Here is a 266,366-nt window from a genome sequence, read left to right on the forward strand (position 1 = left end):
GATCTCCACTGGTGTCAAACACAAGGTGATTGCATGCAGTGCTGATTCTCAGGAGATTATGGTGGTTGGAGGCTGCATATGCCTCAACTCTACAGTGCAAAGCAAGCCATAGCGCTGTGTCCATGTGATCAGCCACCTGTTTTCTTTGTGTCAATGATGACACAGTAATATATCACCTGGACCGATTATGAGACAAAGGGCCCCTGGGCACAGATATGCAAAAGGCCCCACCACTTCTCCTACACAGGAGCAAGAAACACCAACTTTATGGAAGTTTTTCCACTTTTAGTTTTTGTTGTTTTGTGTTTCTTTGTCGTCGTCATGCATTTTGTGTCTTTCTCTGTAGTCATTTTGTGTGTCTGTGAAATTAGTTCAGTTATCAAAACTTTTTCCAGTTCAGACTTTGAGCCAAGGTGAAGGCCGATCTCTCCCCCACACAGATCTGGAGACTTATTAATGCTTTTATCACCTTTTTGGCGAGACTACTGTAATTCTCTGTACGTGGGTGTCGATCAGTCGTCACTTTGTCGTCTGCAGTTCATACAAAATTCACCCATTTGTCTTCTAACTTGAAAAAGAAAGCGATATCATATAACACCAGTTCTGGCCTCCCTCCACTGGCTCTCTGTTCATTTCAGGATTGATTTTAAGATTTTTCCTACTTGTCTTTAAGGTTTTAAAAGGTCCACTTTATCCTGCAGAACTATTGTATCTTCATACTCCTGTTAGTGCTCTGAGGTCGACCAATAACATGCAAATGGAAGTTCTCAGAAGTCAACACAAAAACAGCAGCGACTGAGCCTTTGCAGTGGTTCTCCCTAAACTCTGAACAGCTCACCTATTCAAATAAAAACTGCTCCAGCTACAGAAACCTTAAAATGTCCAGACACACCGAGCCAACGGTTGGTTGTCGGTCAAGGTTGGGCCGTTTGTTAGCATCCCCGTGCGTGGCAGTGCAGTGTGTCTGGCACTGTTGACCCTTGACGGCACTAGTTGGCCGTATTTTGGCCAGTTCAGCAGAGCCTGTCATTGAATGAAATCACTTTGATTGTCAGTTCAGCTCAGTGCACGAGAAGAGAAACGGAAGTGAGGAAAGTAAACAAAATGCTGAAGTCCAGCAGAAACGTTTCCTGATGGTTTGTGTTACTGTTCACTGGCAAACGGTAAATATGTTCTGATTGTGTTGTTCATGTGCTAACTGGCTAACAGATGCTCTTCCTGTTTCCCTTTTTGAATGTCAATTACAGACGACCGCCGTCTGCTGCTGTGGAGTGGTATGTCCTCTCATGCAGGTGCAGAACATACGTACTTTTATTTATGTTTTTATTTTGTATTGTGATTTTAATGCATTTTCTTGTTCTGTAAAGCACTTTGAATTACTTTGTGTACGAATTGTGCTCTACAAATAAACTTGCCTTGCCTTGCCTTGCCTTACTTGTTGCCCGTCAGTTTTGTATGTTCATGTGCAACTTTTTTAGCCAAGACACGGCAACGAGAGGTGACGTAGTAGGGGGCTCTCATTGCTGCTAGTTCTCCAATGTTCTTTTAGTGTGTCTGGGCTTTAAGTCGCTGCTGGTACAACTGATTTGCACCTGATCCTCTGCTACAATTTGCTCTTTGTCTGCTCTACAAATAAACTTTGACTTGACTTTTTTGGTTGTTTTGTGTCTCTTTGCATCTCTTTGTGGTCATTTTGAAACTGGCAGGTGTAGGTCCACGAGGCCCCGGACACTTTGGGCCCCTGAGCCTGTGCCCGGTCAGCCTGTTCAGTAATCCATCCACGACTATGTGAGAGGAAGTTTTGAGTTTCCACTTTAATGCTGGTGTGTGATGCCTCTCCTCTTCCTCTTCCTCCTCTTCCTCCTCACAAACACACACAAACACACACACACACACACACACACACACACACACACACACACACACACACACACACACACAGTTTGTTTAAAGCAGACAAACCTCTAATCATAAGAAAATAACAGGGGTGTCAGGGGATCATAAAACCTTGCATATTTCTCCACTCCTGCTCCATAATGTCACATATTATAGACCAAATGGCATCATGGGAAACACCTGCTTCAGAGCACACAGGTGGTGCGATGAGAGGGGAGGGGGGGGGTCTTTAGGGGATGTGGAGAAGCATGTAATTTGAAGTGTTTTAACGGGACAGGTGAGGAATGTGTTTAAAGGAGTATAATTATTTTTGCTGAAGGAGTTCAGTTTCCAGCAGATCGTCTTGATGGTCAGTTGTCGAGAGACGAGAGCGTATAAAACCTGTTTTTAACATGTTAACGTTTGATGATGGGTCGGATCCTCGCTGCTGTTTCACCATCAGACACTGTGCTGTGATAGTGAGATGAGCTTTTCAACTGTTCTTTGAAAACTCCTTCATGCTGTGCTAACAATGTATCGCAGCACCTACATTCAGCTTTCACAGAAAAATACAAGCATGGTACGTTTTAAAATGACATTTTGCTTTTAAACTAGTCCCCTAGCTCCAACCATGTGAGCGTTTTCTGACCTGTCACTTCTATGTTCAAGGCAACTTTTGGATTTCCAGAATCAGAGTGAAATCATGAGAGTTTTACTCCTGGGATCGTTTGGTGTAAGGTCATCATAAAACTCAGTCCAAGCTGTCTTAAATCAATTTTTCTCTCGTCTCAATGTTCCAGTAAAATCAGATGTTAAGTTTTTACTTGTCTCGTGCAAATTCTGAAGTTCAACAATGTGAACGATAGCTGCGCCCTCCAGCACCAAACAGGAAGCAGTAAACCAGTTAGAGAGTAAACAAGGTCGGTACTCCGGCAGAGGAAGTCTCAGTTCTCTTGGATTTGAGTAGTGACAAGAGTCGTGTGTCACTAGGTAGGAGACGGGATGTGAACATCTGTCAGTCGTTTCAGTCTCGCTCAGTTTGCCAACCATCCACCTCAACGTCTTCCCAAAGACAAGTCCACACAAACATGGGTATTTTGTGTTGCTGAAAACATGGTTTTGCCTGGTACCCCCCAAATGAAAATGCAAAGACACATTTGAAGCACTGTCAAGAGGATGCCAAACCAACAGGCGGGGATAGAGTCATACCTACAGAAGATGTTGGGCAATCAGAAGCCTAAAAAAGTTCTTATCGTAACCTAGAGCAGGTAGCCTGGTACACTGTGACACCTCTGCTCCTCAATATAGTGGGAGAGTAACTGATTATTTATGTGTAAACATGTGCAAAGTCCTGTTAGTGATGTCAGAGCGAGGAGACCCCAGGAAGTGCACAAGACTTTGAAGCCAATTTGACACAGTGGCCAAACAGTGTAACTACAACTTCCAGGTTCATCACATGATGCCAGAAAGATTTTTCCCATATACTTGTGTTGTGAAAGAGACGTCTGTAAATCCGTGGATACCTTTTTTTTTGAGCGTGACAAACCTCCACAAAATGATTGGTTTCAAAATCACGATGTAATCCATTTGGTCTGAACCGAACCAGAACTGAACCAGAACTGAACCAGAACTGCTCAGTGTCAATGAGGCTAAACATTGTGCTTAAACCTGCAGTCAAGTCTATGTGTGTAGCACAGGATCACAGTCAGTGTCTCATTGGGTTAGACTGGTTCACAGCAACAATAACCAACTCAAAGAAGAGACATAACCTCCCAAAAATCTGGCAGACACAGGAAAACCAGGATGAGGCCGTTTGAGTCAAAAAGTTCGCCACAGTCCAACCTTTCTTCAAGATCATTAGTTCCTGAGCTGATTGACTTTTTCACAGCAGAGAGAGACGCAGAGGGGACGGAGCTGTGACTGCACAACTTCAGGCAAAGTCAACAAAGGAAGAAAGAAGGGAGAGAAGGAAAAGAGGAAATAGGTGAAGTCATGTGGGCGAGAGATTAAGGAGTGTCGAGGAGAGAAAGAGAGGACGCACAAAGTGAATGTGCAGACTGCAGTAACAGGAGACAGAAGGAAAAAGGAGCTGGTGCCAGGACAGAACAGTGAAGGAGAGACGGAATGATCAACTGCAGTCACACGTCACAAACTAAACGCACAGGACTTCATCAAACAGTTGAAACAATAAAATGGTGAAAGAGTGTGGAGTTCTGTATGAACCAGTTATCAGACTGCAGTTTGGTTTTTCTTCCACCTCTGATATGAACACACACACACACACACACACACAAAGCGCTGTGGTGAACTGTAACTCATGTTAGGGAGTGGTCAGAGTGTGAGAGAAACCAGAGCAGAGAGGAGTCGTTTACACAGAGAGGTTAACTCTTCATGCTCCATCCACACTGACCACATACAGGGAAATTACAGGGCTGCTGATAAAAATAGTGTGTGTGTGTGTGTGTGTGTGTGTGTGTGTGTGTGTGTGTGTGCGCGCTTCATCTTGGGACCAGTCGCATTTTACTGACTTGGTTACATTAGTTTTTGTAAACGCAAAAAAAGAGGACGTTTTTTTATTTGTGAAAGTTTACGTTCAGACTGCAGACACATTTTAAGAGAACCTGTCCACACTGTCTGCAGGTGTTGATCAGATCAGATTTGTGTGTGCGGACTTCACCATCCTATCTGCAGGGGTTGCTGTGGCAAAAACGTAGGCATCAGTAACTCTGTAGCTACACTGGTGACATGACTTATGAAAGTTGAATCATGAGAAATAAGGGACCACCATTATTCAGACCAACCACAAATTCTGAAGCCCCTTTAGTCTGAAAAATGTCCAACTGGACCAAAGTCTCTTTTCTCCAAGAATACACTCCCTGCAGTTCGACAACACGATCGCCAGAACAAACTGTTTGCATTGCACGTTTCTGTAAACCACATATATGTTACATTTGTTTATGTTTAGGAACAAAAACCACTTGGTTATGGTTTGGATAAGATGTGGTGGTGCTAAAGTTGCTGGAAAGGCAGGGACAGATCGATGTAGGACACTTGAGTTCTGTGGCTCCAGCGCTGATTAGAAATGGTGTAACATTTCTGTAAACACACCCGAGATCGTTGGCTCAAATGCTGCGGGGAAGTGACAAAAAAGGTTTCATTTATTGGGTACTGGGGTTGCGTTTTTTGTTGTTTCATATTCATTTGTGTTTGAGCTGTTTCCTGTTTTATTTCGTAGATCCACTCTTCATGCGGGGTGTTCGAATTTTAGGTCATGAGAACAATGACATGACGAAGAGAAATGAAGGCCGGCCATTTTACCCTTCAAACAGTCATGCTGTCAAGTCGCAGTTTTTTATTTCAGTTTAATCAGTTTAATTTCCCAAAATTTGGCCCAAAATTTGGCACAAACCTCCACTTGGACTGAAGAATAAACTGATTAGATTTTCATGGTCTTGGGTCAAAGGACAGGGTCACTGTGACCTTGCATCCATCTTATTCTCATGAATGCGATATCTCAAGAACATCTTATGGTAATTTCCCAAAATTTGGCACAAACGTCCGCATCTGCTCAAATGTACTATGTGTGTGTGCTCAGGAAGTGTTTTAATCGTAACGTTTTAGTGGAAAGTGCGTGTGCTTGTGAAGTACTGATCATACACCAGGATAAAAGGACTCGGATTAAACCGCACGAGTTGAGTGAGAGTTTGTCAACAGATGTTTCGATGTAGTTTTGCTGTTGTTGATCGTGGACCCCAGTCACTGCAGTTCATCAAGAATTTTCGCCTGTTCCAAGATTCTTTGTTCACCGTAGAGAAATGAGAGAAAAACACAGCATTCTTCAGGAATTCAGTGTAACACAGGCTGAGCGACAAATTCAGTGTTCAGTTCAAGTGTTCCTTTAAATCAACAGTTTCGTTCTCCTTTTCTTTTCTCTTCATGTTGCAGATATGTTGTCCCTGCTGATCAGCTGCACAGAAGAGGTGGCAAGAGGCATAAAGGTGGAGGAGGGACGGAGGGAAAATGGAAAGTTGAGGCAGATATACAGCAGACAGAGGGAGAGCAAGAGATGAAAAAAGGAAACTGGGAAAAGGACAGCGAGGGGCGGAGACAGAGGATGGAAAGACTGATGTTGGAAACAAAAGGAAAGAGGCAAAATGACAAAGATAGAAAGAAGGGAGGAAGGACAGAGAGGCAGTGTGACGTGGGGATAAAGATGAGGGACAAAAAAAATGACACAGTGAGGACTTGGATCAGAGTAAAGTGGGACATTTGAGGAGGAGAGAAGAGGCAGAGTGAGGAGGAGGAGCCCTGAGGGAGGAGGAAGATGGTGAAGGAAGTGCAGGACAATCAGCAAAAAGTAAAACACATCAAACATCTCGATGAAAATAATCAAGGTCCACTTTAAGTTCATTATTAATCATAACTGATATTAAGTGTGAGAAAGTAAAGGTTTGAACAGCTGGGCTGAGATGCACCACAGATCAAACGCTTTCAAACATCTGGCTGTGATGTCATAAACGTGGGACGATGCCGACACGTTGAACAGTAAAGTGAAGGACGCCTCCGTCTTATTATCAATGTAAAGGACTGATGTGTCATGTGTCCACACTGCACACACACACACACACACACACACACAGAGACTCTGCAGGCAGTGGTCAGAGTCTCTGTAAAACATTGACCTCAATGGAAAAGAATGCAAACCCTCTTTCTGTGTGTGTGTGTGTGTGTGTGTGTGTGTGTGTGTCTTTCTCTCTGTCTCCTCCCCTCATGTGTCAGACACACACATATTGGTTAGATTAAACTGCCACGGAGAGAGAGAGAGAGAAATATTCTTTTCTCCACATTTGACCCAGACTCTCTCTGCTCTCCTCTCTCGGCTCAGCAAACTGAATTATCACGTCAACAAAACACATTTTATCTTTACAGCACTTCACTTAAAGCAAATTTCTCCCACACTGTCACAAATCATGCATCTAAAAGACTTCCTGAGTTTAGAACAACTGCTTGGTAGTTTCAAAGTTGCTCCATTTTAACTCAGGGAACGTCTCAGTGAGCACAAAGTTTAACAGTGTGTTAGTGTGTGGATGTTTGTTGCTTGGAAATGTTCTGAGTGCTGTCCAATCAGAAGAAGGGAAGGAATAAAGTAACATAACTAGAGTTAATGGCCCGCGGTTGTGTGACTCCACCCACCAGTCCAGTGTCTGTGACAGTGTCAAGATTAGAGTCACCAATTCAGTATCTGACCAAATGTCTCTCCTTCTGTTCCTGAGATATGACCTTAAAACATGATGATGTCACAGTCAAGCTGACCTTTGACCTTTTGACCTTCATTATTTTATTCTGTTAGACATTTGTGTCAAGTTTGGTCAGAATTAGTGAATGAATTCTTGAGTTATGGCCAAAACTTTAGGTCGCACTGACCGTGACCTTTGACCACCAAATTCTAATCAGTTTATTCTTCAGTCCAAGTGGACGTTTGTGCCAAATTTTGGGAAATTACCATAAGATGTTCTTGAGATATCGCATTCATGAGAATGAGATGGATGCAAGGTCACAGTGACCCTGTCCTTTGACCCAAGACCATGAAAATCTAATCAGTTTATTTTTCAGTCCAAGTGGAGGTTTGTGCCAAATTTTGGGAAATTACCATAAAATGTTCTTGAGATATTGAGAACCCCAAAATCTTATCACTTTACTGTTGAGTCCAATTAAACGTTTGTGCCAAATTTGAAGAAATTCCCTTAAGGTGTTTTTGAGATATCACGTTCATGAGAATGAGATGAATGTAAGATTATGCTGACCTTTGGCCTAAGTCCATGAAAATCCAATCTGTTTATTCTTCAGTTCAAGTGGATGTTTGTGTCAAATTTGAAAAAAAAAATCCATAAGGTGTTTTTGAGGCATCACGTTCACAAGAATGAGACAGAAGTGGTCACAGTGACCTTTGACCACCAAAATCTTATCAGTTTACAGCTGAGTCCAATTAAACGTTTGTGCCAAATTTGAAAAAAGAATATGTATTCTGTTTGCTGTAGAAGGCTAAGGCTTGTGTCTTCAGTGTCATCATGTTGTACTCTCGTAGTGCTGTCATTGCTGTGCACGTGTGGTGCAAAACCATGCAAAAATGCGCAGTGACACCAAAGGAATGAATGCTGCACCTATCACAACACAACACAGTACAAAATTAGACATGTTGTTTTCATTAGATTTTTCAAAATAAAAACATAAAACATTTTGATCCAAAAGATTTTTAAATGTAGAAAAACAGAGAATATTTTTAACACACTTTCTGAGATACGATGCAAACTTAAAGGCTTGGTCTTTGTGACGTGTAAATCTTCACTGACGCACGTGGCAACATTTCACTGTTGAGGGATTTTATTCAAATGATTCACTTTGTGGGATTTTACCTCTCTGCTACATTTCACATGGAAATAACTGAGTGCATCACGTTAATGTGACGACAGCTGTCAGGAGTCGGTTTGCATAGTGAGGTGTGCCAAACATACATTGTGTTGTAAAACTGTTGTTAAACAAAGCTGCAGGCAAATGTCGCCTGTTCTCTCTGACTGAGCCGCAGTTTGCTCCTCTAATGAAGTCTCTGTTTTTATATTTGGGACTTGTGATGTTAATGTCCTGTAATAATTCACTTTCTTTATCCTCGACCTCACGGCTCTCCGCTGTGACACTGTTTGGGGTCACCATCCTGGTCTCCCAGTTTTGTTTTTCGCCAATGAGGACGCCATACTGTGACATACTTCTTCTTCAGGATACATTTGAGCTTAAATGTGAAACAGGTGAACAGTTATGACAAAAACGTTTGCTCACCCTCGGTCTGCCTTGAGTGCAGTTTGGTCGTTCAGAGCAGCCGCCACCATCTTGACTACTGTGCACACATTACGACCAATTGTAGGATTAATTTTGTTGTTACAATCAAATAAGCCAATAGTTGTGTGTAAACTAGGTGCTTTTTTCAAGAATGTCCTTCCTTTGTTTAACCCTTTGAAGCCTGACGTCGTAATATGCCTCCAAAGCCAGCAAAACAATCCAAGCCTGGACCAGCTGACTCACAAAGACAGCAGCGAGCTAACGCTAACCTCAATAGCAAGCCTGCTGGAAGAAAACAGGCTAGCTATCTCTGCCGAATACCTGAGCCGAGACCTGCGCTAGGCTTTGTTAAAAGAGAAAATTAAAAAGCAAAAAGAGTTAGTTGCAAAAAAGAAAGCTAAAGACATGTGAAGAAGGAAATGACTTGGAAAAAGTGCCTAAAAATTATAATTATTCTGTAACATCATTTTTTTTTGCCCGAGCTTTTTTAAATAATAATCTACGAAATCTATTAATTTTTTTGCAAATTGAGAAATATTTCGTCCGAGTGGCTTGTTGCCTTGTTTCCCCATGTTTTTGAAAGAAATCTTACAGATTAGCTCAGAGTTCAAAGGTTTCAATTCTCATGAACAGCATCTGACAGCAGCACAAGGAAAGTGATGTCGCTACAGGTTTTGATGTGTGTTCAATCAAATAAATTAAATTAAATTACAAAATAAACCAAGAATTTAACACCTCGACAGGCTCTACTATCAAAATCTATCATGGACACAATCTCATATTTTGAGCCATTAAACAGATGGACCCAAACACAGAAGGTTGAGACGTTTTTATTTCTCAATATTTCTTATTTTCCGTCCCAGAGTCACTGAACTGCTCCTGTTCAGCTTCAACAAGTCAAAGCTCAGACCGACTTATCTGAGGAAACGACGGAAGGAAGAGGAAATGATAAAACGTGACACTGTTGAACACAGTTGGGTGTTTTTTCAAAAGTGTGGACGTCCCCAGCATCCAGACTGTGACTGTGGTGTTGCTCACAAACTGACCACTAGATTTTACTCCTGCTTTCCGTGAGCTGCACTTGCAGTTGAAGAAACTGGTCAGATAAAGAAACTTAAACGTAGAAACGTTAAATACTACAATACCCATGAGCCTTGGGCACCATTGCTGTGCAGAGGAGGCCTGTAAGAGGCACAAACCTGTTGTAGCAAGAATAAAATCTTTATTGTAGCAGCTGAGAACAGAACATGGATCCAGAGCGGCACACGTAACTTTATTCTGAGCTCATGACTGGATGATTCCTGCTGAAATGCACCCTGGGAGTTGTAGTGAACATTTCATCTGCACAGGTTTGTATCTAACACAGCAGTCACTCTTTTCAGCTGATGATTCAGCAGAGACAGTTTCTGATTCAAGCCGTACAAGTTTTCCCACTGTGAGTCATTAAACATCGTCTATGGGAAAAATCAAACTGGATTTTTACCTCCAGGACCAGATGGTGAACACGGTCAACATTAAACATGATGTCATAGAAATACGTGAAATTACCCTGACCTTTTCACATCACGTTGGTGATGGTGGCACATTATGTGTTAGAAATACGTGCACCACAGAAACAACACCTAAGGACAGTCACTTTAGAAGGTCGCAGTTTTAAACGTGGTTACAATATCAAACAGTCAACATTTGGTTTATCAGAAAAAGAAAAAAATACGGAGCTAGGTTTCAGATAAACATCATGGTTTGGCATTAAATAAGTACTTTTGTCACTGAGGTAATGTGAGGTATGTCTTTGTCTTTGCCATTGCTCTGCTGCAATACGGACGTAGTCACCGTGACGTCACCCATTAGTTGCTGAGGAGCGGGTTTGAAGCTCAAAGTAGGCGGCTCTGGCCGTCGCCATCTTGGCAGTGCCTGACTCCGCCCAACTCCCGGCCAATCAAAAATGGGCAAAGAGGCGGGCCAAATGAAGCCTGGTTGCTTAAACACACCCACCTCGCTCAAAGCTGCTAAGTTAGCTAAGGCTAACAAGCTACGCTACTTTGGCTAGCCCTGTGGTGTTGGCTGCTCCCGCTTGGTGCCAGCTCCCTCACGAAATAAAATATCCAAAAGGCACAAACACGGCTGAGAGGTCAGGTTCAGTGACTTGCCTAGCAGACAGCCAGCGGCTAATTAGCCACCCATGATGGTGCCGCCTGTCACTCAAAGTGACTACACCCTTAATTATGCACAACTTTAAGCCTTAATAAAATTTAAACGGATGAGTTATAAAAAAATTCACCCCCCATACAGTTGTCATGAGAGGGGAAATTAGCTCAAGAGACTAAAACTGTTTTTTGTACCAGGCTGTAAACATGTTTATTTCTGCTGTAAAGTTGAGCATTTTAACATGGAGGTCTATGGGGATTAACTCACTCTTGGAGCCTGCCTCAAGTGGCCATTCAACGAACTGCAGTTTTTGGCACTTCCACATTGGCTTCACTCGTCATCCCCGGAGGTTACTTTGCTTTTACCCCTTTTAAATTTAACTGTCTGTTACTTTCTATCAGGTGACCTTGAGTGGTGCCTTTAAATAAAATGTATTATTATTATTATTATTATTAACAGTCACAAAGGTACACCAGCAGACTGGGCTACATTATGATTAAAAGAAGTCAGTGTTGAGACCAGGACGTGAACACCAGTCTCCTGGGTGAAAGACCTGTGTTTGTTTGACCCAACCTGCAGGAGCGTCTCTGATATTTGCATATCATGCGGACTTTATCCCTTTTCATGCTACGTCATGTTACCTCTTCCTCTGCTCCTGTAATTATTCAGCCCGTTCTCCTTCCAAACTCATGAAAAACTGCTGTTTTGTCAGTGATTTCGGCGCCAGACACCGACACCTAAATCCACCTTTTGCGATGGTATAATACGCTGCTGGGTTGCTTCAGTTTGTAATGTGGCCGGATGGAACTTTTTGCAGTGCCAAAAAGTAGTATGGTAGTATGCGATTTTAGACACACTGATTGTGAACATGTTAGCATGCCACATGTTAGCATTGTGGCATTAGCATTTAGCTCAGTGCTCTGCTGCTGTGCCACAGATCAGCCTCCTGTGTTCATGTGTCTTGGTGGTGACTTGGCGTGTCCCACTGAGTGCACACTAAGGGTTAAAGGAGGATATATTCTGGGGGAGTGTGTCTGCATGACTGACAGCTGTCTCAGCCAATCACAGCCAGTCACAGTGGCTGCTTCTTGCCTAGCGTTCCACAGGCGCCACGCCTTCGCCCAAATTAGGATTTTGTATCTCGACTCATTGCCAAAGAAAACTCCAAAGTGCACAGTGTGTTGTGTCACCCAAAGGTGCCATGAGCATGAGATAAATTAAAGTGTTTCCTTTAAGCTGATGGATATATATCTATGAATATATAAATGCTGAATTCATGACTGATAGGATTAAAATGTTCTGTAGATTTGCTGCTATGTTTAACTTGGTTTCTGATTATTCTGCAGTGTGTCTGCAGTGTTTCTCTGGGCTCCACAAAGCACTTTATTTTTCTATCTTTCTCTCTCTCTGAGTGTTAAATGGCTCCTGTGTCTAAATAAACAGTGAGGAAAATGAAACTGCCTCCTCCTCTGTCTCGCACTCTTTCTCTCAGGGAGCCTGGAGGTTTGAGCTCGGGTTTTGCAACGTCACCCTGCCACGTCGAGGACGGGCAGTCTGCCTCCTTTTCTCTCCCTCCTTCACACACACACACACACACACACACACACATGCACATAGATAGAGGTCAAAGGAGGTAATGAAACAGAAGAGATGAGAATCGTGAGGCTGTGAGTGAAAACTAAACGACTGAAATGAGAACGTATGGAAGAAAAATTCCTTTGCTTTGAGACGCGCAGCAGACATGTCATCATCATAAACATCACAGTAAACCTCAGAGCTTTAATCTGACAGAGACAGACAGGTGGGAGAGGAAAAAGAAAACTTTAACAGACACAAACACAGAGACAAAAGAAAGAAAGAGAGGAGTTTATTCTGAGAGCTGTCAGGGCAGGGTGGCAGCAACGGCTTCCTTTAGCTCCTCATCACCTCACATTAACTCTGGAAGCAGCCTGGAGCCGGGATGGTGCAGCATTCTGGGTAAAAACTACTGGAAAGACGGTCTTTATATTAAACTGTTGTGACTCTGCAGCAGAAAGACACAAATACTTTTGAAATTGCTGCTACGTGACCACAGAGAGCAGAGCGAGAGGACGGTGGCACCCACTTTGCTCAAGAGGTGGAACACCTGCAACTACCAGCATGCACTGCACCGCACCAGACCAATAAACGCTCCAATTTGTTTGTTAGCAGGAAACAGTACAGCAGCCAGCTGGTACCAAACGATCTTGTATTATGGTTAAAAAGTTAAAGTACATGTCTGAAAAAATTTATGTGAGAAATGGACAAAACAGGAACAGAATTGTATCTCGATTTCGATCTGCCTCTACACTTTTTGTGTCCAAGGTGTTGGGCGTAAGAAAATGAGGAAGTACAATCCAACCATGTGTTTGTTGTTGAAGGAAAAAACCTAATTTTGCGTTGTCATACCGACGTAGCACTTTTTTTTCGAAAAGTGTCGGACAACAGCTCAAGTTAAGGGGGTGACAACAACTACCGACTTTCACCTGGGAGACCAGCGTTCACTTCCTGTGAGATTATAAAGCCAAGCCCTGCTCTTCCTTTTCCTAAACCAAACCGCTGGCGGTGTTGTGCCGACATAGTGCTTTTATTTTGAAAGAGACTGTATCAAACTGTACATTTCCTGTGAAAACAGAAGTGTATTTTGAAAACAGACAATGCATGTAACAGGCTGAAGTTGACACGGCGTCCCAGAACGTCAACAACCAACACACCCAGGGTACCTTGGACGTCATATGTGGACGTGGAAAGTCCATGACCAAACGTGGACGTGTGACGAGGTCACAGTGAGGATGAGTTGTTGAAAATTGGCGAAGTATCCCTTTAATAGTCTGATTACAAATCTAATTCGTGGAGTTGGGACAGACCTCAGATCAGCAGGTTCACTCCTACATTGCACTGATGAAGACGAGCGCTCAGCGAGAGATCGACTCTATTCGTAAACGTGTCCAAACTGAGCAGCCATTTTCTACACAGTGCAGAGACGTCAGATTGTTTTGTGTGTTCGTCCTCACTGCAGTCTTGGAGTGGTAGAGGACAATGAAAAAGGATCTCACAGAAGTCCAACCTTCCTGTGACAAAGGACATTAACAGATGGAAAAACAAAGAGGCTGATGTGGCCATGAAAATACAGAGCACATTCCTAACCTGATCACTGCTCAGCACAGACCAGGAAACTGCAGAATCTTTATAAGTTAATTTTAGAAATTTCAGACATAAAAAAAAGATAAAAGTTGTTTTCAGTTTGGGAGGTCATAACTAAGAAACTGGACGGTCACACTTACAGATATCGCACCAGAAAATTACGTTGATAAATTAAAAGTCACCTGTTAAAATATTACTAGAGTAAAAGTCTTAAAGTATCTGACAGCTACTGGACTTAAGTATCAAAAGGAATTCTGTCACTTAAGTATTGACAGTAAAGGTACTGTAATGGGGACGGAAAGGAACATTTCCATTGGTACCGTCTACGACTTTACACAGTGGAGATGGAAAAACCTTAAGGCCCTGACACACCAAGCCGTCGGATGTAGTCCGTGTAGTGTGTTCAAATGCAACTGACACAGGGCGACGTGAGGTGACGTAGACGACGCAACACTTGGCTTTCGTCGCCGCTAGTTCTTTGATGTTGGTTTGGTGTGTCCGCACCTTTACTGAACCGAACCAGTGGAAACGGCGCTATACTTGCTTAAGAAAGGTAATCTGTCATAAAGTCGTTAATGTCATGTACACTACAGTTTTTTCGTTCTTCCTTTTATAATTAGCAGATAAATGTGAAATTTTAATTCCAAAAAACAAACCAAACTATCCTCATGTTACCGTGACCGCTAATAGTTTGGGTTTGCATCACTCATCTTGTGAAACAAACCTGCCCTTTGTTCAACACATGATGAAGAGTTGCATGACTCTTTGACGTTGATTCCAAACACACCTAAAACAAACTATAACTCGCAGCATTCACAGACAAACACTTGTCTTTATCTGGACACATTTTCCCCACAAATACAACATGCTAACGTTATTAGCACAAACCTATGGCATTTTACATTGTATAAATGAGCCTAGCAGCTAGCAGAGATTTCCTCTGCTCATATGAAGCCAGGATAAATCACACACAGTGTGTGGAGGCTTTATTGTCTTCACAATTTATTGTTTCTTACCTGTGAAATTAAAGTAAATCAAAGCTTTGTTTCCACTGAGGGAAATGGTTTCAGCTCACAGAGACAGACAGGAGGTCTGCGTCACTGTGACATGGAGTTACATTTCTGGGGAGGTGCACGTCAGGCTACAGCGTACGACATGGCATCAGTTAAACACAGAGGTATAACTCTGGCATAATAACATAGCAGAGAGAGGACTTCTGGGTATTGTAGTCCTCAGACAGTCACCTTTTTGCTGCCTGTGTGTGAAGGAGGTGTTCAGCAGTACGGTGGACGGGAGGATCCAAACCTTGATCTTCCTCTTTACGGTGTGTTTTCACAGGCTGGTCGGGTCACTGACCTCTCAGCCAACGAGGCGCAGTGATGGAGAAAACACATGTAGGACCAACAGGAGGCAGGATTCACGTTCCACTGCCCTGCATGTACAGACAGAGCGCCAGCTCATATCCACAACCCAAACCATTTATAATATCTTAATACTAAGTCGAAAGAGTGGTCGTGGTGATTTTGAAAGGTTTCAGGTTCAGGTGAGGGTCCAGAGGAGCACACAGACAGACAGACCCCTTATGAAAACTCCTGTGACGGTGAACACAGAGGGTGTTGTGGTTATTTACACGTTTGCAGCAGAGCTCCGCCCATCTGGTACTCCAGGGGCGATAAAAAGAACACCTCAGATTTAATGGCGTCGTCCTGAGCCTGGAGCTGAGGCAGCTGGGAAAGCTTTCACCGTGTCAGATGGAGCAACTGTTCCACCCCCACCAACACTTTACCAGCCCTGACCTTTGACCTCCGACAGGGGATGAGCAGTGATGTCTCTCACAGTGACCTCTGCTCTCATGTGGAAGTTTGTAGACACACACACACACACACACACACACACAACATCTCGTTCCTCTTCTCTAAACAGGACCCTCATCATCATCATCATCCGGGGACAGGAGCAGAGGCGGATTTACACCACCACTTTGTCCATCGCCTGGTTGTAACCATGGCAACGCAGGGCTGAGCGTTTCCAGATGTTCCACAAACAAAATCTTTGAGGAAAAAAGTCAACAAAGCGATGCTGTTGTGTTTCTCTGCAGCGGCTGAAGAGACAGAGAACTAATAAAGGCCAGAATACACTCAGGGAGGAACGAGGAAGTGACCCCAGATTATAACACACTCACACACTGTCAGCAGGCTCCTGTGGATCCTTTAAAAGTCTTCATTAATCCAAACATTTAGACCTTAGCCAGAGTTACAATGTCTTAAATCATCTTTACAAAATGCTCAGACATGTGAAGTAGGATTTTATGAATAGTTTTCTTCTGGTGTTGCGTCGTCAAATTTCAAAAAGAAGTCCTCTCACATGACATCACACAGAGCAGCACAGTGGGACCGAGGAGTGGGCGATACCATGAAATGTGGTTTCAGTTCGACACCAAGTAAAATGTAGCCAGAACCACCGATATCAACACTGAAACTTTTTATTATCAAAAGTAGTTTATGATTTTTAATGTAGGGAAAGCAGTGTGTCGTGATTTATGGGGTGAATAATTGAAATAATTGAAACTGTTAAATTTACCAGTGCTGAAGATCTGATTTGACAAAAATATTAACTTCGGTACCATCCCAGCTGACAGCCAACATCATTACACACTGATATATTGTGACGTCTGGTGACCAAAACTCAATGTCAGGACGTTGAATGCCGCCTTCAATTAGACGTAGAACACTGACGACAGATGATATTTTGTTGGTTGTAAGTTGTCTTGTCAAGCAACCAAAATCCAGCATCTTCCAGGCGTCTCATGCTGACGTCATCTTGACATAGAATAACAACCTTTAGACGTAAGTTATGGAGACAAAACCCAACTTCTGCAAAACATCATAATGTCCACACAACGTAAAATTCTAACGTGTTAGACATTTAAAATATCGTCAATGTGATTTCCATTGTCATATTGACGTCCGGTGCCAGCTGGGATACACCTGGATATTTTGGTTGCCTGAGCCTCTGTGAACAGACTCGTATCAGTGGACTCTGTCTCTGTGTCGGGGGTCTGGATGCTGACGTATTTCCCTCCTTTCTCTGTTGCAGCTCGAAGTTCTCATCCTCATGTTTTGTCACTCCTTCGTTCTGCTATCATTGCATTTATGTGATGCACTACATGTGTTCATGACAGCAGAACACTGCTTAGTTTTACTCTTGAAATGCAAACAGGTAAAACGTAATAGAGAGAAACTGATCACATCTTTAGAATCGATCTTATTGACGCTAGAATTGATCCTTAAAATCAAAACATAGTATCTGGGGTATCGATATTTTGGTATTGATCCGCCCTCCCCTTGTGGAACCAACAACACACATATTTTGTTTCTGGCCGGGATGCTCAGAGCAGACGAGCTGTTGTTGAGACAAGGCCATGCGTGAGGAGGCGTCAACATGACGTCAGAAAGATGTTGGACTCTTACATCAGACAGATGTTAAAGTTTGGTTGGAATTAAAATCGAGTTGAAGATATTTTAAATGTCTAACAGCGTTAGTGTGGACGTTAACATTGTGACATTATGCAGGTGCTGGGTTTTGTTCTTTATAACTGACAACTCTTCTACGACAAGATGACGTTGACATGAGACATTTGGAAGATGTTGGATTTTAGTTGCTTTACAGCCCAACCTAAAACCGGCAAATTATCAGCTTCATCTGTCATTCAAGCTTTGAGGTCTTTCTGGCAGCTGTTGCTGAGCCACCAGCTCATCCTGCAGGACAACACGACACAGCCAGGCTCTGTTGTAAGGGAGCAGGTTGAAGTCTACGGTCCTTTTTAAACAGGAGTTGTGCAAATTTGCAGGAAAGCCCAATCAGTGTTTTTTCAGCATTGGCAGTATAAAAACAAAATCGGGGAGTGCAGCAAAATGCCGCCTACCTACTTTTGTTTATACAGAATGTGCCTTTTTCGGGGCAATGGGGGGCGTGAGCAAGTAACAAAACGTGTAGTTCAGCGTGTGACGTAAACAGTGACGTGGGAGGGAAGCCGCGGCTGGTCAGTCCTTCGGAGATTCTCTCATAAGTCGGCCCGTCCTTCACCGTCCCCGTCATCTGACGGTTAATGGCCTCTTCGTTTGCGAGGACAAGGAGGGCGCGCAATTCCTTGTCTCCCCAGTTGCTCATCTTTACAGTGTCTGTCAGGTTTGTGTTTCCCTCTTGCTACTAGCTGCTCGCTAATTCCTGCTATCAGCTGTTTCCTGTTTATCCACCGCCAGTGGCTCGCACGTGCGGCGTCATCAACAGCTCCTCCCACAAGTCATCAACAGCTCCTCTCGTTGCAGAAGGCCGCCTCGGTCTGTTTAAACTAAAAAGGTTCCACCAATATGTCTACCCTACGAGGTGGAAAATTGGGCACCTCGGATCAACTCGCCAATCCGGCTCTGTGTGTCTAAACGCTCGCAGCTTGCCGGCAAAACGACCCAACATTCAGCGAAAATCTGGCAGTGTAATAGGGGCTAATGTCTGCTAATTGTTGAGTGTGCAGATGGCGTAGTGAGCATTGTCCATAACCACAAACTCTGTGCAATTGTTCAGTTTGTCAGACTCTTGGAGCTGGGGTCAGTTTATCCTCTGGGTTTCGGAGTGCAGGTAGAAAACACTTATCTGTACTGAACAGCTGAACAGAAGCCTAATGTCTACTTCATCTACTTTATCACAGAAACTGTTGAACAAATTAAATTAAAAATATATGTAAATGTTTCTTTGTTTGACCAGTTAAAGAGTTTTATTAAATCCAGCCTGAATCCAGACTTCTGTGATCAGGATCTGATTGTTTGGATCAAAGGTCTGACCAACACATGCTGAGGGTTTGATCCTGGTTTACGTGATCTTATCTGATTTCTGAATCCTTTTGTTCCTTTAACAAACAACCCATTCTTAAGATTTCTTTCTGACCAACTTGGCCCTGGAGAACTACACAGACAGAGAGCAGCAGTATTTTATATCTACAGAATATAATGTTTGATTTGATCCAACACACAGATTCAGGTACCATAAACATTAAAACATGTGCTGACAGACACACTCTCTGTCAGACGACATTAAAATCACTCATCACTTTTTGTTACCTGCTGCTTTGACTGTTATCTGCTGATGATGGGATACGTGTGTGTGTGAGTGAGTCTTATCTGTGTTTGTTTGGGTGCAGTAGGTGTGTAACCACAGAGGTGCTGCAGATAAATGTTGCTGTGTCTCTTCCTCGTCCTGTGCTGTGGGTTTGGCGAGCAGCCAGGGGAACAACATGAGCTAACAGAGCAGCGGGGCGCTGGAGAGCTGCAGCTCTGCAGACCGGCCTCCGACCGTGGAGGAGTTATCTGATCTGAATGTAGGGGACGGTTTAGCTCCGCCCACTCCGGCTCCACTTCGTCCTGCTTCTTCTAAAATGGCCCAGAGAGTGATGATACAACACTCCAACACTCCAGCCTCACATGAAATGACTGAGTTATGTGTCACCTTATTGTGTCTCTCTGCTGGCTGCTGAGTCCTCAAAGCTTTCCTGACATGTTCATCCATTAAATACTACAACAGACTGTAACACACAGAACACACAGGCCTGTCAGAGACATGATGTTGGTGTGGTAAAATAAAAAAAAATAAAATAAAGTCCTAAATCTACGAGAATAAAGTCACAATATTTCAAGAACAACATGGAACAACAAGGCCCAATCCCAATACCCCCCCTTGCCCACTAACCCGTGGTCCTCAAAATGAAGCAACGAGGGGTAGGGGTAGAAATCTTAGGAATTGGGACATCACTCACTACGTCACCACGTCAGTTACGTTCACACATGCGTAACTATTTTAAACAGGAAGCTGCGAGCCATCTACATTTCCAACCGGCATCTACAGTGGAGTCTCCAGTTGAGTTCATCCTACCGATCGCGTTTGCCGCATTCATCATGCTTCGTTTGATGAACGACAGACGATGGGGGTTATGCTAGCTATGCTAGCTGGCGTGTTATCGTAATGTGAAAAGTCCGACAATTTTGCAGAACAGGACAGATGACAGATGCCAGATAGTGTGAGCTAGCTAGCTAGCTAACAAGCAACCTGATGACGGTAACGTTAGCTATGTATGAACTTTTTTCCCCGTCTCTTGCTCGGTGGTAGCCATGATGACGTTTACCCCTCGCTGGCAAGTCAGCATCTGGAATCCCTCGCTCCGAAGGGCTAGTTTCATACCCACTACCCCTCGTTATGCCCCCTACCCCTACACGCAAAAAGGAATTGGGACACCACTACCCCTCGCGGGAACGCACAAATGTAGGGGTAGGGCTAAGGGGGGGTGTTGGGACGGGCCCTAAATCTATAAGAATAAAGATGTAAATCTAAGAGGACATATTTGTAAATCTATGTGAATAACATCATAACATTTTGAGAATAAGATCATAAATCTCCTTGCATTTTTAATAATATTTATATAATAATACTTAAATAATTCTAGTGGATTAAAAAAATAATAATAAAAATGTTTTGAAAAATAAATAAATAAAAATAATTATCAGATGTATGATTTTATCGTCAATTGCACTGCCAATGGGCCAATAGCATTAAATGTGTAAGAGAAGAAGAAGCCGGTAACAACATGGAGAAATCTACATCCAGAGCCGTGACTTTTTGGACGCACCAAATGTACAGAGCTGTAAAGTTGTCCACCATGGTAGCAGTTAGCTGCTAGCTAACCGTAGCTAACTTGTTTGTCCATTGTTTGGTCTGTGACGTAATAGGTCAACAGGAAAAAGGTCCAATACTAACAAGCTGAAAGGGGGCATATCTCCACCTATCGTAGAGGAGTCGCACATACTTGGCTCAATAAATGGATTCCCCTCCCGTGCTTGTATACTGGGACAAGGACAGTTTTCGGCCTCAGAGTTTGCTGCTTGAGAGTGTTTCAACTGTTTGTCACTTCTGCTGAGATTATAAAATGATTGTGGCCGTTTCCAGAGTTGTAAAGTTCTGATTCAGATCATTATAAATCTTTAAACACATGGATCCATCACTCAGATTACTGGATCTTAATCTGATCACTGTTTCCTCCAACAACTCACCTGAAGCCTTGCAGCCTCTGGAGTTTTTAACCACAGTTCTGGTTAACTTAGCCTCATCAGCTAAACCCGAATTTAACATCACCTCTGCAGTCTGCACACAGCGGGACTGCCTTTGTAAACGCATGCAAATGGCGCCTGGACGCACCATGAGGTGAAGACACACGTAAACACACAGACACACACAGGTGTGACGGGAGACTGGAGGCTGTGGATTTACTGCACAGGAAATGAAGGGCGGCAGGAGGTTATGACACGTCATTAACACACACACACACACACACACACACACACACACACACACGTCTAATTTGCTCTTCCTTTCTGTCACACACATTCACAGTGTTAATACAGAGTGATGCAGAGCTACAGATAATAAAATATGATGTAAATAATTTATCGGAGCATGTTACATTAAGCTGCGTCATTAGAGGACAGATGGACTGTTGACCTGTCGATGACGTCCGTATGTGTGTTTGTTTGTTGCATGACGACCGGAGCAGCAGACTCCACTCTCTCTGAATGAAGACACACTGATTGCATGCTTGTATTTCATACCAATTAACATCACCTTATCATTACCATCATTACGCTCTGCCTGGAGGTGTGTCTGTCTGTCCCGGGGGCACGTGCTGTCTGCACACGCAGTCAGATCTGTTAAAGGAATAGTTTGGATTTTTTGAAGTGGGTTGGATGAGGAATTTATCCACAGCCGGTGTGTTACATACAGGAGGGGGTGGTCGGTATGACTCCAGTTTGGAGCAGCAGGAGGCTCAGCGATGTGTTTCAGCTTTACCCCACTGTGCTCTTTCTCCACCTCCAGTTTGTGGAGATGTATCCCTCTTTCTGTCTCAGCCTGTTCAGCCTCTGTCTGCAAAAGTCCTTCTTCTGCTTCATAAAAGTTTCCTCCTGTCTTCACAGTGAGCTGCATTTTGTCTTTGCTGTCATAGTCACTCATTTTTATTTTCTTGGATTCATCTCTTCAGCAAACAGCTCAAACAACTGATCTGCAGCGTAATAAAGTGCACGGCACAGCTGTGCTTATGTGTAAGAATATGGAAGTTCTACAGTTAAGAAAATGTGGTGCCAAAGAACAGGGCTGTCTGATGGCAAAAAAATAGCATCCACCTAAAGTTACATGGACTTTATAATACCCTTTTCCAACCCAAATTAGCGCATGTATTTTTAAACATTTTGAGTTAGCTGCCAACTGCTAACAGCTACTTTTTAAAGCTCCTGCGGTGGCTTGCGCTCATGACACGTAGTCAAAACATCACACCCGAGCCCGTTCTCATTCTGAAGTCATCAAATACCACTGCTTTGTCAGTGATGTCGGTGACAGACGCCGACACCAAAAGCCACCTTTCACGCTGATATGCGCCAGGTGGTGTCATTTTGTAACGCAGCTGGATAGAACCTTTCACTGTGTTGTGAAACGCTACCAACCTGGAAAGTCCTTACAGGGCAGACGGGGTGGTGGATGGCCCCAACAAACCCTGGACCCCATATGACAAACCATGATGTCCTTGTCTTAACCTTAACCAGGTGCTTTTGTTGATGTCCCTGCATTGGTAGCATAAAAGCGAGACAACTCTGTCCCTTCACTCTGCAATAGTACCGTTTATACAGAACAGTGGGGCAACATAACGGCATGAAAGTCTTGCCTTGAAGAGGCGGTGTAAACAGGGGCGTCTGTCTCTTTCAAACTTCGCACAGACTACATTTGAAATGATGTTTGAGCACTGCTTGGATGAAGACGGATTAAATTTGTTGCCGTGCGTCAGTGTATTGAGCCAGAAAAGGGGTGAAAAGTTAAAGTCCATCCAGGTGTTGTCTTTCCTTCACTACCAGTGGGAGATGATCGATGAAGATGAAGTTTTCTGGAGTGAATGCTGATTATAACCTTTACCATTAAACAAAAAGGGCAGATGTTAGCAGGTGTTGGTGGGTTTTTTGTCCATTGTCTTCCGTCCACAGCAGGACATTGCTTAGCTTCCTGTGTGCTTCTCCAACCTGGGGGCGTGCTGACTGACATCTGCTGTAGGTAACACACTGACTGTGGACAAATAACCACAGTCAATACATCTGAACTGCCCCTTCAACATACAGACGGATTCAACTCCAAACAAATCTCATTTTAATGTCACCACAATCTGATCAAACCTCAGCTTACGTTTACTCTGAGTCCACGTCACTCCTTTTCTTGAATCAGAAAAATAGAATAGAATAGAATAGAATAGAATAGAAGAACCTGAGTCAGAGCTTTACTGGATATTTTCCTTCTGTGGATCATTTCTCTCTCTGCTGTCTGGCAGCAGCTCTGTGCTCATAGTTTCCATCCTCAGCCCGTCTGCTCTGAGTGTGTGTGTGTGTGTGTGTGTGTGTGTGTGTCAGGAGTGGGGGATGGGTCTGATATTCTTTGCATGTTGGGAAACAGAGAAAGTTAAGTGCAACAGAGAGACCTAAAGTGTGTTAAACATTCCCCTCTCTCTCTCTGAGTCACTCCTCCGTCTGCTTTTCCATCCATCCGTCCGTTCGCTCTCAGCCGGCCTCCTCTCCTCTTTTTAATCCATCCCATCCTTTACTCAGGACTTTTCCTTCTTCATTCCATTGTCTCTCTTTCACGTTAGATTTTTATCACCGGCCTCTCACTGTACAGGGAAACTGTGATGACTGCGGCGTTACTGTCGGAGCGTCACGCCTCACAGCTGAGCCAACACGTCCTGCCAATGTAAAGCATTCTAAACATTTACTGCGAGCATGTGATTGGCTGCAGATGGGTGATGTCACTCGTGTTGCATTGTGACCAGAGGGTCTCCCCATCCTGATGTAGAGCCTGTGAGGAGTTTACATGTTCTCCCCGTGTCAGCGTAGGTTTCCTCCAGGTGCTCCAGCTTCCTCCCACAGTCCAAAGACATGCAGGTTAACTGGTGACTCTAAATTGTCCGTAGGTGTGAATGTGAGTGTGAATGGTTGTCTGTCTCTACAGCCCTTTTAAGACAGGAGTTGTGCAAATTTGCAGGAAAGCCCAATCAGTCTTTTTTCAGCATTGGCAGTATAAAAACAAAATCGGGGAGTGCAGCAAAATGCCGCCTACCTACTTTTGTTTATACAGAATGTGCCTTTTTCGGGGCAATGGGGGGCGTGAGCAAGTAACAAAACGTGTAGCTCAGCGTGTGACGTAAACAGTGACGTGGGAGGGAAGCCGCGGCTGGTCAGTCCTTCGGTGATTCTCTCGTAAGTCGGCCCGTCCTTCACCGTCCCCGTCATCTGACGGTTAATGGCCTCTTTGTTTGCGAGGACAAGGAGGGCGCGCAATTCCTTGTCTCCCCAGTTGCTCATCTTTACAGTGTCTGTCAGGTTTGTGTTTCCCTCTTGCTACTAGCTGCTCGCTAATTCCTGCTATCAGCTGTTTCCTGTTTATCCACCGTCAGTGGCTCGCACGTGCGGCGTCATCAACAGCCCCTCCCACAAGTCATCAACAGCCCCTCCCACAAGTCATCACCAGCTCCTCTCGTTGCAGAAGGCCGCCTCGGTCTGTTTAAACTAAAAAGGTTCCACCAATATGTCTACCCTACGAGGAGGAAAATTGGGCACCTCGGATCAACTCGCCAATCCAGCTCTGTGTGTCTAAACGCTCACAGCTTGCCGGCAAAACGGCCCAACATTCACCGTGAGGACGACATTCACATTTGGCCCATGGACACACACTTTGAGCATCACTGTTGCACCATGACTTTTCTTGCACACCAAGCTGCCAGGAGTGTTTCTGTCCTCTCCGTATTGTGTTTTCTGGGTAATTCATAATAATCTGCGGAGACAAAAGAGGTCTTTTTTGCTATACGTTATGGTCTTGGTGTAAACTTATCTCCTTCTGAAAGGAAAATTGTTTTGTTACATCATCAAGCTTGGAAATTAATCTCATACCCACTCTGTGTCTCTGTCTGTCTGACAGGTTCGAGAAAGCCAAGAAACACTGAAGATTAATCTCTCAAAGAGAGAGAGAGATTTCCATACAGGAACAATTTGAATACAAGGATTTTTTTTAATCATTTATTGTTTCTTATCTGTGAAATCATAGTAAATCAAAGCTTTGATTTAGCTTGGAGTTGCATTCCTGGGGAGGTGCACGTCAGGCCTAGGGCGTAGGTACGGTGTTAATTTGACGCAGAAGTATCCACCATCTCTCACACCTGCTCTTATGGGACTTCCCAGCTCCTCACATTATGTTGTCACCTGCACCATTTCAAACTGACAATACCTGGTGGCGTGTCACACCAATGCAACAGGTGATGTCCGACCAACTGGTGGCATATCAGAACAGCGCGAATGCTTCCTTCTGGAAAACTGACCATGCCTGGTGGCGTATCACACCAATGCAACAGGTGGCTTTTGGTGGCGGAGTCTGACGCCAAAGTCACCGACAGAGCGGCAGCGTCTGCCGACTTTGGGATGAGAACAGGCTGAAAACTCACCTTGTATTCAACCTGAATGCACTTTTCATGTATTCTCTTAAAGTCAGTCGTGCCCTTTTAATTTAGTTGTTTTATGTCTTGAGTCTGTTTCAGTCATTTCTCAAGGCACATTTGCCACAAACACACACACACACACACACACACACACATATATATTTAGATGCCAGACACCCCCCTCCAGCCTGTCTGGGTTTACCTTGGCAGGAACATCAAAAACACACCGTGGTTAACAGAGAGGGAACCAGCTCCTCTTCAGGGGACACTCACACACTCTTTACTACAGTGATAATTACTGCAGTCATAAGTCATGACACCACATCTATACTGTGTTGCCCCTGATTCAGCGACTACAGCGGGAAGCATTGATACTACTGTGATCAGTAAACAGTATTTTCTGTAAAACTGTTGCAGCTCTGAGTTCAGTTTGACCTCGTTGACAGAGACATCGAGCGGCGGAGCGTCACAGAGTTGTGGAGCAGAGGGAGGGAAGCAGAGTGACTCATACATGTGGACGTGGCTTCCCTCTCTCTCTCTCTCTCTCTCTCTCTCTCTCTCTCCTCTCCTCTCCTCTCGATCGCTGCGTCTTGCTCTGCGTCCGGCCCTCCTCCTGCTTCCCAAACCAGAGCGAGGCCTTCAATTAGCAGTTTTTGGGGCAGAGAGAAGAGGAGGAAGAGGAAGAGTGTGGACTAACAAGCCTTCATCTCAGCACTGCCCCTCTCCCTCTCTCTCTCTCTCTGCGTCTCTCAGCTCAGGAAATTCCTCGATAATGTTCTTTGAGATTAAACTGATTTCCCCTCCCTCTCAGTCAGCTGTAATTCCAGTAGGTGGTTTTAATGACAGGTGGCAGCAGCGTGTCGCCCGTCTGGCCCACAGGCTGCACTCTCACACCCTCTGAATTCACTTAATACATCATTACGGCAATTTGATGTCTTTCTATAGCGTTTTTCATGTCTGTCACTCGTCTGTCTCACGCAGCAGATATGTCTCAGCGTCTATAAATGTAACCCTGAGACATGCGTGTGACACGACACGACTCCCTGCTCTGTCTAGTCTTCCTACTTTCCCCCTCTACCGTGTTTACACGTATACAGACAGTCAGATATATACAGCAGTCAGAGACCACAGCACAGAGGCACCTTTCCCACCAGTATGATACGCATCAGGTGCGACAGGTTTAGAGGCAGCAGGCAACAACCCAAGTCGTTAAATTCTGCTGTTTCGCCAGTGAACGTAGGCAGAGGTTGTTGTTTTGCACGTCACAAGTAAGTCTTAAGTCTCTGCACTCAAGTCCCAAGTCCTAAACTTTGAGTTTCAAGTCCTAAACAAGTCCTCCAGGTGCTCCGACATGTTCTCACATTTAGCATACAGACATAACAGTCGTCTCATCTACCTTTCAATAGACCACTTTAGACCAGAGAGCACGTCTTCGTACTCAGGTCTCCATTTGGAGTTAGAAATGAAAAGAGCTAACAGTCCTTCTCCTGCGGTGATTATGACATCATAACCAACCTGTCATGGTTTATTTTCTTTGAAGAAGCTGAAGAACGTTTACGAAGAGGAACTTATGCACTGGCACCACGCTGGAGGAAACAGCAGACGAAGAACGTCCAGTTAACAGGTGGTCACTTCCTGTCCACCACTCAACACACACACCCAGGTGAAACATGATGATTAGGTGTAAAACTCTGTTTCTACCAAACACACACTGGAAGTAAATGATTATTAGCAGGAGGCACACACACACACACACACACACACACACACACACACACACACACACACACACTGTGTAAAACCCTAAAATCCTCTCCTCCTGTCTTTGCCAGTAGCATAAACTTCAAACAGCCAATAGCTTCCGTTCATAAAGAGCCCGTTACACACACACACACACACACACACACACACCTTCGCAGAGGCTCTGAAAGGCAGTAATGAGAAAGCAGCAGGTAGGCGATCCTTTTCATCCTCTCTCTCTCTCACACACACACACACACACACACACACAGAGGCCGTCTTGCTGTGTGTGATGACAGACAGCTGTGTGTTCAGGTTTTACAACCTGAGAGGAAGTGCAAAGTCGACAACAGAGCGACATCAAAGCAGCTGCTCAGTGTACAGTGAAGTTACAGTTTGATTCTGCACATGTTCAGTTTGGGTCGGCTTCATCTCAAACTGTGAGATTCACCACAAACTAACAAACATTAAAGCATGCAGTGACGACCGATTCAATTCATACTGGGACCTCAGCCCTCTCTCCAGCTGACCTCTGACTAAATTGACCTATGGCTAAGCCACGCCCCCCTCCACTCACTCACCTGGACAAACTATCAGCATTCAGTGCCCGGCGCTATGGCAGGTGTCACAGTACACGGCGTTTCACAGGAGGCAACTGATGATTTTTGGAGACATAACGATCAGATGTCATTGAGAAGTAACCAAAAGGGCCTAAACTACGCATTGGAGGGATATATTCATCATTTTATTGTTGAGAAGGTCGATGAAAAGCTTAAATTACAAGCCAAAATTTACAGGTCACAGTGTACGCTTGTGAACCGCATCTGGTTGCCGTCACCATCAAAGACAACAAGTTAAAGTGCCACTGAAGTTAAGGTTTTTGGCTCAGAATATGAGAAAAGGATAACGGCCTTTTTACCATCTTTACCAAGAGTGTCTCTCCGTTAGTTTGGTGCTACAGTATTTACACTGAATCATTCAGCATAACGTTTGCCAACCTTTGTTATCTCTGCCATTACAGATAAGTTAATGAAGCTAAGCTCCAGAAGTTAACGTTAGCTTAACTAGAGCCCTTTGGACAACAGCTAACAATGATGTACCATCACCAAAGTACAAAACTAGAACAAAATAGGCTAATGAACTCCCAGCAAACAAGGTGACATGATGAACAACGCAGCTAGGAGCTAACGTTAGGCTAACACACAAGGCCAAAATAAAAGTTAGCCTAACATTAGCTAACGTTAGCTAGCTACAATAAGGGCAATATCCACACTTCCCCTAGAAATAGCCACTTGCACTTGGTTGTGTGTGTTCATGTTTAGGCTAGCGGTGTCCCATAACAGAACTGAGGCAGTGGAAGAGGTTTCCAACACTTAAAACCCGCCCTAGATTCCAAGGGAGCCCCGACCCACACAAAGTGGAAGATGAAATTTCCTGAACCCTTTGTGAAGTCAGCAACTTCGGCAAGTTTTGGAAAACAACTTGTTACTGTACGATCGTAATGTAGGCTATACAAACAACAGGTTGAACACAGCGTCAAAATATTTAAACAAATCGACTTACCCGAACAAAATCAATCAGAACTAGAAGACGTCGTAGGCGCCTCCTGTTTTCAGCGTTTTCTTCTCTGTTGATTCATCAGATGAAGAATAAACATAGCACACACCACAACACAAGTGCTGGAGCCGGCATTTCCAAACCTCAATGACTACAGGTATCTTGCGTCACTACTACGTGTGACGTATGCCTGCACGTCGGCCACGCCGATTTGCATGAAGTGGTGTCTTGTTTCTTAGGGAAAGATCTCTACCCTAATATTTCTCACTCCCCTCATCAAGGGTTATCTCGCAAGTGAGGGCACTCAATACCAAGTGGAAGATTTAAGGGGTAGAAATGGGATTGGGCCTAAGTTACAAAAGCAAGGTTTAGAGAGAGGAACATGGTGACACGGTTCCGAGCGCTGGTCTCCTGTGGGAAAGTCCTGTGTTTTGTTACCCATCCAAACGTCTGCCTCTTCACAGTATCGCTTCTGATTTTACTCCCGTCAGCAAATTGGTAACATGATCGCAGCCTTCCCAAGTACGTGGGTGACGCATAAATTACTGCCTCATGATATACAAATATTGGTACATAACTTTTTGTGGGGAAAATGTATGAGCAGTGCACGAGAACAGCCTGGTTGGTGAAATTCTTATGTGAACTGACGTTCGTGCAAACCCATGTAATAATCGTGACAGACCTATGGACACAATAATCTCACCACAAGGTCCACTTAGGAGAAAACTATGGAAAGCACCAGAGCAGCTGTTCAGGGGTCCTGTGCTGAGAATATTTTGATCACCGCTGTTTCCAAGGACCAATCAATTATTTGTCATCCATCAAACAAAACTTTATTTTTTCAGATTGTTAAATGTGAGAATGTGTTGCATCTCTCTTTCTGGATCTCTTTGGGTTTTGGACTCAAACTTTTTGACTCTTTTACCATCAATGAAAATAATCATGAGCTTTGTTTGATTTGTTAGCTGACACCAGAGGCCACCACGTCTCCACCCCTCATGATGTCATGTTGCAGAGCTCCTCCATCACTCAGGTGTGTTTAGGTGTCGATGATCACCATAGTAAAATGTGACGCTGCTCCTCCGGTTTGTGCCTCACCGAAATTCAAGAGTCAGATCTGCTTTGTCTGCTTTTACTTGTTGCAGCATCCTGACTGAACTGAGACTGAAGCTGCCAACTGTGTGTGTGTGTGTGTGTGTGGTTACAGTGAAGGCAGCTCCACCCTGCAGTCTGACTGACCACAGGACATCATGAATACAGCGAGAGGCAGACAGTCAGTGAGAGGGACGGACAGATGGACAGACAGGCAGACAGGCAGGCAGACAGGCAGTAGGTCGGTCAGTTAACAGTCGCAGCACTACAGGAAGTAATGACTGCTTCTATTTCTGCTTCTGTTTGGACAACACACAGCCGAGGACACGCACGCCCTTTTCTTACTTTGAATCTGTCTTTTTGTTGTCCATCTTGATTTATTCTCTTTCGGTCCTTCTTACCTACTTTCCTTCATCTTCCTCTTTCTTCCTCCACCACCTCCTCTCCTCCTCATCGCCATCTCCTGATACACGTCCCTTTTTTACCCTCCTCACAGCACTCCACTTTCTTTTGGCATCATCCTCCTCTTCATCAGTCCTCTCTCCTCCTTCCTCCTCTAATCTCTACTACTCTTCTTCTTTCAGCTGTGGTCTTTTCCATGTCCCTGCCCAACACACACATGATGCAGTATTAAATATGTTGATGTGTCAGTTATTTAAAATGTAGATGAAGGTAAATATGTTTTAAAGAAGTTACAAGAGTGTCAGGGAATGTCACCATCTCATTTTCCAGGCCTGAAAAAGTCACAGTATTCGTAAAAATGATTGAAAGTTTTGGAAGACCATGATGAAGTTAATTGTTACAGTAACCTTCCACGTGATGTAACACACTGAGTGAATTTGTTTTTTGTCAGTTAGCTGTTGACTTAGCGTAGCTCTGATATGCGTCAATGTAGGGCTGCATGATGTTTTAGTTCCAGAACTGACGTTGCGATGTGCAAAAGTCACATCGAAGATCGTGCAATGTCAAGTAAGGCAAATGAACTCGACTTATTTGATGCCTGGTCCAAATGGAAAACCTGCACAGTTCTCATTTTGCAGGACTTATACTGGCCGAGCCCTCTGCTTTTACATGTTACTTGTACATTTGATGTAGTTTTGCGTTTGTTATGGCAGGTGAGACTCTCCTGCGTGTGTGTGTGTGTGTAGAAAAGTACTGTAACCTCACCGCCAAGTGCAGCAGACACAGTGAAGTGCATGCTGTGCTGAAATGAAATTTTTTATCATGGGTCCTTGAAAAGTCACAGAAAAGTATAGAAATTTTGGTGTCTACTTCACATGTTCAGCCTCACCAAGGGAAGCTTTATTCTGGGTGAAGGAATACTCAGAGTTCCCACAGTCAAGGAACAAACATGATCAGTTACTTCAGGTCAGGGGAAAAAATGCACCTAAATATTTATTGTAGCATCAAAAATGAATTCTTTGTTGGGTTGCAGTGACGAGGGTGGAAAGAACTGGAGGATATGTTGCATTTGTGAGTGAGTTTCTGTAGCATTTTGTCTTACTTGATTTTAGTCCTGGCAAGTTCAAAAGATTTTTTTGCATCAGATGCACCAGTCTAGTATGCAATGCCTTGTACTGGTTTCAGCCATGTTGCAACATCTTGGTTAAACAGACAATTTTGCTTGTATTTGCACCTCCCCATGTGGTCTGGGGAGCAGTTGGTAGCTAGCAGACAGTGGATCCTCTACTGTGAGCATCGCGCCCAGAAGGTATGAGTGTTAATTCTGCTGTCCTGATCAGAGTGATGTTAATGTGAGAGACGTTCGGTATGAATGTTATGAATTCTTTAAGCTTTTAAAGGCAAGGTCAGAAAAAAATATTCATAAAATCCTACTTCCCATGTTTTAGCATTTTAAAGACTATTGAAAGATGATTTAAGACATTTAATACCAATTAATTCCTTATTTTCAGATGAATTTAATCAATTCCTTTGAAGACTTTTTAAGGATCTTCGGGTACCTGATAGGAATGACTCTCCATGATGGTCATTAGGACACACTATGTTCCTGCACACTAAAATCCCTCCAAACCCAAACTCAGCTGGCACCAGACATCAAAATGAGATGAAGGACTGACATCGGAGAGACGTTAAAGTTTGGTTGGAATGAAAATAAGGTTGAGGATATTTTAACAAAGATGATCCAGCTGCAGGCTCAGACCAAGAGGGAAATATTTAATTATCACTCCCCAATATTCTCATATAAACAGACCTGCAGAAGTGTTGAGGCCAGAGTCTCGACACCAAACTCTAACTAAGATCTGCTGTTGGAAAAAACATTTAAAACGTCAGTTGTCTGATGCACTGAATGTCAAAATGACTTCAAGATGACGTTGGCATGAAACATTTGTAAGACACTGGATTTTGTTACTTAGGGCCCGTCCCAACACCCCCCCTTAGCCCTACCCCTACATTTGCGCGTTCCCTCGAGGGGTAGTGGTGTCCCAATTCCTTTTTGCGTGTAGGGGTAGTGGGCATGAAACTAGCCCTTCAGAGAGAGGGATTTCAGATGCTGACTTGCCAGCGAGGGGTAGACGTCACCATGGCTACCACCGAGCAAGAGACGGGGAAAAAAGTTCATACATAGCTAACGTTACCGTCGTCAGGTTGCTTGTTAGCTAGCTAGCTAGCTCGCACTATCTGGTGTCTGTCATCTGTCCTGTTCTGCAAAATTGTCGGACTTTTCACATTACGATAACACGCCAGCTAGCATAACTATGCTGCCTCGTAATGTTAGCTGGTTAGCTAGCTAGCTAGCAGAAGTCCCCCGTCGTCTGTCGGCAAACGCGATCGGTAGGATGAACTCAACTGGAGACTCCATTGTAGATGCCGGTTGGAAATGTAGATGGCTCGCAGCTTCCTGTTTAAAATAGTGAGTGGTGTCCCAATTCCTAGGGAGAGATTTCAACCCCTACCTCTCGTTGCTTCATTTTGAGGACCAAGGGTTAGTGGGCAAGGGGGGGTATTGGGATTGGGCCTTACAGAATTTAAAACGTCACCTGTTGTCAGTACTCTACATCAGCTGACGCTAGCATCAGATGTTGTCCTGACATTGACCAACCTAAATTCAACCACATATCACGTCAGACGTCACTGGTGACCAGATAACCCTCCATTATACAACACTACACACACACACACCAGTGTAGCTCTCCGTCTACATTATCCTCAGAGTCTTGGTTCCAAACTAGAGGGATAAAAATACATTTGTGAGGAATTTTAAATGTTAAAATGAGAGACCCGCCGGTACAACTTCCTCTCAGTCCCAGCCAATAAGGACTCAGAGCCAAGTGGGAACTAATCTGAGAGTGTTAACTGTGCTGTTCTGTGGATTTCAGGAATTCTGAGACAGATTTAGTTCTTCAGTCAGATCGCTGCTGGATGTTACAGTAAACTTAATGTTACAGCTCACTCCACCCGTCACCCTGAAAGGTGGAGAGAAAGTGCATGTACTGTACGTCAGGTTACACAACAGGTTGATGGAGGAGGGTCGAGGACACGGAGGTAATGATACTGTTCAAACATCTCCATCTGTAACTGTGATTTATTGGGAACAACTGAATCTTTCCTGCTCTCCGCTCCTCTTCCTCCATCCCTCCTCTCTGCATCCTGCTGTCATCCCTCCATCACTCCTCTCACATTCTTCCTCCCGCCTCCTCGCCTCCGCTCGATCTGGTTTTTAACGACATAGTCGACAACCAATGCCGGGATGAGCCTCGCTCCCAGGGGGGAAACAGCTGGAAGTGACACAAGATGAAGGTTTAGGACCCCGGCCCCTCCTCATGCCTGCTGAAAGAAGAGCAGCAGAAACCAAACAGCGCTCATACCTGGACTGACAGCTGCCCGTCAGTTAAACCTGTGTGTGTATGTTCTGTTTCAATGTGTTAAAGATACAGGTGCACTCGCACTCACAACACAGCTACGGAAACATGAATACATTTCATATTTTAAAATGCAGGTAATCAGGAAAGGAGTAAAGAATCATGATCATGACTTGGCTCTACATTCATACGAAAAGTGAACACCTGGCTCCAGGGTGAAAGTCCAGGGTTTGTTGGACCCATACACTCCCCTCCCCGCCGCCCTGTGGGGACCTTACAGCTCCTTATCTTATTACCAACAGCATTTCAAACTGACACAATCCTGTGGTGAAACAAACTGCTGCAGCAGGGAGCTTTTGGCGTTGGTGTGTGACACCAGATCACTGACAAAGCAGTGGTATTCTACAACTCTGGTCCTTTACATAAACGTCAGTCCAAAGGCTGCAGTAGGCGACTGAGAAAGTCAATGAAGGTCTCAGTTTTTAAGTCACGTCACAATCCATTCACTTGTTGGCAATAAAAAATTATTAAAACATGTAAAAAGTTATAAACAGAAACATTAATTCTATTAAACTTAGTAAATGAATGAGAGGAATCAAATCATGTTTTATGCCTCCGCATCAGTGATAGCCGTGGCTGGAGGCATTATGTTTTTGGGTTTACCGTGGGTCCGTCCCATCCTTGTGAACACGATATCTCGAGAACGCCTCAAGGGAATGCCTTCAACTTTGGCACAAACGTCCACTTGGACTGAAGAATGAACTGAATTTTGTGGTCGTAAGTCAAAATAGTTTTACCATTACTCAAGAATCCATACGCTGATTCTGACCAAACTTGACACAAATGTCTAACAGGATAAAATAATGAAGGTGAAAAGGTCAAAGGTCAGCTTGACTGTGACATCATCATGTTTTAACGTCATATCTCAGGAACAGAAGGGGAGACATTTGGTCAGATACTGAATTGGTGACTGAATTTTAATGTTCATAGGTCTCAAAGGTCACTGTGACCTTGTCTGTCTCATTCATGTGAATGCAATATCTCAAGAGCACTGAGAGAGAATTTCTTTAAATTCGGCACAAACGTCCACTTAGTATCAACAATGAACTGATTCAGTTTTAGTGGTCAAAGGTCAACGTGGCCTCATCTGTCTCACTCTTGTGAACGCCATATTTTAAGAACACATGGAGGGAATTTCTTCAAATTTGGCACAAACGTCCTCTTGGGTTCAACGATGAACTGATTAGATTTAGGTGGTCAAAGGTCAGTGTGACCTCAGAAAACATGTTTTTGTCCATAACTCAGAGTTCGTATGCTAATTATGACAAAACTTGACACAAATAATGAAGGTCAATAGGTCAAAGGTCAGCTTGACTGTGACATCATCATGTTTTAACGTCATATCTCAGGAGCAGAAGGGGAGACATTTGGTCAGATACTGAATTGGTGACTCTAATCTTGAAACTGTGCTGATTGTATAGATCTTCTGTGTGTGAAGCATCCATGTATAACCACAGGGTGGACTGGTGGGCGGAGTCATACACCTATGGTTTATAGTTATAGGTGGTTTACACCTATAATTTAAGTTTTGTTGCGTATTGAAATAACCAAAAATCAAATTCTGGCCTACAGTGTAAATCCTGTCTAATGGACAAACAGAAGCTTCACGTCCTCTCCTCACTGGATATGTGGCACACTGCGTACTGGAGGAGGATTGTGACCTCTTTAACTCGTTAAGTCCTGATCATTATTATTATGACTGGTGGCACTATGACTGTTATTAGTCTCTGCTCTCCAAGAAGAACCCCTCATTTCCCCAAAGCTCAGTGTTTCTGGAATTCTGAAGCAGTTTTACGATGGATGAGTGAGTATTTCTAAAGTTACATAACAATCTTTGGACAAGATTCATGACCATGAAACATACCTGTAAGATTTGTCTCCATGCAGCTCACAGTGTCTCTGCCTACTAAACGTTTGCCTCCAGATGTCTGCAGTAAGCTGTTATCTCTTCAAGGGACAAGCCTGACTTACAGTTGAGCCTCCACACAGAGTCTAGGCTGCTGTGAGCATCTATTCTTTTGTGGTAGTGTGTCTGCGTCGCTCTGCAATTACACCTCCAGGATGCTAGTTGGTGTTTCTATGCCACTGTGTTGAAGTGCGGTAAAGTTTGATTGATCCAACTAACACACCGAAAACACCAATAAAAGGCAACCTTCAACAGAAGTACAAAGTTTGGCTCCATTATAACTCATGAGGTTCACCGACAAAACAATTGTCTCATACTAAACATGTTTTCCCACATAGACAACATGCTAATGTTATTAGCATACGCTAGCTGACTCATCATCATCCTCACTGTGACCTCGTCACATGTCCACGTTTGGTCATGGACTTTCCACGTCTACATATGACGTCCAAGGTACCCTGGGTGTGTTGGTTGTTGACGTTCTGGGACGCCGTGTCAACTTCAGCCTGTTACATGCATTGTCTGTTTTCAAAATACACTTCTGTTTTCACAGGAAATGTACAGTTTGATACAGTCTCTTTCAAAATAAAAGCACTATGTCAGCACAACACCGCCAGCGGTTGAGTTTAGGAGAAAGAAGAACTGGGTTTGGCTTTAGAATCTTACAGGAAGTGAACACCGGCCTCCTGGGTGAAAGTTGGTGGTTGTTGGACCCATCTAACACGCCTCCCACCCACCGTACTTGGACTTTCGCCCCCTTAACTTGCGCTGTTGTCTGGCTGGGTTTATTGAGGTCCCTGGGTGCTGTTGCAGAACTGGTTACATATAATATCGACATGGAAGGACAGCTTTTATTCGTCGGTGTCTGATGCCAGAAGTTACTGACCAAGCGCCAGAATTCGTCGACTTCAGAGTGAGACCAGGTTGCATTTTACCTTCGTTACTACTTTTTGTTTCTTACATGTGAAATTGAAGCAAATGAAGCCTTGGTTTTCACTGAGGAAAATCAACAGAAGGTCGCTATGATATGTAGTTAGGTAAACATCAGGCGACAGTAGGGTACACCTGTACACAGAGCCTTCGTTGTAGGTACGACATTGATTTAACACAGAAGTATAATGTGTTCACACCAAATGCGACTTTTCGCATCTCGTTGCTCGTGTGAGTTTGAACACTAGAATTTTTTGTGCTGACTCACTTCATATGTGTGAATAAGTCACGTCATACATGCGTAAAAACAGCTGAATCAATGACTGAACTTCCGCTGGTACGTCCTCAGCGTCATACATCCCTGGAGGATCTCAATGCTGATTGGCTATCGTGATGCAAATGATGTGCTGAAGTTCAGCTCTTTCAACCCTAGTGAATAAGCTATGGCCTAAATCGCACTACTTCCTTCATTTCACATCATTCACGTTGCGTCCATCGCGCTGCCTGGCGGGACTTTGTGTCTAATGGTGTCTTTACATTGACTTTACATACCTGAGCAAAAATTCATGTAGGAGATACGACTCTGCGTTCTTTCACGCACTGCAACTATTCTTTATTTAACTGATTGCAATTGATGTTTCCCTTACCTTAACCAAATGTTTAAGTAGTTGCTGAAATAAGTTTTCGTGTCTCTAACCTGAAGTGAACCCTTTTCTAACCACTTCATTGAGAGCAGCAGGTGAATCTTGTGAGGAATCAAACAACCGCTCGTCCATCTGTCACCACGACGGTCACATTACTATCAGCTACAGAAGCACCAGTAATGACAGCACAAGTTGCTCAACTAATATGAGGCCTAAAAGAAAAACACTTATAACTTGCAGCTCTTAAGGAAGCAGGAAACATGTCATTTGTCTGTTTGTCGGGAACCGAGGGGACGCTGTGTTAGCATGAGAAAATATTCGAAGCATCCTCGAGTCAATGACTGTAATCTGCACACACTCGTGTTCGCAACAGGTTTGAGACGTTTGACACAGAGAGCTTTAAGTGAGCTGAATTATTCCTGCAGCACAGAAATAGTATGCATACTTTTAATAAGGTTTTTAAAGTTATGACTAAGAGACAAGCTTTATTTTTATTGTGTTAATCACAGCTTTGAATCCAGGTCCAGAGTCATTCTGTGGCCTTTTCATGTTCCAGTGGGAGCCCATGTTGGTCTGTGGCGATGATGTGGCAGTGATGCCATCGCAGCGTTCATGTCATACAGAGGAAAAGACAGATAGGAAATACAGTTGTGTTCAGCTTTCAGAGGGGGAGAGGGTTTCTACATTGGGTTTGTGAAACATCTGAAAGGGACTCTGATTTGCAAAGACTTTAATACTTCACTGATTCATTTGTAATGACTCTCAACTTGTGAATGCATTCTGTAAAGTGTGTATCTGTAAAGATGTTGTATCACTTCTTAGTGTGGAACTCTTGCTGTTATCTAATAGTGGAGGTATCTTATGAACCATCTTTGGGTTCTAACCTCTCCTGAACAATGTCCTTACTTTAGATTTCTTCTACCTTAACAGTTGTAGAACTCCCTTTTGCCTCTCGTCCCTCCATCAGTGGTGACGTGGAGCTGAGCTGATAACACTCAGCAGTCAGATACAGCTGCTCCTCTTTCACCATTTATGGATGAAAGCTTCTCTAACGACACCTGAGCATTTACTGAAGTCATAAGAAAAGTTATGGATGTACAAGTGAGTGGGTTAAAGAGACTGGTTGCCATGGACACAGACACACAGACCAAGGACATTTATTTATTCAGTTTATTTTTTTGTTTGCACACACACAAAGCTGCATAAAATCCCAACAGTAAAAAAGAAAAAACTTAGAGATGTGTCAGGAGAGGTGGAGGAGGCCACAGATTTATACAGACGCACCTCTCCTCAACTTCAGGAGATAATCAGTGTCAAAAGAGGTAAAAAAGTAGAAAATAAACTAAACTAACTTTATACAGAAAAATACAACAAAGATAAATGGCAATGGGAAACACACCGAGCAGTCAGTGAAAAATAATCCAATAAAAAACAAGAAATACATAAAACAAAGAGTGCAGAGAGAAAAGAAAAAAGGGGGGAAATATATATTATATTGATTTATATGCGAGTCATAATTAGACTAACTTGATCCTGTTTAAGGGTTAGCCATAGACCTTCCCATGGACTCAAATCCAGCTGTTAGCAGCTGTTTGCAGTGGCATGGATGCAGACTGAACACTGTGTGTTGACGTCAAGGTGTCAGATGTGTTAACAGGTAAAAGTGAAACAAAGTTCTCAGCTTGTTAACAGTTGTCGCTGCCATTTTCTCACCTTCACTGCAGACTGTGAATGTGCAGAGTGTGTGTATGTGTGTGTGCTGCGCCTTTTTATTGTTGCCAGGCAACCACCCCATCACCTCCTCACCCTAACCTTTTCATGTGATAAATCTACAGTTTGTGTATCCTGCAGTGATCAGTGTGTAGCTGCTGCCATGTTGAGGCAGAGGGTGCTGTCTGTAGCTCTGGTTGAGGGTGAGAGGCTGTCAGCAGATAAACAGAGATCTGTGTGGGTACATGAGACCCTAAAAAAGAGGCTGGATCATGGGGAGTACCACCAGTTGGTCTTTGACAACCTGCTGTTTGACAACCTGCTGTCTATCATCAGGCCGTATAGCTCTGGGTATCCAGCAACCACTACCACCAGTTTCTCCTCCATTGTACCAACTGTAGACTTGTTGTTGTGACCACCACAGAAGCCCCGCCTCTCAAATCATCCCATTGGACAATGGGAGGAAAGCAGAGATGATGTGAGGCGCTTTTCTGCTCTGAGTTGATGTTTTTTAACTTGAGGAGTTCAGAGCGCTCTGGCAAAAACGCCGGGCGCTTAGATCACAGAAACTGGACCTGCTGACTAACTTTTCACACACCCAAATTTATTTATTTTTTTTTTTCAATAATGTCTCATTTTTGTTAGAATAAAAATATAATAAACTTGTTGATTTTATTACATCTCACTTTATTTTTCCGATCAGTCCAGAGGATGACCACCTTTTTCCATTCTTTTTCCATACACTGTCCTCACACATTTATACACAACCACACTTTTTAAATCTACTTTCACCTTTTAATTCCACCAATCTCAAAATAAGCAATATGAATTAATGAAATACCAAACTAACTAGTTTCCTCCTACTTTTAAAATATAAGAAATGAGGCCATTTCCAATGAATATCCCTCAGATTTCTTTATACGTTAACTATCTAATACTTTAAAGGTCAAACTGTGTCTGTTGGATTTCATTATGCTGCATATTTCTGTGAATAAAGGGGAGTTTATCGGTGTGTCAGTATTGAAGGAAATGATTTGAAAACGTGTCGTGGCTTCTCGAGTTTGTCCTCGAGATTTTCCATGAAAAAGAATTTGACTCTTCTTCTTTTCAAAGACATTCAGCCAACATTTCCCTCACCTCACTCTGTGCCAGCGTTCAACCTGTGCACGACTCCTGCGTTATATAACGAGTCACTTCACTGCAGATAAATGTGAATAAATGAGTTTTGTTACCTTTTCGTAGCATTTAAAACCGACCAAGAATAAACATAAAACTTCATAAAGTCCTCCCTCAGTGCCCAGCCTTCCCTCTGGACACTTTGTCTGTCATATAAATTAGTTATGGTGGTTGCAGTCTTTGCAGAGAAAAGTCTTCGTCTGATGTTTAATAAATTTGATAATGAGTTGTCATTTAATAACGAGATGTTTGCACGTAAACCCAGTAATATCATTCGTCTCTTCCTCCTCTTCCTCTTGTGCAGGAATCCCAAACATTTTCATGGTCTCTCTGCAGCTCCGCTCTGCCAGGGAAATTACAGAGCTGGACATTTTGCTCCACTGATCACTCAGACTTTATTGCTATACGGCTGTGCAATGTGCTTTAATTAGATCTTACATGATGTATCTGCCGAGCGTCTGCGGAGCTGTGTCCCTCTCTGGGGCCAAACGTGCTGTTCTGCATGAGCGAACTGATCTGACCTCCCAACATGCTAAACTTAAACCTCTTCAAACTCTGAACCAGCCAGTCAACTCACAACTAATTACCGACAGCTCTGTGAATGCAGTGTCCGCTCGGACGGGCTTTTCAGGAATCAAAGCCTTTGTGTACATTTATAGAGCCGAGGAGAAAATGCTCATGATCCTGCACCCTCTAATTTAAGTCCCATTATCTTTTAGGTTCAATCATCAGCTTCACAACAGCAACGTATTTAGTTCGGACTTCACAGAGAGAGAAAACATCATTGTATTGTGCTGGATCTGAACCCATGGGCTTTATTATCAATCAATCAATCAATCAATCAATCAATCAATCAATTGTTTTTATAAAGCCCAATATCACAAATCACAATTTGCCTCACAGGGCTTTACAGCATACGACATCCCTCTGTCCTTATGACCCTCACAGCTGATCAGGAAAAACGCCCCAAAAAACCCTTTAACAGGGAAAAAAAACGGTAGAAACCTCAGGAAGAGCAACTGAGGAGGGATCCCTCTTCCAGGTGCTCATCCAAGTTTTTATGTCTTTAAGGCAGTTATGGAGTTTAGTTAATTGATTACTTTCTTCTGGCTTCATCGATAAATACAACTGAGTATCATCCGCATAACAATGGAAATTTACAGAGTGATTTCTAATGATGTTACCTAAAGGAAGCATATATAGAGTAAATAGGATTGGTCCGAGCACAGAACCTTGCGGAACTCCAAAACAAACTTTGGTACGTGAGGATGATTCATTATGAACGTCAACAAACTGAAAACGATCAGATAAATAAGATTTAAAGCAGCTTAGTGCAGAACCTTTTAGGCCAATTATTAGAGTGTGTAAAGAAAACGCTGCTCATATTTTAGCATCTCTTTATTTCAGACTGTTTTAATCTGCACAAACTTTAATTACAGCGAGTTTATTCACACACACTTTATTCTCAACATCATAGAAGCTTCGTTCTAATTCAGTCAGAACAGTGTCAGAATTTTGATATTAAGATTCAAGACAATTATTTTCACAGTTTCATGTTGCATTTAGAGACAGGGGAAGATGTAGTGGTTGCTTTCACGCTTCTTTAATTCCTGCTCAGATCGGCCAAGAGAGGGTCACCAACATGGGGTCCTTTGATCAGATGTGTGCTCGGTACCCAGTATCCTTCCGCTTGTATAACACATCAATTTCGAAGAGTAGAACAAAGCTGATTAATTACAAAACTCTATTAAAGACTTCCTCTAGTGGAAACGTCACGTGGCAATTGCCAGAGATGCCACCTGCAACTGCTGTAGTATAAAGAGCAAGAAGGGTGGGTGGGAGGTGGATGTGTCAGACTTTCACTTGAGAGCCCGCTGGTCATATTCTGTGTGAAAGCAAAAGTCAGTGGACGTGACCTTACGTCAGCAACAACCGTAACAACCACATTCTTTTGTTGCCTGAACGTAAAAAAATAAACCCAATAATCAAATGATTCTGTATGTTGTGAGTTTATTTTGAAACAGACTGTATGCATGTAACAAGCATTAACTGAAGTGCCGTCTATGAACGTTCAGAACTGACACAGGGTACCTAGCGTGTCATATTTTGATGTTCAGGTGGTATCTGACGAGTTGGGATGAGAACATGTTGGTGAGGCCGCTGTTTGAAAGGCATAGTAACTCAACAGCGGAGGTTAAGTCTAGGCAACAAAACTACTTGCTTAGGTTTAAAAAATATATGTTTTGGAGAAGAGAAGAGAAGAGAAGAGAAGAGAAGAGAAGAGAAGAGATGATGACCATGAGTTGAGGGAGCGTCCCAGGACAGATCTGGTCCTCTTATCAGTCTGAGTCTCTTCCTGTCAGCTGTCGAGATGCTGCTGCCTCAGCAGACCACTCCATAGAAGATGGCTGAAGCCACAGAGTCTTAGAAGGTCCTAAGGAGTGTCCCCTGTCCTCCAAAGGACCTGAGTCTCCTCAGCAGATACAGTCTGCTCTGTCCTCTCTCGTGTATCAAAGCTGTCTGTTCAGTCCAGTTTATAGTTCAGGTGAACACCCAGGTGCTTGTTTGATTTCACCATCTCAGTGTCCATTATCTGGATTAAAATAAGTTCTTATATCACAGGGTTAAACACAACATGACGTGAGAAACGTAACCTCATGATAACGTTACATTAAAACTACTTTGACTTTGGTTTCACGTGGGACACAAACAACAATCTCCTGGATCAAAGTCCTGTGTTTGTTTGACCCGTTTACTTTCTATTACCTTTACATTGTGAGGGATGAGCAGTTGAGGGTGCGCAGGTACTCTTGAGCTGCAGGATAGCGGCTGAAGGAGACGGAGGCGGGGTCTAATTTGTATGTTCATCGATCTTGTGGGGCGGCAGTAGCTCAGTCCACAGGGACCTCTGTTGGGAACCACAGGGTCACTGGCTCAGGACCCCATCCAGACCAAATATGGAGGGTGGACTGGTGGCTGGAGAGGTGGCAGTTTGCCTCCTGGGCACTGCAGAGGTGCCCTTGAGCAAGGCACCAAACCCCAAACTGCTGGGCGCCTGTCCTTGGCCAGTCCCTTCACTATGACGTCTCTGCATTTAATGCATGTGTAGATCCTGTTTGTGCGTGTGTGTGTGTGTGTGTGTGTGTGTGTGTGTGTGTGTGTGTGTGTGTGTGTGTATTTCAGGTGTGTGTGTGTGACAACAGAGTAAAAAAGGTGCAGAGTTTTTAGGGGTTGCATCAAAATCAATTTCATGATTATGAATGTACCAAATTTGTAAGCTAACACAAGTGATGATGTCATCAGCCTCACTGTACCACGACTCAAAACAGTTTCCTAACACGTTCTATAAGAATAAACAGTATAAGATACAGGAAGTGTTTCTATACGCCTAAACTCATATACTTAACGTGCTGTAACTCGACTGTGCGTCTGAACTGTAGTTATTATGATGTATAATTGACTGAAAACACCACACAGTGAAGACACTGTAGCCGTGAGTAAAGTCCATGAGGAGCGCTGCTGAAATGGGACTGATGTGTTTTTTTCATCAGAGACACTCTGGAACAAAAGCTAAATGTGTGTATATGAGTGTGTGTGACGCTCTGAGGATCCGATCAGAGCTGGAGGTCGATCCGGGGAATGATGAGGTGGCGCTTTCCTCCCTTTCTTCTTCTTTTCTGCCTCGCTTTCTTCCTGAAAGACAGATTGCATTCCATCCCCTTCCCTGTAAAAAAAGGAACAGGCAGACACATGGATAATGTGAAGGTATCTGCAGTGTGTGTGTGTGTGTGTGTGTGTGAGGGAGGGAAAGAGAGAGAGAGAGAGGAGGAGTGAATTAGAGGCTTGCTTGGCCAGCTTCAGACTGTGCAACGTGTCTGCTGCTGCTGGATCAGATGGCAGAAAGCTGCTGCTCTGTGTCTCCCTGCAGATCTTCTGCTCCATAATGGCTGCTTTCTGCCTAATTACAGCTCACCTGCAGCCCGGCCGGCGCTGCACTCAGCCTGCAGCGGGGGGGCAGGCCAGAGAATCGCCCATATAAACCTTTATTTGGACTGGGGGGGAAAATGCAGCTGCTAAAAAAGGGCTTTTATTATTGAGAGCCAATAACAATCATAATGTGTCCAAACCCACAATTGTGCAGGTATTCAAAGCCGACTGCGGCCCCTCGCTCCGAAACATCTGGTTCACTCAGACAAAACTATGAAGCTCTTTTACAGTCTCTACATGTCGATCTATCTATGTTGGATGTGACTATGTGGAGATAAAGGTGCAGCACTTGTCACCGTGCACTAAACAGAAGGGTCAGTCTGGTGTTGGATCTCAACAGGAAGTGTTTCCTCTCATCACTGTACCATCTACATGAGTTTCCTTCAGCTTCAGTCTGCAGGTTCTCACCAAGTAACAAGTTTCTTCACATTAAGTCTCTGCACCGACTGAAATACTTCCAGTGTAAGCATGTGGTCGACTTAAAGGCCAAATAATCTGCAGTAAGTTTATGTCCGTGCATCCTCTGTCCAAAAGCAACAAGCTGGAGCACTGAACTTTGGGTCCTGTGTTCACCGGGATGTAAACTGTGAACCTGCTGAATTAAAAATGAGCCGTACTTTGTTGACCTCTGGGTAAATTCTTAGGATCATAATATCGTCAGTGTGGTCCACTGATTTCAGACTGTGGGGGGTTCAAACCTTCAGGTCACTTAAAGGACTTTTTAGTTTGTTGTGTCAGTGTTTCATAGATTTGCAACCCAGGTGCCAGAAAAGCGTTGGCATTGTATATTTCTGCAAACCATGTGGATATTTTGACACTTTAGGTTTTAACAACTCCGTGGTTAATGTGCTGTTAGGTTCAGTGTCACGCAATCCACCATCCCCACCACCTCCTGACGACAGAGTCACTTTAGAAACGTTGATATGACACGTATGAAACATACAAATGTAACATACTTGTGGAAACGTACCATGTCAGCATTTTCTTCTGGCAACTGGGCTGAAATTTGTGTTGTGCTAAAAATCGGAACTCCCACCGAACCAGTTTTACACATCAGAGTGCGAGGGAGTGCTACTGTGTGTGAGAAAGTTGTACGAAGCTTTTTCTGACTCCAGGGGGAGCTCTGCTTGAGGCTACGTTAGCAGCAACTAGCGTAACAGAGTGGAATCCCCAGAATTGGCCACTGACGTCATTAGACTGTGATATTTGGTTAAATTTAGGTTGTGATGTCAGGTGACCAAAAGTCAGCGTCAAATGCCAACAATGTCAATTTGACGTAGAATACTGACAACACATGACGTTGATATATTGTTCGTTTTAAGTTGTGTTTCTATGTAACCAATCCAACGTCTTCTAAACATCTCATGCTGACGTCATCGTGACATAGATGGCAAACATTTAGTAATGAGGTATGGACAACAAAACCCAACGTCTGCAAAATGACAACGTCATAATGATACGTCCACACAACATGAAATCCTAACGTCATTAGACATTTAAACTATCGTCAACCCGATTTTCATTCCAACCAAAATTTAACATCTATCTGACGCAAGAGTCCAAAATCTCGTTGACGTGTCATGGATGTCCAGTAACAGCTGGGTCCGACCAACCAGTCAAGTTGCATTGTGGGTAATGTAGGTGGCATTTTTTGACAAGGAAGAAGAATGTGACATATAAAGACGAGATCTCTGGTTCTGCTGCATTGATTTTAGTAATAACTGACCATTGATGAACGTCCCCATCTTTAGCCCCACTCTTCACACAACACTAAAACCTCCGCTTCACCAGATTAGCTCTGGTTCTTGAACCAGTTCTGTTCAGGATTCTTAGAACCTCGGTGCCATCGAATGGACAAGCCCACATTTCCACTGAGCAGAATCATTGTAATCAAGAATGTGTCATCACAGGGGGCGTTGCATGATGCACAGTGGAAAGTAATCAGTAGTAGCCAGGTGGTGGATCACATTTACCACCTGTCTAACTTTTGTTCTGTTTCTACAGATATTTGTTTTACCCAAAAACATGCATCCACCAACTATTAATGATAAGATGATTCCTCATTTCCATCCTCTCTTTCCAACCTGCAGACGATGTCACGCCCACTGATGTCATCAAGGTTCACACTTCAGCTCAAGGAACGTGCTGTTTTCAGAATCCAAACCAATTTATTTTTGGTCCAAATGCTCCAAATTATTTAAAAGTAGGTGTGGGAACTGGAATGGAACCAGTTCCATGTTGGTGGGAAAGGGTTATACAGTACGTGCTGTAGTAACCAGTTGAACGTAACCTGGTTCCAAAACCAGAACATGAAGCCCACCTTGGCTCAGGTCACATGACAAGGAAGCTCACATACTGGTATCAAACCCCCAGGAACAGCACCAGGCTCTGAAGCCAATTTGACATTAAGATTTTGACTTCTATGTCCTTTGCATGATGCTGTGTGGCCCAAAAAGATTGTTTCCCATTGACTTACATTGTGAATCAGGGGATACATTTTTTATTTGTGCATCTCAAAGTGAGAAATGGCTTGATTCACTATCCAGATTTGATCCATTTGGTCTGATAACATTCAAGAAGAGCCACACGATTAAATCATTTTCACCCCATTCAAGTTAGCAAGGGGCTAAACAGGAAGTTAGCCGTTCAGCTGGCAGAAGCCCACCATACGTCTACATTATGGGCCCAACAATGCAGAAGATCTGGGTAATTTTACACCCAGGAAGTTGAACCTTTTTGGCTTCAGGCGCCACTGAGGCCCCGCCTCCAACGCTTCATCTAGTTCTCTTCAAACATCCGTGGCTAATATGGATCTGAGAGATCAATAAGAAGATCTCGGCTACACAATTAACATAACTGTCCTGTTCTCTTACGGACACTCGCTGTTGATGAGTCACTGATCAAGATCGGAGTTTCCGATGTACGATCTGGCGACGCCTTGTCAGATGGCAGTTAAAGGGGCACTGCAGCAATTTATAAGAAGAAGAAGAGGCCGAGATGTCCTGACTCTCTGTCCAGTATGTGCAACTCTGAAAATGCTGGACCCTACAGTTCCCATGATGCAACTTGATGGTGTCTTTTCATTGGAACCTCCCTATCTAATAATGCCTACTTGTCTCTCACGCCATGTTTGTGATGCAGAGATGGAAAGTAAAGCAAACATTTTGTCAGTATGGTGAGAAAAATTTCATAAACTGAAAATATACAGACACGTTAGTTTTGGTGCTGAGCCTGTCACATGATGACAATCCTGAACATGATACAGGGTCATCTGAAGTCATTAAACAATGCAAACAAGGAGGATTCCAAAGCAGAGGTCAAACTTTTACCCTGACCAGAAATAAGCTCAGCTAACTCTACTAAAGAAACCAAACACTTCAGAGCCCTCAGACATGTTCAGCACATGTTCACAGTCTGTCACCTAAAACTATAAAAGCAGTTTGGAAACCTAAAACAACAGATCTACAACCAAAAGCTCATTTAAAACGTTCAGGAACCAAAACTGGACGAAAGCTGTGATCCGCTCAGACATTAGTTTGTCAACTAACCCTAAAGCTGAAGCTCCAGAAGCTCTAAAACTCCACTGAAATCAAAGTGAATCAGGAAGTAGAAATATAAAATGTGGATTAAAGCCGTGGCTGCTGGAGAGAGGAGAGGAGATCCTCCTCCGACCCTCCGATGCTCTTCAGGATCAGGTTTCCTCTGGCTCAGCCCCCCTTTCCTCCTCTGATCCAAGCTCCAACCCTTCCACTGTAGAATTATGGAAGGAGGGACCTGCTGTTTTTTCTCCTTCTTTTCTTCTGTGTGTTTTTTTTTCTTTGAAGGAGGGGTCCATTCTTGTCTTCCCTAAACGTGAGCGGCAGCAGCGGGGTAATGAGGGTGCGTCCCCGGTCGGTCCAGTCCCCAGCACCTCCCAGTTCTTCAGGCTCCCATATAAAAGCCCTGGTGGAAAGTGAGTGTAGGCAGTAGGGAGTTTTCTGCTGGGGTCAGGAGGACTGTGAACAGACGAGCGGACCCTGCCCCAAACACCCGTGTATGAGTGGAGTGTAGCAGGAAGAGAAAACATCCCCAACTTTTTTCCTCTCTTGCCTCAAAGAGTCTACATGTCTAGTGGCATCTAGACATGTTCAGCTTTGTGGATTTGCGGCTGGCGCTGCTGCTCAGCGCAGCGGTGCTCCTGGTCAGAGCCCAGGGCGAGGACGACCGTAAGTCTCATCACTGTTTACTGGAGCTTCTCAAGCCTTTTTTTTTTTTAAACTGGTTTTTGAAAATGGATTTTCTCTTCATGGGTGGACGGCTGCTGAGAACTTAGACAGAGAGAAGAAGAAAGGAAAAAGTTTGACTCAGAAATAAGAACTTTGATGTGTGCTGCTCGTTTGTCTTTAGACAGATCAGTAGGTAGATGAGTGTGTGCAGCAGTGTGAGCAGTACAGGGTGTACATAATGCATTCTCCAGAAGGCCCCCCTCTTTCTCTCTCCTTGCATTTGTCTCTGTCTCCCCCCCCCCACCTCTCCCATGCATGCAGAGCGAGTTGCTGCAGGTTTTCCACGCTTTCCTCCAGGCGAAGCTTTCTAACGGAGACTAGCACAAATGCATGTTTGATCCCATTTGAGCCCCAAAAAAGAGCTGTATTCTCAGAAAAACATGCACCTTATATCCGACTAGCCTGATCCTCCCCTGGCATTTTATCAATTCGACACCCTTAACTTCACTGGCGGCCCCCCCGACTATCTCAGCCTTGAAACTCTACAGTTCTGGATGTAAGACTGGAGGGGAAATGTCTTTTGTGTGCCAGCAGCAGCAAAGATTCCCCTCTCCTCTCGCCGCTGACAGATAGGGAAAGCTTTCCACAGGCCTGGTTGATGTGGCAGTAATTCACAGCCTGGAGCCAAGTGTCGAGTTGGCCAGGTGAGCTAAAGAAAGGAGGCAGGCGTAGTCTTGTCTGCCGGAAACATTTGACCTCTGCAGCTTCAGGGAGCCTCCACTCTCTGCTCTGTGGCAGTTTTAAAAGAGCGTGGGGCTCTGTCAGGCCTCTGTTGGGGTTTTTAGACTCATCGTGCACGGAGACAAAGAAAATCAGCTCAGCCCTGGAAACAAGAAGTGAGGAGCTGAAGTTCAGTTTTTCCAGATGTTCCTGCTGTCTGGACACGACTCAGCTGTCTATGTGAAGCAGATGTGGTTTGACCCTCTGAACGGTCTCCCAGCGCCACCTAGAGGCCTCATTCCGCACCTGCAGGCACATCTGGCCGCCACGTCCCCCACACCGCCTCCTTGCCCATCCTCCTCCTCCTCCTCTTCTTCTTTTTTCCACTCTTTTTTTTTTGTTTCCTTTAATTACAAACACATGCGGACCGTGTTTCCACCAGCTGCTGCCAAGCCGACAGTCTGCAGCGGCGCAGCTTTTCCCTCTGAGCTCAGCACTTTGGCACGCTGGGAGACTGAACCCCCTAAAAGGAGCCCCAGCCTGGGTTCACTTTTGAGCCACAGCAGCAGCAGTGATGCAGCTCAGCTCGGAAAATGTGACTTTCAGTCTGAGCAGAGGGGGGGTCGGTTTTTACTGTTGTTAGAGTCGGGGACGTGTTTGCTCCGTGCGTAACGCTGATGTGACCTGCATCCAGACGCAGCACGTCAGTGTCCTCTCCGTCACCTCAGCCTGTGCTCCCTCTGGTCTGATTCTGAGGCCTTTCACTTCCTGTCCAAACCTCTCACAGCACTCAATCCTCCTCCTGCTCTGTGTCTTGATGTCACTGCCACGACTCTGTGGTTTTGGGTCGTTTGTGTTAAAATATGAATTCTTTATGTGCATTTTCTCACTTTAAACTTTCTTTAAATGCTTAAGGGGCTAAACAGAACGAACACTGAAAATATGATAATAAAATATATTAAAAATAGACATTATTTAAATTATGTTCTGATTTAATTTTAGGAAATTCTCGAATTTGCTGAAAGACAACTAAAAATTTAGTTTGTTGTCTTTTTATTTATATATTTCTCACTTCCATCCTGGTCTTTGCACTAGTTCTGTGTTTTTGTGCGCGTGTGTGTGTCTCACCTGTGTGTATCTCACCTGTGTCGCCCCCTCCAGAATTGGCCGGAAGCTGTACCTTGGACGGCCAGGTGTTTGCGGACCGGGATGTATGGAAACCAGAGCCATGCCAGATCTGTGTGTGTGACAGCGGAACGGTGATGTGCGATGAGGTCATCTGCGAGGACACAACTGACTGCCCCAACCCCGTCATCCCCCATGACGAGTGCTGCCCCATCTGCCCCGACGATGGTATGATCTCCCTCTCTGCACCTCTCCTTCCTTCTCCTTCTACAACATCCTTTGTCCTGACTGTCACCTGCTTTAATTCTTCATTTAATTCCTTCTTTTTTAAAACATATATATTTTTTATTTTTTCTGGTTTCTTGTTAAGAAAAGTCAAATCCAAACATTCAGACACTTCCAGTGCTGCTCATCCATCTCTCACACCTCTCCTCACCTCCTTCACATGTTGCTCCAACATGACTGAACATGTCTGCCCTCCATTCATCCCCCAAATACACACAAACACACTCACTCTGCTCCACCATCAGACACACACCTCCCTGCTGCTGCAGTAAAGTCCTCCTCTCCAGGCCTCGTTTTGAGGGATTATGCTTTAAATTTTTTGCCTCTACATTTATTAGAAAAGATTTCTTGTGAGATCCTTTGTGTGTGTGTGTGTGTGTGTGTGTGTGTGTTTCCTGACCTAACTTTGTGTGTCTTCTCTCTGCAGGCTTCACGGAGCCTCAGGTTGAGGTAAATATCTATTATTTCATTGATCACCATTCATTTAGTGACGCTGTAAATTGGAAATAATATATTTATTATCATCACACAAACACTATCAGGCAGTGAAACAGAAATACATATATCACAACCTGTAACTGTGATGATGAGGTGCAAGATTATAATTGCTTAAATCTTAAAAATCTTAAAATGATCTGAGATCAGACACATCATCAATCACGTGAATCATATTCTGACAGATTAATGACGCCACCCTTTTCTGTTCTCCTCTCTCACAGGGACCCAAGGGAGAGCGTGGACCCAAGGGAGACAGGGTAGGTTGACACTCTCCTCCGTCTGTCACTCACTCACTAAATCTCCTGATCTCTGGTCACCATGTGGTGCGTTCACTGTCTGGCACTCTGAGAGGATTCCTGTGTGTTCATGGTTGCAGTTGAAGCATTGATACTGTCACGTGTTGTCAATCCAGAATCTGATGTCAAAGTAGCTGAGTGAAGGATGAAAAGTTACTGATGGACTTGAGTACTTATTGGCAAATAGCGTCATGTTTAATAATGGATTTTGCATTTAAATATTTTATTTCTGGCACAGACGGAGGTGAAAGTCCCAGAAAATAGTGATGCAAAAGTAAAGCTGCACTGCAGAGTTCAGCAGTTTGTAACCTCCACCTCTGAATGAGGTCAGCGTCTTCGCTCTAGAAACCGTTCTGAAGCAGCAAAGTGAAATAAGGGCACAAAATTTGCTCGATTGAAAACACGCAGAGGTCAGGTCGGAACACGCAGACTGAGGAAGTGAAGGGAAGTTAAAAGGTGGGAGGACGTTCAGACTTTTATGTCAGTAAATGGGATTACAGTCTCAAAAAAATTAAAGATGGCGTAATGTGAGTTGGGTTGGGGTTGCTTTTGAAGTTATTGAAATCTATGGAATCAAATTAAATATTAAAAATGAATTATTTATATTTTTGCAGCCCTTTATATGTAGTAATCATTGTTATCATAGTGGGAGCTGATTCAGGAGCAGAGTTCAGATCTGAAACCCTAGAGAACACTTTTGAAAACTGTAGCTGAGCTGTGGAGGGTACTCAAAATGATTTCTTTTATAATCTCATAATCTTATCCAACTATGAGATTTCAGTCATGATTATTAAACTATATTGAATTTATTCTCATTTATTTTGATGTGTAATTCACTGCAGAATGTGCAGTTTCTGACTGTCCTTACCCACTTCCTGTATCTTGATGTCACCTGACCACTGCCAGTCCTCTCCTGGTTGGTCACATGATCAGTCTCATGGGGGGTAAACTGCACCTCCTCCAGGTTTAGTGCTGCTCTGAGCCTGCCAGGACACACACAGGAGATTAAACATTATACACCAGGATCTGTTGTGATGATGTAACAGGCAGTCATGTGACTCGTTGTTTAAACAAATCAATTCTCAATCAAATCATCTCGTTGTCTCTGAGCGAGTTAGTATCCAGGTGAGCCTCTCATTCAGACTCTTGAGACTGACCCTTCTTTCTTTCTTTCTCCTGATCTGCAGGGTCCTGCTGGTCCCCCCGGTAACGATGGTATCCCCGGCCAGCCTGGTCTGCCTGGACCTCCCGGCCCCCCTGGACCTCCCGGCCTCGGTGGAGTAAGTTTGAGATTTTTATTTTGTGTTTCTGGGTTTGAGCTCCGTGTTAGCGTCCAAACTGAGCAGTTCTGAACCTCTGTCAGTTGTTCGGGTCCCATCCTGACCCCAAATCAGGTTTCTGGTACAGATCGAGCAGTAACAGTCAGCCCCTGTTCAGCGTAGTTTTCCTTCTGATCCCCAGAACTCATATCCAACTACCCATAAGTCCCACTGTCTCCTGTTGCATTCCCACACCACCTCAGTGCTTCTGTTAGAAATGTTAGAGGCTCTAAAATGTCTTTTTTGTGATGTTTTAACTGACATGATGGTTCCCTCTGACTTTGGCTCTCAGTCTGGGGTCAGAAGGTCAGAAGGTCATGAGGTCATGAGGGTAGATGCTCCAGGAAGTGGAAGCTGACATGTTCTGCGTGCTGGTCTTTGTTTATCAATTTGTTGTAGAGTGGACAGATTGACCATGCTAATAATGTGTAGAGCTCGTCAGTGATGCCCATTGACTTCTTTTATTACTCTGAGCAGGCTACGCTAACAGTCCTAAGGACTCACAATCTAATTTAGCATGCAGTGATTCAGATGACCATTGACTTCCATCATAATTTAGCATTTTAAACCAACATTCCCATTGATTCCCATTGTAGATTAGCATGCTGAGCTAACATTCCCAGACTACTTTTGCATTCCTATGTAGAATTTGTCATTGACCCACATGCTAACTCACTAGGCTAAGCTAACACGACATATCAGTTTAATTGACCATGCTGATGTAGGAGGTGTCATTGTCTAACATATTTCTTTCACATATAGCTAATAGTGTTGCAGTTTGATTTAGCATGATACAGTTTGCTGCTGACGGCTTTCCTATTGTTTTGCCTTCTGAAGAAGAATTTATCATTGACTCACATGCTAATTCACTGGGCTAACATGACATATAGCAGTTTAATTGACCATGCTGATGTAGCAGCTATCGTTGACTAACATCCTTCTTTAGAGGCTAACCAGTAGCATCATAGTCTAATTTAGCATGCTTTGCTTTCGTTTTTCCATTGACTTCTTTCCTAATTTTGTGTTCTCATGTAGAATTTGTTATTGACCCACAAGCTAATTCATTAAGCTATAATTACGTGTCATCAAATTCAATTGACGATGCTAATGTAGAAGCTATCATTGGCTAACAAGCTTCTTCCAGTTATGGCTGATAGCATCAAAATCTTGTCAGTTTATCATTGATTTGTTTCCCATAATTTTGCATTCTTATGAAGAATCTGTCATTGACTCACAGGCTAATTCACTAGCCTACGTTAACATGTAGCATCATCCCAGTTTAGCTGACCATGCTAGCGTATCACTGTCATTGACTAATGTGCTTCTTTACCATAAAGGCTATCTAATAGCATCTAACTGAGCATGCTTTGATTCTGTTCACATTGACTTCTGTCCTGATTTTGCATATTTAATGTAGAATTTGTTATTGACACACATGCTAATGTTGAAGCTATCATTGACTACCTTCTTTGTCACATATAAGTAGCTAATAGTATCACAATTTGATTTAGCATGCTACAAGTCAGTGTGCCATTGACTTCTTTTCTTTAATTTTGCATGTTTATGTGAATTTGTCATTAACACACATGCTAATTCACCAGGCTAAGCTAATATGACATACCACCCCAGCCTAATTAAGCATCCTTGTGTCGAATTTACCATAGACTCCAATGCTTTTTGCCACATGTAGCTTGCAGGTTTAGAATCTAATTAAGCATGCTATGGTTCAGTTTGCTCTTGACCCCATCTTAAGTTACCACACCAACTGACCACAACATATTAACAACAGACTTCACGCTAATTTACCATGCTAAGCTAACGGAGACTCTAAAGCTAATGTTTTCTGAGATACACCTCACTTCAGAGTGCGTATTGTCAATGTCCTGCAGATCTCAACAAATCCTGCAGCAGCAACAGTATGAGTGATGAGGTCAAAGGTCGTGGGATGATCCTGGTTTAAGTGTAGTTGTCGAGCGAAGTAGGAAACAGGAGACAGCGTTAGACAGAAAACAGCTGCGGCAGACCAAACTACAGATACTGGATCTGACATGTTTTGCATAGATTTTAATTTTCAGGATTCAATTGATATATAATGGAGGATGTTTTGGCTGCGAAGGCTCAAAATCTAATATCATATTAAGTGGTGTTGTGTAATTAATGAGGTGGATGTACTAGTAGGTAGATGAGTATACCCATATATCTGCGTATAACCTCGACTAAACCACTGTATTTAGTTAGATTTAATATAAACCTGACAGGTTTTGCACGAGGCAGCTTCTGCATGAATCTTAATTTTCAGGATTTAACCAAATAATTGAGGATCAACAGGAAGCCACTCCAGAAATATAGAAAACCAGGAAGGAAATATTAAAAACCCTTTGATATCATTGGAAGAGCCGATATATTTCGATATATTTCGACCACTGCAGGTCTTCCTCAGGGCTTAAAAACATACAACACAGGTATGGCCACACCTATGTAGTAGCAGGAACCAATAGGAGGCCATCACATGACCCAGATGATAACACAACAGGTGAAACAAATAGACAATAATGGAAAAATAGGAGGGATGTTGTGGCTGGGATGCCCCAAACTCTATCTATCTATCTTCAACATTTTCAAACTGGAATATTTATATTTCTGTTTGCTTTTCTTTCCAGAACTTCTCCCCTCAGATGGCTGGAGCCTACGATGACAAATCACCTGCCATGCCTGTGCCTGGACCTATGGTACGTCTCCCATACACACACTCACACACACACCCACACACACACACCATGACTCCACTGTCAGTGTTGGTGGTGCAGTAACTGACCTCGCCTCTGTTTGACTGACAGGGCCCAATGGGACCCCGTGGACCTCCTGGACCTCCTGGTGCTAGCGTGAGTACACCACTTCCTTCTCAACTCAAAATGTTTAACGTAATTTATGATGTCATGTGGTTGCACACAACGTCAATGGAAAGACATGAGTAGACGTGGATTCTCAGCACGAAACACAACGAGCTTCACTTGTTTCCCACTAACATCTGTCGGTTGGTGCCGGAGATACTAGACATTTTTGTTGGGAATCCTGTCTGTCACGGGATTCCCACGGGACAGTTTAACTATTCATCACGTGACTGGGACGGGACAGGAAACAAGTCAACGGAAGTGTGCAGGGAGAGAGTCATCATCAGTCTGCAGTTCTAATATGAATAACACAACATGGGACAGGACTGGAATTATTTTGTGGGAGGACATTTGCTTCACTTTCAGTTTGAACACAATTCATTTCCACCTGCAGCTCACAGACAAGAAGCCAGATAAGTGTGCACACTGCAGCTTCAGCCAAAATACCAGTCAAAGAGTATTTTCTCTGCACCTTGCAACGTATATCCTCCATGCTTCTCACTAAGATACAGTTTGTCTGCACCAGGAGGGATCATTCAATGAATTCAAATAAACACAAGAAGTGTGTGCTCTAGAGAAAGGATCAGCACTCAGTGAATCACCTCCTAAGCCCTATGATAAGCTATTATGGCAAGGCTTAACTATACAGACCAGTGAGCAGTGATAACTAGCATGTCTTTGGGGTCATCAGGTGGGAACCTCCTTTCACCAGTGTTTCGTGTAGTTGGTCCCACGACACCTCCAGGAGGCTAGACAGTGATCTCTGGCGTCCCAGAGACACTCCCCTAATGCCAGGTCTCACTGCTCCCCACACCAACCCAATAACCTCCTTTACCTTACTTACACATGGCTTTCTCAGCCCAAACAGCACTGCCACCTTCAACAAACCCAGGCTCCGTACATGCGAGCTCCAGGTAGAGACAGTGCTGATACTACCTTTCCTAGCACATTCACCACACTCTATTTCACACGCTACATAGCAGATAGGTAGATAAACTCACATGATCAGCAAACACACTCACCTTTAATGTGGAAGCAGACGATGACTGACTGCACCTACAGGACTCTTTTTCTTTAGTGTGGAGAGCTTCCACAGTTTGGTTGTTGCACCGTCGAGCATTTCCACTACTGGGGACAGTAACTGCAGAGAACTTGATCTGATGCTCTTTGGTAACTGCAGATAGCTACCAGGAGGAAAAGAAACTCTCTCCTCTTCCTGGTTTTATTTCACAATGGTTGACGCACTTCCTTTGTGCTGTAAATGAAACCAGAGAGATTGTACCTGGTGCCAGACAGAACTAGATGTTGACACCTTTATTATTATCCTATAGCCATTACATTGTGCTACAGACTCCATGATGCTAAGCTAAAGCAAAACAGCGTGTTTATTTCCACTTTATGCTAGTGTGTTAGCTTTGAGCTTCTGTGATTCACCTACAAAATCCAAGGCATTTCTTGAGACCGGACCAAACCTGGACCAAGTGACTTGAGTACATCTGTGAATGTAGTTGAAGCAAGCCAGGACTCACTCCAAATATATACAAATGATTTACATAACAGGTCACCAAAAGAGAGTCCTGCCATAAAAGGAGAGAGACAGTTCTTCTCCTCACAGCTGCGTTTAAAGTTCTGCTACTGTTCCCACCCGAGAGAGCTGATGAAACAAAGACACCCCGCTGACTCACAGACACATAGATGCTTGCATGTGCAAGCATGGATGAACATTTGTGTAAAGTTTGGTGGCATAAGTGTGGTACTAATGGTGTTTGTGTGTGTCTCCACCTACAGGGACCTCAGGGATTCACTGGCCCCCCTGGTGAGCCCGGAGAGGCTGGAGCTGCTGTGAGTAATAGGAACATGGATACACACCTATGTTGCACCTTGGTAATCTGTCGTCATCCTCACCTTGAGTGTGTCTTTTTCTCCACAGGGTGCCATGGGTCCCCGTGGCCCCGCCGGCCCCCCTGGAAAGAACGGAGAGGATGTAAGTGGGCTGGATCTGATCATATTCACCGTCTACATCTCAGGTTAAAGTACAGAATGACTTCATATCTACATTCATCCCCTTCTGCCTCTTTCTCTCAGGGTGAGTCTGGCAAACCCGGTCGCAGTGGTGAGCGTGGACCCCCTGGCCCTCAGGTAGGTTGTCATGGTGGTGTAATTCTTAGTGATGTCATTTCCCCCCGAAAAATGAAAATATGTGATACATTGTGCCTTCTGTCTCTTTTCTTTCCCTCAGGGAGCTCGTGGTTTCCCAGGAACCCCCGGACTTCCCGGCATCAAGGGACACAGAGTGAGTCACAGCTCCCCGTTCGACAAACCACCGCTGCAGCATCTCCTCTCACTGTGACTGACCTAAACTGTGTGTGTCTCTGTCTCTCTGTAGGGATTCAGCGGTCTGGATGGTGCTAAGGGAGATTCTGGCCCTGCTGGTCCCAAGGTGACTGCCACTCTTTGTTACCTCACTCTACCAAGCTTTGTCTCAGTGATGACAAATGCCCGGCAGTAGCTGTAAAAGTAGCAGTCATAGTGGTGCTAACAGTACCGCAGAGCTTGTAGTAGAAGTCCTAGTCATAGTGTCAGTGTGGTGCTCTGCACTTCCTTGAAGGCACTGTACTCGCAAGAGACAGATCTTTAAATGGATGATACAAATCAAAGGTGAGCTGAGTTTTAGTCCCAAAAACTGGCTAAAAGACTTGCCCTGCCTGGTAAATACCCATCTCTTACGAACTCCCTAACCATATTTTAGGATTTGAACCCTAAAATACTTTAAGACTGTGGAAGTTGACTTTGCTGAATTGGAAGTTAGAGGCTTGAAATTGGAAGTATTCTTATTTAAATTCGCCTTCCATATTTAGAAGCTGGGTCAGGGTCCATCATGATCAAACCTTTTCCTTAACCTGTTGCCCCACATGTGCAGTACCCTCAGAACCCTATCCAAAATGTTAATGTTCGTGGGGCTCTTCCGACCCCTATTGGGACTCATGCAAGGACATTTTTAAGTAGATCCCATTTAACTAGTCCCCTAGAGCCCACGCCCCTCCAAGAACTCTTTTCAGAGTGTTGTGTTTTAACCCCAACTCCAACCTGACCCTGACCCAATACAGGTTCTTGGGAATAAAGTGACTATATGTTTTTCAAGTCCAAGCCAAGATGATTAGCACTCTTCATACCTAGTGAACTGACCCTATGAGTAAGTCTTGTAGTGTTGGTAGTGGTCACAGTGTCAGACAGCGGCAGCCATTTTGGCTAATAACATTAATAACAATGGATGATGCTACAGTTTGTGTCATTCCCATCATCTCACCTGCCTGCATGTATTTTCAGGGAGAGAGTGGAGCCCCTGGTGAGAACGGAACCCCCGGCGCTATGGTGAGTACAACAAACACCCCATCTCTGCCATGTAGCCGCCATCTTGGATTTTCCCTCCCTTCCAGCTGATGCCAGTTTAGAGCTGACTGAGTCTTTGTTTCTCCGTCTCAGGGACCTCGTGGTCTGCCCGGTGAGAGAGGCCGTGCTGGTGCTGCTGGAGCTGCTGTGAGTCCACACACAAACACAAAAATTCTCCAATCAATCTATCGATCAGTTGATCAATGAACAGATCGATCAATCATGTTTGTCTTTGTACTGCAGGGAGCTCGTGGTAACGATGGTGCTGCTGGCGCTGCTGGACCTCCCGTAAGTCTTTGATTCTCTAAAGTTCAAACAATTCTCTCCAGTTTGTCCCTTCATCACATTTTTATAGCTGTGGCACAATGGAGCTTTGTCTAAATCTCTCATTGTTTCCCCTCAGGGTCCCACCGGCCCCGCTGGACCTCCTGGATTCCCCGGTGGCCCTGGAGCCAAGGTACAACATGATCCATGCCAATAATGTTGATCAATCCATCATCCACAGCTTTGCCCATCCAAAAAATGCACCATGCACGTCACTTTATTCCATCTTCTCTTCTCTTCAACATATCATGTGACCTTTAATTTGATCTTGTAACAGAGGTCACATGGGGTGAGGGGGTCATAGAAGGTCATCCAAGCAGATAATTTACAAGTTTATTTGATAAGGAACTTGTATAATAAACATACATTTCAATACTTGAAGTTGAAATGTATCTGATGCATGGAATATGGCTAAAAGTTATTTTTCAGTTGGTGTCTTTGATCAGAAATTATTTCCTTTCAGAAAGCTCAGAAATGCTCCTTAAAACTCCACCAAGCTGACTGATTAATTATTTGTGAACTCCTCTGTTCTCTCACTTTATATTTCCTTTCTACAAATTCTGCCTTCGATTTCCATCCCTGTATTATAAGTCTTCATCGGTGATGGATCGCAGCCTCGCTGTTGATTTGGACATGATTATCTGACTCTGCTTTGTTTCCTCTCCACCCAGGGTGACGCTGGAGCTCAGGGTGGTCGTGGACCCGAGGGCCCCTCTGGAGCCCGTGGTGAGCCTGGTAACCCCGGACCTGCTGGTGCTGCCGGACCCTCTGTTAGTACACACAGTAACCTTCAATGACAGACTCTTTATGATGACATCATGACATCTGTATCCTCCCTCAGAACCATCTGGCCTCTAGCTAATTAAAAAATCTTCCTCTTTCTCCTGTCAGGGAAACCCCGGAGCTGATGGAGCCCCTGGACCCAAGGGAACCCCTGTGAGTATCTTCCTCAACACATTTACTTCATCAGCACATCAGGGTTGAGGGTTTGAATCCCTGTCTGGCTCAAAAGGTTGAGCCTGTTTCATAGTAACGTAGCTTTATAGACTCATCACTGGCGGAGCAGCATGATGTGACCGTGTTGTTGGTCTATGCTGCCCCCTGCAGGGTGCTGCTGGAGTTGCCGGAGCTCCCGGTTTCCCCGGACCCCGTGGACCTGCCGGACCTCAGGGTGCTGCTGGTGCCCCCGGACCCAAGGGTAACACTGTGAGTATGAAACTCTCTCAGAACTCACCAGAGACAGAAACAATATTTTCTGAGATCTGTCCCAACATAATGTAGTGAAGGTAAAACTACAGAATCAGCAACAAACAGTGTTTAACTTTAGTTTTCTACCAGTGTTTTGTTTGTTTGTTTTTTGTTGTTGAAGTTGTTATGTGTTTGTATTTTTTGTTTTGATTGTTTTGTTTATGTTTGCTTATTTGCTTTTTTTCCCTCAGGGTGAGGTTGGTGCCCCAGGAGCCAAGGGAGAGGCCGGTGCCAAGGGAGAGGCTGTAAGTAGAAGTTCACAGAGTTCACAGTCAGCGTGGCGGGCAGCGCTGCACACACATGTACTAATAATACACGTTCCACCACTTATACCGTCCATGTGTGTGTTCTCCAGGGTGCTCCAGGAGTACAAGGACCCCCTGGACCTTCTGGTGAGGAGGGCAAGAGAGGAGCCAGAGGAGAGCCTGGTGCTGCAGGAGTCCGTGGAGCTCCCGGAGAGAGAGTATGCATCACACCTAATTTTCACTATATTATACTGTAGACTGTAAAAGTCTGTATTTTGAAGTGTGACAGGAATGGAAGGTGACAGAGTCGCCCTCTGGTGGGGTACTCCCACCTCAAAGACAAATAACTCCATATAGAACTTGATTTATTTTTAAAAAAAAATAAATCAAAAGACTAATGAAGAAAAGAGGTCAAAATATTACCAACCCATAAAATACAAGTATCAGGGGCATCACAGTGGGTGGTGGTGGGGGGTAGGACTGACTTCCTGGGAGGGGGCACTGAAAAAAGCATGAAATGAAATAATGGTTTTGTTTGCAACTTTTTACTTTTAAGTGCCATAACTAAAATTGGCTAAATAAATCAGTTAAAGATGCAAAATGTTTCAGTCTGCCCTAGCACTAGGCTTTGTCTCTAAACTGTCATGTCTTTTCCCAAGAAACGGAAAACAGGCTTCCAAAAAAGAAAAGAAAGAAAGCAAACTGACTTTGCCTCGGGTCCAAAATTTGGTGCTACATCCCTGACAAATACATAGAGTAGGCCACAAATGATACAGGCGCCCTTTTGGCTCATCAGGGCCATGAAAACAAACTCTCTAGCACCCCCTGCTGGTCAGAAACCAGAACTGTAAATGCAGGAACAGAGCATCATTGCCAGATATTCTCAAACATTATCACTGATACGTTATCTCACATGGGCACGATGCATGGACAAAAATAGGAACTGGAGCACGCCTCATGCCTCAGAGTGCTTCTGGCAGTCTTACAGTATCCTGAGTTTAGACAATACAGGAACTTTCAAACAAGGTTTAGTGGAATTTCTCCAGAATACACCTGAGCGTATGTCACAGTCAACACGGACTGACCTCACAGTACAGGACAGCTCACGTTAGGATCAAAGTAACAGGCCATCCCTGTCTACATCAAGGTCATTATAGTTTAGCAGAAACTTACACTGGGTGTGAAAACATAGTCGTCACCTTTCTTTTCTTCTTTTGAGTCTTATGATTAAAATTTGTCAACACAACAGGGATGACGAGGCTTTGATGCACTGGCACGACTCTGATCCCCCCAAACTCTGGACCCACTCTGGAAACCAACAGAAACTATAAACAACATTAAAAAAATGAAAGAAAAGTTAATGAAATAAACCGATAAATCTGGTCTGCATGGAACGATGTTGACCTCTGCTCATGGAGCTAAGCAAGACGTGCTTTGTTTTCTCTATAGGGTGGCCCCGGAGGTCGTGGTTTCCCTGGCTCTGATGGCCCTGCTGGACCCAAAGTGAGTACATCACACACACACACACACACACACACACTTGCATTTCACTTATAAGCACTGAGATACCTCTGATCAGTTTTGATTTAACGAACTTAACTTCTTCCCCATCATAGGGTGCCACTGGTGAGCGCGGTGCCCCTGGTGCTGTTGGACCCAAAGGTGCCACTGGCGAGCCTGGCCGCACTGGTGAGCCTGGTCTGCCTGGAGCTAAGGTGAGATTCCCCGCTATCTTTTTTCACCTTATTTTCAGCTACATCATTTATTCGCTGCAAAGGCCCTCCTCTGACCTCTGACCTCTCCCTGTAGGGTATGACTGGTAGCCCTGGCAGCCCTGGACCTGATGGCAAGACTGGACCTGCTGTAAGTTCATGTTCAGTGGAGCACATTTAATCTTAATCTCATCAAAACAAAGACATTTTGTCTTCATATTATAATTCTACCCACCAGGGACCCTCTGGACAAGATGGCCGCCCCGGACCTCCTGGCCCCGTTGGAGCTAGAGGCCAGCCCGGAGTCATGGGATTCCCCGGACCCAAGGGAGCCGCTGTGAGTGATTTGTTTCAGCTACTACTCAGTGTTATTGATCATGGATTTCTTGTGGATTACTGATTTAATAAATGGTATCCATATCTCTGGTAACAGTGTTTTTCTACTCCCGTCTGTAGGGTGAGGGTGGAAAGCCCGGCGAGAGAGGAGTAATGGGACCCACTGGCGCTGTTGTAAGTTTCCTTCACTGTGCTTTCTTATTGAATCCAGTGTGTTCTGCTTTCCTGTAATGTCTAAAAACTAGAGCCTATGTGTCTAAAAGCCTGCCATCTTTCTACCCAGGGTGCCCCAGGAAAGGACGGTGATGTTGGTGCTCCAGGCCCCTCCGGACCTGCTGTAAGTAAAGGACACATTAACACCCGGCTCCTGAGCCTGGTGGTCTTCACATGCTGCTACTGAGAACAAGTCGTACCCGCACAACACCTCACGCCTGGTTATGACGTTAGCTCTAACACTCCTTCTCTTGCGCACCCTCAGGGACCTGCTGGTGAGAGAGGAGAGCAGGGACCTGCTGGAGCTCCTGGATTCCAGGGTCTCCCAGGACCCCAGGGTGCCATTGGTGAGACTGGCAAGCCCGGAGAGCAGGTACTGAATGAGATATGATCGACTCCGATACGCAATCAAATTAATACTGTCTTGTAAATCAACACGTGCATTGTCTCTCTGTCTATCTAGGGTGTGCCCGGTGAGGCTGGAGCCACAGGACCTGCTGGAGCTAGAGTAAGTCACTTATCATTATCACATCATCATATTATTAACCAGCCAGTAGTATTTTCAAGATACTTACATTTGTTTTACTTTAATACAATGTTTGTATATATTTTGTAATATCGTTATCTGATACCTTTCCTTCCAATATCAATCAGACGGCGATGACTTTTCTTTTCTTGGTTACTAGCAAAGAACAAGCGTTAACAATACGATGTGGTACCGGTGTATCGATACTGCAGAAAATTTGTTTTGAAACTATTTCAAATATTCAGAATCTGTACCCAGGTTTCCCACAATTATGGAAAACCTGAAGAAGTCATGGACTTTAACGCTCACATTTTCTAGGTCTGGTAAAGTCATGGAATTAGTCAGAATCATTGAAAGTTTTAGAAAAGTTACGTAGCTCTACTATGCATTGATGTGTAACGTTTTCTTTACCATCATTTCATTTAGTCCTTTTCTCACTGGATTCGTCTCCCATCATGTGTGCTAACTGCTAACTAGCTGAAATTGTTTGAATAGAGTTTGAATCTGGTGCGTTTCAAACCTCTGAGCAAATGGGGCAAGAAGCAAAAAAAATCTTTATCATGGCTTCTTAAAAAGTTGTGGAAAAGTTTGGAAATGTTGTCCATGAAAATGTGTGAGAACCCTGGGTATTGATAAATAAATATTTTTTTTACAAAACTGCCAACCAGGCTACAAACAGTTAAAAAAAAAAAAAGGTATGTGTTGTTGATTGAACTTGATGGTAATGCTAGCAGGCTAAAGCTAGCTAACAGCAGGCTAAAGCTAAGAGGGTATCGTAGAGCTATGTAGATAGCATGGCTAATTTCCAGTTAACAACGTGTAAGGTCGAAAGGATGAAAGGTCCTTGCTAATGTTTTAGCAGATAGCTCTTCATATTTTGAAAATATATTTCTGCGGACTGCATTTCTGTAGCACCCTTATAGTCTCTCGCAATGCTTTACACCACACACATCATTCACCCACTGACACACACTTTCACACCCTGGTGGTCAAGGTCAGATATTCATTCACATACACTCACACACCAATGGCACTGCAAATGTGGGGCTCAGTATCTTGCCCAAGGAAGCTTCGACATGTAGAGTACATGGGGTCGAACCACTGTCCTTCCAGTGGGTAGCTCCTGATCCACCTCCTGAGCCATAGCCAGCTCAAGTATATCAGCGAAATAGTTCAGTGTTCTGGGATGAAAGCTTCCCACCTCACATTAGTGCCGCCCTTTGCGACATAACATTGACCTTATAGACAAGTGATCCACAGTTGGATAAATTCTCATACTTTCCACTCATGGACTTCGACTTACCCGACTCTGTGCCACCTCTTCCCCTCAGGGTGACAGAGGATTCCCCGGAGAGCGTGGTGCCCCTGGTGCTATTGGACCCGCTGGTGCCCGTGGCTCCCCCGGATCTGCTGGAAACGATGGTGCTAAGGTAAATCCTGGTAGACGTGAAAGAAAATCACTTGATGTCTTGTGAAGTTTTCTGTGATTTGTTGTGTAACCCTCCTGCTTATCTTCTCTTCCCCTTCCTCCTCAGGGAGATGCTGGAGCCCCTGGTGCTCCTGGAGCTCAGGGTCCTCCTGGACTGCAGGGAATGCCTGGTGAGCGCGGTGCTGCTGGCCTTCCAGGACTGAGGGGAGACAGAGTGAGTCGCCACAACAGTTTTCCCAATATTCAGAATAGCAATGAAAAGGTCTCTGCCTCACTCCCTTTCTCCATCCTATAACCCAGGGAGACCAAGGAGCCAAGGGTGCTGATGGAGCTCCTGGTAAGGATGGCCCCCGTGGTTTGACTGGACCAATTGGACTTCCCGGACCTGCTGGAGCCACCGGAGACAAGGGAGAGCCTGGCCCTGCTGGACCTGTTGGACCTGCTGGAGCTCGTGGAGCCCCTGTATGTACTCGTCTGCTCAAAGTTCTCTGGCTGCTTGAATCTTGAAATCCTTGACTGACTCTCCTTCCTCCCTCTTCTCCTCAGGGTGAGCGTGGAGAGTCTGGACCACCTGGACCTGCCGGATTCGCTGGACCTCCTGTAAGTCGTTCTTGATGAATGTCTTCTTACCCGCTGTTTTTCTTTAGCTTGAAGCTTCAATACAGAGTTTGCTGAATGCCTCTGTTTCCTTCCACCACAGGGTGCTGATGGACAGCCTGGTGCTAAGGGAGAGGCTGGAGATAATGGTGCTAAGGGAGATGCTGGTCCCCCCGGCGCTGCTGGACCCACTGGTGCCCCTGGACCTCAGGTTTGTAAACTATCACACCTCATATAAAAGGCCACATTGCCTGGTACTGGTTCTTCCATGTTGACTGACGATATGTTGTGTCCTTTCAGGGTCCCGTTGGAAACACTGGCGCTAAGGGAGCTCGTGGAGCCGCTGGACCTCCTGTAAGTCGCCACTCTTCCTCTACTCTGTGCTCCGCTTCCTCTATTACATTTACATTAATTATGACTTTAGCTTCAGTAGTGTAGAGGTCAGAGGTGACAGCCAAACTGAGCAGAGACTATGAAGCATGTTTCCAGACAGATGTATTACTTGAAATGCAAGAAGCCCAACTTCATTGCACTGACATAATACAGCCATTATTCCAGCCACAGTCAGCAAATGGACCTCTGTCTGTCTCCCTAGGGTGCTACTGGCTTCCCTGGTGCTGCTGGCAGAGTTGGACCTCCCGGCCCCTCTGTAAGTCACTCTTTAATGTTATTAGCACCTCTTGTTGCCATGGCAAGACTCTACGTCTAGGATGTTTTTTTGAACAATGTTGTGTGCACCCCATAGGGCAACCCCGGACCTCCCGGACCCGCTGGAGGCCCTGGCAAAGAGGGACCCAAAGGAAACCGTGGTGAGACTGGACCTGCTGGTCGCACTGGTGAGGTCGGTGCTGCTGGACCCCCAGGACCTGCTGGAGAGAAGGGTAGCCCTGGTGCCGAGGGTGCCACCGTAAGTTAACCTTCAAAACAACCTTTCCATCTCAGTCTACCACAGAACCTAGAGAGTGGTTGACTGTTAATGATTTGAAAGCAACTAAATTTTCCTCTGTCAGTAGTAGCACTGAATCAATTAAGTCTCAACATTCTCACTGACAACATGTAGACATTGTTTATGTGTTGGTCACTCTCTGCTGCCATGCACCTTGTTGTTTAACCACTTTCTCTTTGTCACTCTCTGTCGCCCCCTGCAGGGAAGTGCTGGTCTGCCTGGACCTCAGGGTATTGCTGGACAGCGTGGTATTGTTGGTCTGCCTGGACAGAGAGGAGAGAGAGGTTTCCCTGGCCTGCCCGGACCTGCTGTAAGTTCCTATTGTTACTCTACGAAAATACAAACTGCCAAATCTGATGGAACCAGAAAACCAAAATGTCTTTAACCAGCCAATATGATGTTTAGAACCAAACATGACTCCAGATTCAGAAATATTAAGCGATCAAAAACCACTATGTGACCTGCAGCAAGCAGGAAGCAAAGTTTCTTAAATTTGTCCTCAAATATACTTAGAAGCAGTGCTAGACTTTAGTAACTTCCTGCTTTAAACCCTTAAACACTGACAAAACCCAGATAATCAATAAGGAAAGAAACCTATGGTTGTTAGAAATGGACTAACTGTGGCGGTGTTAACCACAGGGAGAGCCTGGAAAGCCCGGACCTTCTGGCCCTGGTGGTGAGCGCGGACCTCCCGGACCCATGGGACCCCCTGGACTGGCTGGTGCCCCTGGTGAGCCTGGACGTGAGGTATGAAGAAACACCACCTGTACACTAACTATCCTTCTGACTTTTAGATAGTGGCATAGGTGTTTGCTAATCAGCTGACCTGCTCTGTGTTTGTGTTTTAGGGAAGCCCCGGTAACGAGGGATCAGCTGGTCGCGATGGAGCCGCCGGACCCAAGGTAAGTTAAAATGACGTCATTGCTACGTCACCAGAGAGTGAACTCCTTCTCTGTCAAGGTGAGCAACTTGCCGAGCTGGATTTGTTTCCAAATGGCACAGCGACACGGAGTTTGTGTGGTGCTCCAGCCTCAGCTGCGGAACTGAGCTTGAGAAGAGTCAGCGAAGTTAACCTGAACCAAAACAAAGCTGCTTGCAGGGTCATTTAGCCGGCAACATGCTAACCACAGTGGCTTCTGCTAGATACAGTGATGCATAGCTGAGCGTCTACTGTAGGTAACTAGCTAAAAAGCTGCACACAAAATCAGTTATACCATCTGTAGGTGACGTTTTGTCAACACTGTGAAAAGAGACTAGTTGTTTTAACTTTGAAAAGTTAGTGTCCGTACTATCTCAATTCAGTTGTAGTTATGTAACTAAAGGATTTAAATACAACTGAATCAATAGCAAGTTTAATTGTTGCAATTACCTCAACTTGCCCTCTCAAATGCAGACAACTTAAAACTTTAACCTCCTGCTTCCTCATGTGAGGACATTAAATTTTAGGATTGCTGCACCTTGTACTTCATTCTGCTGAACTTGGACACTTCCTGTGCCATCTAGTGGTAGCAAAAGCACAATACACTAATCCATGTAAACACAAGATGGCAGCCATCTCTGCCAAGTCGGTCTACACCCGATCCCAACACACAGGTGGCGAAGGTCCAAAACTTAAACAACATCGGACAATGGCAATAAAAGAGATGAGATCAAAGCATGAATAAGAAAATGAGTTTGTGTTTTAGGGAGACCGTGGAGAGAGTGGCCCCTCTGGAGCCCCCGGTGCCCCCGGACCCCCTGGTGCCCCTGGACCCGTCGGACCCGCTGGAAAGAACGGTGACCGTGGAGAGACTGTGAGTGACAAAATGATTTCTCAGTTTATTCGTTGTCATTTTATGAAAATATCCTCAGTATTCAGAACATACTTCGGCACATGCTGATGAAAGTTATCCAGTGATATTAGATTGATTGTAGGTGAGCGCATAGATTGTGTTTCGCTGCTGTCTGCCTTGACATCAAACTGTTTTTCGTACATTTCAGGGACCTGCTGGCCCTGCTGGCTCCGCTGGCCCTGCTGGACCTCGTGGCCCTGCTGTAAGTAACAACATTCACACCATTCTTAAACCTCTAAAATAGATGCATTGGAGTGCACAGGAAGGCTGAAACAACACTTTTTCTTCCCTTCTTCTCTCTGACAGGGAGCTCCTGGCCTTCGTGGAGACAAGGGAGAGTCCGGAGAGGCTGGAGAGAGAGGCATGAAGGGACACAGAGGATTCACTGGCATGCAGGGACCTCCTGGACCCTCTGTACGTCACCTCACACTCACACCAACACACAGCACATACTGTACAATACACACACTTAATGCCTGACTCCTGTTTTTGTTCTGAACCCATAGGGATCTTCTGGAGAGCAAGGACCCGCTGGTGCTGCTGGACCTGCTGGACCTAGAGTAAGTTAACACCTCACTATTTTTAAGAGCACTGAGCAATTTTACGTGATTTGGATTTCAGTGTTTAGCAATTTTCATGTCTCGGAGTGAAACTTTAAGGTTTCCCTTCATGCTGTTTGCAGGGCCCTGCTGGATCTGCTGGATCCCCTGGTAAGGATGGTATGAGTGGCCTGCCTGGACCCACTGGACCCCCTGGACCTCGTGGACGCTCTGGAGAGATGGGACCTGCTGTAAGTCAAGCTGACAATCTGTCCATCCATTCATTCATTCATCTGTCTTTACTTTGTGTCTCTTCACTGAGGGAACGTAGAGGTTGGGATTTTCTTGGAACACCACAAAGCCTCTACCAGCAATGACCAGCAAATAAGCAACTTCTTCTCTTCTCCTTCTTGTCTCTCAGGGTCCTCCTGGACCTCCTGGACCTCCCGGAGCACCCGGTGCCCCAGGCGGTGGATTCGACCTTGGCTTCATTTCCCAGCCTCAGGAGAAGGCCCCCGATCCCTTCCGCATGTACCGTGCTGATGACGCTAACGTTCTCCGCGACCGCGACCTGGAGGTTGACAGCACCCTGAAGAGCCTGAGCCAGCAGATTGAGCAGATCCGCAGCCCCGACGGTACCCGCAAGAACCCTGCCAGGACCTGCCGCGACCTCAAGATGTGCCACCCTGACTGGAAGAGCGGTGAGTTTTTAATCCTCAAGTGGTAGAACACCTCAAAGATGGAGTTGGAGTTCTGATTTTTCTGACCTTGTTTTCCTCCCCGAACCTCTCCAGGCGAGTACTGGATCGACCCTGACCAGGGCTGCACCGAGGACGCCATCAAGGTCTACTGTAACATGGAGACCGGAGAGACCTGCGTATCCCCATCTCAGCGTGAGGTCGCCAAGAAGAACTGGTACACAAGCAAGAACATCAAGGAGAAGAAGCACGTCTGGTTCGGAGAGGCCATGACCGACGGCTTCCAGGTAAGCACGCTGAATCTCCTAAACAGAGCCCTTCCTCACTCTCCAGTCAACTACCAATTCCTCTTCTCACTCCTCTCCACTGTTCCTCAACTTACCTCTCCACTTCTTACCCTTCTTTCCTCCACAGTTCGAGTATGGCAGCGAGGGCTCCAAGCCTGAGGATGTCAACATCCAGCTGACCTTCCTGCGTCTCATGTCCACTGAGGCATCCCAGAACATCACCTACCACTGCAAGAACAGCGTCGCCTACATGGACGCCTCCGCTGGCAACCTCAAGAAGGCCCTGCTCCTCGAGGGCTCCAACGAGATCGAGATCAGAGCCGAGGGCAACAGCCGCTTCACCTACAGTGTCCTGGAAGATGGATGCACGGTGAGAGAATTTAGCCTTTATTTAGCCAGGTTTGACAAAGCTCTCTTTTACAAGAGAGAACTGGCTAAGTATAGCAGCGACACGTCGTCATGTCATGAAGCTTAAGCTCAATCTGCAGACTGGTTCATGCAGTGCCACTTTGGGCACAACAAAACACGAAACATCCAAGTCTTTAGGTGATACTTTGATCCCCATCTCTCCGACAACTAAATGAGCGTCAGATGCTAAATAGGAAAACCAATACCTAGGAGTTCCAGAGTTTCAGAGGTCACATTTCAGCAGGCATATACACTCTTAGTGCTTCTCAAAGTCAAGGATGCTTCTCTGATAGGATGGTCCTTCCGAGTTGGGTCACACAGAGCCTGGGCAAGACTCCCTCCTAGCATTCAGTGTACACACATTCTAACAGGCTTGTGAGTGCCCAGGTGTGTGTCATTGAAGAGGCCCCGCCTTCAATTCTGGCAAATCGTGCACAAGGAATTGTGGGTACTTCCTGTCTGCTAAGGATACACACACGCATCGTTGAAAATTCTCTGAAGGATGGACTTGGACCTTGGTAGAATTCGAAGGATCCTTGATATTGGAGCAGTCCTTCTGCGGGATTCGATGACATAAACTCCTCGAAATTTAGCCGTTTAAGGATCCGTCTTTGACTTGAGAACTGAGTCAGATAGCAAAGACTAGGAGAACATAAGACATCAGACATGTTAGCTACTGTAGCTAGTCTTGCGCTTCATGTGATCTGAACAAAGTTCAAGCAAAATTGGAGAAAGTTCTAAATGTATAATGTTTACTATGCAGCGGCCATTTTGAATTTTGACCCAATTTCCCCCAAAACTTTATTGAATACGTTCATGACATGGACTCTTTATGTTCCAGATTTTTAATAATAAAAATTTGGAAAAGATATTTAATAATATAAAAATAGTGTAGAAATAAATTTAATTGCACAACAAATTAATAAAATGCATGGAAAAGAAAGAAACATGACAAAACCTCGGGGTCTGCTAAACAAACCTACACGTTTTGCCAGTTTTTAATTTTCAAGTTTTACATTTTCAACAGTAGTCATGTGTGTTTCAAAATCTGTCTCTTTAAAAATATAAAGGGAAGGTTGCCTTTCCGGCCAAATCATTTTATGTTTATAATATTTTGCTAAACTACTAATCAAGTTCAAATTTCGACCCTAACTTTTCTGTCTTCTTCTCTCCCTGCAGTCACACACCGGTACATGGGGCAAGACAGTCATCGACTACAAGACAACGAAAACATCTCGCCTGCCCATCATTGATATCGCTCCTATGGACGTTGGTGCTCCAGACCAAGAGTTTGGCCTTGAAGTTGGACCCGTCTGTTTCTTGTAAAAAGAGAAATCTGGACTTGAAATTGTTGTTGTGTGTGTGTGTGTGTTTTATTTTTTCTAGCAGTCATCTCTCTCTAAAAAAAACCCCGACAAACATGCCATTTTTCTGAAAAATCTGACCCCTCGCTCCTGATTCTACATTCGGCCATTGTTCCGATGGTCCACTTTGCCTAAAACCTGCACTTCAACAAGATGGCGGCGATGTGGCGGAGTCTGCATCGTCGTGTTTGGGACCACTACTTTTTTTTTTTGTTTCCTGACTCTTGATTTTTTTTTTGTTTTTTTTTTGTTTTTTTTACCATCACCAACACCAAGGATCCTATAGAGAAGACATTTTGTTTCACTGGCAACAAGAAAATAATATATGCTTCTGTAAAGTGTAAAAATTGACTTCCCCTCTTCATCCAGCCAAACCAGGCCTCTCTGGAGTTTACAAGAAACACACAGGTGACTTTTGTATTTTCATACACCACTGTGGTGAGAGGAATGAAAGGACAGTCCCAACAGACAGAACCCAATTGCTTTGTACCACGTTTCAGGTGTTGATGAATAAACGGTGAAACTGACAGCCATGTTTGTCTCTCTTGTTCCCCTCCTCATCATCCGCTCATGTTGTAGCCGTTGTGATCTGTTTGTCATTGTGGTTGCTTTCTTGTTTCTATTTCTCCCTTTTTTTTATTTCAAAGAAAAGTCACATTAAAACCACCAGCAGTGAAACATGGGTTTAAACCTCTTTTTTGAAAATCCTACCTCAGAAAAACAAGGAATACCAGCTGTTACAAAAAAAGGGCCCAGTGTTTGTGAAGCGAAGCCTGCAGTCGTTCTGGCGGTCGGCGGGTAGTCGAGGTTAACTAACACTTTACCAGAAGCAGTAACAGCTTAAGGTGCTATTCTTTCTTTGAGGTCTCCTGGCTGTCCAGCGTAGCTGTTCTGTTGTGTTCAGGGTCCTCTTGGTGCTAAAATGAAACCACAGTTTTTTATTCTTGGTGTCCAGAACGAGACAGACTTCCTCTATCTGCAGCCACAGTTGTGCTGCCGGCGCTCAGACTCTTGAGTTCAAGTGATCCGCATCTCTTCTCAAACTTTTTTTTTTTGTTTGTTTTTATGTTTTCAACCTCCCCTTCACTTCTCCAAATTCTTCTTCATCCACACATCTGTTGTAGTTTGTTTCATGTTTTCTTGTGCGAAGGGTGAAATTTTCTCAACAGCAACAAAAAATTAAATAAAAATTGGAATCAGTGATTTTTAGAAAGAGAGCCATCAGCAAAGAGTTTGTGAGAGAAGGCAGACAGACACACCCATGGGGGGAAACACCACAAGGATCTGTACCTATTTTGTATATGTATAATAAATTGAGATGTTTTTAATTATTTTGAATGCTGAAATAAAGCATGTTAAGTGGTCTAACGTTGAATCCTGCCTAATTCCCTGACTGACTCTCTGACTGGCCCTGAATTAAAGCAGCTTTGTACCAACTCACCAGTTGTGCAGTGACTGATTGCAAAATTAAAGGAAGCTCTCAGAGACGCTCTGTGTCTTGTGCAGTCGATACCTCTGATGCCAGCTGAGCCAGAGAGTGTGAGTGTGTGGGAAGATGCAGCTGAGACTAATCCCAGAGAAAACAGAAAGAGGACCACAGCAGATCTTTAACTTCCTGGATTAAAAGCTCAGACTGGATTGGAAAACATTTTAACTTTTGCTTTTAATCTGAATATCATTTAAACATCGTTTCCCAGAGTGATCAGTCGAAAAAAATGTCAGCATCCTCTCATGTTGACGACACTCTCTGAAAACAAAGCCTGAACTCTCTCAGTCAGAAAAGAAGGAATAGCTGCGGCCTACCTCTCAGTCTGCGGAGACTCGTCATTCTCAGGCGATCCCAAAGAGCTGCTGAAGTTTTATCATTAAATCCAATTTGAAAAGAAGATAATGAACATCCGTGATCCATCAATAAAACACACATGTAGCTCTGATAATCCAGCACTGATGAAGATGATGATGATGATGATACTTGTCCCAAATAATCCAGTGTCTCCAGGCCGTCTTTGCAGACTGTGTCTTTGCAGACTGTGTGCACACAGCTCCAGCAGCAGGACTGAGGGCTGCGCGGTGGACCTGCTCAGGCTTCAGCCTGTTGGCATCAGCTTCACAAAGACACTGATTGTCCACCTTGAGGGAGGCAGCTGCCCAGGAGTGGCGGATAGGTTTGCAGTCCCAGCGGGAATTTGGATTATTTCTGTAAGAATTTGGGTCTTTATTTGAGGCCTGTGCAGAGGAATGCTGACCTCTCCGGTTTCACATACAGAGAAGGCTCTGTTTGCTGAGAGGAAGCCCCTCTCTGCAGGCGAGAGGGACTCAGCAGCACACTGAGGGTAAATATCAGAGAGATGGGGATGAGGTGAGGCCAGGTGAAAGCACGGAGATGGACACAAAGAGGGACTGGGGGGTTTAAAGCACTTTAAAGGCTCAGTTTGCACAAATTACAAAAAGAAAATATATTTTATCACTTATCATGAAAAAAAGTTTTGGTTTTATTGTGCAGAAGTCTGTCACTGAAATGTGCCATCATGCCAACATTAGAGGAGAATGAAACTCACAAAGCATTAATGAAACAGCAATCTGATTTTCAGCAGAAAAACTAGAATCACCACCCTGTGGTTGTCTGACTCTGCCCACCAGTCCAGTGTCTGTGACAGTTTCAAGATTAGAGTCACCAATTCAGTATCTGACCAAATGTCTCCCCTTCTGTTCCTGAGATATGACGTTAAAACATGATGATGTCACAGTCAAGCTGACCTTTGACCTTTTCACCTTCATTATTTTATCCTGTTAGACATTTGTGTCAAGTTTGGTCAGAATTAGTGAATGAATTCTTGAGTTATGGCCAAAAACATGTTTTGTGAGGTCACAGTGACCTTTGACCACAAAATTCAGATCAGTTTATTCTTCAGTTCAAGTGGACGTTTGTGCCAAATTTGAAGAAACTCTAAAAGCATTCTTGAGGCAACAACTTTACTAACTTATAGTACAATGAAACATTTCACCTTTGTTTCTGTTTCTCATTATTAAAGTCATGATAAAGTATGTGTGCGTCAGGGCCGACCTGAATGCTTCCATGGTAATCAGTGTCAGAATCAATATTCAAATCCTCCATTTATCCTCCAACCATCAGTCAGAGACGCCTCAGGTGACCGAGACTGCTTCAAATCCTGCTTCTGCCAGTCAGTGTGCTGTGTATTTCTGAAACTTTAAGTAACAGCTTAGACGTCTTGTTTTTTTTTCTTGCTATTATGGCTAATGCTCAGCCTTCATGCTGGTGAAGTGGCTACTGTCTAGTTATTTCAGGCACATCGGCAGATGTCCTCGTCTCTGAGTTACTCCCTCAAATCTTCAATTAATCACAAATATTTCTCTCTGAAGCTTCGATGCCCCAAAACTGTTCATCAGCACAGCCTTAGTGTGGGTACGCTTCCATGCTCACAGCAATGCTCTGACACCATGATGGCCCACAGTGTTGTTTGAAAGGGGGCGTGCCAAAGTGATGATTGGGCCCAGGTGTGGGACTGGAGAGATGTTTCTCAAGTTTCCTCCTTATCAAGTTTTTCTTTAAAGATACACTCCAAATCAAGTTACACTCGCAGCTGCGGAGGGCACTCCTGATTAAGGGATTTAGTGTATGAAAGAGAAGCCAAACCATGGGACGCCCTCACCACTCTACTGGAAGAAGGAAGCAGATGTAACCATGGATACCGACATGCACTTTGTGAAAGCAAAATAGAGCAACAGGCTATAAAAAACAACCCATTTAAATATTAATTAAAATGAGTTATATTAAAAATAAACTTGGATAAGTCAGATAAAAGAATTTTAGATTTTTTTAAAAAAAAATCATGAGAATGGGATGAGGAATTTTTTAGACAGTTTTAAATAGTTTATTTGAGCATATGGACGTGGAGGTTTTGACACCAAACATTCTGAGTTTGTTTGAGACTGTAAAGTCAGGGTGAGGAAAAACAAACATGAGTGTTTGATCTAAAATATTTTACAAAGTAGAAAGACGGAACTGTTTCATTTGTACGTTGTTTCCTCCATTGTGATGTTGCACTTCCTGCTGGGCTCATCAGAAGCCTGCACTGATGCACACTCGCTATCTAAGGGCTGAGCAGTCCACTCGCACTCAGTGATAATTGGTTTGGGACGGCCCTTAATATGGCGAAGCTCTGCGTGACCGCGCAAATGGAGGGGAAATGAATAGGGCGAGGGGACAGGGGCCGGTTTGGGATTGGGCCATACTGTCCACGTGTTTAATGTCTACAACTGAGCCGTCAATGGAGCGCTGACGCTCAGCAGACCACGGAGAGTAAGCTACTGAGAGACGGCCTTCGGATCAGTGTCAGAGCAGCGAGGCTGAAGGTTGACAAAATAACTAACTTCAATATCTCCTTTAAGGTGTCATTTCTAGGGGTTGCTTCACATTGTGGAACTATGCTTTGTACTAAATATGAAAAAATATGTAAATATTTTCTAGATTTTGTATTTTTTTACGTTTAAAATAGATTTGTCCAAGCTAGCTAACCTAGCTAGCTTGACCCCCTGGGCTCGGACTTACCTTTCCTGTGCTCCTTCCTTGTTGGTCAGTGGTGGAAATTCGGACGCGCAATCGCAACGAACGACGTTTGTGAACGCAAGGTTTGAAATTTGACTCCCGCACACACACTCAGCACACACTCCTGTGTGACATACCTCAGGCGGGGTTCGAACCCGCAGGTTGGCAGTCCTCTACGTTGGCAGTCAGCGTCCTTCGCCACTGGACCGTCTCCGTTGATGATCAACACAATGAACCAGAGAGAGATGAAGATCAGACTGAAGCTGCACAAACTTCATCTTCATCAACCTGCAGAGAAACCAAGTGTACAGACTGAAACATGTCCTGGTGTTCTTTAACACTGTTATACAGGTTCTTTAGGTGGTTCTAGTGTTCCTTTAGGATGACTCAGTGTCACTGAGGAGGTTACAGAGGTCCTTTGGGAGGTTGTAGAGGTTCTATAAGATGGTCTAGTGGTCACTGAGGAGGGTCAACTGGTCTTTAAACACAGTCCCCCAATGCCAAATGGATCCCTTACAGACTTGTTGACTCAAGCCCTAAGCCCTTACAGACATAGGACCAATTCCATTTCTTCCCTTTAGCCCTTGTCTTGGCCCTTCCCCTTGGTTTTGCGCGTTCCATTGAAGGACTGTAAGGGCTTAGGGCTTGAGTCAGCGAGTCTGTAAGGGATCCATTTGGGATTGGGGGAATGAAACAGATTCACACTGACAGAGTGACAAACTTCAATTCTTGTGTGTGTGAGACTCAGTTTGTCTCTGGAAATCCTGGCAGCTCAGCTGGTAGAGATGTAGTTTTACTGTGTCAAGGTTGTGAGTTCAAATCCCACTTTGCTGTTTGTATTTTCCTTCTGTCAACCATCAGGGGACGTTTCATCGAGATATATCTTACTGTGAAAGGTCTGTTTCATGAAGACACTCAGAGCTGATCAGAGTTCAGACTGATCTTATGTCTGTTTGAATCCATTTTCAATTAAAGTGAAGTTACTGAGCATAAAGCAGAGGAGCGTCCTGTGTCTGGACATGGTGCAGCTGGTAGAGAAACTGCTCCATAGTCAGAGGGTTGTGAGTTCAAATCCTTCCTGAACAGTTTGTCTCTGTGGGAGTTGCTGCCCTCCTGATGCAGTCAGGTCCTCTTCCTCTTTCATGTCAGGTGTCTGAGACACTGAAGGAGGTCAAAAGTCAAACATGGCTCCACTGAGCAACGGCAGTGATCCAGCATGCACACACTACCATCACCCTGAAACTGACTCAATCATTTTAAATGTCTTCAGTAACTTCTAGAGTCAGTATCCTTTTGGAATGATGCACTTGCAGCTCCGAACCTCGAACAAACCAATCATAACATCTGAGCATTGCCATTGCCAAAACTGTTGCTGCTAAAGTAAAGAAGAGCAAATGTACCTGATTCAGCCAACAGATGGAGACACAGTCCATGACATTAAAGGCTGGGGGACTGAAATCTTAGATGTCAGCTGGGTATAAAACCTTACCCTCACCATCCGGATTTGTACTGCAACAGCAGCAGCAAACATAGGACACAACATGTAGGTGTAAGTGTACGAAGGGAGGATTATTCCTGATTGCTTCAATGGTTTATGCAATGAGTTGTGCTGGTACAGTGACAGGTGTCATACTGCTGGCATCAGTGGATTCTTAGGATTCATTTGAGGAGTCGTTTGCACAGATAGCTTAAAATGAAAGATACCCAGGGTGCTGTGATGCTGGCGTGCACCATGTTCAGACAGAGATCGCTTTTTCCTACATGCTCAGTCACTTCTTTGGTGTTTGTGTTCAGTTACACATGGTTACGCTAGCTCAAAACAGTCTGCAACCTGACGATGTCTTCATGTGTTAAAATGTCCTGTGAAGCAATTGAATAGGAAAGGCAATGGGCAGGGCGGCCCCTCCCCCAGAACCGGGGGCGCTCGAGCTCTAGAGGTTGATACAGTCAATCGTGTTAAAGCCAGCTCAAAATATTTACCTCAATTGAAAATGGATTCAAACATGAAACAGTCTGATCTCTCCAAGAGCACAAGTGAGATTTGAACCCACACCCTTACCCTTACAGTAAAAGTAGATCTCTACCAGTTGAGCTGTAAGAACTTTTTAGAATAATGAGTCTCACACACACAAGACTTAAAGTTTCTCACTCTGTCAGTGTCAGTTTGTTCCATTGTGTTTAAAGACCAGTTGACGCTCCTCAGTGACCACTAGACCATCTTACAGAACCTCTACAACCTCCCAAAGGACCTCTGTAACCTCCTCAGTGACACTGAGTCATCCTAAAGGAACACTAGAACCACCTAAAGAACCTCTACAACAGTGTTAAAGAACACCAGGACATGTTTCAGTCTGTAAACTTTGTTTCTCTGCAGGTTGATGAAGATGACGGTTGTGCAGTTTCAGTCTGATCTTCATCTCTCTCTGGTTCATTGTGTTGATCATCAACAGAGACGGTCCAGTGGCGAAGGACGCCGCCCACCAACGTAGAAAACTGCCCACCTGCAGGTTCGAACCCCGTCTGAGGTATGTCATACAGGAGTGCGTGCTGAAAATTTCAAACCTTGCGTTCACAAACATCATTCATTGCAATTGCATGTCAATTTCAATTTCCGAATTTCCATCACTGACCAACAAGGAAGGACCACAGGAAAGGTAAATCTTGCGTCCCCTCGCATTACTTTTGCATACCCTCATAATACTTTTCTGTTCCCTCGCAATAAATTTTGCATTCCCTCACAATACTTTTGCGTTTCCTTGCAATACTTTTGCGTTCCTTCGCGGACGCAAAACTCAGTCCAAAAAAAATCTCCCGACTTGACCTTTAAGGGACTCCGTATAATTCAGACTACAGACTCTTGGTGCTGTTTGCAAGTTTTACACTGTGTGCACAATTATTAGGCAAGTGAGTATTTTGACCATATCATATTTTTGTGCATATTCTCCAACTCCAAGCTGTATAAACTTGAATGCTTATTGGATTTAAGCATATCAGGTGATGTGTATTTGTCTAACGAGGGAGGGTGTGACCTAAGGAGATCAACAGCCTATATCAAGGTGTGCATAATTATTAGGCAGCTTCTCTTCCACAGGCAAAATGGGCCAAAAAAGAGATTTAACTGACTCTGAAAGGTCAAAAATTGTAAAAAGTCTTTCAGAGGGATGCAGTACTCTTGAAATTGCCAAGATATTGGGGCGTGATCACAGAACCATCAAACGTTTTGTTGCAAATAGTCAACAGTGTCGCAAGAAACGTGTTGAGAAAAAAAGACGCAAATTAACTGCAAAAGATTTGAGAAGAATCAAACATAAAGCTACCAGGAACCCATTATCCTCCAGCGCTGTGATATTCCAGAACTGCAACCTGCCTGGAGTGCCCAGAAGTACAAGGTGTTCAGTGCTCAGAGACATGGCCAAGGTAAGGAAGGCTGAAACCCGACCACCACTGAACAAGACACATAAGTTGAAACGTCAAGACTGGGCCAAGAAATACCTGAAAACAGATTTTTCAAAGGTTATATGGACTGATGAGATGAGAGTGACTCTTGACGGACCAGATGGATGGGCCCGTGGCTGGATCAGTAATGGGCACAGAGCTCCACTTCGACTCAGACGCCAGCAAGGTGGAGGTGGGGTACTGGTATGGGCTGGTATTATTAAAGATGAGCTAGTTGGACCTTTTCGGGTTCAAGATGGACTCAAAATGAACTCCCAAACCTACTGCCAGTTTTTAGAAGACACTTTCTTCAAGCAGTGGTACAGGAAAAAGTCTGCATCTTTCAAGAGGACCATGATTTTTATGCAGGACAATGCTCCATCGCATGCGTCAAGTACTACACTGTGTGGCTCGCCAGTAAAGGCCTTAAAGATGAAAAAATAATGACATGGCCCCCTTCCTCACCTGACCTAAACCCTATTGAGAACTTGTGGGCCCTTCTTAAACGGGAGATTTACAGGGAAGGAAAACAGTACACCTCTCTGAACAGTGTCTGGGAGGCTGTGGTTGTTGCTGCACAAAAAGTTGATCGTCAACAGATCAAGAAACTGACAGACTCCATGAATGGAAGGCTTATGACCATTATTGAAAAGAAGGGTGGCTATATTGGTCACTGAATTTTTTTTTTGAAATGTCAGAAATGTATGTTTGTAGATTTTGAGTTGTTTGTTTATTATTCTCACTTTAATAGATGAAAATAAACAAGTGAGATGTGAAAATTTTCATTTTTCATTTAGTTGCATAATAATTCTGCACACTAATAGTTGTCCAATAATTGTGCACACATGGATTTTCTCCTAAGAAAGCCAAAACCTCACTTTTACTTTCTTAAATATTCAAGTTTGAGGTTTATTAACACTTTGGATTGACCAAGAGCACTGTAGTTGTTCAATGATAAAATTAATCCTCATAAATACAACTTGCCTAATAATTGTGCACACAGTGTAAAACTTCTGGTCTTATTATTGATGTTTATTGACACAAAATTATTTTTAAAAAAGACAGAGGGTCAAAATGACTCAGTTTGTATTTTCCTGTCACTGTATCAGGAGGCTCAAGAAGACGTGATGTGTCATAGAGTGGAGCAGAGACAAGCTCATTTCTCTTTAACGTGAGAGGACGTGAATATGAGGCACAGCACATCAGGTTCATCTCTGCCTTTGACGTAAAACCTTTTCATGCTCTTCTTCATGGGATGCGTCTGTACTGAATCACTTCCACTTCCTGCTTCAGACACGTACAGTTCAGTGTTCTCAACATGCACAGCCCTTTAATTCCGATTATTCTCCTGCTCTTCTGGATCGAAGGTAAATCAGCGTATTCGTTTTTTGCTTCATCACTGTAAATTTGATCATATGGCTTTATCTTAATTTAACACGTCTTGCTCCTCTCTGCAGGAATATCACCAAATGAAAGTCACAATGTTCGTCAGACTCCGGCTGATCTGCTGTGGGAGACAAAGTCAGAAGTCAAACTGACCTGCAAACACAGCGTCGACAACTACGACACTGTTTTGTGGTATCGGCGCTCAGGAGGAGACTCTACTTTAAAGCTGCTCGCTTACACAAGTTACACAAGAGTTCAAGTTGTTGAGGAGGGCTTTGAGGGCAGCTTTAACGTCAGTGGAGACGGTGAGAAGGAGGCTTTCCTCCATCTGCTCAAACTGAGGCATCCTGAAGACAGTGGGCACTATTTCTGTGCAGCGTACAGTCGCACAGCGATACAAAGCGCCAGACTCCCCAACAAAAACCCTCCAGCACACCTGCAGCAAACCACATGAACAGGCACCCTGAAGAGCCGGCTGCTCAGTGGGAGGAGCTGAGGAGGTGACGGCACAAACACAGCAGCATTCTGACGTCATACTCAAACAGTTCGGCAGAGATTTCAGCTGGTTCATATCTCACCTTGATGTTTTGTCTTTTATGAGAATATTTACTCATGGGTGGTGGAATCTGGGGACTTCAAGACATCGCCTCTCATTTATCAGTCAAACCTACCAACCAGCTCAGGAGTCAGCTCACGTAGGGTTTTCATGTCATTCTATGAAAGGCGCTATATCAAATCATTTATTTATTATTATTACATAAAATAGATTATGATCCTCATGCAACATGCTAATTAAATCAGTAAAGGATGGAAAATAATTCCACCAAAGTTTAGACTCAGCCAGTAGATGGAGGTAGAGCTCATGGTTCACATGGTGTTTTCACTGCCACAATAAACAACTGAAGGATTAAACACAAGTGCTGTCTGGAGAAGATTATATCAGGTAGGAGTGGGTGGGATAAAGAGGTGTGACCAGTGAAGATGTCACTTCCTGTGTGCAGCTGCTGCACAAAGAGTCACACTCTTTTCTTTTCCTGCTCACCTCTTTTCTTAGCTGCCTCAGAAATAGCAGCAGTGATGATGTACAGAGCTCCCGTCAGTCAGACCGAGCTGCACAGCTGCTCTCAGACTCACAGAGATGGAGGCTGAGATACAAGACAGCCAGGTGGGGGAAGGAGAAACAGGAGAAGTCAGGTTTTTGTGTAATGCTTTTTCACTGTGAGGACAGGGGGGCACGGTGATACAAACCAGCACAGCCGCTGTACAAAAACCTCCTCCTGCATTTAACACACTCCCTGTGACCCAGTAGCTGAAGCTACTCTGGACATGGAGCTAAACTCACTGTTCTGGGTAAGTCGGTGCTCTCACAACTGCACTTCATCATGACGATGAAGGATCAGATTTGTCTGAAGACTTTGAGAGATGATCCAAACCAAGACGACCAGTTGAGCTACGTGTTTCAGTTGAATATTGTATTTTGGGATATTTGAAATGTCTTCAGATTCTCAAAGCAAATTTCCAAAACATGCAAAGACTCCTGAGAGGATCTGGTGATCTGGTCACCTTCAAAACAAATGATGATATCAGAGCGGAGCACAGAGACATGTTTGTGTCACAGGCTGAGAGCTCTGTGATGATTCACCGAGGCTCGTTTTGGAGCTGGAACTAAACTGACCGTGTTGGGTAAGAAAATCTGCAGCAACACATCAAACTGAGTGTTTCACCGTCAGTTTATCAGACAGACTGTGCGGCTTTAAGGTGATTTTATTTGGCGTCATTAGATGTAATATTCACCCTTTAAATTGTGGAAGAAGTGGTGGCATGTGCTGGTCTTGTTTCGGTCCTGAACTGCTCTAAAGCAAACTGCTGCAGCGACAAAAGAACGAGCTGTTGTCCAAATGATTGCTCTCAGTGTGACTGATTGTGAGGCTAACTTTGGGACAGAAAGCAAAGTTACTTATATCTGAGGCAGTAAGGTTAAAAACAATACGTCAGGTGTTCTATGTAATATTTTTAAAAATATAATCCAAAGCTGAGTTTGATATCTGGACGTGTTGAGGTTTTATTCTCTTAAACTGTCGTAAAATTTTTATTTATTTTTTTTACAGATTGAATTTGGCTCTGCCAGAAAATTATGAGCATCAGACACTTAATTTCCTTAATTCTGTTGATTTTAAACACCACTTTGATCCCTTTCTGCATCAATTTATGGTGTAAACATCTTCAATTTTGTCAAAATAAAAGAGAAATACAAGTGTTCTAAATATTAAGGTGAGGCGTGTCCCTTGAAATCTACACCTCTGCATATGTAACTGTTGGTATACAAAAAAAAAAGAAGAAGCTGAGCAGAGTGTGTCAGCTGATCATATGAACACTGTTTTAGATAATGAGGACAGGTAAAGGGGACACCTTTGAAAATTAGTTGCAACCAATGAATGTCTCGTTCAACCATGAGAAAACCAGCTGAGTCTGTCATACGATGTGTAATGACAAGAAGGAAAAAGAGATCCAAGGACAAATCTAAAAAGGCTACTGTACGCTGCATTACCTCTTCCACTCCACCCCCATTTTGTAGCAAAAACGCCTAAAATGACATACCCAAATTAAAATGACTGTAGCTTCTGAACCGCTCTGACTACATGCATGCATGAGGTCTTGCCAGAAAGAAAACTCCCTAAAGTTTCTTGTGAAAGTGTCAGAAACACTCTAGGTGATACAGAGACAGAGTAATGGGCCTCTGAAATCAGTAACAAGTTGAAGATTTTGCCTAAAATAAAATAAAAAATGTGTTTGAGGATGAATAACTGTCTGTGGCTTCATCTGAGCAGGTAAATGACACTGTGGGGCTGTAGGCACACTATCAATGAACACTTGTTTCAAATTTGAAGAAGACTGCTCAAAGTATGACCATTCTACAGTGTTTTTACCATGAAAAGATCCAGGCGGAGCTCCACATGACAAGTGGGTCACTCTGCTTCAAAACAGTACTATCAGTGATCAAACAACACTCAGCCAGCTTCAAACATTGTACCTTATTGAAATCAGGTGTGATTATGATAGCTGATGTTGTTTATGACACAGAAACACCATAAAATATCACCAAATAAAGCCATATGAAACGTGAAAGTTATGATCCCACTTTCTAGACGGTATATCTCAGCCAAAAATAGTGGTAGGAGTGAGACTCTTACCTTTTATAAACCAGCTACGTCCCTGCTAACAGCTCCACATAAGATCGCGAGTAATCCTTTAACTTTTCCCGTCGAAAAACAGCATGACATGACTTGTCACCACTCATCGTGATGTTGGACTCTGTGTGTTTAGGCTGCTCTGGTGCCAAATACATAATAAATAAAAGAAAAACGATGTTATTTTTGAAAAGTCGAGAGCTTCCTGAATCCGGCAATACCAAACATCACATGGTTTGATGACGTAGTGCGCCTGGGAGAAGGCGGGAAATATTAGTTTGAGAAGCATTTCAATAAACATCTCTCAAAGTTGTAAAGCATGTTTCTTTCTGATAGTATATATTTCTGAAGTATAAAACTCTGTCTAGATCAGTAAATAGCACAAATCCAAAGTTCATTTTACATAAAAAATTATCAATATGTTGTTTAAATCTGAGGTCAGAATAGAGCCATAAGCCCAAGTGTTTAATTTGATCAATTCAATGCAGAAAGATACCATCATTAGACGTAATAGCTAAAGAATTAGATTTTATTTATTTTATTTGTTTCACATAAATACAAAACAAAAGGGAATAAAAATATAAAGAAAAGTGTAAAAATTGTCAATAATTTTCAAATACTAGAATTCAAAAGAATTTTTCCATATACATATATAGTTAACTTTTAAATATAAAGTAATTGTATTATATTATACTAACAGCATGAACAACATTTCCTAAGAGTGATCAGTTTTGTTAAAAATCAAAGGTCTCTTTTTGTACAAAGACACAGAAGAATCCAGTAAATGAACATTTTCATTCCATAAAACATCTCCGCCATATCTGATATAAAACTGACCGCAGGATGTTTTATACAAACGAAGATTCGGAGCTTGTTCAGTTGTGTATTTATGGACTTAGAATAATATCTACAACTACAGGGTAAATCTGTAATCTTATATTTCACTTTAACAACAAATGAATATTGATGAATATCGAACAATATTAATGTCAAAAATAGCCACTAACTGCAGTTTAAAAAAGGAAGGTGCCCCAGGCTCTGTTTTGTACCAAAGGCCGTTCTGTAAGATTTAGTTTTATTCATTAGTCATTTTTTAGATTAGAGACAGTTTTGTTTGATGTAAACATCAGATTGTAGGGAAGTTTGTGTTTGTCAGAACTATAGTTTAGAGACGTATATCACTGTATCATCTGCATATAGACGAACCGAGCAGTTAGAACAAATTAGAAAAATTGAGTTTAGCTGTGTCCCCCTGCATCCAGTCTTTATGCTAAGCTAAGCTAACTAGCTGCTGGCTCTTGCCACATAATTATTTTGCAGACATGAGAGCAGTATCATCTGACTCCTGTCAAGAAAGGCAATTAGTGTATATCCCAAAATGTGGATCTAATGATTTGTCTCTTTTGTCACCACAGATTCAAAGCGCACCGTCACCCCACCGACAGTCAGAGTCCTTCCACCTTCACAAAATGAGTGTCAAAACAACAAAGACAAGAAAAACAAGAAGACATTGGTGTGTGTGGCCTCTGGTTTCTACCCGGACCATGTGAGTGTGTTCTGGCAGGTCGACGGGGTGAATGTCACAGATGGCGTGGCGACTGATGGCACTGCCCTGTGGGAAGGGGAACATTACAGCATCAGCAGCAGGCTGAGGGTCCCGCTCAGTGACTGGTTCACACCAGGCAGGAGGTTCAGCTGCAGCGTCGGCTTCTTCAACGGGAGCCAGACTGTGTCCATGTCACACTGGGTCGAAGGTGTTAAAGGTTTGTTTATTTGTGTCTCAGAGGAACATCGACATGTTTTTGATGATGTCAAAGTCGTGACTGCACCGAAATAAAAACTTTGTTTTCTGTCAGGACCAGGAGCTGCAGCTATCAGAGGTAAATATGGATATGAACCCACAACCTCAAAGCTTTGACACAACTCAGACACGTCACTAAAATTATGCTTTTTTTTTTGCAGAGAAATATTTGAGGGTCGTGCATGCTGCCATGCTGTCCTACGTTGTTCTGATTGTCAAGAGCATCGTCTTTGGAGTCTTTGTGGTGTTTCTGGTGTGGAAGCTTCAGGTTCGTCCAACATGAGTCATTGATGTGTCGCTGTACCACATATATGTGTATACATATAATATAGTTTAAATGAAGGTGCTCATGGTCAGACAGCGCATTAAAGGAACAGTGTGTCAGCTTTAGGGGGATTTAGTGACGTCTAGCATCAGTTGAAACTTCTCCTGGTTAGAATTCCTTCAGTGTTCATTGTTCAGCTGAATTATCCACAGAGGTCTCTTCCTCTCCAACAAATGGACCAGCTGATTTTAGCTGGTTTAAAAAAACACTGAATGAAGCAGCAGGTAGATATCAGTGTTTTTCATGTTGTTCACACCAAATGTGATGCAAGTTTTTGTGTCACCTTACCCCCACAAGTTTGAACGCTAGAATATTTTGTGTTGACTCGCATCATATGCATGTGAAATCGCTACATCGATGAATGAACTTCAGCCACTACGTCCTCCCAGGAGGATCTCAACTCTGATTGGCCATCGCATCGCAGACTTGTCGCTGAGGTTCAAAATGTTCAACTCTTGCAAATTAGCCCATGACGTTAAATCATGCTACTCACCTAATTCACGCCACTTAATTCGTGTTTTTTGTGTCATTCATGTTGCATTAGTCGTGTCCATCATGCCACCCAGTGGGTTGGTAACATGTTATATTACTTCAGTACTGTTCAAACGTATATTACCGTCACCGCTAACACTGCTTGTACACACTTTGTCGCTTTTTATACCATGTTACCGACTTTCTCGTCTTAATCTGTGACTTCTTTCTCCTAAAAAAGTTTAATTTCGTAATATTTGAACTTTATTCTCGAAATCTAAGATTTTTTTTTTTCTGTAACATGGCCCTAATCTTTGTTCGTGCTTCAGTGAAGCAGGTGTTGGTGTTATTAATAATATTATTTTTTAATAAATCACTTATGGTGTGTCTCTCTCTCTCTGTCTGCTGCACAGGGCTCATCTGGAAAACACAAGGACTGAGAGCTGAGCAGCACACACCAGATTCTTTGACTATATATAAATGCTTTGCTTCCAGTGCTCATTCATCTCGTCAGTCTGCACAAGTTACAGGGTTCCCACGGTTATGAAATTCCTGGATAAGTTATTAAATTAGAAAAGTGTTTTCTAGGCCTGGAAATGGTTTGGAAAAGTTTGGAATAAATATTGTTTTGACTGTAGTTTAAGTATGTACATAAAAAATTCCCAAATCCTGTTCAACATTAAGTGATATATGCTCCTTTTATTACCAATTTATAATCTAGTGCTGATACACAGACCAGACCAGCAGCACATCATCGCCAAGGTCACTCCCCCTTTTTGGGAAAGAAATTTTATGGAAAAGTTCTAAAATTAATAAAATTATTAATAAAATTAATAAAATGTGTGGGAACCCTGTTAGCATTGATTTGATCTCCATTGCTAACTGATATTTTACATCCTGTCTGTTGGTGTCGGTGTTTGTGAAGTGCTTCAGGCTGAATATAAATCTCAATAAAAGTTTGTCAGAGAAAACCGACTGTATGGCATCGTTATTCCTCATTAGAGTCCGTCTAAAGTAAAACCAATGCTGCCACACACACACTGATGTCAGATCACACAGTCTTTATTCACTGTCGGCAGTTAACGTGCTCGTCGTGTCAGTTTCCATAAAGACAGGAACACGCCGCCCACATATCTCAGTCTGCTGGTATTTTGAGCAGCTTGCTTATCAGTAGTTTTTTCTGAGAATTCAACCTTTTGTCTCTGACGTGTGTTTTTCATCTACAACACAAAGTCCTGGTTCAACAAACTGGGTCATCTGGTTTTCAACATGAGACCCAGCAGGCCGCCGGTGTTCTAGCTAGAACAATGATACTGGTGTCATACGAAACTAGAAGAACAAGAACACTGAAGGCCTCTACAAGACGGAACAGAGCCACCTCTACAGTATATTCCGAGGAGGCTGAGGTCCTTTAACATCTGCCGGACAATGCTAAGGATGTCTCATGAGCCTCTGGGGTCCTGTTTGCTGTTGGGTGCTGGAGCAGCAGGTTGAAGGCAACCTAGGGATTGCTGCCATATCTTATGACACATAATTGATCATGTGAATGTGCATCATATACTTCATATACTTCCATCAGAATGTTCTGAGCCCCTGTACACTCTAAACCTGTAAAATTTGAACAGGTATATAACTACAAAAAAATGTTTATTACAGATTTATGACGAGAAAAATCGACACTGCGACGCTGAGCTGCATCTCAAATTAATCCTCAGGTTCCCGGTTTTCAGATGATGTAAACCACGTCTATGTGGCATCTGCTGTCGACCTGCTGTCTCCCCATGAAGATCCCTTGTTTCCTGATTAACTTTCTGATTTCAGTCACTTTCAGAGCAGAAGTAAACGTTGACATGTGAGTCGACCACGGCTCATAACAACAGGAAGTCAGAGTTCTCGTCTCTGAACAGGAGAAGGCTGAGACTGTTAGCGAGGAACAAACGGGGCCATGAGAGCGCCAGCAGAGGAGAGGATGTGGTCACAGAGCGACGTCTTTGTGCAGAAACACGAAGAAGCTGCCGTCCTCCTCTTCACCACAACCTCTGCATACGACACCTGCATCTGTGCAACGACCCACACGCTGCACGCCTCTGCAGCAGACAGCTGTGTGTGTGTCAACTGAAGGTCCAGGATGACCTGCAGCTGTCTGAACATCACAGCGTTCGCTCTGTCACAGTCACACAAGTTAGACTGTTGAACTGCTTTTCAGCATTTCTGTGTCCTACTATATAAAAACTATGTTACTACTAACATTAGAGCTCATGGCATCAGTGCCGTTTCTTTCACCCCAGCGCTGAGGTCGCTACGTCCCATGTTCCACTTCAGGATGTATGGACATTATCAGTCAGGTGTCTCCACCTGCTGGACGGTGCGGGCTGTTACAACACTGACTTCAGCTCTTCACTGAACATCAACACTGATTCAGCTGAATTCCTGCAGTCAGTGTTCATGCACATTAACTTAACACTGACCCGAACGCCACAACAATCATGTTGGTAAAATACAAGAAATTCAAAAACAAATGTGATTTTATTTTACTGTAGATTTCTACGGAGCCCCTTAAAGGTCAAGTTGGGAGATTTTTTTTTTTTTGGACTAACTTTTGCCTTACCTCGCAATGCTTTTGTGTCCTCTCGCAATAGTTTTGCTTTCCCTTGCAATAACGTTTTGGATTCCCATGAGCCACCATTGTCACTTCCTCTTAGATGTCCGCATTCATCAGTGACCAACATAAACTTGTATAAATCTGGTGAGATTTCCTTTTAAACTGTAGTGATGTTATTATTGTCTTTCATGCCGTTGTAAGTAGCTTACTTAATGAGGTTCGGGAACCTCATTAAGTAAGCTCCTGGGAACAGGGAACGCCAAATTTATTGCAAGGTAATGCAGAAAGTATTGCGAGGGGACGCAAAAGTCAGTCCAAAAAAAATCTCCTGACTTGACCTTTAAGGGGCTCCGTAGATTTCAACAGATGCACACATGCAACATCAACACAGTAACTGAGATAAGAAACAGAAACATCAGGGTGATTTTAAAGCCAAATATTACAGCTGTGTAAATCAATATTTTTGTGACAGCACTGAATCAGAGCCACTTTTTTTTTCTTTTTATTACTCAGGAGTTTATGAAAACCAAAACAGATATTTAAAAACAATAATGAACAATAATGAACCTTTAATCCTCCTGAGACCCTCAGCTTTAGTTTGGTACACATGTCTAATGTCTCCCAGCTGTTTGGGAGCAGTCGGACCTGATGAGTCTAAAAACTAAACTCTGTTTTTGAACAGGAAGTAAGATGTCCTCAAATGAGGACATTGGGTTAATCTTAATAATCAAAAGTGTGTCATAAAGTATAAATCCGTTTATTTTAATGTCTGTTGTGCAAAAACTAAATTTCAAATAATACAACATCTCTAAAAGTCTGTGATTTGTTCATTTAGAAACTCTGCATGAATTTTCCATGTTCCATAATGTTTTGTCTGCAGGAACAGTCTGACGTCCCAGTGTCCTCAAACCGGACAATAATAAAGTGATATATAGATATATATATATATATATATATATATATATATATATATATATATATATATGTATCAATGAACACTGAAGAAAGTTTCAAGTGGACAACATCCCGTGAAATCTGACACACTGAACCTTTAAATGTCAAACAAAAAGAAAAGAAAACGCTTTAAGTTCAACACATTCTCACTCCGACCTCATCACATATAAACGTTTGGTCATGGACTTTCTACATCAAGATATGATGTGCAAGGTACCCTGAGTGCGTGTACAGTCGCTGTACAGGCAGAGTTTTTGTTTCTGTCACAGATCCAAAAATCTGTGCAGTAAATAATGAGAAAACTGCTGTTATCGTACTTTATCTTAAAGACCGGCTCCCTGGTATTCAGGGCAAACAAGATCTGTCAGACACTTGCTGCTGCTTGTTAATGTCACTTCTTTGAGCGCACAGTAAAACGACTCAGATGAGTGAATCAACATTTTTATCAACTCCCCAGCCGGCAACGCACGTCAGTATGACGTCAGAGAGACATTGGACTCTTGCGTTGGACAGATGTTGAATTTTGGTCGGATTGACCACGCGTTGGTATTCAGTGACTTCGGAGTGAGACTGAGTTGGAAAGTTTAACACTTTAAAAAAGGAAGAAAACATCAAGTAGACCTGGAACCTTTGAATAATCAAACAGAATAAAGTCATAGCTTATACAACACACAGCAGGTGTCTGTGTGTTGGCTCTCATTAATCCCAGAGGAGGCAGCAGAGCAACAGAGCGACGGCCACACTGTCCAGAGACACTCTGCAGCCTGCAGAGTGGGGCACAATGTCCCTGCTGTGTCCCAGGCTGGGCAGTGGACAGGAGCTGTACTTCCCTCCCAGCGTGGACACACCCTCAGTCGCCAGCAGGACGCCGGAGAAGGTGATAGTGTTGGAGATGGTGCTGGCCCAGGCGCAGCTTCCCACTTCCTGCTTCACCCACACCTGGTCGCCTCTCTTCAGCTCCTTCATGTAGTAGCAGGTGTTGAGGGTTGTGTCAAGACCAGACACCTGGAGGACAGGAGGGGAAGATTGTTCTGTTACTCAGCTTTATATCGAAATCAGCCAACCCTTTCCAGTAGATCCTCAAAGTTTTTACCAGAGACAACAAATGAGTTTGTCTAATTTTGGTTTGGTTTTTTTGTGGGGCTGTAACAATACGCATCTTCGTATTGAACCGTTTCAACCAAACCGAATGGTCTCCGAAATAGGACAATCTAGTCTGCGAAAGATTTCCCAGTTTTATCAGTTCTCGCCTCAACCCGTTAGCATTCCTGTTACCTAGCAACCAGCTGTGTTTAAAGAAAGAGGGAGTAAGCTAGTAAGTTAGTTAGCCGTAAAATATGGACCCAGAGATTGTTATTTTATTTAATCCTTGAGGAGATGATTCACCGCTAGGGATACTGCCATTTTCTTATTGAATTAAGATTGTTTAAGCTGTGTGCTTTTAGATAAGAGTAATATTAACGAGAGTTAACCGTTAGCTACTCAACCACTGTTAGTGAACGTAACATATGATCGTCACCAGTGCTCAATGCATCTTGGGATAGGCTGGGCCTCAAAGGATTTTGGTGTGTTCTTTTGTACTCAGAGGTCGGAAGTCGGAAGTGTGAATGATGTCACCTCCGAGTTAACAACAGTTTTTGCATTCTAGTTGACAACGGTGAACAAGTCGGAAAAAAACATGGACGCCCACAAGAAAGCCTTTGTTGCTCTTACACTTTGGGAGTATAGACAGCTTCAAAACCATCATGCACTCCAACTGATGAACGCTGCAGATGAGGCTGACCTGATGTGAAACAAATAAGATAAAATTGCTATAAACAGCAGAGCGTTGACTCACTATGTATGTGACCGGCAGCCATCTTGAATTCGTAAGTCGGGGTTGATGCGGTTGCTCCGAGTTTCTGAGTTGGAAATCTGATCTCAGGGCGCGTTCGAGTTTAAACTTCCCCCTGGGAACTGGGAATTTCGAGCCTCCGAGAACAACACAAACGCACCATGAGTCCGTTGCACCCTCCAAATTCTGGGGAAGAGGCTGCATTCGAAGGAGCCTTTGAACTGGGACGGCCTTGGTCGCGCAAATGTGATGTAATCTGTCTTCAAATGCTGCCTTCGAAGGCTGCAGCCGCTGAATTGAGACACAGCTACTCTGGGAAGCAGCTATGCTAAGCTAGTTCATTACAAGATGGTCAGTAACGCCATTATCAGACTGGAAATAGAAGATCCTCCAATAACCTACAGGTCTGCTGTTTGGAGCCACTTTGGTTTCGATATGGATGAGGACGATGGTGAGACTGAAAACACACCGAGCCAAAGAAAGAGCCGCCGCACAGCTACAGACTCTCATCAGCAGCACAGTAAAGCCAAATTCAGACCAAAGATTCAAGACGAGATGAGTTCAAACAAACAACTGCTGTCAACGCTCCGTTCTGTAACGTTGTAAAAAGCTGCCGGTTCACACCAGGGCCTTGTATTCCAATGAACTGTGCAACCAACAGCGTAAGTTTTGACCGCCCGCTCTGACCTGAAGCAAAGTTAAAAAAACACCTGCTGCCGTGAGATTTGTGTGGGTCCCGCGTCATGCTGCAGCCCTCTGATGTTATCTGTATCTGTATTTTTAGAGTCTAGTTCAGTTTTGTGTACCTGAGCGATGCAGGACATGCTGTGGACCCCGTTGACCATGAAGCGCCAGGAATTGTCGTGGTCTCCGCGGCACAGCTGGGCAGCAAACACAAACTGGTAGATGCCAGGGACAGGTGTGGTGAACACTCCCGTGTCGTTGTTGTAGCCCAAGCCCTGGTTCACCACCACCTGGTTGAAGATGACTGGGTCGTACAGGATGTCTCTCAGAGAGCCCTGGAAGGCTGCGTAAAAGAGAACAGCGCCTCCTGGGACACAGAGTCACATCTCAGTCAGGTGTGTTTCCATGTCATGTTGCACAACACATGAAATGCTGGTTTTAAAGAGAGAGTTTACACAAAGTGGGGTTGTGTGACTGACATCGACTGTAGGTCACACACTGACTGTGGATAGGTACCTCACACAAACCCACTTCATCTCTCTGTCTCAGACACATGGATACAAACACACCTTGTTGTCTGGCTGCTCTCTGATGAGGGATCTGTGGAGAGAGGCAGAGACCAGAGGTTATGTTCAGTCAGTGTAACGTCCAGAATACATGAGGCATGGATGCACAGCGACATGTAGTCAGTCTGTGTAGAGAGAAGGTCAGGAGATGGACGAGTCAAACAAACACAGGACTTTCACCCCGCAGACTGCTGTTTGTGTCCTGTGTAAAACTAAAAGTCAGTGTGGACTTCTTTTAACTTTACCTGTTTGGGACATAATTACGTATCTTTATGAGAAACTCATGTCTGTCTGTAACAAGCACAATTATTTTCACCAAAAACGTGATCTTTTCTGAACCTAACAAAGCAACCTGGTCTCACTCTGAAGTCATCAAAAACCAGCCGCTCGCCGTTATTGTTTAACAGCACCCGGCAGTGTCAGGGTAAACGCAGCATGCCAACAACGAAACTTAAAGCAGCGGAAGTCCGAGTAGGGTGGGCGAGAGAGGTGCTGGATGTATCCAACAACCACCGACTTTCATCAGGAGGTTAGTGTTCACTTCCTGTAAGATTGTAAAGCCAAACCCCGTTCGTTTGTCCTAAACCCAACCACAAGTGTGTGTTGGCTAAACGTAACAACATGTTTGTTGTCAGTTGACACAGTTGTGTCCTGGGACATCAACAACCAACACACCCAGGGTACCTTGCACTTCATGAAAGTCTATGACCAAACATGTGACGAGGTCGCAGTGAGAATGCGCTGAACAAAGTAGTTTTGGCGCCTAAACTCAACAGTGCCGCTGCCATGTAATGTGGTTTTAGGAATTTCTGGTCATTTCACCTAATTCTGTGTGATTACATTGGGTCAAGGGTCAAAGGTGAGTTCACTTACTGAGTGCACCGGGCCGGCTACGACCAAACCGGTCACACATAACGCCGTCAGAATAACAACAGGACGAATCTGTGAGACAAAGAAACCAAAAACTGTAACCGGAAAACATCTGACACATTAAGGAGCAGACAGACAGTTAGACGGGCGGACAGACAGACGGACAGTTAGACGGACGGACAGACGGACAGACAGACAGACAGACAGGTACCTCGGTGGAGCTCATCTTCCTGCTGAGGGTTATTCAGCTCTGACACACTCTGCCAGGATCCTGTTGAAGTGTCTCTGTGCTCAGCAGACAAAGTCCACCTGCTGCTCTGTTACAAAATCTGTTTGACTAACTCATGCCTACCACACACACACACACACACACACACACACACACACACTGTTAATGTTGACAGCTATTTTAGGTGTAGTCTGAGTCTTCAGTTGAAAATGTTTATTAGTTTAATTATCCGGTGGCGTGGCTCTGCAGCGACCTGGGCTCCTGCTACTTTTTCTTGCACTTTAGACGTCTCTGTATGTTTCTGTGTTCTGATTGTTAAATGTAGTGCATGTCTGTTTCATGTGATAGAACTGTCCCTGTGACGATGTTTTTATCTTGTCCTGTGAAGCAATGAAATGTAGCACTGTGCCCGAGATGAATTTCCCTTAGGGGACAATAAAGTTTACCTTACCTTATCTAAAGTCACATTTTAGTCGATGAAACTTTAAAATGTCTTTGACTTTCGACTTTTTGTCCTGATGTATTCTGTCTCTTTTTTATCTTTAAACCTCCTGGATGAGTTTAAAGATAAAAAAAAAACATGTTAATCATGCTATAATTAACACTTATATAGTCTTATTAATGGTAATGAACATCTTATTCTGTCTTATAAGTGCTCATTAACTGTTAATTGGTGCTTATTAAGCATTAATTAACGCTTATTACAGTACCTTAATATAAAGTGTTACCCAGTAATATATCAAAGAAAAACTTGACGTGAGGTGATTTTTCAAAGACAATATGTTTGAAGGACTGAGGTGCAACAAGAGCTGTTTTCACTTCCTGAAAACGACACGTTTATGTTGCAGTGATGATAGAGCCCCCTAATGGCTGCAGTTATGATGACGGGGGCAAAGGATGAAGTCAGGTGACGTTATTATAAAGTCTGCACAGGGAGGAAGGCGTGGACGATGGATGGGTCAACAAAACGTAGGACTTCAGCTGAAGATCACTGTTTGTTTCCAACCAAAATCAACGTTTTTCTTGGAGATCCTGTAGCAGTTGTCACTGTCACTGTTGGGTCTGTGTGTGAACGTACTGGGTGTGATGCTAGAGTTTAAAAACAGTGATGACAGTAACACAAACAGGAGCTGCTGCTGTTCCTGTCCGGAGCAGTGTTGTCCTCAGAGCGGGAGCACTGACACTGTTCAGGTCAGAGGCTGCAGGAAACTGGAGTTTGTCCTCAGATCTGCTGAAACAAAAACAGTCCGTCACAGACCTGTGACCCAGTGAGATGAGCCTGGCACTGATCCATCCCGGGTTTTGCAAGTTCACATTGCACCCTTTCCAGTCAGGTCAAACACTCCTTTACTGCAAGTGAATATTTGGTTTGGAGACAGGTGATTCTCAGGTAAACATTTAGGATCCACTTCAGTTGATAAACATACATTTTATCAACATTTTCTTGGACATTTTATTAATATTTTTCATGCATTTTATTGACTTTTTTTGCAACATGAAAACATTTTTTCTGACATTTTAATATATTTTTTTATATGTCAGCAACATTTTTTGGACGTTTTTGAGAAATATTTTTCAGACATTTCATTTTTATGGATATTTTGATAATATTATTCGGACATTTTATTTTAACAAAAACTTGACTTTTTTTTGACATTTTATGCAATTAAAGAGACTCAAGTTGCAGCTTTGGAAACTGTAGCAGAATGGTTTTACATTATGACATTGAACGTGCCCTAGGTGTTGGCAGGTTGGACTGTACCAAGTGGAACCATGTGATGGGGGAGGAATCAGTTGGTTTTCTTTTTACATTTTGTTTCTTCCCAAACTCAGTAACTGAACTTCAACCTGAATAATGTGCTGTTAAGTTTCTGTACATCTTAATACCTCGATGGAGGAAATGAAGTGGCATACATTCTTAACAGCTTCAACTGTCAGTTTGATTTCACCCCTGCTGTCAGCAGTGTGGTTCGACCAGGAAGTATTTAAAGCTGCTGGTGGATTCATCCTTGTGTTTGAAACATCCTCCAGGATCATGTGAGCGCTGTCACGCAGAGGAATCAGAGGAACATGTAGTTTTGCCCAAAGTGTTCCCAAGAACGTGAACATTAAAGATGGAGACAAGGAAGCTGGGAGTGGACGAACTCAGTGTGGTGTTGGAAGACTGTTCCAAAAATATCTGGTCTACACTCCCAACATACTAAGTGCTGGTGATGCACCTTAACGCTGGCTGCCTCCCGCCATAAAAGCAAGAAGAAGTGTTTTGTCTGTGAGCTGGAGACCTCTCTTCATATCAGTGAGTGACCTTTGTTCTTGTGTTTATGACTTTTATTTTCTGTAAACTGATGTTAAGGAAACAGTTAAACGCTCTGAACCCAGTTCTTGTATCTTATATCACTTCTAAAACAAGTAATATGAGATAAGATGATTTATTATTCGTCCCACAGCAGGGACTTGCAGGGTGTTGCTGTTCCCTACAAGCCAGAGATATTAAGCCGTCACATCCTCACTGTGACCTCGTCACATGTCCACGTTTGGTCATGGACTTTCCACGTCCACATATGACGTCCAAGGTACCCTGGGTGTGTTGGTTGTTGACGTTCTGGGACGCCGTGTCAACTTCAGCCTGTTACATGCATTGTCTGTTTTCAAAATACACTTCTGTTTTCACAGGAAATGTGCAGTTTGCATACAGTCTCTTTCAAAATAAAAGCACTACGTCAGTAGTGTTCTGGAACACCAGCATTTAACTTTAAAATAAATAATTCAAGTGAGTCAGTTTTTCTGTGACCCATCCACCAACCTAACCTGCTTCCATTCAAGCACTCAGGACTGCTTCTTTGTTTACTGCTGTCAGTGCGTTGGTCACGTGATCGCAGGGATACGTACGAATTAGGGTGCATTGCTTTTCATAAGAAAACATACGAAGAATCTGTGACAGCAGCCTGAACATTTTGCTGGGAGTTTGAAACCTTCAGAAAGTTTTTAATTTAATTTTTTAAAGTCGATGTGGCACTGTTTGGTTTCTGCTGCTCATCTTTCAGTTTTTTTGACTCCTTACAAGTACTCAGGACTACTTCCTGTTTACTCCCGTCAGCACATTGGTCACGTGAAGTCAGCCTTTCAAAATACATGGAACATGTATTAATATGAGCGCGCTGCTTTTTGTAGGAAAACATATGAAAATTTGGGAGAACAGCCTGCAGTTCAAGGATAGAGACAATCAGTCTGTCTGGTCTCTGTCTCTTTAATACCCCAAACACACACACACACACACACACACACACACACGTTTAATAAAGTCCAGCAGTAATCATCTTGACATCTGGCCTCTGACCTCAATAGGACTGTTTCTCTCTGTCTCTGTCCCTCCATTAGTCCAGCAGTAATCCTCTGGTGTCCACACACATATGGTCCTCATAAAGGACTCTGTCTGATGCCGACTGTCACACTGTGGGGTGAATGCTTCAAATGTATTTGGATGTTTTTAAATATGTCATCACTGTCAAGTATTTTTGTTATTGGCTGAATAATAATCAGAAACAAAGACTCAAACACATCACATTTGTTTAGTATCATTAAATGTGGTAATTCATTTTTTTGTCTGTTTAATATACGCACCAAAAACCAAAGGAGATTCCTTCCAAGTCAGTCTAGTCACAGTGAAGTGTTTCTACAGTCCCAGCTGGACGAGGACATCTAACTGGCCTACTGTCCTTGTCCCAGTATACAAGCACGGGAGGGGAATCCATTTATTGAGCCAAGTATGTGCGACTCCTCTACGATAGGTGGAGATATGCCCCCTTTCAGCTTGTTAGTATTGGACCTTTTTCCTGTTGACCTATTACGTCACAGACCAAACAATGGACAAACAAGTTAGCTACGGTTAGCTAGCAGCTAACTGCTACCATGGTGGACAACTTTACAGCTCTGTACATTTGGTGCGTCCAAAAAGTCACGGCTCTGGATGTAGATTTCTCCATGTTGTTACCGGCTTCTTCTTCTCTTACACATTTAATGCTATTGGACTTCCGGGTCAAAGCCCGGGGCGGAAACTGTGGAGCATGCTCAGAGCGCCTCGGCCAGTTTGGGTCTGACTGACTGTATACATGCAGGAGTCACATGATCTGGGTGTGTTAGTCCCACTGTGACACATTCACTGCAGGAACATTTCACTCACACTGACATGTTTACAGGGCTTTAATAAGTCTGGCACAATAAATCCATTTCCTCTGTCGTCATGGAAACACACTGAATGAAAACCTACTTGGTAACAAATCTAATTCTGATTCTGATGTTCCCAGTAACCATTACAGATGATGTGTTTAGTTGACTGAATGATACTGAAATTATTAAAACAGAAAGAGGAACCTCTTCACATTTACAGGGCCCAGATTTGTATGCTCTTTTTGACATATATGTCAGCTCTCATCCTCTCGCTGTTTGTGAGGACGACTCTCAGGACGGACGGCTCTAACTTTGATTCTGTGACTCAGTGTCCCAGTTCTTCCCACTGTTCCTCTTCCTGTTCCTCTCTGCCATCACCAAAGCCGCCACCACGGTAACCAGCACCGTGACAGTGATGACGAGTACGGTGGCGGTCTCTGCGATGCAGAGCTGGCTGTCCACCCAGGCCAGCGAAGCCCCCGCCAGCTGCGGTGGATCCTGGCATGTCACGTTGCGGTAGTCGTCGATGTGAAGGTGGCGAACGTGCAGGATCTTACTGAAGACGCGATGCAGGTCGCAGTCACAGCTCCAAGGGTTGCCTGGAGGAGCAACGAGAAGGTCAATGTAAAGATCAGTGAAAACGATAATGCAAAAGTGTGAGACGATTTTGACCTGAAAAACAAAAGAGTAAATAGTTCAGCTTTTGGAACGCAGCAGCATGCACCACGTCATGTGACGAGGACGAACCAATCACAGCCCACAGATATCTTTCCTTCCTCAGTAAATATCAGTGTGTGATAAATATGGAGGAGGAGCAGATCATGTTAGTGCAGAGCTGTCAGAGCGTCACATCTGTCCCACAGACACACAGGAAGTAGATCAGCTCTGACCTCAGGGTGTCTATTCAGTGGGCTGTGATACGGTGCTGGTTATGGTCGCTTGGCAACCTCAGACGCAACCTGCCTCTGCACCCTTGACAGCTGGCACAGAAAAGGCACAGAAGTAGCACCCAGCACCCGACCTGGCAGTTACGGACGCGGCATGTTTACAACCCCTTAGTCTGCACCGAGTTTTGATGAGGAGCTGAAGTAACGGATATAAAGGCCCTGATACACCAAGCCGACAGTCGGCCGTCGATCAAAGTCGGGCCGTCGGTGAGCATCTGTCGGCCTAGTTTTTGCGGTGTGTCCCGCACCGTTGGCACTTCAGCGATGGCGGCGGAGCTTGTCGGTGAGAGAGATCACTCTGATTGGCTGTTCAGGTTTTATTTCCTCGCCCCTGTAGCGAGTGAATCTGCCTGTAGTGAAACCGGGGCTAACCGGTGCTTCCTCCTCAGGCTCCACTTCACTCAGCTGCCCCACAGACCCGCTGCTTCTTCACACTTTAACCTGAATAACAAACCGGAGCTAGCTGGGAGCGGCTAGCGGAGCGTTAGCCGCAGCATGACCGGAGGGAAGCACAGCCAGTTAGCCTCCGCTAGTCTCTGAGCTAGCCCCGGCTCTCCGTTTGGATCCAACCGGAGCACCGAGCCCTGGTTTGTTATTCAGGTTAAAGTGGGAAGAAGCAGCGGGTTTATCGGGCAGCTGAGTGAAGTGGAGCCTGCGGAGGAAACACCGGGACCGTCTGGATGTAATAGTCCGTGGAGGTGCTGTGGTGCTCGGCTGCACAGATAGGAAACCCCTCGGCTGACAGGATGTACCACTCTCTCACTCCGCTCTCTCTCACGCAGGCGCAGAACGTACGTGCTACTTGGCCGTCGGATGTAGTCCGTGTAGTGTGTTCAAATGCAACTGACACAGGGCGACGTGAGGCGACGTGAGGCGACGTAGACGATGCAACAGTTGGCTTTCCTCGCCGCTAGTTCTTTGATGTCGGTTTGATGTGTCCGGGCCTTAAAAAGAAGTAACCATCATCACATTTTCACTGGCCTTTGTGCTGCTCTACACTGTTTACTAACCTGTTTTCCAGTGTGTTTGTGACTGAGAGGCAGTTGGAAAGAAATGTATCACCTGTTTTTAATGGATTTTTCCAATGTTAAAAAAAAACAACCAACCTCTATATGTGCGCTAATATTGGTGGAGAACATCAGGGCAGAGCAGGGTGGGTCATGCCTTTACTATATTTTGGCCCTTTGGAGCAACATGTTTGTTTCATGATACCAGGCTCTCAGTGGGATATTCTTTCAGATTGTTAGGATTTGAACAATGACACGACACCCGGTCGTCACAGCTGACAGACAGAGGGTGGGATACGAGGCTTATGAGAGAGAGAGACCATGAACTGGATGTGCATTAAGTGCATCATTATTCCTAAAGCCATCTGGCCCTGAGCGTATCGCTCTCACTGGCAGGACGGTAGATGTTCATTGTCAGATGCCATCTGGGAGCCAACACTGCACACATCGCATAACAATACACAACGCGTCTGCAGCCATGATACATGTTTTAATGAGAACACAGTAGCAGTAACAGTGGTTAAGACATGTGACACCTGACAGCTGGATGTGTGTCGCTGTTGTATGAAGGCTGATGAAGGTCTTAAACTTTAGGTGATGCAGGTTGTTTCCTTCCAGAGCGAGGATGGCCAGGCTGTAGAGAGGCGCCAGAGCATCATTGTCGATCTGAGAGATGTTGTTGTTACTCAGCTGGAGCACCTACACAGACAGACAGGTGATCAGACAGACAGACAGGTAACTTGGGATACACTAAACCAGTCGCCAGAATAAATGTTGGCATTGTCATTAAACTTGACATTAAAACTTGGGTGTTATGAGATCATATTTCGGCTTAAAATACCCAGTTTTGGTGGCACAACCACTGAAAACACCCACACTTCATGCCTCAACATGCAAACCTGTTTGTGGTTTACAGAAATGTGCAGCAGCGTGCGACTGAGCTTTATCTACACGATATTTCAGCATCACATATTCACCTCCAGTCCAGGCAGCATATCCAGGCTGCCCTGCTGCACCAGAGTCAGTCGGTTGTTGTGCAGGTAGAGCTGTCTCAGCCTGGAGAGGCCCCTGAACACACCGGGGCCAACCATCACCAGCTGGTTGTAACTGAGGTCCAGTTTCTCCATGTTGTCCAGATACTCCAAGCTCACAGAAGGAGGGAGAGAACATGACAGGGTGAGACACAGACGCTGATAATAGTAGTTCCTCTCTCTCTCTCTCTCTCTCTCGAGTGTGTGTGTGTGTGTGTGTGTGTGTCCTACATTGTCTCACAAAATCACATCTGCTGTCCTGCAGCAGGACGATAATGAGGTGGTGTCTCTATCTGATCCACTCATGGTAAACTGGTGTGGGGATGTCCACCTGATAAATGTCAGTCCACCACTCTCACTCTTTTAGCTCTGTTTTTGGTCTCCACCACCTCCCGAGACACATCTGTCTCTTTAGCTGCTAAATGCTCCACTTTCTTTCCTACCTAGTGGCTAACTTTGTCTGCCTGTCGTTTGGTGCTGGGCAGGTGGTGTCTGGAGTACGATGGTGGACAGACAGGTACCTGTATCCAGATACGTGCTGTAAGTTGTTGTGTTCCAGTCGCAGCTCTTTGAGCGCAGACAGACTGGCTGAGAAGTCGACAGGTAGAGACGTTAACTGGTTCCAGCTGAGATCCAGTTTCTCCAGGAAGGACAAAGAGAAAAATGCCTGTGGAGATTTAAAGAAAGGAAGACAGAGAGAAGAACACATGTAACTATACAGCATACGTCTTCCCTCACATCCTAGTTTGGTTTCCATCCAACTGTATTGCAGAATTTAAATAAATGGGCAAAAGAAAATAAAAACGTATGTGCTGTTCCGCTCTGTGGGCCCAGTGATGCGCAAACAGCATCATCTGAGTAATTTAATAAGCAGCAGTTGAATGTCTCAGCTTAAAGCGCCACTGAGCATCTCCCATAGAAATGAACGCAGTCCTGCCAACTGTATCCAGTTCTCTTTATACATCTATGGGACAAAGGCAGCCCATACCAAATCTACTTCCATTTATATCTTTCAGAGTAAAAGCCCTAGACATATACACTACAACTTTCTGATGTTGTGTTCACACTGAGCGCAAATGAAACTCTTTGTGAATTATATAAAAAGTCAATGTAAAGACGTGATGGACACAATGTGACGTGTGTGACGTGTATTAGCAAGTTTCTTTATATTGCGTTATAAACTTATTTGCAAGAGTTGAAAAATATGAACTTCAGTGACCAATTCGTGCTGCGATAGCCAATCAGCATTGAGATCAACCAGTGACGTATAATGCTGAGGACATATTGGTGAAAGTTCATTTATTGATTCAGCGATATCCCCCATGTATGACGCAAGTTTTTCGTGCATATGAAGTGAGTCAACATGAAATATTCTAGCGTCCACACTCATGCAAGTAACGCAAGGTAAAAATCCCATTGCGTTTAATGTGAACACATTATAATTCACTCAGAAAAAACATATCTAACAGAAGTTCAGGCTGCACAATAACTGACCTCAAACTGACACGGTACTTGCTGCAAATTCACCTCGCTGCAGATGTATATATATTCACATCAAAACCTTTAATCAAACGAGTGTTACAAGTATTGCAACGAACACACACCCCTCACACTAAAACGACAAAGTAGTGAAGGACAAACTGCTCGGACACACTCACGGGCTGCACAGGACTCATAGGTGCAACAATGCTTCCAGTTAAGTAGGTGGTGACAGTGTGCAACCTCAAAAACTGCAGCTGCAAACTACCATGAAACGGAAAGCAGAAGAAGAAACTGCACGGTTGAAACAGGAAGTACCACAACATTTTCACCATAAATTGGTGCAATAAAAATTACCACCATTTCTTGGAGGAGAGCTGCCTGCTTAAAATGTGTCCCTCCAAATGTAGAAAAGAACCCTTCAACTGCTTTCAGTGATGACACTTCAGCTGCCACTTCACATCCTATCAGTGCTTTGACTGGCACATTAACTTCAACTATACCTCTCGTACAGCAGCTCCAAAGCTCATTCTTTCAAATGTTCCTGGTGCATTTTTCAGGAACTTTCCCCAGAAAACGTTTCCTTTGAAAGTTCCTCCGCCCCGTCGCTCCTACCTGTGGTTGTATTTCTTCTATCTGGCTGTTGGTCAGCACCAGCACCCGCAGGGACCACAGTCCAGTGAAGGCTCGGGTCCCGATCTCGCTCAGATTGTTCCCTCCCAGCTCCAGCAGCCACGTGCCGTGTGGGAGGCCCCTGGGAACGTGCTCGAACCCAAGGCTGCGGCAGTCCACCAGGTCGGCGTGCTCATAACAAATGCAGTGGTGTGGACACGACCGTGAGCCCTCGGCGGACGGAAAAAGGGACGGCGGGGAATAACAGGCAAGAAGGAGGAAGGCAAAGGCCAGGAAGAGGAGACACATATTTCCCTGGACGACAGGAAGAGGAGGAGGAGGGAGGGCAGCTCGTTCAGAGGAGGAGTTAATGTTTGGAAAGATGAATGATGCTCCTCTTCTCCAAGAGCCGCAGTCAGCCTGGAAATAAGTAGAGTTTTTAGTTCACAATCTGTGGTGAAGACATTTATAATAATCAACTGATCGTTTGTTCATCACATAAAGTCATACAAGGTACAACCCTAATCTAACTTTTCTAAGTCTTCTCGCGTCCATGTCTTGTCGGCTGCTGCTCTGTGTTTGTCCATGTTTTCAGATGGTTCTGGTTGCAGATGATTTAACTGTAGTTTTGGGAACAGTCTCGTCTTTTGTTTTACGAATCGAATCCACCAGAGACCCACTGAGTTCACTGATGTCCTTGGTGACATTGACATTGTGTTGTGTCACTTGGGGCATGTTTCATAGTTCATTTACATATCTTGACCTCAACAACATAGCCTCATAGACACACCTTCCAAACACGAGTAGCAACTCTGCTCTGCAGCCGCCTTCGAATGACGTACAACAGTGATCCAGAACAGGAACGAGACAGCACCATTTGTCACATTGAAGTATACAAGATACAACTCCAGTGAAATGTGATCCATCAGCTTCTTCTGCTTGTTCATGTAAATTACTCCCTTTTTACGTCTGCGTCTTGTTGGCTGCTGCTTTATAACTGTCGACGTTTCTGGACAGTTCCGGTTGTGGAGTCACAACAGTCACGTCTGTTTTTAAAAATTGAATCCACTGACGCCAATGTTTTCTTGAACAAGCTCCACTCTGATTGGCTCCATCTGTTCATCATGCTTCATAGTTTGTTAACATATCTTGATCTCAACAAGATGGCCTCGTGGTCACACCCTCTGAACACAGGTAGCAACTCTGGTCTGTAGCCGCCTCTGCAAACGTATAGCAGCGATCCAGAGCAGGAACAGGACAGCACCTCACATTTCCAACGTCACACCGGTCCTTATTTACAGCAAAGTGCAGGATTTAGCCAAGTTTCAGTGAACCTAAGGATGTTCCACTTCCCAATGTCCCTTTTGAAACTGATGCGACACGAAGACTGTCCAGTTTGTTTTGCAACGCCTGTACAATGGCTAGCAGGCTAGCTAGTTTAGCTGGAGCCCATCTTCTCCATCTTTTCCTCGATGTTTAGAGAAGACAGATCAGCCTTTACTGTTATTGTCTCCCTCTGGAGAAATGTGTCTGCCGACACACTTGTAAAATCAAACTACAATCAACATAAAGTATACATACAGTACACCCCAAGAGTACTGCATGACACCCTAGACCCAAGTGTTGCACAGATGTCCTACACAAAGGCCCTACACCAGAAATTGTACACCCCTTCACCTCACACTCCCATGGTTTGGCTCAGTGACTTTCAGGCCCTGCTTCCTCACTGTCTCCTCATATATCTCTTGGAGAGAAGACGGGGCAGCATGTCGTCTTATCTCTGACAGATATCTGAGGAGACAGTGAGGAAGCAGGGCCTGAAATATTGTTGTTTACATTTGAAAGCCTCGGCATGGCTGGTGAGCAGGAGTCAGCAGGAGGAGAGTTTTCAGACTGGTGAGTTGATTTCAAACTATAGTTTTGCATCAGCTCTACACATAGCGTACGCCGCTGTGAGCATTTATACTTGTGTATCAGTGTCTGTGTTACTACTGCAGTTACACCTCCAAAACACTAGTCGGCGGTAGGATTTCTGTGAAGTGCTGTAAAGTTTAGTTGATTCAAAACACACATTACACACACATTACACATGGCTTAATAGAGACAATGTCGGGAACAGCCCATTGGTCCGACCATATTAAACACATTGTTCTGAAGTCCTGTTGTTCCGAAATCATCATGATGCCCTGTGGTTAAGGTCTGGTTAGGTTTAGGCACAAAAACCACTTGGTTAGGGTCAGGAAAAGATCATGGTGTGGGTTAAAATGAAAAAGAAAGTGACAAACACATAAGCTGTGAGCCTGCTCCGCCTCAAGCCGGTTGCGGCGCACCATACTCCCGCCGCGAGCCATTCAGCACCGCGGACAGTCGGACTAATGGGATGTCGAACCAATGACATGGACCTGACAATGTCAAACACATAAAGACATATAAACGAATCAGCATTCACAGACAAACACTTGTCTTTATCTGGACACATTTTCCCCACAAATACAACATGCTAACGTTATTAGCGCCAGCCTATGGCATTTTACATTGTATAAATTAGCCTAGCAGCTAGCAGACTTTTCCTCTACTCATATGAAGCCAGGGACAACAGCAACATTTAACAAAGGTAACGTTACAAAATTCAGCTCCATTACAGCTCACAAGGTTCACTGACAAAACAACTGTCTTATACTAAACACGTTTTCCAAACAAATACAACATACTAACGTTATTAGCACAAGCCTATGGTATTTTACATTGTATAAATTAGCCTAGCGGCTAGCAGAGTTTTTCTCTGCTCATATGAAGCCAGGATAAATCACACACAAGACTCAAATGCTATTTTAGTGGAGGCTTTATTGTCTTCACAATTTATTGTTTTTCCATGAAACAAACGCAAATAAAAGCTTCGTTTCCACTGAGGGAAATGGTTTCATCTTACAAAAATGTACAAGAGGTCTGCCTCACCGTGACATGTGATTACATTTCTGGGAAGGTGCATGACAGGCTGTGGCGTAGGGTACGCATCTATGCAGAGCCTAAGCCATAAGCAGAAGTATAAATCCTGTTTAAGTCATAGTTACCTTCAAATTGAGCAACCTGTCGACGATTCCCAACTTCATAAATATTTATTAAGCACCTCTTCTTTTATTTAAATATGATTTAATATGCTAAACCTCAACCAAACCACTACATATGCTCAATACTGACACAATCTTTGACCCCAGTTTCCCCTCTTCACTCACATGCCCTCTACAATCAGGTACAAGCATTAAAAAACATTTGCCAAATTTTCATCATTGCATAACTGACTTATTTTAAGTCTTCCTCGTAATTGTTTTCCTCCTTTTAACACAGGTTTTCATCTGTTTCATCCCTTTCCCCTCCAAATGTAATTACATAATCACAGTCATTAAGAGCAGAGCAGCAGAAAGGATTAAATCCTGTGAGCCGGTCTAACACACACGACGATGTGGTTTAAAAGCATTCAGAATTTATGTCTTATTCACTTGATAGCAGCGACAGAACGGCCTGTTTTTACTCCTAATTTGTTCACGATTAATTCAATATTTTCTTTATGATGCACAGAATTATCAAGAAAACAACATGATTGTTTTCCAGATTGGTCAAATTTCAACACTCAAAACTGAGAGGAAATTTTTAATTTAAAAAAAAAACTGTTGAGCTGATTTCTAAGATAAAAACTGATTAAAATCACACAAACATGAAAAGTAAAATCAACGTCCACATGACACAAACATCGTCACATCCTTCCCCCAAACATCTCACCTCCTCTGCTGATGAAGACTCCAGACACCTCCATACTGGACCGTCAACTTGTCTGTGTCCTCTCACTTCACTGGATCACAGCTGTCAGCGAGTGCAGTTCAGGAGATGATGGACGCAGAGACACAAAGACGGAGCGATGATGCTGATGCAGTCAGCTGTGTCGGTAATCCTCTAATCCCGTCCAATCACCAAATGTTTCCTCTCATCCACTAAACTCTGGCAACTCGTCTGATGTGAATTTCATCATGTCTCTGTCTCTGTCCCTCTTATTTCCTCTTAATACCAGCAGGGAGACTTGGCCTCGCTCCATCCGTCTGTTTCACTGACTTTAATATTAAGTAAAGAATCAGTATCTTGTGAGGAGTTCATGTGTGTGTGTAGGCAGTCAGAGATCTATAGAAGGTCACAAAAACACAGCTGATCTGCCGACTAAAATTCAAACATGAGCATCAGTGCTGGTCTCATGCGAGGCTAATTTACAACCAGGCAGAGCGCACATTTGCCCTGATAACTCCAAAGTCCCTGAACACACCAGTCGTACTGTGTTTAAACTGGTTTGTTTCCTGAACATCAGAGAATATGCATCACTAAGGAAAGTTTCCACTGACATCTGGCCCCAGCTGGGTCCTGACCCATAACCTGTTCTCATTCCCTTTTCATCAAATAGCTTGTTTACAGTCATGTGACCAGAAACTAGTGTTAGTAACCAGTATGATGTTTGTTGGTGGGCGGGGCTTAGCTGGAGGCGAAACAGTTCTCCACAGACATTAGCTAGCGCTAGCTAACAAGTTGTGTTGTCTTGTTTTAGACGATGGAGGAAGATGATGTGAGTGGTGCGTTCAGAAACACTCATTGTGAGTGTGGGAGCGCACTCTGACACAAACTGGAGCGTTGATAAATTGGGAGCGCTGTCTGAATGTAGCATTGGGTTATCCAGAGCAGCGCACTCTCAGAGTGGCAGAGCGCACTCTGGACACTCTGTCTGTGGAGACGGAGCAGCAGAGCGCCGAGCGGAGTGAATGTGTGATTAACTTAACCGTTGGTTCATTCATGTAGAAATATAACGCTGCGTTTCTTCCACCAACAGGGCTCTCATTTTAGTGTAGAGCGTCAGACTGAATTTACCAACGCACCATGTCAGGTCACTCACTCTCCGGGACCGCCAGTGTTACTTGAATAAGTAAACACTGACCAACGGGACCAGACTGGCCGACCCGTATGCTCTCACTCAGTGGATGGATGATGTCACAGGAAGCCAATCTTACAAAGGAGGACCACACTTGTTTGTTTTGCTATGGAAGCTAACGTTAGCTAATGTGCTAAAAAGTTAGCGTTGCAGAGAAATCCAATCTTCCTCTTAATCCCTCCCCAGTTTCTGATGAGGTGGACATGATAACCCTTAATACACATAACCTTATTCATCCCTACAACAGGAAATACTTTTTCCCTAACCTGATATGAAGTGTGCGCTGCACATGTGAGCATTTTTGATGATGGCCTCCGTCCAGTCCTTTGGTCTTATCACATTTAACCATAGTTGTCTTTGTTTTTGTTGATGGGCAGTGGCGGCTGGTTTTGAGCCATGACTCCTTCTATTCTGGCTCCCAATAACAAACACATTTTAACACTCCTATGGTGTCCTCCTTGACTGAGCTGTAACGTTAGCTAGCGCAGTGGTGCTAGGTGAGCAGATGCACACTTCCTTCTGCACAGGGATACAGTTGGCAGGTGTAGTTCAGCAGCAAGAAAATAGTTCCTACATCAAACTGCTCATAACAAGGTCTGTGCATTATTTTGAGTAACCAGGTCATGATTTCTGCAAAATAAACGTAACTGTTGAGTTTTGCAATTTTTAGTTATTTATTTTTTTTGGGTGATTTGAGCACCACAAGCTGAGAGTCTACCTCCATTATGTTGCAAAGACTTCAGTCATCTCTGCAGCTGGTATCTCCAAAACTCTGCAACCAAGACAAACCAAAATTACCTAGACACATAAGAAAGACTACAGGTAAGAGGAAAATATGTAGTGTATATGTAGAAAATACGTCTTGGGACCGAACTGTCCCTTTAAGACTCTTAAACCTATAAAACAGTAAAACAACATTGGGAATTATATCTGAGAAAAACACAAATGGACCAAAACACTCGGCCATTTCACATATTTTTATTTACAGATTAAGAGATCCAGACTTCCCTTTCAAAGATGGAATTATCAAGAAGTACATAAGACAAACAACGTCCAGTAATTTCCAGTAAAAGCTGAGCATTAGGCACTAGTGCAGAGTCCTGAAGTCAAGACAAAAACTGTAGCTACATGTTATATATCGTTTGCTTCAACACATTCAAAGATATGAATTTAACACCTTGAAATAAAAGTGCTGCAAATAACCAAACACACACATCTGAACACACACACATGACAGATATATTCAACATGACAGTTAAATACAAACAGCCTAATACACTGTGTTTAATGCAGTTTGGACAAATACTGATAAACTGTCGATACTGCGGGGCATCAAATGAAAGGACAGACTTTATTTTAGTGTCATTAACAGTGTTGAGACTTTAAAGGTAGCATGATAGAAATTATTTCATTTAGGAGACATTATCCATCCGTTTAATGAGGACTGGATCTTTACATTTTTACGTACACAGGGATGAATCATTCAGATATTTTGTCCTTTTCAAAAAAATCTATTAATTTCTAATTTTTTTTTATTTTAAGTGATTTATTAAAAGTAGTGAAAATCAAGATGGCAGATGTGTTATAAATATAAATGTCTACATCGAGGAGATGGTCACTGGTGAGTGCAATGTTTGGCATCAGTTTGACTGGTAGAGCGTAACGCATGGGCCACACTGCCTGTGTGAGCAGCGCTGCTCAGGCGCATTTGGAGGTTCAAAGTCTCCCCTGTTTTTTCCATGTAACGTGCGATTTTCAGCAAAATGGACAGTAAAAATTATCTTTTGATCATCACGTCGTCATCTTATCACCTGTCACTATAGTTTCAATGACAAGAAATATAAATATTTATCTTAACTTGACACTTCCTGTTTCTTTTCTTGGACGGCACAGTGGTTAGCATTGTCGGCTCATAACAAGAGGAGGGTGGGAGGTTGTCTTGGATGTCCCCTGCCTCTCGTCAGCTGGTATAGCCCCCCAACAGGATAAGTGGTTACGGGAAATGAATGAATGACCTCCTGTTTCTATTTCAAAATAAAAGCCCTCTGACAATGTTTCTATGGACAGAATGCTTTTGTTTACACAAGGCTTTTTATTATATATATTATAATATTTGCAGGATCGTGTTGTTGACAATGCAGCGGCTGCACAGCTCCATAAATAAGACAAGTACCGGCCTTTAATTTTTCGAAATACAGTAGTTATGGCAGCAGCAACCCTGCCTGTGTGAACACCACATGTGTGCGAGCTGCAGCAGTTCAGCGAGGTAGCTGTCACACACTGCTCACGCAGGCAGTGTGGTCCGAGTGCAACAAAGCCAAACTGTACAACGGTGTCAACCAGGTTCAGACTCCTCTCTGTGTTTAGGCAACAAAAGCACTTTGGTTAAGGTTTGGGAAAGATCCTAATTTTGGTTAAATGTTGTCAGTATGAGTGGATACTGTGTTACAGATCACCATTTTGGTGGAAAGCAAATGAAATACGTCGTCAACAAACCTAATACATTCAGATAACATTTTTGCGGCTTCCTACATGTAGGTACGTTAATTAGCAACACTTCCTCATTATGTTGACATGTTGTAATTCACTCAGCACTACATTTCCCTCAAAAACATTTTTGCTGTTTACATAAATGTTAATTAAAGGAAACAGATCTGTTAATATTGATTATCTGCTGATACAGTCTGATCAGACTGATTTACCTCAATGACAGCCACCCAGTGGAAACTAAAGCAACAACTTCATTCAACAGAAAAAGAAACGTTTGTGCCAAAGAAGCTCAATACACACAGTTAAAATAACAAAATACATAACATATCCAGTGCACTGAAGAGTTGACTACGAACTTTGGCACGTCTTATTTTTTTATGCGCTTTGATTCAATACTGACGGTCCTGGATTAAAACTATGAAGTCAATGAATATAGATCATTCATATGATAGGAATTAAATGTTAAACAGGAGAATCTGACTCCTGAAGCGATCAGCTAGATTGTGTTTCTGGAGAAGACGTGTCACTCTGTTGATTTTGTTGGGACGACAGAAACATTCAGTCCTCTCTGATCGTACAGTCGGGTTACAGAGTCATGTCACCATACCAGGAATTTAGTAGTCGATACCAATATCAGTTAAACTCTGTGATTCTCTGTACCAGAGATTCTCTGATACCAAATTCCATACCAATAATAAATAAACAATGAATCACATGTACTTTAGGATACGCTCCTTTATTAATCTTGCACTCCACCGCCATTTTGTAGCAAAAACACCTAAAATGACATACCCAAATTAAAATGACTGTAGCTTGTGAACCGCTCTGACTACATGCATGCATGAGGTCTTGCCAGAAAGAAAACTCCCTGAAGTTTCTTGTGAAAGTGTCAGAAACACTCTAGGTGATACAGAGACAGAGTAATGGGCCTCTGAAGTCAGTAACAAGTTGAAGATTTTGCCTAAAATAAAATAAAAAATGTGTTTGAGGATGAATAACTGTCTGTGGCTTCATCTGAGCAGGTAAATGACACTGTGGGGCTGTAGGCACACTATCAATGAACACTTGTTTCAAATTTGAAGAAGACTGCTCAAAGTATGACCATTCTACAGTGTTTTTACCATGAAAAGATCCAGGCGGAGCTCCAAATGACAAGTGGGTCACTCTGCTTCAAAACAGTACTATCAGTGATCAAACAACACTCAGCCAGCTTCAAACATTGTACCTTATTGAAATCAGGTGTGATTCCTGATTCCTTCCTGAATCTGGCAATACCAAACATCACATGGTTTGATGACGTAGTGTGCCTGGGAGAACGAGGACGTCGGCGTCCTGGCGGAGTTAGAGAGATTAAAAAACATATTAAATTTTATAATTAATCCCTGATGGTCCGCCTTGAACACAAAGTCGTAGTCTACGTGGGTTCATGACATTTTGTCAGTTTTGACTTGTACCATCGTGTTTTCAGAATTTTGGCATCGACATGGTATCAAAGTATCCGTTCTCGTGACATTTCTAGCAACAGAGTTGAACCCAACAAACAACCAAGTTTAATTTCAGACTCATGGAATTAACGGTGGTGACATTCGTAAAGAAAGGATCAGAATTTGATAGGTTTTATTTTTCACCAATACCAGTCGACTACAACGTGCCCAGATTGTGCCAGACAGCGACTCAGGACAGTTATAGTGCCATCATGTGGCCAGTGTTCAGGACTGACCTGATGGCTCCAACAAAGTCGGTGACAAGTCAAGTAAAGCAGAAATAAAGCTCTGGGTCAGATTCAGGTACGAGAGGGTTTGGTCTCAGTTTCAGGATCATGCAGAGCTCTAGTGGAAGGCTGTAGCTACTGCACATCTGCAGTTACTGAAGGACTAACAGGCACTCTCAAACTACATGTAGGGGTTAAACTGTACACGACATAGGCGACATTTACATGCTCAAAAATGTAACTACAGAGGCACCATGTGGAGAGAACAAGAGCTGTGATTGGTCAGTTTTGCTTAAAGGCGTATGAAATGAGGAAGCACCAAACCCCTGGCCATGTCTCTATTAATTATTCAATCTGATTGTTGTGATACTATTTTACAGTGACTTCTGTTCATTATCAAATGAAATAAATAAAGTAAAAATAATTTGGGGTTGAAAGTTGGCTGACCCACTTACTGTCCCTGATTTTATTGACTTCACTAAACATTTGGAAACAGTCTTTTCTGACCACGATCACGGCCGTGTGTGTTTAAACTGATGATGCCTTTGTAGCTTGGTATTGACAGAGACTGGTGTGACAGCTCGCCTGTTGGCAGGACACTGTTTGCATCCAGATGAGGGTGTTAGACATCACTCTGAGGTCAAGGCATTGTGGGTGACCCGCCCTCTGTCAGGGTCTTGAAATGGACAGACAGAGACTCTTCCTCTGGGTTCGGTGGACGTCTGTACTCCTCTCTGGTGATCAGGAAGCCGAGCAGCACCCCGAAACACACCAGCAGGATCCCCAAGATGTTGGCCAGCACCCCCTCTGGAACCAGCTGAGAGTAGGTCGACCTGGGCCCAAAGAAGGAGACACAGTCAGTGCGTGAGCCAAGTGTGTGCGACTCCTCTACGATAGGTGGAGATATGCCCCCTTTCAGCTTGTTAGTATTGGACCTTTTTCCTGTTGACCTATTACGTCACAGACCAAACAATGGACAAACAAGTTAGCTACGGTTAGCTAGCAGCTAACTGCTACCATGGTGGACAACTTTACAGCTCTGTACATTTGGTCCGTCCAAAAAGTCACGGCTCTGGATGTAGATTTCTCCATGTTGTTACCGGCTTCTTCTTCTCTTACACATTTAATGCTATTGGACTTCCGGGTCAAAGCCCGGGGCGGAAACTGTGGAGCATGCTCAGAGCGCCTCGGCCAGTTTGGGTCTGGAATATTTCACATTAAAAGTATTGTGACTGGCAGCGATGCAAATTTGCAACAGTAAAAACTGGAGATGTCAGGGCCACTAATTTTGCTTCTGACAGACTTACATGATGCTGAAGAGGAGCTTCTCCGTGATGCCGAGCAGGCAGCTCCCGATGGCCATAACCAGCAGAGCCAGACCGCAGAACACGTGAACGGGGAGGTATGAGGCTCGTAACCATGACGACGCAACAGGAAACAGGAAGAACACCAAACCCATGACCCACTGGGGAGAGGGGGTGAAAAGTTAGTTACTATTTGAGTCCACATAACACTTGAGATATACAATATTCTGTGTGTGTGTGTGTGTGTGTGTGTGTGTGTGTGTGTATACCTGTATGCAGAATAAGACTAAGGTTGCCATGCCACACCAACTGTGTAGAGAGTACATGTCTGGGATCTTTGCTGCTCGGTGGAAATCAAACACAGCTGCAAAACCTACACACACACACACACACACACACACACAGAGAAACAATAGGTATCTTTTTTTGTCCGTCTTTCTCGCTCTCAGACACACACATACTGTCATTATTCACACACACACTCCCCGTCTCTCACCGACGATGCTGATGATGAGGGCCAGCAGGTGAATGATGCCGTGAAGCAGCTTTACGTTTCTCTTCGCCTCATTTCGAAACACTCTGTACACCAGGATGGCTGCAGGGAGACACAACAGACCTTTTCACACAGAGGTGGCGCCACAGAGCTGCTACACAGTCCCTTCTTTACGACGGCGGCATCACGTCGCTCCAGACAGCATGATGACAACACAGGATCAAGTGAAGCGTAACATATATCACACACGTCAGCAGCGTTTCATAAACAATAACAATGACATCACATGTCAATAACAGTCATTTAGCGTCCCTGTGATATGGCAGCTGATCTCGTCCTCTGCTCGGAGGGTGAGGAGCTCCTGAACCTCACTGTTTGAGTTAGCTGCTAACTGCTACTGTTCTTCTTTGAGTTAGCTGCTAACTGCTAACAGCTGCTGTTCTTCTTTGAGGTAGCTGCTAACAGCTGTACGCTGCTTTTTAAATCTCCTGCGGTGGGTCGCACATGTGACATGTCATCAAACGTCACACCTGTCCCTCTGCTCGGAGGGTAAGGAGCCCCTGGACCTCACTGTTTTCACCTTTTCAGCCGCTGTTCTTCTTCTTTGAGTTAGCTGCTAACTGCTAACAGCTACTTTTTGAATCTGCTAGGTCGCACTGTGACGGCTCCTGAGCTGCTGTCGTTCACCTGTAACTGTTTTTCCCCTTCGTTACTGACTGCGTCACAGGAGTGCAGCACCTGATTCGAAGCACCTTGTTTGGTTTTCCTTTTGTTTCGCTTCACATCACGTTACACTTCACTATTTTTTCACTCACTCACATCTACATCACTGACTCACTACTGATTATCCACACTATGTAGTTCTTCTTTAGATGTTTGCTTTGTTACAATAAATACCTTCTTATCTAACACCACCCACTGTGTCCCTTCATGTATTTGTCATGGCTTGGACATCTTCCCGTTTGTGCCACAACTATTACGTACAGTAAGATTTGCTCTTCTGTATGCTTTAGACCTCGTCATGTGGTTTAGAATTTGTTTGTCTGGGAACGTTTGGGTCATTCAAAACAGTAGAAACTGTTTAAACAGCTGTGTGGGATCTGGTCCTTTTGTTCCTTTGTTTACCCTGGCTGCTGTGCCAGTTAGTCATTGTCTTCTCATATGTGTGCAAGCAGTGGTTTGAAGGAGAGGACAATGCATTCTGGGATAGCTTTACAGGGTTAGGAGTTCTGTATGGTTTTGGTTTTGTTAATGTGTCTTACTCTGAATTCGTGGAGAGTACACGTCATGGAAATGTGACACTCGTGCTGCCCATGGTCCTGTCCTGTTCAAGACAAGTGCTACAGAGAGCAGACAGCGCGTACACTGTGTTTTGATTTTCTCTGACTGTAACAAAACTCTGAAGTGAACACAGCTGCTGGTTGTGTAGAGTTTCAATCCTCTCTGTTCGCCACCTGTGCCAGCAGCTTCGCACCATTTCCACTAAGCAGCTTGACATTTTTTACAGTGTGCAGTGCCACAACAGTGTGTCTGATTCCAAAATATTGACCATGTGACGATCGCATGAGGCTTTTAAAAAGCTCACGTCTCATCATGATTCAGGCGTTTCAATACAAGTGTGGGTCCAGACTGTGGAGGGAAACCATCTGTTGTTAGATATATTAATGTGGACGTGGCCTGAAGCAACAAAAGCAGCAGAGTTAATCACAGCGAATCAGCTTTAACGTGTGTGTGTTTGTGTGTGTGTGAGAGGACAAACGTCCCCCTTGTCCTCCTGTAATGTCCAGCTGACCTTTGTTTTTATCGCTCTAATGTAATCCAGCTCTGGAGCAGACAGCTGTGAACCAGTTGAACTAATCTGGTTACAGTCATTAGTAAAAGTCCCCCGGGCTGCAGGCGTGAAGCAGACGGCAGAGAGAACAGCAACATCTGACTTTGTCACCAGGACGTGCTGCAGCGTGAGTACAATCTGACAGAACTCATCCCAGAACTAACGAGTTTAAATGCTCTCAGATCAGCTGACGAGATTTTATCCGGTCATGTCAAAGGAACACTTATTAATCATTTTTGGACTTTTTAATCAACATTTTTTGGACATTTCAGTGACATTTTTCGAGCATTTAATTAATAATTTTCAGACTTTTTAATCAACTTTTTTTGGACATTTCAGTGACATTTTTCGAGCATTTAATTAATAATTTTCAGACTTTTTAATCAACTTTTTTTTGGACATTTCAGTGACATTTTTCGAGCATTTAATTAATCATTTTCAGACTTTTTAATCAACATTTTTTTGGACATTTCAATGACATTTTTCAAGCATTTAATTAATCATTTTCGGACTTTTTAATCAATATTTTTTTGGACATTTCAATGACATTTTCCGAGCATTTAATTAATCATTTTCGGACTTTTTAATCAATATTTTTTTGGACATTTCAAAGACATTTTCCGAGCATTTAATTAATCATTTTTGGACTTTTTAATCAACATTTTTTGGACATTTCAATGACATTTTTCGAGCATTTAATTAATCATTTTCGGACTTTTTAATCAACATTTTTTTGGACATTTCAATGACATTTTTCAAGCATTTAATTAATCATTTTCGGACTTTTTAATCAATATTTTTTTGGACATTTCAATGACATTTTCCGAGCATTTAATTAATCATTTTCGGACTTTTTAATCAATATTTTTTTGGACATTTCAAAGACATTTTCCAAGCATTTAATTAATAATTTTTGGACTTTTTAATCAACTTTTTTTTGGACATTTCAATGACATTTTCGAGCATTTAATTATTTTTTGCCACAATGTGTTTTATTTTGAAAGTCAGTGACACCAGTGTAACCTTTGACCCAGTGGTCACATTCAGGACTCCAGCCATGACACTTTGCAGCCCGAGGATGAGGTGGCAGCCTACATGGAGTTCAAGACACCCAAGGAGGATCCTTTGGAGGTTTGATGGCAGATTTTGGTGCTTCAGTGTTGACTTTATTTTTCAGTCTCGGGGCTGCTGCTTGCATGGGCCACAAACTGAAATTGGGCCGCCACAAAGGAGCATGTGACTGATAGTTTAGCTTCATCTGAACAATATTCACTCCTCAGATTTCCTATCAGTTGGCTTCACACAACAGCTGGACGAACTAGAAGGTCCAGTTCGGCCTGATTTGCTGAAGCCTGGATTTAGTTTCTGGACAGACTGGGAGGACGCTTCCTGCTCTGTAGCTGAATAAGATGCTGCTCAGTTTGCTGACTGGCTCTTCCTGTGTCCCAAAAACACACACACTCAGACTGACATGTTCAATGATCCTCCTCTGTTTGAATCAGACTGACTGGGCTGGGGGGGGGTGGAGGCAGGTTGATGGAGTCTGGACAGCGTTAGCTTAATGCAACAGGTCAGTGCCTGAGGCTGAGGCACATGAGACACACACCAGCAGGGAAACCACAGCGTCCACGCTCTGACCTCCGCCTCACTCAATTTACAGAGCATCATCTGAAAATGATTTATCGTGACTGTGAATACAAACTGATGTTTGATCAGTCGGGTTTGATCTGAAGATATCAGCAACGTCGGCAGAGGGAAGATCACTTCCCGCAAAATTGAATCTGTTTTATGTTTTTAGCCACACTAATGGGGAGATGCTAAATATGACTTGAGATCCCTCCAGTGTGTTCTGGGTCTGCCCTGGGGCCTCCTACCAGTGGGACGTGCCCAGAACACCTCTAACAGGAGGCGCCCAGGAGGATCCTGGTCAGATGTTGAACCACCTCAACATGAAGGAGCAGCGGCTCTACTCCGAGCTCCCTCCAGATGTCTGACTCCTCCCCCTATCTCTAAGGCTGAGCCCAGACACCCTACAGAGGAAACTCATTTCAGACGCTTGTATCTGTGACCTCATTCTTTCAGTCACTACCCAGAGCTCATGACCATAGGTGAGGGTTGGGACGCAGATGGACCAGGAAATGAAAAGCTTTGTCTTCTGGCTCAGCTCCTTCTTCACCACGACAGGCTAACACAGCGCCTGCATCACTGCTGACACTGAGCCCAATCCATCTCACGCTCCATTTTACCCTCAGTCATGAACAACAACAACCCCAAGATACTTGAACTGTGTTAGGGTAGATTCAACAGATTCAATACGCCAGTTAGCCAGTTAGCCAGTAACTCCATGTTGGAAGAACGAATGATATTTATCGTACGGTAGCGAACAATAACACAAATAACTGCGAATCCCTTTAATAATCTTACCTAATATAACCACTTGTTTTCGTACCTCTGGACGTTAGCTCTTTGTTTACTTTCCTCACTTCCATTTCACTTCTCGTGCACTGAGCTGTGACCGCCAATCAGAGTGATTTCATTCAATGACAGGCTCCATCGTCTCCGATGCTGATTCGACATGTTGATTGGCTCCAAAAAAAGCCAACAAGGGCTGATAAGGGACGATGAGTGACAATGGTGCGGGACACACTGCAGGGCGACAGGCGCTTATCGACAGCCCGACATTAACCAACAGCTGACTGTCAGCCAGATGTGTCAGAGCATCTAGAGACATTTAATAGCATTGGTGGTGAGGATCCTTTTTTGATGTCGGTGAAGATGTTTAAAAAACTAAATGACAGGAAGGTGAAAGTGTTTAGTGAAGCCTGGATTAAGAACTTGAACAGGAATTGAAATCGTACCACACGTTGCATCGAGTGAACCTGGTGAGTGCTCTCAGCATCAGCTCAGTGAAAAGTTTCCTGTTGGTGTGAACTCACCGTCACCATGCAGGAAGACCAGTCCCAGCACCATGCACAGAGGGTGCAGGTTGAACTCCCGCGATGAGCCGTCCCAGGCGAAGCCCCCGTGGTAGTGACCCATCCACACGCCGGTCAGCACCACCGCCGCCAGACCCAGCACCTGTGACGCTCCCACCAGCCACGCCAACGAAGAGCGAGCGGTACGTGGAGCAGCGTCGTCCATGATCTGAGACAGAGACAGAGACAGATTACTGAGCGCTGCGGGGAGGACTGATCACTGAACTGAAAAGATGCAGAAAAATTGGTCCACGCTTTTGTTACCTCAAGGCTGGATTATTGTAACTCTCTATTATCAGGTAGCTCTAGTAAGTCCTTAAAAACTCTCCAGCTAATTCAGAATGCAGCAGCACGTGTACTAACAGGAACTAAGAAACAACATCATATTTCTCCTGTTTTAGCTTCTCTGCACTGGCTCCCTGTAAAATCCAGAATTGAATTTAAAAACCTACTGTTAACTTATAAAGCTCTAAATGGTCAAGCTCCATCATATCTTAGAGAGCTCATAGTGCCATATTATCCCACCAGAACACTGCGCTCTTAGAACGCAGGGTTACTCGTGGTCCCTAAAGTCTCCAAAAGTAGATCAGGAGCCAGAGCCTTCAGCTATCAGGCTCCTCTCCTGTGGAATCATCTTCCTGTTACGGTCCGGGAGGCAGACACCGTCTCCACATTTAAGACTAGACTTAAGACTTTCCTCTTTGATAAAGCTTATAGTTAGGGCTGGCTCAGGCTTGTCCTGTACCAGCCCCTAGTTAGGCTGACTTAGGCCTAGTCTGCCGGAGGACCCCCCTATAATACACCGGGCACCTTCTCTCCTTCTCTCTCTCTCTCTCTCTCTCTCTCTCTCTCTGTCTCATTGTGTCATGTGGATTACTGTTAATTTATCATGCTGATCTGTTCTGTACGACATCTATTGCACGTCTGTCCGTCCTGGAAGAGGGATCCCTCCTCAGTTGCTCTTCCTGAGGTTTCTACCGTTTTTTCCCGTTAAAGGGTTTTTTGGGGAGTTTTTCCTGATCAGCTGTGAGGGTCTTAAGGACAGAGGGATGTCGTATGCTGTAAAGCCCTGTGAGGCAAATTGTGATTTGTGATATTGGGCTTTATAAATAAAATTGATTGATTGAGAGTTTCTGACTATTCTGAGAATGTTTCTGATCATTTTTGAGATACAAACTCTTCACATGGTTTTTTAACGTCATACAGACTAAGTGGATAAACACTCCGCTCAGAGCTCCTTCAGGATGAAAACACACCCTGAGCCCACATCAGCTGTTTTTATCGCGTTTTCCATCAGCTGAGAAACAAGCGGCTCCAACATGACGGCAGGAAGTGTCGCACCGAGCTGACGGAGTTACGTGAGGACATGAAGACATGAATCTCTTCAGTCCTGTCTGCAGACTCATTATATCGTTCTAACATTATAAGCATGGGCTGTAATAATAATAATAATAATAATGATAACAATAATAATAATCATTATCACCTCACACCGCTGGTCACCTGTTACCCGTCACAGATCCGCGCTGTAACTCACTCCTCATGATTTGTAACTTCAGCTCGTGCCCTGATGACGTCATTAACATGAATGAAGCAGCTCTCAGATGAGAACATGAACCATAATAATAATAATAATAATAAAGAAGAAGAGTTTGATACTCACTGCGCTGCTGCAGGCTGAGCTCTGCTCCTCTGAGGAAGTCCTGGAGTCTGGACTCAGATCCGCCTTCCTCCTCCCTCCTCCCACTGTGCACACTGCGCGCGTGCATGTGTGGGTGTGTGTGCTTTGGATGCCCTCCTGAACAAACCCAACCCACGTGACCGCGAGACTGTGACGAGCAAATAAGAAAATGCACTCTCATAACCTGCTACTGTCATCATTATCTGAGCACTTGTGATTATTGTTAGTGATTATCATTATGATCATTATCCTTTTATTATGTTACCACATTATTATAGGCCTATGTAATAACATGGGGGGGGGTGACTACGTGGATTGATGACTAACAGCTCCAGTTTAAAGGTTTGTTGCCATGACAACGCTGACAGAGTAGGGAGGGGGATGGAGGGAGGAGATGGTGGAGAGATAAAGGAGTCTGTCAGTGAATCAGAGCGACTCGTTAGAGGACCAGCAGCTGATTTAATGTACAACACACACACACACACACACACACACACACACCACATTAACACACATATGTGCCATCACAGCTGCGGGATTGAGTCCTGAAACCTGCAGATGTTTTGGTGACAGAAGAAACACAGTGCGTGTGTTTGTTCATGCCCTGTGTCTCAGAGATTCTGGTCTGACATATTAATCTTTCCCCTAATCTATTTTAAAAAATTATTTAAAAAAAAAAAAAAAATCATTTTTAATTCATTCATTCATTCATTTCCCGTAACCGCATATCCTGCTGGGGATCGCGGGGGGTGGAGCCTATCTCAGCTGACACTGGGCGAGTGGCAGGGTTCACCTGGACAGGGTGCCAGACTAATATTTATTTATTTATCTATTTATTATTTTTAATTTAATTCTATTTTATTTCATTCATTTATTTATGAATGTATTATAATTTTATTCTATTTTATTTATTTGTAATTATTATTATTATTATTTCCTCAGCTTCATCGAGGTTGACTTTTATTCTGCTCTGTATTTTAATAGAAGAAACGTCATCTACAAGATGTCGTGTTTTTGCTCTACAAATGTTCAATAAAAAATGTAAAAATAAAATAAAATTTAATTAAAATAATGATGATAATAAAATAAAAAATGACTCACAAATTTGCAAGAAATTTGTAAAAAAAAAAATAAATAAATAAATAAATAAAAAGAAAGAAAAAAGAAAAGAAAGTTTAAAATGACCTAGAAAAAAGTGTTTAAAATTTTAATAATTCTGTATCATAATTGTAAATATATAATTTATAATTATAAATGTCCCAACCTTTTTACCTATTAATTCTTTGCAATTTGTGGGACATTTCTCATCAAGTTCGTTGCCTTTTCCCCTCATGTGTTTGAAAGTAATCTCACACATTATCTCAGGGCTCAAAGGAAAGGCGTCTTTTTATCTTATTTTATCCCACTTGTGTTTGTCTCAAAGGTGAAGTACAGACAAAGTTGAATCTGTCTTATGTGTTGAGCCTGAACACAGTAAGTGATTAAACTTCCTGGTTGAAGCACAACAGTGTTTTTGGCTGCAGCCTCCCTCTGTGTCCTCTGGAGGGCGCTGCAGACTTTAATACCTCAGCTGATGATGAGGATGAGGTGCAGCGCTCAGTCAGTGCAGCAGAGGATCAGCGGTGTTCAACCTGAGGTCTGAGGACCTGCCGAGGGTCTCAGAGGGGGACACAGGAAGACAGAGGAACTTCCTGTCTCAGTCAGACGCTCATCTGAAGTCTGATGAGCTCTACTCTAAACTCTAAAAATGTAATATATTACTCGTTGCTCTTTAACAAAAGTGGTAATATTACTTTACTTTTCCATTACACCCCATAAAACCAGTACCTGTGTATCTCCTCAAACTTCACATGTGTCTCTGTGTGAACGTCACAGTGACCACAGGTGAGTGCAGCTGAGGACAGACAGCTTCTTTTTACCTGGAGGTCTTCAGTTACCTGTGAGCGGTGTTTTCCCAGAGATCTGTCTGACAGACGGAGAGTCACTCATGGAGCAACATTTCATCCAGCACATATCCAACCACCAGCTTCATCACTTCTCTGTGTCTGCAGCTGTCCACCAGTAAAGTCCAGTTTGGCTTGTTTAGCCAGTGCAGAGCTACAGCCGACCTCTGCCGCCAAGGAGGGCTCACCTTTGGTGGGGTGTATTTCCTGGAGCTTCAGGTCATAGTTGGTGTTTCAGAGCAGAGGTTTGAGCACGTGTTTTAGTCCGACTTCCCGCAGCAGCAGAGTTCTCGTCGTCTTTCCGAACTTATTGGAAGTTTCCAGCTCCTTGTACCCTGTCCTTCAAACTGACACCATCCTGTGGCGTATCATACCACCGCGACAGGTGGCTTTTGGCGTCGGTATCTGACGTGACTTCGGAATGAGAACGGGCTGGTTCATGGTGATGAAGTGGCATGTGACACAGTGTGGTTCACTGACGTGTTTTTCACAGTGATGTGGACTTTTCAGGTCATTACATTTGTCATAGCGTTTCAACCCGACGCCGTCCTGTGGTGCATCACACTGCGAGAGAGGTTCCATCCAGCTGCGTTACAAACGGATTTGACAACATGTTATGTGTACGACCCACTGTGGGGGATTTAAAAAGTATCTGATAGCAGTTAGCAGCTAACTCAGAGAAGAAACTCATCTCTGTGTAAAAAGTGCTAATGTCTCTTCAAGGCGTTATTCTGCCTCACTGTGCTGTACAAATGGTACAGTCGCTGAACGGGGGGACAGGTGGTAACAACGCTGAGACAACTTGTGTGTAAAAGAGACAGTCAAGAGGGACGGGAGGGACAGGTGTGACGTTTGATGACGTGTCACATGTGCAACCCATCGCAGGAGATGTAAAAAGCAGCGTACAGCTGTTAGCAGCTAACTCAAAGAAGAAGAGAAGCAGCTGTTAGCAGTTAGCAGCTAACTCAAAGAAGAACAGCAGCTGCTAGCAGTTAGCAGCTAACTCAAACAGTGAGGTCCAGGAGCTCCTCACCCTCCGAGCAGAGGACGAGATTAGCCGCCACATAACAGGGACGCTAAATGACTGTTATTGACATATTATGTCATTGTTATTGTTTATAAAGAGCTGCTGACACGTATGTTACATGTCACACTAGGGGCTGATGCTGTTGTGTTACATGTCACGCCTCTTTTGATTCTGTGATGTCATCATGCTGTCTGACATCACACACTGGACATGATGACATGATGCCGCCGTCGTTCGGTTCTGTATTAAAATGTAAAGGAGGTGCATAAAGCACCACCTCTGTGCTATGAAGACAACTGTCAAGGCGTCCGTCATTAATGTCATAAACTGGAGGCTGAAGCTATGTGTGTGTGTGTGTGTGTGTGTGCTCTTTTTTTCTGTCTGACATTTCTGATTTCTCCTGTGACTCACAAGAGGCTGACTCACCACTGCTCCCTTTGCTCTGTGTGTGTGTGTGTGTGTGTGTGTGTGTGTGTTACATATTGACATGTTATTTGTTCATCTCTCTCTCTGTCCAACTTTAACGACACCGGTGGGCCCAGTCTTTGGCCCGTTCTTCAGGATGACTGGACACATTTTTTTTTCCTACCTGTGTGGGTTTGAACCTGTGACGCTTCCATTAGTCTGAGAGTTTCTATCCGCCCACCGCTGCAGCATGAGGTCACAATTAAAGAAACACTAATTTCAGGATGGAGCAGAGATGGAGTCCCGTTCTGCTGCTGCCTGTGTCTGCTGGCTGGCTGGTGTTGGGAGGTGGCGTTCAGTCGATTTTTCAAGGCGTCTTTTGGTTGCTCAGAAACGACATCGTGGATCCACTTCAGATCCACCGACTACTGCACGAAAACAGAATACGAAACTCTGAACTTTAGTCCTCCTGAACTGAAATACAGACTGTGGGAAAAAGAGACATTAGTTTGAAGACTTCGCAACTCAGTGGTTGGTTGTTCCATTTCACAAATACAAACTTGATGTCAGACATATACTCTAACACTTCCCTAAAGTAACGAACCAGCACAAAGCGGGGACGGCAGTGGTCAAATGACGCCAGAAGTCACTGACCAAGCAGACTTCGGCATGAGACCAGGTTAGTTTAAAAAGTCACAAGTCGTCACACAATGAAAGAAATAAATCATGTATAGAAATAAAAAAAATTCAATGCATCATGATGACATCGTATAACTGTGATGATGCTCAACCACTCCATTGGTGCATCCAATGATCTGCCTCCCTATTTTAAAACTACTTACAAAAAAGGGGGAAAGTGGGCATGACGTCACCTCCGAGTTGACAACAGTTTTTGCATGACAATGGTGGACAAGTCGCAAAAGAACATGGACACCCGCAAGAAAGTCTTTGGGTGTGTTTGAGTTTAAACTTCTGACTGAGATCAAATTTCCAACTCGGAAACTCGGAGCAACCGCATCAACCCCGACTTATGAATTCAAGATGGCTGCTGGTCACATACATAGTGAGTAAACACTCTGCTAAAGTACTGTTTATATATTTGTTTTACATTAGGTCAGCCATACCCAGAGTACTGTTCAGTTTTTATCTGTGGGCATGTTGCTACGCTGTCAAAATACCACATAGAGCATTGTTATCAACTGATATTACTAACAGTGGCTACGGCTAGCCCAGCTTTTTTTTTTCCAACTCAACTACAATGCAGAAACTGTTGTGACATCATTCCCACTTCAGACTTCCGACCTCCGAGTACAAAACAAATGCACCAAAAGTCCTGGAACAGGGTCAAATATTACGGGACAGTTTTGAAAATTCATTGTTAAAAATGTGCAGGAACCCTGCATCAATGTAGTGCAGTAAAAACTACAATAATTCCAACTATAAAGTCACATAAAATGCAAAAACTCAAAGTACCAGTACCTGTCTGATGCCGGAAGTCACTGACCAAGCGGCAGATTTCGACAACCTGAAAGTGAGACCGGACTGGGAGCTGTACAATGTCCTTGCTGCATCAGCTGTGGATTTGATTCCAGCCTACGGCCCTGTGCTGCATGTCATCCCCTCTCTTTCTCCCCCTTTCATGCTTAAGCAGGATTTACACTTGTGTATCAACTCTACAGAGCCTACGCTGTTGTGAGCATTTTTACCTGTGTGGTGGTGTGTCTGTGTCACTCTGCAGTTACACCTCCAGAACACTAGTTGGGGACAGGGTTTCTGTGAAGTGCTGTAAAGTTTAGCTGAAACAAACTCACAAATACAACATGCTAATGTTTTTAGCACAAGCCTATGGCATTTTACATTGTATAAATTAGCCTAGCAGCTAACAGACTTTTCCTCTACTCATATGAAGCCAGGGACAACAGCAACATTTAACAAAGGTAACGTTACAAACTTTGGCTCCATTACAACTCACAAGGTTCACTGACAAAACAACTGTCTTATACTAAACGCGTTTTCACCACAAATACAACATACTATCGTTATTAGCACAAGCCTATGGCACTTTACATTGTATAAATTAGCCTAGCAGCTAGCAGAGATTTGCTCTGCTCATATTTCAGCCAGGATAAATCACACACAGTGTGTGGAGGCTTTATTGTCTTCACAATTTATTGTTTCTTATCTGTGAAGTTTAATTTTAGTTTCCACTGAGGGAAATGGTTTCAGCTCACAGACACAGACAGGAGGTCTGCGTCACTGTGACACTGACACAGGATCAACAGTTACAGACGATGGACGGATGAGATGACCTTTGACCTTCACCTCTGTCAACCAATCGACAGCCCCCCTGCTCCGAAGACCTCAACCAATCACTGACGTCCTTTAAAAATACCCACGAGGCACCTGTGGAGTAGTCAGACTGAGGACAGCGTCTCCATGGCAACAACATCATTACCAGAATAGCTCTCTGTTTCTCTCTATTTCTGTCTCTCAGTCTCTCCGTCCTTTAATTCCACCTCCCGCTCCCTCCATCTCCCTCCATCTCCTTCTTTTGCTCTGTTCATGCGGAATATTTCTCCTCTGTTTTCTCTTTCTCCACCCTCCTTCATTTCTACTTTCCCCCATCCATCCTCCCTCTATCTTTCCTTCTGCTTCTCCCCTCCACCCTCCCTCCTCTGTCGCATCCTCTTACCTTCCTTCCACCCTCATTTTCCCCCGATCTCCACCTCTTCTGTTCCCTCCTCCTCATCTATCTGTTTTGCAGTCACACTGTGCAAAGAGTGAAGATATTTATAGCTTCAGCTGTTTCCTTCTCTCCTCTCCTCTCCTCTCCTCTCCTCTCCTCTTGGTGTGTCAGGTGTATACAGGACAACAGAGGTGTGTTCATTAGTGACATTACTGCAACAACAGATACGATATATAGCTCCTCCTCTTCCTCGTATACAAAGCCCTACATGGGCTCAGACCGAGCTACATTGCTAACTCCATTCATCCATTTTCATCCACTTAGCCGGGGCCCGGTCTCTGGGGCAGCAGGCCAAGCAAAGCTCCCCAGCGACGCTCTCCAGCTCCTCCTGGAGGATCCCGAGGTGTTCCCAGACCAGATGAGATCTATACTCCCTCCAGTGTGTTCTGGGTCTGCCCCGGGGCCTCCTACCAGCTGGACCAGAAGGATCCTGATCAGATGTTGAACCACCTCAACATGAAGGAGCAGCGGCTCTACTCCGAGCTCCCTCCAGATGTCTGATTCCTCCCCCTATCTCTAAAGGCCCTGACACACCAAGCCAACAGTCGGCTGTCGACCAAAGTCGGGTCGTCAGTGAGCGTCTGTCGCCCTAGTTTTTGCGGTGTGTCCTGCACCGTCGGCACATTGGTGTCGGTGGCTTTTCGGCTGATTGAGCATGTTGAATCGGCGGCGGATCTTGTTGGTGAGAGAGATCACTCTGATTGGCTGTTCAGGTTTTATTTCCTCGCCCCTGTAGGTTAGGTTAGGTTCTTTAATGTCCCCAGGGGGATAATTGTTTTCACACATCATTGTTGGCTTCAGGGCAGCATACACAACATATAACATATAACAGATAACAGACCCTCTTCCCACATATTCCCCAGATAACAAATAACAAATAACCCTCTCCCACACATACCACAGAAAACCATATAAACATAAACATGACAGACAGTGTACAGGGGTGAAATATTAAATCTACATGTTTTTGTTTAGGGCTGTGATGGCTGAGGGGACAAAACTGTACCCTGTATCTGCGGCCAGATGGGAGAAGTATGAAAAACTGGTTCAGGGGCTGTTTACTATTGCACATGCTAGACGTGTGATGGCAAGTTCATTTGCTGCATTCACTCATCAGCGAGTGAATCTGCCTGTAGTGAAACCGGGGCTAACCGGTGCTTCCTCCTCAGGCTCCACTTCACTCAGCTGCCCCACAGACCCGCTGCTTCTTCCCACTTTAACCTTCTGGGACCATCTGCATTTAATAGTCCGTGGAGGTGCTGCCCTACCCCTACATTTGTGCGTTTCCGCGAGGGGTAGTGGTGTCCCAATTCCTTTTTGCGTGTAGGGGTAGTGGGTATGAAACTAGCCCTTCGGAGCGAGGGATTTCAGATGCTGACTTGGCAGCGAGGGGTAGACGTCGCCATGGCTACCACCGAGCAAGAGACGGGGAAAAAAGTTCATACATAGCTAACGTTACCGTCATCAGGTTGCTTGTTAGCTAGCTAGCTAGCTCGCACTATCTGGCGTCTGTCATCTGTCCTGTTCTGCAAAATTGTCGGACTTTTCACATTACGATAACATGCCAGCTAGCATAACTATGCTGCCTCGTAATGTTAGCTGGTTAGCTAGCAGAAGTCCCCCGTCGTTTGTCGGCAAACGCGATTGGTAGGATGAACTCAACTGGAGACTCCATTGTAGATGCCGGTTGGAAATGTAGATGGCTCGCAGCTTCCTGTTTAAAATAGTTACGTATGTGTGAACGTAACTGATGCGGTGACGTAGTGAGTGGTGTCCCAGTTCCTAGGGAGAGATTTCTCCCCCTACCCCTTGTTGCTTCATTTCGAGGGCCACGGGGGCGTAGTGGGATTGGACCATATAGTTTACTTTTGGAAAAAGGTAATAAATCACAACATATTTAAAATTGCTATAATATTGTATCATGACTTAAGTATTGTGATATTGTATATTGTGCATCCTCTGGTGACTCACACCTCTACTGTCTGTTGATTCTGTTTTCATGTGCAGCTCTCAGTATTTTGTATGAAAGGTGCTTCATGAATAATGTTTATTATTATTGATGGTTAGTCAATAAATCGATGTGTTGAAGCTGCTTGTTGTGGACGACAACAAACCCACACATATTTAGGTTATGACGGAACAAAGAAAAGCCACGGATGGATTAACCTGCAGGGGCCCCGGGGCCAAAATGACCTGCTGGGTCTCTGTTAACACCTTCACTTCCCTCCACTCTCTTTTCAGTGTGTAAATGTTTTCTCTGAATTTATGAGGTAAATGTATGAAACACATAAATGCTGGAACATTAACAATAATAATGATAATAATAATGAAATAATGATGGTCTTGAAATGAGAGGGTTCGTCTTCAGGAGAGAGATCGGGCAGCGAAGCAGCTCCGTCTCTGAGTCAGCTGATATTGTGCTTTAGTGACACATGTTCCAGACAAAGTTATGATGTCACCAAAACTGTCACACAGTAAGCCTGGTGCTCGTGGCCCCTGTGAGGGCCTGGGGCCCTGAAGCAGTTGGTAGTATATGAAGAGGAGACTGAGGACTCTGAAAATACCCGCAGATCACTGATGTGATGTTAAACAGCTTTCTGGCTTTTTTCAAAGACTGTGCAGATATTTTATTTTATGTTTTTGTTAATTCTGTAATATATACCTGTCATACACAGAATGCAGCACAAAGTGTTTTATAGTTCAGCAGCAGAGACAAACGGCAAATAAATAAAGCCAAACAACAAGTCAACACGTGTTCAAGGAGCAATGAGAAGAATCAGTTCACAAACAAATCAATCAATAAATTAGGAGAAAAATAAAAACATATGAAAATTACTAAAACAGATGACTGATAATGAAAGGCTATATTAAAGATATGTTTTGAGATGTTTAGATGTTGTTAGCCAGCAAGTTTTTTATTTAATTTATTATCCTTATTGTTATGAATTATTTTCTTTTTAAATTATTAACTTTAGGAAAGATCCAAAAATAACATAAAAAAATAAAATCATAATTATTAATATGTTTTTTTTTTTTGTTTTTTTTAAACCTTTAAACATCAACAGTTAAGTTTTAAAAATATAATAACAAATTTATGGTGGAGGGAGGCTCATGGGAAAAAATGATTAACTTTAAGAAGAGTCCAAAAATAACATTATATAAAATAAAATAAAATGAAATGAAATGAAATGAAATATATTATTATTAACATTAGTGACTGTTGATGAGTTGATTAATGAAGGTGTTAAACTGTCCTCACATGTCTGTGTATGTTGGACAGTTAATGTCCTGTGTGCACTGAGGGACTGTCCCAACATGAGACTTTAATATAAAGGAAGACACCGTGTGTGTGTGTGTGTGTGTGTGCTGCCTCCATTGGTTTCTATTGGGTCTATTTTTAGCCCCAGCAGACTGGTCACGTGGCAGCAGGAGGACGTCAATAATGTTGTTGTTGGTGGGAGAGAGGGAGGGAGACAGGACAGAGGAGGCTCACTGTAAATATGGAGGAGGTGAAACCGGAGCAGCTCCGACACGGCTTCATGTGAAATAACGCGCACAGCAGCGGCTCCACGGAGGGACACACACTCACTCACACACTCACTCACACACTCACACACACACCGGGGCTCGGCGGAAACCACAGCCGGGGAAGAAGCGATCCAGGCGGACCCGCCGACATCCACGGTACCGAGAGAGTGCGTGCGTGTGTGTGCGTGTGTGTGCGTGACGGTGGGAGAGGATCCACCGAGAGGCAGGCGGTGAAAGGTTTCCTGGAGACTGTTAGCAGAGGTGACATTTTGTGCTCCAACACAGGAGCTAACTCACACACAGTTATCATCACACAGCTAGCAGCTAGCTAACAGAAGCTAACACCTGAGGCAGCAGCTAACAGGCTAACTCACCGAGCAGGTAACACTTTGTTACCTTCATTAGCCGCAGCTCAGCAGCTACCTGGGAGCTAACGGCTAGCTGCAGCTGACAGGCAGAAGTGTAGCCGTGATTAAAGGGACAGTCCGGATGTTTTCATGTGGGGTTGTGTGAGGTGCTGGTCACAGTGGGTGACAGTGGGCACGCCCCCAGTTTGGAGAAGCAGGAAGGAGACTGGGCACTGAAGCTGAGCGATGTACTGCTGAGGACGGGGTCGGCAGCAAAACTAAGTGTCTTCACATCACAGAGAGAGTTCTGCAGGTTGGAAAATGTGAGGCGTGCAGCACTGGCTTTTTAAAAAATTAAATGTCACGAGTAAGAAAACGCTTGCTGCGCCTTTTTATCGTTGCCAGGCAACCACGCCATCACGTGTTGAGGCAGAGGGTGCTGTCTGTAGCTCTGGTTGAGGGTGAGAGGCTGTCAGCAGATAAACAGAGATCTGTGTGGGTACATGAGACCCTAAAAAAGAGGCTGGATCATGGGGAGTACCACCAGTTGGTCCAGGAGCTTCTCCTCCATCATGGACGTTTACAGGCAGATTTTAGGATGACTCAGGGGCAGTTTGACAACCTGCTGTCTATCATCAGGCCGTATAGCTCTGGGTATCCAGCAACCGCTACCACCAGTTTCTCCTCCATTGTTTACCAACTGTAAACGTGTTGTTGTGACCACCACAGAAGCCCCGCCTCTCAAATCATCCCATTGGACAATGGAGAAAAAACAGCAATTATGAGGGGTCCTTTTCCAAGATTAGAGATGATACGCCGTCTCATGGTGGTCACTTCCTGTCAGCGTTACAGATCAGAAGCACAGAGAGTCGTTGACTAGAGATGATACGCCGTCTCATGGTGGTCACTTCCTGTCAGCGTTACAGATCAGAAGCACAGAGAGTCGTTGACTAGAGATGATACGCCGTCTCATGGTGGTCACTTCCTGTCAACCAGCAGGTTTTTACAACGTTGCAGAACGGATCGTTGCAGTTCATCTTGTTATGAATCTTTGGTCTGAAGTAGAAGACTTTATTAGTGTACACTATATTTAGAATATTTTCACTTCAGTCAGACAGCCTAGTCTGATGGGGTAGCTGTTAATGATTTCAGTTCCCTGTCTATTATTTTGTAAAAACAGACTCCAGTGAGAAAAACAGTGATTTGAAATTGTTGACCACAGGAGCTGCTGCTTCTATCAGTTAGTTAGTGTTATTGTGTGACTGTGGTGAATCCAAACTAATGCTGAAGTCACACAGCTGCACCAGCTAACTAACTGATGCCTGTTTCTCTGCTGCCTGCTGCAGCGCTCTCTCTCAATACTGAACCACTTTCAAAAGTCTTTCTCCACGGTGCTCATGGGCATCATGTCTCCGGCTAGAAAGTACGACACTGTGTCTATATCTGCTCTTCTATCGCTTCTCATATGGGTTATGGCCTTAAAAGAGGACACTGTTGATTGGTGTTTTGCTGGCAGCAGCAGAAGTGCTCGGACGTTGCACTTGTTGGTGGACTTACTACAGTTTGGGTGGATTTTCATGCTCTCAGTGTAGTTGCTGGGACGCCACCTTCCCAGGTAATGGAAAAGGTTTGTTGTGTTTATCGTCCTGGTTGGCACCAACCGACGACATATTTTACAGACCGTCATTGTCCGTGTGTCGTCACCTTTCACGTAGCCAAACACCTCCCACGTTACTGTAGTTGTTTGATCTTTTTTATCCATAGTGTCTGTTTTTGAGGATAACGTGAGCTCTTCTTCAGCTTCACTTCCACTCATTTTCCCCTCATTTTGTTATGTCCACGCTACTTTCAGTTCCTCCTCACCTCAGCACAAACTTTGCGGTGACAAATGGGCGTGTACGATGACGCACATACCCAACACTGCAGATTGACTGACAGCTGTCTGTTAACGCCTGCTGCATGACACGCTGTTTGGATCTATCTAGGTCTGTCCATATCGAGTAAAAATGACTTCTTTAACATACATTTAATGCGACTCGCTTTGAGATCGTTTTATCGCCCAGCTCTACGTTACGGTCATGTAGATGATGTTTTTGTGGGGTGAACTGGATGAACAGAGCACAGCTGACGGCTAGTAATATGTCTGTGATGTTTTTGTGCATTGGCTAGAATTCAGCCTGACGCAGAGGGGCCCAATAAGAGAAGTCAAAAGAAATCAACGTTCTTGCTAAGCAAGGTCAGATTCTCTTATTGAGGGTTTGAACATTACGTCGCTGTATGCCCAGCTGTAAAAGCATCACTTTGTGAGTCTCTGATGACGTTGACAGATCTGGCTTTAGAACAGGAGCCGGTATCTGTATGACTCATCCCTCCATCTTTCTTTGTGGTGTCTAATCTGAAAGTGTCTTTGTCTTCTTTTACCAGTCCTCCCTCACAAGATGTGAAACTTTTCAGCTCACAAAAAGTCAGTTTTATTTTATGCAACATTCGCAGTCAGTGCTAACCTTGGTGACGCATATTGTTGGGCGGCCAGGGATCCACAGAACGATGAAGGATTGCACGTAGAGTCAGACTGGAGTTTAATAGGTCTGTACAGAATCTGTCTCAGGACTTTGATGTCTGATGTTGATCTGTTTTCTGACAGTCGGAGTTGATTTGTCACATCTTTGGAAATGTCTCACGTCAGACAATACATGAATACGATCCTTTTTGCACTGGGGTCTGATCTCGGACCGTCCCCAGTCCCCGCCAGATCAGCAAACTTTCTGTCAACAGAGCTGCTGATTTTTTACATTTGAAGCTTTTCGAAGTGAAAAGTGCACAACTAGTACAATTATTTGCACTCACACAAGAAAAAAGAAGACTTTACACTACACAACAACACTACACCAAATCTGAAAAAATACAGCTGTAGTGCAGACAAGTTACCGAAATGCCTGTCCAAACAGGTGCATCTATAGCTGGCGTTAGGGAACAGGCAGAGCGTTCCAAAATTTAGGTGCTATGGCAGCAAAAGCTCGATCACGTGGGTCTTAAGGTGAGGGCCATATAAGATTTACAAATGTTCACTCACAGAGTTTGATTAAATCACAGATTCTTTAACCAGTCACACATTTGACATTTTGTGAAGCACTGACCTCCACCTATCTGTAGATAGTATGGATGTAAGATATGGTCTCTTATAGTTCCGATATTTGTTGTAGAAATTTTGCTGACAGTGTTCTGCCTCTCCTCACCCTCTGATCCCGTGAGTCACCTTTGTCCCCTCTACTTAAAATTTCAATTTACTTCCTTCTTCCTTCCAGCACATCACGTTACTGAACATGACGCCAATAAGATATTGTTTTCATCCTGGCAGTTTGTAGATTCAGGGTTTAAGTAGGTTGGAGGGCACACACAGACAAAAATATTTACAGGTGCTGGATCAAAAATCAAACTAAAGCAAGAACCAGACAGGACAGGACAACACACTGGATTAAAAGCTCCCAGTAATTTAAATTGCGCAATGTTTTGATCTCACAGAGATCTTCACCAGGCAATTGAAATCACCATCACAAATCAGAGCAAGCAATAAAAAGCCTGACAAAGATCTCTGTTAGAAACAATTAAAATTACTCTGAGCTTTTAATAGAAACATCCCACGTCATTACACATCACACTTGTCCCGTACTTTGGGTTCACACTTTCTACTCAGACGTCGATTCAGCGCTGTTACTTCCTCCGCTGCTGGCTCAAATGTTAAACGACTCTGTCCCCCCATTCCGTGACCTCTTCTATACAGAATAACAGCGCAACATTCCCACCTTCAGCAGGCGGTGTAAATGAGACTTGAGACTGAAAGAGTGTTGTGACTCTGACAGTTCACAGATTTGTCAAATAGAAATAGCTTTTGATAGGTTTTGCACACATTCATTTTTTGTGGTGGTCTGCCTTATATCATCATTCACCACCACATATGTATTTCCTATTTTGGACCTGTGTCTTTCTCTCTCACGCTGTGTCTTTCGGCGGGTCGTGCGGCTTCTGCAGTGATGCGGGTGCTGCGCCGGTCCGTCGTGGTGAACAGGGAGCTGAGCCAGAAAGCAAAACTTTCAATTTCCTGGTCCATCTGCGTCCCAACCCTCACCTATGGTCATGAGCTCTGGGTAGTGACTGAGAATGAGATCATGGATACAAGCGGTGGAAATGAGTTTCCTCTGTAGGGTGTCTGGGCTCAGCCTTAGAGATAGGGGGAGGAGTCAGACATCTGGAGGGAGCTCGGAGTAGAGCCGCTGCTCCTTTGCGTCAAAAGGGATCAGTTGATCAGGATCCTCCTGGGCGCCTCCTGTTAGAGGTGTTCTGGGCACGTCCCACTGGTAGGAGGCCCCGGGGCAGACCCAGAACACACTGGAGGGATTATATATCTGATCTGGCCTGGGAACACCTCGGGGTCCTCCAGGAGGAGCTGGAAAGTGTTGCTGGGGAGAGGGACGTCTGGGGTGCTGTGCTTGGCCTGCTGCCCCCGTGACCCGGCCCTGGAAAAGTGGATGAAAATGGATGGATGGATGGATGGATGGATGGACTATATCTTTGGTACAAACTGGACCGTTTGTTAATTCAGAGCACTGCTGTAATACTTGTACAGTTTGGTTATTCAGAGCACCACACTCTCAGAGCACAGAGAGTATTCTGCGTTGACTTCTTGTGTCGTTGCCAGGGGTTGGCTAGCTAACGATGATCAGGACTGTGCTTCTTTCACTTCACAAGTGCAGCTGCAGGCTACGGGTGAGCTACACTGTGTCGTCTTTGAAGTGCTGTTTTATTTGTCGTCAGACTTGACCAAGAAGGTGGAGTGGAAAGAAACAAAAGTCTGATAATAGTCGGGGAAACCCTGCTGTTTATTCTGGCATCATGTTGGCTGAAATGTTGGTGACATTCTTATGGAAACAAACGGGCAATATCAAGGTCAGCGAAATGATCGAGGAAGTCGTAACGTAATGATCCTAACTGATATTTTCAGCTGTATAGACACAACCGCTTATTTGATTGTCGAGAGTGTGGACGTAATAACTGTTCATGGGAAAGTGATGTAGACAGCAGGGCTGGACAATATGAAGATATTATATCGTTATCAAGACATGAGACTGTATATTGTCTTAGATTTTGGATATCAGTTTATCACGATGTGTCATTAATGGTGTTTGTTCTCTCACTTTAAAGGCTGCATTACAGTAAAGTGATGTAAATTTATCAACTTACCAGACTTTTATTTGTCTTAACGCTCGCCTTTAACAATTTAGTCGTTATCTCCAAATCATTGATGATTGTTGATCATGTTGTTGAAATATTATTATGTTTGAGTTTGTCTCCTTTTTGAGGAGATATATATCGTGTATCGAGATATAGCCTAAGAATATTGTGATATGATTTTCTGGATGTATCCGCCAGCCCTAGTAGACTGTAACGAAATAAACAAACGGCCAATGATGTGGAAGCTTGGAGAACATTTTTACCTTTGTGCTTCTTGTGGGTCGCTGTCTATCAACACTGTGTCCAGTCCTCTTAATACATCCGCGGCCCCTCCCTCCAGAGGGCCTGACCCCCACGTCAGTCCAGCTGCTGGTGTTCTGGTTGGACGGTAGAAAGGGATTTGCAGCTGGGTCTTTTACTGAAGCTCAGAGGTCACAGGTCACAGGTCAAAGGTCGCTCCATTAGTTACATAAGAGCTTTAAGGGCAGAGCCACTGACGTTCACCCCCAGTGTCACATTTTATATCACGCTTACTCTGCTTTATTCTGTTTCAGGTTTTATGTCAAAGTTCATTTGCTTGGAATTAGTTTGACCAAAAACATGAGCACACGAGTCACCAGCTGTTCCCAGAGCCGTTAACCCTTTCTGACGTGACCATGCTGTAACAACATGAGGATAAAATATCAGGCTGAGGTCGTCAGTTTAATCACTTCAGTGTTACAGTATTCTTTAATTGTACAGTGTGTCTGTGTCGAGCACAGCAGAGGGAGACGAACTGGTACTCAGGATAAAACCAGCAAAATAACAAAGAAACACCCTATGGATCTTGTAGGGGTGGGAATCACCACAGCACCCACGATATGATATTATCATGATACAGTTGTATTGTGATTTTAGATATGTTGTGATAAAATATATTGCAATTTATTACCTTTTATCAACTGTACATTTTGTTCTCAATGAAAAAATGTTGTCAAAACCTGTTTTTATCTAATAACAGAAAGTTTGCAGTCAGGACTAAAAAAAGCAGTTGATTATATTGATCTAGTGGGCTACCTAAAGTTTAATTTGAAATATTATTAATTTATCTAATAAAAAATGTGATACTTGGCACTGTGTGACGATATGAAATTTGCCACTCAAAAATATCGCAATATTATGCTGCATCGATTTTTCCACCCCTCGTACATCATGACACTGGGTGTGGTTACATGATGGCTTCTCATTCAGAATGAAATAAATCTGAATGAAATCATTCAGAATTAAAGTCTTTACAGGTAGTTTACATGGGAAATATTCATTCTGAATGAGGGTTTACACAGAGATCAGTTTAATCGCCTTTATTCAGGTCTGCGCAAGGTTTGGGGCAGGGAAGGTTTCTGATTGGATAGGGGGCGGGGCGGATGTTACGTGTTTACGTTTACTGGAAGAAAACACTGTAGTCCTCGCTCCGGATAACAAGATGCTTGACGACGCCGTTCTTAGTGCCTTTTTCGGGCTTGTTTTGCTTATATTCTTGAAGCAGCAGTACGACAACAACCTTGTTCTGCTAATGCTTCGTCTGCTGAGGAGGAGAAGGGAGGTAGAAGGTCGAAGAAGGGAGGTAGAAGACCGTGCTGTGGCGAATGGAGACTGGTGAGTGCAACGAGTCCGACTGCTCTATCTCAGTCTGTTGCTATGTGCGCTATATACGTCATGGCGCCAGAAGGGCAAGGAAACGAGCATGTGCAGAAAGACTGGAATGAACTTAAAGAGGAATGAGTGTATACAAGTGCGAGAATTTCTTTCATTCGGAATTAGAAACGGAATATTCCAGCTCCTTACATCGGATTGAGTTTTCAATCACATTGGCCATTTTCATTCTGAATTAGGTGTTTACAAGATCACTTTTAATAGGAATGAACTTTCATTCCAAATGAAAAGGGAATTAAACTGTCCATGTAAACACACTCAGTGTCTTGTTGTAGTCTGATGTGGAAGATTCATTTCCTGTACATTTAATAACCTTCCATATAATGTGACATAACGGACAATTCATTTTCTGTAGGTTAGCTGTAACGTAACGTAGCTCCAATATGCATCGGTTTAATTTGTATTTGTAATTTTATTTTTTATAATAGATAATTGATACTTATCGCAGTACTCCTCCAATCCCAAATGGATCCCTTACAGACTCGTTGACTCAAACCCTAGGCCCTTACAGACCAAGGACCAATTCCATTTCTTCCCCCCCTTCTCCGTCAGGTTAAGAGCTAACCTGACGGAGAATTGGGACACCACTTCCCCTCACGTGAATGCACAAAACCAATGGGAAGGGCCAAGACAAGGGCTAAAGGGAAGAAATGGAATTGGTCCCAGGTCTGCAAGGGATCCATTTGGGATTGGGGGACTATGCTGTATTAATTTATTCCCCAACGCCTAGTATCTTGTATCCTGTCTAACTGCGTTAGTTCCCCTCCCCCATCATCTGTCTCATATCCGTTCAATATGTTGTTGTTGGCTTTTTTATGTGAAAAGGAGCAGTGTCTAAGGGTTAGTGAGAGGTCGGGTTGCAGGAATATACCAGTTTCAAAGTATACAGACTGGATGTTGAATCTCTCCTTTAATTGAGTTGATTATTTGAGTTATTTTCTCAGCAGCTCCACATAAGACAGTTTCTATAATACAGAGTCCTGATGTCACGTCTGTAACAAGGACAGCTGTAATGTGTGTGACAGACTCTGTGTATGTGTCTCCTTGAGCCTGTCAGACAAAAGACAGGGCTGACGTTATACGTGTCATGACTGAATAGGTGTGTGTGTGTGTGTGTGAGACAGAAAACCATAAAGAAACACACACTGCACAGAGATGGAGATGGCTCAGACTCTACATCCCATCCTCTCACTCGCTCACACTTGCTGTTTGTTTAGGGAAGAGGTGCTCAGGTGAACCGTTACCACGGCAGCCAGCTCCCTGGTTGCTAGGCAGCACTTCCTGCTCCTCTCCAGGATGGGAGGGGCCAGGTATTTTGGGAAATTTTGGTGTGAAGAGGAGGAGGAGGAGGCAGCAGAGAGAGATTTATATTTCTTGATGCTTTGGCAACATCGACACACATGACTCAACGTGGGAGCTCGTCCTCTTTTCAAATATAGTCTTTCTTTCTTTCTTTCTTTCTTTCTTTCTTTCTTTCTTTCTTTCTTTCTTTCTTTCCCTCTCTGTCTTTCTGTCATTAGGCTAATAGAGTAGTTGGCCAGCAGGTTAGTCTGTCACAGCTAGTTAGCTCCATAACCTAAGCACACACTCTCTCTCACACACAACACACACACACACACACACACACACACTCTCACTCTTACACACGCTCACCCGCAGCTTTTCATCCCATTATCTGCTGTAGGCCCTGACACTGTTACCACGGCACCCGGCCAAGTGTCTGTTGTGACACGGACTTCCTGTGACTTCTTCTGAGAGTTGGTGGAGTTGGAGAGGAGCCACATGCTGTAAAGGCAGCAGCAGCTATAAATACACACACCAGCTGGATCCAGACTTATTATAGATTCAAATGTCTTTATTCTTATTGTTTTATTTAGTGCTGAATCTTAAATTTCTGTTCAAGTTTAGCTTTTGTTATTTTTCATATGGTGCATTAACAATTTAAACATTTCTGTTTAACCTTGACGACTAACTCGACTGATGAGTCATACTATGGGAGTCAGAAATCTTGAAAAGGCAGAAATAAAATGGCAGAATTTGAAAGTGCACCCTCCTCCTGCAGCTCTCTGCTCTCTGTCTTAAGCCCCTCCCATCAGACGACTGCGTGCAACATCTGTGGCGGGGCTCCGTTCACTCCAGCGAGTGCTGCTCAGTGACGCTTGAAGCCGAAATGGTTCAACTGTTGCATAAGAATTGTGCAGCCGATACACTAGGCACATTAGAGACTTGCGTCCAACTTCCACCAGCTGAACGGCTAACCCCAAGTTTAGTGCTCTGCTAACTTGAATTTCCTCCAGGTGCTCTGACATGTTCTCCCTGTGTCAGCGTGGGTTTCCTCCAGGTGCTCCAGCTTCCTCCCACAGTCCAAAGACATGCAGGTTAACTGGTGACTCTAAATTGTCCGTAGGTGTGAATGTGAGTGTGAATGGTTGTCTGTCTCTATGTGTCAGCCCTGCGATAGTCTGGTGACCTGTCCAGGGTGAACCCTGCCTCTCACCCAGTGTCAGCTGGGATAGGCTCCAGGTGGACCTTCGCTTGGAGGCTCTAGTAGCTTGATTTTCGGCAGCTCAAACCCTGTGTGTCACAGTGGTCTAACCTGTGTAACAGCAGCAACAGAAAGTTTGCAGATCCGGCAGATCTGGATTGTCTGGTCCCACGGAACTGGGGTGTTTTTAATCCTTCATGAAAATCACACGTCAGACTCTTTGTCTTGGTCAGGCTACATCACATTGCTACCTCCATCAATTTACAGTCTTGTTGCTGAGAAAGTTTGTTCCCTTGTCTTTGTTGTTGTCGCAAACTCATTTCAGTGAAGTGAGAAATGTGCTGAAGGAAATGCAGCTGCAGCAGTGTGGCAGCTTCTTCATGTACTGGAGACAAAGTGTTAATGTGCAGTGTAATATTGAACACATTCAGCATTTTGAGACTGTGATGAGAACATTAAGTTCTCCTCCCGTCACAGAGGAGTTTTGCTCGTTGTCGGCTGTTAGAGTTTCATTGTGCAGTTTGACATCGGGAGGCTTTTTCACATCCATCGGCTGACACTGCAGACACTGCAGGGGGAATTTGCTTTTATAAAGAAGTGATGCAACAGTTTGTCACACATGATGTGTTCAAGGACTGTCAGAAATGTGAAAATACAAAGATGGTTTTCTGTTTTTCTGGTTATGTTTGTTCCATTTATATCCAAAAGGTCAAAGGTCAGCTTGACTGTGACATCATCATGTTTTAACATCATATCTCAGGAACAGAAGGGGAGACATTTGGTCAGGTCAGAACCCTGCCATGTCCACCTCATCAGAAACTGGGGAGGGATTAAGAGGAAGATTGGATTTCTCTGCAACGCTACCTTTTTAGCACATTAGCTAACGCTAGCTTCCATAGCAAAACAAACAAGTGTGGTCCTCCTTTGTAAGATTGGCTTCCTGTGACATCATCCATCCACTGAGTGAGAGCATACGGGTCGGCCAGTCTGGTCCCGTTGGTCAGTGTTTACTTATTCAAGTAACACTGGCGGTCCCGGAGAGTGAGTGACCTGACATGGTGCGTTGGTAAATTCAGTCTGACGCTCTACACTAAAATGAGAGCCCTGTTGGTGGAAGAAACGCAGCGTTATATTTCTACATGAATGAACCAACGGTTAAGTTAATCACACATTCACTCCGCTCGGCGCTCTGCTGCTCCGTCTCCACAGACAGAGTGTCCAGAGTGCGCTCTGCCACTCTGAGAGTGCGCTGCTCTGGATAACCCAACGCTACATTCAGACAGCGCTCCCAATTTATCAACGCTCCACAGGTGCTCCAGCTTCCTCCCACAGTCCAAAGACATGCAGGTTAATTGGTGACTCTAGATTGCCTGCTGACCTTTCCACCGTCAGCTGGGATAGGCTCCACCCCCCTTGCGACCCCTAACAGGATAAGAGGTTATGGAAAATGAATGAATGAATGAGTGAATGAAAGGAACAATAGATGACGAAGGTGAAGAATCAGCCCTCCCTCAATAAGACCTTTAAATGACTGATCTGATCTGGCTCAAAGTGTGTGTGTGTGCGTGTGTGTGTGTGTCTGTGTGTGTGTGTGTGTGTGTGGTTTGGAGCTAAATATGTTCCTTTAAATCACATTACAGTTAAGCAGCCTGAGCCTCACCTTCGACACACACACATTCGTTCAAGACAATTATTCAGGATGTCGCAGTCTGTGACGTCTTCCTGTGTGTGTCCTCTCTCTCACACACACAATCTCACACACACACACACACACACACACACACAGTGTAGAGAAGGTCCAGCAGGTGGCGCCAGAGGAGCAGGAGCTGCAGTCAGCAGCAGCTTGTTTCCTTCATGTGATGTCATTCCTGTTCAGAACAAAACACACGGAGGATCATTCACAAATGTCGAGCAGACACACACCAGCTGAGTTTATTTTGTTTATTAGGCAGGGACACTGTGTATTAACCCTCTCATGCATGAAGTATGACCACATCAGTCACCCTGAGTGTTTTTGTTCATCTTTAAGCATGAAACAAAAAGCCTGATTTTTTAAAAAACATGCATTTTTTAAGGAGTTTTTCACCACGTTCACTGAGGTGGACAGTTTAAACCAATGAATAAAACAATTTGTGAAACTTTAAAAATATGTTTTTAATCCTGTAAACCCCTTATGGTCATCATAAAAAAATAGTATAATGTAAACTGCAGAGGAGCCACCTTGTGGTAAAACATGGTAATGAATGCTCATTGACACACATCAGTAATGTTGTTGGCTGTGTTACCTTCATTATAATCAGGCCCATCTTCAATTTGCACCACAGAACTCTGCAGATTTTAGGAATCTAGCTTCTTATAGAACTCAGACAGTCGGCACTGTCTCCTCCACCTCCTCGTACATGTGTGTGACGGTCGTGTGTTGTATTCAGTTGCATTAAAATCAGAGTCAGTGGTGTCGTGAGAAGAAATGTCAGAAATCAGATTTCCTGTTAACAGATAGTTCATGTTTGTTTCTCTCTGCTCCGTATTGAAGCTTCAGTTTTAACGACCGTGTGTCCCACAGTTTGTTGTTTACATTGAAGTACTGATGATTAAAGGGATAGTGCACCCAAAAATGTAAATTCAGCCATTATCTACTCACCCATATGCCGAGGGAGGCTCAGGTGAAGTTTTAGAGTCCTCACATCACTTGCAGAGATCCAAGGGGAGAGGAGGTAGCAACACAACTCCACCTAATGGAGGCTGACGGCGCCCCAGATTCAAACGTCCAAAAACACATCATTGAAACCACAAAATATCTCCATACTGCTCGTCCGTAGTGATCCAAGTGTCCTGAAGCCCCGACATAAAAAGCTGTTTGGAAAAACCTCATTTGGACTCTGTTTTTAGCCTCATTGTAGCCTGTAGCTCTGACTGCCTCTCTGGACACCGCGCTCACAGATGGAAAAAAAAAACCAGACTCAGTGTGTAAAGGCCAGGTCTACCTGTGATGTGTCAAAATGTCTTTACATGGAGACAACAAAGGAACAAAGTGCAGTGAAGCTGAAGGTGATCGTGGGTTAGCAACATCAATTCAAAAAGTAAACACTGTGTAAAGACGTAAATCTGGACGGACTGAAGGATCAGAACATTTGGATATTAACTGACTCCAGGAAGTCGTCGAATTTGACAATAGAACGCAGGTCATTCATTAAGCTCATCTCTTCCTCTGTCACTTCCTCGTAGAGCAGCAACACAACAATAGACACCGAGGAGAAGTCACGAGGAAACACACTGAGGCTCCACAGCAGGACTCACACTGTCTATAATCCTCTCACTAACGTTGCACCTGTAGGAGTGAAAACATTGAGTTTGTTGTTCTTTAATATCAAAACGTATCTCTGTGAGGATGATTTCATACCTGGACAAACAAGACAGAGGTTTGATTTATGCTCCTGTTTCAGTTTGTTTGACTTCAAAGTGCGGGTGGGAAACAATTCACTTAAGTCTGGGCAGAGACGGAAATCAGGTACAACTTTTACTGTTGTAATCTCTGAGTAAGGTGACGAAATAGCAGTTTCAAGAAAAACATGAATGAAGCAGGAGAGTAGAAAAAAGCAAACAGCTCAAGGACATGGACCTTTAGTTAGCAACTGTAGCAACTCAAGTTGAGATAATGTCTGATCCTGGACCACCCTGACTCCCCGTCAGATCATCAGACTTTCAGTTGCTGCTGTTACACAGGTTTGACCCGGCACTGCGACTGGCCTCCAGCTCACTGTGGCCCTGGCACTGGAGTTTGCACTGGTTGAAGGTCCGTCTCCGGAGCTGTTGCCTGACTTCCCTTTCGGCAAAGTCTATTGGGCCTTTTCCACTCTCACTTTTGGCCCCGCCGAGTCAAATCATGCAGCGCCGATTTGCGTTATTGCGTTACATTAGCCTCAACTCTGATGGATGTGCTGTCATGAGCCAGGCTTTTTAAAAACATAGTTAAATTTCCCAGGGCCCTGGAAGTACCGCTGGATATTGGGTTCAGTCACAACTGTAGTTCGTAAGCTAACTAGCTATTGAACTACAGTTGTGACCTGCTAATGTTCAAACTACATGTTACAGCAGGTAAACATCTCGTCTTACACGTTTGTTCTTGCGTTTTTATGCGGCTGGAAGCGGTATGTTAGACATTCTTGTGATCACGATATCTCAAGAACGCCTTGAGGGAATTTTTTAAAATTTGGCACAAACGTTCAGATTCTGTTGTTCAAAGGTCAAGGTCACCTCGTCTGTCTTGTACTTGTGAAAAGGATATCTGAGCACTGTCAGTCAGTTTCTTGAAATTTAGCTCAAACGTCTGAACTCAAAGATGACCCAAGGTCAAGGTCACTGTGACCTTGCGCCCATCTGATTCTCATAAACCTGACATCTCAAGAACACCTTTCTTAATTTCTTAAAAGTTGGCACAAACATCTACTTGGACTCAACACTGAACTTATCAGATTTTGGTGGTCATAGGTTAAAGGTCAAGGTCACTGTGACCTCGTCTGTTTCATACTTGTGATTGCGATATCTCAAAAACACCCTGAGTTTTTTTTGTTTGTTTGTTTATTTAGCACAAATGTTCACTTAAACTCACTAATGATCTGATTAGACTCTGTTGTTCAAAGGTTAAGCTCACAGTGACCTCATCTCATCATAGGTTAAAGGTCAAGGTCACTGTGACTTTGTCTGTTTCATACTTTTGAGCACAATATTTCAAGATGGCATTGAGAGAATTTGTTTAAATTCTAGATTGGATTTAGAAAAGCTGAATAAAATGACACCACCTTCTAAAGTCTTTATAACGACTGTCACCAACATGGGGATTAATAGCCTGACAGACCTGCTGTGGCTACTTTCAGTTGCTGAATCATGATTGGACAGTTCCTGTTTGGGGGGAGGGGTTTACTGAACACTCACCTGTATGAAGACAGAGCAAACCAACAGGTGCTGAGAAACTTTTTATTTTGTCTTTTTCAGAAGAGTCGACATTGAGAAGAAGACCTGATTCATCCGTCTGTCCGTCCGCTGTCTGTCCTCCAACACATGGCCGACCTCGAGGACCCACTTTAACACACACACACACACACACACACACACACACACACACACACAGTGGAAGGACGGGGGAGGGGCGTCCAGCTTCAGCCTTCATGAATTCATCACACACCTCAGGTAAACATCCTCTAGTCTGTCTCAAAGAGCTGCTGTGGTTCATACTGGTGTGACTGGAATTACATGTACTGGTTTGTCAAATGAAACCGTGTCTGACTGGTTGGCTGCTGGTGATTTGATTGGTGGTGGTGGCTGAAGACACTGGGGACTGGACGTCACCTGTCTGAATGTCTTGTCATCTTCTGTTTTGATACTGTTGTCAATGAGCATGAACTGTCTGCACCTTCACCTGATGGTGCTCATACAGGTGATCTCTGTGTTCACTGTGTCAGAGTTTTGAATCCATATGATCATTTCCAGCTCCAGTCTTTGTCCTCGGGGGTTCGGTTCCTCAGTTGTTGGTTTGTTGTTGCTCTTGTCAGCTCAGTTGATTATATGAAGGGAACCTTATCGAACTGGCAGCTCAGTTTACTGACTGGAGGTAAACAGTCTGAGGAGGACAGAAAGATTTCCAGCTGACTTGGTTCATGTCTTTATGCCGTCGATTGGACTGGTCGGAGGCATTATGTCTTCAGGTTGTTCGTCCATTAGCATGTACGTAAGAACGTTTGTCTGTCTCATCCTTGTGAACACGATTCCTCAGGGTACCTCAAGGGACTTTCCTCAGATTTGGCACAAACGTCCACTTGGACTCAACGATGAACTGATTTAGATTTTGGTGGTCAGAGGTCACTGTGACCTTGCATCCATCTAATTTTTGTGAACATAATATTACACGAACGCCATAGGGGAATTTTTTTCAAGTTTGGCACAAATGTCCACTTGGACTCAACAATGAACTGTTTAAATTTCAGCATTCAAATGTCAAGGTCAGTGTGACCTTGCCTCTGTCTCATTCTTACGAACGTAATATCTCACTTAACACGTTAGGGGAATTTCGAGGTTGCAGTGATATGCTAGTTTTAAGGTGTACCCTGATATTAAAGTTGATGGTTATCTACGATATTGGAAAGAAAATGCAGCTAGTCGGAGAATCTCAGCTTCATTTTAGTTATTTTCAAAAGGGAGACATTTAAAACAAACTTCCATTTAAAGAAGTGTTGCATCATCAATCTCAACTTTATTTTACTTTTTATACAAACTTTGATTTATAAAAGTGTTTTCAAGTTTCAGTTATAGCAATAAAATATTTGTTCAACCAAAAGCAACCCCTCTGGTTTCATTCCTTTAGGGGTCATTTAGACTTATAAAAATTCTGTAATCCTGGGGGGTTGTATGAGGTACTTATCCATAGGCACGCCCCCAGTTTGGAGAAGCAGGCCAACCCAATCACCAGAAAAAATGTTGGCATTGTACATTTCTGCATACCATGGATACGTTACATTTAAATGTTATTCCGTGGTGGATACGTTGAAACTTTAGGTTTCAACAACACTGTGGCTAATGTGTGGTCAGGTTTGCCAAAAGATGGCGTGGTTATCGTTAGGAAGAGTTCATGTTTGAGCTTAAAGGATAACTTCGGTATTTTGCAACCTGGGCCCTATTTCCCCATGTGTATGTGTGCGTATGATTCATAGGTACAACTCGTTCTAAAGTTGGTTCAGTATTGAGGGAGGCGGATGCAGCCAGGAGCCGCGAAACGAGCCAAAACGGTAACGGGGGCAAATGCGTCCCGTATAAGTTTGCACATTAAAAGTGTTTTTTTTCGCCACTGACCGGTTCAGATCGCCAGTGCTATCTCTGTAGATAGCATACTAAGTGTTTCCCTTACCTCTGGGCTGTGACGTCATCTCGCGAGAGCTTTGCTCGTTGCTTGAAAACAGAGGAGCCATGCTGAGCGCCGCTCAGAGTGGCGCTGGTTGTCCCGGAGTACAGCTGAGAGTTTTACTGCATCGATTGAAAACAATGGTTCCTGTTTGTGCTTATCTGAATTGCAAGAACAGGATGTCAGCAACACTCCGTACAGCTTTCATAGGCTGCCTTTGTCGGACGGCGAGATGCTGAAGTTGTGGCTAGTTGTGCTACAAATGGATGCTAACACACCTCTTCCTCAAGAAGACAGCTGTCCCACGAGTAGAGAGAGCTACAGACACAGTGGAGCAAAGCTCTCACGAGATGACGTCACAGCCCAGAGGTAAGGGAAACACTTAGTATGCTGTTTACAGAGATAGCACTGGCGATCTGAACCGGTCAGTGGCGAAAAAAAGCACTTTTAATGCGCAAACTTATACGGGACGCATTTGCCCCCGTTACCGTTTTAGCTCGTTTCGCGGCTCCCAGCTGCATCCGCCTCCCTCAATACTGAACCAGTTTTAAAACGAGTTGTACCTATGAATCATACGCACACATACACATGGGGAAATAGGGCCCAGGTTGAAAAATACCGAAGTTATCCTTTAAGCTCAAACATGAACTCTTCCTAACAATAACCACGCCATCTTTTGGCAAACCTGACCACGCATTAGCCACAGTGTTGTTGAAACCTAAAGTTTCAACGTATCCACCACGTAATAACATTTAAATGTAACGTATCCATGGTATGCAGAAATGTACAATGCCAACATTTTTTCTGGTGATTGGGTTGGCCTGCTTCTCCTTTAAAAGTTCTGGTTTTGGTGGGACAAAAGCACCTAATGTCATCCTCATGGCGGCAAGAAAAAGTCAGGGGATCAAGTCACAAGGGTTCATGCTCTGGGGAGCAGAGTACAACACATCAGAAATGTTAGGACATAGAGTCACTGAATAAAAGAACAGAGCACCACAGTTATTATACATACAGTTATGTAGGAGGGCTGTCTCATAGAACAGGAAGCTCAACAGGGTTTCTGTTAAATTAAATTACAAATAAAAAAAACAGCTGTTTAGTCGGTGAACATTGTGAGTCATAGCGGAGCTGAATGTTGTAACGTTACCATTGTTAAAAGTCGAGGAAAATTCTGCTGGCCTCTAGGCTAATTTATACAATGTAAAATACCATAGGCTCATGCTAGTAATGTTAGCATGTTTTTGTTTGTGGGGGAAAGTGTCCAGATAAACACTGTTGTTTTATCTGTGAACCTCGTGAGCTAAAATGGACCCAAATTGTGTACTTGTGTTCAGTATTGTCGCCATTAAGGCATGTTTTAGGTGTGTTTGAATCACAGAAATCAACACAGTGACATCGAAACCACACCGACAACTATTTGGAGGTGTAACGACAGAGCAACACAGAGACACCACTGCACAAGTACAAATGCTGAAGGCCATGTGTGTGTAGGCTACGGCCACAACTATAAATCTGCCTTCAGGCCTACATATCCTCAGAGCCAGTTATTCTCACTGCACATTATGAGTGTAGAGATTTAAATATGTTGGACTAAAGCAGATTTTTATCATCAAAAACCAGTAACTATTGGATAAACAAATCCCTGATGCCAAAACACACTGATACTCTGTTCCACCAACATGGAACCAGTTGTGTTCCAGTTCCCACACCTGATTTTTAACCGTTCAAAATCGTGTGTGTGCGTGTGTTAATTTGGCAGCAGCACACGGTGAAGACACCTGTGCGACCTCCGCTGGTATTTCTTGACACCTTTGTCTCCGACTGACTGACTGACTGTAATTTGGTTGTCATGGATACAGATATAGTACCTAACGCACACACAGACACACAGACAGCAGTGTGACTCCAGGGGTTGATGCGCCTCAAATAGAAACGCAGAGATGAGTCATCCGCTGAGCTGCTGCAGTACACACACACACACACACACACGCACACACACGCACACACACCTTCAGCAGATGTGTTTAGTATGTGAGAGCATTAAGATGTCTGACACACTGGTCAGCACACGGTCCTGATGGGTCTGTGTGTGTCTCTGTGGAGCCATGACGTCAAGTAACAGGACAGAGGACAGGAGGACAGGAGGAGAGAGGACAGGAGGGCAGGAGGAGAGAGGACAGGAGGGCAGGAGGGCAGGAGGAGAGAGGACAGGAGGACAGTACAACACAGGACAGGAGGATAGGAGGACAGAAGGACAGAGGACAGGACTGAGGACAGGAGGAGAGTAGGATAGGAGAACTGAGGACAGGAGGACAGAAGATAGGAGGACACAGGACAGGAGGACTGGGAACAGGAGGACTGAGGACAGAAGACAGGAGGACAAAAGGACAGGAGGACTGAGGACAGGAGGACAGAAGATAGGAGGACACGGGACAGGAGGACTGAGGACAGTAGGACAGAGGACAGAGACAGCACTGCAGCAGCTCCCAGCCTCACTCAGGAATCAGTCGTCAGTATTTACATCTGTGTGTGTGAGTCACGGTGAATCTGCTGGAGGACACAGAGCTGTTTACACAGGAGGTGAGGACGATGAGGGTGATGAGGGTGAGGAGGAGGAGGTGGGATGAAGGTGATGATGATGATAAAATGATTCAATGAAATATTATCATTCCTGGAAAGGAAGCTGTCACCAGAGCAGCAGCAGCAGAGCACCGTCCTGAGATGATCCACTGGATCTGATGTAGAGCTCTGACTCCATGACGCCTGATTGGCTCTGATCCTTTGGTCTGTTTATTGTAAAGCAGTCAGTGACATCCCATAATACTCTGTGAGAACGCTGGAACCTTAAAGCTTCAGTCAGGACCGAGCTGCTGAATGGAACAAACAAACACTATAAATAGCAGCCAGGAGTTTCAATTAATAATATCCACACTGCCACAGCTACGGCCCAGAGACGTACCCATTGGTAGCTTTGTCACCTTCTACCTGTGCCAGTCCTCAATGCCTATGTGCAGTTTCACATAGATTGACCACGTCAGTGAGTAGAAAAACGTGGGACAGACAGAATGACTGACTGACAGAATGACACACTGACAGTTTCTGTGATTATGTACAGCATACCATACCATGACTTAGTCATACCAAACATTAGAAACAACACCAACATTGGTCCACAGGGGGAGCCACAGCGATCGGTTGCATTTTAGCCATTTTGAAGCATTTTTCTGTTGTTATAGCGCCACCCAGTTGCCAATTAGAGTTAAATTTCTCCAGTCACCTTGAGGCGTCCTGTTCTACATATCTACCAAGTTTAGTAAAAATCCATATGGCGGTTAGGCCTAGATAAGAAATGAGCTCTCTAGCGCCCCCATTTTGTTTGATGGGCTCAATAATGGAGGGGTCCCCTCAGATTATGTGTGGTCATATGCCTACAAAGTTGCGTGGTGATGGGTGAAACCCTTGAGATGTTCTACACCTTTATGTGATGAGCCACGCCCTCCGCAATATTCATTGCCTTATAGAAGCTCAGTTTTAGGAAGTTTTCCAACTTTTGCCAAGAGGGAACTTTAGATATTGGTCCCTAGATTATGTTCACCCAGTTTCATGCAGATCGCTCAAACTTCCTAGGAAGAGATCCATTTGAAGTGTTTTTCAAAAAATTCAAAATGGTGGAAAATCTATATAACTGGAAGTTATGGGTTCTTGAGGCAAATGTGTTCCTCATGAGGAGAGGCATCTCTGTGCAAAGTTTCATGTCTCTACCACATACGGGGCATGAGATATGCCCATTCAAAGTTTGACATTTCAATGGGTTGCTATAGCGCCCCCCTTTGGCCAATTGATGTAATATTGCTTCATTGGCATCCTCCCATGACCCTCTACCACTGTGCCAAATTTCACATGGATTGACCAAGTCAGTGAGGAGAAAAACATGGAACACACACACACACACACACACACACACACACACACACACACACACACACACACAGAGTTTTCCTCATTATATAATAAGATAAAATATAATCAGTGTGTTTTATTTAGCATTTAATCAGCTGAGAATCAGAATCATGTTGTCGTTACCTCAGAATAAGACGTTTGTACCGACATCAGGTCCTCGTCTACAGAGATCACCATGTTGCACTGAGGGTTCAAACTGTATTGGTCAAAGCTACTGGAGAGTTTACATCAAAATAAAATGTCACATCATTGAATCCCCAGAGACATGTCGGAGCTAAGCTACAAGAAAACAGCAAAAGTAACTCGCTACTTTTATTTTTTGACTTTATGTTAAATCAGTGTTGTCAGCAGAAAATGTTCAGTTGAACAGTTTATTTTAAAATAAGAGCTAAATGAAAACTTTTCTTTTCATGGGACATTTGGACTAGGCTTGTCATGATACCAGAATTTCAGTAGTCGGTACCAACACCAGTGAATTTCCACGATTCTCGATACTCATTCGATACCACGATAAAAATCAAAAACAGAACTCATGTATTTCTAAATTCTCTACTTTATTGAATTTGTTTCAAACTTTAACTCTAAGGCCTCATCTACACCACAAGCGATGCGGCAGCACACGTGTATTCACACCACAACCGAACAGACGCGTCATGCAGCAGCCGCTGCTGTCCCGTCAAAATATAAACCACACGCGAACAGTTGGTGGCGGTAGTGCACCGTGTTTGTAAATCTCCAATAAACCCCAAAGAAGAAGTGAGTTTCGACTCAAAGCCCCAAAGCTCATACTGATACAACCCATGTTGCACCGCCATGTTTTGATTGTAGCCCAGACAAACCAAACACTGGCTCTAGACAGAGACTTTAGTTAGCAGCCTCTCTGTGACGAGCAGCGATGAAAAAAACACTGATTTGTAATGTGAAGCACTTTATTCAAAGTTTTTACAGGTTTTACCTTTAAAACAGATCATTATGTGAACAATTCTGTTTATAAAGATCTTAAATAAGAACAATTACAGCAGACGTACTTACTGTTCCTGCAGCAGAAAGCTGAGGCTTCTGTCTTCCTCGTCATCACTTTGTATGCTCATAATGACGTCACTGCACTACAGCATGTGCTGCAAAACCACGCAACTGACGTCTCTTTGACTGGATGGTGAAAACATTCAATCACTGCCAGGTGAGGAAACATGTTAGCATGCTCCTTCCACCACCATCAAAGGATCCTCCTTAGGTGTCTTGATCTCCATGTCGGCTGCCACCTCATCCTCGGGCTGCAAAGTTTCATGGCTGGAGTCCTCCACGTCGGTGACCAATGTGACCACGGGGTTTTTGTGGGTTACCCAACCCGATGAAGGACTCTGACCTCAGTACTTTTCGGTACTGACCAAAATGTGTCTCGTGATGTGTTTCATCCAGTGATTTTGGGTCTTTTTATCAGCTGAGAAGCCAAACAATGAGCCAGTATGAAACACACAGGTGTCGTAGCGTCAGAGAAAGTTATGACATCACGTCCACAGCTTCTGGGTGCGTAGTCTTTCTATTGACTTATGTTCACAGTCAGTTTGTTTTACAATAACCTGCGAGGTTCTTGACTTATAAAATTATCTGGTCAGTTGGAGTTATTGGGGTATCGCGCTGCTCAGCCTTCCTGAGAAGATTAAGTCAGGGTACGTGAAAGGAGGCTCCAAATGATTGTCGAACCTCAGATTCAGGAGGATCATGTGGATCCTTTCCTGGCCGTGGAACAGTGGACCAGCTCATCACCCTTGTAGGGCTGCTGGAGGGGTCGTGGGAGTTTGTCCATCCAGTCTACAAGCGTTTTGTGGACTTGACGAAAGCTTATGATCGTATCCGTTGAAGAGTCTTGTGGGGGGGGGTACTGTGTACTGAAGTCAAACACGTTCTCAGTGGTCGTCAGCCTCCGCCATTGTTGTCCCTTCTCTCTGATTCTGTTTGTGATATTCATGGACAGGATCTCGAGGTGCAGCCGGAGGAGGAAGCGGTCTGGTTTAGGGACCTTAGCATTGCATTTCTGTTCTTTGCAGATGATGTGGTTCTGTTGGCTTCATCACACCGTGACCTCCAGCAGGCATCAGGGCTTTTTGAGTCAGCATCTCCAAATCTGAGGCCATGGTTCTCTCTGGGTTTGGAGAGAGTTACTGCCTCAAGCGAAGGAGTTCAAGTATCTCATGGTCTTGTTCATGAGTGAAGGTAGAATGGAGCGTGAGATGGATCGGCGAATGGTGCTAGACCATCAAGGTGACGAGGGAGCTGGGCTAGAAGGCAAAGCTTTCTATGTACTGGTCCATCTCCGTCCCAACCCTCACCTGTGGTTATGAGCTGTGGGTAGTGACTGAACTACCCTCTGTACTGCTGCTACTCTGTAGGGTGTCTGGGCTCAGCCTGAGAGATAGGGGGAGGAGTCAGACATCTGGAGGGAGCTCGGAGTAGAGCCGCTGCTCCTTCATGTTGAGGTGGTTCAACATCTGATCAGGATCCTCCTGGTCCAGCTGGTAGGAGGCCCCGGGGCAGACCCAGAACACACTGGAGGGATTATAGATCTCATCTGGCCTGGGAACACCTCAGGGAAGTGTTGATGAGGAGAGGGACGTCTGGAGGACTTTGCGCAGCCTCAGATAAGCAGACGAAAATGGACGGACAGACAGTTGTCATATGTGTAATTTAATGACACAATTCAAACAGGATCAAAATATTATTTATCTGTCTGTTGACTACTGAACATGTTTAATCCCAAAATAAGTTCCCATGGTGTTCCACAGGAAGGGGAGGGGCTTTCCCATCCCTCGTGTCACCAGTCTAGCACTGCAAATATAAAGTGGAACGACACCTTCTCTAACACACAGACGGGACAGTGCGGCAGCGCGAGCAGTCACAGACGCCGAGGTTCAAACATGGCTGATCTCCACCTACAGAAACTCCAGCACAGAATCTGAGGAAGAGGAGGTCACAGTCCCGCCCACACGGTTTGATTGACAGGTGATCTCTGGGCAGTGCGGCGCAGAAACATGACAGCACTGAACAGCTCCCCCTCCCCCCTCCACCACCACCACCACCACCCCACCCCAGAGCTGTAGGCTTACTGCTCTCCCTCCCGTCTATTTTTATCCCCGGCTCCTCCTCCTCCCCGCCAGGCTATTTTCAGCTATAGTCCCTCCATCAACCCCCCATCTCCTGTGTTAGTAAATGCTTCTCTCCTCTCCTCTCCCCTGCCTCGTCTTTAATCTTTAAACAACAGAAGCACGCAGCAGAAAGAGGAGTGAGTGAAGGTGGACGGAGGGATGGACAGCGAAGAAGTGTTTCCTGTTTCCCTCCGTCTGCATGTGAAGAAGAAAATAAGCTGTTGTTGACTTTCTCTTCATCCGTTTAACTTCCTTTCCACCCAGTGATCTACTTTCAGCCTCCCTCTCTGTCCTCACCCTCCTCCCTCTGCCTCAGCGTTCATTCAGCAGCTCAAAGAGCGTCACACACACACACACACACACACACACACACACACACACACACACACACACTCGGCAGTGACTCTCAGACAGTGAATATTAGCCGTCTGACCAGCAGCTGTTTCTGGTCGCTGTGCAGAGCTCCACTCTGCAGCAGCCTGCCGCTCTTTGCTGTGTGTTTTCAGGGATCAGAGGACAGCGTGTGATCTGTGGATGTTCATTTCTCTGGGAGGACTTTAACTCGCCACCGCTCGTCTTCCTCATTTCCTCTTTTTTTTTTTTTTTTGTTCATGATTATAGCGCTCTGTCCCTCTCCCTCTTTTCCTTCCATTTCCCTCTCTCTGTCATTCTCTCAGCGCTTCGTTCTAATTTTGGAAGCATGGAACCTCGGGGAGCACTCTCCCAAAGCTATTTACGTCCTCGCCTCTCCTCCTCCTCCTCCTCCTCCTCCTCCTCCTCCTCTCCTCTCCTCTCCCTCTCCAGGAGGAGAACAGCATGAGGATCCTTTGATGCAAGCGAGCAGGGGAATTCTGCTTCTCCTCTCCTCTGTATTTGTGTTGTGTTGTTAGCTGCGGGTGGTGGTGGTGGAGAGGCTGCAGCGAGCGATCGCTCCTCAGCATATGGAAATGCACAGGCTGAACACGGCGATGTGATTTCATCGATTACCTCCTGGTCTCCGTCTTTGCTTGTCCAGTTTGTTTGTGAAAGAGTCAGAGAGGTGTTCAGTGCACCAGAGGAAACTTTTTTCTTCCGTCTGCAGCAGAGCGCTCTGCGTGGATCAGGACTCCAGGTGATGGAGGCGACCGACCACAGAGTCACATTTCAGGTCACTGCAAAGTCTGGATTTCCTAAATTTGACTCCTAAAGCTGCACGTCTTTTTTGAGTTTGATTCCTGAAGCCGAGCAGAGGGGGAGATTTGTGCAAGCTGCGTCTGAGCCGTCTGAACATTAGAGGAGAAGATTTTGTCCCAAGTGTCAGTGACTGGTCATCGCAGCACAAACGGAGCAGCCAAAAAGCGGACGCTCCAGGAGAAGGTAGAAGGTCCCTGCAAGAATCTGCAGCTGAAACAGGATATCTCTGCTGGATTACACAATAAAAGCACAGAGGAGTTTTCTGCATTTTCTCTTTGATGGAATTTATGATCATTTTTTAATCAGTTTAAAGAACAGAAGCACAGAAAAGCTTTTAAAGTTGAAGAGCATCTTTCAGTGTCTGCCCCCCCCCCCACACCTGTGCTCGGCAACTTGAATCCTAAACTGAGCCATGCTGACATCGGGGCAGAAGAACTGACTGGTGTCTGTTTGTGACAAAAGAGAGCGCTGCCTCTTGTCTTGGCATGCTGTTGCATCCCACAGTGTCAGGATTGTGCGCCATGTTGCAGACCATCTATGAGACTGAGTCCTGTTTCTCCTCCACCAGCACAGACAGCCACCACCAGCCTCTGGAGCTCCTGAGCGGCAACAGGGGCTCCAGCACTGCCATGCCCACCACCGGTGAGTCATCTCTGGGAGAGGAGAGGAGAGGTGGTGGGGGGGGGGGGGTGCTCAATAGGGCATCAGACTGAAGGTTCAGATTCAAATATAAAAAATGTGTTGCTGCTTTGCAGGCTTTTATGTGTGAAGAAGTCTTTTGCTCACCTTTCCATGTTATGTTTTAGTGTGGTTATGAAAGAAGGATGTGTGTGTGTGTGTGTGTGTGTGTGTGTGTGGGCGCTCAGAGGTTTTGTTGTTGAATCGGATGTGTTGTCTGAGACATGAGGCAAAGATACAGCGTGCAGTGAAAGGGACAGGAGCACACCGCTGCTCTCAACAAAACAGGAAGTTAGTTATTGTAGTTTGACCTGCTTATTAACACGGTCAGCAGTTTAAGCTGCAGCAGCTTCTGTGACACACAGATCATGGAGGTAATTAAGGTACTTTAAAACCCCTCAGCACCAGACTGCTGCACCCTTGATTCAGGACTGCTTCTCATCGTCAAATCTTAACACAGACATGTTGCACATATTTTTAAATTCAGTGTGACTTTATCTTTCTGAGGATCTCATCCTCTCTGACGTCCATCACAGATAAACTTGTGCAAGTCTGCACTTGCATTTGAACTTAAGTTTCCTTCAGTATCAAAGTATTTCAGGGAAATGTCTCCACATTAACGTGTGCACTGCAAACAGGTGCTGCTGGTGGATAATTCGGCATCAAGTTGTAGCTCAGAGCTAACTCGCTGCATCCACAGCAACATAATACTTCCTGTTTACATCCTCCAAAGCCCCTAAATTCAACACATCAATTATAGGACTATACTTCACTCACAGGATGACATTTTGTGTTATCTGTCAGTCCCCCTTTGTTTATGTTGAATTTTCTTGCATCCCTCTGGCAAGCAAAGAATCCAAAAATTGGAGAATTCTTGATGAACTGACTGGAGCTGAACAACAGCGACACTAAATCAAACATAAAAATTCTTACAACTCGTGCAGAGTAATCCGAGTCTCATTCATCCAGTCAGTACTTTACAAACAGCCCTGTCTGAGAGCAACTAAACTTAAAGCCAGACTTCACTGACAAAAGCACTAATTTTACCTGACTGAACACAGGAGCTGCTGGTCTATAGCTGCCCCCATCAGTTTTGCTTGGTGTAGCTATGCTGTTGTTAAACGTGGCTTTCTCAATAATTTCTTGGATTCTTTGTTCACTCTGGATGTGTGAAAGAAATACAAAGGTTTGTTCAATTCAGTCACACTCAGGTTGGTTTGCCCCTCAGTGCGGTTCATTTGTGCGGGTGTGAACACACCAAAACAACCGGACCGAGACCTTCTTGAAGAGGTGGTCTCAGTCTGGTTCCAAAGGAACTCTGGTGCGGTTGGTTTGTGGTGAGAAGGTGTTGCGACCTGGATGTGAAGCAACTGCAGTCACATGACACATTGTTTGGGTTAAACATGAGCATGTTACAGTCCTGGAGGATTATTAATGTGCACCTCCTCCTGTACTGCCTTAATATGCACATTCAGCACATCCAATGCATCAAAACATTGTTTTCTAGTTGGAGCCGCGTTTGCCTCGTTTTCAAACTGTATGCTTTGACTAAAATGAACAATGACAGCAATATAGTCCACGATGAGCAGCGCTAAAATCAACCTGCGTAGTTGTCCCTCCATTGTGACATTAGAAAGTGTCACATTTATCTTGCAAGTGTACTCTTCTTCAACGTTTGCTTTACTTCCTGGATTTTTCCCACATGGAAATTCTGACCAATCAAGAGCAGCTTTCTCACACAAGGCATTTGATCTGGTCCTCTTGTAAATGCTGCCGTGAGAACACCAACCAACTCTAGGCAATTATACAACTTTGGAACAACATGAGTCCCTGATTCAGACCAGAGGAGACCACTCTAGGGCTGACAGGATCCCTAGATACAGATATTTGCCTGTGTTAAAAACCAGTGGACATATGGTTAATATTTTTAAATTGTACCCAGGGTGACGGAGGTGTTGATGCAGTAAAAACTACATATAGATGAACCAGTTGCTCTCGAAGCAGAGTAGATCCATAAAGCACAAAATCTCCTCAAGACTTTCTAGGATTAAAAGGGCAAGAATGCTTCAGGCGCTGCTCCTTAAATCACACGCGCTCGTGATTTCCTGTAAAATTCCATCCCTGCTGTACACAGCTCCTCATCTGTTTATGGATATCCTTTATTTGGGAACTTTTTGAGACTGTGAAGAACAGTTTTGGATCACAGAGCCGTGAGTGTGGACTGCTGAGGACCTTTATCTTTGCTCTGATTAGTGATAGATTCAGGTGATTTACTGAAACACACATGTAGAGTGCGAGCGCAGAAACTCAGTGGCTTTTGTTGGTCTTCAACCTGTGGACTTGTTGTTACAGTCCAGTCTGCTGAACACAGTGAGGTGAGCCGGGTTTGGAGCGTGGCTCAATGCCTGCAGGTTGTTAGCTGGTACAAGCAGGACGTGCGTTCACACTAATCTTCTTTTCTGCTGCATTTACAGTGTTGGCTCAGCAGCTAGCTCAGGTCAGTGTGTGTGGTCAGACTTAAAGAAATACCTCACCCCCCATATGACCTTGAAATCCATCAGTAAAACAGCCTCTGGTGGACAAAGAATCCAAAAACTGAGAAATTCTTGATGAAACAGTGACCTTGTATAATAACTGCAAAACTCGTGCAGAATAATCCACGTCTCATTTATCAAGTCCTGCGCTCAGTTCTTCACGGACAGACAGACCTCTCTGACAGGAAACGGAGCGCTAAACTCAAAAATGTTCACAGCCACAAAAACACTGATTTTACCTCACTGAACACTGGAGCTGCTTTCATCAGTGAGGTAGTTTGTGTTATCGTGTGACTTTGGTGTATCTGAACTAACACCAACTACCGAACTCATGGAGGCAGCTACAGACCAGCAGCTCCTGTGTTCACTGAGGTAGAAATAATGTTTTTGTCAGTGGAGTCTGGCTGTGAAGAGATCATAGTTGAGTTTCTCTTTTTGGGTCAGTTTTAAATCGTTAAGTTTTAGTGAAAAGTTGCGTTTTTGAAGCACTGAACACAACTGGATGAATGAGACTCGGATTTTACTGCATGAGTTGTGTGAGACTTTGTAAATGGATGTTTTGATTTAGTTTTGCCGGGGTTAAACGTGGACCTCAATGACTTATGTTCATCAAGAATGTTCACCTTTTTTGGATTCTTCGTTCACTGTGGAGGCATGAGAGTTTTCTTGAGTAATTAATACAAAAATAATTATTTGGAGGGGTGAAATTTTCAGTTACACAGATTGTCACAGAGACGATGTGTCCTTTGCCGTAGCTTGTGTTTACGCATATTAGCATGTGTTGCTCAAAGCATACGGCTCAAAGTTTCTTGTGAGGTTGATTCCATGTTATACGCATCAGTCTGCATGTCATGTATGTTGCACGTGGCTGCATGCGCTGAACCGTGACCCCTGTACTGTGGCTGTTTGCCGCTGTTACACTGACTAGGTCATCACCACAGCTTTGCACTGCGCTCATGGGGCAGTTGATATTGGACTTAGTTGTGATGCCCAACCTCCAGTTTCCCCTGGTTAGCGCTGTTAGCTTAGTTAGCATTATTAGTGCTGTTAATAGAGTTAGCAACATTAACTGCTAGCCACCAGCTCAGCCACCTCTATATTGAGAACTGTGTGCTACAACTCATATGCTGTGAATTTCACATGGATCCCAGAGTTAGCTAGCTGCTAGCTGCTAGCTAAGCCACCTCCATATTAAGATCCATATGTAGACAGCTTATATGCTACGTATTTCACAGACCATTAGGTGCTAGCCACCAGCTCAGCCACCTCCATGTTGAGAACCATGTGCAGACAACACCTACCCATTAAATTTTGAGTAGCTATAACTGCAGCTGGAGCAGCTACGTGACCCGCCCTCTAGCTGTATGACTAGCCCACCATACGGACACGTCAGTCCACCATCAGCCCCCTTTGCTCCTTGGCCTGGAAGCAAAGTCCTGACAAAAGTTAACTAGCTATAAAGTACAACATTAAAAGAGAGGTGGTTGAGGTTAGGGTAAGGGTGATGGAAAGGCTACACATTTGTTGTATTATGCTAATGCTAACTTAGCAATTAGCTAACGTTAGCTATGAAATATTACGTTAAAAAAAGAGGTTTAGAGGCTTAGAGGATAATGTGAAGGCTACACCTCATTATGTATGCTCAAGCTAACTTAGCGATTAGCTAGCAATGAAGTAGTGTTAAAAGAGACCTGGTTAAGGTTAGGGTAAGGATAATTTGAAAGCTACATCTCGATACTTATGCTATTGTTATCTTAGCTATTAGCTAACATTCGCTATGAAGTATTACTCTAAAAGAGAGGTGGTTAAGATTAGGGTATTCAATACAACATAGTGCTGTAGCAGGGTTCAGATAGCCGCCATGTTGACAGGTTTGTCTTGTGAAAGTGGTGGGTGTGGTTTGTAGGGGCGTGTCGTGTACGTTTCAAACTGAATGTGTCTGCAGCCATACATGTTTCCTGAATTTCGCACAGGGCCTGAGTTAGCTCTGTTAGCTGCTAGCTGCTGCTCAGAAACCTCCATGTTGAGAACTGTGTGCAGACAACTCTGGATGTCACACAGAGCCCTGTAAACAGTACGAACACTGACTGTGTAACTGATCGGACCAGATGTTGTCAAAAACACGAAGCCTGGTGTAACAACAGACATCATCAGCTGTGGATGACCTACAGCCTACCAGCCCATAATACTTCTGACCCACCCTCTGTCTCTATAGCAACGCTACACATGTGACTGCTCCCTCTCTGTAAGCTTCTAATTTGTCTAAAGTACACACAGCCATTATACTATTTTTACCTCCCTCTGCTGCTCTGTCTTTTCTCTCCTCCCCTCCGTCTCTCCCTCTCTTCGGGCTTTTTTTAGTGTTTTGCAGGGCTGATGTCATCGCGCCTATTTTCTGTTAGCGCCGCACAGCGAACAAGACAGAGACAGGGAGAGGAAGAGAGGGAAGAGAAAAGACGAATATTGGTTTCCAGAAATACCTCCGAGCAGCAGCAGCAGCAGCAGCAGCAGCTCTGTGAAATCACAGCGACTGAGACGGAGACAAAGAGACAGAAGTCATCAAACTACACACCTCCTCTGTGTCTTTATGACCCAGACCTTTATTCATACAGGTTGACAATCTGAGAATGTTAGAGACGGCCAATTTAATCATTGGAAACATAAAGTCAAGACTTCCCAGGTAGCCAAAATCACCTGGCCCAGCATCTGGCCGAGACTCGGCATAAATGGCGCTCTAGACCTTGCTGCCTATGCTGTCGTCACTGGGTCCTTATCAAAAATCACCTGGCCCAGCATCGGTCCAAACTCTGCACGCTGGATGAAATTAGCCGGGCTGTGTCTGGTTGCCTAACTCGGCTGAGACTCGGCATGAAGGAGGCCCCAGAATTGGGCCAGATCATTTGGCCCGATTCCGGTTGCCGACTCTGCCATCAATGGGCCATCATCAAAAATGACCTGGCCCAGCATCAGCCCAAACTTGGCATGTTGAAAGCAATAAGACAAGACACATTTAGTTTCCCGACTTTGCTGAGACTCAGCGTCAATGGCGTAAGAGACTCGGGCCATGTTCAGACATACATATAGAGACCGACGCATAGAGCAGCGTTCACAAATGCCTCGTCATTTTGCCGTTTAAAACAGCGTTCGTAATCTCCAACTGGCGACGTAAAACTTTTTTTTTTTTGTTGTTGTTGTGGCAAAGATGTTAGCGGAAACTCTGTGGCGTACCCGGCTGGCTAGGGTTGCAGCTATATACCGGTTTCAAGGTATACAGGTATAGGTTCATCTTGACTTATAGTAATAACTCAGAAATATTGTAATACCGTGAATCATGTTATTTTCTGTCACCGTACTGTGAAAATTTCACATCATGTTAATCCTGCAGCTGGCGGCTGGCGGTGAGCTGCTGGTCCCCGCTTTGCTGCGGTCCAAAACAGACGGCTCTTTTCTACCTCTATGGCAGTTTTGGCGACACCTCTTGCGTCGTAATGGGCTGATTGCGATATCGTGACCATATCTGTGCAACAACTGTAGTTACAAATGACAGAAATCCAAGCACACAAACAACAGTGTTTTCCGTGAAGACACTCATCAAAGTTTGGTCGAGAGCTGCAGGCAGGGTGAAAATTAAAGGAGGTGGCCGCCTCCTTTTTCTCTCTGCAGGAAAAACCCTCCATGTTTGAACTTATTGATTAAATTAGGTTTGACTTTGCTTAGTTTTTTTTAGTTTTCTTGTACTTTAGACTCGTCAGCTGGTCTGAGTTTAAACTTGAAACGTTGGTGAAATGTGTCGTTAGAAACGTCCTCAGACTGGACAAACTGGATCCAGTGTTTTTACTGCTGCAGTGAGCTGAAGTCAGTTTTAAACCAACACGACTGACTGAGATGTTGCCTCTTTGTCACACTGTACGTTAGTGTGTGTGTGTGTGTGTGTGTGTGTTTACCAGACTATAAATGTCTTCAGTTTGACGTCAGACGCTGGCTGCTGTGGAATGCTGCTCTCTTGCCAAACTGACTGTTGCACACACACACACACTCACACAGGGACAGTGTGTGTGTTGTAGTGGAGGGGGAGACACGTGCGTCACAGTCAAACGCCAGAATATTTGTTTAGGTAATTTAGATGTGAGTGGCTGCACACACACGCTCTCAGTTTTGGGTTTTGAATCGGCCTTAGTGAGTGAGCTGAACGCTCGCAGTGAGTGTGAGTGTGTGTGTTCAGTCTTTATCCAGAATAAGACGACGGAGGTGTAACGGTGGATTTGAATGAGTAAAGTCGGTGTTCCTCTCTCAGGTTGGGACTAAAGTCAGCTCAGATTTGAAGTGATGAAATCTTTCCTGCTCTAAGTCATCACAATCCTCCGTAATGAGCTCAGCCTAATTGTGACTGTTGGTGTTTGATGAGCTTAGAGTCCACGTGGGCCGCGGGAGCAGAGAGCAGGAGCTGACCAATCAGAGCCGCCCTGTAGAGACGGGTCACAGGTCAGACTACACCGTAGCTTCTTCCTAATTGAATTTCCTCTTTGGCCGGCAGACAGCTGAGAGCCTGACATCCCAACACTGATCCAATAGCAGAGAGGTCAGCTGAGGCCAGGAGAGCAGAGGCAGGTCAGGGTCGCCTCCGCCCTGCTGAAGGGCACGTCGACAGGTGCTGCAGACCACCCCTCATATAGATCTGTGTGTCTGTCTGTCTGTCTGTCTGTCTGTGTGTTGACCTGTAGCAGCTGAGATGACAGAGTGACACTGAGTGTTAGCGTCAGCCTATACATGTAAACACTGAAATAACCCCATACAGGAAGTGTTCGTTCATCCACCTAAGTGTATACACTTTTGAATTTTGCACAAAAAACATGACTCTCAGCAGAGCTGGAAGAGTTGATGTACTGATGAGAACAAAATGCAACAAGTGCAGTGGGAACAGACTTCAGGCCAACACACACACCGGCACCAAAAGGCACGTGTTAAATTAGTCGCCCCTATTATTTCTATGTACAATCTGACGCTGGGGACACATGGATGCACCGCCCCACGACACTTAAAGCCACTGTCCAATCCGAGCCTCACTGCCTCTGAGCATTTTTTTTTTTTTTTTTTTTTTAAACCTTCTCGTGCTCTGCTTGTTCGTACCAGCTCCCGTAGCAGCTCAACTCTCCTCCTTACCGTGGATGTATAAAGAGCAAAAATAGAACTCTGTTGGTGTCTCTTGTTTGATGAAGAAAGGTTGAGGAGAGACTTAGGCCCAAACCCTTGCCCACTAACCCTTGGCCCTCAAAATGAAGCAACGAGGGGTAGGGGTTGAAATCTTTCCCTAGGAATTGGGACACCACTCACTACGTCACTGCATCAGTTACGTTCACACATGCGTAACTATTTTAAACAGGAAGCTGCGAGCCATCTACATTTCCAGCCGGCATCTACAGTGGAGTCTCCAGTTGAGTTCATCCTACCGATCGCGTTTGCCGCATTCATCATGCTTCATTTGATGAACGACAGACGACAGGGGACTTCTGATAGCTAGCTAACCAGCTAATATTACGAGGCAGCATAGTTATGCTAGCTGGCGTGTTATCGTAATGTGAAAAGTCCAACAATTTTGCAGAACAGGACAGATAACAGAGATAGTGCGAGCTAGCTAGCTAGCTAACAAGCAACCTGACGACGGTAACGTTAGCTATGTATGAACTTTTTTCCCTGTCTCTTGCTCAGTGGTAGCCATGGCGACGTTTACCCCTTGCTGCCAAGTCAGCATCTGAAATCCCTCTCTCTGAAGGGCTAGTTTCATACCCACTACCCCTCGTTATGCCCCCTACCCCTACACGCAAAAAGGAACTGGGACACCACTACCCCTCGCGGGAACATGCAAATGTAGGGGTAGGGCTAAGGGGGGGGGGTGTTGGGACGGGCCCTTGTTTTTGAGGTTGAGAAATATCTTAAATTAAACGACCCACATTCCCATCGTCATAAAGATAGTGGTAAAAAAGATACGTCCTGGTGAGCCACAGCTCTGGAGATCAGCTCCTCAGGTGAGAAATAAAGTCAGATTAGTGCTCGTCCACACATGATCTGAAGCTAACGCAGAGGTGGAAGAAGCACAGATCATTTAGTGTGTGGTCTTTAGATGACGCACTGCAGCGCAGTGCTTCCTGTTGGTGTCAGGGGGCGGCACTTGACGCCCGTCATACGATGACGCCAGTGTGTTTTCTGTTGTTTGATGCTCTTTTAACGATGTGCTGATGTTCAGGGCAGACACCTTCTGATTGGTTGGTTGATGTGCTGTTGTCCGACCAAATTCTCATTGGTTGGACAGTTCCTGGTGTTTCTTTCATAAGACCACCAAATTTGAAGACCACCATTTCTTCAAATTTGGCACAAACGTCCACTTGGACTGAAGAATAAACTGACTAAAATTGTTTGTGGACTCAACCAAACCCACCTGTCGTAACAAATACTTGCTCTGGACGAAGGGAAGTTTAATGCATGTAGGGTTGTGGGTTCAGTATTGATCCCATATCCATCGTTGTACTTGGTCTTTGTCCCGCCTCTCCTCCGCTGTGATTGGACGGCCTGACTCATAATGTTTGCATCACAGAAGTGAATGGAAATATGCAACAATTCACATTTTGTTATGCAGAAAATGTGCATTAGGTTTGATGGAAACTTGACTACAGAGTGTGTGAAGAATGTTCATGAGAGACACAAGTTTCAAAAGTTTCAAAACACACTCCGCATCTACCAGACACACCCACACAGCACAGTTACAGCTGGACTGTCCCTGAACACAACACTTTACAGACTGAAGTTTTAATGAAGCTGAAACATTTGAAGTGATGGTGATGAATTTTGGCCTTGGAGAGTTTCCATATCTGTTACTGAGCTAACGTCACTGTGGAGCTTGAAGCAGGAAATCAGTATTAATCTGTCACTGATTAGCCCACAAATCCAGATCAGTCGGAGGCGCTGCGTTTGTCACTGATGGAGAGGAGGGATGTGTTTTCTGTTTCTGGACTGCAGCAGGCTTTTCTCTCTCTCTGCTATAAATATGTCCAGTTAACATGCACTTGGATCAATGATGAGGATCGACTGATCACCCAGCGCCAGTAAATCAGCAAAAATAGTAAAAGTTGTAAAAAAAAAAAGAATGAAATTGTTTTTCTGGAGCTGATGACAGTGGTAGCGAAAGTGTGAGTCATCTCACTTCTTCTCATCTCTGTTGAGAGTTGCATATGTGCAGTACAGGTTGGGAACTCATGAGAAAATGGCGGCGTGTAAAGAAAGGTTGAAAATTAGCACCAGCCACCTGATGAATACCTGCGAGATTTGCTTCACTCATCAGCTGGAAGAAAGAAACAATGTTCACATAGGCAAGGCAAGTTTATTTGTAGAGCACAATTCGTACACAAAGTAATTCAAAGTGCTTTACAGAACAAGAAAATGCATTAAAATCACAATACAAAATAAAAACATAAATAATCATTATAAAATGAACTTTAAAAGAGAAGAGTGCAGATAAGATCCTTTCAGTCATATGCACAGTGAAATAGAGCTGTTTTGAGCCTAGATTTGAACATTGTCAGAGTAGAGGCCTGTCTCACATCTTCAGAAAGACTGTTCCAGATTTTAGCTGCATAAAACTGGAATCCTGATTCCCCATGTTTAGTCCTGACTCTGGGCACCAGCAGGAGGCCGGTCCCTGAGGTCCTCAGAGTCCGAGATGGTTCATATGGCACTAACATGTCAGAGATGTACTTTGGTGCTAGGCCGTAGAGAGACTTGTACACAAGCAGAGCTGCTTTAAAGTCTATTCTCTGAGCCACAGGAAGCCAGTGTAGAGACCTGAGCACAGGACTAATGTGCTCGTGCATTTCCTGGTTCTGGTCAGGACCCGAGCAGCAGCATTCTGGATGTACTGCAGCTGTCTTACGGCCCGTTTGGAGAGGCCAGTGAGCAGGCCGTTACAGTAGTCTAACCTACTAGAGACAAATGCATGGATAAGTCTCTCCAAGTCAGGTTTAGACACTATACCTTTGATTTTGGCAATGTTTTTTAGATGGTAAAAAGCTGCTGATGTTATTGATCTGATGTGGCTGTTAAAGTTCAAGTCTGAGTCCATTATTACCCCGAGATTTCGAACCTTATTTGTAGGTTTTAGAGAGAGAGACTGGAGGTGACTGCTGACACTTTCTCTTTGTTTCTGTGGACCAAATACGATGACTTCAGTCTTGTCTGAATTTAGCTGGAGAAAGTTGTTTTGTATCCACACACTGACCTGTTGGATGCAGTGACAGAGTGAATCCACTGGTCCATATTCACCTGCTGTCAGTGAGACATAGATCTGAGTGTCGTCTGCATAATTGTGGTAGGACACATTATTACTTTGTATTAACTGGCCTAAAGGCAGCATGTAGAGATTGAACAGAAGGGGTCCCAGGATTGACCCTTGGGGCACCCCACAGGTCAAGGCCATGTGGTCTGAGACACACTTACCAATTTCAACAAAGTACTTCCTGTCTTCTAGATAGGACTTCAACCAATTTAGGGCAGTGCCAGAGATGCCCACCCAGTCCTCTAGTCTCTGTGAAAGGATCTCATGATCGACAGCGTCAAAAGCAGCACTCAGATCTAGCAGGACTAAAACTGAGACTTTGCCTGCGTCAGTGTTCAGGCGGATGTCATTTGTCACCTTAATAAGAGCGGTCTCAGCACTGTGATGGGGTCTAAAACCTGACTGGAAAACATCAAAGGAGTTGTTCATTATGAGAAAGTCAGTAAGCTGTTGGTAAACAACTTTCTCAAGGACTTTGCCTAAAAACGGCAGATTTGAAATGGGCCGGTAGTTGTTCAGTACTGTGGCATCAAGACTGCTCTTCTTTAGGAGAGGCTTTATGACCGCAGTTTTCAAGGCCTTTGGGAATGTTCCAGATTGTAGTGACATGTTAACTATGTGAGCGAGTGGTGGTAACAAACTGCTCAGCACAGACTTTAGAAATCTAGTGGGTAACACATCGAGGCAGCATGTAGACGAACTCAGACTGGTGATGATCTCTTGGACAGTTTTGTCAGTTACAGGTGCAAAATGAGTCAGCTCTAAGTGTCTAGGTGGCTGCAGGGTTGTTACTGGTGTTGTGGAATTGATGGCATTTTTAATGGTCTGAACCTTGTCACAAAAGAATACTGCAAACTCATTACACTTAGATGTGGAGATCAGTTCCAACGGCAGTTGAGCTGGAGGGTTGATTTCCAACTGAAAAGACAGTTTATGAGCTGAAGCAGAACAAAAATACAAAATAAAAAAATACGCAGCTCTAAAACACGTAATGTGTTAATCTGAACGGTGTCAGAGGACGAAGGTAAAACTCCATCTGTGCATCACTCAGTTTGACACACATTGGAGAGCAAATAGCCAACGTCAGTGTGTTGTAGAAAGATGTCAGCAGGTCAAAAGTTACTTTTCTCAGTAATGCATTACTTTTTGGTTTAAGTAACTGAGTTATTAACTGAGTTACTTTTTAATGAAGTAACTAGTAATGGTAACTAGCTACGCTAACTACATGCTAGGCTAACTCCCATTGTTGCTGACAGTAGGGTAAGTCAATGCTAGGCTAATGCTAGTCTCGTGGTTATTTTTAGGTGTCAGGACGCTGTGTTCCTCACCTCTTCCACTATCACAGCTCATCTGAATGAAATGAGAACTGTGTGTGTGCGTGCATGCGTGGGTGTGTGTGTGTGAGATGAATGATGTAATAGTCTGACAACATTTTCCAGACTAATCGATGGCTCTGTTTCTGTCTCTCTGTCCTGTGTCCTGCAGTGGAGGTGAAGAGCAGCCTCCCGTCGGGGATGCAGAGTCCCGTAGGAGCAGCCAGCGAGCAGCGAGGAGGAGGCGGGGAAGGAGGTGAGTCTTTGATGGGGGAGGCCATATCTCAGAAGGGCGGTTTGATGTAGTGGGTTTATTACATCCTAAAAGTGGATCAGTGGACTGTCTAAGGGCCGGTACACATGCTGCGTCTTTAACCGCCTGGAAAACACGGGGTTGGTGCTGGGTGCTACTCTTGTTCCTTTTCTGTGCCTGTGTTTTTATAAAGCAACATTATCCTGCAGAAACCTTTGCCAGGTCACATGGGAAACTTTTTAGAAAATAAATTATATTTCAATGCTAAAACTTCAACCAAAAGTTTGGATTTGAATACATGAGGAACCTTAAAGAAATAAGACGCTGCTGTTTAAGGTGAACAAACAATCAGTGATGTCACCAGTATGTCTGACCTGTTGTCTGTATCTGTTTTCCCAGGTGGGGGTCCAGGTGAAGGCCCAGGAGGAGGAGGTGGAGGAGGAGGCCCAGTAGATCTGCGGACTGAGCCCAGGGTGGGCTCTCTGTCTGCGGGGGTGGCGGCAGTGGACACAGCCATGAGGGAGCAGCAGCTCCAGCAGGAGCTCGTTCTGCTCAAACAGCAGCAGGAGCTCCAGAAACAGCTGCTGTTCGCCGAGTTCCAGAAGAAACACGAAGTGCTGACAAGACAGCACGAAGTCCAGCTGCAGGAGCACCTGAAGGTAGGCTGACAGGTGTCCGCTCACCGTACCTGGCTTCAGCTTCCTGCTCTGATGGTTCAGCTCGGTAACATGTGTGTGTTTGAAGCAACAACAGGAGCTGCTGGCGGCGAAGAGGCAACAGGAGCTGGAGCAGAAGAGGAAACTGGAGCAACAGAGACATGAAGAGCAGGAGAAGCATCGACTGGAGCAACAGCTGCTGCTGCTGAGGAACAAGGAGAAAGGCAAAGAGAGTACGTTACTCTGATACTGCTGCTGTTAATGTCACGTCTGGCTCTGTCTCCGTCCCTGTCGCTACGATAAACTCGTCTCACATGGCCAGACCTTTGTCCACACGCGGAGATTTAATGCCAGCACTCGCCTCTCCACGTGATGTTCCACCAAAATGAGTTCCTTCCCAACACTTTTTTGCATGAGCAGTGTCGCTGCATCCTGGGCTTAGCTCTGCCCCGGTGACTCTGATTGGTTTAAAGAAATACAAACAACTCAGAGTGTTTTTATGCCTCCGCACTGGTGAAAGCCGTGAACAGAGGCATGATGTTTTAGGGTTGTCTGTCCATCTGTCCGTCCCATTCTCACAGGCACGATATCTCAAGAATGCCTGGAGGAAATTTCTGTAAATTTGGCACAAACGTCCACTTTGAGTCTACAATAAACTGAGAATTTGGTGGTCAAATGTCAAAGATGCTGTGACCTAACACCTGTATATTGGAAGGAAATATCTTAAGAATGCACGGTGGAAAATTCTTTCAACTTGGCACAAATGTCCACTTTGACTTAGGTAGAGGTTGTTCTGTCTGATTCTTGTGAACACGATATCTGTAAAACACCTTGAGGGTACTTCTTTGTTCATCAAAATCTAATCAGTTCATCCTTGAGTCAAAGTGAACATTTGTGCCAAATTTGAAGGTCGCTGTGTATCCGTTTCACTCTCCTAGAGGTTTCCACAAATTTGGTTCACGCATCTACTTTGACTTACAAATGAACTGATTGGATTTTGATGGTCAGAGGTCAAAGACACTGTGACCTTGCGTCCATCCACTACTCGTGAGCATGATATCTCAAGAGTGACCTGAGGAAATTTCTTTAAATTTGGCACAAATGTCCATGTTGACTTAGTGATAAAATGATTTGATTGTGGTGGTCATTTGACCTGACGTTAGCTGCGGTGGCCGATCATGTAACTGCCGGTCAGAGCGTAAAGACACCCGCAGTTCACAGGAACAAGTCACTCAGTCTGTTTCTATCTTTGAATATTACAGTGAGCGAAAGACTTAAAGTGTGTATTAGAAGCTTGTGTGTTTTATCCTTCAAAGGAGTGTGCACTTTTGTTTGTGTGCTTTTGTGGCCGTAATGATAATTAAGAGAAACTCTGTTGATTTTTGAAAACAACCTAAACTTAGTGACAACAAAAACTCCGTCACTGAGATGGAGAGATTTCTCTCCTCCATCCGTTCCCCCACAAACGTCCCATTTCAGCGACACTCCCAAACGCCACACACCCCTGTGGCTAATCGCCGCAGCACCAGCTTTGGTGTAAAGCAACCTTAGTGTGGAATTTTAATGGGTTCAGCCAGACCTTCTCCAGCGCTGGCACAACCCGACGTAGGTCTGGCTCTGTGAGACTAATCACTACCATGCTGTGCACATGTTTGCTGTGTGTGTCTATACAACATGGCCACCTTCCTTTGCTGACTCTCTGCTGTGTTTCTGAAGGTGCCATCGCCAGTACGGAGGTGAAGCTGAAGCTGCAGGAGTTCCTCCTCAATAAGAAAGAGCCCGGCATCGGCGGACTGAACCATTCCTTCTCCCCAAAGTGCTGGTGAGGCCTGTGGAGACATCAACCTGTCGCATCACTGAAACATGATATACTGACCCGAGACAGGTTTTGTGACTCATCGTTCGCCCCAACTCGCCTCCTTACAAGTGCTCAGAACTGCTTCCTTGTTTACTGCCATCAGCACATTGGTCATGTAATTGCAGCCTTTCAAAATACGTGGGATACGTACGAATTTAGGTGCGTTACTTTTCATGGGGAAACAAACAAACAAACAGTTTGTTAGATCAGCCTTATTTTGTTGGTGCGTCGTGTCTCCACGGCGCTTTAAGACGCTCGTCCCGCTACTTTACGCACGTGCAGTGAGATAAAAAGGTGCTAATCTCGGGGTGTCGACCTGGACTCTGCGTCAACTGTGGAAGAGCCAGACAGAAATTTCTGACAACAGCTCCTGCAGCTGATTGGACCACGATGGGTCCTCACTTCCTGTGGCTCACTGCTGCAAACGATGCCTGATGAAGATGAAATTTGGTCCGACTCTAAAATGCGTCATGCATCTCAAAGGTCGGGTCAGAATACAGGCTGAGATCATTGAGTGTGTGTCCAGATGAACAGGATGAAACAGGAGAAGGATTCTGGGAAATGTAGGAAGTGACTAAATGAAGTTCATGAAGCAGGTCGTCAGAAAATGACTTCACTGAAACACTTTATATTCTGAAAGGATTTACCAGATGGATAACTCAGTGTGTGTGTGTGTGTGTGTGTGTGTGTGTTTGTGTGTGTGTGTGTCTTCAGGGGTGCCCAGCACACCTCCCTGGAGCAGGGCTCTCCTCCGCAGAGTAACACCCCAGGAACTCCTCCCTCCTACAAACTGCCCCCACTGCTGGGGAACTACGAAGGCAAAGACGACTTCCCGCTCCGCAAGACAGGTAGGACACACACACACACACACACAGAGGGAGGACGTGTGTGTGTGTGTGTGTGTGTGTGTGTGTGTGTGTGTAGTTTGACGAAGGATTATGTGGAGGAGTTGGAGTGTGGTGTGTTTCTGTATATGTGTGTGTGTGTGTGTGTGTGTGTGTGTACGTACAAGTGTGCAAGTGTGAGTCACTTTGAGTCTGACTCACCAGAGAAGAGGTAGCCTTAACAAGACACACACACACACACACACACACACACACACACGGTTTCAGATATAACTGATAGCATGTGAAAGCATTTCTCCAAACACGTCAATACAAAGCGAGGAGGTCAGGACAGACCAGACGTCAGAGGAAAACTTTAACATTGCACATTTACACGTTTCATTCGCATCATATCGGCGTTTCTGAAGTGGCGTAGTGATGATGTCATCAGGTGGTGGAGAGGATGGTGGATGACGTGACACCTGCCAAGGTGCAGAGCGTTGGCTGACTGTCGGTGTGTTGTGTCAGGGCTCTTACACATGATAGATTTATATCACACATGTAAAACATTGACCGAAAGAACGCTCATGCAAAATCCTTTCAAGTCTTTCTCAGTCAGATCTGTTATTAGGATTCACAACATCACGCAAGAATCATGAGGTCACGAGAGAGTCCGGCCCTGAACAGCTCACATTTCTGTGCTGTTCGATACAGTGGTGAAATTTGGTGTTTGGAAAATGGCGGCACTTTTTCATGAACATGAATTATGTAGGTAGGTAACTTTCCAAAATCTCTCTTTGAAGGTGCGGACACACCAAACCGACATCAAAGAACTAGCGGCGACGAAAGCCAACTGTTGCGTCGTCTACGTTGCCTCACGTCGCCCTGTGTCAGTTGCATTTGAACACAGCTACATTCTTGAGATCACGACAGAATCCAGCCCTGATTTGCTCCTGTGATAGAAACAGTATCGCCAAGTCTCCCAGTAGACACAGTCCTACCGTCAGTGCTGGACACTGTTTCAGCAGCTTAAACCAATAAAACCTGGACGCTTCTTGTCCCTCTGGTTCCTCTTCCTGCTCTCTGCTCTTCACCTTGACTTTTAAACCAAAGCCTCCTTAAAATATACCTGCTGCTGGCGCCGCTCATCCAGCACACCGACGCTGCAGCCAGAATGCAATGGAGGATTATCAGCCTGCACTCCTGTGTCCGCCCTGATAGGCTCCTGTTGGCACATCACCAGGAAACCTTCAAATACCCCAAAGAAATCCTCCGCCAACCAAAACAATGACATCACAATCAAACAAATCGCACCAGATTAAAAAGCCCCAAAGAAAGAAACACACACAGGAACAAATGTGTCCGAACAGACTGAAACACAGTCGGCTGTTGATCGTTGATGTGGTTTTTTTTGGCGCCATGCTGAGTCGTCTTCCTGTCTGCAGTCTCAGAGCCCAACCTGAAGGTGCGATCACGGTTGAAGCAGAAGGTGGCGGAGAGGCGGAGCTCCCCACTCCTCCGCAGGAAGGACGGGACCGTCATCAGCACCTTTAAGAAGAGAGCCATAGAGATATCAGGTAAACACACACACACACACACACACGTGTACACACTGACATGACAATGATTTACATTCTGGAAGAACAAAAGGAACAATGTGTTTTCAAAGTAAACATGAACTCCTCTTCCTCTCTGTGTCTCTGGTCCAGTCTCGTCTCTGTGTAACAGCGCTCCAGGTTCAGGTCCCAGCAGTCCCAACAGCTCCAACACGGCTATCGCCAACGGCAACACGGGGTCGGTGCCCAACATACAGACTGAGGTACACACACACACACACACACAACCAAACTGAACCAAACAGGTCAGGTGTGAACGCAGCCCGTTTTTGTGTTGTTGCACAGAAACATTTATTTATAAACGGAGATAACGAGGCTCAGGAGCTTCATCGTTGATCCAACATGTGCAGGTCAGATTTTACATGAGGAGACTGAGGTGAAAACATGAGGTGGAGTCAAACAGCTGCACTCTGATGATTAATGACAGATGTTTTATTAACTGGTTCATGAATTTGTTGTAAAGCAGTCGAGCCCAGAGAGAAGATGATGACCTACTAACTAACCTCTCTGTCTGTCTGTCTGTCTGTCTGTCTGTCTGTCTGTCTGTCTGCAGCTGAGGTCTCTGCACCAGACGCTGGGGGCTGATGGGACTTTGAGTCCTCTGAATCTCTACACCTCGCCCTCGTTGCCCAACATCTCCCTGGGCCTCCCAGCCAACACACACATCACGGTGGGTCACCGGCGGCATTTAGGCGGCATTTTGCTGCACTTTTGTTTTTATACTGCCAATGCTGAAAGAAGACTGATTGGGCGTTCCTGCAAATTTGCACAACTCCTGTTTAAAAACCCCAGTAACCATGGTAACTTCCCCCCACAGCCCCCTCAGAAGCTGTCCACCCAGCAGGAGGCCGAGCGTCAAGCTATCCAGTCACTGCGAGGGGGCGGAGCTCTAACAGGGAAGTTCCTCTCCACGTCCTCCCTACCTGCAGGTAAACTCACCTGAGCGCATCATTTATTTTATTCTTAAACAGCAGGTGTGTGTGTGTGTGTGTGTGTGTGTGTGTGTGAGGAAGCATTTAATTAAAAAAGCTTCTTGAGCATTACGTACTGAAGCTGTGTTTTCTGGAACGAGTAATGATGTCATCATGTGTCTCTGCAGGGGTGGGGCATGAGGTGGAGACTCCGCCCCCCAGCTCTCACTCCGCCCATTCCTCATTATTACAACATGTTCTACTGCTGGAGCAGGCCCGACAGCAGACAGCCATGCTCGCTGGTACACACACACAACACACACACACACACGTTGTCCACGCTAAAGTCCACGTTAGTCTCCGCCCACAGTGTCCAACTCATTGTGTCTCTGTCCCCCCCCAGTCCCCATGTACAGCCAGTCGCCGCTGGTTACGGCAGAGAGAGGCGTGTCCGGCGGCATGCGGGCGGTCAACAAGTTGCCTCGCCATCGGCCGCTAGCTCGGACCCAGAGTGCACCTCTGCCGCAGTCGCCGCAGGCGCTGCAGCAGCTGGTGGTGCAGCAGCAGCACCAGCACTTCCTGGAGAAACACTACAAGGTACACACACACACACACACACACACATACACACACACACACACATTCACACACTGACGTTACCTTATGTGTGTAGATGCTGTCGAAGGGGGCGGAGCTTCCCAGGCCGCCGCCCACCCACCCAGAGGAGACAGAGGAGGAGCTGACAGAGACCAATGACATGCAGGAGGACGATGAGGGGGCGGGGCTCCACAGGTGCCGTCAGTCAGCATCATCATCATCATCACTGATCGATCTTCATCAGTACCCGCGCTCTGTCTCTAACCTGTCACTCTGACCAATCAGGCTCCAGAAGGAGGGATCAGACGACAGCACGCCGTCCTCCGAGCAGCTCGCTGTGCACCTGAAGGGCGAGGAGGAGCACGGGAGCATGCACGTGAAAGGGGAGAGCACGGAGAGCGAGCTGGACGAAGAGGAGGAGGAGGATGACGTGGTCCAGCTGAGGGAGGGGGATGAAGAGGAGAAGGGGAGCTACTCACAGGTTTGTGCTTCGTTCTTATCTCCCAAATATCCGACTGCCGACGTCACAGCACCAGGAGTTTAATAATCGAAACCGACAACAGTGAAATTCCAAATATATTAATTATCAGACATGAACTTTATTTCAAGTTGAGTTTCGGTTAAAAAAAAGACCTGTGGACGAAGGAAAGCAGCTCAGCGTTTGTCTCTGCTCACAGCGAGCAGCTGGTGAAGCTGAACCAGAGTTGGAGGGAGACAGAGTGATTTTATGCCAGACTATCTTAAATTAGATTGGCTGTACTGATATGTTTAACAATGGTTTGAATTTGATTTGTGAGAGAGGGGCAAGGGCTCAACTCAGATGAAGGTGTCGCGCAAACAACACACATTTAATTGAGAATTAAAACCTAAAATATAAAATAATAATAATAATTCCTTCACTTTCAAGAGCGTCCTCGCACAGTGTGCTCAGGCGCTAATTATTAAAAGACATTAACAAAAAAAAGGTCTTGCAAATAGCACCACCTGGGGTCTGTCTGCTTACAGGTGTGTACGCTGCTCCGTCAGGTCGGGAAGAGTTGCCCATGTGAAGCTGCAGCACTGGAGAGAAAGCATCAGAGATTTGGCATTGACTTGGTACTGAACCGTCGAACCTCTTGTACTCCACCCCCATTTTGTAGCAAAAACACCTAAAATGACATACCCAAATTAAAATGACTGTAGCTTCTGAACCGCTCTGACTACATGCATGCATGAGGTCTTGTCAGAAAGAAAACTCCCTGCAGTTTCTTGTGAAAGTGTCAGAAACACTCTAGGTGATACAGAGACAGAGTAATGGGCCTCTGAAGTCAGTAACAAGTTGAAGATTTTGCCTAAAATAAAATAAAAAATGTGTTTCAGGATGAATAACTGTCTGTGGCTTCATCTGAGCAGGTAAATGACACTGTGGGGCTGTAGGCACACTATCAATGAACACTTGTTTCAAATTTGAAGAAGACTGCTCAAAGTATGACCATTCTACAGTGTTTTTACCATGAAAAGATCCAGGCGGAGCTCCACATGACAAGTGGGTCACTCTGCTTCAAAACAGTACTATCAGTGATCAAACAACACTCAGCCAGCTTCAGACATTGTACCTTATTGAAATCAGGTGTGATTATGATAGCTGATGTTGTTTATGACACACAAACACCATAAAATATCACCAAATAAAGCCATATGAAACGTGAAAGTTATGATCCCACTTTCTAGACGGTGTATCTCAGCCAAAAATAGTGGTAGGAGTGAGACTCTTACCTTTTATAAACCAGCTACGTCCCCGCTAACAGCTCCACATAAGATCGCGAGTAATCCTTTAACTTTTCCCGTCGAAAAACGCCATGACATGACTTGTCACCACTCATCGTGATTTTGGACTCTGTGTGTTTAGGCTGCTCTGGTGCCAAATACATAATAAATAAAAGAAAAACAATGTTATTTTTGAAAAGTCGAGAGCTTCCTGAATCCGGCAATACCAAACATCACATGGTTTGATGACGTAGTGCGCCTGGGAGATAGCATTTAACAGAGGTGGAGGGAGCGAGGCTAAGAAGGACTTGCAACAAAATCCACTTTTTTGGTGGTTTGTATTAACAGTGACTTTTAAATCACAGTACGAAGATGATGGTGGGATGACGGAGTGCTGGAGCTCCTCTGAAACTCCCTCTTCATCAATATGGAACCGTCTTGTTCCCAAACCTGAGTTTGAACTGTTCAGAGCATTTCACCCAAAATGATTTGGTTCAGATCCAGAATAGTTTCTTCTCAGCTGCAGCAGGTTTTCAGAGAGCGTTCAGAGGTCTCATTAACAGTTATTTTTGGTAAAAACAATATGTGTAATAACAGAACTAAAGTTTGCAGGTGATCAGTGATTTTGCTTCTTTCCGCCCAACGCCCTCAGTTGATGACACATCCTCGATTAAAATGGCTCCCCTCACACGGGTGGAAAGGCGGGCTGCTTCATTAGATGTATAAATACAGCTCATTCATTAGAGAGCATCAGGATAAGAATCCTGAACAGAAGTGGTTGAAGAGCTGAGTTAATGTGGTGTGAATGGAGAATGGCAGGGATGTGGGGGCACGTCAGATGGGTAAGCGCCGCTCTGAGGTCTCAGGTCCGTCTTTAACTCAGGCGGCGTTCAGCATCATCCCACAGAAGGATGAATCACTCAGCTGCATCATCAGCTGTCCTCCTGCTGTTTGCAGTCTTCGCTCTATTACAGATGTTGCTGTGTGTTAGAGATCTGACTCATCGCAGTGAACGCTCGGCCCGTTGCTGCAGTCCAAACCTGAGATGGCTTCAGGTGCTTTTCACCCTCGCACCGTTGTTTTCACACTTCCTGAGCTGCAGAGCGTTTCTGTCTTCCTTCTGGGTTTTTCTCTGGTCGTGCAGCTTCGTTACAGAAACAAGACGCTGCGCTGTGACGAGCTTGTTGTGTAACATGATTATTATCTGCTCTGAGAGAGAAGTTCTCGTCTTTAATGAACCCAAATGTGATTAAGAGTCACAGACGAGACTCGGTGTGCTTCAGTCACCAGCTGCTGTGAAACTTAAGACTTTGAAACGATCTGATGTGATAAAGTCAGGTTTGTTGTCACATTAGAGTCAAAGTTTTTTAAAGAGAGGTTTTTGGATCTTTATCAGTCAACTGATTTTATTACTCTCGTACCAAAGGTTGTGTTGAAATTAAGTCTGTCAAGCGATTGAAAAAATAGAATCTAATTAATTACATATATCAAATTTTGCTGTGAAAATATTTAGAAAATTTCATTTGAAATGAATGTTGTCAGATGTGTTATTGTAAAGCTGCTGGATTTTGGACACAGTTGTTCCTCTGTCCTCGACCAGCCAAACTGGTCTGCAGTCCGTTCTCTTAAGGCCCTGACACACCAAGCTGACGGTCGGCTGTCGACCAAAGTCGGGTCGTCGGTGAGCGTCTGTCGGCCTAGTTTTTGTGGTGTGTCCCACACCGTCGGCACTTCGGCGTCGGCAGCTTTTTGGCCGATTGAGCATGTTGAATCGGCGGCGGAGCTTGTCGGTGAGAGAGATCACTCTGATTGGCTGTTCAGGTTTTATTTCCTCGCCCCTGTAGCCAGTGAATCTGCCTGTAGTGAAACCGGGGCTAACCGGTGCTTCCTCCTCAGGCTCCACTTCACTCAGCTGCCCCACAGACCCGCTGCTTCTTCACACTTTAACCTGAATAACAAACCGGAGCTAGCTGGGAGCGGCTAGTGGAGCGTTAGCCGCAGCATGACCGGAGGGAAGCACAGCCAGTTAGCCAGCTCAGTCTTAACACCTGGTCGAGCGTGGCTCGATGAGGCTGCTAGCGTTAGCATCAGAGGCTGTGCTAGCTTAGACCTCTTTGTGTTGAGGTGACAGTTCAGGCTGAAGTTCTCTGATGGTACGAAAGTTTCTTCCTGCAGAACCTGCAGAGAACAGTGTTCCTGTCAACAGCCCCATCTGGGTGTTTTTTAAATGTAAGCAGCGTCGTCTCGTCTGCCTCCATCATGTGACAGAGACACTGTGGCCTTCAGTGACACACAGGGTCAAAGGGCACCATGGAACGCCATCAGTCAGTGTTTATTTTCTAACATGTTATTTTTTCTGTGATTAATTAACCAAAATTAACACGTTATTTTAACAGCATTAACAAAATGTGTATTTGCAAAAATGAATAATGTAGATAATAAAAGATAAATACTTGGTGTCCATGTGTAGACACAATATCACCATACTTTGCTGTATCAAAGTACTAGAAGACAAAATATGAATGTCATCCTCTGTCAGTATTTTACTTAAAGTTCATGTTGGTATTAGACGTCCTGACATCGAGTGTGGTCACCCAACACCAAAGGCGCTCTGAGCATGCTCCACAGTTTCCGCCCCGGGCTTTGACCCGGAAGTCCAATAGCATTAAATGTGTAAGAGAAGAAGAAGCCGGTAACAACATGGAGAAATCTACATCCAGAGCCGTGACTTTTTGGACGGACCAAATGTACAGAGCTGTAAAGTTGTCCACCATGGTAGCAGTTAGCTGCTAGCTAACCGTAGCTAACTTGTTTGTCCATTGTTTGGTCTGTGACGTAATAGGTCAACAGGAAAAAGGTCCAATACTAACAAGCTGAAAGGGGGCATATCTCCACCTATCGTAGAGGAGTCGCACATACTTGGCTCAATAAATGGATTCCCCTCCCGTGCTTGTATACTGGGACAAGGACAGTAGACCAGTTAGATGTCCTCGTCCAGCTGGGACTGTAGAAACACTTCACTGTGCACAGGAAACATACTAAGTGATGGTGGCGAGCTGGGTGGCGTCTTGATGCTGCTTAAAAACATTCGGTTTCTGCAAACAGAAATGATGCGTTTGTTTATTTACACACAGAGCAGGAAGTGAGATCAGATCACAAGTGTCACTCGAGACACATTCTGATATCATTTGTGAACGGGCTCTTTTGTTTCTCCCGCCTCGTCACACCCGGTCGACCCCTCTGACCCGCGCTCGCTGTGGGAGGTGTTTGTGCTGGAGGATGAATGGATGAGTCTCAAATCTGTGATCACATTCAGCTGAGTGGATTTTTGTCAAAGCGCACAGGAGCAGGATGAGTCATCCGGAGAGCTCTGACATTTTACACAAACAGAAAAAGGATGAATTTGAATGAAACTCAGTGCAACTCTTCGTTTTGTGAAACGCTTGCTGACGTCATCATGTGACATATAGATCCCTGTTCTGTCAGCGCCTGAAACCTGAAACCTACCTGAACAAACTCCTTCAAACTGTCCTCCAACACGAGAGCCTCACCGCTGGGCGTCCACACACACACACACACACACACACACACACTGACGCTGCAGTGACATCACCAGCTGGTGACTCAACCCCTGGACTCATTGCTGTGTGTCTTCCTGTACGTCTGTATATCTTGAAGTGTGTGTGTTTTAGTGTCCACCCACACATGATGAGTCACCCAGATCGCAGCAGGGAGCACAGCAACACTCCCTATATATAGACCCAGTGTGTGTGTGTGTGTGTGTGTGTGTCTGCAGACAAACCTTAAAATCACACACACTCTGTGGAGGTTGGTGATGAGTGAAGTTTCAGCACAGTCAGTCCGAGTGTCACGAAAACCTGAACACAAATGTCGTCATCATGAAACGAGTCGCAGCAGCGTTTTTATCGCTGCGTCGAATCAGTCGCTGAGTTTGAGCGTTTTTATAAATGTTTATGAGCTGACAGAATATCTGAGTGTGTGATGACGGAGACGGACAGGAGGACTGTTGGCGTTCAGCACACCATCTCTGCAGTGAATGAATGCCTCTCTGATTCATCCTGCTGCTGCTGTGAATCATAACTCTCTCTCTCTCTGTGTCTCTTCTTCCCTCCTTCCCATCAGGCCTTGCAGCAGCTGGGTGTGTTCCAGTCCTCGCTGCCCCACAGACCTCTGGGACGAGCGCAGTCCTCCCCCGCCACGGCTACCGTCAATCCCATCAAACACCTCTTCACCACCGGTCAGTTTCTCTCTCTGCACATCTGCTCCCTTATTGGACGACAGTTTGACATCAGCCGTGTCGGTGCGCCCGCTGTTAAACCACCGTGCTGGTTGCCTAGCAACAGGGAGCTGACTGTTAGCTGGCGGTTCAGATGAACTGAAAAACCTGAAATTCTTCAGCAGAGTTTCTTCTGCAGGAGCTGATGTCCTGGGACCAGCTGCACAAAACACCTTTAGTTTTCTCCTTAAATGTGACACTAAAGGCTTTATTGCTCCTTAGCTGAGGGACTTAGTTAAGTGGGATTCATACTTCTGTGTCGAATCAACACCGTACAGAGTCTACGCCATAACCTACGCCGTAGACTGACGTTACGTTACAGATCAGAAGCACAGAGAGTTGTTGACTAGAGATGATACGCCGTCTCATGGCGGTCACTTCCTGTCAGCGTTACAGATCAGAAGCGCAGAGAGTCGTTGACTAGAGATGATACGCCGTCTCATGGCGGTCACTTCCTGTCAACGTTACAGATCAGAAGCGCAGAGAGTCGTTGACTAGAGATGATACGCCGTCTCATGGCGGTCACTTCCTGTCAGCGTTACAGATCAGAAGCGCAGAGAGTCGTTGACTAGAGATGATACGCCGTCTCATGGCGGTCACTTCCTGTCAACGTTACAGATCAGAAGCACAGAGAGTCGTTGACTAGAGATGATACGCCGTCTCATGGCGGTCACTTCCTGTCGACGTTACAGATCAGAAGCACAGAGAGTCGTTGACTAGAGATGATACGCCGTCTCATGGCGGTCACTTCCTGTCGACGTTACAGATCAGAAGCACAGAGAGTTGTTGACTAGAGATGATACGCCGTCTCATGGTGGTCACTTCCTGTCAACCAGCAGCATTTTACTACGTTACAGAACAGAGTGTCGACAGCGGTTGTTTGTTTGAATCTTTGGTCTGCTCTGGACTTCACATTCAGGCGTCTTCTCCGTCAGTTAACTGACACCTTCAGTCATGTTTCAGTTGTATCTGCTGACACCTGGTGGTGATCATCAGTTACTACAGAACACATCTCTTCCCAGCTCTTATTAGTTCAGCCCTGGTTGATATCTACATGTCTCTGTCCTTACTGTCTGCAGGGCTCGTCTACGACAGCCTGATGTTGAAGCATCAGTGTGTTTGTGGCAACGCTCACATCCACCCGGAGCATGCTGGGAGAGTGCAGAGCATCTGGTCCAGACTGCAGGAGACGGGCCTACTGGGCCGCTGCGAGGTACACACACACTCACACTTACACTCACACACACACACACACACAGTCCTTAATACTCTGGACAGAGCTCCGCCCACATTGCTGTAATCTGATGGTTATAAAAGTTTTACTTAGTTTTTATTTTATTATAATTGTTACTTTTTGATTTAAGTTGATTTTCTTTCATAAGGACAGGTTCAATATTATACCCATACAGAAATTGGAGAACTGACAAACTCACCAGTGGTCTCATTATTAAAACAATGAGTTGGATCTATAATAAAAATGTACAGTATGTACGGACAGAAGTCAAAATGGCGCACACCAAAATATATTCAACCGTTTCCACAATCAGCCTCCACCCCACCTTCTGCATCGCAGATTCCCCTTTTCCAAATTGTTCATCAGCATGGATCAAAGTTTCTCACGTCAAGTCTGTTTTTATAGATCACAACTTTTGCATGTGAAGTGGCGTTTGCCTCTTTCAACCCTCGGTTTGTGCGTACGCAGTGTTTATAAATGAGACTGCAGCTGATTTAAAACCTCTTGTACTCCACCCCCATTTTGTAGCAAAAACACCTAAAATGACATACCCAAATTAAAATGACTGTAGCTTCTGAACCGCTCTGACTACATGCATGCATGAGGTCTTGTCAGAAAGAAAACTCTCTGAAGTTTCTTGTGAAAGTGTCAGAAACACTCTAGGTGATACAGAGACAGAGTAATGGGCCTCTGAAGTCAGTAACAAGTTGAAGATTTTGTTTCAGGATGAATAACTGTCTGTGGCTTCATCTGAGCAGGTAAATGACACTGTGGGGCTGTAGGCACACTATCAATGAACACTTGTTTCAAATTTGAAGAAGACTGCTCAAAGTATGACCATTCTACAGTGTTTTTACCATGAAAAGATCCAGGCGGAGCTCCACATGACAAGTGGGTCACTCTGCTTCAAAACAGTACTATCAGTGATCAAACAACACTCAGCCAGCTTCAAACATTGTACCTTATTGAAATCAGGTGTGATTATGATAGCTGATGTTGTTTATGACACACAAACACCATAAAATATCACCAAATAAAGCCATATGAAACGTGAAAGTTATGATCCCACTTTCTAGACGGTGTATCTCAGCCAAAAATAGTGGTAGGAGTGAGACTCTTACCTTTTATAAACCAGCTACGTCCCTGCTAACAGCTCCACATAAGATCGCGAGTAATCCTTTAACTTTTCCCGTCGAAAAACGCCATGACATGACTTGTCACCACTCATCGTGATGTTGGACTCTGTGTGTTTAGGCTGCTCTGGTGCCAAATACATAATAAATAAAAGAAAAACAATGTTATTTTTGAAAAGTCGAGAGCTTCCTGAATCCGGCAATACCAAACATCACATGGTTTGATGACGTAGTGCGCCTGGGAGATACCATTTAACAGAGGAGGAGGGGGAGTGAGGACGTCGGCATCCTGGCGGAGTTAGAGAGGTTAAACCAATAAAAACTCTGAATAAAAACGTTTCATTGTTCACATCAGTGTTTCTCTGAGACTGTTTGGTCTGTTGGAGATGAGCTGTTAGTTCAGCTTCGTTTCACATTGTAAAGTTTGGGCTACTGTAGAAACATGGCGGTGCAACATGGTGATCTCTGTAGACGAGGACCTGCTCCCTGTGTAGATATAAACATCAGATCAGATTCACTTTAAATCCGACACTCTGGAGCTTTGACTGTTTGATTTGTACAAACTCCTCACTCAGTGTGTGTGTGTGTGTGTGTGTGTGTGAGCAGAGGATTCGGGGGCGTAAGGCGTCTCTGGATGAGATCCAGTCGGTCCATTCAGAGTTCCACACTCTGCTGTACGGAACCAGTCCGCTCAACAGACACAAGCTGGACCACAAGAAGCTGCTGGGTAACCGTCTGTCTGTCTGCCTGTCTGTCTGTCTGCCTGTCTGCCTGTCTGTCTGTCTGTCTGCCTGTCTGTCTGTCTGCCTGTCTCACTGTCTGTCTGTCTGTCTGCCTGTCTGTCTGTCTGTCTGCCTGTCTCACTGTCTGTCTGTCTGTCCTGACATGACCTGTGAGCTCTGCTCTGATTGGTTGTTTCAGGTCCAATCAGCCAGAAGATGTACGCTGTTCTTCCCTGTGGAGGAATCGGGGTGAGGCTCTCTGTCAATAAACCATGTTTACTTGCTCACCAATATTATTCTATCTGTGGTCTGAGCTCTGTGCCGCCCCCTGCAGGTGGACAGTGACACCGTGTGGAATGAGATGCACTCGTCAGCGGCGGTCCGCATGGCAGTCGGCTCCGTCATCGAGCTGGCCTTCAGAGTGGCTGCAGGCGAGCTGAAGGTAACACACACACACACACACACACACACACACACACACACACACACTGCTGAGTTTTCTGATACTCACACACGGTCCGATCCGTCCTTCACTCTGCGTCTCTGTCTGTCCCAGAACGGCTTCGCTGTGGTTCGTCCACCAGGTCACCACGCTGAGGAGTCCACCGCCATGTCAGTACACACACGCACACACACAGTCATTGTTACACTGTTGGATGTTTCACCACGTCACACTCTGATGACGACTAACTGTAACACTCTGTGTGTGAACAGGGGGTTCTGTTTCTTTAATTCAGTCGCCATCACTGCCAAACTGCTGCAACAGAAACTGGGAGTGGGCAAGATCCTCATCGTGGACTGGGTGAGTAACACACACACACACACACACACACAACCTGTCTGCATCGTCACCTGTCATACGCCATGTGTCAGCCTTCATTCACAGAGACACGACCACAGCTCAGACACCTCAGCCTCGTTATAGACTCTGAAGCTTTCCTCGTATGCGCATGGAAGGGCAACTGGCGTCATGCACGTAAAGTCACTGAATCGATGAATGAACTTCTGCAGGTACGTCCTTGGTGTCATACGTCCCTGGAGGATCTCAGTGCTGATTGGCTATCACAGCGTGAATTGGTCGCTGAAGATCAGATTTTTCAACTCTTGCAAATAAGTGGATGATGCGAAATCACTCTACTCACGTTATTCACGCCGCATCCATTCACATCCATCACACTGCTCGGCAGGAATTCACATCTAATCGCGTCTTTACATAAACTTCACATGTAATTCACTTGTGCGAATTGTTTTATTTTCACCCGGTGTGAACAGGCTTTCCTCGTATGTGCGAAGAGGTTTGCTCTCTCTGCCTCATGTTGTGTTCTCATGGTGCGTTCGTTTTGTACTCGGAGGTCGGAAATTCCCAGTTCCCAGTCGGAAGTTTAAACTTGAACGCACCCTGAGATCAGATTTCCAACTCAGAAACCCGGAGCAACCGCATCAACCTCGACTTACGAATTCAAGATGGTTGCCGGTCACATACATAGTGAGTCAGCGCTCTGCTAAAGTACTGTTTATAGCAATTTTATCTTATTTGTTTCACATCAGGTCAGCCTCATCTGCAGCGTTCATCAGTTGGAGTGCGTGATGGTTTTGAAGCTGTCTATACTCCCAAAGTGTAAGAGCAACAAAGGCTTTCTTGCGGGCGTCCATGTTTTTTTCCGACTTGTCCACTGTCGTCAACTAGAATGCAAAAACTGTTGTCAACTCGGAGGTGACATCATTCCTACTTCCGACTTCCAGCCTCCGAGTACAAAACGAACGCAGCATCACCAAATGCGATGCAAATTTTCATGTCATATGACTCGCCTAAGTTTGAACGCTAGAATATTTTGTATTGGCTCAATTCACGTGCGTGAAATTGCTGAATCAATCAATAAACTTGCGCTGGTACGCCCTCGGCGTCAAAGGATCTCAGTGCTGATGGGCTGTGGCGGCGCGAATCAGTCGCTGAAGTTCAGATTTTTCATCTCTTGTGAATAAGCATGTGACACCAAATCATGTATTCACTTAATTAATGCTGCTTAATTCACGTGTTCAGCATTCATTACACTACCTGCTGCAAATACGCATCTAATGGCATCTTTATAATGACGTTACAAGTAAGTTTTTTTTGTTTTATTCATGCCCTGTGTGAACACATCAGGCTTTGCTCGTATGCACGTGGAAGGGCAGAGCCATGCCGCCAAATATAACACTGCAAATGGGAATGAAGTTTCTTTGACTGAAGTTTTCCTGACTGAAATAAAGTTAATTCATTTGTTCATAGAGTCTGCCTCCATCCTGTCACACAAGTAAACCAGCTGTAAACACACGTAACACACGAGTTACGTTTAACCAGACGACTCTGTTTTCACCTCTCTGTGCAAAAGTCATAAAACTAACGGCTGATTTATTCTCAGTGTAGCTGAGCTGATCTCTCTTATATATGATGAGATGACAGCGTTACCATGACGTCTTTATGTCACAATAATCATGTAGTGAAACTCAGCTCACACAGTGTGTCCACAGCGTCTTCATCAGCACTGACCTTCTCTCTGATGTCACTGTGACCCATCACTGCAGGACATTCACCATGGCAACGGCACCCAGCAGGCCTTCTACAGCGACCCCAACGTCCTCTACATCTCCCTCCATCGCTATGACGACGGGAACTTCTTCCCCGGCAGCGGAGCTCCTGAGGAGGTACACACACACACACACACACACACACACACACACACACAGAGGTAAAATTACTCTGTAGCGTCCACAGTGACCACAGCTCTGTGTGTGTCTCTGTCTGCAGGTGGGCTCAGGTGCAGGTGTTGGTTTCAATGTGAACATCGCGTGGACTGGAGGAGTGGAGCCACCTATGGGTGATGTGGAGTACCTCACTGCCTTCAGGTAAACACTCATTATTATTGTTATTATGGGATTGTTATCTTGTACATATAGTTTTCAAACGGTGACACTGTTTCTAAGATCAACAGAGATACACAGGTGGAGTGAATGTGGACGCTGGTCGTCAGACAGTCAGTCTGGTGCTGCGTTCAAGTGCTGCTCGAATTTTCCCTTTTTCAGAGTTGGAGGTTGTTCCTATAACTTCAGAGTGTTGATGAGCTCTAATAGTTGTGATGTGGAAACAACATGGTTGCCATAAAGACGTGTTGTGTTTACAGATGCTTATCTGTAGGGCTGGGCGCTATGACAACATTTTCATATCACGTTTTTTTTAAAAATCGCATCGGTTTCACAGTGTTTGACAGTAGTTTGCTCGGGTTCGGCCCACTTGACACGCTGCTGTGTTGTGCTACAGCCTATTCAAGTGCTGAAATTTGTTATGTACGTGACAACGCCTGAACGCAACACAGGCTCCACTCCATTAGTGCCATGCTCGGTTATAATTGTCACCATGTAGAGAAAGAAATGACATGCCGTCATGTAAATAATATATATATATATATAAAATATATATAAGATGAATAACATAAGGCTCTTTAGTTTGTTTAATAAGAGGGCAAGGTCTAGACCTGTTCTATAGGCCTGGATATGAAGCGTCCGTAGCTCCAAATAATATAACGGTAGTTTCTAAAGTGCTAAGACAAAAAAAAGACAAATAATTCAGCAGTTCATATTTCAGCACGACGGTGCGCCGCTGCTAGTTGCATTCAGGGAAACACTGCTCGTTGTGGTTTGAGTTCTTCTGGGTCATCGTGTACAGTTCAGTTTCACGACTCTCTCCAGCAGCCATTCTCGCCCCTAAACTTTTCTCTACACTCTCACTCTCGCCGGCTCGAGCACGCCTGTGGTGTGCAGCGGTGAAATGGGTCCCCGCTGAAACACTTTCCCGCCATGCACATTCGGGACGTTGTTTGGGCTATTTACCGGTATTGCGGCGTATCAAAAATTCATATCATAAGGAGAATAAAATAAACACCGGTTTTCAGTATGAACCGGTGTACCGCACAGCCCTACTTGTCTTGTCTATTAGATTCCGACAGTTTGGCTCCTCCCCCTTTAGTGCTTCTATAAGGCAGAGAACAAGTGATGATAGACGCATGAGATCTGTGATACCTGTAGTAATAATAATAATAATAATAATAATACATTTTATTTTTAAGGCGCCTTTCATGGCACTCAAGGTCACCGTACAACAATCAAACAAAATACAGGTAATACAATTAAAACACATCTAAAATACAACGGAAAAACGGTCTGGTCAGCTTTTACAGTGAGAGCAGCTCAGTCAGACAACACTGATCAGAGACAGCGACACAGATCGTTCATATGGCGAAAAGAAAATCTAAAATATGAATAAATAAATAAATAAACAGGCAGCGAATCAGAGCAGAGGCAGAGAAGGACAGAGGGATGTCGTATGCTGTAAAGCCCTGTGAGGCAAATTGTGATTTGTGATATTGGGCTTTATAAATAAAATTGATTGAATTGAAATTGAACAGAAGGACGCAGCACACTGACTGGCTGTTGTCACGGTTACTTCTGCTGCGTCATCAGCTATTTGATTTTCATATTCAGTAAAAATATCCAAAGCTTTTCATCATTAAACATGAATTTCATCACAATCGGCTGTCGACATCGTTTTAATCGCTCAGCGCCAAATATGTGAACTAATACGAGTTTATTTTCACCTGCCAAACATTTACTGTCGTCAGGTTTGTGTTTATATGACGTCAGAGTCAGCAGGTCCAGGTGCACCAACAGCTTTGTCAACTTTGGAGTTTACGTTCCAACTTGAGGCGGCGTCAGGAACTCATTTTTCCTTTTATTCTGACAGCACATGAACGCAGCATGAAAAAAATACCCTGCATTACGAATACCGTAAGGAAGGAGCTGTAATAGAGTGTGTGTGTGTGTGTGTGTGTGTGTGTGTGTGTGTGCAGGACCATAGTGATGCCTGTCGCCCAGCAGTTCAGTCCAGACGTGGTCCTGGTGTCTGCGGGCTTCGACGCCGTGGAGGGTCATCAGTCTCCTCTGGGAGGATACAACGTCTCTGCCAAGTGTGAGTGACACCCCGGTTACCATGGTGACCAGACCAAGACACGTTTGTGAGCGTGGCCTCAGCGGCACTTTGCCAAATGCTTTTAATAATCAGTGTCCCTGAACGTGTCGTGTGTCGGCAGGTTTCAGTCAGCTGACGCAGCTGCTGATGGGTCTGGCGGGCGGGCGCGTTGTCATGGCGCTGGAGGGAGGTCATGACCTCACAGCCATCTGTGACGCATCAGAGGCCTGCGTCTCTGCGCTCCTGGGAGACCCGGTGAGAATCTGATCAGTGATTAGTCATGGCTTACTGTCAAACAGTGAACAGGATGAAGACATGACGAGGACTCTGTAGGTCTGCAGAACACTTCGTGGTCGTTTGAGGCTTTTTTAAAGATTTTAAATCTCCGTACGACAGATTCTCGTGTCCGTTTGAATGTTAAATGAACAGTTCAACTTTTTATGCTTTGGCGCCAGCGATAGCTGCGAAGCTGCGTTTTGTTTGCAGGTTCTCTGTTTGTCCTTTCATACGTGTTCACACACTTTGAGGGAATTTCTTCAAATTTGGCACAAACGTCCACTCAGACCTAACGAGGTCACTGAGATCATGTGTCTGTGTCATTTTTGTGAACATATCTAAAGAACATCTTCAGGGATTTTTTAAAAATTTGGCAGAAACGTCACTTCGACTCAACAATGAACTGATTAGGTTTGGATGATCAAAAGTCGAGGTCCCTGTCACCTCCTCTGTCTCATTCTCATGAACGTGATATTAAAACACCTCAAGTGAAGCACAAACATCCACTTAGACCTAACGATGAACTAATTAGATTTTGGTGGTCGAAGGTCACTGTGATTTGTGTTATTAACGTGTGTGTGTGTGTGTGTGTGTGTGTGTGTGTGTGTGTGTGTGTGTCAGTGTGACGCTGTGTTTCAGTGGCCGCAGGAGAAGCCGTGTCCCAAAGCTCGGGCCTCGTTAGAGAGAGTCATCGAGATCCAGAGTAAGACACACACACACACACACACACACACACACACACTGTACGTATACACACTGATGACGCTGCGGCGTGTCCTGACCCTCCGTCTCTTTGTCCCTGCAGGTAAACACTGGTCCTGTCTCCAGACTTTGTCCCAGACGAGCGGACAGTCACTGTTGGACGACCCCATCAGCGCTCAGGGCCAATCAGAGAAGGAGGAGGCGGAGACAGTCAGCGCCATGGCGTCTCTCAGTGTCGATGTCGAGCCGCCGGGCGCAGATCCTGACGACACAGAAACCAGCAGGTCAGCGGTGCGGCGTGACATTTCACACTGAGCCCATTAACGCCTTGTTTAGATTTTAAATGCGTGACATCATTTCCTGTCGCCTTCAGGTCCACGGAGGAGCCGATGGAGGAGGAGCCTGTGTTGTAGGAGGAGCTTTAACCAGAACCACACAAGAACTCCACATTCACCTCCTGCTGGCACCTCCTCTTCCTCGTCCTTTTCCTCTTCCTCCATGTGTTCACACACACACACACACACACACAAACACAGTGGAGGTGTGCCGCTGAGGAGGACATTATGGAGGCAGGAGGAGGTGGGGACTGTGACAAACACAGAGACGCATCTCTTTTCTACTCGACCCGAGGAGGAGCAGACGACTTGTTGGCATCTCCATGGAAACCAGAGGAGGAAGGGTCATACGTCAGCACCTGTACACAGCTTCATCACACACCTGTCTGTCCCGACTCCTCTGTTTCCACAGCGGGACGATGACCCATCAAAATACCAGACGCAAAGTGGACGACTTGTCCTCTTGTCTGTCTGTGCGTCCGTCTGTCAGAGACAGGCCGAGCGAGGAGTTTGACAATGAACAGAGGAGGAGGAGGAACTAGGTGCCTTTTTTTAACGAAAAACAAAACCGTCCGATCCACAAAACGCCACCGCCGCAGCACCTCAGCAACCAACCAGCCAATCAGGACTGAAGAAACACACTGATGTGCGCACACACACACACATACACACACACACACACACTGCTGTCGGTCAGTTCATCTTTGAGTCTTTGTTTCTTCGTCTGGATGCCTTAATTTGTTCTCATGTCACCGTCAGCGCCCCGACAGAGACGGCGAGGGCAGAACCGCCATGTAACCACACATCCATCAAAGCTCCTCCCATCAGACTTTAAAGCCATCAGAACACGCCGGGACGTCCCGCAAAGTCTCCGCTGAATATGAACGTCACTTTAATAATGATATTCAGCCAGACTCTGTGGGCGCTGGCGCGAGTGTCTCAGGATCAGGCCCGTCTCAGCGTCTTCATCACGTCAACCAACCCTTCATCACTCCTCTCACTCACTCACTCAGTCATGTGACCTGAGCCCCGCCCCTTCCTGTAAAGGGGATTGTGGGATTGTGGCACGTTTTTGAAACACCACAGCGACCACCACGTCCCTCCTTCCTTTCTTTCTTTGTTTTTTTATTTGGTGTAAATACTGTTTCCTGTCGTGTCCACGGCGCCGTCACAGCAGACTCACTTTTCTATCTCTGTACATACGTCTATGTAAAAAACACAAAATCTCTTTTTGTATAAAAAAGAAAAAATCATATTCTATATATAAATATAAATATATATATATGTAAACATTGTTTTATCCAATCAGATTGGAGTTCTGAATATATTCTATTTGGAGATTTGATGTTTTAAAGGTTTGAGCTGTTTGACAGGAAGTAAGCACACGGTCTGAGGTCGTCGGACCGCCACCTGTTTGTTTGTTTGTTTGTTAATAGATGTTGAGGGTGGCTGGATGATGTCATCGTAGTGGTGGTTGTTGTTGTTGGAGGTGAGTGGTGAGCTCCAGTTCCTCTGGCAGGACCAGTGCTGCTCTCCGCAGGCAAACAGCAGCGACTACAGAAAGGCAGGTTATCCAAGGTCAAAGGTCACGACTCGGTAAATAGGCTGGTCCAGTGATGATGCGTTTTTGTAGTCCAACAGCCTCGACCGCTGAACTACACGAAGCTGTTACAGAGACGGAGTTAAAAATACAAACCCACCAGGTGGACGTCTCTCGGTTCAGGAGAAACGGGGTGACTCAGAGGAAGTTTGCCTTCCTTCCTGTGAACTCATTTCTTCATCGTTCTTGCTGAAACAAACTTTTAATCCACTTGTCGTTCACGGTTCACTGTTCCTGGATCAGAGCTAACGAGCCGTTCTGCGTCAGGTCCGAGTACATTTTGATAGTTTGTTTTTTTCCAGGATTCAGGTGCAAATGACAAAAACTCAGATATTCTCTATGTTTAGTAAATCACAAATTTTCAATAGAATCAGAAATACTCTAAAATTAACATCACAAATTGATGATAAAATTCCTTGAAAATTATCTAAGATTATTAGATCACAAATTTACAAAATACGTCAGAAATTCTCTCAGATTAAAGTTGCAAATTTAAAAAAAAAACACAAAAGTCAGAAATTTACAGAAAAAACAGAAATTCTCTAAAATGAATGTCAAATTTTTATGATAAAAAAATACTGAATATTTTCTAAGATTATTACATTGCAAATCTTAAAAAAAAAAAAAATAGAATTTCTCAAAAGTGAAAGTCACTAATTTACCATAAAAAACCTAGAGTGTGCTAATAGTAATGAAATCACGTCTGACCTGAATGTAAAAGTTTGTTCAAGCTTCTGACGAGTCGACCAAAACTCCAAACCAACGACTGTATGTAAAGATGGCCAACACGTCTCCACTTCCTCCTACTGTGCAAACACTGAGGCCAAAGTATCGCAGATACGGCCGCGGCCATCTTGTATCAAATTCCCGCCCATACAGCCGCACAATCAACGGCTGTTTGTCCCCTTAAAGCACAGCTTTAGAGACGTGACGTGTTCTCCAGCGTCACTTTTCACAAAGAATTCCCAGTCGAGGCCGTTAGTGACTGTTCTCTGTTGGAAGCCTCAGAGCTGGACCACTCTATTGCTCACATCTACAGAAACTCAGCAGAGCGACATCAGTCAGCGAACTCTGCCGACACACTCTTCAAACCTCACAAGCGTCCGTCTCCCAGGAGCCTGTAGCTGCCGCTGCTACCTCTGGGTCTCATCTGTTCAAAGCAATACAACACTGACAGGACAGCAGTGACTGGACCGACAGCGTCCAGCCTTCAGCAGGCAGCGTCACAGCACCACATCATCATGGAGCTTTTAAAGGTGCGGGTGAGCGCTGTGTGTGTGTGTGTGTGTGTGTGTGTGTGTGTGTGTGTGTGTGTGTGTGTGTGTGTGTGTGTGTGTGTGTGTGTGTGTGTGTGTGTGTGTTACCTGTCAGGTGGATGGACAGAGGATTGATTGATTGATTGATTTATTGAGCTCAGTGTCGTCTTTTTGTACTGATGTAAACACTAAGGCCATTTTGTCCATCATACCAGCAGTCAGTGAACGCAGCGCCTCAGGCTGGGGGGGCGGGGAGGGGGCGGGGAGGGGGCGGGGTTACAGCGATGACACAAAAATTTACCATCAAATGTGGGAGGAACAAGCAGCAACTACCAGGATTTTATCAGCTGCGTTTAAATGTATGGAACACCAACTAGTCAATATTAAATAAATAAATACATGAATAAATTAATGTTTATGACAAATAATGTATAATATATATATATTATAATATGAATAAATGTTAATATAAAAATATAAATAATGAGTCCATAAATGAATCAATAAATTTTTTTTTTTTTTTTTTTAATTTCCAGAAATAAATTATGTTTTTTTTTTTATTTATTACGGAGAACTTTTACCTCCTAATGTCACATTTATCTCTCAGCTCTTTTAATAACAGGTTGTGATTCAGTTCAGTTCTGGTGCTGTTGTTTTGGTTTGATTCTGTTGTTCAGACCGAAGTAAATATTTATTTAAATAAATCAAATGGAAATAAATGTGGAATTAGGAAATAAAAGTCCCTTAAAATAAGTAATAGTCCTTTGGCAAATGATATCCTATGTATGTATTTATTTATATATTTATTGAATTATATTGACTCATTTATATATTTTTTACTTCATTATTTATTTCACAGCCATGTTCATTTATTTAATAGGAATAATTGTGCATTTATTTATTTAATTTTTACTTAAATTGAATTCCATATTAAACAAGCACCAACAAATTCAATTAAAATGAATTCAAATTAAATTGTCGGTTGAATAATTTGGTCTTTTTTCTCTCACTGCGGCAGCATCTAGTGGCCATTAGAGGAACTGCAGTGTAAAATATACAGCTGTTATCATAACTCTGGTTTATCACAACTTGGGCCCTGTTTTTCCAAAAGTCAAAATTAGTTTTGTTTAAGACAGATGGAATCATTTTCAAAATTCACAAAATGTTTTTATCCAATAAAATATTCTTCTTTCATTCATATTTATTGGCATTCAGCATTAATAATAATAATAGTAATAATAAAAAACATTTTCCCTGCAGTCAGGAAACTGTTTGCTGCACACAAAGGAAGGAAGCTGTGGGTTCTCTTCATGGTTAGACAGGAAGCGGTGAGCAGAAGGGTTTTCAGTTGGTTGCAATCTTCACCACCACTAGATGCCACTCTTCAAAAAGTCATTGTTGTTGCCAAGACAATTAATTTTAAAAAATGATTTAATTGGTGATGACATCTCGAAATACGACAGACGTTCAAAGCTTCCTTTGAAAACCTTTACAAAAGCTTGTGTCCGGCCGTAGTTGCTGCTTGTTCAGTTTGGTTGGGTTTTTTTTCTGAGACAAACTGGAGTTCAGCACGTAGAGGAGCGTCTGCACCAGCACAGTGAAAACTCTGAAACATGAACAGTGCTGACAGTCTGATGATGATGATGATGATGATGATGATGAATGTCCTCCTCAGTCCAGAGGCTGCGCAGCATCACTGTTGCTTCCACCCACGCACACACTGAGGTGAAACGCACACTTTGACACACACACACAGACTATTTTGCTACATGAGTTAATACTGTATATTTCTTGATATGTTTGATACTGTGGTGTAAATGTAGTGTCCTGCTATGACGCGGTGTCGGGGGGGTGGGGGGGTATTTTTGGACTCTTGGTGCGACAGAGGAGGTTCACTGTCACCTTCTCTCTCCGTCTCTTTTACCTCCGTCTCTTTTCGAGGGGGGACCTTCCTTCTCTCTGTCACCTTTCTCTCGTCCAGCTCGTGACTGAAAACTCGGAAAACGCTGTTTTGGTTGGAACTGATCACAAGCACATTCCTGACTCTTCTCTGTCCGTGCTGTCGTTTTCTCCAGATTCTTTCCTGTTGCGACGAAACAACATGTGTCTAGATCTTGCAGACTCACATGTATATAAAGTGCATATATGTGTACACATGTGCAATACACGCTATTCGAGCAATCTATTACTGTGACTATTATTGATGATGATACTTCAGCCTGTTTTTTCTTCTCGTCCTGATTTCCTGTTGATGAATTGTGTTGCAGGAGCTTAAAAAGGGAAGAAGGTGACTCTTGTGATTCTTCACACTCAATTTAATTTCAGGGGTTTGTGGACATTTTAATGAAGCCCTTTTTTTTTTATTACTCTCACTGTAATGTTGTGACGTTGATCCTGATTATCTGTTTCTTTGTTGTTTTTTTTTAAGTGGGCCTGTTGTTAAACTTGTCTGGAAACTCAATAAAGCAATTCACTGACTGTTGTATTTCCCAACTCTCTGCAGAACACGAAACAAAATCTCTCTTCCATCACCTGCACAACTCCTTAACACAGAGCAGGGCTGTTTCCACTCTTATGCTAAGCTAAGCTAACCAGCATAGTTTTAATGAAAAATGTCGTAGTACAGTTTGTCTTAAAAATTAATTAGATTCATTCAGATTAGTATGTCATATACAATTTCAAAAATATGACATTTGAAAATTGCATAGAGAGTACTAGTGTAGTATATAGTTAAGAATTTCACCAAAAACGTCATAGTATAGCATGTTATTAAAATTTTCAAATATAACATAGTATGTCATCAAAACTTTCAAGAAAAACGTCATAGTGTAGCATGTCACCAAACTTTTTTATAAAAAACGTCATAGTATAGCATGTCACCAAACTTTTTATAAAAAAGTCATAGTATAGTATGTCACCAAATTTTAAAAAATAAAAAACGTCGTAGTGTAGTATGTCGTCTAAATTTTAATGAATGACGTCATAGTATAGCATGTCACCAAATTTTTTATAAAAAAGTCATAGTATAGTATGTCGCCAAATTTTAAAAAATAAAAAACGTCATAGTGTAGTATGTCATCTAAATTTTCATGAATGACGTCATATTATAGCATGTCACCAAATTTTTCACAAAAAACATCATAGTATAGCATGTCACCAAATTTTTTATAAAAAAGTCATAGTATAGTATGTCGCCAAATTTTAAAAAATAAAAAACGTCATAGTGTAGTATGTCATCTAAATTTTCATGAATGACGTCATATTATAGCATGTCACCAAATTTTTCACAAAAATCATAGTATAGCATGTTGTCAAATTTTTCACAAAAAACATCATAGTATAGCATGTCGCCAAACTTTTTTTAAAAAAAAACATAGTATAGCATGTCGTCAAAATTTTCATGAAAAACGTCACAGTGTAATATGTCGCCAAACTTTTTTATTAAAAACATCATAGTATAGCATGTCGCCAAATTTTAAAAAATAAAAAACGTCAGTGTAAATTTTCATGAAAAATGTCATAGTATAGCATGTCGTCAAAATTTTCACGAAAAACGTCATAGTATAGTATGTCGCCAAATTTTTTTGAAAAAAAGTCAGTGTAGTATGTCACCAAATTTTAAAAAATAAAAAACGTCATAGTATAGCATGTCGCCAATTTTTTTTTATAAAAAACGTCATAATATAGCATGTCATCAAATTTTTCACAAAAAACATCATAGTATGGCATGTCCCCAAACTTTTTTATAAAAAACGTCATAGTATAGCATGTCGCCAAACTTTTTAAAAAAAAAGTCATAGTATAGTATGTCGCCAAATTTTAAAAAATAAAAAACGTCGTGTAGTATGTCGCCAAATTTTAAAAAATAAAAAACGTCATAGTGTAGTATGTCATCAACATTTTCCATCTAAAACATAGTATAGCCTGTCGTCAAATTTTTCACAAAAAACGTCATAGTATGGCATGTCATCAAATTTTTCACAAAAAACGTCATAGTATGGCATGTCCCCAAACTTTTTTATAAAAAACGTCATAGTATAGCATGTCGCCAAACTTTTTTATAAAAAAGTCATAGTATAGTATGTCGCCTAAATTTTCATGAAAAACGTCATAGTATAGCATGTCGCCAAATTTTTTCTAAAAAACGTCGTATAGCATCGCCTAAATTTTCATGAAAAACGTTATTGTATAGCATGTCGTCAAAATTTTCATCTAAAACGTCAAAGTATAGCATGTCGTCAAATTTTCATGAACAACGTCATAGTATAGCATGTCGCCTAAATTTTCATGAAAAACATCATAATATAGCATGTTGTCAAAATTTTCATCTAAAATGTCAAAGTATAGCATGTCGTCAAAATTTTCATCTAAAACGTCAAAGTATACCATGTCGCCAAATTTTTCACAAAAAACTTCATAGTATAGCATGTCGTCAAAATTTTCATCTAAAATGTCAGTATAGTATGTCTCAAAATTTTTATGAAAAACATCATAGTATAGTATGTCTCAAAATTTTTATGAAAAACATCATAGTATAGTATGTTGCCAAATTAAAAAAAGAAACGTCATAGTATAGCATGTCGCCAAATTAAAAAAGAAAATGTCATAGTATAGCATGTTGCCAAATTAAAAAAGAAAATGTCAAAGTACAGCTGTTGCCAAATTTTTTATAAAAAACGTCGTAGTATAGCGTCGCCAAAATTTTCATGAAAAACGTCATAGTATAGCATGTCGCCAAATTAAAAAAGAAAATGTCATAGTATAGCATGTCGCCAAATTTTTTACAAAAAACGTCAGAGTATGTCGCCTAAATTTTCATGAACGTCATAGTATAGTATGTTGCCAAATCAAAAAAAGAAACATCATAGTATAGCATGTCGCCAAAATTTTCATCTAAAACGTCATAGTATAGCATGTCGCCAAATTTTTTATAAAAAACGTCATAGTATAGCATGTCGCCAAAATTTTCATGAAAAACGTCAAAGTGTAGTATGTCGCCAAATTTTTCATCTAAAATATCAAAGTATAGCATGTCATAAAATTTTTTATAAAAAACGTCATAGTATAGCATGTCGCCAATTTTTTTCTAAAAAACATGATAGTATAGCATGTCGTCAAAATTTTCATGAAAAACGTTATAGCATGTTGCCAAATTTTTCATCTAAAACATCATAGTATAGCATGTCGCCAAATTTTTTACAAAAAACGTCAGAGTATGTCGCCTAAATTTTCATGAACGTCATAGTATAGTATGTTGCCAAATCAAAAAAAGAAACATCATAGTATAGCATGTCGCCAAAATTTTTATAAAAAACGTCATAGTATAGCATGTCGCCAAAATTTTCATCTAAAACGTCATAGTATAGCATGTCGCCAAATTTTTTATAAAAAACGTCATAGTATAGCATGTCGCCAAAATTTTCATCTAAAACGTCATAGTATAGCATGTCGCCAAAATTTTCATCTAAAATATCAAAGTATAGCATGTCATGAAATTTTTTATAAAAAACGTCATAGTATAGCATGTCATCAAATTTTTCATCTAAAACATCATAGTATAGCATGTCGCCAAATTTTTTCTAAAAAACATGATAGTATAGCATGTCGTCAAAATTTTCATGAAAAACGTTAAAGTATAGCATGTTGCCAAATTTTTCATCTAAAACATCATAGTATAGCATGTCGCCAAAATTTTCATCTAAAACATCATAGTATAGCATGTTGCCAAATTTTTCATCTAAAACATCATAGTATAGCATGTCGTCAAAATTTTCATCTAAAACATCATAGTATAGCATGTCACCAAATTTTTCATCTAAAACATCATAGTATAGCATGTTGCCAAAATTTTCATGAAAAACGTCAAAGTATAGCATGTCGCCAAATTTTTCAAAAATAACATCCTAGTATAGCATGTCGTCAAAAGTTTATGAACCAAAAGATTAGAGAAATAATGGAATCAATCATCAATAAGTCAAATCATTAGTTGAAACCACAATTTATTTATTTTTTAATCAAAGTAGTCAAAGTTAAATGTTCTCAGTCAAACACTGGAATCAGACAATAAAAAAATCACGTGCATCAGTTCATCACATTCAGAGGGACCAAACTCCAACTATCCAATCAGCAGCCTGCCGCCGCCCGCCTCAGCTGCTCAGTTTGTTGCCTCTACCTCGCTGCAAACAGACGACTGTACAGTTTCTGCAGTTCGGTACCTCCAAGGAAACAATTTCAGAATTAACTTTTCAATATTAAATGTGATGTGAGCTCAGAGAGAATTCCAGCATCACATCTGAAATCAGCAGGAATCACCGCAGGTCCTTCTTTCTTCCTAACAAAGTCTGTAGCCGAACAGGAAGTCTGAACACGTGGCTCGGTGGCGTGCTCTAGCTCTCAGGTGAGTAGATCTTGATGAGGTGTTGCGGCTCGGAGGGGTAGCCGGTGACGGGGCAGCGGCGGTTGGCTTTGACGTACATGTAGATGCAGCGGTAACAGAAGACAAAGCCGGAGGTGGACAGTACCGTGGCGTTTGTGTGAAGCTTCTGGCACAGCGGACAGTTCCTGCTGTCGGAGTCGAGCTGAGTTTCTTTGCTGTGATTGGCTGAGCTGGATGAAAAGTCCTGCTCCTGCCGCAGGTGGAGGGGGGGTGGAGGAGCAGGCAGGGAGGTGAGGGCCTTCACGGTGCTCTGGTTGTCTGAGGAGTACCACCACTCCAGGAACTGGAGGAAGAAGACACCCAGTGACAGGGAGGTGGAGAGGGACACGGCCACGCCATGCGCTGCTTGTGACATCAGCCACCATGCTCTCTGAACCAGGCTGCAAACAGAAGCACAATGCATTATGGGTGATGGATTTAAGTTCTTTGTCTGACACTGGGAAGAACACTTACTACACATATTCTTCACCTAAATTTGTCTTTGTTTCACCTCGAGGGTTTCTGTTACAAGAGTTTTAAGTCAGAAGAAAAACACCGTTGCTGTCTGTGAGCTTTAAAGGGACAGTCCACCCAAAATCAGAAATACGTCTCCTTCCACTAATCCACAGACCTTGTTGTGAGCTGTTTCACATAGGAACTATTCCCTTGAGTATCATCACGCCAGTGTTAATGTTGTTGATAAAAACTATGATCATGCTATGTAGCGTGTGAAATAGAGTGTGGTGAATGTGCTAGGAAAGGTAGTATCAGCACTGTCTCTACCTGGAGCTCGCATGAACGGAGCCTGGGTTTGGTTGAAGGTGGCAGTGCTGTTTGGGCTGAGAAAGCCATGTGTAAGTAAGGTAAAGGAGGTTGTTGGGTTGGTGTGGGGAGCAGTGAGAGCTGGCATTAGGGGAGTGTCTCTGGGACGCCAGAGATCACTGTCTAGCCTCCTGGAGGTGTTGTGGGACCAACTAGATGAAACACTGGTGAAAAGAGGTTCCCACCTGATGACCCCAAAGACATGCTAGTTATCACTGCTCACTGGTCTGTATAGTTAAGCCTTGCCATTATGCCATTAACAACTTTTTTCAGTGTTACGAAGACGGGATGTTGACAAGTAAAAAATAGATCTTGATATTAAAAAGTCTGATGAAATGTAAGTTTCAGTTGACTACCGCCGGCACGGAGGCATAAAAATATGTTGACTGTAAGGAATAGCTAAAAGTTGACTAAAACTATGGAGGATAAATAAATAAAATATGACACTTAGAAGTATTGTTTGTCTTAAGACTTAAGGCATTTGCAAACTGAGTCCGTTTTCTTTTTTGTCCAAAACTGTTGCACGTCTAAAGATAAATAAAACCTCCCTTTGTGTCATGTTCACACACTGAGTCTGAACCTTTTGTCCGTCATTAAAAATTTTGGAGCAAGTTCGATTTTCTGCTTTTCTCCTCCGTCAGAGTCTTTAGAGACGTTTGACCAAGACTCAGTGAAGACAATGCGGCTGAGACGAGGAAGAGGAAGAGACAGAGGAACAGAATCATTTCATAACTCAGACAGATACGTTCAAAATCCAAAATGGCTGCCAAAATTAACACTGCACAGTGCAGAAGGAAGAGTGCATCTACTGCTAGCTCACCTAGCGTCACTAAGCTAGCTAACATTACAGCTCAGCCAAGGAGGACGCCAGTAATGTTTACAACTCATGCTGTCACAAGCATCTCGTTCATGAGCAAAGGCTTCCTTCTGCGCAGTGATACAGTTTGCGGGTGTAGTTTGGTGGAAAGAAAGTAGTTCCTACATGAAACTGCTCACAACACGGTCTGTGAATTATCTTTACAAACGGGTCATTATTTCTGCAAAGAGACACTGATGTTGAGTTTTTCAAATGGATTTTTTTGGCGCTTTGAGCACCACAAGCCGAGTGACATCTGGTCCCATTACACCGGAGAGAAGGCAGACGTCTCTATGGACGATATTTCCAACACTTGACGACTCACACCAAAACTATCTGACTGACAAACAGGTAAAACAGGTGAACTGTCCCTTCAAAGACAGATGATTGGAGAAGGTGAGAACACTGAGTGTGTTAAATCTGAGACGTACCTCCCCTCCGCCGGGCGTCCGAGTGTCCTGGTCTTCAGCTCCATGTCTCTGATATCTTGAATGTTAAGTCGTGCCAGTTTGACCCTGGCCAGCCACAGCAGAGGATTATGGGTCCTGGCGACTCCAAAGATAAAGAGAAGCTGCTGGCAGAAGACCCAGACCTGCCAGGCGGAGCTGACGTACGGGTATGCAGCCACGGCTGCCCGGTACAACCTCTGGCCCCGGCTCTGCGCCAGCCGGATGGAGAAGTCCTCCTCATCCCTCTGCCGCGCCAGCGTCGCCTCCAGCTTGGCCCGCAGGTACGGCACCAGGCACAGAAGAAGAAGAGAGCGCCACTGTGACTTCCTGTCCAACCCCAGGCGATTGGGAAGTACTCGCCTTCCTGAAACTCTCTTCAGGCCGTAAAAGTTCTCAGAGAAGGAGGCGCTGCAGTGAGACAGGAAGTGGTTTTGGAGGAGGAGGTCCAGCACCAGGTAGAGCTCATCAAAGCGTCGCCACAGGAAGCCGAAGCGGGACGGGCTGGACTCCGCCAGAACCTGGAATGAGTCACAAACACGAGAGGAGTTAAGGTGTGGACACACCAAACCGACATCAAAGAACTAGCGGCGACGAAAGCCAACTGTTGCGTCGTCTACGTCGCCTCACGTCGCCCTGTGTCAGTTGCATTTGAACACACTACACGGACTACATCCGACGGCCAAGTAGCACATACGTTCTGCGCCTGCGTGAGAGAGAGCGGAGTGAGAGAGTGGTACATCCTGTCAGCCGAGGGGTTTCCTATCTGTGCAGCCGAGCACCGCAGCACCTCCACGGACTATTACATCCAGACGGTCCCGGTGTTTCCTCTGCAGGCTCCACTTCACTCAGCTGCCCGATAAACCCGCTGCTTCTTCCCACTTTAACCTGAATAACAAACCAGGGCTCGGTGCTCCGGTTGGATCCAAACGGAGAGCCGGGGCTAGCTCAGAGACTAGCGGAGGCTAACTGGCTGTGCTTCCCTCCGGTCATGCTGCGGCTAACGCTCCGCTAGCCGCTCCCAGCTAGCTCCGGTTTGTTATTCAGGTTAAAGTGGGAAGAAGCAGCGGGTCTGTGGGGCAGCTGAGTGAAGTGGAGCCTGAGGAGGAAGCACCGGTTAGCCCCGGTTTCACTACAGGCAGATTCACTCGATACAGGGGCAAGGAAATAAAACCTGAACAGCCAATCAGAGTGATCTCTCTCACAGAGAAGCTCCACTGCCGATTCAACATGCTCAATCGGCCAAAAAGCCGCTGACGCTGAAGTGCCGACGGTGCAGAACACACCGCAAAAACTAGGCCGACAGACGCTCACCAACGGCCCGACTTTGGTTGCCGGCCGACCGTCGGCTTGGTGTGTCAGGGCCTTAAGAAACAGGGCTGAAGTTTATTTGTAGAGCAACAATCAGGGCCGAATGATGAATCACATGACGACCTCCGTCTCTGTTCAGCTCAGCTCAGTTTTCTGTGACGATTCTGTGGCGTTTGTATCAGATTCATTACACCAACACAAACACTACTAATTTCTCCATAAGCTGCATCAACACGTGAAAAGTGTGCATGTTGCTCCGCTATGCATATATTCATTGAATGAATTTTTTTTTTTTTTATCAGAAACAAGAAAAGTTAAAACCCAGCGATGGTGCTGAGGATCAGATACTTTCTTCTTCATGTAGTGGTGTCTGCTCTGACTTTAATGTGTCAGTCGAGGCAGAAATATGATAAAACGCATTTTGAAGACGAACCACAGAGTCATACATCAGTCCGTTTTTATCATGAACAGTGTGACCCTACAGATGGTCTGTTCATATTTCAACACGGACGCTGACAGCTGCTGACGAGCATGTAGACAGCAGACGCTTCTATTTGTGTTCAAGAGTCACAACTCTCTTCAGTTAGTTTTCCCTGAACTCAGTGTTTCATCATTTTATCCTGTCAGACATTTGTGCCAAGTTTGGTCAGAATTAGTATCCAAATGAAGGTGAACCCTCGCTCACCTTGATAGCGTGTCTCAGCGCCGGTCGGACTGCCTCCATCAGAGACTCCTGAGCCAGGACCTCAAAGATGGACGGCTGCTCGTTGGCAGCGGAGGAGGTCAGGTGGGCTCCGGCCTCGGCCATGGCTGCTGCAGAACAACGACACAAGAGGATAAGCAGTGAAACACTCAGAGGAAAGGCGTTCAGGTTTGTCTCTCTCATTATGTTCAAAACTAAGCATGGATTTTTCTGACAGATCAAACTCTTACCACTGTTTTTATTCCAGTTTTATTTTCATAATGCCCAAAATCATGCATTTTGTTTGCACTTTTTAAACTGGTCCCACATGATGAGAGAAAACAGAAAAAAGGGGCTGTTGCATTTGCTTTTGTGACACAGGAAACTACACAGCAGCCAGTCAGAAACAAACGATGTTACTACAGACATCTGGGCTGAGAAATATGAAATGCAGCAGCAGAATCTTGGTTTATATTTGATCATAGTTTTGCTGTTTTCAACAGAATTTTTTCAGCTTCCATTTTCTCAACAAAGGAAACAGTATGGCGCCCACTTCCTGTTTACACCTGATGAATATTTATCATATATTACACTTTATTTAAACTTCAGACACAAAATCGGCCTTAGTTCATTTCTCCACTGTTTCAACAACCACCAGCTCTGATTTGGTTGAAATAAACATTTAATTCAATTATAGGTTATGTTTTAAATTATGTCTCTGAAGGCAAACTGTGTCAACATCTGTTTTATATAATAAGATACAGTTTCTAACTTTCATCATTTTCAGTGCAGCAAAATGTTTCTAGCAGGCTGGAAAAGAAACTGATTTTATTATTAGAGTAAGCTACCAAACGTTTAATTTGTTTCTGCAATATTAGTATTTATTATTAATATCGTCTAAATTATTATTATATATTTCCCCATCCCTGCTGTGTAGTGCTGTGATATTTAAATTGATGGTTATCCTACCATGTACATTTGCTTATCTGAAAATATGCAGATTGATGGAGAATCTCTCCTTTGAGTTATTTTTACACAAACTTCATTAACAAAATGTTTCAAGGTTGAGTTTTTATTAATAAAACGTGTGTTCAACCAACAATAACCTTTCTGTTTTCTTTAAGGGTCATTCTGACTGATAATTCTGTGACACCATGAAACTGATATTTGTTTAGGTTGTTGTACCGTATCAGTCTCTCACTGCTGCATCATCACTATGTAATCAGCAGTTCATTTTAAGGTAATGAAAACACAGTGGTTTATATTTTCAGGTGATTTTAACCTAAAGACAAAGTTGTGCATTTTACATTCTATTTCTGCCAATATATCCCTTTATACCCTGCACATTAGACCTTTAAATAATTCAGTAGTTTAACCTGGAACAGAGTGTTTTCACACTGTGCTGTTGCTACTGCTGCAGAGCAGGTTAAAGTTCACTGAGCTTTATTTAACTCCATGTTCAAATAAACCAGGTGACTTCAAGAACAGCAACCTTTTACCTCTAAAAGGTAACGTTGAGACAGATTTAAATGAAGCTAACACACATTAATATCTGATTTATTTCTGTGGTCAAACTAAGACAACATAAACTTTACCTTCCTCTGCTAGCTGCTAGCACTGATGCTAGCTGCTGCTTCGTGACGTCTCTTCCGGCTCCGTCACATCACACGGTCATTTAAAACCACCGCGTGTTTCTGTGAACATTAAAACACCATCACAGACACAGACTCATCATGTGTTCATGTGTTCATCTGGAGTTAACCTGCCGCCATGCTGAGAGCTCTGCACACATACCGACACTTCCGCATTCACATGTTGTTCTTCCGCTTCCTCTTCTTCTCTGGTTTCTAATGGCGGTAGGCACCCGCAAAGCTGCATTACCGCCACCTACTGGATTTACCCTGAAGTCTCCATTTTATTAAACACCCAAATTACCCATGATGCAGTGCGAACTACAGTTTTTTGACTGTAACAACAGACTGGTGGTTTGTGGTAAATAACTGTAGAAATTACACTGATGTCCGGCACGTCACCAGAAGTCCCAGCAGAGCCTTCTGTACGATAAAGTTTAAAAAAGAAAAAAAAAACAAGCAGAAAAAGTGTTTGACAGTGACATCACACTAACGCTCCACACAGGTTCATAAATATGAACTGCAGATTCTATTAATCACATTCTGATTTGGAAGACAGACACACAGAGTTCAACTAATAAATATTTATTTCCGTGGTGACTTTTTGACACTTTTGGAAATACACAGATTAAGATCACCACTCTGACAGACAAATACAGTTACCTGCCTAAACTCAAAGCTTTGTTTTATAACACACAACATCTAAAAATGATTGGATTTTGACATGGATTTATCAGGAGGCCTGGATACAATGTTAGATGCAGGACCGCGTTCATTCCTATGAAAGTTGCTCAGCGGCAGCAAAGGTGAAATCCAGAAACAACCTCCTCTGCAAACTTGCAGGTGCAAAATGGGGCGCAGCAGCCCCCACACTGCGCACCTCAGCTCTGGCCCTGTCATATTATGCAGCAGAATACTGTGGCCCTGTCTGGTCCAGGTCACCCCACACACACCACATAGACACCCAACCTAACTCCACTATGCGAATCATAACTGGAACTATTCGTTCAACACCGCTCCCCTGGCTCCCTGTCCTATTTAACTGGCACCAGCCTCCCAAGGAGACAGTGGTCCACCTTGAACAGATTTAGGACTGGTCAAGGTCCCTGCTTGGCCAGCCTCCACAGATGGGGGAGCAGCCTGAGCCCACTGTGTGCTTGTGGAGAGCAGCAAACCATGGAGCATATTATTGAAGCCTGCCCTCTCCAAAGACTAAAAGGAGGTCTAGTCTCCCTCCACAGTATAGATCAAGAGGCTACTACTTGGCTTGAGAAATTTGCATTCGCTAAATAAATAAAAGTGGCACATGAAGCCAAAAAAGCCCAGTTTCTGCAGTATGAAATTACCAGAATCTTCCACATTGTGGGGCCCATAGAGAGGTGCAGGTATGAGCTTTAAAACCTGGAACTGAGTCATTTTTACACTCTTGTGATGTCACCAGGAAACTGTAAGAGAAGTTTCTGTTCTCTCACACAGCCTTCCTCCTTCCTTCTGGGCTCTGACCAGCTCAGACCCTTGCTCCTTGCCCCCGAACCATCAAAGGGGGGTCAACTGCTCACAGTCTCTCTTTCTTCTGGACCATGGCCTGCATGCCCACAGCAGGGCCATAACCTGACACCAGGAAGTTAGTGCACAAACACAAGGTTTGCAACTAACTTTCCAGCAACAAGGAGAGCCAAGTTGAGTTAGCACCCCAGCGTCTAACTCTGCATGAGCCCCGAGCGACCGGCTTCCTCTGATCTGCACCTTCATAACAAGGACACAACAAAGAATGCACCTGGAACCACAGTTCTTTCCAGCCTTCCTCTGCTGGCTAACAAAAGCAGCACACCTCAAACCAACCAAGCAAGGATTGGTAAAGTAACAACTGGGCATTGCTTCATCACAGCTTTACAGAGTAAGCAAGACTGTTTAACTTGTATGTGATTTAATGCTGTCACTGAGTTACTGTTGTGATTGTTTGCAGTCAGGTCATTGATTAGTTAGCTTCTCCAAAAGCTAAATGATGTTAGTTTGCCAATGCTGTTCACAGACAACGTCTTGCATGCAACTAAACATCCTCTGCACTAACCCAGACACCTTTTGCAGCTCAAATCATATTCTCATAGACTCATTTGCAAATTTGCTTTCAACTGAGCTACACCCAAAGAGGCATCTCAAAGTCCTGCTTCTTCTCCTTTGTCTTTGTTCTGACCACACGATCAGACAAACACCTCCCCCGACCTGAAGCCAGCTTTGATTTGGCCATCTTGTAGTTCTCTGTTGTCAGCCATTTTGTTTTGTAGGCCATGTGGCCCTTTGATTACCACACCTGCCTTTGTCTTTTTCTCTCTCTCTCTCTCTCTCTCGCCCACCCACACACACACACACACACACACACACACACACACACACACACACACACACACACACTTGCTTGTATATAGTTAGTTAGAATTTGTGTGTTTTGCTTTGCTTACTTTATGAATAAATATATTTTTGGAATCATACCTGCTGTCTGTTTAATGTTGCACAAGAGTAAATGAAGAGTCAACCTCTGCTGCTTCAAGAACTCAGAAATCCTTCAAGCTTTACTATTAAATTTGGTTATGGTTATTATTTCAAGTATTAATCAAAATTCCAAACTAATAGTTTACTGAACTTTTTAAGACTGATATCTTAACTGGCTATCACTTTTCCCTTCTTGGGTATGGTGCCCCACGAGCTGATTTAATGTAAATTAAGTCACATAATTTAATATAATTAATCATCATAATTAATAAGTATTTCTTATTTCAGATAGCCAATTTGATACTTTAATTGGAGATCTATTACGAGGTCAGGCCTGTGTTAAGGCTTAACTAATGGTGCCGCCATGTAAAACACAGCACTGGTGCCTAGGTCACATTTTGGTGTCCCCACATGACACAGAGTATTGTTATAGATTTTCAACAAATGGCATCCCTGCTTTTTATAATACCAGTAGATTCCCTACAATCTGGTGCCTCCGTGTGACGCCTATTATTGGATTCCCAACAGTATCATAAATGTTTGTTTGCTACAGAGCTTATTTTCTGCAAAAATCCAAAATCCACTGAAAAAATTCAGTGGCTTTTTGACGAGGACACCAGGGCATAACTGTATCGACATCGACCTACAATAATCGTCATCCCATCTTGAATTGGGATAAAATTATTTAATCCCAGGGTTTTTCAAGACTTAGAAAAGTTATCGGACTGAACGGATTAAATCCCAATAGTGAAACTAGGCATTTCGTGGGGTCGTCACACACACAAAAAAAACAAAAAACAAAATCAACTGATTTACAAACATCTCTTTCACAATGTAAGGCTATGGGGGAAAGTCTTTGGGACGTAACTCCACATTTGGCCACTATGTAAAATCTGCAAGCCTCCAGGAGAACCACTCGCCCTTGCAGCACATTTTTCCCAGTGGCCACTTGCGGTACAGCTGTGAAAAAATCCCGTCCCCAGAAAGCATTTTCCACATAGACACCAACAACTTCAAACTAGGTCAATTATGACTCTTTGAGTTTTTGAGCCATGGTAATTTTAAACATATAACATTTTCCTCAAGTTCGAGAAAAGCGATTTAAAAATTCAATGATGTCATCACAATATAAAGCCTATGAGCCAAGCAGGAATTCGTGGGCGGAACCAGCAGGAGAAACACTTCCTACACCGAGGAAGTAAACCCGGAAGCTAGAAAACTTTTTTGGTGTATGTGTCAGGTGAGCAACCCCACTGAATTGAATAGGCGCCATCTTGGTGTCCAGTATCTGGTATGCTTAAATAAAATCTACTCAAATTTGCTTCAAAGCTCGGCACTGTTCATGGGGGCTTGGAGTTTGACATAAGACTATGAAGGCATTGATTTTTTTGGCATATGTGAGAGATGTGATCTAAAAGGATTAAAAGGTAAGTTTTCATTTCATCTTAACTTTAAGTAAAGGATCCAAATACTTCTTCCACCACTCCCAAAACAAAACTAGAAGGAGAATGGATATTTCTCGTCAGTTAGCCAAAGACACAACTCCAAATGGATTCTACAGGCGACTTTATAAGGTGATAGTATATTACTGTTTGGTTAACAGCTAGTTCCACTGCCCCCAAGTGGCAGATAAGTAAATAATACAGCTTTAAGATGGATTTCTAATTAGTGCATGACTGTGAAAGATGATGTCGCCATACTGTATGATAGATGGAGAAAGAGACAAAGTGATAGATGTGCACGTGTCTTTCATTCATCTTTATTCCTCTTTGTAACGTTCACATGAGCTGACACATTCATGTTGTTCTAAATGTTGAATAATGATGTTCTTCTTGTGACCATCCTGGGTTTTAAATATTAACTTATCTTACACACAGTGAAAAAGTAAACCCACTAACAGGGAACACACACACTGCTCCCTAATGCTCGCTTCCCTGTGTTTCAAACCCGGGGCTCGGGACCCCTCAGCAGGTCGGGGGTTACATCCCACATTTACAGCACAACACAATGTTTTATTGACAGACGACACAGCTGTCATCCGGCTCATTTAAAGCAACACTGATGAACTATGACGAGCTGTTCCCACTTTGAATTTTACACCAGTCAAAAACATCCAATCAACTTGCTAATAATGTACTTCATCACTTTGACTGGCCCGAATCAGATACCACACCCAGAACGTCTGACTATGAACATGGCTTCACAACTAACCCAAAAATTAGGTATAACCACGTCTTCTCACGGCTGGAAGCTCCTGAGCAGTATGAAATAAGGGCAGTGGTCACAGAGACTGTACCGTGACAGAGAGGTCAGAGGTTTCATCAGCAACTCTGAATCCAAGCTGCTGATTATTAGAAAAATAACACAAAAAAAACAGGCATTCGTGTGCATAAAATACATTTAAAAATGACAGTCCCACTCTCTGAATCCTGTCTGAAGTGATTGTTAGCTAACCTCCTCCCCTCGCACAGCGAATATCCAGTTTACAGGGATTTGTGATTTGTGATTTTTGAAGTGATGGGTCCTGGTTTCAGACGGGAGTTGATAAATACAGGTTTCATATTTCTATGCAACAGCTGCTGCATATGCTGATAAAATGAGAGCTTTCATTGGCTGATTTTATGAGCTATAGCTAGCAAGCTAATCAAGCTAATATTAGCTCCAGTGGTCAGCTGAAAATGCAAACCGTTACACCTTCTAAATATTTATGTCACCAGCAAATGTTGAAATGATAATCTTGCAAAAGTAGATGAGAAAAGTACACAGGTTTCTGATTTGTATCCATCAATCACTGCATTAGCATGCTAATCAAGCTTGAAAATGGCTACGAAATCTGACTGCGCCCAGCAAAACTGTTTTGAAACCATAATCTTGTAAAAGTAGATTAAAGACGTAAAAGCAGGTTTCTAATTTGTATCCATAAACTAATGCATTTAGCATCTGAAATAAGAAATTTCTGATTTTATGAGCTGTAGCTAGCAAGCTAATCAAGCTAATATTAGCGCCATTACGCGATTTAAAACGCCTAAGTTACTTCTGAATTATGTTACCAGCAAATCTTGAGACGATAATCTTGTAAAAGCAGATAAATAAGTTAGCAGGTTTCTTATTTCTATCTGATAACTACTGCATTTGCCATCTGAAATGAGAACTTTCACTGGATGATTTTATGAACTGTAGGTAGCTAGCTAATCAAGCTAATATAAGCTACATGACTCAGTTGAAAACACCTACCCCGTCTGACTTTTTAATGTGACCAGCAAAATTGTTTTAAAATGAGAATTTTTAAAAAGGAAACCAAAAAGTCGCTGCTTGTAAAATTCAAAGCATCTACGTTGTCTGCACACGGTTCTCAACATGGAAGTGGCTGGGCAGGCGGCTAGCAGCTAACGGTGTGACTCCTTAAATGGTGCTAAAGCCTCCGTTACAGCGGTGTCCAGATATGAGCAGTAACTACCGGATGAGTACAGTGCATAGCGGGGGTGATGAGCTAGCCAGTGGAATACACATATTCATGTGCATCCAGACCAACCTAAGACAACAAACTACAGAGAAGCTCGGACTACAACACACAGAGGTAGCATGACTTAATTCTCTGCTCAGGACGCCATTACTCCAAAATCTTTACATAGCAAACAGACCTAGTGGTTTAATGTTGTGTTAATGCTCTTAATGTCACATACAGATAAATATGCACTTGAAGGCTACAAACATGATGCTCAAGAAATACAAGGCAAAAATTTGGTTTTAACCCTTCTGCAAAGTTCTCCTGTGACCAGGAAGTAGCATTTGACTACCTCCACCAAGGGGGTTAGGGTTTCGGTTAGTTTGTTTGTCAGCAGGATTATGAAACATGCAGAACTTGACCGGCTCTGCTGTGCCTAGTTCAGATGGGACGATCACTGTTTTGGAGGGGAGGGTCACATTTCTTTTATTGAGTTACAGACAGAAGGAGAAGCCGATCACCAGTTCATGAGGAGTGTTAGCACTATTTTTCCATGGCAATGACTGTAAAGGGCCCTCAGTAAGGATCCTTGTGGTTTGCATAAATTAGGACCTTTTAGGACACACATAATACAACACACACTACAAAAGACCTTCATAGAAAAAACAAGATTAACTACCTAAAGCAAAAAAATACATTAACATTGAAAGGCATTTTTACAGAATGTTCATTAAAGATCGATGCCGTTATACACAAGCAGGAAGATGTTCACCCAAAAACAGATCGAAGCTGAACTGACTCTGCTCTTTCATCACTTTGTGTGAAGAACCCTCAAAATAAACATATAAAGGCAAATCCAAAAGGAATATACAGGTAAAAGAGAAACAATATCATACAGTTTAATACAGATATAACTTAAAAAAGATAAATATCACTTATTTTTGTTTTATATACAGCAAGCCAGTGCTTATTCAATGACAGCATCAAACTAGTTTCTCAAACTATGGCTTGGGACCGGGTCACTGACCAGCATCTGACTGGTTTTAGAGTCTGGATCCTGCAGTGACCGTGTCCAGGTTTCCAGTCATATCACATAAGCACTTCAAACTCAAAATGAAAATCTTCATTAAAGGTGTCTGCAGTAGACGAAAGTGAAAGTGGTGGGTTTGTGTCTCTCTTGTCTGAGTTAATGTCTGTGTCTAGAGTTGTGAACCTGTCAGGAGTGCCACCTGATCTTCCTCTTTTTTTGTGTTTACTTCTGATTTTCCCCAAATCTTACTTTTCCTCTTTGTGCTTTGAAACGGCAGGAGCCGTCTCATGTTTTACAACTCTCGTTATTATCATAGATGATACAAAATAACGTGGCTACCGTGGCGTCACCCACTGGTTCATGGACTCTTGTTTTGAAATTTTTAGTTTTCAGCTGTTGCCATCTTGAATTTTGGAGCCAAAAGTGATCATATGTGAAAGAAAGGGTGGCGCCAACTCATACCCCTTTTCCAGCAACATGGAATGGATTCTGATCTGGTTCCTGCACCTATTTTGAACTGCTCTGAGAATTTCAATCAAAAATAAATTGATTCAGAACCCTCCATCCATTTTCATCCACTTATCTGGGGCTGGGTCACGGGGGCAGCAGGTCAAGCAAAGCACCCCAGACGTCCCTCTCCCCAGAAATGCTTTCCAGCTCCTCCTGGAGGACCCCAAGGTGTTCCCAGGCCAGATGAGATATGTAATCCCTCCAGTATGATCTGGGTCTGCCCCAGGGCCTCCTACCAGTGGGATGTGCCTGGAACACTTATAACAGGGGAGATGCCCAGACCACCTCAACTGACCCCTTTAGATGCAAAGGAGCAGCGGCTCTACTCCAAGCTCCCTCCAGATGTCTGACTCCTCCCCCTATCTCTAAGGCTGAGCCCAGACACCCTACAGAGGAAACTCATTTTGGCTGCTTGTATCTGCTATCCCATTCTATCAGTCACTACACAAAGCTCATGACCATAGGTGAGGGTTGGGACGTAAATGGGCCAGTAAATCCAAAGCTTCGCCTTCTGGCTCAGCTCCCTGTTCACCACGACAGTCCAGCACAGCGTCTGCATCACTGCAGAAGCTGCACCAAACTGCCAATCCACCTCACACTCCATTCTACCATAACCCTAACCATTCAAGAAGAACCAACCTTGAATCAACCTTCATGACAAGGAATATTCAGGCTTCGAGCAGCTCGTCCGGTATGGGGACACTGCGGCCCCCTTATGGAGCCAGACCTCCATAAGTCTTGCCAGCGAGCGTCTTGTGGCCGGGCCGTGGGCAACGCCCAAAGACACAGAGCAGCATGCTGTGGGCCCACCACCCGCAGGGACAGAATCAGGGTTCGGTGCATTGTGTGCCAGGCGACAGTGCTGATCTCTGGCATCGCGGACTGGTTCATCGCAGATTTGGAACCCTGAAAAGGCCATTCTCAGCTGGAACCAAACAACTTCACAACCTGAAGTGCAAATCATGACACAGCATCAGTAGGCGCATCATATTCTACAGGTTGGAAAGAGAGGAAGCTCAAGGCTTGGTGCGCAGTAGTCTCATTAATAGTATTAGTATTAATAATCAATGCAATCCATCTTGCTACTACTGTTAACTTCCATTTTGCATTGTGCAACACCCTTTGTTGATGACACATCCTTGATTACAATGGTTCCATACAAAGGTGGTGGAATTGCGGGCTGGTTTGGAAGATAGCACCAAGGTTCTGAGAATCCCGGACAGAACCAGTTCAGGAACCAGAGCTAATTTGGTGGAAAAGAGGTATCATTGGCTGTGGTGACGCCTGGCAGACAGCCTGGCACTCAAAGGGGCCACGCCCTTAATTTTGAGTGACTTTAAACCTTAATAAAATGTAAACAGGTGAGTTGTATAAAACTTCACCCCTGTACAGTTGTTATGAACGTTCAAATTAGCAATTGAGACCAAAACTGTTTTCTGTACCAGGCTGTAAACGTGTATTCCTACATTTTAACATGGGGGTCTACGGGGACTTGCTCTTGGAGCCAGACAGAGGAAGTGCAGGTTTTGGCACTTTGGCAGCATTCGGCTTCAGTTGTGTTTTTTTTTTGCTCCATTTTCTTTGTCCTTACTTTTTTCCTTTGTCTCTGGTTGGTTAACAGACAGACCTCACCTGTAAGCAGGAAATATGTTCCATATCAAATGTATAACTTCCGCTCTTCCCTACCTTTTCTGAACAATAAACGAGTCACTATGTTTCGAAGGAAGTGCTTCACATTCCGAAAAATTCCGAAGAGCACAGAAACTTCAACGTAGCCTCTGACAAGGTGCGTGGAAGTAAAAACGTAGGCAGGATTTGTTCTTCTTTCAACATCAACTTTTCGTGTGTACAAGTGCACAAAACCATACACTTTAAAGACCTTCAGGGAGTGTGCTGTTACCCCTATTTGAACATTTATTGTGCCGTGCCCCTCTTAATGTCATACATGTCCATTTCAAGCATAGTCCGGCTCTAATTATTCCACAGTCCCAGTCATTACTGGAATACATGAGTGCACTAGTTTCTTTTTAACCGCTCTTTTTTAACCCTCCTCTCATATTTCTGACTTGACATTTACACCCTCTCTATACATTGGACTCTACAAAAGGTCTTTTTGGTTTGACAGGAGAGGTAGGGCCCGTCTGTCTGTCACTGGGTCTGTCTGAGCAGCTATGAATCACCGGCAGCGTTCGGGCCAGCTTCACATCCAGGTAGGAGGGATTCTGGCTGGCGACGTGCACCGAGCCTTCACCCTGAGGATAGTAGTCGCGCTGGTTGTCATTGTGGGCGTTGTTGTTGCTGCGGTTGTGGTAGGCGATGGAGGATGGCTGGGGTTGACTGTAGCCTCCTTGAGTGGTGGGGGCTTTGCTGGGTGAGGTTACAACTGTGTCCACTGACGAGATGGCCCAGGAGCGAGACGGGCTGAGACAGGACGCTGAACTGGATGGAGCTTGTTGTTGGTACTGCGGCTGAACCCTCGCCGTCCTGTCGATTATGCCCATAAAAGGAGTGTTCCTAGATGATCGGCCAGCCTCTCCAGGATAGGTCCCGCCTCCGACCATGCATATTTCTGATTGGGGAGAGGAGATCAGAAAGAGATCGTCATGGTAACCAGTGACCCCTCCAACCGAGGTCAGATCTGAAGGTGAATCCATGTGCTGGACGGAGGCTGAGGTCCTAAAGCCTTGGCTGTGATTACCGGGCTGCCCACCTGCAAGGCTGCCGCTGCTGGTGGAGAAACGGACACTGATACTCTGGGAGTGGGCAAGAGGCCTGGGGGGAGGAGCCGGGGCGGAGGTTGGGTGGGCACTGAGCGGGCGTCGTAGTCCCCCCTGATACTGGTATTGGAAATCGTGCAACGGTGGAAGGCTATCGGGAGGTTCCACTGTCGACTCGGTAACTTCCATGGGGTAGTAGGCTGCTTTGGATTGGTTGCGAGTGAAGTGACGGGACTGGCCAAATCGATTGACAACCGCCCTCTCCCCTCCTCCTTCTCTCCCGTAGGCTGGTGCAGGCCTTATCTGGCAAACCAAGTCAACGTCTTCGTCATTCAGTGGATATGAAGCTGCAGAGCTCAGACCAGCCTGGGCCTGCAGGCTGGGCCTGATGTCGAGGGGGTTCGGGCAAATGCCCTCCCCCAGCTCGGCCAGTTCTTGTGGCAATTGGCCAAACTGGGAGTAAGCAGAAATCATGCTGGAGTGGGCCGAGGAACTGGGCTGACTGGTTCTGACGACCTGGACTTTGGCTGGTTGGAGCCACTGGCCTTGAACAGTGTTCTGCTTCTGGAAGGATCTCTGATTGGACAGGTGGTGGAGCTGCTGCCCTCCCTGGCTCTGGTGGTGGTGGTGGTGGTGACCTCCATTCCCTGACAACGCAGGCATACTTTCCGACATTGGACTGGGTCGCTGATGCTGCATCGGGGAGGGAGGAGGGCTGAAATGGGGATAAGAGGAGGATAGAGGAGGAGGCACAGAGTGACATGGAGAAGACGGGGAGTGGGTGGGGCTGGGGAGGTGACGATATAGGTGAGTGGGGGAAAGAGAGGAGGATGATGGCATGCCAGGGCGGCCGTGGGTGTCAAGACTTTGAACCACAGGTGGAGGGTGGAAGGAGGAGTGAGGAGGAGGAGCATCTCCTTCCCTGTGACTCCCCTCCTCCCTTTGCTCCTCTTCGTCTTCTTCCTCAGTAAGGCCCTCCCTGTCCTGCACCTGCAGACAGCCTGAGTCTCTGCTCCAGGCCTCATTAACGGCCACGTTTTGTTGATGAACACGATGTGATGAAGGAGGGGGAGAGTCTTGTTGTTGTTGTGCAGCCTGCCGACACTCCTCTTTGACCCGGGACAACAGCCGCTGGATCTCCCGGTTGGTTGGGCACAGGTTGCTCGCCTCAATCAGGTCCTCCAGGGCGGCATGGAACTGTCTGCGTGGTGAGGAAGAGTAGAAGCAAAGACAGAGGTACGATATCAGAAGATGACATAAAGACAGTGCTGCAATAATCAACGCAGGGAGAATCTGGGGATCCAAACTAACCAGAATACTTAAAACTTTCTGTTCTAGAGAAGTCATGAGAACAAATACTTCTGTACCAAGTCGATACCAAAATTCTGAAAACATGACGGCACTGGTTTTTCTTCAATACCTTAGGTGCATACCAGTGTTCTTGATATTTAATGCCAAAGAAAGAGAAAGAACGGCGACCAGCACGTAAGAACAACAATGAGGAAGACGGCGACAAGTGAAGGTGCGGCGACAGCTCCGCCTCAACTCGTCAAATAGAAGAGTTTTTTTTTTACTGACACCAGTGTCTTTTGTTAGTTCTTTGCGATGGCAACCACACATATTTATACTCTGATACAAACAACAGCAGCGTGATGTGACGCTGAACGCTGGCGGGGCAAGCAGCCAAATGCGAAGACCAACTCCAGTTTCCTCGTCCCCAAAATCTCATGAACCCACACAGACTGGTACTTTGTGTTCGAGACAGATTATCAAGGATTAATAATAATAAAAAATGTTTTTAATAAAGAAGAGTTTGTTTGTGGGATTTATTGTTTTGTTTTCATTTTTTACTGTGGTGTTGAAGTCAGTGCTGAGCATGGGGGAGTTGGGAACAGGTTTGGCATCTTTGGTATCGTCTCACACGTCCTCATGTCACCATCGTTACCTGCGTCCACGTTTGGCGCGGGCTCGGGCGTAAAAGGCTTCGTAGGATTTTGCTTTCAGCTCCAGCGCCTTGGTTGCAAACTCCTCAGCGAGGCCAAAATCCTGCAGGGAAAATAAAAAGAGTTTGTGATGGTGTGTTGACACCGAAGAAGGAAGAGACGAGATTCTCTTCAAAATAAAAGGGACTGACGTTCATCTTGCGGTGGCAGCGGGAGAGGTTGAGCAGCACACACACTCTCAGCTGTCTGAACGTCTTCAGCTCATCGCCCGGAAACTTCTGGAGAGCCGACTGGTAGGAGTGAGCTCCTTCCCTCACTTTACCTTGCTGCAAATGCACACATAGAAACCAGACCTCATCGGTAATCATGCTGTGTGTGTGTGTGTGTGTGTGTTCTTGAGTGCATGTGTGTTACCTTGTACAGTCTGTCTCCCTCTTGGATCAGTTTACTGAGCAGAACCATTAGGATGTCGGGTTTAGAGGTCGCCATGGCCCACGTCGCTGGTCCTACACACACACACACACACACACACACAGTGATATCAGCAAATATCTGACAAACGTTTGATTCCCTCTGTAAAGAAGATTACTGTGTTCAGTCTCAGATTTCTGTTTGTCAGTTATCAGTATTTTAATAAATCACAGCGGATCCATCTGTGTGTCACAGTAACCAGTATGAGGCACTCGACGGGCTGGGTGGCTTCAGGATCATATCTACCACATATGTCTCTGAAAGTTTCGACACACTGGAGTTTTGTGTGGCTGCTAGTGTGAAAGATAACATCAGTGTAGCCTGGCAGGTTTTGGTTTTTGTCCAGCTGTACATCAGGAGGGATGTTATTTTAGGAGAACAGGAAGTGTGCTTTGTTTTCTTTGTTCTATGGTTGGCACCACTCACCGCCCTTCCCTTTGCGTCCGCCTGGCTGGCTTCTCCTCTGTGAAGCATCTCTGTGTGTGTTCATGTAATTTCACTTCTGTCGGTACACTAAACAATAAATGGCGGTGCTTGCCTGACGACATCGGCTTCATGTTGCATCCGTTACCCTCAGCCGTCTAACAGGTTTGTATCACAGCCGCTCAGTTATTAGCAAAAGCAGTGACGTAGGTTAGATCACTGATAATAATAATAACAATAACTAAAGTGGATATTTTGGATTTTTGCAGTGGGTTGTGCGAAGTTCTCATGGCTACAACTCAGCTGTCAGAAAACTTTTCAGCTAGCTAACGTTACAGCCATAAACAAGTTTCTATGATCGATTGTCTGTTTGATAATCTAAACAAAGAACATGTTTGCTTGTGGTGGTTCTCCTAAAACGACCTGTGGTGAAACTATATTCTTAATGGTCCCTGATTAAGGAGCTGATGAGGAAACAGCGTTAGCTTGCGGAAAAATGTTCTTCTTCCACTTTAAACAACCAGTGGCAAACACAAGTCTAACGTTATTTTTTCAACAGCAATCTAAAATGTATATTTACACGTCTGTTGTACTATCCTACGTGTCCTCTCTTGCATCACTTCCTGTCTGTGTCTCTGCTTGAACACATGCTAGTCGTGTGTTTGTACCAATCTTGGCTCCCTTTTTGAGCAGAGCGATGACTGCTGAGGTGTTTCTGCAGCCGACCGCCCGGTCCAGAGGACGCATCCCGCTGCAGTCCACGTGCTCCACCGACGCACCGTGATCCACCAGGTGCTGCACCTGTAGGAGAAGACACGCCCACATTTAACATCTCTTACTGACTTCAGATTTCTCTCCTGAACAGAAGGAGCCTCGTCACCAGCTCCTTCACTTGCGTTGTGACGGGGACGGACTGTTCTACGCACCACTTCAGGGTCACCGCGGAACGCAGCCAGATCCAGAGGTGTGCGTCCGCTGCGGTCAGCGTGAGTCGTGGCTGCTCCTCTCTCCACCAGCTCTTTGACCAATGGGAGCTGGCCTTTGAGACACGCCCAGCTCAGCGCCGTTAACCCCTCCCTGTCCGTCTGCTCAAGAGACGCTCCTGGGAAAACAAAGAGAGATTCATCTCAGGGCGGAGCGTAACGTGGGGTCAGAGGTCTTCCTCCACTCACTGATGATGTGACATCACAGGTGGTTACCGTGATCCAGCAGCAGCTGAGCGCTGGTCACATGTCCCTCTGAGGCTGCCGTCATCAGAGCAGTTCGACCCTGCTGGTCCATCGTGTTGACCTCCACCCCGTGACTCAGTAAGAGCTCCACCACCTGACGAGAGACGGAGACAGACGCTCAGCACCACCGAGTGTGTGTGTGTGTGTGTGTGTGCGTGTGTGTGTTCTGTACCTGCCAGTGTCCTCGTCTCACAGCGCTGACGAGCGGAGTGACGCCGCGCCTGTTGCCTTGTTCTACAGCCGCTCCCTGATCCAACAACAGTCTGCAGACAGACAGGCGGCCACTTCCTGCTGCTGCTGTCAGAGCTGACACACACACACACACACACACACACACACACACACACACACAGAAACACTGTCAACATGTAACAACATGTTACGACCAATTCACACTGTTTAACAGATCTTATGACATCACCAACTAGAATCACCGCCCTGTGGCTGTACGTCTCCACTGACCTTTGACCTTTGACCACCAAAATCTATTGATGTCATCATTGAGTCCAGGTGGACGTTTGTGCCAAATTTGAAGAAATACCCTTGAGGTGTTTTTGAGATATCGTGGTCACAAGGACGGGACAGAGTTGTTCTGATCCTGGTAAACTGAGGCAGCTGTGTCGGACTGTAGTGCTCAGTTTCCTCCACTAGAGGTCAGTGACGTAGCACCGCAGCCACTGACTGACAATCACTCTTATTTACTACTGTCTTGGAGGTCGTTGAATGCACCTTAAAGTCAAAGTCACCTTCTGACCTGCAGAACCTTTAACAGCAACATGTGACGTAACTTAAGTTCTGGTTCAGTTTGCCACTGAAATATTCGGATTCACAAGGTGGTGCCTGTTATTACTGCTTTGTTTTTATTTTTAACTATTTATTTATATATTTGTATTTTTATGTGACCCTTTCAGTATTTTCTTTCTTGCTTTTTTTTGTAATTCTACTTTGCGTAATTTTGTGTGTGTGTGTGTGTGTGTGTGTGTGTAAGTGAAGAAGTTTTAAGTTTTCATGCACACATACACACATATTAATGTTTTGTATATGCTACTTTTTGTATTTTGTAATTTTTTAAACAATATTTTATTTATTGGTTAATTGATCCTTTGATTGATCGACTGGTTGAATGATTATTATTTTTAATTATTTTAAATTTCAATTCATTAAATGAATTAATTTTATTTATTTATTTTTTACTCAAACATGCTGACAATAAAAAGTATCTTCTTTCCTTTTTTTTATTACTTATTTTAATTTATTCAGTTGAATTAATTTGTTTATTTCTTCCTGCCTGATTTTTTTTTTTTTTTTTTTTTTTACCACTAACAGTTTTTCCAAGGGTTGAAAAATCTTATTTTTATTTTTATTTATTGTACCACTATTATCTAATAATATCATACATGAACAGTCAAATGTTTTATTTGGTTATTTGATCGCTTTATTACTTTATTTGAAAAATAAATTGTAATGATGTGCTGGAAGATTTGCTCCAACTTGGTTCTAAATAAAATTTTAAATTAATCAAATAAAATAAAACCCTGCAGTTGCAACTCATCAGCAGTAACAGGAAGTACAGTCGTCATGGTACCTGTCTCCCCCCACAGACTGTCGGCTGTGTTGATCTCAGGTCTCTCCTCCTCTTCCTCGTCTTCCTCTGGGAGATCCAGGAGGTACGACAACAGCTCTGATTGGCCCATGCTGGCGGCTGCGGTCAGCGCCTGCTGCAGCGCCTGACGCCTGCTCGCCTCCCTCTGGCCGCAGCAGGAAGTGCAGCTCCAGTCCGCACGCTTCAGCAGGAAGCTCAGCACGTCGAGGTGACCGTGCTGAGCGGCGTGCACCAACACACAGCGACCTGAGCTGTCCACGTGTCCCACCTGAGAGCAGACGGAGAGACAGACACTCAGAGACACCTCGAAAAAAATCTGAGTTGTAATTATTCTGACAGATATTAAAACCATGATTTAATATCTGTCATTTTCTCTATAAACAATAAAAATAATGATGACGTGATTTCTGCTGAGTCTGTGCCAAACAAACATGAACCCTCACATCTGGAACAGGACTTGTAGCATCTCTGTAGCCCCACAGTGCTTATTATTTATTATGATGTGATGTGAGACATTTTAGATTTATCAAAAAACTGCAGCAGTTACAAGTCTTGTAATTTTGAGGAGTCAATGACAAAATAAAACTGTCAATAAAACAGGTTATTAAACTGCTGTGAATCACTGCAACCACCAGAGACCTTGCAAACCCCAAAATATTCTGTGCACAACAAAATCTGAGGCTGATTCCTAGTTTGTGAGATTCATTTAGAAAATTAAATATTAAAGCGTTGTTCCTGCATGTGCGTATAAGTTGACCAGTAAAAATATACATCATCAATATAAACTAGCAGCAGACACAGGGTCTGAATGAACACCCACCGAGCGCCAAATATACACGGTCGGTGGATTATTTAATCTACCAGTCCCTTTGGCCGGTGAGTTGTTAAGTTAATTTCTGACTCTGGGTCGGCGGCTACCTTTGCTCTGTGCTGACTCAACATAGCAGTTTGATTAATTAGAGGTTAAAATTCCAAAACATCTCAACATCATTTCTACGCTGACGGATTTTAAAAATTCTATTTAAAACTTTAATCAAGTTGCAAACCCCAAAATATTCTTGCTCAACAGGTCCCCTGCTTCCTCTGTGATCATTTAGATAATTTCCTTTAAATTATCTGAAAAAAATCAAATCATCTCAAACATTACAAACATGTTTTGTTTTTTTTTTTAACCTGAGCTCCGAGGTCGAGCAGCAGCGCTACAGCGTCTCTGTGTCCCAGGTGAGCGTGGACGCACAGCAGGGGGGCGTTGTTCAGGACGTCACTCCGCACATCCACATCAGCCCCGCCCATAATCAGCAGCCTGCTCACCTGGACAGGTGGGGAGACGGTTACAGTCCAGCTGTGTGAGCAGGTGTGTGTGGATGAGTGTGTGTGACGTGTGTTACCTTGATGTTGGGGGTGTACAGGTTCCTCAGCGACGACAGAGCAGGGCTCAGACTCTCTGTGCTGTAGGACAACCACAGCCCCTGCAGGACTGACGAGGAGACGCGACAGCAGCGTTGATTCAGACGTCCTGAAATACTGGATTTTAATGTCTTTATCATTCAGGGACTATTCAGCGTCTTCCTCTTCTCGATCCACGTTATCATCACGTCTCACGACACCGAGCGAAATCTTAACGGCCTGAAAATCCACGATGATGAGTCGCATGTACCAAGAGTTACACAGCTCAGCAGTAAACAGCTGTTTTTAAAAGCTGTCGACTCGATGAGTCCTTCAAACAGGTGGCCCCGCTGTATGCAGATACACATCCCTACCCACCGAGTCAAGGTGTGTGTGTGTGTGTGTGTGTGTGTGTGTGTGTGTGTGTGCGCGTGCGCTGACCTTGTAGATGTGAGCCTTCAGGATGTGATGTCCCAGCTCCAGTGTTTGCTGTCGGTTCAACTTTCCGTCCTGTCTGCAGAGCCAGAACGCCAGCAGAGTGTGACCGCTCCTGAAGACGGACAGACGGACAGAGACACAGACAGACAGAATGTTGACACAGCTTTTGCTCTGTTGTCAGTTGTTCTCCCTCCGTCTGAGGATCTGGAGAACCAGAGCATATTCTTTTTTTGGATGCATATGTACTCACAGCAGCTGCTCAAGTGTCGTATGTGTGTGCTCACCATTTTACTTCAGACATCTTTCTCAACGAGCCGATACAAAACAGGATTCACTACATTTCTGAAGATAAAGCAGGATTGGTACCAACTGTCCGTGACCCAACTTTAAACCAGTAAAAACACTGAACAAAGCTGCTTCAGTGTCTGTTTTTCAAAGTCTAGAGTCTTTATCTAGAGCCAGTGTTTGGTTTGTCCATTCTGGGCTACTGTAGAAACATGGCGGTGCAGTATGGTGATCTCTGTAGACGAGGACCTGCTCCCTGTGTAGATATAAACGTCTCATTCTGAGGGAACGAGAACACAATTCTTTTTTTTTTTTTTTTTAGGTGATTATCCACTGAAGAAAACACGTATCATATTCCACGTCTGCTGATATTTCCCCTAGGACCCGTCACACTGGAGCTTTACACAAACTGTTGAACTGTCAAAAAAGAAATGCAAGCTCAGCGTGTTTACATCAACTGATTTGGAGCAAATAAACTTGGATAGACAAAGTGTACTTTGATCACAAGGTGGCGGTATAGGCTACACTTTACGCAAGGAGACCTGGTTACAGCGTTGAGGTCGGGGCCCTGGTGGCAGAAGGTTGTTACCACGGGCTCCAGTCCACACTAGCAAGTAGTTAAAGACTTCTCTAAAGCATTTGATACTATAAATCACAATGTCTTATTGGTTAAGTTATATAAATATGGTTTTCAGGATGTTACTCATAAATGGTTGACAAATTATGTTTCTAACAGAGCTCAGTTTGTTTGTGTTAAGGGATGCTATTCTAACAGAGCAAAACTACACTGTGGGGTTCCGCAGGGATCCATTGTTGGACCACTATTATTTCTTATTTATATAAATGATTTAGCAAATGTTTCAAATCTCTTCTCTTCTATCATGTTTGCAGACGACACAACCCTTGTTCTCTCACACTCAAACTTCAGTTCATTCACTGAAAATGCAAATGTTGGTTTAGGTGCCTATGCTGCATGGTTTGAAATAAATTATCTCTAAACATTAAAAAATCTAATTTTATTATTTTTAGCGGCAGAAAATCCTATAATATGGATTTATCTTGCATTACAACTGAGTCCATCGAGATGCCCCAGGTATCAACAACAAGATTCCTGGGAATTATCATCGATGAGGGTCTGAGCTGGAGAGAACAAACTGATTGTGTTAGTAGAAAAATAAACCCTTTTCTTTTATGAACACAGGTGTAGTTCCAAAGGTGGCGTTCTGATTCATTCACAAGTGCCCTCCCACCCCCCATGGGCCCCAGTGCAACCACATTACCTTCGCCTGTCTATTTACTGTTTCTGTGAAAGTTGCTCAGTGGCGCATGAAGCAAAAAAAATTTTGACTTCCTCAGATTAAATCACCCAATCTGCTCTGCGTCTGCATCACTGAGCTCACAGAGCAGGAGCATGAGAGACTTCTGCCGGCTGAGTGGCTAACTTCCTGTTTAGCCCTCTGCTAACTTGAATGGGGATAAAATTATTTAACCATACGTCTCTCCGAGAGTTTCAAAATGATATCGGACACAATGGATCAAATACTGATGGTGAAATGGAACGTTCTGTGGAGGCTGTGATACTCATAAAGTCTTTAACAACGTAAATCAATGGGAAAAGTCTTGTTGGGCCCCGGAGCTGTTCACACACACTGTAACCTGCCAGTATACAGAGCAGAAGAAGAAGAAACACCAGGAGAAGCAGACACAAAACAAGTCGTCTGAACATCTACAGGAGAAAAATGACCAGAGGTCTTCAGGAAGTTGTTCTAGTTGTGCAACTTTTAATTGCTCTTTCACATCAGGAAGTGTTGACCACGTGTCGTGGAGTCCAGAGACGAATACAAATTGAAGCAGTGGTCTTTGGAGACGCCGTCAGCAGAAACAGCTGATCGGTGATCTGAGGTGGACGTTCCCACATCCCGTTTATCCCATCAACTCTTATTCCAGAAAACTTTTTTGCACAATTAATCAAATTTAAAGATTTCCATACAGCTTTTCTAACGTGATGCTTGTAGAACAAATTAAGGGAACACGTGTGCTGTCGGTCAGCGTACCTGGGGTCGCAGAGGAACCTGTCGTCCTGACCCTCCTCTCTCCACATCAGCCACTCCCTGAAAGAGGCGTGGTTCAGCATCCTGCTGCCGTCGCTCCGTCGCAGCAGGAAAGGCGAGAGCTGCTCCACCCGGTGCACAAACTCTCCCCAGTGCAGCGTCCCTCCGCTCAGAGCGCCGGCGTTTACCACCTCAAACAGCTGGAGGGGGAGAGGAGCAGTCACAGATCAGCTGGAATCACAATCCAGGTTCAATGAATCAAAGATGAACTGACGAGACGACTTCGACACGACTGAGAGGCTGCAGCTCTGTGAGCTCATGTGTTCGTCATACACGTCCTTCATAATGTTCTCAGCCCCTATAAACTCTAAACTCTCCCGTTTGAACAGGTGTCTCAGCAAAACAAAAGCTTTACTGCAGATTTATGACCAGAAAAACCTCACACACACACACACACACACACACACACACACAGCTGCTTCTTAGATTAATCTTCAGGTTCTCAGCTTCTGTGTGACGTCTACTGCTGACCTGCTGTCTCCTCCTAAAAAGACAACAATGTCTCTGTGTGGGTCTCAGAGGGTGAACAGAGTATTTACACAGAGTGGTGTTAATACTTTTACTTCAACAGAGTAACTGAGTACTTCTTCCATCACTGTTGGAACTAAACATGGAGTAAATCTCCGACTGCAGGTTTCTGGTCACAGACGACTTGGACAAATAAACATTTTGACCTGATGATGGCGCTGGAGTCTCACACACACACACACACACACACACAGATGGCGTGTTCTGTACCTGCTGGTCGGTCAGTGGGTGCAGTGACGCCACAGTCACGTTGAGAAGTGGCAGAACTCTCTGGAAAGATGACTGGGTGGGAAACCGCATGTTGAGCTGCAGCAGGTAGACTTCAGCTAGACTCACAGGGACCACCTACACACACACACACACACACACACACACACACACAAACATTAGAGGGACATATCAAAATTAGGTCTTGCTGAGTCTTTGTGTGGACTGATTTAGCTTAATTTATTTGAAGGTTTTCTGCCATCCAGGACTTTATTTCATTGATGCAGTTGTGGATGTTGGTGAGTTTGGTCGTTTGGATTGAGGGGAAGATAGAGTTGGGTGTCATCAGCATAGCAGTGAAAAGAGATGTCATATTTTTGAATGATTGGACGGTGAAGCATGTAGATGGAGAAAAGAATGGGATCTAGGAATGGACCTAGGGTCCCGCAAGGTTCAGTCCTAGGTCCCATTCTTTTCTTTAAAAAAAAAGCTTTAGAGTCCTCCTGATGTTGCCTATGTGTTTATTTGTGTCTTGATCTATGTTGGTTGCTGTTTTTGTTCTGTTTATTATTTTACAACACTTGTATCTCTTTTATTCATTTTTAACTGAACAGCACTTTGGTCAACTTGGGTTGTTTTTGAATGTGCTTTATAAATAAATTTGACTTGACTTGGATCTGTCTGACATGTTACTGAGGCTCTGGAGAAAATGGAGCTGGTACTCTTTGCTGTTTTAGAAGTAGAAAACATGACATTTCCTGTTGCCAGTAGGTGGCACTATAACTCTTACTAAATGTTGACATGTAGATGTGTTCAGGGCCAACATTCATCAAACATATAAAGTTTGGGGCATTGGATCTTGTATGGTTGAGTTACAAACTCAACTTTTGATGATGCAGGTCTTTAGGTGAACTCAATCGAATCAAATCTGTAGGAGGAGTTGGTCAAAGTACAGCTCCTGAAATGACCAAAAATGCTCAAAAATGGCACAAGATAAACATGGCTGACTGCCCTGCTGGGTTTAGGGTACGGCCCAATTTTCCACCATCTATCTGAAAGCAGTTCCACTTCATGGAAATGTTGGGGGGGGGGGGGCATTTTGTTTTTACAAATGAGGATGAGACCCATAAAATATCAAAATGTTCATCAGTTTGGATATGCGTGCAAAGTTTCATGAGTTTTTGAGCATCATGAGCCCCTCACACACGTCATTGAAATTACTGTACTGATAATTTCATAATTTTTATGCAGGAAAGTTGAATAATGTCTCAGTGCATCAGAAATGTATACCTCAGCCCAACATCATGATCCCCTGAATCAGATTTGTAAGACCGAGCTGTACATTCTCTACGACTGAACCAACTGGATGCTGAAATAACTCTCGTAGGAGAAGTTTTTCTTTTAGGCTTTCTCCAACAAACCCCTTTTCAGACAGAGATCTACTCTTTTCCAAAGCTTAACCAAGAGATCTCTTTCTGGTAGAAAACCCTCGAGGAAAATTTCTTCTAGCTGCGAATGTGACGGACGTAAAACATGTGAGTCACTTTAAATATTTCTACTTTACTGGGAAACAAAGTAACTAAAACAATCACAGAGGAGGCGATTCAATTATCTGACCTCCTTCCTTCCTTCCTTCCTTCCTTCCTTCCCTGCCTCCTCCTCACCTTGAAGCTGGAGCTCTTCAGGACCAGATATCCTCCCTCGATCAGATCCAGGGTCAGTTTCAGGTACAGGTACGAGCCCCGGCTCAGGCTCTTCAGGTGGCTGATCAGCTTGGCCAGCGCCGTGTTGTCGAGGCGACCGTTGCTCAGCGACACGTTGCTCTGGATCTCTGCGCTGCTGTGGATACGCTGCATCAGGTAACCCTGAGAAAAACAAGACAGACATAAATATACATACAGACAGGGAGACAGACAGATGGACGCACAGACTGTGTGCATGTTACCTGCAGGTCCTGGTCTATGGCGCTGTTCTCCTCCATCCTGTCCAGAGAGATGCAGTGAAACGGCAGAGAGCGCGTGACGTCCTGATGAAAAAGACAGAGTTCGTTTGACTTCATGAGTTTGTTTTACGTTTCCAGCTCGACTCAAGTTAAAATAACAACCCTGTTACAGCTGTCTTAAACATTTACCTGATGCAGGGCGGTAGAGTTTTTCAGGACAATAAGGAACGAATCAAGATCAGACTTATTTTGTCCTTAGATCCCCCTGATGACATCAGAATTTACAGGCTTAAGCCGGATTTATACATATGTGGTGGACCCTGTGTCACTCTGCAGTTACACCTCCAAAACACTAGTGGGCGGTGGAGGTTTCTGTGAAGTGCTGTAAAGTTTAGCTGATTGGTCTGCGCTGCTGTGACATGCAGTTACATTTCTGGGGAGGTGCACGCCAGGCTACGGCGTCAATTCGATGCAGAAGTATAAATCCTGTAAAGGTGTGTACCTGCTGTCCGGTCCTCACAGTGGTGATGACTTTCAACCAGGAAGGAAATTTCTGGATATTTCGGGTCAGGAAGGAAGTCAGTGTGTCACCGTAGTCTGGCCGGTGGAACTCTGCCTCATTCAGCCCATCGATTAGCACAATAAACCCCGCCCCCTCCACATGTAACTTCCTCTCTGGAACAAACAACATGGAACAGATTGAGTTCAGTTCCTGGTGTTACTGGACAGAAGCTGGCAGGATGCAAGCTGGGTTTACCTCTGTAGAGAGCATCCAGTGGTTCTAGAATTCCTTTCTGGAGGGCGGAGCTTGGATCCTGGATGCAGGAGCGCAGACTGAGCGTGCTCTGCAGCTGTGGCGACCGGTGCAGGAGCTCTCTATAGACCGACAGCTGAGGGGCGTCACTCAGCATCGCCGCCATGTTGTGGACGAACTCGGGAACCAGACAGGTGTGACAGTTATCAGCCTGACAGAAGTGATACGAGACGACCTGCAGAGACGGACAGGAAGTAGGTTTGGATCGATCTGAGTTTGTTGGTGTGGAGTTCTTCAGCAGACTTTTAGAGAGAAAAATCTGTGATGAAATGTATCTGAATAAGCATCACAAATCAGTATTAAAGCATTCTGTGTACCAGGAGTGTATCTATGTTCCCAAGGTCCTATGATGTCAAGGTCTTAATTTCTCAGGGTTCTAGGTTCCCAAGATCCTATGCTAAAAGTGTCCAATGTTTCCCTGGTCCTATGTTCAAAAACTCATTCGTTCCCAAGATCCCATGTTCCCAAGATACTGTCAGCCAAGGATCCCATCTTCTAACAGTCCTAAATTCTCAGGGTAGTATGTTACCACAGCTCTAAGTTCCTGAATTCCTATGTTCCAAGGGTCCTATGCTCTCAGTGTCCTAAGTTCTCAAGGCCCTATGTTCCCAGGGGCCTAAGTTTCCAGGATCCTATGTTACCAAGACCCTATGTTCCAAGAGCTCTAAGTTTCCATGGTCTAATTTTTCCAAGATCCTTCCCAGGGTCCTATGTTCCTACATTTTTTTGTTCCCAAGGTTCTAAATTCCCTTTTTCAGTATTCTGTAATCTGTCATGTGATACAATGGATCTAAACAGATCCTACCTGTCCTGAGAGCCTCCTCAGCGCTGCCTCCTGCCTCCTCCTCATCTCTGGAGTCCCTGGACAGCTTCCTCCTCCTCCTTCATCTCCTCCTCCTCCTCCTCTTCCCAGGGAGTCGTGGGAGAAAGAAACAGCCTCTGCATCTGCGGTGAAGGCCGCTACATGGTTATCAGATATGTTTTAAATCTAAAAATACTGTCCCATGGCTGTATGACTCCGCCCACCGGTCCACCCAGTGGTTGTATGACTCCGCCCACCAGTCCACCCAGTTGTTGTATGACTCCGCCCACCAGTCCACCCTGTGGTTGTATGACTCCGCCCATACAATCAGCACAGTTTCAAGATTAGAGTCACCAATTCAGTATCTGACCAAATGTCTCCCCTTCTGTTCCTGAGATATGACGTTAAAACATGATGATGTCACAGTCAAGCTGACCTTTGACCTTTTCACCTTCATTATTTTATCCTGTTAGACATCTGTGTCAAGTTTGGTCAGAATTATTGTGTGAATGCTGGAGTTATGACCCAAACACTTTTTTGAAGTCACTGACCTTTGACCACCGAAATCCAATCAGTTCATTGTTGAGTCCAAGTGGACGTTTGTGCCAAATTTAAAGGAATTTTCTTAAGATGCTCTTGAGGTATCACTTTCACGAGAATTAGATGAATGCAAAGTCACAGCAACCTCGATCTTTGACCCTTAACCACCAAAATCTACTCACTTCAACCTCGAGTCCGAGTCAAACCTTTGTGCCAAATTTGAAGAAATGCCCTCACATTGTTCTTGAGATATCACATTCAAAAATGAGACAGTGACCTTTGACCACAAAATTCTCATCAGTTTATTCTTCAGTCCAAGTGGACATTTGTGTTAAAATTGAAGACATTCTCTTGAGGCGTTCTTCAGATGCCATGTTCACAAGGATGGGACTGACGGACGAACAACCTGAAAACATGCTGCCTCTGGTCACGGCTATCCCCAACATGGAGCCATAAAAACACAAACCATCTCTCTCTGTCTGCTGCCTTCTTCATTCTCAGCTGAATCTCAATCATATTTTCTCCACTGTCTGATGTAGTATTTTTTGGCAGCTGTTTCAGCTCTCTGTCTGGTTGCTGATCCTGAGTCTGTCTAGTTTTATTGGACTCTGTGTGATGACTCAGCTCTGTCTTAGAGAACAAATACAGTCGTCTTCATGACTCAAGAACTCACTGGGGGTCTTTTAACAAACATGTGATACGAGTTCCTGCCAAGAGTTTACTGCTGCGTGTCGCCTTCAGTCACTGACCAAGAGCTTGGTAAACTGTGTGATACTGAAATCTAACGATAAAACATTTCTGAAACCACACTGGGACAAAAACCTTGTTTTACTGCCTTACTGGAATGTCTTCTGGTTTCTGGAGCTAAATTTTTGTGCATGAGCTGAATGAACCATGAAAAGTCATGCTGCTTTGGTAGGATAGTTGAAAGACATGACTACATTACCATTTGTTAATAAGTCACGCTGTGTTACCTCGAATTCATGAAGAAAACTTCCTGAAAGTCTCATTTATGAGAGGAAATAACTCTCCATAGCAGCAGACGGTGGTGGTTGCATTCAAAAAGGGAAACAGGAAGACCGACAGGACTGATTCAAGACGCTACTTAGCCAGTTAGCATGTTAACAAAACAACCCAAAGTTTAAAGAACCGTATATTTACCGTGTACTAGTGAACAGCAACACAATTATGAACCGTTTCTGCCATAGGAATTCAGTGACTAAAGAAAAATTTTACCTAATATAACAAATTTGGATCCATCTCACGCTCTTGACTTAAATTGTTTGTTTACTTTCCTCACTTCCAATTTTCTTCTCTGCACTGAGCTGAACTGAGAGTTTTTTCCTGGAGTATAATCCCTTTCACCTGGCTAACGTGACAAGATCAGATCAGCTGACGGGACATAAAACCTGAAACCTTCTGATAAACAGTCGGAGTTGTGCTGCATGTTTAGATCTTTGAACAAGATCTGTTTGACAGAATATCTAAAGTCTCTCTTTACTTACGTTTGGGCATCGTCTGGCTGCTTTCAACGGTGGGCCACAAGCGGTTTCCATGACAACTGAGAGCCACCAGACGGGCGATGATGGCCGTTTTGCCGAAGCCCATGTTGCCGACGATCACCACGCCCCGACTGGTCGCTGGGTCGCCGCTGCGAAGACAGGCGTCCACTTCCTGGAAAAGCCACTCCCTGCCAGTGAACAGCCAATCAGACGAGAGACCGGAAACCTCAAAGTGGAGCGGCTTCAGGTTGAGAGAGGGAGTGAAACGAACTGCGGGAGGAGAGGAAGAGGAGGAAGAAGAGGAGAGCCTTGTGATTCTGTTTGTGTGTTTAAAAAGTTGCCTACATTCATGTATATGTGTTTACCTCTGTGGTCCTGCTGACTACGACTCCCAGAATTCTGTCTGGGCATCCTGAGGGACGTCCTCGACGGGATGTGTCTCTGCTGCTCATCCAGATAGGCCAGGTCTTCAAGGTGGGCGGAGCTAGTGGCTGCAGAGAGACGACAGACATTTAGAGAACTGTCCAGCCCCCTGGTGACACGCTGCAGGATAAAAATGTTTTCCCAAAGATGGTTTCGGTCACTTTCAGTAGCACTCGTCACGCTGATGTTCAAGTGTTCGTTTTTCTTATAAGTTTGGTTTTAATTTGTTATTCGATGCTGTGTGAGCCAATTTGTGTGCTCACAATCTGATCTGAGCTCGTGATTGGTCAGACACGTGTATGTGTGTAAACTCGATACAGCTGAGACTGAATTAGGAGGTTTTTTTGGGTCCATGAACGCAGCACAGGCATAACTCTGAGGGGTGTTTGGTTCCTCAGTGGCAGATTGTTGAGTTTGAGTCAGGCAGTTTTATCGATCAGAGCTCATCAGTGGATCAGAGGAGCAGCTGCTGCAGAGGCCAGTGAAAGCAAACTTTCTGTTGCTGTAGTTACACAGGTTACACCCAGCACTCGACTGCAAGACATGCAGTTTCCATGGGAACGCAGACAGTTTCATGTTTAAAGTAGGTTGGAAAAACGATGGACAACACTAAAATGAGAGCACTGAGTGCTGTATTTCTATGTGAAGTAACAAACAGTTAAGCTTGTGTTTCACTGGGTTGTTTTGTTCTGGTTTCTCCGCTTTGGACTGGTTCACTTCTTACCTCTCTGGGAGGACACAGTTCGTCAGATTGGGAACTGCAAGGTCCCAAACCCTCCCCGTTACATGTGGTGTCCCTCAAGGATCTGTCCTTGGCCCACTTCTATTCATTATATACATGCTCCCCCTTGGCTGTGTCATCTGACAGTGCGGGATTTCTTTCCACTCATACGCCGATGACACTCAGCTGTATCTCAGGACTGACCCAACCCCTTCAACTGCTCTACCACCTTCATCTTCACCTCTGTCCACACTCACCAACTGCCTGGAGGAGATAAAAGCATGGATGAGTCGTAACTTCCTCCAACTCAACTGTTCCAAATCCGAAGCCATACTTATTGGCACCCCTCATCAGGTCCAGTCATCTTCTCTAACCACCATCACCTTCTCCGGCCAGGACATCCCCCTTTCATCTACAGTTACCGACCTTGGCATGAGATAGACCCTAACCTAACACTTGTAAATCACATTAAATATCTGTGTAAATCCTGCTTTTTTCACCTTAAGAACATCGCTAAACTCCGTCCCTCTCTCACCCTCTGTGATGTAGAGAAACTAGTCCATGCCTTTGTCTCCTCCAGGCTCGATTACTGCAACACCCCTCTAATGGGAGTTCCTGGCAAAAGTCTGCAAAAATTACAACTTATTCAGAACAGCGCTGCTAGGATCCTCCTGAAAGTCAGAAAACACGAACACATCACACCCGTACTCCGCACATCATTATTATTATTATTATTTGGTTTCTGACTAATGAAGACAGTTGGGCAATAATTATACAAAATTATATGGCAACTTTCATGTTTTTCCCAAATGACGTACAGATTTGAGGTGTTCTATGATCCTACATGACCTGAAGAATAACACACACGGCTGCTGCAAATGGGAAAAGGAAAATCTCCCACAAAGAGCACGCCTCCCGGACCCCTGGGTTTGGTCTGACCCTGACTGTTTACAACCTGTGGCTCCGCCTCTGCTCAGGTGTCGAGCACAACAAATAAATCCACAACCTGTAGGAACCTCTGCATGAACACCTAACACATAAACATCTGAAAATACAACCACGAACAGGAGAACGTTCAAGTCACATTTTTCAGATTTTAAATGTTTTCTGATCCATCGTTCGTGAAGTCAAGAACAGGCAGGATCTGTAGGGTATCATCTGAGGAGAGCGGCGTCCTGACTTTAACTACGGCTGCTGATAAAAGCTAACGTGAAGCTAACAGCACAGACACAGGATGCAAATATTCAGTCGTCTTCAGTCTGAAGAATCAGAACAAAAACACACCTACCCGAAGTTTGATCCAACCGAACCAGTTACAATCCTCTAACACCACCGAGAACGCCACAGCTGCGCCTCGTATCCTGTGTGTGTGTGTGTGTGTGTGTGTGTGTGTGTGTGTGTATGTGAGTGTGTGTGAGTGAGAGAAATGCCAAACATGTCACTTCCTTCCTTCTTATGACACACAGAGGGAGGAAAGGAGGGAAGGGAGGATGAGATGTGAACTGGTCGTTTACAGACACGGAGCTCATCATCGCCTCCATTTTATGTTTCTGTGCGTTTGCAGCTTAAACAGACCTGACTCTCGTTACATGTCCACTGTGTGTTCATTCTGTGTCCACTGTGTGTCCACTGTCCAGTGTGGACACAGAATTGAATCAGCCTCACTATGTGACAGAGAGTGATGGATTTCCTTCCTAACAGGAAGTGTGTGAGAGCTCTGAGTCACACACACACACACACTTACCAGCCACTGAGTTCGGCCGGGGCATGAGGTAGAGAGGAATGGAGTGGGTGGAGCCTGACGAGCGGGCGGAGCCAGGGCCTCGGTCTGGGTGGAGTTTGTTGAGGCTGTAAGTGGAGGCGGCCATGACGTCCTCCGTGCTGTACAGGAAGCCATCTTTCACACTTCCTGCTGCCACCATAGAGGAAGAAGACGTGGAGGCCACCACCGGCCGGCCCCCCTGCTGCCACAGATTCAGGCTGCTGCCATGGTAACCGTCACCGGGACACTTGCCGCCGCTGTCGTCCCGCTCTGCGGCGGACTCGGCAGAGTAGCTGGTGAGTGTGGCTAAAAGAGAGGCAGAGTGTTAGCAGAATGATGGTGTGTGTGTGTGTGTGTGTGTGTGTGTGTGTGTGTGAAGGAGCTGCAGCTGCAGTGTGTCACCTATGATGCCACTGTCTCTGCTCTCCAGCGTGGAGGTGGGGGAGGTGACGGAGGCGTGGTTGGAGGAGGCGTGCTTGTTGTTGCCACCCTCTCCTCCAGCAGGAGGCTGCAGGGTGGAGCAGGGGGAGGTGCTGCTGCTCGCCAGGCTGGAGGACGGAGAGATCCTCTGTGGGAAAGACAAGAGAGATGAGCATCTGGGCTCAGGATGAGTCGCAGGACGGTGTCCTGGGGGATCTCCTCCCAGACCTGGATCAGTAAAACATCCTGGATGTGTGTTTGTGTGAGTTGATCACCTGTCCATCATCCTGGGCGTGGTACGGCGACCCCGGCTCTCCACTGACGATCTTCTCCCCCAGCAGGAAACCCAGCCTGGTCATCAGAGCGTCAGCCGCCTCGTCCACTGAGGGTGGGGGTCCTAACTCCTCATCCTCACCTGCAGAGCGGCAGAGAGAGGAGAAGAGGAAATGGGTTTGTCTCAAACACTTCAAATCTACCAAAACAGTCACAGGGAACAGAGAGAGCAGTTTTTAAGACCTAACACAAATCAGATCTTTGCACTCGAAACTTGTTTTATGCCAAAAAACTGAGTGTCTGAAAAGACTGTGACATTTGGACGGAGCAATGATAGCTCATCTCAGTCTTTATGCTAAGCTAACAGGTAAGAGTTAGATTTATGACTTTAAAAGACTGACAAACTAAAATGTGTGTCCTCAGCCCATTTACAAACCCCTTTCCCTCCACCTTTCAGAAAACATATTCACACAGGCTAATCTGACATTCTTCCTTTCATGAGGTCATGCGGGGAAATAACATCCCAAGCTAGGTGTTCGTTCCAGTAAAACAAAGACGTTGAAAGTAAGAGGAGACCACGCCATCGCTCTGTCGTTGGCTGCACAAACGACCACAGAGGACCTTTTTTTACTTTACTTGCCATGTCCAAGGATCTGAAGACCCAGTGGATTCATTTTGTTTATGACATAAATGTCCCCACTACAGCTGCTAAAGTGTTGCGTGTGTGCTCACCATTTCACTTCGGACTGCTTTTTTCAACGAGAGCCGGTACAAAGCAGGATTCACTACATTTCTGGAGATAAAACATGGATCAGTACCGACTGTCCATGACCCAACTTCACAAGTGGGAGCTGTAAGTTTTACTGTTTCCTGTTGTTTCACTTTGTACAGCATGATGGCGTGTTGGGTGTGTTGTTAGCATGGCAGCTAATGTGGGCGGTCACTGGGAATTTAATTTAAGGTCAAATTTACAAAAACCAAAACTGAAGAAAACAGGACTGAACAATTCTGCGAGTGCTAATGTTAGCTTGCTAGCTAACACTCTGCATTTTATGCCAGGTATATATTGGCAGAAATGTAATCTACTATAATCAATGTGCTTTTTCAATCAATTTAGATCCTTTTCAGTTTAGAAGTTGAAAAAACTTTAACTCAGAGTTGAAAAAGCGCCACACGTCATCTCTGCTTTTTTCGTCATGGTCATGACAACAAGTCTACAGTTGGTAACCAATGGAGGAGAAACTGGTGGTAGTGGTTGCTGGATACCCAGAGCTATACGACTTTACAAAGCACAGTTAGCACCATCTGAATAGAAAACAGCAGATAAGTGCAGTACTGTAAATGTCCATGATGGAGGAGAAGCTCCTGGACCAACTGGTGGTACTCCCCATGATCCAGCCTCTTTTTTAGGGTCTCATGTACCCACACAGATCTCTGTTTATCTGCTGACAGCCTCTCACCCTCAACCAGAGCTACAGACAGCACCCTCTGCCTCAACATGGCAGCAGCTACACACTGATTACTGCAGGATACACAAACTGTAGACTGATGACACGGAAAGGTTAGGGTGAGGAGGTGATGGGGTGGTTGCCTGGCAACAATAAAAAGGTGCAACAAGTGTTTTTCACTATTGGCATTCAATTAAAAAAAAAAAAAAGGCAGTGGGGCGCGCCTCATGTTTTGCAACCTGCAAAATACTTCCTGTGTGATCAGGGTCTTTGGGTGTTTTCACACTTGGTCCTTTTCAGCCCTCTAAATGGACTCAGTGAAGACTTGAAGAGAACTCAGACTGTGGCACAGTTCACCTGTGACCTGTGAACACAAAGCGCTCCAGATTCACTTTGCTCTGTGTCGTTGTATTCAGCCGTCTGGATCACATGATGCTGACCTGGGACGCTTAAATAAAACAGACAAACCCACATTGGCCTGTAACACTTGCAGGGACGCAGGACGAGGAGCGGTTTGGTCCACGGCAGATACTGCACGTCTCCAGATGTGGAAGGTAGAACACGTCAAACAGGAACACTCAGATTCTCCTCCAGTTTTAGTTCATCTGAAGGCAGTGACACGTCAAAACTATATCAATGTATTTATTATATTAAGGCGAGAGTGTGAACTGGTTCACTTTTGGTTCACTTTCAGAGGACTGAGTTCAGTTCGTTTTAAAAGGACTTTATATGAAAACACTCAGAGTGAACGGGCGCTGTGAGACAGAAACTGAATCTGCAGTCTGACCATCGACTCCTCACAACATGAGATCTGTCCAATCAGAGGAGGTTATGAAAATAGAACAAAAGAACTTGAAACACACACACACACACACACACACACACACACACACACACCGAGGCATGAACTCAAACACAAAGCCCACTGGGAAGATTGTGTGTGGAACAGTAATTGATCTCCACGTTAATATATTCACTATCATGACCTAAATATGCCACGAGTAGACACACACACACACACACACACACACACACTGTAAGCCACAGCAGTCTGTTTCTCCGACAGTCTGTAATTATACAGCTATAAACTGCTGACTGCTGGACTAGAGAAGCATCACACTCACACTGAGGAGACTGTGTGTGTATGTGTGTGTGTGTGTGTGCGTGTCTGTGTGTCTGTGTGTGTCTGTGTGCAGTTGCACATACATGTGTGTGTGTGTGGTCAGTCAATGACAGGGTGTGTGAGTCATTTTTAGAAGAAGAAAAATAAAATGGAAAGATCAGATACAGAGACTTTTCCACTTTGCTGATTCCTCTTCTCAGTCCCTCCCTTCCTCCCTCCCTCCCTTGCTCCCTTCCTTCCTCCCTTCCTTCTCCACCTCACATGCTGATTGTTCAGGTAAGAAGGTTGCAGGTTCAACCTCCTTCTCCTGTGACAGCGCCCTGCCTTCGAATGTGAACAGCCATAATAAACACATGTTGTTTGTTGCCTCGTTTTTGACGCAGAAATGTGTCGTGGTTTTCAACCACAAAAACAGCAGATGTGACTGAGACTTTAAAACCAGCTGAGAACGACAGAAAAGCTAAAAATCAGAACCAAGAGACACCAAAGACTCTCTGACATCGCTGAATTCATCTTTGACATTTATGAGTCAACAACTGATGAACAGCAGAGACCACATATGATTCGTACATTTACTCACGTACCTGAGTACAATTTTAACATACTTTATCTCAGAGAGAACTACTGTACTTTTTACTGCTCTACACACAGCCTAATTTTTGTTTTATTTATTTTTAAACCCATTTGTAACCAGGTAAGTCCCATAGAGATAGCGCTGTACAGAGAAAACAGGAAGAAAATCTGCAACTGACAGGTGTTAGCATGTTAGCTGTTAGCTCGTCAGCTACAGTTGTTTACCAGCTAGCCCTGGAACAAGCATGGATGAATTCCTCTGCGACACTTTCTGGTGCGACCAGACAACATCATTTAACAACCAAAGTGACTGACAAGAGAATTCAGGTACCGTTAGCCATTAGTAGGGCCGCCCCCCTAACAGCCGACCAGAAAGGTCATTAGTCGGCAAGATTTCATTGGTCGCTTAGTCATAGAAAAAAAGTTTTTGCTCAGCTCTAACAGACGGTTTAATCAGAGGTGCTCTGAACGGGAAAGCGTGTCACTAGACATCAGTGTCAGTTACACGCTGGAGTGCGTGTTTTGGAATGTGCATGCTACAACATGATTTTGCCCAGTAGGACCAGCTCCTGGACCAACATTGCAATCAACCAATCACAGCCCTGTGGCATCATCAGTGTGCTGCTCCTGTGCTTCTTTCAAAATTCCTTTGGAGCTGAGTAAGTTTTCAAAATTAGTTATTATGATTAAACAAAGTCCTCATAACCTACTGCAGGGTTAGTGAGTTAGCTTGCTAACTACGTTAGCTATGCTAGCAGGTAAACTTGCCAATAGGCTAAATTGTTGTTCACTAACATTAAGAGGAAGGATAATGTGATTTTACAGCTGCAAAGACCTGCAAAAGACATATTTTCCCTATCACTGTCATGTTGATCTTGAATATCACTACTATGTTGACATAAACTAGAGATCCAGAATCAGTATGATGATGATGATGATGATGACGGTTTTGGATCAACCAAATCTATCCAAGTTCAAGATGGAAAAAAGGAGGGAGAAATTTGCAATGGAAAAATGATATTATTCTCACTCTAGTCTATGGGCAAGCTTAACATAGCATACCTAGTTAGCAAGCTAGCCTGCTAGTATTCTTGTCCATTGGCAAGTTTACTCGCAAAAATAGTTTTGACGAGGCTGTCAGACGGAGGGAAAATGTGTCCTTTGCAACTGTAAAATAACAATATTCTTACTCTTACTGTTAGTGAACAACAATTTAGCCCATTGCCCTAAATGTTTACTTGTTAGCTTAGCATACCTAGTTAGCAAGGTAACTCGCTAACCCTGCAGTAGCTTACAGGGTTTTTGTTCAGTGTTACTGAGGATTTTGTTTAATTGTACGAACATAAATTTGTAAAACTAGCTCAGCTCTAGAGAAGCACAGGAGTAGCACACTGATGATGTCAGAGGGCTGTGATTGGTTGACTGCAATGTTGGTCCAGGAGCAGGCAAAATCAAGTCATGCTGCATGCGTGTCAGTGAGTGTTGAAAGTGTTGGTTATATGTGGACGACAGTGGGACTTCCTGGTTAAATAAAGGTAAAAATAAACAAATAAATAAAATCATGGAGGAAGATGAACCGCTCACACAAAATAACATTTTCATTAGTAAATATCAAAGAAGCCCCACGGGTTGACTCGACCCTGACAGAAACCTGTCGGCCTCAAAAACAAGGACCCTGCTACAGAGAGAGTCCTTCACTCTCACCTTCCTCCTCACTCCTTCCTCTTCCTCCTCTCTGAGATCCACCAGGACGATCCACCCATTCCCGACACAGCTCAGATCTCTCCTCATGCGACGCACAACAGCAGGTGTAAAACAACAACCGCCGCACGAGGGAAGAGGTGTGACTGACGACCCCTGCCGCCGTGACATGTCCGCCGCAGCTGCAGCCACTTGCTGGTCTCCACGGGTGACGGATGGAGGACCGCTCATGCCGACACCACTTTGCTCTGGTGCGGGCGCACGCTTTCAAAATCGCCGCCGTGCAGTCCATGGCTAGCTGGCGGTGGCACTGTGATTGGTTCAGAGCGGTTCCATGTAGAGACGACAAATCAAAGAGCCGTTACCGAGAACAACAGACGAGATTCTTCAACTCAGCAGTTTGTTGAATCTCTGTCGTGCTGTTGGTCGTCTCCATCAAGCTTTATTGGTGGAAGTTTAACGCACATGACATCACTAACCAGTCCTGAGCTCCTCCTCCTCCAGAGGACACAAAGGAGAGAGGGAGAGGAAGATGAAGAAGGTACGAATAAAGAGATAAGAGAAGAAAAAACACTCGAGGAACTCCAACTTCTGAAGCCAAACGGCCGCAGTTAATAAGGATGGTCAAACGTACGAACACTGAGGTCAGACTCTTCATATGTTCAGTTAAACTCTGCCGTTACTTTCAGAGCTGAAACCAGAATCCACAAGTCTTCACACAGCAGATCAGGACCATGTAATCCTCTGCTTATTGTCCTTTGTTGCCCAAAAATGCAGCCCTCTTTCACTCACAGCCAGAGCCTCCCTAAAACCAGGCAGAAAGAGCAACAACAGCTGAAGCCTGAGGTGGAAAAAATAAATCTCCTCTCAGATGAAGCTTCTCTTCAGACGGAGGCTTGAGAAGTAAAGTTTCCAAGAGCTGAAGAGTTTTTCTTTCAGCCTCCATATCTGCTCTGAAAGACGACCTCCCTCGTCTGACTGCACTGCAAATCAAAACCTCCCCTCCTCCAACCCAACACACACACACACACACACACACACACAGAGGAGGAGCTGAGCGCAGAGAGGAGTAATCAGTTACATGTCGAGGAAAGTTTGGGCTGAAGAAAAACAGCCAGAGAGGAGATCCTGGAGGAAGACTTGGATGAAGGTCGGCAGACCAAAGAAATGCTGCAATTAAAGTGAAACTGTTTCTCCGAGAACAGAAGAGCGTCTCGCCACAAATCACAGTGAAGACGGAGGGTTATAATCCACCGTCGTCCAGAAAATGTGAAAAATGTTAGAAGAGAAGAAGCAAAGAAAAAGTCTGAGTTAAATGACGATTAAACGTTTCGCTGATGTTTTTAATCAACAGAAAAAGATCTTCTCAGTGACAACAGGAAACAGACAGAGACGGGGTCGGGGCCAAGACGCAAAGAGCTGGACTGAGATTTAAAGTCGTCCTGAGGTTTACAAAAACAGATGATAAGAGAGAAGTCTGCTGGACACAAGCAGAGAGCAAGAGAGGAAGAGGTGAAGACGAGAACATTTCCCATTTTCAGGCTGAATGACAAACTGCATGAAAGCAGATTTATAGTTGTGTGTTAAGGTAGACTACGTTGACATGATCAAATCTGTGCAGGCGAAACGCTATATGTCATCATAGATCGTTTCTCACGCTGGAGGGAAGCAGTTCCACCAAAAGATCTTGGTTCAGAAACTGTCATCAAGTTTCGGTCAAGAGAAGTCATTCAACGTTTTGGTGTCCCGTCAGAGATACGTTCAGACAATGGCTCCACGTTGGGACTTAAAGTAGCCGAAGTTCTACAACAACTACAAATCAAACAAAGACTTTCGGATCGAAAATAAACAAAATCTGTGCGAGCACGAAACTGAACTGGGCAGATGCTTTGCCTTTCGCACTGATGAGTTATCGCATGTACACTCACAGAAGCTCTCAACTAACCAGCAAGAAATGCTCACAGGTCGACCTATCCCTACAAGGGACCCCCGCTAGAGCAAGTGCAGATTGAGCTTAAAGTCTTTATGAAGTAGCTAAATGCTGTCTATAGTTCAATCTCGACAGTCTCGAAGGTCTTCAGTCTCGACCGAGTCGTTGAGAAACCAGTGTTGCCAGGTGATCAGGTGTACATCAAAGTCTTCCGAAGAAAGTGGCCCGAGCCAAGGAGAGAGGGACCCAACATGGCGGTGCGAGCAACTCCCACAGTGGTCCAGGTCGAAGGAAGCACAACGTGGAATCACCTGATCCACTGCATGAAAGTTCAAGGAAAGAGCAAAGGTCTGGATACATTATCCCCACAAATACAACATGCTAACGTTATTAGCACAAGCCTATGATATTTTACATTGTATAAATTAGCCTAGCAGCTAGCAGAGTTGGGTCGATTTCTGGTTTGTCCGGTCTGATGGACCGGCTTAAACCAGTTTGATTTATGCAAAATGGCTGAACTGATATTTGGAGGAGAGGAGAGGAGAGGAGAGGAGAGGAGGTAGGCAGCAACGAGCTCAGGTTACATTTCTGTGTTTTCTCTCTCTAAGAAGTCACAGAGGGCTGATCAGATTCAGGGTCAAAGGTCACCTCCCATCAGCCTCAGTGTAACAGGTCACAGCTGTGTATCGGAAAGACAGCGAGGAGACTCTGATCATGGTTCCTCCTCGTCCTCCTCCTCCTAGACAGACAGACAGACAGACAGACAGACAGAGAGACAGAGAGATAGAGAGATAGATAGATAGATAGATAGATAGACAGACAGACAGATAGACAGACAGATAGATAGATAGATAGATAGGTGGATGAATGGACAGACAAAGAGTCCTACCAGGTCTTTTGGCCAGACGAAGGTTAAGGAGGGGAGACGAGGGAAGTGAACGAGTGAATCCCTCCATCATCCTGACCTCTGACCCCTCTGACTCTGGACCACCTGTTAACAGACAGACAGACAGACAGACAGAAGGACGCTGTGTGAAACCATGGAAACCACCAGGAGAACATATCTGTGACCCGACACCAAATCTGTGTGAGTTGATCCTGACACACGACAACACTCAGACGTACTCACCTCCACCGCCACTGTTCTTACGACCTTTACCTCCCAGCAGCATCTTCAGGCTGTTTCTGAACATGATGGCTCACACACACACACACACACACACACACACACACACACACACACACACGTCCTGTCAACACCCCCTGCAAACAGAAACAGAGGGAGCAATCAGTATAATTTACCATCTGTTGGTGAACAAACTCACTTCATCACATTCAGACAAACAGACGTCACTGAAGATAATTTTTAAATCACTAATTAAAAAAAATAAAATCAATCATGTCAGAAACATCTGAGTCTGTGAGCTTCACCTGAAAACACACTGTCCTACAGGAGACGTCTGAGAGTCCATGAAGACGACAACGTGTAAACACCACAGTGTTACTGGGTGAAAATCGTCACAGCTGGTTTAAGTGTGATCCACAGGGTCAGTCAGCTGGTTGGTTATCGCTGGGTTCCTTCTGGTAGCGCTGCTAAAACGCTGTCTGAAGAAAATTTTTTTTTCATTGCAGAGGCAAATTATAATTTTAATTTGAAATAAAAATAAACTGTTATTGAGTGTCAATATTTTTGGATTATTACTTACTATTTTATTTTTAATTATTATTCATTTCATTTTTTATTATTATTTAGTATATTGTTGCATTATTACTTATGTTATCTATTTATTATTCCTTTTTATTTTTTCATTATTACTTATTCTCTTTTTTGGATTATCAATTATGCTATTTTTTTATTATTACTTATTTTTAATTATTATTTACTTTTTAATTATTATTCATTTTATTTTTTCATTATTACTTATTCTCTTTTTTGGATTATCAATTATGCTATTTTTTTATTATTACTTATTTTTAATTATTATTTACTTTTTAATTATTATTCATTTTATTTTTTCATTATTACTTATTTAATTTTTGGATTATCATTATAATTATTTTTTTATCTGTGATGTGACTGAGCTATTTTTCTGTTGGTTCTCACTTATTTGTACCTTTAACCTGCACAGTTGTAGCTTTTAAAAATTTCATTGCGTTGCTACAGTAACAATAAAGGACTTCTTCTTCTTCTCCTTGTGTGAACAGATCAACAGTCTGAGTGTTAATGTGCAATCTGTAAATATAAAACAATTTATACAAATACAAAAACATTAGTAAACTCAAAACACTATTTTGCAAATATAAATCTAATCTGCAAACACAAATTCCACGAATAAAATAAAATATCTGTGAATACATTTAATTATCTTACAAATATATGAAAAGCATTTGTGAAGATCTCTTCACAAATGCTTCACATCAAACACATTTACAAACAACTCACAAACAACACAAACAACTCATTTATGGTCGGGGGGGGGGGGGTCAGCCTGAACCTTAACAGGCTGATGAAGACGTGAGGAGCGACCAAAATGTCCTCACTTATCAAAAATGTCCTCACTCTGTCGGTAAAATATGTTTACATGGTCCTCACTATGTATCCTGTACAAGTAGACATACACACACACTCCCCCTCTCGTCTTTTACTACACTGTGACTTTTGAACACACCCAACTCACTGGCTGGTAACGTTGTTGCTTGGCAACCATCTGCCGTTGCTAAGCAATCCATTAATGAGTATGCGTATCAGAATGTCACCCTGTCCGTCCGCTAGTGTGTGTTCATGTGCTTGTGTGTGTGTGTGTGTGTGTGTGTGTGTGTGTGTGTGTGTGTGTGTGTGTGTGTGTGTTGTTTAATTTACATGTTTCTGAAACAACAACTGATGATGACTTAACGAAACATTCAGAGCGTCTGACTGACCGGAGAATCCTTCACTCACACCACCGACCACAGCTTCATCTGAACCACACACACACACACACACACACACACACACACTGAGCGTCTGTAAGTGATGTTCTTCCTCCTCGTCTGTCACATCGAGCTGATTTAAAAACCATCAGAGTGGCAGCAGTGAGCAGATGGCAGATTAAAATAGTTCACACACTCACTTCCTGTTTCAAACTCACACAAGCTCACATTTTAGTGGAGTCAGATTTTTCCTTTTGAAACAGAAGAGAAACGTTACACAGCGTTTCATGACACAGAGACCAAACTGAGAACGTCCTGCAGATAAGGAGTCAGTTAAAGGGTCTCCACCAAACCCTTCAGAACCAGCAGTAAGCCTTCAGACATGGTACCTAGACCCTCGGTGTGTTCAGACAGTCCTCTTAAATGTGGGCGGGGTTGTTGTCACTCACTGCTCCGTCCAGCACTCGCTGTATTTCCTCATCAGCGGTGACACAGATGGAAGTCTGCACCTGGTTTATCGTCCACAGAACGAGGCTGCACGCCCACATTTTCACAACAAAATAGAACAGGCTGCAGTGAGAGTCTCTCTCCATGGGATATTTCAAAATAGCAGCTTTGTGCATTTAGTCCTTCTCAGGCAAGCTCAGGGGTTTAGTGTTGCTGTAGCCCACAGGAAGTGAGGATTAGAATATATGACCTTCACATAATCCGCTCCAAATGAATCTATATTTTTAAAGTCATTACTAAAAGTGTGTGTCATATAAAAACTAAAGTGATGGTCAAAGTTTTAGGTGTACAGTAACACGTTATATTACTTCTTTACTGCAAAAAGGTATATATTACTGTACCAAGTTACTTTTGTAACCTGTTACTCTGACACAGGTTACTGCAGAGTTAAATTAAAGAAGACAACAAATCCATCTGTCGTTAAGAAGATCATAACGGAAGATCTCATCCAGATTACAGGAGGGTTTATAGCTTCCCAGAAATGAGTTAGCATGTTAGCACTTCCTGTTCACTTGTCTTACAGTCGGCGTGTTTTCATAATGTGTTTTTGCTCAGATGTTTGAAATTAAACAAAAAAAACTATTTTTGTCTTTTTTCATTTTCATTCATTACTTTATTTATTGTTGCTGTTTGTGTTCACATTTGTGTATACATGTGTTGTTTTTGACACAGCTTGTCACCATGTCTGTGTATATTTCAAGGAAATGACTAGGGCTGTCGTCTCCTGGTCGACTAGTCGATTATTTGGTCGCTGTGCTCTTGTCCGACCAAATTCTCATTGGTCGAATAATCGCCGTGTTACTTTCATAAAGAGAAAAGTGCTATATCAACAGCTTTCCAGGACTAATCCATTATTTCCTGCGGCGCGGGGACAGGCTAAGTTACCTGTCAACAACGGGGGTGTTTTCAAAACACCCCCGTTGTTGACAGAAAGTTGGACTCGCCCACCCTCACGTCCAGCGTCACGGTGACACAGACCTCCTGTCTGTCTCTGTGAGCTGAAACCATTTCCCTCAGTGGAAACAAAGCTTTGATTTACTTTAATTTCACAGATAAGAAACAATAAATTGTGAAGACAATAAAGCCTCCACTAAAATAGCATTTTAAGTCTTGTGTGTGATTTATCCTGGCTTCATATGAGCGGAGGAAATCTCTGCTAGCTGCTAGGCTAATTTATACAATGTAAAATGCCATAGGCTTGTGCTAATAACGTTAGCATGTTGTATTTGTTTGGAAAACGTGTTTAGTATAAGACAGTTGTTTTGTCAGTGAACCTTGTGAGCTGTAATGGAGCTGAATTATGTGCCGTTACCTTTGTTACATGTTGCTGTTGTTCATGGTTTTATATGAGCAGAGGAAAAGTCTGCTAGCTGCTAGGCTAATTTATACAATGTAAAATGCCATAGGCTTGTGCTAATAACGTTAGCATGTTGTATTTGTTTGGAAAACGTGTTTAGTATAAGACAGTTGTTTTGTCAGTGAACCTTGTGAGCTGTAATGGAGCTGAATTAGGTGCCGTTACCTTTGTTACATGTTGCTGTTGTTCATGGTTTTATATGAGCAGAGGAAAAGTCTGCTAGCTGCTAGGCTAATTTATACAATGTAAAATGCCATAGGCTTGTGCTAATAACATTAGCATGTTGTATTTGTGGGGAAAATGTGTCCAGATAAAGACAAGTGTTTGTCTGTGAATGCTGCGAGTTATAGTGAAGCTGATTTGTGTTTGAAACTGTCTCTATTAAGCCATGTTTAATGTGTGTTTACTGTGTGTTGAATGTGTGTTTACTGTGTGTTTAATGTGTTTAATGTGTGTTTTGAATCAACTATATAATAAAGATTGATTTGAACTAAACTTAACAGCACTTAACACAGTCCTCCACTGCACAAGTAAAAATAACGTGCAGATTTTTCTATTCCCACGACTAATTGATTAGTTGAAGATTGTGTGCGACTTTAGTCGACCAAGATTTTCTTTGGTTGGCTACAGCCCTGGTCCTATCACTGGTTAATCAACTGATGAATCTGTGACCTCAAACTGAGACTGAAACTGAAGATAAAACCATAGCGGACAAAATGAGCACTGATGCAGAGCGAGCAAGAGACAGGTGACTACACAAGGAAACCATACTCTGTGTGTGTGTGTGTGTGTGTGTGTGTGTGTGCGTGCGTGCGTGCGTGTGTGAACAACAAATAATTCCTGGTGTGACCGGTCTCAGCAGAAGAAAACTATCTGCCTAGTTAAAAAAAAAAATAACGCTGAGACATCATCACGTAAAGATCCTCAGTCTGACTTCGTCTTGTTCTTTAGATGCAACACACACACTGACACACACACACACACACACACACACACACACACACACACAGCGGCCTCTCGTGTGTGCGTGATGTGTGTCAGTGTGTTAATCCTTAATGACAAGCGAGCAGGAATGATGGGATTGAGTCTAAAAACCACACACACACACACACGCACGCACGCACGCATGAGTGAACAGCAGCACATGCTTGAATACGACAGGTCATGTGACCGGAGGAGACAAACGTCGTCTCGTTATGTAAATGTAAAGACGATCAATCTGCTGTGTGTCTGAGACGAGGAGGAGAGGTGATGAATTAATAACTGATAATAACACAACAACACTGAAATAAAAACTGAGCGCGGATCAAAACAACGAGCTGAAAGACACTGAAACATTTAACGTTATTATTTATAAGATGCTGAAATACTAACTCACACTTTTATTACCAGTTGTTCAGACTGGTGTCATTCTCTTTTCACTGGATGACCAATCCCTCCAGTGTGTTCTGGGTCTGCCCCGGGGCCTCCTACCAGCTGGACCAGGAGGATCCTGATCAGATGTTGAACCACCTCAACATGAAGGAGCAGCGGCTCTACTCCGAGCTCCCTCCAGATGTCTGACTCCTCCCCCTATCTCTAAAGGCCCTGACACACCAAGCTGACGGTCGGCCGTCGACCAAAGTCGGGTCGTCGGTGAGTGTCTGTCGCTCTAGTTTTCGGCACTTCGGCGTCGGCAGCTTTTCGGCCGATTGAGCATGTTGAATCGGCGGCAGAGCTTGTCGGTGAGAGAGATCACTCTGATTGGCTGTTCAGGTTTTATTTCCTCACCCCTGTAGCGAGTGAATCTGCCTGTAGTGAAACCGGGGCTAACCGGTGCTTCCTCCTCAGGCTCCACTTCACTCAGCTGCCCCACAGACCCGCTGCTTCTTCACACTTTAACCTGAATAACAAACCGGAGCTAGCTGGGAGCGGCTAGCGGAGCGTTAGCCGCAGCATGACCGGAGGGAAGCACAGCCAGTTAGCCTCCGCTAGTCTCTGAGCTAGCCCCGGCTCTCCGTTTGGATCCAAGCACACCGAGCCCTGGTTTGTTATTCAGGTTAAAGTGGGAAGAAGCAGCGGGTTTATCGGGCAGCTGAGTGAAGTGGAGCCTGCGGAGGAAACACCGGGACCGTCTGGATGTAATAGTCCGTGGAGGTGCTGCGGTGCTCGGCTGCACAGATAGGAAACCCCTCGGCTGACAGGATGTACCACTCTCTCACTCCGCTCTCTCTCACGCAGGCGCAGAACGTACGTGCTACTTGGCCGTCGGATGTAGTCCGTGTAGTGTGTTCAAATGCAACTGACACAGGGCGACGTGAGGCGACGTAGACGACACAACAGTTGGCTTTCGTCGCCGCTAGTTCTTTGATGTCGGTTTGGTGTGTCCGCACCTTAAGGCTGAGCCCAGACACCCTACAGAGGAAACTCATTTCAGACGCTTGTATCTGTGATCACATTCTTTCAGTCACGACCCAGAGCTCATGACCACAGGTGAGGGTTGGGACGGAGATGGACCAGGAAATCAAAAGCTTCGCCTTCTGGCTCAGCTCCCTCTGAACCTGATCACTGCAGACGTTGCACCAAACCGCCAATGCTCCCTGTATCTTTTAGAAGTAAAGTTCTTATACTGGTTTATGAAGCTTTAAATGACGCCGCCCCTCCGTACATCAGACATCACTGAGTTCCTCCACTGCTTCACTTTGAGATATTCCTCATGTGTCCTGTGAAAATCCTGCTGAGAGTGTTTTCTGTTTTAACGCCTCAAAGCTGTGAAACTCACTGACTCTGGACATCAGGATGGCTAACACACACACACACACACACTCTGTATTTTCAAACATAAATTAAAGACAGACCTTTTTAATCTGAATTTTTAATGTGTCTGTCTTTCTTTTTTTTTTTTACCTTATTTTATCCCTCCTGTTTATTTTTATTGTTTTTTTTATTTACTCTCTTTTTACTCAAAGGAGCTTTTTTTAGTTTGTTTTGTTTCCTTTGCTGTTTCAATATTTTATTGTGTTATTGTTGTTATTTTGGGTTAGGGCTAAATAAAGTCGAGCTGAAGCAGTTTCATGTGTATTTTATGATGTCAGATCTGTCTGGTGTATCAGAAGTGTTCTGTGTGAGCAACAGAAACTTTAACTTGTGTTTTTGTGTGTGTGAAAAATAAAAATCATAAACACTCGAACACAGGAAACAGGAAATCGTTAAAAAACTCTCCATCAGAGAGATTAAGGAGTCATGGCGGTCTGCAGCCAGTAAACATGAGTCAGCACTGACATGGTGAGAGGCTCATTCTCACACACACACACACACACACACACACACACACACACACACACACACACACACACACACCATCTGTCATCAGTTAGCGCTCCATCTGACCTCCTCTAACTGGGTTTATTACTCCTCTTTGTTTCCTGAACAACAGACTGTTGCCACGGACGCAGCTCTCGTCACAGATGCTTCACTGAGGCAATAAAATCAATTTTAATCAATGAAATTATTTCAAATCAAAGTATCGATTTCTTCAGTAAGCAGCCGTGTCCTCAGCGGGATAACCAAGCAAACACAGAGAGGATTCATTTAAAGATTCAGAACAGAGTTCGCTGTAAATTCTCATTATTCAGAAGAGAAGCAGCCAAACGTGTTACGACCGTCACGCTGACATGTGAGGAGCACAAACACAAACAGCACAGACGGACGACCTCATTTCAGCTTTAACCTCTCTAGGACGCAGACGTCCTCGCTCCCCTCCTCCACCTCTGTTAAATGGTATCTCCCAGGCGCACTACGTCATCAAACCATGTGATGTTTGGTATTGCCGGATTCAGGAAGCTCTCGACTTTTCAAAAATAACATTGTTTTTCTTTTATTTATTATGTATTTGGCACCAGAGCAGCCTAAACACACAGAGTCCAACATCACGATGAGTGGTGACAAGTCATGTCATGGTGTTTTTCAACAGGAAAAGTTAAAGGATTACTCGCGATCTTATGTGGAGCTGTTAGCGGGGACGTAGCTGGTTTATAAAAGGTAAGAGTCTCACTCCTACCACTATTTTTGGCTGAGATACACCGTCTAGAAAGTGGGATCATAACTTTCACGTTTCATATGGCTTTATTTGGTGATATTTTATGGTGTTTCTGTGTCATAAACAACATCAGCTATCATAATCACACCTGATTTCAATAAGGTACAATGTTTGAAGCTGGCTGAGTGTTGTTTGATCACTGATAGTACTGTTTTGAAGCAGAGTGACCGACTTGTCATTTGGAGCTCCGCCTGGATCTTTTCATGGTAAAAACACTGTAGAATGGTCATACTTTGAGCAGTCTTCTTCAAATTTGAAACAAGTGTTCATTGATAGTGTGCCTACAGCCCCACAGTGTCATTTACCTGCTCAGATGAAGCCACAGACAGTTATTCATCCTCAAACACATTTTTTATTTTATTTTAGGCAAAATCTTCAACTTGTTACTGACTTCAGAGGCCCATTACTCTGTCTCTGTATCACCTGGAGTGTTTCTGACACTTTCACAAGAAACTTCAGAGAGTTTTCTTTCTGGCAAGACCTCATGCATGCATGTAGTCAGAGCGGTTCAGAGGCTACAGTCATTTTAATTTGGGTATGTCATTTTAGGTGTTTTTGCTACAAAATGGGGGTGGAATACAAGACTATTTAACACAAGATATAATCATAAACCAAATGACCTCAACATGTATTTATTTTTCTTACTTTTAACTAACCCTGTGCTCGTATGATAAAAACTGGTGGAGACATTCATCCACAGAAATGACATATTTGTCTAAATCCTGCCGAGCTCCGCCGGCACAGGTGCTCACTTCCAGCAAATCATGGGCAAAGCATTGTGGGGATTTTATACCTGCTGAGGATCCACACACGCATCCTTGGAATTTCTCTGAAAGAAGGACTCAGTCCTCGGTAGAATCCGAAGGATCCTTGACACTGGAACAGTCCTTCAGCGGGTCGATGACGTAGAGTCCTTGAAATTCAACCTTTCAAGATCTTTCCTTGACTTTGCACCGAAAATACGAACATGAACCTGAGAACGAGCTGATGAGTCGAAACGTTGGTGTTTAATCTGCTTCACTAACTTCAGTCCACATCAACATGCAAATTCATTCAAATGAGTCCACCTGCTCCCAGATCACATCTATGATCGTGTGTGTGTGTGTGTGTGCAGCAGAGCAGACGTCCTTTTCTCCAGAGGGCCCCACAGATGACCTGAGGCATGCTGGGAGATGTTGTCCAGCCTGAACACTGATCACCTCCTCTTCCTCAACACCTCACAGGGATTTCCCCTTTTAACAAACCACACAACGAGCTGCTGCGTCTCACACACACACACACACACACACACACACACACACACACACACACTCTCTACCTCTTATCTGTCCACCCCAGAGAAGTCAATCCTGACTTCCTGTAATCGCTCAGGACTCGCCCACATACAGGAAGGCAGAGTGTGTGTCAGAGAAAACTTCCTGTAGATAAACAAACACAGTTCCAGCTGGTCGCCCGACACTCTCTCCTCACTTCTGCACTCTGTGGAGCTTCATGAGGCCACCTCACACTGTGGCGCCCCCCAGTGGCTGCCAGTCAAACACATGCTGCCTCAGTGGAGACTGAACCAGAGTCTGAGCCAGGACACTGGATGCTTCTCTGAGGAGTCACAACTTGATCCAAGATGGACGACAAACAGAGCTGTGGAAACTGCAGCTAAATAATGTTTATATGAGTCAGTCTGATGTGAGACATGAAGCTTTCAGAGTCTTTACTCTAAACAATAGAGAAGTTAAATGTTTTAATCTATTCAACTTCAGTGAACTTGGAAAGTTGACCACTGCATTTTAGAGTGCTGTCACACCTGCACTGTTTGGTTCGGTTCAACCTCACTTCAGTTTGTCTTGTTGTGTTATTGGGAGCCAGAATAGAAGGAATCATGGCTCAAAACCAGCCGCCACTGCCCGTCAACAAAAACAAAGACAACTATGGTTAAATGTGATAAGACCAAAGGACTGGACGGAGGCCATCATCAAAAATGCTCACATGTGCAGCGCACACTTCAGATCAGGTTAGGGAAAAAGTATTTCCTGTTGTAGGGATGAATAAGGTTATGTGTATTAAGGGTTATCATGTCCACCTCATCAGAAACTGGGGAGGGATTAAGAGGAAGATTGGATTTCTCTGCAACGCTAACTTTTTAGCACATTAGCTAACGTTAGCTTCCATAGCAAAACAAACAAGTGTGGTCCTCCTTTGTAAGATTGGCTTCCTGTGACATCATCCATCCACTGAGTGAGAGCATACGGGTCGGCCAGTCTGGTCCCGTTGGTCAGTGTTTACTTATTCAAGTAACACTGGCGGTCCCGGAGAGTGAGTGACCTGACATGGTGCGTTGGTAAATTCAGTCTGACGCTCTACACTAAAATGAGAGCCCTGTTGGTGGAAGAAACGCAGCGTTATATTTCTACATGAATGAACCAACGGTTAAGTTAATCACACATTCACTCCGCTCGGCGCTCTGCTGCTCCGTCTCCACAGACAGAGTGTCCAGAGTGCGCTCTGCCACTCTGAGAGTGCGCTGCTCTGGATAACCCAACGCTACATTCAGACAGCGCTCCCAATTTATCAACGCTCCAGTTTGTGTCAGAGTGCGCTCCCACACTCACAATGAGTGTTTCTGAACGCACCACTCACATCATCTTCCTCCATCGTCTAAAACAAGACAACACAACTTGCTAGCTAATGTCTGTGGAGAACTGTTTCGCCTCCAGCTAAGCCGTCACACTGTTTACTAACAGTAAAAGAGTTTATACACTTCCTTTTAAAATACAAAAATGTGAAACTACCAGTTATCAGCCATGAAAAGCAGGTACTTATTGGTAATAGGTATTGGTTGAAAAAATCCTTATCGGTGCAGCCCTGCCCTTAAATACATCACATTAAATTTGTTTCTTATATAAAAATTACCTTTTCACCACCTGTTAAATGTGACACGGAGGTTTTTCTCTAGGTGTGTGTGGCCGCTCTGAGTCAAAAATCAAAAGCCAGTTTTTATTCCCGGGTGTCTCTGCAGACATCTGACTGATTTAACATGAGCAACATAATCCAACAGATAATATCATGTTTTTAATGCAGTGAACCAGTGTCATATTTCCAGGTGTGCCTGTCACCTTCATCACTGCCACACTGGGAGCGTTCTCACTGGACTATGAACTGCTGAAGGCCAACTTCAAAACCAATACATCACACAAACACACGACTCCATGACAGGTTCATGACGCGCTGCTGTGTGGAAAGCTCTAAAGATCATCAAGGACACACATCAGGCAGTCGGCACTCTGCTCTCACTCTGTGGAAAATGATACTGCCGCGTTAAATCAGGCTCTGCCCACTGCCGAGACACTTTCTGCCCACAGGAAGTCAGAGTGATGAACTGTGGTCACACAGGAAACTCACTAACACTACATCAGTTACCATCATGCTGCTCTGTGATAAACATCCTGTCATTTATTTTTAACAGTCTGCCGAAAAGATGCGAGAAAATCAATATTCAAGAGTGTATTTATTCTGACAGGTGAGAGTGTGGAGCGACAAGACAACACTTAAAAGGAAACACAGGACAACGAGGCATGTTCACAGCGTCAGCGTCCGTCCACTGACAGTGTTTGTTTTGTCACTGACAGGCTCAGATTTTTATTCTAAGTATCTGACAACATGATGAAAGGATCCCTACAGAGATAGAGCTTTGTGATAAAGAGTAAGATCCTTTTTGTTTAACCAGAAACAGCTCTGAAATCACCATGACTTAGTCCTACCAAACATTAGAAAACAACACCAACATTGGTCCACAGGGGGAGCCACAGCGATCGGTCGCATTTTAGCCATTTTGAAGCATTTTTCTGTTGTTATAGCGCCACCCAGTTGCCAATTAGAGTTAAATTTCTCCAGTCACCTTGAGGCGTCCTGTTCTACATATCTACCAAGTTTAGTAAAAATCCATATGGCGGTTAGGCCTAGATAAGAAATGAGCTATCTAGCGCCCCCATTTTGTTTGATGGGGTCAATAATGGAGGGGTCCCCTCAGATTATGTGTGGTCATATGCCTACAAAGTTGCGTGGTGATGGGTGAAACCCTTGAGATGTTCTACACCTTTATGTGATGAGCCACGCCCTCCACAATATTCATTGCCTTATAGAAGCTCAGTTTTAGGAAGTTTTCCAACTTTTGCCAAGAGGGAACTTTAGATATTGCTCCCTAGATTATGTTCACCCAGTTTCATGCAGATTGCTCAAACTTCCTAGGAAGAGATCCATTTGAAGTGTTTTTCAAAAAATTCAAAATGGTGGAAAATCTATATAAGCGGAAGTTATGGGTTCTTGAGGCAAATGTGTTCCTCATGAGGAGAGGCATCTCTGTGCAAAGTTTCATGTCTCTACCACATACGGGGCATGAGATATGCCCATTCAAAGTTTGACATTTCAATGGGTTGCTATAGCGCCCCCCTTTGGCCAATTGATGTAATATTGCTTCATTGGCATCCTCCCATGACCCTCTACCACTGTGCCAAATTTCACATGGATTGACCAAGTCAGTGAGGAGAAAAACATGGAACACACACACACAGTTTTCATCATTATATAGTGAAATGACAAAGGTTTTCATTTACATAGAATTTGGTTTGGTCTTTGGTTCATAAATTAAACCTGCAGTAAACATATAAAAGGGAAATAAAATTATAGACAAAGTGTTGCAACAGTCAAAAACATAAATATAGATACAAAAAGATTCTTAAAAAATACCATAACATTACAAATATCACTCATTCACAATAAGGGAGCTGGACAGTTTTGTGTAAGACGCCAAATTTGACGATATTCTATTAAAGCGTTCTGAAGACATTGCTTTCACAAGAATGGGACGGACACACGGACAGATGGACAACACAAAAACCTAATGCTTCCAGCCACAGCTGTTGCCGGCGCAGAGGCATAATATCTAAACGTGGTGGCGTGCAACAAATAAATGAATGTGTGGAAAACCCAAAGATATCTGTATAAACGCAGACAGGACCTTCAGCCTGAAGCTACACTGTGCGATGACAGCGCCTACTGAGTCACAGGCTACGACGCACGACGCAACAGCTTCACATACTGAGTGCACAAGATGGTAACTTCTCCAACTGTGAAGCAGAACACAGAGGTTCACATTAATAAAATTAAAACAGTTATTATCTAACTGATAAAATGTCTGAAAAATATTTTTAAAAAGTCTGAAAAAATGTTGATAAAGTGTGAAGAAATATATATATTATTAAAATGTTTTAAAAAGCTTTGTTAAAATGTCTGTAAAATATGATTAAAATATATTAAAAAAAAAGTCAAAAAATGTCCGTAACATATTTAAATGTCGAGAACAAAGTTAGTAACGTGTCGGAAAAAACATTGTTAAAATGTCCTACAGTAACCTTTAGTTACTCCGCCTCTGTTTCCTTCAGTGCTTCATCACTGTCAGAATCTGATCCCAGGTTGTCTTTGATCACCGTGACAACGACCATCCATGATCCTCTCTGACTGTGTGACGTAGGATCAGTGTTTTAGACCCACCACCAAAGATATCGTCACGTTTCTTGACCGTTGGTCATATTTCATCTGGGACAAAATCACACCGTGGATACCGAGCGTTAGTGGACATATACTGACGGTGTGAACGTGACAGCTGGTTTCATGGCGTCGGCCAGTCTCTGTTGTTTCCATCAGTCACTTATGAGAAAATCATGTTGTATATGACCAAGTTATGGTTAACCCTTTAACCACGTCCTTCTGTTTAGGGTTCCTTTAATTAGCAGTAGAGATGCTGTGAGGGATCTCATCAAGCTAATGACTGACATGGTGGGGGAGGGGTGGAGGGGTGGGGGGTTTAATCAGAGCAGTGTTAAACCCAGACTCTGAACTACAGCGTTAGGCAGATTAACATGGGATTACACCCATCTGCACCGCCACCGTCTAGGAACAGACGCCCCGGGGGGGCTGGGAGGAGAATATGACACAGAAACAGGGTGGTCAGAGATCTGATCCTGAACAGATATGTTCAGAGGTCTCAGAAGAAAAACAAACACCACTGTAACTGTGGATCTGAACATCAGGACTTCCAGTGAGGACAGGTCGGTGTGATAACAGGTCCCAGCACGCCACCAGTGCCGTAACACACTGATATTCAATTGAATTTAAGTTATGAAAACCAACTCGGTCTCACTCCGAAGTCGACGAATACCAGATACTTGATCAGTGACTTCTGGAGTCAGACACCAACGAAAAGCCGTCCTTTCATGTTAGCATGATATGTCGGTCACCGTTACTGTTTAACAGCGCCTAGCATCGTCAGGGGGAAATGTGGCTAAACGTAACCACGTGTGTGTGTGTTGGCTAAACGTAACCACGTGTGTGTGAGGGCTAAACGTAACCACGTGTGTGTGTTGGCTAAACGTAACCATGTGTGTGTGTGACGGCTAAACGTAACCACGTGTGTGTGTTGGCTAAACATAACCACGTGTGTGTGTGTGTTGGCTAAACGTAACTACGTGTGTGTGTTGGCTAAACATAACCACGTGTGTGTGTGTTGGCTAAACATAACCACGTGTGTGTGTGTTGGCTAAACGTAACCACGTGTGTGTGTGTTGGCTAAACGTAACCACGTGTGTGTGTGTTGGCTAAACATAACCACGTGTGTGTGTGTTGGCTAAACATAACCACGTGTGTGTGTGTGGGCTAAACATAATCACGTGTGTGTGTGACGGCTAAACGTAACCACGTGTGTGTGTGACGGCTAAACGTAACCACAAGTGTGTGTGTTGGCTAAACGTAACCACGTGTGTGTGTGACGGCTAAACGTAACCACAAGTGTGTCTGTCGGCTAAACGTAACCACGTGTGTGTGTGTTGGCTAAACATAACCATGTGTATGTGTTGGCTAAACGTAACCACGTGTGTGTGTGTTGGCTAAATGTAACCACGTGTGTGTGTTGGCTAAACATAACCACGTGTGTGTGTGCTGGCTAAACGTAAGCACGTGTGTGTGTGTGTGTGACGGCTAAACATAACCACGTGTGTGTGTGCTGGCTAAATGTAACCACGTGTGTGTGTTGGCTAAACATAACCATGTGTATGTGTTGGCTAAACGTAACCACGTGTGTGTGTTGGCTAAATGTAACCACGTGTGTGTGTTGGCTAAACATAACCACGTGTGTGTGTGCTGGCTAAACGTAAGCACGTGTGTGTGTGTGTGTGACGGCTAAACATAACCACGTGTGTGTGTGCTGGCTAAATGTAACCACGTGTGTGTGTTGGCTAAACATAACCATGTGTGTGTGTGTGTGTGTTGGCTAAACGTAACCACGTGTGTGTGTGTTGGCTAAACGTAATCACGTGTGTGTTGGCTAAACGTAACCACGTGTGTGTGTGTGTTGGCTAAACGTAACCATGTGTGTGTGTGTTGGCTAAACGTAACCACGTGTGTGTGTGACGGCTAAACGTAACCACGTGTGTGTGTGTCAGCTAAATATAACCATGTGTATCAAACTGTACATTTCCTGTGAAAACAGAAGTGTATCAGACAATGCATGTAACAGGCTGAAGTTGACACGGCGTCCCAGAACGTCAACAACCAACACACCCAGGGTACCTTGGACGTCATATGTGGACGTGGAAAGTCCATGACCAAACGTGGACATGTGACAAGGTCGCAGTGAGGATGATGATGGGACTAATGTCTAATGTTGACGTCAGTTTGGAGATACTGACGACAGATAACGTTGACATTTTGTTGATTTTAAGTTGTTAAGTAACCAAAATATAACGTCTTCCACACGTGTCATGCTGACGTCGTCTTGACGTAGAATAACAACATTTCGTTGTCAGAACAAAACTCAACGGCTGCAAAGCATCATCACGTTCACGTCCTCACACAAAGTAAAGTACGATAACTGAGGTGATCCTCATTATCTGCTGCACAGATGTGTAGACGGACAGAATCAACTCCGCCTGTACAGCCGCCACACACATACTCAGAGCCGCATGATGATATGGATTAATACTGGTCGTCGTATTGTGAGAGATAATCCCGTCACTTCCACACAAAGGATTCCAGCTTCCTGTGTAAACAACTGTTAACCAGCGGCCGGCTCCAACACGCGTCCAGCTCAGTACGAAGCCTCTGAGACGAGACCAGGATGTGACAGAAGACGGGTCAGAGAGGAGACGAGAGACGGAGCGGGCGGGAAAAATTAAATCCTTCACACACACACACACACACACACACACACACAGTCCTCTGTTCTCCTCTGTTTGTCTGGATTCTTCTTCCCAGTCCTCCCAGTCCAAACACATCATCATACTGGTGTGTGTTTTCACAGTGTGTGAGCTGTCTGACAGCGTGTCTGTGAGGTCATCAGCACATGATGGAAACGTGTCTCTGCTGTGTGTTTATATGTGTGTTACATATGTCTGCATCACCAGGGTCACTATGGCGATTACAACATAAAAAAAAAAAACAATAGGGTTTATGCATTATTATTTATTATTATTTTCTGTATTATTTTATTACTATTTTAATTATTAGCATTAACAGTGATGGTGTTATTTTTATTATTATATTTACTATTATTTTCTGTATTATTTTTATTAATATTTTAATTATTATTTTTCAATATTAACATTTTAATTATTATTTTAAATCTATAACTGATCCATTCTCTGATGTTATGGCTGAGCTGGTGGAGGATGTGAGTGTGTACACACACACACACACACACACACACACACACACACACACACCATTTTACTACAGTGTCTGTCCGTGGTTCACGCGCACACACTCGCACACAGATGCACGGTAAATAACCGGACCCACCTCGGCGGTGTTGTTTCCGGTCAGATCACCGGCGGCGGCAGCTCCTGCAGACCGGAGGATAATAGGTCGGTCACGGCCGGGTTAGTGTGCAGCCCTCGGTGTGTACTCCTCCGTGATTTCCCGGTACAAACCCGCGGAGTCGGTGCGCGTGAGGCGGATTCCGACCTCTCCCTGCCCCCCCTTCATCACCGGGTGTCGGTGTCTCCTCAGCACCGGACGGCCGGTGGCTTTATGGACATTATTCCTGCGGTGAGCGCGAGCTGACGTCTGAGGAGCTCCGGTGGCACGAGTCTCCTCCGGTCGACGGGAGGTGATGCATTATTCACGAGAGGGGCGTGGCCAAACCGCTCAGTGTGTGTGTGTGTGTGTGTGTGTGTGTGTGAGAGAGAGAGAGAGAGAGAGAGAGAGAGAGAGAGAGAGAGAGCAGCAGCTGTCCTCATGATGCGGTCACAAAATGCACGAGGACATCTAGTGGTGAACAGGTAAGTCACACCTGCTGCTGCATTGTGGGAGAGTGTCTCTGACTACAATGCACAGAGGGGAAGATGGGGGAGACCGGGGTCTTAACCGACAACGGTGTACGTGACGTCACAACGGCCAAATTGAGCGTGGGGATCAGAGATAATGAATCAAATGTAGGCTGTAAAGCCACCAGTATACCTCTATGTATATGTAGAATGAGAAGGTGTGTGGACACTCTACTAAATAAATGAGTAAAGAGACCGAGCAACAATTATCAGATTTATCTGAAGAAAAAACAAATAGTAATGCAAATAATTATAGCAGAATGTACAGTACCAGTACAAACAGCTCACAGTGAATGATACCAATATGTACAGTACCAGTACAAACAGCTCACAGTGAATGATACCAATATGTACAGTACCAGTACAAACAACTCACAGTAAATGACACCAATATGTACAGTACCAGTACAAACAGCTCACAGTGAATGACACCAATATGTACAGTACCAGTACAAACAGCTCACAGTAAATGATACCAATATGTACAGTACCAGTACAAACAACTCACAGTAAATGACACCAATATGTACAGTACCAGTACAAACAGCTCACAGTGAATGACACCAATATGTACAGTACCAGTACAAACAGCTCACAGTGAATGATACCAATATGTACAGTACCAGTACAAACAACTCACAGTAAATGACACCAATATGTACAGTACCAGTACAAACAGCTCACAGTGAATGACACCAATATGTACAGTACCAGTACAAACAGCTCACAGTAAATGACACCAATATGTACAGTACCAGTACAAACAGCTCACAGTGAATGATACCAATATGTACAGTACCAGTACAAACAGCTCACAGTAAATGACACCAATATGTACAGTACCAGTACAAACAGCTCACAGTGAATGACACCAATATGTACAGTACCAGTACAAACAACTCACAGTAAATGACACCAATATGTACAGTACCAGTACAAACAGCTCACAGTGAATGATACCAATATGTACAGTACCAGTACAAACAGCTCACAGTAAATGACACCAATATGTACAGTACCAGTACAAACAGCTCACAGTAAATGACACCAATATGTACAGTACCAGTACAAACAACTCACAGTAAATGACACCAATATGTACAGTACCAGTACAAACAGCTCACAGTAAATGATACCAATATGTACAGTACCAGTACAAACAGCTCACAGTGAATGATACCAATATGTACAGTACCAGTACAAACAGCTCACAGTAAATGAGACCAATATGTACAGTACCAGTACAAACAGCTCACAGTAAATGAGACCAATATGTACAGTACCAGTACAAACAGCTCACAGTAAATGAGACCAATATGTACAGTACCAGTACAAACAGCTCACAGTGAATGACACCAATATGTACAGTACCAGTACAAACAGCTCACAGTGAATGATACCAATATGTACAGTACCAGTACAAACAGCTCACAGTGAATGACACCAATATGTACAGTACCAGTACAAACAGCTCACAGTGAATGACACCAATATGTACAGTACCAGTACAAACAGCTCACAGTGAATGACACCAATATGTACAGTACCAGTACAAACAGCTCACAGTGAATGACACCAATATGTACAGTACCAGTACAAACAGCTCACAGTAAATGACACCAATATGTACAGTACCAGTACAAACAGCTCACAGTGAATGACACCAATATGTACAGTACCAGTACAAACAGCTCACAGTAAATGACACCAATATGTACAGTATCAGTACAAACAGCTCACAGTAAATGACAATATGTACAGTACCAGTACAAACAGCTCACAGTGAATGATACCAATATGTACAGTACCAGTACAAACAGCTCACAGTGAATGACACCAATATGTACAGTACCAGTACAAACAGCTCACAGTGAATGACACCAATATGTACAGTACCAGTACAAACAGCTCACAGTAAATGATACCAATATGTACAGTATCAGTACAAACAGCTCACAGTGAATGACACCAATATGTACAGTACCAGTACAAACAGCTCACAGTAAATGACACCAATATGTACAGTATCAGTACAAACAGCTCACAGTAAATGACACCAATATGTACAGTATCAGTACAAACAGCTCACAGTAAATGACACCAATATGTACAGTACCAGTACAAACAGCTCACAGTAAATGACACCAATATGTACAGTACCAGTACAAACAGCTCACAGTAAATGACACCAATATGTACAGTATCAGTACAAACAGCTCACAGTGAATGATACCAATATGTACAGTACCAGTACAAACAGCTCACAGTAAATGATACCAATATGTACAGTACCAGTACAAACAGCTCACAGTAAATGACACCAATATGTACAGTACCAGTACAAACAGCTCACAGTAAATGACACCAATATGTACAGTATCAGTACAAACAGCTCACAGTGAATGATACCAATATGTACAGTACCAGTACAAACAGCTCACAGTGAATGATACCAATATGTACAGTACCAGTACAAACAGCTCACAGTGAATGATACCAATATGTACAGTACCAGTACAAACAGCTCACAGTAAATGACACCAATATGTACAGTATCAGTACAAACAGCTCACAGTGAATGACACCAATATGTACAGTACCAGTACAAACAACAGTAGACACAGTGGAATTATACCAATATGCACATGTAAACAGTCCCCATTCTAGAATAAACGCTACCGTATGGAAACCATGCGGCCGGTTGGAGCTCAAATTGAATGGGAAACAAAGTCCAGTGTTCACTTAGCTGGGCGTAACTTAGCTGGGCGATGTCCGTGGATAGCTGCCTCCGTGAGAAGAGAACAGAAGGAAGGGAGGGGGGTATCACTGTCCGAGGGCTGCCGTAGAATGGCAACCAGGATGTCAGCCGACCAACACTCGCTACCCGCTCCCTGGTTGCGGCGATTTGCGATGCTGGCCAGCTAGGAATGAACTAGCAGCCAGTACAGTCCAGTCCTCTCTGGTCTAGCTAACATTTAGCCGTGTTACTTACTGATCCATTAGAAAGAAAGCTAGCTGGACATGGGTTTTGAAGCCTCTTTGGTCACGGAGCTCCCTCCATCTCTTGAACGCCTGACTGAGGTTTACTCTTGTTTTTCCTCTTCTTTTATCACTCTCCTTTTTGCTCTTCTTTGCCTCCTCACACAGAGGAGCTCCTTTTCTTTTGCTAGGCCGTTTTTCACTTGTCTCCAAACTTTGTCCGTCTGCCATTGTGCTCGTGACTCAACTATCTCATGCCCAACTCCTCATAAGGACCAGCTCCAGTCCCTGATTGGCTGACCGACCAGTTTCACAATACATGGCGCGTTTCCTGCCGCGTGATGACGCCCTCAATAAATACATTTTCTCATAAAATCTGGAGAATGAATCTGAAACACTTGACTGATGCAGAATTTCTTAACTATAAGTACAAATATTGACAACACAACATTAGCTGAGCGACCTCCAATAGATGTAATATGGGATGCATTTAAGGCATTTATACGAGAGATATCTTTCTCAGTTAAAAAGAAAAAGGACTATAGATGAGGAGGTTGACAGAAGGATTAATAAATCATTTTCAAAATACGTATAAGAAAATTCACTAATGCCAAGGGTGAATGGATAACAGCTACACTTAAAGTGCATGGAACCCACATTTTGAAAATGTAATAAAACTAATGCTAACCATTAATGCTCGTTTTAAAACACAGGAAAAAAGCAGAAGCTCCTACTTTACAGATCTGGAAAGATTTGATGAGATATTATTTGTCCATAGGAAAGACATTGTCTGAGGAGAACAGAGCTTTTTCTGAGATTTGAAGTTTAAAAATGGTCAAACGGTGTGCATGGGGTACATGCAACTCTGACACAAGGTATCCTGAGAGGCTGGGCGACCAGGTGTATTTTTACACTTTAAACCACATCTCAAGCGAGAAAAGTGTCTCCTTTGGATAAAGTTGTGTGGTAACGTTAGACCACAACATCAACTCAACGTGAATAAGATTAACAATGATGTCTACATCTGTTCTAAGGTAAGTCAACATTGTGTTTGAGGCAACATATTGTCACTTTGCTGGAAAGAAATATAAAGTTATCTTTAACATCTCTAGCTAACGTTAGCTAAAGTTAGCCTAACGTTAGCTCCTAGCTGCGTTGTTCATCATGTCACCTTGTTTGCTGGGAGTTCATTAGCCTATTTTGTTCTAGTTTTGTACTTTGGTGATGGTACATCATTGTTAGCTGTTGTCCAAAGGGCTCTAGTTAAGCTAACGTTAACTTCTGGAGCTTAGCTTCATTAACTTATCTGTAATGGCAGAGATAACAAAGGTTGGCAAACGTTATGCTGAATGATTCAGTGTAAATACTGTAGCACCAAACTAACGCAGAGACACTCTTGGTAAAGATGGTAAAAAGGCCGTTATCCTTTTTTCATATTCTGAGCCAAAAACCTTAACTTCAGTGGCACTTTAACTTGTTGTCTTTGATGGTGACGGCAACCAGATGCGGTTCACAAGCGTACACTGTGACCTGTAAATGTTGGCTTGTAATTTAAGCTTTTCATCGACCTTCTCAACAATAAAATGATGAATATATCCCTCCAATGCGTAGTTTAGGCCCTTTTGGTTACTTCTCAATGACATCTGATCGTTATGTCCCCAAAAATCATCAGGTGCCTCCTGTGAAATGCCGTGTACTGTGACACCTGCCATAGCGCCGGGCACTGTATGCTGATAGTTTGTCCAGGTGAGTGGAGGGGGCGTGGCTTAGCCATAGGTCAATTGGATAGAGAAGTATGTGAATAGCGTTTACAATGTAGTAATGAATGTTTTGTGTCTTGTGTATACAAATGTATGGACAGAGTGATATTTTATATTGCTTGACACCATTCTAGGATAGGACATGTTATGGAATACATATTATGTGTGTAAAGGTATTATTAGTTTGCTGTTGTTGAAATTGTAAGCAAAACTTCATGGAAGCATGAAATCAATTATAAAAAGAAAAGAAAAGAAATCAAAGCGGTTTCATTCACTGAACTGTTACCCTACTAACACTAAATCAAACAGGGCACACATAACGGCACTGTAATCACATTTAGTTGGATTTAACCTGGACCTTAATAACGATGTTACACACATCTCCCCAAAATCCTGATGTGTCTCTGTGTGAACGTCACAGTGATCACTGCTGAGTGCAGCTGAGGACAGACAGCTTCTTTTTACCTGGAGGTCTTCAGTTACCTGTGAGCGATGTTTTCGCAGAGATCTGTCTGACAGACACAGAGTCACTCATGGAGCAACATTTCATCCAGCACATATCCAACCACCAGCTTCATCACTTCTCTGTGTCTGCAGCTGTCCACCAGTAAAGTCCAGTTTGGCTTGTTTAGCCAGTGCAGAGCTACAGCTGACCTTTGAGCCGAGGAGGGCTCATCTTTGGTGGGGTGTATTTCCTGGAGCTTCAGGTCGTAGTAGGTGTTTCAGAGTGAACGTTTGAGGACGTGTTTTAGTCCGACTTCCTGCAGCAGCAGAGTTCCT

The 266,366-nt window shown here is 44.1% G+C and overlaps 8 protein-coding genes and 1 long non-coding RNA gene across 13 annotated transcripts; 3 read left to right on the top strand and 6 right to left on the bottom strand.

Annotated features, from left to right (window-relative positions):
• The first annotated feature begins 48,149 nt into the window (after positions 1 to 48,149).
• On the top strand, positions 48,150 to 72,159 carry col1a1a (collagen, type I, alpha 1a). The gene is made up of 49 exons (XM_049561034.1): positions 48,150 to 48,404; positions 50,286 to 50,477; positions 50,962 to 50,984; positions 51,254 to 51,289; positions 52,516 to 52,608; positions 55,308 to 55,376; positions 55,485 to 55,529; positions 57,327 to 57,380; positions 57,469 to 57,522; positions 57,624 to 57,677; positions 57,778 to 57,831; positions 57,925 to 57,978; positions 58,866 to 58,910; positions 59,022 to 59,075; positions 59,172 to 59,216; positions 59,332 to 59,385; positions 59,924 to 60,022; positions 60,144 to 60,188; positions 60,360 to 60,458; positions 60,692 to 60,745; positions 60,856 to 60,963; positions 62,195 to 62,248; positions 62,362 to 62,460; positions 62,555 to 62,608; positions 62,696 to 62,794; positions 62,914 to 62,967; positions 63,077 to 63,130; positions 63,272 to 63,379; positions 63,470 to 63,514; positions 64,864 to 64,962; positions 65,068 to 65,175; positions 65,262 to 65,423; positions 65,508 to 65,561; positions 65,662 to 65,769; positions 65,859 to 65,912; positions 66,154 to 66,207; positions 66,304 to 66,465; positions 66,707 to 66,814; positions 67,144 to 67,251; positions 67,353 to 67,406; positions 68,190 to 68,297; positions 68,485 to 68,538; positions 68,643 to 68,750; positions 68,843 to 68,896; positions 69,019 to 69,126; positions 69,297 to 69,576; positions 69,670 to 69,860; positions 69,988 to 70,230; positions 71,448 to 72,159. Exons 1-49 carry the CDS (start codon positions 48,323 to 48,325, stop codon positions 71,592 to 71,594), a joined length of 4,344 nt encoding a protein of 1,447 aa, XP_049416991.1. The 5' UTR covers positions 48,150 to 48,322; the 3' UTR covers positions 71,595 to 72,159.
• A 7,596-nt stretch (positions 72,160 to 79,755) lies between these two features.
• Positions 79,756 to 87,774, top strand: LOC125880189 (M1-specific T cell receptor beta chain-like). The gene is made up of 8 exons (XM_049562501.1): positions 79,756 to 79,832; positions 80,928 to 81,001; positions 81,092 to 81,325; positions 82,659 to 82,703; positions 85,624 to 85,971; positions 86,065 to 86,088; positions 86,171 to 86,277; positions 87,219 to 87,774. The coding sequence occupies exons 1-8, from the start codon at positions 79,756 to 79,758 to the stop codon at positions 87,243 to 87,245; spliced, it is 936 nt and encodes a 311-aa protein (XP_049418458.1). The 3' UTR covers positions 87,246 to 87,774.
• A 2,112-nt stretch (positions 87,775 to 89,886) lies between these two features.
• On the bottom strand, positions 89,887 to 94,617 carry LOC125879321 (uncharacterized). Its single transcript, XM_049561155.1, has 5 exons — positions 94,527 to 94,617; positions 94,319 to 94,387; positions 93,449 to 93,479; positions 93,002 to 93,246; positions 89,887 to 91,366 (listed from the first exon to the last, which is right to left on the bottom strand). The coding sequence occupies exons 1-5, from the start codon at positions 94,539 to 94,541 to the stop codon at positions 91,061 to 91,063; spliced, it is 666 nt and encodes a 221-aa protein (XP_049417112.1). The 5' UTR covers positions 94,542 to 94,617; the 3' UTR covers positions 89,887 to 91,060.
• A 3,553-nt stretch (positions 94,618 to 98,170) lies between these two features.
• Positions 98,171 to 104,145, bottom strand: si:ch211-237i5.4 (phospholipase A2 inhibitor). The gene is made up of 5 exons (XM_049561134.1): positions 103,791 to 104,145; positions 102,218 to 102,363; positions 101,643 to 101,811; positions 101,202 to 101,364; positions 98,171 to 99,310 (listed from the first exon to the last, which is right to left on the bottom strand). Exons 1-5 carry the CDS (start codon positions 104,094 to 104,096, stop codon positions 99,018 to 99,020), a joined length of 1,077 nt encoding a protein of 358 aa, XP_049417091.1. The 5' UTR covers positions 104,097 to 104,145; the 3' UTR covers positions 98,171 to 99,017.
• A 5,567-nt stretch (positions 104,146 to 109,712) lies between these two features.
• Positions 109,713 to 121,300, bottom strand: LOC125879317 (transmembrane ascorbate-dependent reductase CYB561). Of its 2 annotated transcripts, XM_049561152.1 has the most exons (7): positions 121,218 to 121,294; positions 121,041 to 121,121; positions 119,516 to 119,723; positions 114,752 to 114,850; positions 114,525 to 114,628; positions 114,259 to 114,416; positions 109,713 to 113,784 (listed from the first exon to the last, which is right to left on the bottom strand). In XM_049561152.1, exons 3-7 carry the CDS (start codon positions 119,718 to 119,720, stop codon positions 113,592 to 113,594), a joined length of 759 nt encoding a protein of 252 aa, XP_049417109.1. In that variant the 5' UTR covers positions 119,721 to 119,723; positions 121,041 to 121,121; positions 121,218 to 121,294; the 3' UTR covers positions 109,713 to 113,591. The 2 variants fall into 2 exon arrangements, with proteins under 2 accessions (XP_049417109.1, XP_049417108.1); XM_049561151.1 differs by lacking the exon at positions 121,041 to 121,121 and having other exon boundaries at positions 121,218 to 121,300.
• On the bottom strand, positions 109,713 to 184,296 carry LOC125879334 (uncharacterized). Of its 2 annotated transcripts, none has more exons than XR_007447855.1 (2): positions 183,183 to 184,296; positions 109,713 to 112,018 (listed from the first exon to the last, which is right to left on the bottom strand). It is a non-coding gene; the product is annotated as an uncharacterized LOC125879334 (long non-coding RNA). The 2 variants fall into 2 exon arrangements; XR_007447854.1 differs by lacking the exon at positions 183,183 to 184,296 and adding an exon at positions 176,517 to 176,986.
• hdac5 (histone deacetylase 5) lies at positions 130,786 to 196,164 on the top strand. 2 transcript variants are annotated; one of them, XM_049561040.1, is made up of 29 exons: positions 130,786 to 131,040; positions 145,630 to 145,824; positions 168,826 to 168,909; positions 169,306 to 169,565; positions 169,651 to 169,795; positions 171,279 to 171,384; positions 172,135 to 172,268; positions 173,690 to 173,821; positions 173,954 to 174,063; positions 174,414 to 174,530; positions 174,678 to 174,789; positions 174,960 to 175,073; positions 175,175 to 175,368; positions 175,445 to 175,563; positions 175,654 to 175,849; positions 181,258 to 181,372; positions 182,491 to 182,624; positions 184,385 to 184,505; positions 184,700 to 184,749; positions 184,835 to 184,942; positions 185,057 to 185,112; positions 185,215 to 185,302; positions 187,066 to 187,185; positions 187,289 to 187,386; positions 189,384 to 189,502; positions 189,624 to 189,757; positions 190,400 to 190,481; positions 190,584 to 190,764; positions 190,854 to 196,164. In XM_049561040.1, the coding sequence occupies exons 2-29, from the start codon at positions 145,803 to 145,805 to the stop codon at positions 190,891 to 190,893; spliced, it is 3,291 nt and encodes a 1,096-aa protein (XP_049416997.1). In that variant the 5' UTR covers positions 130,786 to 131,040; positions 145,630 to 145,802; the 3' UTR covers positions 190,894 to 196,164. The 2 variants fall into 2 exon arrangements, with proteins under 2 accessions (XP_049416997.1, XP_049416996.1); XM_049561039.1 differs by lacking the exons at positions 130,786 to 131,040; positions 145,630 to 145,824 and adding an exon at positions 154,903 to 156,447.
• Positions 196,165 to 199,645: 3,481 nt separating this feature from the next.
• Positions 199,646 to 206,022, bottom strand: pex12 (peroxisomal biogenesis factor 12). Of its 2 annotated transcripts, none has more exons than XM_049561133.1 (4): positions 205,799 to 206,022; positions 204,207 to 204,331; positions 202,196 to 202,731; positions 199,646 to 200,487 (listed from the first exon to the last, which is right to left on the bottom strand). In XM_049561133.1, the coding sequence occupies exons 2-4, from the start codon at positions 204,327 to 204,329 to the stop codon at positions 200,058 to 200,060; spliced, it is 1,089 nt and encodes a 362-aa protein (XP_049417090.1). In that variant the 5' UTR covers positions 204,330 to 204,331; positions 205,799 to 206,022; the 3' UTR covers positions 199,646 to 200,057. The 2 variants fall into 2 exon arrangements, with proteins under 2 accessions (XP_049417090.1, XP_049417089.1); XM_049561132.1 differs by having other exon boundaries at positions 204,207 to 204,334.
• Positions 206,023 to 209,870: 3,848 nt separating this feature from the next.
• Positions 209,871 to 241,660, bottom strand: tanc2a (tetratricopeptide repeat, ankyrin repeat and coiled-coil containing 2a). Its single transcript, XM_049562503.1, has 26 exons — positions 240,698 to 241,660; positions 235,852 to 235,991; positions 235,559 to 235,724; positions 235,139 to 235,462; positions 232,616 to 232,741; positions 232,254 to 232,520; positions 230,212 to 230,351; positions 229,350 to 229,581; positions 229,095 to 229,267; positions 228,596 to 228,676; positions 228,315 to 228,515; positions 226,654 to 226,788; positions 225,859 to 226,055; positions 223,523 to 223,631; positions 223,084 to 223,233; positions 222,869 to 223,006; positions 222,614 to 222,631; positions 221,678 to 221,963; positions 220,265 to 220,398; positions 220,063 to 220,186; positions 219,790 to 219,965; positions 219,532 to 219,664; positions 218,384 to 218,475; positions 218,161 to 218,295; positions 217,972 to 218,072; positions 209,871 to 217,227 (listed from the first exon to the last, which is right to left on the bottom strand). Exons 1-26 carry the CDS (start codon positions 240,984 to 240,986, stop codon positions 215,394 to 215,396), a joined length of 5,901 nt encoding a protein of 1,966 aa, XP_049418460.1. The 5' UTR covers positions 240,987 to 241,660; the 3' UTR covers positions 209,871 to 215,393.
• Positions 241,661 to 266,366: the final 24,706 nt, after the last annotated feature.

Source organism: Epinephelus fuscoguttatus, linkage group LG19 (assembly GCF_011397635.1).
Source record: "Epinephelus fuscoguttatus linkage group LG19, E.fuscoguttatus.final_Chr_v1".
In the NCBI taxonomy this organism is placed as follows: Eukaryota; Metazoa; Chordata; class Actinopteri; order Perciformes; family Serranidae; genus Epinephelus; species Epinephelus fuscoguttatus.

Excerpts from the sequence above, each read along its gene's own strand:
- col1a1a (XM_049561034.1), top strand. The coding sequence starts at position 48,323 with ATGTTCAGCTTTGTGGATTTGCGGCTGGCGCTGCTGCTCAGCGCAGCG. Across the intron at positions 64,963-65,067 it reads CTGGAAACGATGGTGCTAAG|GGAGATGCTGGAGCCCCTGG; the intron begins GTAAATCCTGGT and ends CTTCCTCCTCAG. Across the intron at positions 68,539-68,642 it reads CTGGACCTCGTGGCCCTGCT|GGAGCTCCTGGCCTTCGTGG; the intron begins GTAAGTAACAAC and ends TCTCTCTGACAG.
- LOC125880189 (XM_049562501.1), top strand. The coding sequence starts at position 79,756 with ATGGATGGGCCCGTGGCTGGATCAGTAATGGGCACAGAGCTCCACTTC. Across the intron at positions 82,704-85,623 it reads AACTAAACTGACCGTGTTGG|ATTCAAAGCGCACCGTCACC; the intron begins GTAAGAAAATCT and ends TTGTCACCACAG. Across the intron at positions 86,089-86,170 it reads AGGAGCTGCAGCTATCAGAG|AGAAATATTTGAGGGTCGTG; the intron begins GTAAATATGGAT and ends TTTTTTTTGCAG.
- LOC125879321 (XM_049561155.1), bottom strand. Across the intron at positions 93,480-94,318 it reads TAGCCGGCCCGGTGCACTCA|ATCCCTCATCAGAGAGCAGC; the intron begins GTAAGTGAACTC and ends CTCTCTCCACAG. Across the intron at positions 91,367-93,001 it reads GCATGTCCTGCATCGCTCAG|GTGTCTGGTCTTGACACAAC; the intron begins GTACACAAAACT and ends CCTGTCCTCCAG.
- si:ch211-237i5.4 (XM_049561134.1), bottom strand. The coding sequence starts at position 104,096 with ATGTGTCTCCTCTTCCTGGCCTTTGCCTTCCTCCTTCTTGCCTGTTAT. Across the intron at positions 101,812-102,217 it reads CAGCACGTATCTGGATACAG|CTTGGAGTATCTGGACAACA; the intron begins GTACCTGTCTGT and ends TCCTTCTGTGAG. Across the intron at positions 101,365-101,642 it reads ATATGCTGCCTGGACTGGAG|GTGCTCCAGCTGAGTAACAA; the intron begins GTGAATATGTGA and ends CTGTCTGTGTAG.
- LOC125879317 (XM_049561151.1), bottom strand. The coding sequence starts at position 119,720 with ATGGACGACGCTGCTCCACGTACCGCTCGCTCTTCGTTGGCGTGGCTG. Across the intron at positions 114,851-119,515 it reads GGTCTTCCTGCATGGTGACG|CCATCCTGGTGTACAGAGTG; the intron begins GTGAGTTCACAC and ends GTCTCCCTGCAG. Across the intron at positions 114,417-114,524 it reads TAGTCTTATTCTGCATACAG|TGGGTCATGGGTTTGGTGTT; the intron begins GTATACACACAC and ends CCCTCTCCCCAG.
- hdac5 (XM_049561039.1), top strand. The coding sequence starts at position 156,291 with ATGCTGTTGCATCCCACAGTGTCAGGATTGTGCGCCATGTTGCAGACC. Across the intron at positions 184,750-184,834 it reads TTCCCTGTGGAGGAATCGGG|GTGGACAGTGACACCGTGTG; the intron begins GTGAGGCTCTCT and ends CGCCCCCTGCAG. Across the intron at positions 189,758-190,399 it reads CTGCGCTCCTGGGAGACCCG|TGTGACGCTGTGTTTCAGTG; the intron begins GTGAGAATCTGA and ends TGTGTGTGTCAG.
- pex12 (XM_049561133.1), bottom strand. The coding sequence starts at position 204,329 with ATGGCCGAGGCCGGAGCCCACCTGACCTCCTCCGCTGCCAACGAGCAG. Across the intron at positions 202,732-204,206 it reads CGCTGAGACACGCTATCAAG|GTTCTGGCGGAGTCCAGCCC; the intron begins GTGAGCGAGGGT and ends GACTCATTCCAG. Across the intron at positions 200,488-202,195 it reads GGACGCCCGGCGGAGGGGAG|CCTGGTTCAGAGAGCATGGT; the intron begins GTACGTCTCAGA and ends TTCTGTTTGCAG.
- tanc2a (XM_049562503.1), bottom strand. The coding sequence starts at position 240,986 with ATGGACTGCACGGCGGCGATTTTGAAAGCGTGCGCCCGCACCAGAGCA. Across the intron at positions 228,677-229,094 it reads CTGTGAGGACCGGACAGCAG|GACGTCACGCGCTCTCTGCC; the intron begins GTACACACCTTT and ends CTTTTTCATCAG. Across the intron at positions 223,007-223,083 it reads TGTACACCCCCAACATCAAG|GTGAGCAGGCTGCTGATTAT; the intron begins GTAACACACGTC and ends CCACCTGTCCAG.